We start from the raw sequence: 286,399 nt of genomic DNA on the forward strand, positions 1-286,399 counted from the left end.
GCAGTATTTACAGTCTTCCCAAATCCCTGGCTGTCTCCTTGGTGTAAGTCCACCCAGCAAAAATTCACTGCAAATCCTGAAAGTGGTGAGAAGAGCAGTGTGAGGGAGCAGAGGTAAACTGAGGCAGAGCAGAGAGATGGGAGAGGTGTTGGCCACCAAGTCAGTGACTAGTGCTAGTGAATAATTCAAAAGAGAAGGAGACCAGAATAAATACTGCATGAGCTTCTATGTCCTCATACGAAAGCAAGAGTGTCTGCAACTTCCTACCGCTAGCATGGTTTCTTAATGCAATTAGGACAAGGAACTTCATGCCAACATGCCTTGGGCTTCCTGAAGGATACTAATCATGAGAGGTTTCCCTAGTCTTTTTTTGTGCAAGAAACTGGAAAGAAAATACTTTTTAAAACATTTTTTGTAGGATTTGCAGGTAGGAATACAGTCACCTGATTTTGTTTCTTTTCCCTGTATAAACATCGCAGGTTTGGTTCAGAAGTCTGTGCATCCCTGGAATCATTACCACTACCAAGTCAATCTACTTTGCTCAGGGTAATAGGTCATCAACATGATGCTAAAAACAGCTTTCAAGGAGATACTGCCATGTAAGGACTTCACCTATCAGACAAATCACCAAGTCACACAAGAAGACCAAAGTCTTCCCCACAATTTGTTGCTGACCTTTCCACTTAGTAGAGGTCCACCCGCATTCACTTGGATGAGAAAGAAACCACCAGCAAACCATGGCCCTTTACAGGTGTTCAGATGCGAGGCATGGCCTTCACAAGAAGCAACATTTTCCAAGTGAGGTGAAGAACTGTGCCATACCAAAATGTTTCTGGCTGTTTCCCTTTATCCCAGCCTCCCAAGATTAAAATGAGTCTACGCAGCTTTCTCTAAACAGTCACTTTACAAGATAATTTTATTATTTTCCTAGACTGCTAGTTTCTGACTTCACTTTTGTGAGGTCTTAATTAATGATTAACCCATCGTAAGGTTGAAATATGCAGGTCATTCTCAGGACATTAACATAAACACCACCAGAGAAATGCAACTGTGCTTTCAAGATGACCTTGCTGCCTTGGGAATGTCAGGAGCTCTGCTGAGGCCTTGGGCACCGTGACAACTCAGCACACTGCCAAGCTGATCCCATTCCCTTTCTAAACGTCTGTCTTGATGATCTCGAAGAGCAGACATGCACTTCCCTGGCTGGTATCCACCTAAGTCACTAAACACCAGCTTTGACTTTCTTCAGGAAATGCCACCTGTTAACACAACTGTGACACAGCTACTATATATACAGACTAACAAGAAATTCAAGTGGATTAGCACCACTCTGGTATTGCAACACCTTATTTATATAAGCACTAGAGTGCAAAGTACATGCAAAATAGATTTTTGATACGTCTGAAAAGGTATATACAGTACCCCATCTCCTTCTCTGTAGCTAGTGTTACTTCCCTAATGTCTCTTGTCTGGCTGGGTCCTGAGCACCTGCTGAGCTCTCTGCTCCCTGTATGCCTATCAGCCACAAAACTGGCCCAGCATGCTGACCTGTAAAACAAATAAACCCCAGATCTACCTCGTAACAAGAGAAACTACCTCTACTGGGCATCTAAAAGCCAGCAAAGTCAGGTTTTATGCTCTGGTGTGTCAATTCAATGCTGAATCACACTTGCCTGAGTTTCAGGACCAAGTCCTGCCTGGCGACAAAATGGTTGGAGGGGTGTTGCAGGGAGAACCTGCAAGTTAGGGAATATAAAAAGGCAGTTCTGTGGTTGCAAGTCCTTTCTTCCTGGTGCAAAGGCAGGCTGTGCCATGCAATTATGATCATTCAAGATGCCATAGAGCAAAGAGGCTATGGAAATTTTTAGGAATTTGGTACTTTAGAAGTACTTCCATATGAAGTATTTCCTGACAAGCTGATGAATTAGATCAGGTATTTTTTCCTCCAGCCAGAAAAACAGAACTGGAGTTCACTAGTTTCCTAATAAAAAAAGACAGCAGCTCTGCCTCACAGCCCTCACTCAGGCGAAACTGCAGATCCTGCATGTGGGAGGTGGGCACTCAAGGGCTGTGTCTTGACCAGAAGACCCTATGGGGAAAAATGCTCAGATGTGCTCAAGTTTGTCCCAAGCACACCACACATGGTGACAGACATCTCCATCTAAACAGGCTGTACCAGTTGGTGCTCTGCCCCACCGTGGGCCCCAGCTGGGGCTCCCCCACAGCTGCCTTTCCCTAGGGCATTTGGAGAGGCAGGATCACAAACTTGGGTTATGGGTTTGTGCCCACGCTGACTGTTCCTGCATTTCTGCATGTAGGTTTCAGCTTCAGCTAGTTTGTAGGGTGGTCGCCGTGCTGAAGGAAGCTGTGTCACTCTTCGTGGTCTGGTTGCCCACAGTTGTAGTTTTACTTTGAACCAAGATATGGTATTGTTGGGGGGGGATTGTTGGGGGTTTTGTTGGGGTTTTTTACCACTTTCCAAACACACACATGTAATTTTTGCCAGTCAGGCTGCACTTTGAGCTGTCCTTGCACATTTTTTGCAATGTCACTGAAGTTTGGCTTCAGCTCAACCGCTGCCTGCGATCCATGCACTGGTATGAAGTGCAAAGCCACAGATAAGCCAGAAGCTCTTCCTGAAGCATGAACCTCCCCACCCCCGCCACCCCCTCCCGCAAACAGCCTACACAAGTCACAGGAATGACCTCAAGCTAACCAGCAGAGAGAGATGCATTTAAATCGGTCAGAGGCAAACCAGCCTACACTTAGAGCAGTTCCTTTGTTCCAAAGCTTTGAAGCAGTAGCTACAATGAGCAATTCTTGGTCCTGTAACAAATCTGTAGGATACAGACCAGGGTGTCTTGCAGTGACTCAATAGGGCATGCAATGACAAGGGATTACTTATTAAACTTGTTATGCCTGCACTGGCTGAACACGGGGCATCCTTAGTTTCTCTAGTCTTTGGCTTTTTGGCTACTGCCCTTGTGGATAAGCTAAGGATTCCCTCAAGGCTTAGCTTCTCTCAGATCCCTTGGCTCACCAGCCTTTGTGCAGGATGCAGAGGGACACAATCCTAGTCAGCAGCTGCAATGCTGGCACCCAAGCAGCTTCATGGAGGCACTTCTTGTCCTGCAGTCCCTCCAAGCAGCAATGCTGCAGCTGCCAAGAGCTTGGCAGAGCACTCAGGAGGGGTCTGGTAGGTAAAATGTGGGGGACCACCAGCATCTTATCAATGATCAGGTCACCAAGGACATTTCCAAGCAATAAAAACACCCAATACCCTTGCCCTTTAGCACTACATAAGCAGTCCAGGCTTCCTCTCCACTAATCCCTCCCTACCACCCGCTGGGCAATTTCTTACTACCACCCAAAGTGTTGCGGTAAAGTCTTCCAAAAGGAAGACTGTCCACCCCTGTACCCACACAGTGGAGTGTGACAGCCTGAAAGGGCTGTAGCATGCCCCACGCTCCATGCAGACAGATGTCCTCCTGTGATGTCCTGGCAACGCTGTTGTCTATCCCCTGACCCCACAGTGCTGTAGCAGACCCTGGAGCACACCCAAAGGCTCTCATGTTGCAAGTGAGCCCCAAGAAGCATGAGGTGAAGCACATCAGGCTTGGCATACATGTAAAAAATGAAAGCTGGGAAGGAGCAGTATGTCTGACTCGGGCTGGCAGCCTGAGTCATGAGGTGTTTGATGATGTACAGGTGGAAATGCGGTGATTTGTCTGACAGATTGACCCTGGAGAAAGCACTGCAGACATCATCCAGACAGACTGGGAAACTACAATGATGGGGTGGCATCCTGAGGCCCTGGCTTGTGGGAAGGCTGGTCAGAGAGGATAGGTGTCTGCCTGTGGCAGGGAAGAAATTGTTTTGTGTCCTTCAGTTGGACGCACATCCCTCCCCACCGGAATTCCACCTGTGGAGGTGTGCAGGGCAGGTCTCCCTCACTGATGTATCCAGCTGTGTTCAGGGTTTTTCCCCACTATTGGCTTGTCAAACTGAAGGCATCAGCTGGGTAAATTAGGCAACACCCACAAAAAGCAGAAAAATACTGATATCTGTCTTATCTGCTTTTCTCTTTTGTGCTCCAAGAAGGGCAGTGACATGATTTCACTGACCATGTACCCCTCTCTCCTCCTAGCTCCTCTGAAGGGAGAGGCTGGTCTTGCTTCTGCTGACAGATACTGCATTCAGCTTCAAGCCAGCCCTCCCCAGAGTACACACAGGGCAAGAGAGTGGGCTGGAAATAGGAACAACCAGAACTGACCCCCCAGCCCTTTGACTGCTCATAAAGACTGTGAGGACAGTAAGCAGAGCTGACCTGGCTGAGACCTCCCACTCCGTCCCAATCAGGATTATTTTCTCATGGTCCTGCAAAACAGAACTAAATGGAAGATATAATTCTGTCAGCCTGTTTGGGTCTGGCAGCTTATTTCTCTTTTACCAGGGAATATAATGACAATGACATCAAGCAAAGAAAAAACTGATTTTCTCCAAGAGACGGGAATAGTCAAATACACATATGCAAAGTGACTGAAAACCAAATTATGGTTTTGTATTCGATATTAAAGTAAGAGGGATGGTTTTTAAATGGCTCTGATGTTGAGCAGTCCTGTACCAGCAAGGTGACCACTATCATCAACACCAGTAAGATTACGAACATCATTAGGGCAGGCACCAAAAGTGCCGTATAAGTGCATTTCAGTTTAGGAAAGTTTCCTTCTTCCCCATAGGCACTCCTGGAAGTTCATTGAGAACCTGTCACTTGCTTTCCCCTAAAACCAGACAGCATCCATACTCTGTCTGACAAAGATGTTGTCAATCGCAGTTACACTCTAATTAGCAATGTCTTTTCCCTGTGGTTACACTCTTTTTCTCTACACAAAGCAGAAGAGGGTTTCAGCACAGCACAGACCTTGGGCTGGGTTCCACAACAGGATTAAGTTTTACCCACGAATAAGTGCTTCAGCTGAAGCTTTACCAGTAACAAAGACTTCAGCTGAGCAAGGAGTCAGCATGCCTTCAGCACTCACAGGCACTGCCACTGCCCAGCTGCAGTGGATGAGGACCCACCAGCTGCCAGGGCTAGCTCCAGCCAGAGCTCTGAAGCAGCAAAACCCCAGGACCTACTTCGAGTACAGCTGACACAAGCCTGCTGCTTGCAGAAAAAGAAGTCACGGAAATCTGCTATAATTTGTAGTTGGTAAGAAAAGTCAAATCCTGTTTGGCACTGTGCTGAGTCCCAGATTCCTTTACAGCCCTCACCCCTTGCTCAGAGGCCAAATACCCAAATGCTGATCCAACCTACCAGCCTCCCTCCTCACCACCCTGGCAGGCACGTTTTCACCAGGTTCAGCCACCTCACCTTTGCCTGAGCCCCCAGCCCGGCTCAAAGGTGTGTGTAAATACCCCAAAGCTGCAGGGAACTGCATTGCTATTTGCACAAGAGGCTACATGCTGCACAAGGGTCTCCTTCTAAACTCACCTAGCATTTCTTAATCCCACCAGGGTGACTGAGACTTGGGCCACCACCCTGCAGCATGTATGGGGTTTTGAGACACTCCCTGATTGCTTTAAATGACTTTGTTCCACATTTTGGCTTTCCACATTTTTGGCTTCTCAGCCTGTTCCTTTTGGTGTTGGGACTAGGACAGCACCAAGATCTTAAAGGATTAGATTTAATAATAATAAATGCTGCTTTAATTAAAAAAAAAATAATCTACTCCCTGAGAAAACAAACTTTGTTGTCTTTCTGTGGCATCTTTGTGAGCAATAGGAGAGGAGAATAAGGAAACGTACAGCACTTGGCACGGGGTACACCTCAAACTAGTTTTTCAACATTTTACAACCAACTCTGGCCATGTGACCTATGTGGAAAGATAAACTGAGACATTTAATCCTTTTTTTTTTTTTTTTTTACCACAAGGAAGTGAATTTACGTGGTTGTGATCATTAAATTACAGTAAATGATTTGCCCACAAAAGAAAAAAATAAAACAAGAATGATTTAACATAGGGAAGAACTGGGACAGGCAGGGCAGCTGTGTGTGACCAAATACCCTTCCCTAGCTTGAAAACTCTCAGTGAGCTTCTCTGTTTCTCCCTGGCTGTGGCATTTAGGGACACATGAACTCATTGTAGGTGAGGATTGCCCACCATTTGCTTTCATAACCAGAGCATGAATAACAACTTTTCAAAAGCCAACTGCTTTTTGAGCTAAATAGGCAGCAATTACCCACCTGTAAGTCATTAGGAAGTTGTTTAACACCATGTCACTCTGGAGAGCAGCAAGCTTTACAACTTTTGCTTCACCTCCAGAATACTACCAATTTCTGAAATGAAAGCTGGGTGCCCGGTGAGCCATGCACTCCAGTGTACCAGGACAGGGAAAGCCAGTTCAACCCAACCGGCGGCACAGGGCTGCCACCACCCCCGACCAGGAACATGCTCTTACCATTTTACAGGCAGCATGAATCGCATCCTGTGCCTCCCTCCTGCCAGAGCATCCCTGGGGACCAGCGTGCAGCCCCCGCAGTGGCAAGACCAGCCCATGCCTCTGAGATACTTTAAGCTAGGTTATGAGTAGGGGAGCATCCTTGTTGAGGCAATGGTTAATCAGCATTGTCATCTGAGATGACAACACAGGCCGGGAAAATGTTAACGGAAAGAGAAGAGGTGCAAGAAACTCTGCAGACGTTTCCCATGAGTCACCCCTGGTGTGGTCTGTCCTGCCCACCAGGGTACACACTGAGATTTTCCTGTTAGCACAGAGAACCACCCCACAAACGACTGACGGGTGTGATAGCCCTTGTCAGAGTGGCAATAGCTGGAAATGGTCTTCTCCAGCACCGAGGGTGGCATGATCACTGATTTCTGAGAACTGTGGCTTTTTGCTTTTTTCTGTTTGGCTGCACTCCCACGTGCTAACGTGTACCAGTATCTTCCTTAGGGCAACATAAGTCTGACTATTTAAACAGGCTTTTTGCTACAGTCTGCTCAATCCATGGAAACACCGGGCTAAGCAAGATAACAGTTAAAGTTGAAAAGTACCTTTGCAAAGGCACTGCTGCTATTCCCTGGGACATGTCAGCAGTGCATCTGCACAGGCTTAGCAGGGTTTTTCATCTCAGGTCCTATGACAGCATGCCATCCAGTTTTCCAGACCAGAGCAAGAGCAGGCAAGCCATGCACCCCAAGCACCCGCGACCATCCTCGGAGAACCACTGCTGCCAGCCCTGGTGCTGGCACCCGAGGGCCAGGACAGGCTGAAGGGGAGGAGCGAGGGCTTGTGTTTAACCAGGCTCAGCTTCCTGATGCAGTCTGCCACGTCCCCACATGCACCACAGCACACTGGCACAGGCAGGAGGCAGAGGGGAGAGCCCGTGCAGCCCAGGGAAGCTCTGGGCAGGTGAGCATGGCCGAGCAAAGTGAAAGCCTCACCTGCAGCACAGAAAACATCTTGTAGATGACATTGGGCAAGGCACCTTCTTATATCTGCACTGTGGCTCTTCCCATGAGGCTGCTGACGCTCAGCCCCAATATTTCCTGCTACAAGCCATTGTTATTAACCGGCATCTGTCCTGCTCCCACTCTCATGAGTAGTTTTTTTCCAAAGGTAATTCCTGGGCAGAGCATGGCTCTATGCTCCCTTGCCAGCAGCCCAGCTGTGTTTCCCCTAGGGCCTGCTCCACCAGCCTCTGCTCATCCGCTCTCCTGCTGCTTGTGTAATGGTGTCACACATCTTCTCAAGGCTTAGGAGGGGCTGCAGGGCTGGCAGCAAGTGCCATCAGTGAAAGGAAGATCAAGCACTAGCTGGTAGCTCTTTCACATGTCAATGCTGTCCCTGCTGCTGCTCCCCCCAGCTTCCCCCTGCTGCTGTCTGGGGATCCTGCCGACGGCAGTGCTCCCACAGACACCACAATTGCCCCCTCACCTATAAGAGGTCTGGCTTCAGTTCACTTGAGAAATGGATTTTCACGCCTGCAAAGAAGGAAAAAGTAGCGGACAGAGCTGATCTGGGCATTGTGATCTGCAGAGCCTACATTGCCTTTGAATAAGGAAGGGACAAATGAATTAATGAAACTAAAAGGTGAACAAGTTTCCTGTGGCATCACTCCTCTGTGTGTCTGATTTGACTGGTGTAAATCAGACTGCACCTCCGCTGAAGTATTTTCTTCTTACCTTACCATGACCACAGAAAATCTTGCCAAGAAGCATTTTAAAATCTGACTTTGACAAAACCTAGGAACACCCTGAAATGGCCTGTATCAGATGATCAATGGTGTATAATAATCTGAGATACTCAGAGCTAGATTACTTTGGATATTTCAATACAAGTCTTTAAGAAGACACTACTACTAAAACATCCTGACACCACACTTGCTGGGGAAAAAAGAAAACATGCCTGCCAGAAACATATTTCACAATAGCCTTCTGATAGTTCATTAAAAACTTAAAAGCATTATTATAAACTATGCTTGGCAAGCTTTCCTAGAGCCCCTCTGCATTTTCCTACTATTGATTACTTTTTCTTCAGAACAGCTTTTTTCCTTTTTTTTTTTTTTTTATTAGTTGTTAGCTGTCTATTTATTAATTGGGTCAATCCACAAGACCCCAAAAAGTTTAAATCCCATACTGAGTAGAAGGGGTGGGAATATACTCATTGTCTGACAAAACTGTACCTATGTGCACTTCCAGAATGTTCTTCCTTGGAGACTGACACTTACAGCCCCAGTGCGATGGGCAGGACAATGTCACAGGGTTGGACAGGTCTTGTTCTCTGCAAGTTTTCCACTTCTCTTCAGTCTGATGTGAAAGCAGTGAAAAAGGGCCAGCACATGAGTGTGCATGGGAACATACACCTCCCAAAGCAGAAGATGAAAGCTCCTTTTTTAATGAAACCAGAAGGGGGAAGAAAAAAAGTGAAGGTAGAGTGGAAAAACCTGCAAGAGGTCAACTAGGGAAACAAAGGGCAGCTTTATGCCAGCAGCTATTTCATTCCAGAAATGGCAGGGCTGGCTAAGGCACTACTGCCTGATGTTTTTAATACAGCAATTCAGTGTAATTAAGGCTTTGCTTGTATCAAGAAGATAACGGCAACCTAAAAGACAAGATTTAATAGTAGATGAGGCTTGGGAGGATGGAGATGAGAGAACAGACAAGGAACAGGGCTGTCCTCAAAAAGCAAAAGACTGCTAAGGAAAACAGGTTTTACTTTTACTCTACATTTTACTTTTCTGCTTTGATCACATGGAACAAAAGCTTTTGATGACTGTTATGGGATCTACTGATCAAAAATGAGAGCTAATATGTCTAATTGAAGGGTAAATAAAACAGATTATAATTTTCTAATAAGAAAGCAACTTTTGGACAACTAGTGACTGGTATAAGAAGGCACATTTTTTTCAGAAATGTGAAGCTCAAACTGATGAAAGCTAAAAATAGATAAGTTTAAACAGACATAAAAGGATCAGTGTCGAGGGTGAACTGATACAGGAACTAGCAAATGATAAAGCTGGGCAAACCATTATAAGATTTCTGCCAAAAAGCTGTTCAGAAGCATCTGCTTGACCTGCATCCCAAGCAGGACGAACACACATGTGTTGAGCAAGTAGCACAGCATCGGGCACCTGTAGCGTCAGCCCCCATACTGCAGCCCTGGCCCCTCACTTCTGCTCCTGCAGGATGGGTCTTTCAAGTTCCAGCTGCCAAAATTCCTCCACTTAGTAGGAAGACTAACTCTGGCAGCTTGCTGGCTGACAGCTTGCTGGCAGTCTGTTGCCAAAGCAACTGCTTATGTGAAATTTTGATTTTTTATGGGACATTCCTACTGTAAGGAGCCTCATGCGATGGCTGTTCTGGTCCAATGCAGTTTGCCAGTTTGCCAGAAGAGAGACAACTGTGTCTGCTTTAAACCCTTTCATTTCAATGCTGGCACAGCCCAAACTGCAAAGTAGCTTGAATTTACCTAACTTGCTTGCTACAGTACAAGGAATGCTAGGAGAGAAGATGGCGTTTCAAAGTAGCCCAAGATGAATGGTGTAGAAGCAGCAGAGTGATCGTATCTATTTGCTTCCACACCATTTACAGCCTAACAGAGAATTCATGAATCCCCCAGGAAGGTATTTCCATCTCTTTAGCAGCTGCACAGTCAGAACTTAAGGGCACTTGTGCTGAGTCTGATGCAGGATCCATTTAGCCCAAGATTTAGTCTCCAGCATGCCAGAAGTCAATAGTCAGGGAAGAAAAAAAACAAGAGAAGGTTATCTACTGTGCCCAAGCGCTCCTCCAGCCTCCAGGCACTTCCACCTCAGATTTCTGCAGGTGAACACATTTTCTGTTTATTTAGTAACTGTCAAGAGACATCTGTACCAAGTACTCTCTCTCAAATCAAACTGAAGGAAGGTCAATCAGCCATCCTTCCTTTTTATTTTGCATAGGTACTTTGTATGTTGTCCTTACTTTCTGTCACACAGATGCTTCCATTTAACCTATACATGACTTTCCTGGGTCTGAAATGTAGGAGGAGAATGATGTCCCATTGTGGAGAAGGTGGGAAGGAGCATTCATCTTTGGGGACAGTGTGGCAAGCCATCGCTTTTCCACCGTGACACACTGACTCATCAAGCAGTGACTGCTCCACAAGTCTGAAGATTTAGCCCTCATTCTTGTTATTCATCCCGTTAAGCAAAAACATTTTTTTTGAGACATTAACCTCAGTTTATAGTGATGTGCCCTTGAAAATCTCATCTTGATGACTTTTGAAAATGTTGGTATTTGTTGTCATTGATTTTAAGGAAGGAATTACGGATGAAAGAGCTACTTTCCACAAGGCAATTCAAGATCAGCATATAGACAAATAGCAGCCACATCTGCCCACAGGAACAATTAAAGCTCACAACATACCCAATATTGCAGAAAGAGATTTGTATTGGCAGGTAGATGGCATCTTCAGTGCCAGGGGTTGCCATAGGTGTTCAGGTTACTCAGATCATGCCTGAACACTGTACTAGTTAGGATTATAGCCTGACAGCTGGCAGAAATGGAGCGTACTGGGCATAGTACTTCTCGTGAGTCCAGTATGTCCTGTGCACAAGGTGAAAAAAAGGCTGGTTTCAGCTGGGAATCCCATCTATCCAAGATCAAGTATCGAGCACATGCTACAAATGATTTCCAAGTTGGGAAACGGTGGAGCAGAGAAGCTGGGCTTTGGAAAAATGACTTGTAGTGAGTGAGGAAGAAAAAGACGACATGAGGACTAGATGTTCTGGAAAGGGAAGGTAGGCATTTTTTTTTTAAGAATAATTTTGAATGTTGTGTTTGGATCTTATTTGGACACCCTCTTTTTCTAAATCTGCCCTATCTTCTACCACACGCTGCCTGAAAAAGCTCTTTAAAGTACATTTGATCACTGCATTCATATTCTGCGCTAAAACATAAAACAGCAAAGGAGCTGGAGACAGCTGAAATCAGCTTTTCCCCAGTACAGCAGGACACAGATGTTACAGCGTACATTCCTCCTCCATATTCTCTACATAACCCCCACAGGCTGGACCTGCAGAGACAGGGTGGCTGGGGTGCTCCAGCCCCGCGCTGCAGCCACAGCACCCTGGCTGAGCACACCTAGCGCAGCCGGAGGCCCTGGCCCCACTGCCTGAGCTGGGGTATGGCACTGGGATACACATCAGCATCTAGTTGATTCACTAGTGCAAGTACGTTAAGTACCTACAAAGTGTTCTAAGGGTGAAAATTTTCATTTTGTTACTTCTTTTCAATGAACTCTCACAAGCATTTTAGGACTCTCCCATTTAATGTAACGGATTGCATCTTGGCTCGTGATTCATACAGCTATAAGCGTACTTTACTGCCTAGTTTTAACCTCATAAGCTACATTTCACAGGTAGAACGGTGGCTTTGCTGCAGCTGCCTTGCAGACACTCTTGACAGGAAAGGCAAGGCTGCAAATGCTAGTCCATAGGGACCCTGGAGCATAAAGAGGAGATAGCTGAGACATGCACATCCCTGGGCTGACTGCCTCTGCAGGTAGTGGTCTTCTCTGCTACAGGTGCTAGGAGAGCTTTTTAAACTTTGGTAAGTCTCTAGCGCACCACCACGACCAGCTATCCTGTCAAGAACTCCAGAAAAGCTGCAATGCCACCTTTGTGATACTGTTCCTGTGATAACACACAGTAGGACAACCTCAGCAGAGATGAGCTGAAGGGGACAGCATGTAGAAAGGACAGGGGCATCTGCTTCTGCACATGCTCCCACACACATGCGCTCCCAATGACTCACATAAAGGGCTGTTCTGCAGGATTTGGGATGAACTCATCTCTACCTGCCCTGCTGGACCCTGCCAGTGGACTTCCAGGAAGAGCAGTAGAGGTGGCCCTGGGCATTTCAGTGTGAGGGAGCAAAGGCTAACCAGGAGTGCCAAATGGAAGGAGCAGGGTGACCCCCGGTTTCTACGAAGACACCCTGATGCCAGCTTGCTCCCGATTTTCTCAAACAGGAACAGGTTATTTTGGAACACCTGATCCCCTATTTGTACACAGGTGTGGCTTTGGAAAGCAGATCTGACCCTCCCAAACAGCACTTCCATGAACAAGTTTTCTGCAGGGGCTAGAGCAAACACCAAGTGCTGGCTGGTGCAGCTTTAGGCACCAAAGCACCATTGTCTTACTCTCAGGCTTTGCCCCAATTTCAGGTTCCTAGAAAAGGTGGAAAGTTTAGAGGGAAAACAAAAGCAACAGCATGGTTTCCAGTCTCATGAAGTAGTGGAAGGCACCTGTGTGACAGTTCAGGATCACATTTATGTCTGACAAAACTGTTCCTACCATCTGACTGCACCCCACTAAAATAGAGATTCCTAACCCAACACTGAGATGTCATGCAAATATTGGATGAAAGTTAACTACAAAGGAAAAATAGTCTTTCTTCATGATGAAACCTCAGAAGAGTAATTAAATTAATCATCAGACTTCAACACTGCTTTTCATAACCTGAGATGTACCAAGAGGTTGAGCTACAGGGGCCAAGTTATCTTTGTGACCTTTACCACCAGGAAAATTTACAAACAGCAATTAGTAGATTCAGAGGCTGAAAAAATTAACCCAGATAGAAAGCATGTAATAAACCTCTGGCATTTAACTCATTGAGTTTGAAGGAGAAAAGCCAAGACAGAAGCTAGGGCTGTGCTACAGCCGCAAAAGGAACTAGCATTGATCTTCTCACCAGAGGAAGTTTGCAAAACATCACATAGTTGTTATATATCAAGGTCATAAAAGTAAACCCACTTACTTCATGCAGGATCTAGAACTGTTGGACAGTATTTAAGGGAGCAAGGGCAAACTACAAGTGACTGCATAGATCCCTGATAAGATACTTTTTCACCCAGTTTTGCAGTGAACGTTGGAACTTCTAGTTCGGTAGCAGAGTGAAATCCTTTTCCCTCAATAGCATGTCATTAGGTGAATTACTTGGTATAGATAAAGTTGTTCTTCGGTGAAATATTACTTACAATGAGGCAGCATGGAGTGAAAAAGAGGGGAGGCTCACGTACCAGCTAAAGAGCAATAAAATTCTCACAAAGCTGTGTTTTGTTGGGCACACACATAGAGCTCTTCCTGGATTAAAGTAATTCTCCATTCCTTTTCCCCACAGATTTAAAGATTTCTTTTGAAATTAATTATCTCTGCAATACAATTTCGCTGTGTTTGTTTATTCAGCAGTAACGCCTGGGTGCATCTTAAGGGTCAATACCTGATAATTGCAAAGCTGCAGGTAAGCCCAACACATCTTTGGAACACCTCCAAAGAGGTGGTCCTGTGGTCCTGCTCCCAGGGCACCAAGCACCCACAGGTGCCAGCAGCCTAGGCAGGATCAAGAGCTTAGCCAAAGCAACTATTCCAGCACTATGTTCTATTTCTACAAGTGCCATCTCTAAACTTGTGAAGAAATGCTTAATTTGGGAGCAAAATAAAAAATAAGCTAGTCATTATGTAGAAGGAATAGAGAAATCACTAACAATACACACTGTCCTAACTAAACATCCCCTCTAAACATATCAGACAATGAAAAAAACTAGTATCATTCTGTGTTCTGTCTTGTATTCACCCCCATCCAGAACAATTTATTCACACTGCAAGAAAACCATGGGGTGCTTGCTGCTAGGCAAGCTACAACAGTAGATCTCAGTCCCAGCAAGACCATCAGCAGCAGGACCATGGCCCAGAGCTATAAACATATTTTGGTGCCTCATTTTTAACATTTAACATCTGCACGACATCAAGACTGGATGCCAAAACACTGCAAATCTGCCCATTGGCTCTCTCCAGTCCACAATAACGCCCCAGCACCCATGTCCAAAACCTGCAATTTTAGGTCCCACTGCATGCTTGCAAGACTTCTTCCTTCTGAGTTATCCCCTTGTAACTTTTCAGATGTCCTGTATAGACAGGAATTTCTGAAATCAGTAATTTTCCCATCCCCCTTCACTACAGGCAAGGCTTGATGTAGTTCATGGATTTAAGCCAATACTCATACAGATCTGGTTAATAATTACCATCTTGTTCTGGCTGGGTTTTGCATTTGTTGTTTCTTTAAAGAAATACATGCTGCGAAACAGCAATGTGACAGTAACTGCTGCAGTGCAATGGAAATGAACAAATCATCTTTTGCTGCTGCACAAAGTTGAAATCCTGCTCCCCCAGCTGACCATATATAACCAGTCAAGCAAATACACCTAGACTGATGACAGTCTCTAGCAGTGTCTGCAGCCATTCTGCCTCCTCCGCTCTGCCACATGCAAGGAAATCTTCAGGTGTGAGTCCTTCTGGGATGGAGAGAGAAGAGGAAGGAGTCACTTGCCTAGCTGGGCTCAAGAGGAGCACCTCCAAGAGCAGGAGCGGGTGCAATGGAAACAACCATCCTGGGGGAACGTTAGAGCATAGGCAAGGACCAGGCTGCTGTTTAAGTGCTGTGGGTCACTTGAACGGGACCAAATTACCTCCAGCTTAGCCTTATTACATGTTACCTCATATATAAGTTGCACAGTCTCCACACTCCAGGAATCCTCCAGAGGACTGCAATCTGATGCAACAGTGGAAGTTTAAGTCGGTGTGGTGGTTTGGTGCCCACCAAGCTGCTCTATCGCTCTCCCCTCCTCAGCAGGAAGGGCAGGGGGGTGGGGAATAAGATGGAAAAAACCTCCCAACTTGTGGGTGAAGAAAAAGGCAGTTTAATAAAGCGGAAACAAAGGAAAACAAAAGATTTATTCTCTACTTGCCATCAGCAGGCCATGTCCAGCCACTTCCTGGGAAGCAGGGCTTCAGTACATGTAGCAGTTGCTCTGGAAGACAAACATTGTAATAACAAATGCCCCTCCTCCTCCATTCTCTTCGCTTTTGTTGCTGAGCAGATGTCATATGACACAGAATATCCCTTTGGTCACTTCAGGTCAGCTGTCCTGGCTATGCCCCCCCACAAGATCTTGCCCACCCCCAGCCCACTGGTGAGGGGGGATGCTGGAGAGCCAGCCTTGGTGCTGTGGAGCACGGCTCAGCGGTAGCCAAACCACTGTGTGTTACCAGCACCTTCTAGCTGCCAATACAGAGCACAGCACTGCGAGGGCTGCCGTGGGGAAAATTAAACACACCTCAGCTAGAACCCATAAAATCTCCACCCCTTATTCCCTACCATTTGCATCCTGCTCAGATCCCACATAATTTAATACATATACATATATCTTCTAACCATCCCATTGTATTTAGTTCTCATTACTGCAGTCCCTTCTTGCCAACACTTACAACTTAAACTACATACCTAGACCATCTTTATACCGAACGTATAGATTTATACATTCTCATTAACTACTATCCCCTGGCCTTGAACAAATAGCTATTACTCTCCCATTCCATGGGTTTCCTCCACTCCTCCAGATGGTTCATAAGGACATGCTATGACTTGGGCCCCATCTGTCTAGATTGGTGCTCAGGACAGGAGAAGCAGTATATTTGACTGTTGGGCACCAATACTGGTTTGATTTGGGTCACCATTGCACTTGTGTGGTTCTTTGTGAAACTCACTCTTTGTCAGTTCAAGTCATTCCTGCTGCATTACTTCCTAAAACAGACAACTCACATCACAGATTATTTTTCCTCCAGGGCTAAATCTCCTTGAGGCATACACTGGGTCTCCCCACCCTTCCACATTTCCACCAAGTACACACAGGTCCTTGAGTGAAGACAGTCCCACAAATGGGTTTGCCTTGTCCCATGGGAGGGGCAATCCACACCACCTTCCCCAGCCACTTCACCATGCACACTACAGAGACCTTATATCCTCCCACAGTATGCAGAGGTTTTGTCTGAGCAGGACCAGGACAGTTAGCAGATCCTCTGGTGTTAACCAGGCAGATGGCTTCTGCTAAATTTATAAGCCATGTTTCCATGCCCCATTGGCCAACACCCTCAACGTAGTCTTTAGCAGCCTATTACATACATGTCTCAGTCTTTCCAGAGGCTTGTGGGTAACAGAGGATGTGATGCGCCCACTCCAGTGCCATACGTCTTTTCCCAGGAGTTTATGAGCTTATTTCAGAAATTAGTCCCATTGTCTGATTCAATTCTTTCTCGTTTACCATGTTGCCACAAAATTTGCCTTTCAAGGCCTAAGATGGTGTTTTGGGCAGTGGCATTTTTTACAGGGTGAGTCTCTAGCCAACCAGTAGTCCCACCACGGTGAGTCTGTTGCACTTGCCTTGGCGTATTCATGGCAGTGATCCAATATAGTCCACTTGCCAGGCCTCACCATACCGAAAACCCAGCCACTGCCCTCTCCCTGTTCCAGGGAGATTTTACTTATGTGACTCGCTTGATTGCAGCACATGTTTCACATTCATGAATGACCTGTATGCTGGCCTCTGTGGTCAAGTGCAACCCCTGGATCATGAGCCCATCTGTATGTTGCATCTCTCTCTAGATGTCCCAGTGTTTTGTGGGCCCATTGAGCTGTGAATAACTCATCCTTACACTCCCAGTCCAGCTCCACCTGTGCTACTTCAATTTTGACAGCCTTGTCCACCTGTTTATTGTTCCGATGTTCTTCAGTGGTGTGGCTTTTGGGCATGTAAGCATCTGCATGGCATACCTTTAGAACTGTTTTCTACCTTGGTAGTGATGTCCTGCCACAATGCAGCAGCTCAGGTAGGTTTACCCCTGCACTGCCAATCGGTCTTCTTCCACTGCTGTAGCCACCCCCACAGGGCATTAGCCACCAACCAGGAGTCAGTATAGAGTACTAGCCACTTTCCTTACTCAGCAATCTCTAAGGCTAGCTGGATGGCTTTCACTTCTGCAAACTGACTTGACTCACCTCCTCCTTCAGTGGTTTCAACGACTTCTTGTGTGGGACTCTGCATCGCAGCTTTCTACTTCCAGTGGTTTCCTACTAAATGACAGAATCCATCAGTAAACAAAGCATAACGCGTTTCATCCTCTGATAACTCATGCCTCTTGGGCACAAGCCACTTCCTCAGGCAATGCTCCAAAATCTCTACCTTCTGGCCAGTCCATGATCTCTTCCAAGATTCCTAGGTGGTTGGGTTTCCATAGTCAAGCTCATTGCGTGATCAACACTACCCACTTACTCCATGTAGTACTCATTGCGCAAGGTGTAGAGGAGATGTTTCCTTTTAACATCCAGTGTAGCACAGGCAATCGTGGTGCCAAGAGGAGATATGCCTCTGTAACAACAGCTTCTGAGGTAGCTTGTACCCCCTCATATGCTGCTAGTATCTCTTTATTCAGGGTGTAGTGGGCTTCTGATCCTTGGTACCCCTGGCTCCAAACCCTAATGGTTGACCTCAGGTTTCTCCTGATGTTTTCTGTCAGGCTCCAGGTGAGACCATGCTCCCCAGCTGCAGTGTAGAGTACATTTTGCACAGCTGGTCCTGTCCAGACAGGCCCAAGAGCTACTGCATGAGCTGTTTCCTGTTTGATATGCTCAAAGGCCTGTTGCTGCTCCAGGCTCCATCAAAATACTACTTCTTTCAGGTTACTGGATAAAGAGGACTCACAAGCTGTCTATAACCTGGAATATGCATTCTCCAGAATCCCACAAGGCCTAGGAAAGCTGGTGTTTCCTTCTTGTTAGCTGGTGGAGACACAGTGTCTACCTTGTCAATCAAACCCATAGGTAGGTGACAGTGTCTGTCCTGCCATTGTATTGCCAAAACCAGAATCTCCTGTGCTGGTCCCTTCACCTTTTTTTTTTTTTTTTTAATGGCAAAACCAACTTTCAGAAGAATCTGAATTACTCTTTTTCCTTTCCCAAACACTTCTTCTGCCTTGTTGCCCCACATGATGTCATCATCAACGTATTGTACATGTTCAGGGGTATCACCCTTCTCCAGAGCAGTTTGGATCAGTCCATGACAAATGGTAGGGCTGTGCTTCCATCCCTGGGGCAGCTGATTCCAGGTGTATCAAATACCCTCCATGTGAAAGCAAACTGTCTCCTGCACTCTGCTGCCAAAGGAACTGAAAGAAAAAAACAACTAAACAAAATGCATTGGCAATGTCAATTGCAGCGTACCACTTTGGCTGGCTTTGACTCCAGTTCATATTGGAGCTCTAACATGTCTAGTACAGCACACAGTGGTGTCATCACTTCTTTCAGGCCATGATAGTCTACTGTTAACCTCCATCCTCTGTCAGACTTTTGCACTAGACATATGGGACTATTAACAGGTGAATGAGTCTTTCTGATGATTCCTTGGCTCTCCAGTTGATGAACCAGCTCACGGACGGGAGCCAGGGAGCCTTGGTTTGTGCAATATTGCTGCCAGTGCACCATCCTGGTAGCAATTGTCACCTGCTGTTCAAATCACAGCAATCCCATAATGAAGGGATTTTCAGAGGGGCCAGGCAGGGTAGACAGCTGTTTGATCTCTCTGTTCACAATGGCTACACTAAAAGCCCATCATCCCCTTTGGGTCCTTGAAGCACCCTCTCCTGGCACAGTCTATGCCAAAGATACAACGGGGCCTTTGGGCCGGTCACAACAGAGTGCTATTCCCACTTGTCCCCTGTCAAGCTCACATCAGCCTCCAATACAGGCAATTCTTAGCATTCCCCTGTCACTGCAGAGATCCAGATAGGTCCTGTGTCCCTGTACTCTGATGGCATCAGTGTTTACCAAACCCTTATAATTCTGTGAGTGTAATGTGCCAGGCCATCGAATCCATAGAGTCCTGTACACCTTCTCATCATCCCTTTCCTCCTCCTGGCTGTAGGCAGAGATCTTCTATTCCTGTTACTGGTCAGAGTATTCACTGTCTGACCCTTGCAGTGCCAGACCAAAAGTGCTCTCACCAGCATCAAGGGAGGTGATCTCAGTTCTTCTATGTCTGGCAGATTGCTGATTGCTGTCTTGTGTCCCTACAGCAACTGCACTGACAGCCCTCTCAGATGGCCCCTTCTTAACAGCTGTTTTCCTTCTCAGTTCACGTACACAGGCTTCCAGCTTAATTGTGGGTTCACCATCCTGCTTCCTCATGTTCTCTCCCCAGTCACGCAGGAAGAACCAGTGTACCACGCAGAATGCACCTGGGGCTCCTTTTCCTTCTGATGTGAGCAGGAGAGGACCGATTTCTTGGGGCAACCCTGACAGCCAAGGCACTGGCCCGTAGGGATGAGGAGGTACAGAGATTTCCTTCCAAGTTTTGGAATCAAGAAGACATGCTCTCCACTGTTGATGTATCCATACCTGGGCAACGCATCACTGCCAATCTGTTAGAATATGACAGTGCAGCACTTTGAATCACCTTCCTCCACATGGCTCATGTGCACAGGACATCCTCTGGATCTTTGGAGACCTCATCATTGTCTAGATCATTGTAGATGGCTTCCAGCACTGCTAGTTCTCTCAGATACTGGATGCCTTCATCTGCACTCCTAGGGAGTTCACAAAATCTTTCTTGAATGGATATCTTGCGCTCTCACTTGAGAGGAGCCACCTCCAGAGACTGCAGATTGCTGCCTCTTCTCCAGTTACTTTCTTCATTTCCCCATTACTAGCAAGGGATCCCAGCTGTTGGGCTTCCTTGCCTTCCAGCTGCTGACTGGTGGCCCCACTATCCCAGCATCGGAGCAGCCAGGTAGCAATCTGCTCACCTGGTTGGCAGCTGTCAACTTTCTGCATGTCTCAAAGTCCTGATAAGGTCAGGGACCTGGTGGTTTCCACTTCCAGTCTGAATTCTCTCACTCCTTCCTCCAATTTTTTTATCAAAGGACCACCTTCATGATCAGACCTTTCATCTAATTCCTCCTCCCTTTCTAAGCAATGACATGGACCTGTTGTTTTCTTTGTCCACTGTTTCTTTTTCACTACTGGGGTGATTACTATAGTTTGTTGCTGTCTGGGTCCCTGCCTCAACGCACAGTCCTCTAAGGGTACTGAACTGGGGCTCGATAGGCACAGGCCAGGCCCCAGTACAGTGCCAGAAGCTGCTGGATTTCATTGGGGTGGGCAAGGCACCCTTCTATCAGGTGGCATGTCAGTTTGCCAGGGTTGCTTGCCTGTTCAGGTGTAAAGTCCCAGGTTATGGGAAGCGATAAGCGCCCTAGGAACCTGCCCAAATGCTCCTTCACACCCTGCCACCCACAGACCTGCTGCTTCAGGGCACGTTTCAGTATCACGCAAAAGTTGTCTTCTCTTACACCAGGACAACACCAGATTCCACAAATGTCATAATATGCTAGAAGTGTTAATTAGTACCATTAAACAGTTCATGTAAGGGTGACCAAGTACCTCAGGAACCTGCATAATAAAACCATCCACATCAATCCCATGTAGGAAGAGGAAGATGTATTCCCTCATGCTCTCCACAAGATAGCTCCCCCAGCACAGCAAGTCCATCAATGCCAGGGCAAGGGCAAAGCACATAGTCATTGTTTGTACTAGCATGTTCCCAAACTCAGCAAAATAAAGAGATAAGAAGTGCAGCCAACAAACTCCATGACCCAGACTGGAGGTTGCCACTTAATAACTATTACAGCTATACAACGCTTAATACAAAACTGGCATTGCCTCAGGCCCCCACACCGGGCACAAAAAAGGACTGTGGTGGGTTGACCTTGGCTGTCTGGATACCAGGTGCCCACCAAGCTGCTTTATCACTCCCCTCCTCATCAGGATTGGGGGAGGAAAATAAGATGGAAATGGGAAAAAAACCCCAAACTCGTGGGTCAAGATAAAAGCAGTTTAATCAAGCAAATGCTACATGTGAAAGGAAAGGAAAACGAATACCCTTCTCCTCCTCCATTCTCTTAGCTTTTGTTGCTGAGCAGATGTCATATGACACGGAATATCCATTTGGTCACTTCAGGTCAGCTGTCCTGGCTATGTCCCCCCACAAGATCTTGCCCGCCCCCAGCCCACTGGTGAGGGGGGATGCTGGAGAGCCAGCCTTGGACCTGTGGAGCACGGCTCAGCGGTAGCCAAACCACTGTGTGTTACCAGCACCCTTCTAGCTGCCAATACAGAGCACAGCACTGCGAGGGCTGCCGTGGGGAAAATTACCCCCATCTCAGCTAGAACCCATACAACTGGCATTTTGAGAAGAATCATCATCTCCAGGAACAAGTGCAGGCTTGGATTACAACAATGAACTAGCCAGAACACTTTTTTCTGCCTTCTTCAGAAGTCTTACAAGTTGCATTGTCCATCTTTTTAAGTGAATGCAGTCTATGGAACTGCCTCAGTGATTTCTTCCTCCTATTTAGAGTCTTATACAGACAGAGGACCCTCTTTCACACTAACATTGTGTGTTTACAGTGAGCAAGGCATAAGATTAGTTGTAAAGTAATAACGAGAGCAAACAAATCGTCTTTTCTCCATGTCAGGGATATTGCCCTATCCAGTCAACGTCTGTGGCTACTGAACTCAGGGAGCTCCTGTCTGCAGGGCACAGGGAACCATACCATGATGTTAAAGTTGTTTCTTATAGCAAGTATAGTCATGATCTAGGACATAAAAGGATTCTTTCCGTTCTCAGAAGAGAATACAAGGACTAGAGGGGTAAAAGGACTGAAGAACACAGAAGCAACTCAGAAGAGCAAGATCAATGGAAGAAAGCCATTTGCACAAAGCCTCTCTTTTTCCAAGCTACTTTAATTTGGTCAGAAAACCTAAATAGCCACATCTCTGCTGACCTGGCTGAGGGTCCAAGTTCCTCCTGCCATAGCACCCAGTGCCTTCAGCAGGCATTTTCTCTTGGTCTCAGCAATATGCCAAACTCTCCTGACCAGTCTCCACTGCTCATGAAGCCTTCAATCTGCAGAACCCTGAGGACTAAGAGACTACCTCAAATCAGTTCTGTCATAAGACTATTAGTCCCCAGATCAAACTATAAAAATTAAACCACGGCTTCTGAGGAAGCTATGAAATGGCCTTTCAGAACAGAAACCTTTGCACTTGCCTGTGTGATACAAGTCTTCATTTACTTAGACCTTAATAAAAGAGCAATCATGCCCTGTTAGGGCACCAAGGCTACATCACTTGTATCTTGGAGAAAACAGAACATACAGGGTTAAGAGCAGCTTTTTTGATTTTCATTAAAAAAACTTCCTACAAGCACCCCAGCAACTAGAACAGCACTTGTATGACCCCTAGAGGTCTCAGGATTTAGGTGAGGAGTATCTCCACAGATGGAGCTTATGCAAGGTGCCGACTTTTACAGCAGACACACCTGGGCCCTGGACTTATTCTCACCTCCAGCCTTCACCTCTCCTCCCCTCCCCTGGGGCAGGACCTCTAGGCTGGTTTGCTGCTGATGCCCCAGGAACCTCGGGTCCCAGTGTGTAATTCTCCTGGTGACACAAAACTTGCTGCCTCGAAGCACTGCTAAGAATCCATGCAGCTCGGGGCTGCTGTGCCAAATAAGCACTTGCCCTGCTCGCTTTGAACCAGGTGTTGAGAAATGCTCTTTGTTACAGTTTGAACAACCCCTGCAGGGTAGTGAACGTGGCATTCAAAAGCAGAACTAAGGCAGTGTACCTGAAGGTGACTAAGTTTTGTCCGTATCTGAACAACGTACCCCTGAGCTCACTTGCACTATACTACTGGTTCAGGAGCCAGTTTACCCTTGGGTTTGTGATGTTAGTGTTAAGTCTTTAAGAAAAAATCCCATCCCTTAGCTGTGAGGAAAGAGATTGTCTCATGATCACCATTCTGTTTCAAGCTATGATAAAAACACTAGATAAAAGCAACACAAGTTCCATTCACCACAGTTATCTTATTAGCAGTCTCCTGGAACATTAACACGCTGAAGAAAAGGGGCACAACCTGCAGGACCCAACGATACACTGAAACAGCTCTGAAACCTGTCAGGCCTCCTGTGGAAGAAGTCCAACCATCAACTTTCTGTGAGAAAGTGGGTGAACCAGACAGAAAATTATTTGAATATGCATGAGTTCCAGGTGGAACTGAGGGCTATGAAGTAGCCAGGAGGAAGCCAACCTTCCAAACCATACAGTGCTCATACAGAGGGCTACCAGACACTTACCTTTGGGAACTGGGCAGAGGGGTGAAATGGGACTAGTTTACCAGCAGGTGATGTGAGCGGGTCCTCAGGGTCCCACTTTTCCATCAAGCTGGTGCAGGCTTGGACACATCACCATGACTTAGGGCAATCTGGCACCCCTGTCCCTGCCTGAGCCAGTAACCCCTACCCCATAACAGACTCGCTGCTGCAGTATGGCCCCAGAGTAGGAGCTGCATTTGACTTGCTGGCAGTCCACCCCGGACACAGGCTGGCCAGTGAATGGGACACAAAATGGGAGTAGCTATATCACAGCAGGAATGTGCTCTGTGAATTCACAGGTGCTAAACAACTGTCTTAGGAATTTTACATCTTTTTCACCTCATTTTGAGTTAGTTCCTTGCCTCCCCCCTCTGCCCCTTCCCTCATCCTCATTTTGCAGACACCACTTAGCATTATTTTGCAACACAGATGTGTCTGCTGCCACCCTCTAACGAACTTTGGCCCTATGGAGGCCACACCATCACTTTCACCACCATTGAACACATACTCCACATTCTAGTGAAATGCTTTACCTGTGCAGAGCTTTTCCAACTTCTGGAGGCTTCTCCAGGTGACTTTATTTAACTTTATTGTTGAAGTCCATTCTTGCTACAATGAAACACTAACAAAGGGGACTCCTGCCACCATATTTCAGTAGTGAGCAGCTTGGTAGCATTCAGCTAGAACTAAAAATACAAAATGAATAAAGTAGTCAGATCTATTACTTACCTATGGCACACTAACAACAGAACCATACAGATACATGCATTAATCACAGTATCATTCTTTATTTGTTCACATTATATTGGCTCAAAGATTTCCTGCTAGCATGTTCTTAGGCATGCTAATAGAGAATTCACAAGCAAACAAAACCAGAATACAGTGTTATATAGTATTTAAGACCACTATTAATCAAGTCATCCATTAGTGGTGACACATAGCAAGCAAATACCCAGTGAATCCCAATTTACTAATTTTATTCACTGAAACACTCTGCTTAAACCTAACTCAGGTTATTGTAGGCAATTTTAAAAACCATGTTATTTTTCTGCTCCACTCTTCCTTTGTCAGCTTTGTCACTGCATTTAGATTAACCAAAACCCCTGCATTCTTCAAACCAAAGGGTAATGCAAGACAGACTTTGTGCAGTGCAGTCCCCAGCAACTCCCAACACCAAAGATGAAAATCTTGTTCAACGAAGAGTGATTTGCATAAAAATATGTTTCAAGTTCTTTTAAAACAGAAGTGAAAATTTATTGCTAGCAGCTGTGTGAATGTCAAGGCACAGAACCTGGTAAATATAAATGCTCAGAATGGCAGAGGAAGGAAACAGCAATGCCTGCTCCCAAGAAAAATCCCTAATTCTAGGTAGGTTACTTAGAAGGTAGTACTGAACCTTTTCAGTAGTACTGAAGGTAGCACTGAAACTTTTCAAATAAAAGTTTTCAGGAACAAAAAAGGAAAACCCTCTTTAAAACTGCAGCTGCCATTTTTTAATCTTTGTTTTCTGGATGTTCACTAGATTGACTTCTACTCTGAAGCAGGAGTGCCAAGAACAGACCAAGGCATAACAGTTCTATGCAAAAACTGCCCCTGGAACTAAGGTCAGACCACATTCTCCACCCTGCTATGCTCCTCCACCAACTGACATCCCTCCCTCAATAGTTATATTTGTATTTCATCTTGTTGCAAAGGTACCCCTGGATTGCCTTCTCAAACACAATGGCTAGAATGACACCTGGAGATGTAGCACTGTCACGGCCAGCCAAAGACACTCGGGACCCTGCATGACGAAGAACAGGCATGACTTAGTTCACCGCTAGGCCTCCTGCGAGGTCGGTCCCTGCACCCCAGGTCACCAGAAGGCAGGTTGCACTGCCTGAGAGATTCACCTTAGTGACAGAGGCAGATGCGGGAACACCTTGTGCTCCTGACAGCTCCTGAGAGCCAATACGGCTTCCAAGACCCAAAGGAGTACTAGCACAATAAAGGCTTTGATAAATTCACTGCCTTTGTTTGAGCTCCAGAAATTGTCCAGTGGACAACAATCTCACAAATGCCCACATGTAGCCACATGGAAGAATGGATTAAACCAGGACAGCTTGATAGAACAGTTGCAGCGTGTTTGGTGGTGGCCCTACAGACCTTCAGTGGTCTGTGGCCTATAGGCTAGGAATCAAATGCATAAAAGTATTTAGAAAGAGAGACAGATAAGAACAAACCTGAGCTGGGTACTTGCAATCTCAATTATTCCTTACTGCAAGCAATGTAAAACCAGTATTGTTCACTGCCACCTTGCAGAATGGAGTTCTTAAAAGGTGTCTGCAGACAACAAAGCTCTAATTTGCACAACGCAAACTACATACAAACTCCTCTGCTACATCTTGTCCTTTCAACACAGCTGGACTTGTCTCTAACAAAAAAGATTTTTTCTTTTTAGTGGACTTCAGAAACAGTGGCAAAAAGGATGTACAGCTTACTCTCCTTTAATTGAGCTCTAGGTTATTCACTCTGCCTGCAAATACAAAGGAGGTGGTTACGCACAAACTCCACAGGCCACCTTTGGACCTATATCCTGTCTCTGATTAAAATACTTCAAGAATGAAAACAAGAGTCAATGTATTCTCCTCTTCAATGAGTAGCAGAAGTTTGTATGAAAAGATGGCTTCTTCCAGTTTCATAAACAGAAAGAAAGGAATTGCCTCTCAACCCACACTCCCCTTTTCCCACCTGCTAAACAATCACATTACAGGTCTTGGTCTTCTCAAATTGTGACAGACGCACAATCAGGAGCTCTTGCCGCACTCCTGCACTTCTTGAGAAACAAGTCTTAGGCACTTGCCATACTTCTGGCAGGGTCACAGAATGGTCAGGGTTGGAAGGGACCTCTAGAGATCATCTAGTCCAACCCCCTGCTAAAGCAGGTTCACCTACAGCAGGTTACACAGTCACATTCAGGTGGGTTTTGAATGTCTCCAGAGGAGACTCCACACCCTCTCCGGGCAGCCTGTCCCAGTGCTCTGTCACACTTAAGGTAAAGAAGTTCTTCCCCGTATTCAGATGGAACTTCTTGTCTTTCAGTTTGTGCCCGTTGCCCCTTGTCCTGTCACTGGGCATTGGTGAAAAGAGCCTGGTCCCATCATCCTGGCACTCACCCTTAAGATATTTGTATGCGTTGATAAGATCCCCTCTCACTCTCCTCCAAGCTACACAGGCCCAGCTCCCTCAGCCTTTCCTCATCAGGGAGATGCTCCAGTCCCCTCATCACCTTCGTAGCCCTCTGCTGAGCCCTCTCCAGCAGTTCCCTGTCTCTCTTGAGCTGGGGAGCCCAGACCTGGACACAGCACTCCAGCTGTGGCCTCCCCAGGGCAGAGCAGAGGGCCAGGATCACCTCCCTCGACCTGCTGGCCATGTTCCTCCTAATGCCCCCCAGGATGCCACTGGCCTTCCTGGCCACCAGGGCACACTTCTGGCTCATGGGCAACTGGCTGTCTGCCAGAACTCCCAGGTGCTTCCCTGCAGAGCTGCCATCCAGCAGGTGCATGGGGTTATTCCCCCCCAGGTGCAGGACCCTACACTTGCCTCTGTTGAACTTCATTCATTATGTTCCTCTCTGCCCAACTCCCTACCCTGTCCAGGTCTCACTGAATGGCAGCGCAGCCTTCTGAGGTATCAGCCACTCCTCCCCGTTTTGTATGGTTGGCAAACTCACTGAGGGTACACTCTATCCCCTCATCCAAGTCATTGATGCACAATTTGAACAGGACTGGAGCCACTGCTGACCCCTGGGGAGCACCACCAGCTACAGGCCTCCAGCTGGACTCTTTGCCACTGATCACAGCCCTCTGAGCTCTGCCATTCAGCCCATTATCAATCCGCCTCCCTGTCCATTCACCTAACTACACTGCCTGAGCTTGCCTATGAGGACGTTATGGAAGACAGTATCAAAAGTCTTGCTGAGGTTAAGGTAGACAACATCCATTGCTCTCCCCTTGTCCACCCAGCCAGTCATTCCATCATAGAAGGCTATTAGCTTGGTCAGGTGTGGTTTCCCCTTGGTGAATGCATGCTGACTGTTCCTAATGACCTTCTTTTCCTTCACATGCTTGGAGATGACCTCCAGGCTGAGCTGTTCCATCACCTTTCCAGGGATGGAGGCCTGTAGTTTCCTGGGTCCTCCCTTCTTGCCCTTTTTGAAGACTGGAGTGACACTGGCTTTCCTCCAGCCCTCAGGCACCTCTCCTGTTCTCCATGACCTTTCAAAGATGATGGAGAGTGGCTTAGCAATAACATCTATCAGCTCCCTCTACACTCAGGTGTGCATCCCATCAGGGCCCATGGATTTGTGGGTGTCAAGTTTGCTCAGGTGATCTCTCCTCGACCAGGGGAAAGTTCTCCTTTCTCCAGACTTCTCTTGCCTCCAGGGCCTGGCAAACTGGAGGGCCGGCCTGGCAGTGAAGACTGAAGCAAAGAAGGCATTCAGTAACTCTGCCTTCTCCGTGTCCTTCATTACCAGGGCACCCACCTCATTCAGCAGTAGGCCCACATTTTCCCTAGTCATCCTTTGCCTGCTGAAGTACTTGAAGAAGCCCTTGACCTCCCTTGCCAGATTTAATTCCAAACAGACTTTAGCTGCCCTACTGCATGTTCTGACCACATCCCTATATTCCTCCCAAGTGGCCTGTCCCTTTTTTTCACATCACATGACCTTCCTTCTGTTTTGAGTTTTGCCAGAAGCTCCTTGCTCATCCATGGAGGCCTCCTGCCCCCTTTGCTTGATTTCTTACTCAGAGGGATGCACCTATCTTGAGCTTGGAGGAAGTGATGCTTGAATATTAGCCAGCTCTCTTGGAGCCCCCTGCCTTCTAGAGCCCTAACCCATAGGATTCCTCCAAGTAGGTCCTTCAAGAGGCCAAAGTTAGCTCTTGTGAAGTCCAGGGTTGCAATCCTACTTACTGCCCTGCTTCCTCCACACAGGATCCTGAACTCCACCATCTCATGGGTCAGAGTACAAAGCTTTGTTAACCAGAGGACAAAAACATGCAGATAGCTTATGATGTAACATCCGAGTTCCTGAAACATGGGGAAACCTGCTTCTCTATTTCGAGGTGTCATGTACTGTCCAGGATGATTCTTTTGGGTTTAGCATGAATCTTCAGGCTGCAATTTCCACAAACAGAAACAGATTTCCTGGGGTAGCTAAGGGCATCTCCTACCTTTCTGCACAGTTAGAAACTCTATACCCCAACATCCCATCGCACTGCATCTTCAGTTCCATAATCCTGGTCATGGAAGAGAGCACAGCAAAGGCATCACAAGAGACAGCTTGTATTTCTTCCCATTTTAAAACTGCAACGACTCAATAAAAAAGGGAGAGGTGATCTCTCTGCCAAGAGACAAAAAAAAAATATCTGTCAGCTTATTCCTCAAATGCCTCCACAGCACACAGATCTCAAACAGTATTTTTACAGCATCATTGTCCTCCTCAGTAAATCTGAAGTCACCCAGCTGCATTCATGTTAAGCCTACACAGTAACTCAGACAGGTGCATAAGTAGTTATTTTTCTGTTATTATAAACATAGTCATCATCTTTGGATTTAATCTTCCTCAAAGATTGCTGGATCTAAGTATGAGAGAGACAAAAGAAAGAGGAAGAGATCAGAATAGACAGAATTAGATTAAACATTCCTGCCTCCACTTAGCACTAGAGTTGGCATGTACACTTCTGACTAACACACTTGGCTGATTTAGAATATGGTGGGTTTTTTACTGAAATAGCTAAATACAGAGATAGACAAACTAAATATTAGGCCTTGGAGGGACACAAACTACAGCCCCTACAGTTTAGTCAGAAACTCCTAAGCCAGCTTTAAACCAGGTAGCAGTATGGACCTTGGATCAGCTTTATCACCAGAAGCATGGCCATGCAGCACCATGTTATGCTTTCCCTCTGGAAAACGATTGAGAAATGACTCTGAGGGTCTTAGCATGAGGCTTCACAAGAACTGTTCAGGTGCCATCTTCTACCTGCATCCATCATCTGCTGCTCACACTCTTTATTGAATCCAGGGCTCTTATGAACTAAAACCAGAAAAATGTTTGTTACAAGAGCAAGAACAACATTGACCATATGTAAATAAAAGAAAAGAAACACTTGAGAAGGTCTGGTGATCGAAAGAAAAAATTAACACAAAATAATTAAAAAACTAAAAGTAGTAGTTAATAAATTCAAATAGCTAGGAATATTTTTCAAATCATATTCTTGTAAGGAAAAGAATTCTTTAGTACTGTCACATCTTAGCATAAAATGTGCTAGGGAAGTGCAAAGTATGATTTCAACATCATCATCCAAGCATGTAGCATACTGAAGAGCACCAGCATGATAGAGGCCCATGATCCACCTACAATTGCAAACTTTCCCTTACAAATGGGAAGGCCACAGATGCACTGAACAGAATGGCATGGGCAAAATCTGGATTTCTAAGAAAGATATTCTGCATCAGACTAAAGGTCTTTCTAAATCTGGAAGCTGTCTTTAATGGGTGCCACCAGTGGGATGAAGAGCACTGAAGAACATACAGTCATGAATCCCCAAAATATTACTCCACCTTTCAGCACCTGACTGTATTTAATAGTATGCCAATAAGATTTTTCTTCCATGTTTTCTCCCCAAATTTTAAATCCATATAATATTTCAGCATTCATAAATCCTGTTGCAAGAAGTTCCTCAGCCTTCTCACATATTGAAGAGACTCCTCCACTGTGACACATTGTGTATATTTGATGTACCTCGTTCCTATATTGGAAGAGACAGTGAACAGTAGTAACTCTCTACTTTATGCTACCCATAAGCCCTTGGACAAACTCTTGGCCATTGGTTTTCCATGCTGACGCCTCATGTTCTGAATATTTTACCCTTATCTTTAAATACATTGCTCCCTCAGCTTTTGGGACAGTATTTTTTCCCCACAACAAAGAACAAATCAGTTTCCTCAAACATGCAGTGTAAGTGCCAAACCCTGAACTCCACAACAAATGAGTACAACTGGCTTTCTGCACAGAAAGTGTTCTGTTCACAGAAAGTGAACAGCTTGTCTTCTAAAGGAGCTATTCAAAATTAGCCTGGTTGACTGGGAACTGATAATATACAGGGAACACACTTGAGACTTTTTCCACATACTGAGTTTATTCTTGGCTAGCCACCCAGTTAACTTTACATTAAAACCTGGACTTTAAGGCTTGCATTATGTATGAGAATCCAGATAAGCTTACAATATCAATTATTCCACACAAGAGAAAACCTGCCATTAGTAATTCAATGCATCATTTACATCATAATAATAATTACAATTCTTTTCTTCTAATAAATTTGGGCATAATAACTGAATCGCTTTGCCATTTTGACACCTTGCTCTTAAGTTACAGCTGCACAGGTATGCTCCTATTAACTTCAAAAATTATTAAAATGAGTTTTGTCATGTGAACTTTTGACTGGGATCCATTACAGTGTCATTCTGCCTCTCCCACTGCATCTAGAATATCATGGTTTCAAAGTTCAAGGTGCTCTGTAAAAGCAATTTATCTGCCATGGGCATGCCTGGGGTACTAGCTTCTAACTTTACTACACGAGACATCCTCCAGAGCTCTATCAGTCTGACAGAATTAACAGAAATTAACACACATAAGAGGGGGTTTTGGTGTTGTCAGCAACAAACACACTCACATACACAGAAGTACTAAGGTGTTGAACAAAGAGTGTTGATTATGACACTACTTTAACAAGCCTGTAAGACCATGCTTTTGTGCTAAATAATGCACAGAGCAACCTTGGCATTCCTGAAGGCAGTTTAAAGTTTAAGTATTAAAGAGGATGTAAGAGTAGACAAGGGACATGGGGTTAACATCGAAGGTCAATAAAACTAGCAGAGACAAAAAGTCACAGCCTCCTACTTTAGCAGTCTGAAGTAGCATTTAAATGCCCATGCCCAAGGGAATGAGACATCTAGGAAGGACAGGAGCAGTCCTTCCTATAGTTAGGCTCAGGAGGAAAAGAACAGAAGAGGCTCTCCAACACAGTGAGGAAGAATTCCCAGGAATCCGGCTTACTGGAGCTGTGGTGACAACAGGTTAATATTCAGCAGCAGGAAATAATAAAGGAAGATCAAGGTAACCATCATACTCAGTAAGCTCAATGGTATTAAAGGCACAACAAACAGACATGTAGAGCCTGTGAAATGATAGGAACAGTGATCAGAGTCATAATAAAAAGGTAAATTAGGAAGACAAGCTAAAAAAAAAACCCAACAAAACAGAAAAAAGGCAATGCCATGAATGCATGATTTCCAGGAACTGCCACTATGTCACAAATACACTTTTTTTCTAGAGGAGAGAAAGGGCTGGTCAAATTACAAGATGCAGAGATGCAACCTTGTGAATACAATGCTCCCTTGCTAGGCTGTCTGCTCCATCGCTGCAGCGCTCCACCGCACTCTGTCTGAAGTCATAGCCACAACCCATCAAGATGGAGCACAAAGAGCTTACCCAGCAGCCTCATCAGGGCTGCACTCCTGAAATAAAAGGCGAGGACAGTCACTAACAAAGCCCTCAGCTGAGCAATGTCTCAACGCACTGTTACAGTCTACAGAATCAATTTGTTTATAGTTACAGAATAAAAGACAAAAATCTCAAAAGCACCTCTGTCCCAGAGCTCCACTGAAACAAGCTAACACATACATTCAGATTTACAAAAGGAATGTGTTCATCTTCAGTTAAGCTGCTTTCCCAATGATCAGCACACTCATAAAAAACACCATGATAAAGAAAATCCACATGAAAAACCTGTCCATCACTTTTGCGACCTTTTTCCACTCAATTCCTTTGGCCCGGTTTGCTTTATGGTCTCGAACACAATTAGCAATATACTCAATATTTTTAATCAGCATTTTGTAACAGGAACAGCAATTAACAGCCTCCCTAGCATTTTCACCAGGAACTCCATAGCTTTTATTCAAATTTCCATTGAGCTTCTCCTTGAGATCACACTCATCATTCCTATTAGAAAGGTGACTCCTCACCTCTTTGTGCCTCCTCTGACACCTATCACCCTCCTCTAACTTATTTTCATCTTCCTTTTCTCTTTTCGGACTTGTGCAATTTTCACCCACATCATAAACAAAGAAGATTTTTGACATGTAGTCCAAAATAACCACCCTGGCCCATTGTGGAACAGGTTTTGCTTCTGAGCCACAGTGATGGAGATTCATTATAATGATCGTCAATGCAGTGGAAGCTGTGATCATCGTCATAGTTGCAATGTAATACTTTCCTGGAACACAAAATAAAATCATATTAAAGATGCTATCCTAAGTGCAGAAAAATGTGACAACACAGTGCTAAACACAAATGCAAGTGAAACTGATTTTTAATCACCCTGAGTCTCTGTACTTAGATCACACTTAATTTACCATTTAAAAACAAAGATTAAAGCCATTAAAGTAAAAGCTTATACTCATTACTGGCATGCCTATCATGAGTAAGGGGCTATTGTATTAGCACGGTAAATATTTGCAAGCCAAAACCTCTGATTTCTCGAAATACACCCATTCAGAAAGCAGCTTAGCAATGTTTATCAGGAGCCTTGCTCTTTTCCTGGTGTCTGCAAAATCCCAATGTTGATGGCTTCACGTGGCACATTAGAAATCCCATTCTGGGTGTATTAACAAAATGATGATAATGCTTTGTTGGAGCTATTGATGCACACCACACCAGCAGATGGATGCCTTTGCGTTCACACAGGCCAGTGAATATCCAGACCTTACTGGCAGACACAGCTAGTATACGGAAGGCTAAGAAGCCAGGCCCAGGGCTGATGCATGGCTCCATTGCCTGTTGAGATTTCTTGCCTGGATTTTCTTCAGCACAGCCAGTCCAAACAAGGACAAAGTTCATTCTGGCCAGGTGCAGACAAGTACAGTGAATAAATTAAGCTGTGCCCTTCAGCCACTGCTTTCCACACCTGAAGCATACAGCTGACCAGTTAACATGCTGTGGCTTGTGCCCAGGCACAGAGGCACCTCCTTGCCCTGCTCTGCTGCTGTGCAGCCTCTTCAGAAAAAGCAAGGGCTGCCATCAATGACACGGGATGCACCGCAGACAAATATGATGTGATCCCAGTCTTCAAAGGGGTTGGAAAGGATGATGAGGGAGCGTGAGGGAACAGAGAAAGCAGACTCATGCTAGGTCCTGACTTCTTAATTCAGATAGTGTGACAGGAGGACAGGGGAGGTACTCCAGTACAGCAAGCCCCTATTCCAGACAGGAATAGCTGATGATGATGATGCGGAAAATGCATTCAACAGCCCTATTTACTGACCAGTGTTTTGTCTCAGTTAAGCCATACTGGTTTTTATATACACAGTAATAATGTGTAATGAATAATGAGATCTGAATTATCTTAACAAAGCTGGAAGCCAGTCTGGAGGCAATTGTGTTCCTAGTCCTCCAGAAATCCCACCAGGGCAGCTGGGCAGCCTCCTACCTCGGGTGAGATCAGCCAGGGACAGGAGGAGGGTCCTGGCAGAAGGCAAGTGGGACAGTGCTGAACACCACCCTTTCACTACACATCAGTTCTTCCAGATTCTCAGATGTAAATTAAAATCCAGTGTAATGGACTGGCAGGCATTACAATTCAATGTAACAATGGTCAGATATTAAATCAACCCTGAGTATCCCAGCCAGGCCATCCAGCCATCTGGATCTGACAGAAACATGTCTTGAAACAGTCTGACCTTGTGTACACAGCTCATGCTTACACTTCATACTCTAGTTCTGAGGTCGTTTTCCATTACTAGCTTTATTACAAGCCTTAACTATATTAAATAAATACAAAATAGCTAGCTAATATATAATTAAAAACACAAAATAATCTTAAAGAGCTGTAGCATACCTGTACAAATTCTACACATATTTTAAGTATTTAATGATGTTTTAAAAATGTAGCACCTTTATCTTCCCAGAACCCACAACTTACATATGGTTTCCCTGACATACAGCCCTACTATTAATAAACCATGTTTAAAGACAAAGCACTTGAAGCTCACCTATCAGAGGTACATTTTCAGAGGGAGGCATGATTTCTGCAACCATCAGCTGGAACACAGTCAGAGCAAGAAGAACCGTAACGCCCAGAGACACTTTTTCCCCAGAGTCTGCAGGGAGATAGAATCCCAGTGGGGCCAGGAAAGAGATCAAAATGCAAGGAAGCAACAGATTAAATATGTAGAAAGATGACTTCCTTTTCAAAATCAGTGTGAAGGTCACATCCGGATAAGGCTCAGAGCAGCAGCCATAAGTGATGACGTTCTTAACTGCTGGCATACCATTAATCTCCCATTCCACATCTTCTACGAAGTCAGAGAGGTCACCGCTGTCAAGAGAATTGATGATGTCTACCTGATTACCATTATAGGTCCAGGACCCAAATGTAAGGTTGCATTGCTGGCTGTCAAAAGGAAAATAAGATACATCCACTACACAAGAGCTCTTTGTGATAGCAGGTGCATCCCAAGTGATTTTTCCATCATATCTCAACACAACATTAGTATTCACTGGTTCTGAAAAGTCATCATCAGCCCTAAAAGACAGAAAAGTGACAGTCAGGACTGACAGGCAACAACCTAGAGCGTGGACCAGGAAAGGGGGGGCAATGGGGAAGACCCTTCACTTCACACCATTAAAAGCATGCTTCTGAAATCATATTTGTATTTATACTGAATTTTAGTAAGAACTTACTATTAACTATTATTTACAGGTACTACTGCCCATTAATGCCAAACATCAGTGCTGTTAACGGATGTTGTATTTATTAGCCGTTGCTTCTTCAATCTTGACTTCAAAGAGGATGCAGTAGGATAAGAATCCATTCAAAAACAAAAATAATCTGTTGGTCATTACTGGCCCAGGAGAGCAGACAAAGAGTGAGGCCTTTGTGTACCACCTTTTTGTGGACAGTGTTCCAGAGCTCTTCTATAGCCTCAGCAGAAAGTACTTCAGACTGCCAGGGTATTCAATTCACAGTGCAGAGAAATTCAGAACAGCTTTGCTGTGTAGCACAATCAATTGCCAAGTCTCATCTATGGCTTTATTGCAGAATATTTAAATGATCAACAACTAATGTTAAGACAACAAATATACCCCTTGCTAAGGTAAGGTAAAGTGATGAAAGTTCAGACTCTGTGGGTCAATTCCTCCTTCAACCCCCTTCCTCCCTCAAATTATCAAGCTGATTTTCTCCAGCCACACTCACTTGTTATATAGGACAATATCTGGTCTCCAAACCAAATTGCTTGGAATCCTGATAGAATCCAACCCATCATATTTATCTTTGTCCCATTTGAGGTATGCATCATACCAGCTTTGTCGAATCCATAAGTAAGCTGACAAAATTTGGTTCCTTTCATCCTGCGTAAAAATGTAGAGATGTTTCTAACTGAAGGTGACAAAATCACATCTTAAATGCAGAGAGCATATGTTGTATAGCTTTAAAGTAGTGCCCAAAACAGGCCAGAATACTGACGGGCCACAAGAGTACTTCTCAGACAGGTACACGTGCCCGTACACTGCACAGGGAGCTCATTTATTCGGACTTTCTCTTGGCCAAACCTTCTTCCCCCTGGACCCTCCCAGCTCTAATCACAGTTGTGTAAGGCCCCCAGTACGTTAAGAATTTCCTTTTGCAAGCTTCAGCACCAAACAGCTAATAGATTTAGTCTAACGAATTCTCTGAAATGTTGGTGAGGCCTTTAAGTTGTAATTCACAAGTCACAAAAGTGATTTTCTGTTCTCCTTCCAAAAAAACTTTTTCTTTTGCCTTTGAGGTATATCTGGCTGTATCAAATTTATAAAAAAGTAACTGAAGGCTAAAATAGGGAGTTTGTGTAAAAAATAATTGCATCTTAGAAAAGAAAAAGCATTTACTCGTATTTAAAACTCTGCAAAATTTGCCTGGAGGGTGCTCTACCAACACCTAACTACAAAAGAAGCCTTAACAATTGAGCAGCTCTAAATTTGCAGGCTTATAATGGAAGACTTAGTGTTGCAATCAGGTAATCTATGAAGAACTGGAGAACAGGGCCCTCATGAGGAAGCATTATGGAAGTTATCACAACAAAATGCAAATTGCTTTTCCTACTCCAGGCAAAAGGTTTACAGCTAATACATTTCTGCACATCTTCAGAAAAACATTACTTACCATGTCTTTAATTTGGGACAACGTGATCTGAAGGGTGACATTCAGTACTTTATCTGTGTCTTCCACTGGTATTAGAGCATTTGAGTAGTGTTCAAACAGTTCATTAAACAGCAGGTGAGCATATTTTCCTTTGGCTGATTCAACAGCTAGATAACAGATTTGTTCAGTACATCAGATTAAGCACTCAGTAGTATCAGAAGACATCCTCTTTCTACAGCTTCAAGTAGTATTTGCTGTAACTGTATTTATCAATAATATACTGTAGAATATAATTTAGTTCAGAAACAGAAGTATGCCTGATGAAGCTATTCAAATAAGGACAGCATTCACCTGTAGTAAATGAATAGCTGATTTTAGCTTTTCATACCCACTGAAAAAAAAAACTCTGTATACAGAGGTGCCTGCCTTTTTTGAAAGTAAATATTGCCTTTATTTTACTGGTGTCTTTCACAGGCATAGAGATTGAGTTAGTCACATATCTGCCAAGCTAAAATTAGAAGCAAAGTCTGAAGTCAAAGCTGCTGCCAGGCTAATGATTTGTGATATCTCCCTAAATGCAGCACTGATGGATTCAGGCTTCTTTCAGAATTTACTCTTATTTCTGTTTTAACTACCACCTGGAAAAAGTCTGAGCTGCTTTTCTTCACACATTGGTAATTGCATGATGTACGGACACATCTTTGCACTAACGTCTTTTCCAAACCATGTATTTGGAGATGCTTCTTACTATCCAAGACTTAGTCACTACGGCTAATTCACTGAAAATTCAGGTCTTAAATGACACTTTTGCTGTTCTGTGCTGTGTTGTTCATCACAGTTTCTCTAGGTAGTCTCTGTATTACCTTTAGATAGATTCATACATTTCTGCAAGCAAAGGGCAAGGGCAGTAACACTCAAAAGACTCGTCCAAGTGCCAGCTGGCACCATATAGGAAGCAAGTGCTTTGGAGTAGGTCACTCTCTGGTGACTCACAGTGACTTCCTGGACTAATTAAAGTAAACCTTCCTGATTAAAAAGAAATCCTAACAAATTAAAGCTTCACAAAGATAATTTAAGTTCTGGCTGTATGGGATCATTCATTTTGTCTATGCATTAGTGAGACAAAATAAAACAAAACAGCTGAAAGACTTCTGGAGCTCAACCCTGTAAGACACATCAGGACACTAGATCCTACCTGAATAAAATAAACCTCAGTGCAACATAACATAAACATAAATATAAAAACATAACAGCTATCAAGCAGTATTCTCACCTTGTAGTATCACCGCTGTAAACAGCAACCACAGAGAGATGTAAAAAGAGGACAGGATGTTTCTCTTCATTTCTGGACCTTAAATAATTCACCCAAGGGAACAAAAATGTTTATCACCATCCGAAGCTAACAAAAAAACCAACCAAGTTGCACAGCAACATAAAGATGCTGAGGCACTGATGAGCTGCTAGAAGCAAGTCAGTCCTCCCTCAGCAGCTGTCAGTCTTGGAATGATCGATTGTCTTTGTCCCTGCCACTGCCTGGGGCTCTGATGAGAACCCCCCTCTCCCTCCGTAATGTGAGAGCTGCCTGCTCTCAAGCTAATGCTGAGAGAGAAGACAATCGGATTGGATATCAGTAGGAAAACTGTATTCCACTGCACACAAAATATAAGATTTTGCCTAATTTAAGAACCCTTTTACAGTTCTTTGGTGGGCCACGTTTTACAGCCCCTATGTTCAGCAATAGCGTGCTCAGAACTAGTTCTGTGGCGGAACTTGAGGACCTGTCACAAAAAGAGTGATCTGCCTCAGTATTTTAATTGGTATAGTCACACTGTACATCACACATCCGACATCTCACAGAGCAGAAAAAACACCACAGCCTGCCTACACCCATGCTGTGACAAAGCAATGTTTTCACCTACCAAAGTGATGCTGCATGGAAGAAACTGCAGCTACACCCATCAGACAACATAGGCAACATTTGCAGTAGCACAATACCACTGTGCAAACAACTTCCACTGGTGTAGACAACTTTGAGACCAGTACTCGGCACAGTAAATCAGGAGCAAAACTGGACTGCAGAGAAAATGCCATTTCCTAATACAGTACAATTTTTCTCAGGTGAACTCGGCAAGACACCAGAATTACAAAGAATTATGCTTACTGGACCCCTCTTGCATCAGCCACAATACTTACAGGAGAGAAACGTGAATGCAAAACAATACCACAGCTGGCCTCCCATCTACCCCGACAGTCAGAACTTCATTAGCTTTATGTCACTCATGTAGCCGAGTTAGTTTCCTAGCACTGCAGGCCATTTTCTTACAAGTTTCTCAGAGACAAGAGGTGACTTCTACCTTTCCATAGATCCAATTCATCCTTCCTGATATACTGCAGTCCCTTTCGCCATCCTTGTAGAATAGGTAACAGAAAACAGTCATTAAAATAGAAATGTGAAAATACAGATTGAACTAGCAGCAAAAAACTGGTCCAGAATAGTTCTGATCCACACAAAATATAAAATACTGTTGCTTTACTCTTGTGTAGTCTTTTGACTAGAAGGAAGCTGATTGTACAAATAATTTCTATGTAACTGCACTCCTGGCACTGACTGGCTAATGCTTGTGCTTTTGTGGGGTCTATAAATCAATGACCCTTATGGTTTAATAGGTAAGCAATAAATAAGTTCAGCTAAAGCACCTGTAATGAAATCCATCTCCCTCACTTCATTTGCTGAATTGTCAAAGGGGAAAAAGGTGGAAAACAGAAGTCAAAAAGGTCAGAGTAGCCCATAAACAGTATGTGATAACCTGCTTTCTCTGTAGGAAGAAGGTATGTGCTGTTCGAGACAACAAAAATCAGAGATAAAAGATGAAACACGTTTGGATAGTCAGATCAGTGCATTCTCAGGGCGCTATCTTTAATCTATAGTACATTGCCATGAAGTCAACAAATAGCTACTGCTTCTCTTACTGTAATTACAAAAATACCTGGAGTACTGTATTCAGCTCTGCAGCCCCCAACATAAGAAGGACCTGGACCTGTTGGAGTGAGCCCAGAGGAGGGCCACAAAAATGATCAGAGGGCTGGAGCACCTCTATGAAGACAGGCTGTGAGAGGTGGGGTTGTTCAGCCTGGAGAAGAGAGGGCTCCAGACAGACCTTATAGCAGCCTTCCAGTACCTAAAAGGGGCTTATAAGAAAGATGAGAACAGGCTTTTTAGCAGGGCGTGTAGTGATAGGACAAGAGGTAATGGTTTTAAACTAAAAAAAGGGTCAATTTAGATTAGATATTAGGAAGAAATTCTTTACTGTGAGGGTGGCGAGACACTGGAACAGGTTTCCCAGAGAAGTTGTGGATGCCCCATCCCTGGAAGCTGGAAGTGTTCGAGGCCAGGTTGGGATGGAGCTTTGAGCAGCCTGGTCTAGTGGAAGGTGTCCCTGCCCATGGCAGGGGGGTTGGAAGCAGATCATCTTTAAGGTCCTTTCCAACACAAACCATTCTATGAATCTGTAAGAGTGACTGGGGTACTGCTTTAAGTGTGCTACTACTGGAACCAAGGCTAAACTTGTTTTGCCACGGGCTTGAGACAAACTTGTCAGCTGTTATACCAGCAATATGTATCTGCTAAGTAGTGCAGACTGATGTACTTTAAAATACATGATCTTATGCAACTTAAAGAACCGTGGACCTTTATTGTGATGACAGCTTCTTGAGGGCAAACTGCAGGTTCTCAGAAGACAAAAACAAAAAGCTTATTTACATGTGTTGTTTACTCAATTTATTTTTACACATGCATATACTACATGTTATTCATTATAAACTTGTAAAGGCATAGATCATAATCTTTCAGTTATGATCTATTGTCTTTACAATCAAATATATCCAATAGTTGCCATATATCGGACATACAGACAGGCAAACACAAGCACACACATATCAGAACACACTTGTTACATCTCAGATGCTGCACTGATTACACAGTGCTTGTAAAAATAAAACTAAAACACATCCAGAAGTCTTTTCAATATTAAAGATACAAGAAATTTAACAATCTTAGTATGCTAGACCAATTGGCTTCTTCACATTTGTTCACAAGAAACATGATCTGTAATTTTAATCAAAATGTCCCTAATGTAGACATTTTGTGTGAAGAGCAAGTATTAACATTAATCATTGTTCATTGATCTGAGAGATTCATCTACATACCCATGCTTTCTCAGAATATGGTTTTAAATTGTGGTGTAATCTATGGCAATACTGCTCCCAGATCAAACATCCCATTTAACATTTGAATGGAGCTTAAATTTATAGTTAAGCAGTTCTCTATTTTTACACTAAGAAGTAAGGAGTTAATATAAAGTATGAAGCAGCTGGCAGATAATTTAAGAAGAGCCACAGGTGTTTGGAAGTTAAAATCAAGCCATTAACCTCTCCCAGAGCTAGACTTGTCCCCAGCAAAATTCAGTTAACTTGTTAGAGTACCTCTGCCAGCAGATGGCCCCGTTAGCCAGCCTATTGATCCACCCAGATAAACTATTTTTGTTTATCACACAAAAATCACATGGCATTTTAATCCACTTCGATTACTTTTCTGATTATTTGCCTTACATTTGATATAAGACAAGCAGAAGCAAGATGTTATATTTAAAAAAAAAAAAGATTCAGCACAACTCAGTGGCTGAATCTGGTTATCAGGTCTGCCTACCATACATGAGACCAGTCACGAGAGGCTTTTAGGGTGAGCAAATATATATCATTGTCAACAACTGTAAAATAGAAAACCATATTTAGAGCATAGGCCACTTCTGATGCAGAAAGCAATTAAGGCCCGTGGCACAATATCCAACCCTTTTTTCACATACTTTGTTCACACATTTGACACTGTGAGAATGCATTTGGGTTATTAAGAGAGCAGAACATTGCATTCATGCTTACATTCAGTGGGACAAGAGTGTACCATTCATTGGTGCACTAAGCTTTTATGATACTCACATGACACTTGTAACTTTATGGTTCTAGACAAACACACAGGCTGTTATCAAGACCATAAAAAATTCTGAGTTCAGTGTAGTGCCATTTAAGGGAAGTTTGACTTTGCATGCACTTTAAGGACAGACTGAAGTGAGATAACATGGAAGGGATCTCTTTCATATTAAAGCTTCCAGCTTTAGATATTTATCTTAGCCAAACTATAAGCAAAGCAGGAAAGAAGTGTAAAAACATATTTATTTTTTTTCTTTCAATTAAATCTTTCATCTTCTGCCTAAAATACTAATTTTTTCCTGAGGCTGAGGTTTTGCATGTAAGTTTCCTGACTTTTTAAAAATATTCTTACCCTTTTTTGCATAAAAAGCATTCAGAGTTTTTAAGCCTCCAACTGGAAAAGCTACAGATACTGTATTATCACAGGCCTCAAGGCTGCCTGTACCATTTCTAATCCATCCCTTCATCAAAGAACAATAAATAAGAACAGATCGGTTTCTAGGCACAGTTTGTAACAAGTGTCTCATGGTCTGCTTCTACCTGCCTTCCTGCCAATTCTTCTCTACAGAAGCTGTTGTATTCACATTCTTTGCAGCATGCACTACAGAATATTATCTTGTGATGGGGTCAAGCAACACACAAATTCTTCAGAGTTAAACCTCTCTCCTTAGTCTGAAATCTTAACAGCATGGGTAACAGCAGTTATTCTTGCCATAGAATAGCCTCACTGTGCCTGCTCCTGAGAAGAATACAGCACTTCATCTAGATTATGGAGTGTGTTTCTTTCCACCTCTTTTTTTCTCACCCACCTACTGCCTCCTCCTTCCTTCTCTCTAGAAATCCCCTGCCACCTGAAAACAGCACACTCATTCATCTTTTCTTCTACCCTGTTATACGCATGGAAGATAGGAAATACATTAGGAAGCATTCATAACATCAGATCGTGTTATCATGTAGATAGAATATTAGCTACATTTTCCAGAGATAGGAAATCCTAATCTTTGTGTTACAGTTTTGAGGTTTTCTGAATATAAATTTCATTTGGGTCTGGTTAAGCAGGCAGTTCTGCTGACCACCTCCCAGCACCTGAAGTAGAAAAATCTTTTGCCCCTAGAAGCCTTCCATTATTTAAAGTGATCTAAAATGCAGTGTGTTCATCCTTTTTCACCAGGATGCTTGCAAGCTGACTAGTATTTTGTTCATCCTTGAGAAGTATTCAGTATCTGGCAGGGTTAGGAACAGAGCTACTTTACAATTTTAGCTATCAGAAACTAATTTATATACAGCTCTTTCTTATTGGGATCATTTCCAGCATTGCATGCACCATGCCTTTGAATGGCTGTTCACAGCATCTGTGCTCTACACAGAGACAATCTCTGGGCCCAGACACTGTGCGCTCTGATCACAGGTTTGCTCTGATGGGCAGCCCGATGCTCCAAAACAAACTGGATTAGAGAAATATTTTTACCCTCTAATAAGTGTGCAGACAGACTCAAGCGCCTTTGTGATCACCCGTGAGCCATGGAAGACAGCAGACTACCTCAGCTTTTGGAAGTAGATGGAAGCCCCTCAGCTGCCACTGCAGGCTGAAGACAACTCTAAGTTCCCCAGAAAGCAATTCCTTCAGCTTGTATGCACAGCACCAAAGATTAAATCAGTATCTGAAGAAGCAAGATTGAAGGGCAACAGTTGGATACTAACTCAAAACTGAAGTTTAACACTCCATAATTGAAAGGGAGATGGGAGTATCCCTTTAAAACACTACCAAAAATTATCATGCTCACAAGTACATCTGCATAGACAGTCCAGCATCCCCTGAAAACATGTGCTTTCCTGATAAGTTCATACTCACCTTGCAACACAGAATACGTTACATCTAAACTTCTGTTCTTATCCAAGTTCCTCAGAGTTTATGAGTTCCCTACAAAAAGCTGAGACTAATGCTGTGCACTAATACAGTGCAGCTGGCTGAAAAGGCAAGGTGCTGAAAGATGAAGACAAGAAAAAAACCCGCAGATCATAATGTAGCAACCTGAACTTTCAACTGTTTAAGGAATTCCCAGAACTCCAATTACAAGATGGCTGCTAAAATGGTATTCATACAGGCTACTACTTCACCGGTGTTGTACACAATTTTACTTACATTGTGACACAAATTTGAAAAAGAACTAAGCAAGCACTTATAGCATCTCTGAGCACAGCGGCTGCACATCAGTTAAGGGAGGCTGTATTCATACCATTGGTTTTCATCCTCAACATTCTAAGCAATTGTTCAGTGCTAAGATACTGGCTCCTTCTTTTCAATCCACAACAAATGCATTGAAATGAAGGCTTAGTACTCCCAAGGCAAAAAAATTCAAGTATTAATACAGGAAGAAACATCCTTTTCTTTGGTTAACTGGGCTGAAAAAAACTTACTTTGCCCATAAAGACAAAGGATTTGCCATCTAGAAGTGTTAGCCTACAATAGTGATCTGAATCTTACAGGCTTAATAACTGCTATCTTTCAAGTTCCGTGAAAGGTGATATGAGGTATAAAAGAAAGTGCTCTAACATTAAAGTGCTACCATACCTACAAATTATATCCAGTTGGTTTGTGTGCTTTGGAAAACATTTGCTACTTGCCTGCCAACAATTGGCAGGGGGCTGTGAAGTATCTTTGCCAATTGCTCAGCTGCCTTCAGCTTAAGGAAGGGTGTTATACTCTGAAACAGAACCAAGATGTTGAGGAAAAGGCAAGAGGAATTTTGTTTTTTACAAAAAAACAGCTTGTAGCTATAGCAGAGCTATGAGAAGACAGACTATCCTACAACCATCCTGTGGTTATAGCTTTTGGGACATGTATATAAAAGTGCAAAAGCCAGTTCTGCAAACTAATATAGAAGAGCTAGTATTAGAACATGCTAGAACATGAAACAATTTTAGCAACAAATTCCAGGCTTTACTCCTGGGCTCTAGAAAAAGCAGCATCTTACACTGCCATTTCACAGGGCTGCTCCTAATCCAATGGTATTAATGACTGAGATATGGTCAGGTCTGGACTCTGATAGGTAATTGATTTAATCTTGGTGGGAAGCTATACATAAGAAAAAAAAGCATAGGATGTGATACATGTTTATTCTCTTTCCCTTCTGCCAGTACTTCAAGGCAATGTAAGTAGCAAATAAGATACTGATGTGGTTAAGCAACATGTTGCTGTGAGTACACAGCCAGCTTCAGAAAATGAGATGGCAACACATTAGGACATGTCCTTGGAAGAGATGAGTCAATGAGCCAGTAGCAATCAGTGCATTTGGCACTACACTAATGCTTCCAGCCAAACTTGTATCACAACACATAAAACAGAGCATTCTTCACCTATCTTGTTAGAAAAAAAAATTGCTTTTCCTTCAGATATCTTAAAATAAGTTTATTTTTTATGCCTATGCAGATTCCAAGTTTGCAACATTAGCAATTACAAGCCACCTGAGATATAATTTACAAATATGAAATGAAACCTCTTCAGATGTTTCCCCTGCCACAGCAGGGTAACACAGTGCTGGCATGTTGTGCCCAGTGTGCTGCCATTACAGCTGTGACAGAATATCAGTGTCCTCCTTGCTATGGAGTAGAATGATCAAGTCTCTTCAACGTGTAAGTAAACATCACAACTGATGGATATATGTATCTAAGTAGAAGGAAGCAGTCAAGGAGACGAAAGACTTCTAGGTACCCAAAAGGAACTTTGGGGACATTTCAAGTCACAAATCAATTGAACTCCTCAATCTTTAAGGTCTTCTTTTGCTAGCTCGTTCCCATCCAAGTGCTGGTTGCAAACAAGAAAAAATTTTGGGATATGCAATTCTTTGCAATTCCAGATAGTGTCAAAAAGCCTCCTCAGCACTTTTTGTGGCACAATTAATTCTCTACATAATCACTGAAAAGAAAACCCTAAGACATTTAAAGGCATTTGTGTATTTATCCTTAACTTCTGGACTTGAGTCTTTGCTATCAAAGGACACAATGCTGCTTCATCAGACTAGCAGGGGATGCTTTCATTCTACAAGCAAGAAATACTCATGGATCCTGGTGCAAAACCTGATAAAGATGCGATGTAGTTACCCACTTCATTTCTAGTAGATATGAAGCTATTTCTTGCAGATTTCATCCACTTCAGGAACATGAACTCTGAAGTCAATTTCCAAAATGAAAATTTTAGCTGTGTAAGAATATAGGCTTTATACTTCATTATTCAGTACTATAGTAATTAATGGGTAACATTATCTCTGTCATTCTAAAGACTGTGTATTTGATATAAGCATCATAATCAGAATAGAATCAAAGGCATACCAACCAGGTGTACAAAGAAAGTTTTGGGGTTTATTAATAAAAAATACAACTAGTCACTTCCCCTTTACTCATGTAAACAGTCTAATTACAACTTCTACAATTTATAATTGTTGAATTTAAGTAAAGAGTTCAAGCTTCCATGCAGATAATTATTCACCAATATCTCCACATAACATAATGAATTCCCACAGCAGTGATCAGTAGTACAAGAGTAATTTAGCTCTTTCTGGAGTCCATATGCTTAGCCTTTCACCCTTAACATGACAAAAATGTGTGAAGTCATTAATTAACATCATAAGAAAAAATTGCAAGTTGAAATAATTCCCCATTTTGCTTCTTAAATACCCTTCTTATATCCTCTTCTGCTTCTCTTTAGGATCTTTAAAAGAGTTAAATGGAAAAACCTTGCAAATATTGTTAGAGATCACAATTTTCAGATACTGAACTGATGAAATATGAAACTCCTAACATTCAGGGAAAAACAGGTCTCATTTAATTCCCAGCTGTCCCAGTTTTATCACTTAAGAGGACACCTATAGCTCCAACAAGTAATTATAGATCAAACCCTGCATTTATAACCCTATTACATGAAAATATGTCAGCCTATCAAAACAGGGCTTTTTGAAGTAATTACCTCTGAAGGCTCTGCCTTAAAAACAAATTTATCTTCTTAATGCTTGGATGATAACTCAGTGAAGTTTTAACTACTTAATTCTTCATCATTTCTCCAGCTACTTCCTAGATGTTACTTCAAATTAGGGGGGGGTACAAGCCCAAAATCTCTGGCTACAGCTACAGAACACAGGTATAAATAAGAACAAAGTTAATTCTTCTGCTTCATGTATCACACAGACATAGAAATTACAGATAAGACAGATATCCGTATTCCCAGTATTGTAGAGCAATCTTCATGGCATGTATTTGCCAGATACCAGGTGCCCCAGAAGACAGACATACCTCTAAGCTTTTAAAAGAGCACATACATTAATGCAGCCATTCCTGCCTTACTAGAACATCCCATTTGCACTCTAAAAATATTTCCAAGGCTTTCCTGTTTCCCCATTTGGGAAACACTTTAGTGCTGAAATCAATTAAACGGGAGAGTCCTAGCAGCGAGTTAAAATGGTCAGGCACATCCACTGAGCTGGTTTTGTACCACATTCATTTTGCAAACTCCTGGGGCTGTAACAGTGGTGCAGCTACTTTGATCTACTTGTACAGAGGGCTAAAGATGGGCAGATCACTTATTGTCACAGGTAAAACAGACTCAACTTGGGGAAAATTAATTTTTTGCCAAATAAAATATTTGAGTACTGGGAAACAAAAATATGAACTGGGCAGTCCCTTAACCTCTTCCTACAGAGGTCCCCCACCACCAAAACCATGCTACACATACCCAATACAAACACCTTTCACAGCAAGGCAACAGACAGCACTAGAAGCTGGCATGCCTGCGTACAACGTAAGCCAGCAAGCAGAAGCATCACGTGCATGGGGGGTGGGGGGGGTGGGAGTGGTGGCAGCAAAAAATGCATAAAAGCTTCCACAGAGCACAAAGCAGCTCCTTATGCAGGTATGTTCCAAGTGTCTGTTCAGCCTAACCAGCAGCAGCAGCTAGTGGGCACCTCAGGATAAACTCCTGGGCAGATGCTGCATTTGCATCCCTTAGCTCTATTTAAACTTGATTCCATGCATGGGAACAGAAATTACTATACAAGCATTTCCAGCAAACAAAGCCACACAATCAAAAAGCTTTTAGCTGAACTGCAGTTACAAAGATCTCAGATACGGTCATAACCACAGAAGTCTCACTGCACTGTAGTTAATTCCCACAGTGAACACAATGTCACTCATAGTAAAGAGTAGCAGATTAGTGCTGCCCTACATAGACAGCGTTAAATTCTACCAATCAGAAGTCTCAGAAATCATGGCTAATTATCCACATGGAGATCAAGTGAGCATTAAATTTCAGGTTACACTTCTATAACCCATAGTTTTGTTAGAGACGCGCATAGGGCAGAGTAAGATACAAAGCTAGCCTGATCAGCAATCATCATGGTCCAGGTTTGGAGCAGTGCTGGTAGCTCACCACAGTTTCTGGCCAGGGGACCATCTGACACATCAACTGCCTTCCCAGTCCAGCCGTATGGTGAAAAGCATACTCCAACACATGCTATCCAAATACTATAAATGCTATAATTACAAAATTACAAGTACTCAAGCCATTGTATTCACAATTATGGTTGAAAACTCCTCAATTTTTAAAAAAATAACTTAAAATTCAGGCAAAAAGAGTAGGCTGAATTAAGGACAGCAAGTATCATATCCTAAGGAAATCATTAACTGTTAAATGAACCACGTGCTATTTCTGTTATTGAAAATACTGATTAGGCTAATTATGCTCAGAGGGAATTGGGTCTAGAGGATTAAGCAAAGTATTTTCAGAGGCAGAGTTTGCTGAGCAGGAAAGCTGCTGTCCCCTATTTAAGCAGTACAAGGATATTACTTTGAACATCTTACAATTATCGATAGAAATTGCAGAAAGCTCATCCTTTGGTGTCTGTTATTGGGCTAATAACGTAGCTTATATTTCCCTTTTCACCTTAGTGACATGTCAGTGCTAAAAGCGTGCACCTATGCAATCCAACTACCTCCTGTTTTACAATGATTACCACCTTAAAGTCTCAAGAGTCTTCCTTCAAAACTTCAGAGTCTGCTTGTCATTCATTGCTGTCAAAGCCAAGACTACAATTTCTTCTGGTAAAGAGCAACAATATTACTAGTAGGCAGAGACTGTTTTTAAAAAGTGATATGGAGAAATAGTGTGAAATGGGGACAATGGACATCGACTGTGATTGTATATGTCTGCCCAGGAATGTGGGTATGGTGACTAGTCATGGGTGCGGTGTCTGGTCACACAGGCACACAGCCTTGAGGAGACTCCTACAGTTTTGAGGAGACGCCTGCCCTTCTTCCTCTAACAAAAGGGGCTATTTTAAAAAAGAATGAGAAAAGGATGAGAGATATTCCAATGCTATCTAGAGGGAGGGAGTGCTAAGTCTCCTTGCTGGAGAAGATCGGATGGCCACAAGAACTTGAATCACCTACAAACCTGCAAGACCACCACATTCCAGGCAAAGGACTGATAAACTAATTAACATACGAAGCAAGAGTAAGCGGCTTTAGGTAACGAATATGTATAGGCGTTAATTGAATATTCATTTGTTTTATTGTATAAATGTGAGATGGTTCCTCACTTCAGGCATGCACGCTTGTGGAGGAGCGATCCCCCGTGCCATCTGCGCACAATAAACATACCTACTTTATAACTTTCGAGTTATAGAGTCTAATTCTGCACGTCAAAAGGAAACGTATACTCACACTATACAAGATAAAACTGTCTGCAGACTTGCTCTGTCAAGACAAGACAGACAAGGTCCATGCACAGCAGGTTTGACACCCCACCACCAACACTACAAACAGCACAAGCAGCTACTGTGAGTGACCTTCACAGATCACCCCACTTCGAGGTAGAAAATTCATTACAGGCATTATACTAAATTACTGTCAAAGACTAGAAACTACACTATTAAAAGCCAGCTCTACAGAAAGAAGGTAATTCATTAGCTTCCATTTCACCGTTGGCCTCCATGGCTATGATCTCTCTGGCATCACACAGGGCCATCTTGCTAGGCGAGTGACATCTTCCCTGGGATACCCACAGCGTGCAGCAGTGGCAGCAGTCCCCAGCCAGAAGGAATGCACACCATATTGCTCTGGGCATAACCCCAGCAGCCGCAGGGCACATCGGAGAATGGTCAGGAACTCCCTCTTCGTTACAGTAGTGTTATCAGAGTGCATAAAGAGTGGCCCTTCCAGCTGTGAACGAACTATCACGTAGCGATGGAGGGCCAGAACAGGGCACACCCACGGCTCTCCAGACAGCCCAAGGCTGATGAGTTGTCTCTCCTGAGCCACAGGAGAGTTACACAGGCAAAACACCACTCTCCTCTCCATCAGCTGGAGATCACTCAGGTACAGCAGCTCAGGCTGCAGTACATTATGGTGCTTTGCCACCATCTCACCTATCCGAAGTGCCCCAAAAAAAGCTACAGTAAATAATGCACGAAACAGTAAGCATTCATAAGGAGTTATGCATACAGACTCCAGAGCTCCTAAGAGAGATCGCAACACCTCAATTGTTACAGGCAAGTATTTATCCCTTAGGATGCCCACTTGACATTTCAACCCTACCACCATACAACGGGTTACAGCGTCTTCCAGAGGATCAGGGTTACCAGTCAGTTTTGATAAGTAAGACAGTGCTGCCACATACATGAGTGTCTTTGAGGATGAACGATGAGATTCTACAGCCAAAAAGTCTCTAACTTGCTCCTTTGGAATTGGCCAGGCTGCAGGCATTCTCATGCTTTTCCTAAAGAGAAGGAATTTCTTCAGTCCTTCCAGGTAAGCTTGCCAAAGCCTACTATCTCCTGAGCTCTCCAACAACGACAACGTCTTCAGCGGCCAAGGTCCCAAGGAATGTTTCTGAGGACAACTAAACTCCCTTCCTACAAGACAGTTCACATGTTAGCTCATGCTGACAAGGGACACAAGCATGTCACTTAAGCAGCAATAAAAATAGCATTCTTCAGTGCAATACACCCCTAGACAATGCTCTGCTAGTTTATCTGATTAAAGACAAATTCACACAAAGCTACACCCAGAGCTGTTAAGACCAAAGACATTTTTCAAATGGGAAACTACAAGCAACATACCAGGCCCATTTCAGGCACTAGATCTGGCAACACTCTGGGAACGTACAGGTTTGTGGAGTAGCAATTGACAAGAGAAGCAAAAAGCATTTTTAAAACCAAGCCTTCCTGGTATGGCTTACAGAAATAGCAACTGCAAAGGGCACACTCCAGCCAGAAGGCACTGTATTTCCAAGCCTAGGAAGGGAAATTCTTTCGAGGCCTCCTTCCAAAAGCACATGAACTCGGGCAAAACCAGGGAAAGGCTGCCCAGCAAGAGCCACAGCAGGTCGCTGGTGGCTGATTTTGCCCCCCACCCAGAACCAGAGGCCAGCCCCCATCCACGGCGGGGCAGGTGCTGAGCCACCACCACCGGGTGTCCTGGGAACCTCGCCACAGAGCACGGGCCGCACTTACCAGCCACCGCCACGCCGTCCTCCCAGGAGCTGCGGGGCTGCGCCACCGCCTCGGTCCCCCACGCTGCTCCTCGGCCACGATGCAGGCAGGTGGCTGCCTGCGCAGAAAGGCCCAGCTCCAGCCACTCCATACCCGGCTCCCGGGCCAGCAGCAGCATCATTTCCCAGAAGGGGGCGGCCGCAGCTGGGGCACCGCGGGACATAGCGGAACCAACGAAGGCCAGCCGCTGTCCCCCCACGGCCCTTTTATAGCCGCGGAGCCGCTCGCAGCGCCCCCCTCCGATTGGGCACTCGGAGTAGCTCGGAGCGCTGCCATTGGTTGCCCGCCCAACGCGTTGGCCCTGGCCTTGCCCAGCGCGGCAGGTGTGGCGGCGGGCGTTGGCGGGGCCGGAACCCGCGGGCCGCCTGCAGGGCCGGGGGCGTGCGGGTGCGCCTCACCCCAGTCCCGCCCAAGCCTGAAACAATGGGCGGACTGGTAAGGTTAAAAGGTGTCTAAGGTTACCTACCTGTGCTCCTGGGGGCTCCGGAAGGCCTCCTGCAGAGAACAGCTGGCTGCAGCTGACTCAGCTCTGAATTACTCCCCGGCCATCCTTCGCCATTAATTACAGCTGGCCCACCCAGGTGATTTGTGCACAGTTTAATGTGATGGCTGCCCCTTCCACCGCAGCCACCCCTGCTGAATCCCAAGGCAAAACAAAGCAGCCAGGCTCCATAGCTGGCAGCCTGAGCTTCAGCTTGCTGTTTTCCTGCGCGCCCTCACCTCCTTTGGTGCCGTCATCTCCAGAATGGCAGATCAGCCTGATCCTCTTCAAGATCCTGTTACTTTTCCCATGATAATGATATAGTGAAAAACCTAGAACTCTGCTGCAGACAGAAGCTACATAGATAACAGAAACATTAACATCTGAGAAAGAGCAAAGTGCAGGAGCTTAGCACTTAGCCCTGAGAAGGGACAATTAGTACTGATGTAGATGAGCTCAACAAAAATGTAAATAAGGAGCCTTCTGACGAGGATGTGCTAACTGCTAAAAGAAAATAAACCAGGGTAAAATAATTGTGGTAGTAGGAGATCAGCGACCTCCTACTCAAATGGCCCCCACCCCGAAGAAGGTGGATCCCCCATATGGGGATCATGCTGATATAGATCAAAACCAGCCCAGTGGACATGTATTACCTTGGCATGTTTAGAGTGGACAATAAGGAAGGACTAATCGTTTGCTAGCAGATGTTTTAAGATAACAGAAACTAAATAACAAAGACTGCTAATGAATGCAAAGATAAACAAGAACTTCAGGTAACTGCAAGAAGGTGAAAAGTACATCTTGAAGAGGCGCTAGAGGGAGAAGATTCTGAATGTTCAGAAACCTTATGTATATACATGACTTTGTATAATAAATATTGGACTGTTTGTTGAAACAGTGTGCAAACTAGGAGGAGGGATCCCCCTTGCACCTGGTGCCGCAATAATCATACCTGCTTTATAACTCTCCTCGAGCCGTAGAGTTCGATTCTGCGTGTCAATATCCAGGTTGAAACTTGGGGCTGGCCCTTCAAATGGTAACTAGTCTCCTGTAACTATTGAAGTGTTAAGATCTCTCCCTGGGACTTGGAGTCTCCTGTCGCTCTCCTCAGGGTGTGTATGGCGCCGTGTAGTGTTTACCACAGCCTGTTCTGGTGCCCTCTTTAGAGAAGAGTTGGTGGCAAATCACCAAAACACAGCACAGCCAGAGCTTCTGTGCTCGAGTGACCTCCAGCTGACTGAAGGGAGCGCAAACCTTTGTATGTATCTCATATAGGCCAAGAGACGTATTTGATCCAACCGAGGTTATGTGGAGAGATGTGGGTATGTCCTGCTGAAGCTCTCCATGTCTATGTGGCAGCGTGGCCGCAGGGAGAGGGCCCTCTGTGCGCTCGGATAGCATGGCAGTGATGAAGAGGGAGTTCCAGACTGCCTTCCACTATGCTCTTGGCCTTGCTGGACTTCCTCCAAACCAGTACGGTGTTCATTCGTACTGGCTGGGGAGCTGTAACAGCAGTATCTCATGGATATTCTGATGAAGCTGTTAACAGAACAGCAAGGTGCTGATGAAGATCCTGAAAAAGACATGGTTCCATCTTTCTGTTGGGCTTCCATAGTAAGGGGTATCTTCTACAATGCAGAAATCTTACACTTTATACAGACTAAATTTTCAGTGCTCTGTAAAGTTTCAAAGAAGGGGAGTAACTGGTACAAAGTGACTTTTCTCACCAGTGATGGTTTTGAGACTGTTGTGACTTGTGGGTCAGTGTGCATGCTATTCAGCATGGCTGTTCTAATTGTGTTTTGACCTTGTATAATCTTACATTAAACTGCATTTTCTTTCTCTAGTCTTTCTGTAACACCCTGGTCAAAGGCTATTCATCAGTGGTGACAAGATGATAAAGCATGTATCCTTTCTACTGTCTAGTGTAATGAGAAGTAAAGCTAGCTGATGGTTGGTGACTGGAAGCTGTGAGGTTGGAGGGAGCGTAGCTGCTAACTGAATATGACACGAGCAAGGAAGCCGACCCTGTTGTCCAAGTTGGAGTTCCATAGCAGCTGTTGCTGTAGTTTATCTCCTCACCTGTAAAAACCTTCACCTTAACAATTCTTAGGATCCTTTGCTAAATCCCCCTTGAAAGGATGTTTCCAACCCAGATACTGACCAAAACCAGCCTTTAATTGAAATGTGGCTAACACATCAAAGATGACACTGATCAGTTCAAATGATCCTTTGAAGCAGAGAACAACGTAAGTTCACTAACACAAACAACCCTCATTCTGTAATTGGAGCACTTGTTAAAGAAAGACGCTTAATACAGATTAAATAACTAGTATCTGAGAAGCAGGATCATAAGAAGGTTGAGTGTCACCTTTACAGTAATAGCATCCCCTGTAGTGCATCACATCAGCATGCTCAGGAGCTACCTAGGTGACAACTAGGTATACAGAAAACAGCACCATACTACACTTTCAGTACCCAATCTAGTTTCCAAGAGGATCTTTAGTTACATAAATGTCTTGCTCTGCTCTCTGTGCAGAGCACACTGCAAAGACAGAGCTATGATAGTCAACAACAATCTGTTAATTCCCTGGCATACATTTGGTAGCTCCCCTTCTACAGCTTTACTACAAGCTGTTGCAGAATTAGCACACTGTGATGCTGACGCTGAGTCCCAGTCATCTTGCATGTATTGATGAATGTGAAGTGGTATGTCAGAGTGGCTAGAACTCTCTCTGTGACTGCAGGGTAGTTGGTTTAGTTAAAATATCCACATGAAGAGTGTGCCAGAGGAAGCAGAGGTCTTAGGCTGAGTGATGAGAGACAGAAGGAAGAGTTTGACTCACCAGCTTTGGTTATTGAGGAAAGCCAGGGAGAGGACATGCCTCAGGAGTGAGGGGAAAGACTGGTTTGTTGTGAGAATGCAAGGAGGGTTCTCTGGGTCACAAATGTTTTAGTCAAGAGGGAAAACAGATTTGTTAGGGAAGGAGAAGCAGGATTCTGCTTTGTGCATGATGGTAGGGATGGAACTGACTGCACAGGCCCAAGTGTTTGCAGGCATGACTGCTCAGCCTTATGCTGTGTAATCACACATGGAGTCCTGGATTGCTCTTTCATCCTGAAACTCAGGGCTGGCATGCAGCAATGACAGGTTGGAGGACCTGTTTGACTGTCCTTTGTGCTACCAGAAAAGTACTGATGTACATCACAGAAGCATAGCAGGCTGCATTAACCAAGACAGCAGGGGGAACAGCAACCTTGAGACTGTCCTTGGGTGTGTAGTTCTTTCCATTCCTACCCACCAGGTCTCTGTTAAAATCCACATGTGAAGTGATAATCTTTTCAAGGCTGTGAGGAGAGTGCTTTTAGCTACCACGATGGTAAATGCTCTCATTTTACTGCTCCTCATTTTCTGAAATGGAAGGGGATACTGGCCTGTCTTAGATAGAAACCAGGGTATTCATGGTAGTAACGGTCATGGCTTCACACTAAGAATCTCACAAGATAGAAATGTGCTGTTTCTCCATATTGATGCAGTTACAGCTCACCTAAGAGATGGGATGAGAAAGGATGTAAAGCACATTCTAGTCAACTCAAAGTCAGGAAAGCCTCTCTGGGTGTTCCCAGTGATGATGTCCATTGATGCCAAGCAAGCAGGGAAGAATGGTGTGGGGGAAGAACTCATAAAAATCAGCTGAATGCTGCTGTGCAGAGCAGCTGTCCCACAATGGTTCCTCATCAGCTCTGTAAGCAGTTCCAAATGTCAATGGTTACTTTTGTTCCAACAGGGAAAAGAGCTCCTGAACAAATGCTTAACGCTGTGCTGTACCTACATGTTCACAAGTGTTTTCCCAGCTGGATGAATGAATACATGGAACGAATATGTTCCCTCTCTGTGCTGTCTCCTTCACCTAGCACATTTTGCTTGGTTAAACCTGAAGCAAATATAGAAACAAACATAGATTAAAAATAATAAGATTAACTTTATCTTGCAGATCTACAAAGGCCAAGTTAGAAAATGGCATATGTTGGTTCTGCTGCCAGAAAGTTTTCATCAAATTGGGTCCTAAAAACACCTCTGTGAAGTAGTATTCCTGGGGCGATCTTCTTGAAGTGCAACCACCCATAGCTTTAATTGCTGTGTATCCTGCGGCTCGGTTACTGCAGCAACAACTCCTGGATAACAAAGCCAGGCAAGGGAAAGGAAATTACATTAACTTAACTGATGCAGTGTTAAAACTTCCCAGGAGCTTTCCCTGCTGGATTGCTAAGCATTGTGCACATCACAGGGGCGAAGCTTTGCATTACAGTGTAAAACATTCTGTAATCCATTGGGCACAACAGCACTAAAATGCAGCCACTTCCTAATGAAGGGAAATCAACTGAGAACTTAAACATACAAATTTAACCTTGTTTTACCCTAGCAATGTGCCAAGATACATGCAGATAGATCCTTTACCGATAGATACTTGTTCCGTTTTTATTCAGGCTCAGTCTTTTATCAGTGTGGCAAAATCATGTAAGCATGATCCTCAAAAAGTCAAGGTAAACTAATGCAAAGACTAAGGTAGCACAGAAACTCCTTATGAAAATCAAGCCTTAGACACCATATCCTACAACTTTGGACTTGGAGATCCCAAACCTTAAAATTATTAAAGTTTGTGTTATTTCACATATGCATTCTGTATTAAGTATTTATAAAGATATCTAACACTCATTAGCAAAAATTCCAACAGTTTTATGTAGGCTGGACCCCAATATCCAGTACAAGCTACTTGTTTAGAATTACCAAGCTCTTTATTTCCTGGCACGTTGCCCTCTTTCCTTCAGAAACTCAGATTTACTCTAAGATTAGGTCAATTTGGAACCAAGTCTTGCATCTCAGCTTGGCTTTCACGACAGCATCTGTAGCATTAGCTGCTTGGTCACTTCATGGCACACACCCTCCTCTCACCCCCAGTTACTTCATGGTACACACCATGTCTCCATGCTACAGGCATGTTGTTACAGCTTGTTTGTTACTAACCTTTGGAATTAAAACCTTTAGGTGGTTAAACAGCAAAAATCATAGAAGATTTTACTGAAAATGCACCGTTGCTGGTCATGCAATAGAATAAACCAGGACATGTAATACTAGTGACCGGTATACCCTGTGTGCAATGCCTGAGGGAAATTTAACAGTAAGGTGAACTTCCACAAGCATGGGAAGAACAGAGGCAATGCGTATTGCCTGTGTAGCTCCAGCAAGCCACTTAAGCATCTTGGTCCTGTTACAGTATCTCCTCCAAGTCTGAATATATGGATGTAGCTATCTTTCTGCCACTGAGGTCACATCACTGTCAGGGCATTTTCTGTTGGCTTTTTTTTTTTTTTTTTTAAATAAAGACACTATTTATTCAGTGGCTATTTAAGTTTTAGCCCTCAGCTTATCCCTGATTTTTTCATGTCTGGACATGAAACAATTGCCAAAAGCTAGTTCTTCAAAAAGTGTTTCTGGCCCTCACCATGTAATTCACAAAGTGGGTTCTGCAAGTGCCCACACTGCACCCTTTTGGCATACTTTGACACCTTCACAGAAGCCCACCCACCTACTACAAACCAAAATGTTAAAAGGTGTTCAGGAGACACATCCACCGTTGCCTGAGAGCTGCTTTGCACTGAGTGGTGCTTGCAGGCGGCAGTGTGAGCTGTTCAGGATACGGCAGCTTGCAAACTGATGCCAACCTCCTGCCTCAAGCATGTTCAGCCCTCAGACCTGTCACTTTCTGCAAGGCTTACTAACAGCAGTCACCCGTACAGACACCTGAAGGGAACTAGAGGTGAGACCAAGAGATAGTGCATAACATTCAGGACCCTGCTGCAGCCACACAGATCACCTGCTGCTTTCATGGTCAGGGAGCAACCAGTGGGTTCAGTGCACTGCAAGCCAATATCTGTCCATGCATCCGTACGTGCATTCATGCATGTGTTCACCCATGTATTCGTTCATCCATGCATCAACCCAGAGGTGTGGGTAGGAGATGACACTTGCAGGGTTAAGAGCTGTTCAGACCCAGCTGGGCTTGCAGGACAAGCAATGGCTATCACGGGCCACAGGTATTGTCTCCACGAGGGTCTCAAGTGCTTTAGACCTGTTTATTGGGCAAACAGTATGCATGGAAAATGTACCATACCTAGGCAGATTGCCAAAAGCTGCCTGTATTTTTATTGGGCCCGTTTTGGCAAAGTTTAAAAGAGGCAGGATGACTTTTCCCCAGACATCTTGACATTTAAATGTGTCCCAGCTTGGTGAGCCTCCATTTTGTTGGAGGAGAAATGTTGACAAGCGGGGCACAAGTAGTGAATCCTGCACAGTGAGTAGCTGCCTAAAGGAGGAGGAGGCAAAAATGTTTAACTATTGTCTGACCAGGCATTACAGGCTGCCCCTCTGTGGGCTGCACTTTGCTGGGCAGGTGTTCCAGTACTCAGGGCTGTCACCTGCCCTGGGCCTTTGTCATGCAAACCATATGTCAAAGAGTTCAGAGGGTACAAAAGCAGCCAACTGCTCCTCGTGGTGAAGCAGCACCAAGCTGTTCCTTCAGATCACAGAAATGCAAGGTCACCGTTTCGACCGAGGACATGGTCCACCTTCTTGGGGCACCCCGAGGCAGGGCTGCAGCACCTCCATTGCTGGAGGACTGGGGTGGGCGCGGACCCAGCGCACAGCACCCCCTCCATGGCAGCGGTGCTTGGGGAAGAGCTGCTCACCGCATTGTGGCCAGGGCCTGTTGGACCACGGGGCTGTGCCTCCACGTGGGGGCCAGCAGCTCCATGGCCAGTGCCTTGTCATGTGGGGTACAAACCGTACACAAGTGTTGTGTTGCAAGTTATTTTTTTTCCAAATTCTTTTCAGCCAGTAGGCAACATGCACTTCCCGGTGAGCTGGCAGTGCACAGCCCCTTGCAAAAAATGCATTTCACAGAAGCCTGCTGCACCTGGTGAAACAACACAGTGAACTACCTTGAATTTAAACTGGTGTGCCGAATATCACCTCCTGACCTGTTGCCATATGGCTGGAAGTTTCGTTTGAAGTTTTCTTTGTACAGCCCAAGTGAACACAGCCTTTTTGGCAGCTATTTCTGGCACAGAAAGGAAAAAGGGCCCTGTGGTTAAGCTGTGCAGACTTCCACAGAAAGAGAGAAAGGAAGAAAGGAAGGAAGAAAGAAAGGAAGGAAGAAAGAAAGGAAGGAAGAAAGAAAGAAAGGAAGAAAAAGACAGGAAGAAAGAAAGGAAGGAAGAAAAAGACAGGAAGAAAAAAGAAAGGTAGGAATGAAGGAATAATAAATAAAGAAAGAAAGAAAGAAAGGAAGGAAGGAAAGGAATAAAAAAGAAAGATAGAAAGAAAGAAAGAAAGAAAGGAAGGAAGGAAGGAGGAAAGGAATAATAAATAAATAAAGCAAGGAAGCAAGGAAGGAAAAAAGGAAGGAAGGAGGAAGGAAGGAAGGAATAAGAAAGAAAGGAAGGAAGGAAGGAATAAGAAAGCATGTAAGAAAGAAAGAAAGAAAGAAAGAAAGAAAGAAAGAAAGAAAGAAAAAAGGAAAGACAAAGTCAAAGTGAATGCCTGAATGTGTGTCTGAGTGTGTACCTCAGTGAGTGTGTGCCTGAGTGAGTGTGTGCCTGAATAAGTGCGTGCCTGAGTGAGTGTGTGCCTGAGTGTGTGCCTGAGTGAGTGCCTGAGTGTGTACCTGTGTCTGTGTCTGAGTGACTGTGTGTGCCTCAGTGTCTGAGTGCCTGAGTGAGTGCTTGAGTGAGTGTGTGCCTGAATGAGTGTGTGACTGACTGAGTGTGAGGCTGAGTGTGTGCATGAGTGTCTGTGTGCATGAGTGACTGCGTGTGCCAGAGTGTCTGCCTGAGTGAGTGTGTGCCTGAGTGAGTGTGGGCCCAAGTGAGTGTGTTCCTGAGTGAATGCCTGAGTGTCTGCCTGAGTGAGTATGTTCCTGAGTGTGATCCTGAGCGAGTGTGTGCCTGAGCGTGCCTGAGTGATGTGTGTGCCTGAGTGTGTGCCCGAGTGAGTGTGCGCCTGAGTATGAGCCTGAGTGCCTGAGTGAGTGTGTGCCTGAGCGTGCCTGAGTGAGTGAGTCTCTCCCTCCTTCTGGGAGTAACAAATGACCTTCTTCTGACACTTCTTCTGCCCCTCTGCTTTCAAGGTGCCAGTCACACTGTTCTTTTGCACAGATTAAAACCATTAGATTAAACGCACAACAAGTGATCCACACTCAGTTTGAAATTTACTGCCTTTAAGATCTTAGGAAGTCTATGCATCTAAAACTTTGCCTTCTTTGTTTTCCCAGCTATATTGGCTGGTGAGCTAAAAATCTTTACAGGTCTTCCTCAGCTTTTCCAGGAAGTTTGAGACACTTTACTCAAAAGATACTGGAAACTGGATTTGCTACCAAGTTGAAGTAATGGAAAAAGAGACAGGAACAGGAAAGAGAAATAAGAAAACACTGCAAGAGGGTTCTGAGCGTGTTGTTCTTGATATAAGGTTAAGCAGTAAATAACCTCAAATGTTTGAATCTTATCTATTCTACTTTGTATTTTACTATTTATTTTTTTTTTTAATAGAATTATTTAGAACTTCCTATAGTGTGTTTGGTATCCTATGTAATGGCCAGCACTGACTGTGCTGCTGGACTGGGTTGCATCCTGAGGCTGCAAAGCTTTCACAGGCTGGAAAGCTAAAGTTGGCCAACTAGGGTACTTGGCTTCTGGACGGAAGTTGCCTAAGAGGCACACGGCCCATAAAGTTGATGGTATTATGCTTTCCTCTGAATCCCACACACACTATCATATACAGGTCAGCGGGTAGGACAACACTAGACCAAATGATGGCTTAGACACCTATCTGTGAGCCTCATACGCACTATCTCTACAGCCTGCGCTTCAGAATGTGTCACGATGTGATCTGCTGTGGACAACTAGAAGACTGAGCAAAATTGCTTGGGTTTAGTTATCTGAGCTGTGGGTGTCACAAACAGATACCTCTATTCTGGCAGCTGCTGCTAAGGACAACAAAAATGAGATGTTGAAGGAACTTAAGGACTAGTGTTTCAGCATAGGTAGGGAACAATTTTGAGGCATATTAGACCCCAGATTTTCAAAGGTCTGTAACTTCTGATTTCAGTACTTTTGCAAGTGTCTGAAACAGACACAAAAAACCTTCAGACTGGAGCCTAAACCCAGCTGTGACACAGGCAAATGCAACTATGTCTGTAACGTAAAGGGATTTGCAATAAAACCAAATTGAAGACTGTTACAGGAATGGAAGCCAGACAAATAAGCAACAACAACACATTTTAGATATTTTATCTTTCAAACATACAACATGATACAGTTGTACCAGGGACTGAAAGGATGTAAACCTACTTTGGAGTCCTAAATCAGATGCACTGAGATAACAGGAACGTCTTATCCCAGCTTCTTGACAACCAGCTAATAGAAACAAATAATACAGAAGCTAACAGAGAATGTGCAACAAAACTCTACTTAAAGTTGTTTTTCTAGAAGAACAACTACATTTTTCCAAAGATTTATGTGTCATCTTGTTAGCTGGATGCCTTGGTGGTTTAGAGGAGCATCTAGCTGAAACACTTTGATAATCTACAAAAGTAACTCAAGAGACCTTCAAAATGGCAGTTGCTCTCTCAATATATTCTGAAGCATGCTGAGTTCACTGCAAGCAGGCAGATGTCTGACTTGGCAGGTTTTTGTCTGAATTTGATAGGCCCTAAATCACATCATGGTGATCAACCATCATATTATGGTGGAAAACCTGAGGAACCTTCTGGACCTGGTATTCCTGATTATTGGCTATCCAGTGGCCAGGAAACAGCCAGCTGAGGAACAGCCATGTGGATGATGAAGCAATCGATATGTGATAAATAGTGTATGTGAGTATACAAGCCAGAATCTCGATGTATGATAGTTTCAGGTAAGTCTGCCCCATGTATTGGACCACTTATGAAAATGAGTTTCATTTTTCCACTGTCTCACCTATTCCGTTTTGTACCAAGTGAGAAATCTAAGCTCCCTGCCATCTGAATTTGTATTTCCCCTTGCCAAAACACAATAATCAGACAGTTTCCAAGGCCAAACGCTAGGACTGTTTTTACAAAAAAGTAAGCTGTGTAGAGATGTATGACAGGCATAGCTTCACTTTTCTTTCTGAAATATGTGTACAGGAAGTCTTCTCAGTTTAATTGTGGAGAATAAGGATAAGAGGAAATAGCAAGGGATTTCTAGTCAAGAAAAGGAAATGAAGGGTAGTAGCAGTAGAACAATTTTTGATACTAAAAGTAGTTTGTATCTAGATAAAAGTATGCAGGGGTTTAATATGCAGGTTTCTCAGTCCCAGAAGTAGGGCGAAATTGCAGACAGAAATTAGTTGAAGCCAAATTTATAGCCAGCTAAGACAGAGTGTGGATTCAGTTGATTAACTTAGTACACTAAAGCAAATCTGAACAAAAAGCCTACAAAAGAAACAATCATGAGCTTGTTCCAGCTGCCTCTTCTGTCTGAAGATACAGGTCCTCTTTGTGCTGCTGGTGCAGATCTGAGGAAAAGAAAACAAACAGGATGTTCACAGCACAGAGCTGAGTTAGGATTCTTTTAAGTATCAGGGGGTTGTTGCCAAGGGTGAAGTTTGCAGTCCAAGTGCTAAGCTAGAAGTTTCAATATAAGAGCTTGCCACCAGATTCCTTTTGGCTGTCATGATGTTATAAACAGCGTATCTGTTCAAAACCTTCAAAACCCTGGCAGCACTCCATTCTACCTTAATACCTAAGCCTCCTTGTCTCTCCACATCCATTTACTGTCTCTGGCCTTATGCTTGAGATTGTATAGAGCATTTCTAGAGAGCAGCGATCCTAGAGTTCTATATATGTATTTTACAGCACTTGATACAACACTATCCAGATCCACTTCTAAGTCTCCCTGACATTGCAATAATGCAAGTAATAAATACCGCTGCTAGTAGGTTGCATCTGGCGTCCTTTCTGCTTATGTTTGTAAGTCATCTGTGCCATCTAGTGGCTATTTTTTTACTTACAAGTTTTTTTCAAACTGTCAACAAGCCCGTTCAAATTTTGACTCGGCAGGAACACAGTTCAAGTTTGGAGAGGAGTTAAGGACTCTGTCACCACCCAAGAAGCCCCAAGTACATTACAGCACCTTCTAGGCCATCCCTCTGCTACCCTGACACAGCCCTCTCCTTTGGTATGCCAATGTAACAGGAGTTGCGGTGACAAAAAAAAGTCACTTGCACAACCCTGGTGGTTTTGGGCTCAGGACGTTTTTCTCCAGATGCAGAGATGGCAGTTATCTGTCTTGTAACAGCAAACAGCCACTGTGAAAGGGGACACAACAGAGGCTGCATACCTAGTCTCACTATTTATTATGGGAATATGAACACGGAGTGTACACTAAGCATACACACTCTGAAAGAAAACCTTTTCCTAACACATACACACTCTTAATATTGATACCCCTACTGACCAAACTGTTCCCGTGTCAGTTAATGGACTATCAGAGAGCAGGGATCCATCCATGGAGAAAACAGATGTAGAAGATAATCATCAAATAATTTATATATATCTGCTTAAGGCTCTTTCTGAAAGGGCAGCTAATTTCAATGGAGATGTTACTGCAGAGAAGTAAGTGATTTGGGGAAGACCGTAAATACTCATTGGCTTGAAGTATTTTAGCTACTTCAATTTCAGGGAGAGGCAATGATAACATTCAGATTGGGAAGCTCTGTCTTGATTAGGGATAGTACAGATATGAAGTGAATCAGGCCTATCACACTGCCATACATACGGGATGGAATAGAAGGCTCGGGAAGGGAAGAAGCAAGGAAATTTTTCCTAAAGAAGGAGATTAATGGTGGGTTGCTTAGTAGTTACCCCAGGAGAGTATGAGACTGGTGCTTAGAATATGCTAGTGATCATATTAATTTAAGTACTGACATGGATGGAAAGGAAGGGGTGGCTGCTCCCCTGCTTACGTACTGCAAGCACTATATGGTAATACTGGAAAAAGCCAGTAAAAAAGCCAAAAGCCTTCTTATTCCGGTTTTCTCAGCTGAGGAATGTACTCACATCACAGAATTTTGAGGGAAATGGTTTAAAACGTGGAGAAGAGAAAAATCTTCTGTTAAGAGTTCACAATATTATATTTTTTAAAGTCCTGTAAAGAGCATTTTCTTCCTTTTTGTTAATATTGTCACCACATTCACAGCTGCAGATTTGCACAGGACAATTGTATTTTATTTTCACACATGAACAAAAACCTTACCATTTACTGGCAGAACAAGGAAACCCTACCTTTAATTCACCATGCAAGTGGTATCTAGTAACAAACAAATGCTTTAACAGAACAGAAAGCCTGTTCCGTGATCTACTACCTAGGAGTCTGGAGCTATCAGTGATACCTAGAATGCCACTGTTTTCATCACACAGTTATAAGCTGGTGCTGGGATGTAATTTGAATGTAAGAATAATGTTGTTGCATGACAGGTTGAGTAAAAGCTTTCAGTGATCGGCAGGAACAGAGAATTCTCACTTTCTCCAAAAGGGTGTATTAAAAACTGAATGTATGCTGCAGAAAGTGATATACGCCTTTTCTGCACTGCATGAAGCATTTCTGCCACAGAGCCAGAGGCAGGCAAGCAGGAGTCCCACCTCTCTGCTGCCATAACAAAATCAGTTTTTTCATAGAAGAAGTTATCATTGCAGTATTACGTAAGTATTAAAATACAAAAGAGTTGCAGCTGTTTGAATTAGGCAGAAAGGACAGTAGGAGATAGATTTTCAGCATCTTTGTGAGCGACATGGACAGTGGGATTGAGTGCACCCTCAGCAAGTTTGCTGATGACACTAAGCTGAGTGGTGCATTTGGCACACTGGAGGGAGGGGATACCATCCAGAGGGACCTTCACAGGCTTGAGAGGTGGGCTCATGTGAACCTTGTGGCGATCAACAGAGAATGGATTGAGAGCAGCCCTGAGAAGGAGGAGTTAGAGGTGCTTGTGGACTAAAAGCTCAACACGGCCTCACAATGGGTGCTTGTAGCCCAGAAAGCCCACTGGGTACTGGGCTGCATCAGAAGAAGCCTGACCAGCAGGTTGAGGGAGGTGGTTCTCTCCCTCTGCATCACTCTTGTGAGACCCCACCTGGAGTGCTGCGTTCATCTCTGGGGCCCGCAGCAGAAGGACCTGGACCCGTTGGAGTGAGCCCAAACAAGGGCCACAAAGATGATCAGAGGGCTGGAGCACCTCTATGAAGACAGGCCGTGAGAGGTGGGGTTGTTCAGCCTGGAGAAGAGAGGGCTCCAGACAGACCTTATAGCAGCCTTCCAGTACCTAAAAGGGGCTTATAAGAAAGATGAGAACAGGCTTTATAGTAGGGCCTGCAGTGATAGGACAAGAGGTAATGGTTTTAAACTAAAAGAGGTTAGATTTAGTTTAGGTATTAGGAAGAAATTCTTTACTGTGAGGGTGGTGAGGCACTGGAACAGGTTGCCCAGAGCAGCTGTGGATGCCCCATCCCTGGCAGTGTTCAAGGCCAGGCTGGATGGGGCTTTGAGCAGCCTGGTCTAGTGGAAGGTGTCCCTGCCCGTGGCAGGGGGGTTGGAAGCAGATCATCTTTAAGGTCCCTTCCAACTCAAATCATTCCATGATTCCATGTGGCCAAATGTCTGGATTATGCAGAGAACAACTCTTATGCATCTATGTATCCTGCAACTTTCCAAACTGTGAGGAAGTTTTCATATTCAGGTATTTGAGTACCTTATATGTACCTATACATGCAACAGCATATAGATTAAGACACTTAGCCACAATTGAAAACAGCCATCTTTACTGTAAATTCACTGAAATACATCATAAATTAACTTAAACCTCTTTATAGAATAAAGAAAAACATGAATAGGAAGGGAAACTATTAAAGCTTAGTCTGGGAGTGATGCTTGTAAGAAAGGAGTATCTCAGATGTAATTTGCATTCTCTGCAGATAACCTACAGGCGGCCTAAGGTAAATACATTAAAATATAGAAATTGGGTTTACACACAAAATGGAAGATTAAAAAAAAAACTTTCTCAAAATTTGGAGCTGAAAGGTCCAGTAGCTGGAGAAATGTCCTTTAGATCTGTTGTCATTTGTCCTACAATTTCATTATTCAAGGAAGAATGCCAATGAAAGCAATTTCAAATTTGTAATAGATTTTGCATCAGAACACTGATAGTTACAAACTTCATTCATACTATCATTGATATACAAGGTGACTGTATATTAAACCTGATTTTGAACAGCAGGTGCTCACAGACTATTTTGCACTATATTTGTAGATAGAAACTGCTTACTTAATACACAGCAAGTAATAAATTCCAGCATAAGTATATTGCGCATGGGTGATATATAATAGATGATAGAGGTGGAATCTGTTGAACTGTTGATTTCTGCATTATTTATTTGGTTGTAATGACATTGAGGATGGACTGGATTCCTTTTACTTACGATGAAAGGGTACACTTAGAATCATCAGGATAATCCAGGCAGAGTAAGAGCATTACAGACCTGTAAAGATACAATTTTATTCAGCATCTTTCAGGAAGAAAACTGAGGAAAACAAATGAAAAAAAACAAATTAAACAAAGTCAACAGTATTACCGTGCCTAAAGCTTCCCTTCAATTATATTTATCCCACAACCTATTTTGTGAATCACTAGAGCTGTGAATACTACTGTGAATAACTAGTAATTCTGCAGATATTCAACAGTAGTTTTTTCTGTTATTTAGATTTTCAATCCGAATAAAGATTTTAGAGTGAAATGGAACACACGACACCATATTCTGTGTCTGACAATGGGTAAGTATAATATTCCACTTAATTATACAATACAGTGTAGTGTTTCACTCAATTCACAGGTGAAAAATGCTAAGTTTGAAAAATGTGACATCATCCCTCCAACACCCCTCTTACTGAAGACACAACATTAATGGCAATTAAGTATTGGAAGGTAAGAAACAATTTAAAATAGATCGGGTCCTTCTCTAAATACACCATATTAATGAAGGATTTTCACTTACTTGTAATTGTCAGTGCAGGTGACGTCATAACCAAGGGTTTTCAGCCTGTTTTCTAGTATCTTTACACTATGAGTTCCACAGGATTCTCTGTAAGAAAGGATATTAATACTATTGCAAGTCTTTTATTATTTAATTTCCTTTCACAGAACCTGATGGAATTAGTAAAGTAAACCCTTATTACTTTGCCTCTTCTATATTCCTTAAAACCTACAGAAAACTGGTGTACATCACTATTTATAATGCTTCATTTGCTTACAGTCATTTAACATTTTATACTCAGTTTGCAGAGACTAGAAGATTGGCTTCAGCCAGTGTAGCATTTGCATATTCTATTAACCAATATTCTCACCTTTAATATTTCACTGACAAACAGAAAAAGAGCTAAATAATTTTCTAAAATAATAACTGTTTCATTTGTAATACTCTTTGGCCACTATTTAGGTGGTGCTAAAGGTGATGCTAGCTGTCTTTACAGAATAAGTTGGTTATAATAAATTGGAATTATTCTTCTTGTTAGAAGTTTGTTCTCTGTCTTGAATACAGAAAAATAAAAAAACGCAAGGAGAGAGAAGAAACCAGAAACAATCCTAAATGCAGCTTCTGTGCCTAGCACTGATTTTTTTAATTTGTGGCCCAATTAGCAAAAGAAAGTTTAGCACAATACAGAACCTACTGAGACCTCTCAGACTCACACCACCATCAAGTATTAAGGCCAGTGCTACTTACACATTGTTTAGTAAATATTAATGAGTAAAGAAATAATATGAGGACTAACAAAATCATTGTAAAAAGCAATTAATAAAAGCACACAAATATTCCCATGCATCCATTAACATTCAGTGGTTGTCTGATTTTTTCTTTGTAATATGGGCAACTTTTGCAAAGGTGAGCTGTATTTTTTTTTTTCTAAAAGGGTATGATTCTCTGATGTAAAGAGAAAGGCTGAAAAATGCTAATCTGAACTATGTTTTGTAGACTCCACAGCATATGATGAAATATGTGGTCTGGGTCGGCCATGCCAAAATTTAATGAAAGAAAAGCAAAAGGAGATAGAAAAGAGAAGAGACAAAATATAAAAGGGAAATGACACAAAATGAATGGATGCAACTAAAAAACACTGAAGCAAGAACAGAAGCCTCATGCTCCTAAAAGTGCAGATGACACCAGGGATTCAGCCACCAGTGGTGGGTATGGTGACATCTGAGTCCATTTCTCTGGCACTCTTCACCCAGGCCAGTTTTAAGACCAATGAAGTACCACCATGTTATGCTGAACTATAGGGACCTTGCAGATGGTTGGGGTTCCCCTACCCCTGATTCATCTATGTACATTTGCAGGGATCCTCACAAAAGCTATAATGAAAAAAATATTTAATTCTTCCTTTAATCAGTCCCTAGTTAATTTAATCAGAAATTAGGACTAATGATTTCATTTTTTTAACTTCAAAGTCCGTTTTCGATGATGTTTCTGTTGAAAACTTACTTGGTCTATGGTATTTACTAACAGGCTATGCTGTTTGGAGTCATCTGTTTTGTTTTGGTTTATTTATCTGTTTGGGGTTTTGGGGGCTTTTTTGAAAATTTTTATCATTTTAATTAAATTAATTTTAAATATCAAAATTAGACCTTTCTAAAGCCTGAATTTTATTATTGGATTCATTTTAAGTATCAAGAGTAAACAAGACCCCCGCATGGTATTTCTCTGTTTCCACTAATTTTCAAACAGTTAAGGTAGGTGAAAACGAAAAGAATGCATATGGCAAGGCAAAAGAAATATTCCATGTCAGCATTTAATCAGAAATTCAGATTGAAACATTTCTTAGTAAAACTGTACATGCTATATGTTCACTCAAGGTCTGAGATCCACATGCACATCTAACCAAGAGTGGCTACCAGACCTAATGTTAAAATTTATTTATACTTTGTCTAATTCTGGTATTCCTGTAGTCTTTGGGAATGGCAGGGTATGCCTTCTCTGTTAGTGAAAGCATCTAAAATGCTTTCTGAAACTAAAATATTTTTAGTTTAATTGCTATGCAAATATAATCAGACAGCTAAGGTGAAATTTTAAAGACAGGTCCAAAAAGGAGAAATTAAATACAAATAAAATGTAACTTACATATCTGGTCCTTCAATATCATCCACAACCCAGATGACAATTTGTGAGATTTTGTCTTTCTGGAGATTAGGTATTTCATAATCTGCAAAAAAACTATTGCAAGAAACAATTTTTTAGAACTATAAAGAACATGAAAAATTAACAAATTTTTTCCCTTTTGTATTAATGAAGGCTCTGATCCTGCTGTAGGGTATGGGCTTGCTCAATTATACATTTATAACTTCTGGTTACAATCAGACTCAACACAGAGTAGAAAAATGTGATTCACATTCAGAGTGTCTTGTCTGTCTTCAAAGGTCAAAGGCATTTAATCATAAATTTTGTTTTCATATTCTTCAGCTTAGAGGGGCTCAGCTAAAAGAAGGCACAACTTAGAGGTGAACCAGAATGAAGTGGTCTTTAAAAAATGCAAAAACAAAACAAAAAGCATTTGATACTTAGTAAAAGAAAAGGTAATTTTTGTGGTTACTGCTTTTAGACACAATTACAATTTTGCTTTAAATAAAAAAATAACAGCCACAAGACAAATATATTTTTAGGTCACAAATCACAGTAACGTGAAGTATTTGTCTAAGATATATAAGATCATAAGGGAGAAACTTCTAGATATGTCCATCCCTAGGCTAGGGAATCTTCCCCTTTATTACTTTGTGTAAATTGACTTTGATAGGTATTTAAATAACAATTAAACCAAGATAATAAAATGGCAACTAAATAATCGAATCATAGAATGGTTTGGGTTGCAAGGAACCTTAAAGATCATCTAGTTCCAACCCCCGTGCCATGAATAAACTTTGGAAGTGGCTTTGAAATTCTTGAAAACAGACCAGAGAGATGTTTGGGAAGACAGACAGATGTTTCAGATTACCTTCTGCTATCAACTATTCATCCCTAAGCCTCTTTCAAACAAGACCTCTTCAACAAATTCAGTCATAAATGGACCTGAAAATACCCAGCCAAGGAAATAGATGGATTAACTGACTTTGTATTTTTTTCTTGGCAGGCTTTGTTCCAGTGGTGGAGATTTCACTGGTCACAATACCTCCAGACAGGCAATTCAGGGAAGTGGTAGAATGAATTTATGTGTAAGAGGTTTCTGAAATAAGGAATCTGTAAATTAACAGAAATAAGGTATCCGTTTCTGATATAAGGAATCTACATTGGATTCTGGTCATTAACCTGCTGCCAGCTATTATCATCTGCAGAAGACCTGATCCCAGCTGACCACCTGACCAAGGAGACCACGTAAGTCTTCTCGATAGCTGAAAGACGTGTATAGAGACGGACCTTTTAGGGGACAGAGGTAAGTAGGTAGTAGGTGTTTTGGAACATATGGTTCTTGTTTCTCTCCTATCTGGAGATAAAATTCACTTTCTAATGATCACTCTTAGTCCTCAGTGAGTACACAGGAGGAGGATTTGTTTTATGGATGTGTAAAATATGGCGGGTTTTAGCTGCCTTGGACAGGACAGTTGCTGAGGTAAGGACAGTTGTATTTTTCATCAAAGGTACTGTCACTACAGCCACATGTTACATAAAAGTTCTTAAGGATGTACTTTTACAATAAATTTTAAATATAGGCTTGGATGAACCTCTGTATAGTGGTACCCTTGTAAATCAGGGAAAGTATATCTATCCTTAATATATAAGGGAATGAGGAGAAGAGGAAGCTAATCCTTGCTGTTATCCTTCTCAACAAGCTTTTTTGCTTTCTTAAACCATGATGGATCTCAAACTGCCTCCTCTCTTGGTCATGGAGAAATAGCAGGACAAAGCACTTTCCCTATAGAACTTCACAAGTTTGCTCCTAGGCTGGAGACAAGCTACACTCCTTGTAACAATAGCCTCTCTTTGGAGACTTCCTGAATAGAAATTGTGTAACGCTTATCTTTTTGATGACACACATTTTGCTGCAGGATGTTGGCTGACTTGAAGGCTGCTTTCAAAGAGCATATATCCTGCTTGTCACAGCAGTTTGTGAAATGCAGGAGTCAAAAGGATTGTTTCAACACATTTCATGTTAATTCCTACAGCTGGGGACAATTACAGTTGTCCCCACAACTCAGCAGACTTTTATGCAACAGGCTCTTTCAGCTATACTTCCCATGCTTTGTGCAGCAGAAGACCCAAACAACTTGTTGACCCTTTTTTAGCAGGCATCAGACCTTGCACACATAAATAATTCAGTTTTCTTACCCTGGGTCTGGATAGGCTCCTCCAGCTGCAGAACCATTCAACAATACATGTATCACCCCAGAACTGTGCTGTGCATACTGCAATACATAACAATTTCTTTCAGAACTCATCTTACAGATTTGTTATATGACAGTATTGTATTTCAAGCAACAATGACCAAGGAAAAATTTTACCAAGAAGAATATCAGAACTGTGAAAATAATACCAAAGTAACACACTAGCAGGTCACTGCAAGAAGGAGAACAAGAGCTAAATAGCCAGTGCATGAATTCAGTGCATCTTCTCAAACAATTTTCTCACACCTATGAATAGTTTCTTCAGCATAGGAAGAAAGCATTTTGGCACATTGTGTTGGGTTTGATCTGTGAATAAACGGTTTCCACCAAGGCTGTCAAATGTCTCTTAGGACCATATTCTGTAGGCAACTAGTGTGCTTATTGTGCTTATTACATGCTTAATATATATTAACAAAGCTGACACAGAATTTTAACACATTATGTAGCTAAGATGAAAGTTAGATTCCTCTTGCTAAAGCACTGTACCCAGTCTAAAAGAGTGTATTTGTATCAGAGGAAATAATCTAGCACAGTTACAGACTTAAATCTGTTTTGATCTGGCAACGTTTTCCTGAAACACCCAGGACACACACATTAATGTACAAAGTCAGCACTAATGCAGTATTTACAGTGATTGAGGCCATTCTCCAGAAAGATTCCACTGCATTGTTTTCACATTCCTCTGTGGTAGGGCAGGATTCATAGTCCAGTGCTGTAGGAAGACATGTGATTTGTGCTATTAGAGAGATGATAATGATCATAAACAGTGACCTTAGAAAGCAGTTAAACATATCTGCATGTTACTCATTGAACATACAAGATGGTCTGACATAACGCTGAAAGCTGATCATTTTCCATCCTTTGCATTTTACACAAACAGTGACATTCTGTGTATTCAATAATTTGGCTGAAACGGCTCTAACTCTGTATCTGGGATGCAAAAAGCTCCACATTCAGAGGACTGAGAAGGAAATTTATCTCCTGTGCAGCACTGTTTAGATTTCACTGTGTGGTTCCCTGACTGCAATGTTAAATATTCACAGAAAACAGGAGAAAATGAGACAGTGAAGCTATCCCCTTCATGGGGCGAGAGTAAAATTAGCTCCTCCAGAACACAGCAGTCAGTCTCCGTTATGGTTTTACAGACAGATGTTTAATATAGCACTCATCACCTTACCAGCGCTGTTTTCCTGCCCACACCAGTTTAGAAAATCTCCAAAGAAGCCAAACAGAGTATCAGCCAGAGACATGTAGCGACGGCCTCTGCCAGCAAAGCTATTGACTAGCAGCTGATTATTTTCCCAGAAGAGAGACTATATAAAAAAAAAAAAAAAAAAAAGGAAAAAAAAAAGAGAAGAAATGAACCATCACTTGGGCATGGGCACAATGAGATTATGGGGTGTTGAAAACAGTTTAAAACATGCTTTGGTATTTCTTTCAAAATCAAGCTAATAACCACCAATGTTAGCTGTCTCTTTAGAGGAACAAAGTTTGTTGGGGTTTGGGGTTTTTTTTCAGTGGTGCTCTGGCCACTAGAGGCTTGAGGGGCATTCATACCATGGTAATTGATATAAGCCTATATTAAATATAGTTAGGCCAAGCTTCTTCTTTCTCAGCAGACAAATTTAGGAAAAGGGAGAAAAAGGGATGACACATATTTATAAGCCATGTATATTTTACCAGAATTCTTTCACACTGCTATGTTGTGGAAAAATCATCTGTCTAGTTCTATTTCTGTGTTTGAAAAAAATCTTTCATGAATTAAGCTGTGTTGACGGGATTATTTGTTGGTTTAGCTTTTATCATTTAGAAATAAGGAGTAATTGTGCTAGAGGAAAACCTGCTTTAAAGCACAACCTTTTAGGAAAGGCCAAAGCACACATTCTGATGAGATATGACGGCATGAAGAGCTGTCTTTTTTGCACTTTCACGTCTCTGCAGCTGCCAGCACATCAAACCCTTACTTTTTCTAGCATGCAATGACATCCTATCTCATTTCTGCTGATGCTTGTTTAACATGTCAATGTTTAACATGTCATTGCCCTGAGACTTGGCTGTGAGGAGTGGAAGCAAAAGGTGATAGCAGACAAAGTCTTTGCAGGCAGGGCACCTAACTTGAGAAAAAGTAGAAATCCAGGCACTACAACAGAGCTCCTGGCACTGTGGTATGAAAATAAAGAATGTGCTGAGAAGTTACTGCAAAAAAATAAATGCAGTCAAACACATTGAAAAATGCCATCAAGCCTGAGCTTAGTTTGTAAACTACAGACAGGCCAAAAATAATACATCCTGAGTCAGCCACAGAATGACTCTCGGTCAGTTTTGAACTGTGTCATGGAAAATCTGCTGGATGTCACAGGATTGTTAACTCAACATCAAAAATCATTACCTTGTTAGGTGGAATTTCGTGCAATGACAGGTTGATAAATAATTCATAGTCCTTAGGTAGAATGCTGCAAGGATCCTTGTTAATAAATGCATTTTTAAACGCTTCCCATATCTCTGAACAATTCTTCTCACTGTAATCATTGAAACAAACAAATAGAATTGTTTTTTCAAAGCAGAGCATGAAAGTAATTTGTTCCCAACTTCTTCAGATTCCCAAATTAAAACCCCTACAAGGTTAAGATAGAGAACTGAAGTCAGGCTGGTAGAAAACTTGCAATCCAGGAGAGCATATAGATCCTGTCTTTTCCTGACTCCTAACAGCAGGAGATTAAGAAGTAGCAATGAAAATATTAGGATTTACAATGTGGAATTAGAAGTAAATCAAGAAGGTACAGTATACACAGTGAGATCACTATCCAGCATTGTAAAAATACTAAAGAAAACAGCTTGCTTTGAAATTTTCCAGATTCAAAAAGCCATTTCAATTAAAGCGTAGGTAAATGTGCAAAGCTACTGGAATGTAAAATTAGTCTTAAAATGTTAGATTCAATGCAGGAGGAGTTACTAAAAAGTTTTGATGGTAGAATAATGGTTTTGACCAAGACATTTCTTCTGTGTATATAGGCCCTAGGGTTATGCAGTTTTACCTCGCTGGAATGAGTATAGTGACCATGTGGTACATGTACTGTCACTGTGCAGGAGCTACAAGAATGCTCTTAGGATTCAACATTCAAACTGCTTGTGAAGGGGGGCCTGAAATAAGATGCTAGGCTGTGCACTTCGATAGTTCCCTTCTGCCAGCTCTGCCTTGGGGACAATAATCTCCTGCAGAAGGCCAGGCCAGGCCATCTAGGGTTGGAAGTGTTTTATCTCTCTGGATTTGCAGGATCTCATCTGTCACAGCTCTGAGCCTGCCTGGAGTAATTAAAAAGGGAATTGCTTCTTTCACCACTTTTCCACAGTACCTTCCCCTCATACGCTGTGCCAATGTTTATGCCAGAAACACTGTGCAAAACAGAATAGTGTATTTTATATGCATACGGCATTCCTAACGCCAACAGCTGTAATTGCAAAGCTGTAGCTTGAACAACAGTAGTCCAGGCAAGTAAACCAAACTTTGCCATTACAGTGTTTTGCTCATTTGATGTCGTCCATAGACAGCAGGGTTTCTGGGGGCGCTTCTCCTAACGAAATTCTTTAACGGGCTGCTCTGTGATGCTGAATGTCACAGATAATTTAAAATTAAAGGACCCCTTGTGATGAGCTACACAGCTCCCATGCAGGAAACTGACCAGATTTTTACAGCAATCTCTGGTTATGCTTCCAACTGTATAAAAAAACCCCAATGTATTGTAAGCAAATATGGGATCTTGATCTGAAAATCCTCAGTAATGTAATATGACCCTCGATTCGTAGTTCCAATGCTTAAATAGCCTTATGTGATAAAAATATTTGCACCTTACTACTGATATCAAGCTGTTAAACTTCAGCTTCTAACTTTCTATATACTTGTCTCATTCTGCTAAAGAGCTGTCTACTGTAAACACTAACTTATTCATGCTAGTACTTGTAAATTATTATCAACTGAACTCTTAATATCATTCTTGACAGTTGAATCCAGAAGTAATTTTCTGGTTAATTCACATACTGCATTTTTTTTTTTTCTTCATGTCTTCTCACCCAGGTTTGAACAGCTTGTAAATCAAAAGGATTATTCTGCTCTGTTACTCAAAATTTCTTAGCTCATAAAAATACTTTTTGAAACTACAGAGTAGGGAAGGGAAGGACCATAGTTCAGGGCAATTCCATCCAAACTCAACAGACACTAATAAGGTGTATTAGATTTATTTCATAGTAGTCACTCCAAAAAAATTATGTTCTACAATCTTCCATTATATAGTTCAAATAAAGAAATATGGGGGATATGCACTAGAGGAATATTTGTGTTATATAGCATATTCCTCTTAGAAAATTAAATCTCTCACTTCTATATAACCATAACATTTTGTAAAATGTCTCCTTTTAACTACTATTTTGCATGTTCTGTTTTAAAGTAAGGGAACATTTTGCATACCTTTCTATAATCGTCTTTATGCTTTAAGTATGTTGCAGTGTAAAGACATGCCTTTCTAGCTTCTTAGTTTCTTTGCTGTTAGCAAAGTACTTTTAAAAAATTATTCTATTTGCACATAAATTCAGAAGCAAAACCTATCCAGGTGGCTATGTCTCTGTAAAAGCTATCCTGGGGGCAATTAAGAAACAGACAATGAACAGAAAGGGTTATAAATAATTTGAATATCTGTTTTGCACCTGTGCAATATGAAATTTCCATTTTGTTTATATTACACTATTTGCTTATAGACCTAAGGGAAAGAGAAAAAAACCACATAATATGAAATTAATTGTGCAGCTCTTCTTTTTACAAGGCCATTTTGGGCCTTAATTCAGGAAAGCAGTCCTAACGTCCAGCCTGGCTTCATGCTATTCTGAGCAAGAGTACTTTGAAGAATGTGTTCAGACTTCTCAATTTTAAAATTATGTTGTGAAAATGTCACAGGAATTAATTAGACCACAAAACTGCCATAAATATAGACATAGACATAGAAATACTTTTAAGAATATTTTATTTATATATAAAGCCCAAATCAGTTAATGAAGTTAGCATTTCCACAGTAACCATCCTTTATGTTGCTCATTTTAGTGTATTCTGTATTAATAGTGTCCTGCTTCAGATACAAATGAAGCGATATCTGTTAACTCCAAGAAGAACTCTACCTATCTAAAGCCTACTGCAAGACCAGACTTCATATGCTTACACAACTGTTACCTGATTTACGTTTTCACAGTTTGTATTATACATTATATTGTAGGTGTGTAGAAATCTATAGTTAGAAGTGTACTGGCACCTTCCATTGTGACTTGTTTATAATTCTGCCAAACTCGGAATTGTTCAGCTGAAATTTTAGTACCATGTTGCTGGCATTAGGATATCTTTTTCATTCATGGAGACACGAACCAAAACACTTCTGATAACTTTGGAATGTTATTAGGAAGAAACATATTGTTTTGCCTTTGTTAAAAGCCGTGAACCTGTTTTCAGTCCTGTATCTTCCTCTTTTGCAGCAGGAAATGAAAATGGGAGGTTGGGGGAAGGAGGTGATACTTGCTGATACTATGCAACACAATCTAACCCCGTTTAAGATCACAATTCAATGCTGCAGGAACCCTGCCAAGTCCTCTCTGCAAATACCTCTTCAAACTATCAGGAAAAAATTTAGGGGCAGAATAAAGGACTGAACTCCAGGAGACTGTCCTTCTTAGGGCTTTTTTCCTTTTCACTGAAGACCAAACAATGTGAGGAAGACAGAAAAAGTGGCATTTTAACCAAGTGTCTGACTTAACCTCCAGTTCCGGGGAATTAACACAATTCAGTGAAAGCTCATGGTAATCATACTTCAGCAGCTGATAACTTTTTTCAGGTTAACCTGATTTTTCAGGTGGATGAGCTACACAGTCTCTTTCAGTACCACAGGATAGCTATAGTGTAGTGCTTTCCTTCTTTACATGACCTGACATACAAGGCATGTGAAGTAAAGCTGGTCTTCCCAGGAGCACTGTCAGAGATTTGGTACTTCAGATACACTATCTCCACCATTTCTGCACGCTGTTCTCCTTACAGAATATTGTGGCACTAGTGTGGGGGAGGGCAGGGGGGGTGGGGTGGGGAGGGAAATGTGAAATAAAAAGTTGAAGGATTACAAATCTAGCCTTAATTACACTATTTTTATAATGACATCCACCAAAGTTCATTTTTTGTTTCTAGACAGCTACAAGCATGTTGGCTTTGATAGGATTGCTTTCATGGCTAGGAGCAAAACATCAGGCTTCTGATGAATAGCCATTCTGTACAGAACATAAAAAACTAATCCAGAAACAAGCAAAACTTACCCAACAGCAGGATTCACAATTCTAATATAGTCATAGCATCTTCCGATGACAATATTTTCCAGGTTTAGCGTTGTACCTTCGCCTTTCCATTTCTTTCCCTGCACTTCTGAGCTGTTCATAAACAGTACAGAGACTAGCAAGACAGACAGAAAAAGGCTTTTCATCATGAATTCTTGACAACCCAAGTTCTTCAAAAAAAAAGAAAGAAAAAACCCCAAACCAGTGTTAAATGACAATCTAAATGGAAACCTGGAGGCCTAATGTTTAAGATTTTCAATACTGGCTATAGCTTTGTACACAAAAGATGAAATTAGACCGTAATCTGAACTTTGCTGGAGACTGCAATCTAACTGTTTCCTGGAACGATCGCAGCACAGGGATACATCACTTCCTCATGTCTGTTGCCCCTTCAGAAAAATAAGACTTTTACGGTCACGGTATTGCCACCTGGTGATAACTGGGAAGAATTACAATGTATTTCCGTGAAGTGAGAAAAAGCCTGTAGCACTTCAGTATTTACAATGCCTTAGGTCGGCTTAATATTCATGGCCACGCTACACCTTTCTAAAACATCACGGTGCTTAAAACATGCAAGTAACATGTTTCAGACCAGTTTCTTTTAATTTTAAAAAGGCTATACTTTTTGCACATATTTCTCTAATGGCTGAAAAACATGCTGAAATACATATCAAGAAAAAAACCCCTGAAATATACAGGTAATGATTGCATAAATATACAAATTCTCAGGTGATCTTGTATTGCACAGGGGTAACATTCGTCAGCCCTTTTCCCAGCTTTCCCCTGGATACTGACAGCAACATTTTGGTGTGATGATACATGTTTAAAGTCTACATGAACAAAACCACCCTGCAGGCAGGAATCAATCATAACAAGAACCAAAAGGATTCAGACATACTTTCTGTGCACTGAAGGAATCTCTTCAACTTCTGTTTACTCTTATTCTTCCTCCAGCATCTCTTCCCTAAGCACTTTGTTAGATCATCAAATGGCATCAATTAATCTAATCTTCACTGTAACTGTTCTGTGGTATACACTGCTGCAAATACAACCACACTACTTTTTTTCCCCCTTTTTAAAAAAAGAAGTATTTTTTCAACCTTAAGAGTAATTTGCCAGTGGACTCATTTCTGAGGAACATTCTGGCTCTTTTTCTTTTTCCATTAAACAAGCTCCATGCCTCAGTGAATATATATATCTTTATTATTTATGTACTTATTTATATAGTGTCATGCTTATATTGATGCACTGGTACTCAGCTGATGGATTTTGCTGAAGGCAAAATCTTGCTAATTATCCAGTAAATTGCTGATGATGGATTTCTCCTGTAAATGTGACAAAAATAACCAGTTGGTTTGTTACCTGCAGCAGAGTCTTCAGGAAAGCCAGATTTAACCAGAAATGGATGTGCAATGTTGTGCTTTATATGGTGGAAACACAGCAAATGCTGTACTTCAGCTACTTCTCTGATGCTTTTTCTCCCTATTTCTCTGAAACAAGGCCATGCCGATAGGGCACGAGCATGTTAAACAGTTTCAAGTCACTGCTTTGGTTCAGGATTAGAGAGTGCAATAATCCATGCAAGTAAACATTTTATTATTATTATTATTATCAGCTTTGCCGCAACCAAATTTTGTTCAGTAATTTCAGGGCTAACAGAAACTAGAGCCATCACTGATGCGGTCTATATAGAACAAGGCAGAAATTGTTACTGATTTTTGTTTCAAGACTAAAACTTCTGCTTAAAATAGAAGTTGAAAAAACATAAAGATAGATACAGAGTTTATCTGTATTTCTCTATACAGATAGAGCCATTGCGGCTTTTCTCCACGCACGCACCAGGTTAGAACTCACCAGCTTTGTGAAGAAGATGTGGGTGCTGCTCATGGTGTTGTCCAAAAAAGGAGACGATCTGTCATAAGATCCTTAGAGGCAATGGAAATGAATCAAAGGACTGCTGGGATCCCCACCTCATCCCCTGTGGAGCTCCCTTTCCTCACTGGCCACTTCTAAAAACACAACACTGAGCCAGCAGGGCCTCTGACCTGACTCAGCACAGCCATTTTTAATTTATGTTCTTAGTTTTGATTTAAATACTTTACGTGATGGCTAAACTTAAGAGTCAGACCTTATCTCTGGCCTGAACTTGTGTATCGTTAGCTTCCAGTCATTGGAGCTGTGTCTTGTTCTGTTACGTTAATGAACTCTACCCTCAGAAAACTTCCCTCCATATAAATTCTTGTAGAAAATGACCAAGTCTCCTCTTAAACTCGTCCATGAAAAATTCAGTAATTTAATCCCATTATCAGGGACTTTATCTTACAGTATTGTACTTCACTGCCACAAACAGGCTGTCCACCCTGCCTCCCAGGCTCTGGCAATTCACACTGGATACAGACCACTGACCCTTGCTCTCTGCCCCTCGCTCCGAGAAAAGGTTATTGTCCATGAAGCAGAGTTAGCAAAATTGGCAGCATATCTGCTCTGAATATACTCTAGTTCACAAACTGAGTATTAACTCAAACAAGCACGAAATTCAGCATATGTTTATGTTCTGAAGCCCTGGAAGATGAGGAAAGGACGTGTTCTCTCTTGTCATTTCTATCAGATGGGAGTGGTAACTTCCAGCAGAAAGGTGGTGTTACAGGTGGGAATATTAATCCCCTATTATTACTCAGGCATGAACTGCTGCCAGAATATGCCACATTGCGTATGACTCTATGCTTTAGGCCTGGAAAGACGACCTTGGAACTGTTCACATTAACAAGCTCCTCTGTAAGCAATGAAATTCACCAAACATTGTTTATTGATGGTTTGTGTATTTAGTGCACAATTCTACCTACAGCAGTAACCCGAGGTCTCACCCGCTCCCTTGTATGCTACGATACACTCTCTGTGCAAGAAATGCACCAGCCCAAAGCCAGAGCCGGGCTTACTAGCCAAGCGGTAAATACAACCGTGTGGTGGCTGGCCAGCTGCATGGCACCTGTGCTTTGCCCGCCTTTTCTTCTCTCACGTGTAACTGCTTTTTTGCCCCAAAGTTGCATGAAATTAACCTTCCAAGACGTGTACACATTTGCAAATATGCCTAAGTAGGCCAGTGTGTTTGAAAGTCCTTTGAGGTGGAAAGGATGAACGGAAAACAGCCAATACTGCAATTGCTTAAGCCTCATTTCCTTAAAGAGATAAAAAGATTATGTGCACAGTGTAATCTAGATAACCCTCATAATGTGATCTCTCCTTAAATCACTGTCTACGGCCTTTACCAGCAACAGTTTTGCACTTTATTCCCAAGCATTAGTATGTTGAGGAATACTGGACTAAAAATGTATGCATGGCTTTGCATGAAAAATTTCAGTCTGTTTACAATTAATTGCTCACATCCATAAACTAGCTAGCTTGCGATCTATGTAATACCTGCAACACAGATTTTGGCACAGGGACAGGTTTCAGTCAGAAAGGTCCGTTGCGTTTATTGTGTGTCTGACAATGTATTTTTGGGACATTTACGCCACACCGCCATGCTGGTCAACAGCTTTACTCCACCTCACCACCTGTCTGGCAGTTACACCTTTTGTAGAAGAGTTGTGTAACCTCAGGTCTGATAAGCAAGTCTTTTTTTTAATCGCTGAGCGTCAAAGGCTGGTGTTCCTGCTCGTTCTGTCTTGGATGTTACACACAAGCAGCATTTAACGCTGCTGATTTGGCACAAACCCTGGGAACAGCCGGTCACACATTCCCGGCGGCTCCAGCCTGGTTTGGGGCACATCACGTGCCTTCCCTCGCAAACACCAGGTCCACAGCGGACACTGCTCTTCACACTGCCATCCCCTCAGTTTATCTGGATGCAGTGAGTTTTCTTCACGTAAACGCACAATTCTCAATTCCTTCCGATTTAAGGCGCAAATACCGCTGCGCCCCCGGCGTGCCCAGTCACCTGGTGGGCCTCGGGCCCGCCACCACGGGCCGCGGCCATGCCCCGGGTGCTGCCCGCCCGCCCCCGGGACTTTGCAGGGCTGGGCTCTGAGCGCTGCCGGCCGCGCACAACGGCGGGGCAGCCGCACTCGCCGTGCCAGCCCGGTGCCGCCGGGGGCCAGGCCGCCGCCGCCCGCGGGAGGGGTGGGGGCGCCGCGCATGCTCGCGGGGCGGCTGCCGTCACGCGGCGCTGGGGCCGGCGGGGCGCCCTCCGCGGCGCAGCCGCGCATGCGCGGGGCGGATGTTACCGCCGCCGTTAGCGCCGCGGCTCTATGGGGAGAACATGGCTCCTTTCCCTGAGGAGGTGGATGTTTTCTCGGCTCCGCACTGGCGGATGAAGCAGCTCGTGGGGCTCTACTGCGACAAGGTAGCGGGCAGGGACGGCCTCCGCCCTGCTCCCCGGCGGCGGGAGGGAGGGTCTGGGGAGTGCGCAGCTGTCAGCGCCCCGCCGCCCCGGCCCTGGCCCCGCCGGCAACTTCTCACCGCTGCTGCGGGGCTCCCGGGCTCCGGCCCTTCCGCCGCGGGCAGCGGGGCCGGCGGGGCCGCCTTCCCGCCGCGCCCCACGCCCCGCTCGGCCCCCTCAGAGCCAGGACGGGGCTCCCCTGCCTCCTGGTGCCCCAGCGGGGCTGCGCGCCGGCCCCCTCTGGGCGTCCTGCTCCCTTCGGCTGGGGGGAGCGGCGCTCCCCGGCGGGGACCACGCCTTCCCGCCGCCTCCCCTCGCCGGGCCGCGGGGAAGGGGCCGCCGGCCCTCCCCCCCCCCCCCCCCCCCCCCCCCGGGCTGGCTGCCCCGGGGCTGGGGAGGGGGCTGCGGGGCCAGCAGCCGCCGCTAAGGCGGGCGGCCCCGGGCCGCGGCGGGGCCGTGGTGCCGAGGGGCGCGGCGTGGTGGGCAGGCAGCGCGTCCCGCCGCCTTCTGTAACTAACCGGTGTCGGCCAGGGGCCGATGCTGCGCGTAGTTCTCGCTGGGAGGCTGCGAGCCGCTGTGTGCGCGTTTGTGTGCGCAGTGTTTAACTGTTGAGTAGCTTAAAAGATACCCTGAGTAGGTTTTCTTCTAATTTGTTTCGTATATATGTAATTTTACTCGTGGACAAAAGTAATTTTTATTCTTGCATCAGAGTAGTTGGTGATCAAGGCCGATGTGTCACCTGAAAGGCAAACTTTGCAGCAGCAGCTCTGGGCACGATGGAAGGGCTTTGGGCAAACACTTCAATGCCAGCACTGGCACTGAAAGAAGTAGTGCCTCCCATCTCTGGGCTTGGAGGGCTTGTTTGGAGAACCAGATTGGCTAACAGACATTTAAAAGGAGGGTGAAGTTACCTGGGAGACACTATGACAGCTTACTGCTTGCTGCCAACGGGATGGGGGAGTTCTTGCTTGCTTCCCCTGTGTTCCACAGGCCACCTTGTACTGCTGGGGGGGTCACCAGGTCCCTTTGTGTGAGCCTGTTCAGTTTGCTAACTAGGTAGAGAAAATGTGAGCGTTTTTTTGCTGGGTTAGGTAACTGAACAGGCTGAGCAGAGGGTCTGGGGAGAGGGAGGAGAAAGTGAGACCTTGTGTCTTTTCACTTTGCCTTTTATCTGTGAGTGCATTTGCAGTGAAGTTTATTTTTTTTAATCTGTGGCAGCATGAAAACTTGTGATAACAAGTGGATTTTACATGAAGGGAAACAAACAACTAGGACTTTTCTTCCCCCTGCCCATAGCAACTGTATTAGCATATTGTCAACAACAGCTGAACAGGTTTTGTTTGAACCTCCGGATACTGTTTTGTTCTTAGAGAGGCATTTCTGCCACTTTTATTGAGCCTCCCACAAAGTTTTGGCCAGTTTTGCTGTGACTTGATAAAAATGAAACTGCCTGTGCAGGAATGATCGGTTTTCCTAAATATTGCAAATTTGATTAAAATTACACAGTTTGTAATGATCATAATCTCTTATTTTCTCAAAAAATTTATACAGGAGTTTGCTTACTACTTCTTTCTTTTGAACAAGTGCAAGCATGAATGAACGACACTTTCTTCAAAGTATTTAATCCGGCATCCTTTAACCCTGTTTCAGAATTTGGAGACTCTGCCTGACCAATGACCTTTGTATTGGAGTAATGCTTGCTTTGCATCAGAGAAGACTCTGAACTGTTTGACTTTCCTTCTTGTGTGATTGAGATGCTGTAATTAGATAAGACTGTAGTTCTGCTTACGTGGCAATTATAATCTCTAAAGCCATGCTCTTTATAAATTTATTTCGTCCTTGAGGGGTCTTTAATTTTGTGAATTATGTGTTACCTGTTATTCCTCATGTTCCTTGTACGCTGTAACATAGCTGCTGAATATAGTGGCTGAATTTATTAATTTCCCCGAAATGTTAGCGAGGGTAAAATGGATGCATCCATGCTTTCCTTTTCAGGGGAACAACTATAATATTACTGATGGGTAATGTGTAGGTACTTAAATAATCCATTAGGACAGAGGCACACAGTTTGTTTTGTTTTTCCAGGACTTGATGTGAGACAGAACAGTGAATCAGGCATTTAAGATGTTTGGTGCATTAGGAAAGTTATCCTACTTTTTTAACTGTTGCTAGCAGAGATCCCACTGTACGTTTGCTGCATTCTCAAATGGCATTTTTACCTGCGTTGTACACAGTGCCCTGGACTTGGATAATAATAACTAAAATTGTGTTTAGTAAGGAAATCCACAAAGTTACCAAATCTGTTGCCTACTCTAAAGTAGATTCTCTTAAGTCCTCAGAGCATGTACCCCCCTGTAGGCAGTGGAGTGCTACAGCAGACAGTCTTTATAGTTAAAATGTTTTTCCTAATGCCTGACGTCATCTTTGCTACAAACAGAGCAAATGCTGTTTTCTTATCTCTAGTGAACCATTCTTCGTTTTCAGAAAGATCTTGTGCTGATTTGCAGATTGTAGCCATGTCTTCCATCTTTTTACCTGTTTTCTGGCCTAAGCAAACTGATTAATTGCATTTCATCGTGTGGGTCGTGCTTTCTGCACCTCAGTGTACTTGTTGCTTTTGTCAGGACTCAGCTGCCACTCTGTAACTGTTTAAGCTGTCTAACTGCTGCTGTTAGGTCTGTGTGCCTTTCTTGCTCCCATCAGCACTTGAAGTGATTCACAAAGGCTCTTAGCTGGCAGAAAACATTTTTTTTTTTTTTTTTGAAGCAGGGTAGTTTTTCTGCTGATGTAGTGCTGCCAGCAAGCACTGGTCAGATGAGTGTTGAAGCCAATGTGAGGCGGAGGGTGGGACTGTGACAGCCAGCAACTAGATTGGCTTAAACTACTGTGAAACCTCAGCCTAATTATGTCTGTGTTTTCCTGAAATCTGTTGTGCAAAACTGAACACTGTTGATGTTGAGTAGAGCAGATGTGTTTTGGATGTGGTGTTCTGCAGTCTTTTTTTTTTTTTTTTTTTTAAACAGCAGCATACTTGCTTTGTGCTTCTCTGAGGACTGATACTCAAATTTCCCTTCATATTTTTCATTGGACTTTTATCCTGCATGTGGAAATATGCACTTGTCCAAGTCAGCATGTCGATGTCCAATAGAAGCTGTTTCTGTTGTCGCATTATGATCGTGTGTTTCCTGCAGTCAGTGTGCTACTTGTGTATTACCAGCTTTCCTGCTTTACTAGCAGTGGCTGAAAGCATCGTATCTCTCATGAGGCAGCACAGATTTCAACTAATCGTGTATTGAAAATACCATTGTGGTTTGGGTGGAAGCTTGGTCCTATGGCTTGAGCACTGTTTGCAAGTGCTTGAGCTACCCTACCATCTCCTGTGGACTGTATTAGTTTGCTGTAAGGCAAAACAGTATGAAGAACCTTAGAGAAATCATGATCTCTAACATGTATTGTCTTTGTCTTTGGTTATCTTATCAAAAGGAAATCACATTCTTTTTTTCTAAACAAATCTGTGCTGGCCGATTGTTACTTATCAGCTTCAAGATCAGGGTTACTCAAGCAGCAGACTCTGGTCTAGATATGCATTGCAATTAAATTTTGGCTGGGCCTTCCCCAGAGATAAGACACCTGGTACAGGATTTCAAACTTCCTGCTGTCCTGTGGAGTTGTTGCAGCCAAAGAATGTTTCCAATCTTTGTGTTATAGCATTACTCAGCAAATTTAGGCTGCTTTAGGAAAAGGAATAGGAAAAATTGTGCTTTAAATGCTGTAATGCAGTTATCAGTGATGAGTGATGTGTTCTCATGTCTGTCAGCCTCTCAAAACTGATTGAGTGTATCTAACAGCTAGCTGCTGTTGGAAGAGTTAATTGTTGATATCCTCTGTGCTTGTCTGGCCCCTTGATGAGCAGCTAGTTCATGTAGTGCACTGAAGCAAAAGGTGATTCAGTAAAACTGGCTCGCTAGGAGGTCAAACAAGCTCCAGAAACAGGTTGACAGTATTGGAAGAGGGAACAGGATTCTTAACCATCGCAGAAGTAAACTGCTGCTTTAATCGCTCAGCTTTATTGTAAAACCTTTGGGTGCTGGATCAAAGCCATCTAAGGACCTTCTTCTGTTTGCCTGACTTGAGTCTTCTGTGATCTCATCTTTCTACAAAAGATCTCTGCAGTTATTTCTCATGGTTCAATAATTACTTTGGCTAGTTTTTCCAGGAAATTCAGATCAATTTTGTCATGTCTGCTGGCTTGAATACATTGAACTTGTATAAATATTTAACTTGTATTTTTCTTTTTTAGCTTATGCTTCTGACTCCTTGTTAAAAATTAATTGCCATAAATATTTTTTGCAATTAATTCTGTTATGAAGCCTTTAACAGACGATATTTAATTTTGCTGTTCTCATCTCTGCCTTTCCTGTTAAATAGTTGAATTAAAGTATCCTTTTTCTTCTTCTAACTAAGTATAATAGTCTTTTTTGCTGTTTTTCTGTGTCCTCTGCCATCCTCGTTTGAAGTCTAAGGCTGTTCTGTTCTACTTACCTGCAGTGGAAATTTCTTGGTTATTTTGATAGGATTTTTTTCAAAACTCCATATAGCTAAAAAGTTCCTTCCTTTATTTCCTAATAATAGTTTCTTTTGATAACTTGCATTTCTCTTTAACTTTTGTGTCTTTCAGCATTGCGCTTCAGTTGTTCTTCTTCCTTGCAAGCTTTGGCCTCTGCTAAAGAGAATGAATTGGTTTAATCTGTTAAATTTGTGATGTTCTTATAATAAGAATATTGCAGATGAACCATTTTAGGATGAAAAATACTCCCAAATTAAGTTGAATTGATGTTGTAAAGTGTTGGGCAGGGAATTATATGACCACGTTATGATTACACGTTTTGTGGCAGCAAGGGGGACTGAAATCTGAAAAACTAGAAAAAAATTATCAACATTCTGACTTTCTATTTATTTCAAAGTCAAGTATTTTTCAGTTAATGTCCTTGAGAACAGAAAATTACTGTTCCATGAAGATGTCTCTTTTTGGTTTTAGCCAACAAATGTTAAAGCTTTCATTCTGCCTTTGAAATCCTTTTTCAGTATTTCAGTACCCTGCCATTCATTTTCCACTGCTGCTTTAAATATATTTGTGTTGATTTTGAAATCCATAGTATTTGGTTATTACCAGTTGACATTTTGTGTCATTGAGCACTTGCCTTCACCTATGTTTAGTATGAATAAACTCAGGATGCTTAGTGTTAATAAGTATGCAAACGATGGGCTACAGTGCAGGTAGAAGACAGAAGGAAATCAAACCTCCTCATTAGCATCCAGAGATAGGTGAGCAGTTTGCTGTCCATGCCTCTAACTATTCCATCAGAAACTCTACCAGTCATCTTTCCATCTTAGCTTCTGGATGCTGAATAGTTTAGTAACTTCTTGCTATACCTGTTGGGAAATGACAGCTTTGAATTCATTTTTCATGCAGAAGAATATTTTGAAGATGAATCTGGAAGTGACAATGTGTTTTAAATATCTTCATTTTAAAGCAAGTGTGTTTTAAGTGAAGTGCCAAAGGAGGTCTGAAATGGGAGACAACAGTGATAAAACATGTTTGGAGTTTAAGTGAGGCTTTTCAGACCAGCACAGGAATTTTGCTCCTTTTTTCAGGATGCTTTTAGCTCATGTTGCCACCTCAAACCTTCTCACCATTTCTTTATCTCATGTATGGCGGTACACCCATTTTTTCTTGCCTATCAGATGCTTTGCCATTTTGTCTTTTTTTTTTTTTTTTTTTTTTCCTTCACAAGAAAAACCTGAGGGGTATCTTCTTATGCCAGACACAGGAGCTGGTTTTTTTTTCACAAGTTATTGCTTAGCACCTATTTTTGCCCTCAAATTGTAGGAAAAAAGTTTTCTGTTCACCCTTCACATATTGATCTGATGTTTGTCCTCTCTTCCAGTCTGCCCTGGAGAGCAGTAATAACCCACCTTTGCCCTTCCCTGCTTTAAGCAATGGCAGTTTATTCTCTCCTACTCTCTGGCACTAAAAAAAAACCACCACCAAAAAAACCCACCACAAACCCCCCCGAAGAAACAGATGCCTTCTAAAGCTAGAGACTGTAATTAATGTGTATTGGTGTTCAAACAGGTTTATGCAGTTATATTAAGATATGCTTTAACTGATCAAATAGACCATATGTTGTAATTCTTGAGGTACTTGGCTTTTTATTTTTGTAGTTAGTGCCCAAGATGGATTGTGGTGAATTTTTCCAGTGCCCAACATCAGTGGTGTTAGGAAATTGCAGTGAGACTGGTTCCGAGAAGCAAAGGTATTGCTATGCTTGTAGTTTGTGAGTTATTGCTGTAGGAGAGTGGAGAGGAGCCTTGAGGCTGCTATTCCACTCTTGAGACTTCAGAAATGTCCTGACAGAAGGCCAAAAGGCCAGGTCTCAGCAGGAACCTATCTCTGTGACGATGTAAGGCTGGAGAGGAGTCTTGTATCTGTGCCCATCTAGAATGTATATGAGAAATGCTGTGGCACAGATACCTAAATAACAGCATCACTGCAAGTGTTCATCATCCATCATGTTTTTATTTGAGGTCCTTGTATTTCATATCCTTACGAGATTTTTCTTGAATGTTTTTTGGGTTAATCTCCACAGATCTGGTGACAGCCTGTATCTCTTTGTCCCTGATAGACTACTTACTGAAGCCACAGGGTGGAGGAGGGTTAGCTGATTTTACCGGTGCTTCCTGAGCTGTGCTTTCTGCCACGGTCCTCAAGGGAGCCTGACACTTGTAGCAATTACGTCACTGAAAATCTTGGTGCAGTCGTTCCTGTGTTGTTGTTTATATCTCTCTGTGAAAAGTCCTTCATGGTTCAAAACTGAACTACAGGTGTTCATTAGACAAAATTGACTACTTATGTAGTACGAGAGTGATATGAAAGACCCTAATAAAAATGAAAACACAGCAGTTTGTTTCCACCTCCACTGTGCGCTTATGCTTGCCATTTATCAGCTTGACCTTAGCCTTTCAAAACAGAGAGTACAAGATTGTACCTGCCCTGTTGCCTATGCTCTTTGGGGGGGTGGGGTGTGGGTGGCAAAAAAAAAAAAGTGCCTTAATGTTTGGGGTTGTTTTTTTCTCTTTGGTTTTGGTGTGTTTTTTTTTTTTTTTTTTGAAAGACTATGAAAAGATTTCAGTTAAGCTGCAAAGCAACTGATGAGATGACATAGAGGACAGGATTATATAGAGAAGATGACAGACAGATGGGCATTTGAAAGTTTTGGATTTCTTGTTGGGTTCTGCTAGATCTGTCCTTCCTGCCTGCCTTACTAATTACTATCATTTTGGGTTGACCCACAGCCAAGAAAAGCACCCAGGGTAGAAAACCTGTATGCTCTGATTCAAGGCTTCATACATCCAAACAGCTGGAGTGTGAAGCAGTTTAGCTAATTCTCGTTAATATTCACCTTATATACTTCTACGTAAAGAGCAGGCCAAGTTGCAGGTGATAGTGAGGAGTGTCATCCTTTTTGCTAGGCTACCTTGGCACTATAGTTCTTTCTTGGGAACAATACAAAATTAATTTGTGGATTCCTAAATAAGACATTGCATGTAACTGGGTGTCATTGCAGGCTGTCGGTCAGCCTAGCACACTGACCAGGTGAAAAATTAACCCATTAAAAAGGTGCAGCTTCTTACTGGATCGGTACACCAAATGGGTTAATCTTGCAGCTGTGTAATTGCTAGAGCATATTCCAGGGAAGTGGTAGGATTATACAGCTGGAAGGAGGGGCAGGGCTGCTGCTTCTGGGTGTTTCCTCCTCTATCCTTACCCCCTAATTTAAAGCAGATTAAGTATAACATGAAACTGCATGCTCTCCATGTTGACACAGGCACACCTTTTGCTGGTCTTTGTCCCTTCCATTTTCTTGCTTACAGAACTGAGATATCTGCAGAGTTCAAGTTCCTGTCCTTTGAATTTTAGTGCTATTGCGTATGCAGACACGATACCTACAAATCTAAGAGTGAAGAGCTGTAGCTAGCTAGTAATGCCATGCTGCTTCCCCCCCGCCGGTACTATTCTGGTCCAAAAATGTTAAGGTTTTTTAGTCAATGGTCTGCCGGCTCCATAATGAAAAATACATTTTTAAATGAGTTTTAAATCCGCTGTGATAACTAGTGGTAGAAACCTAGTTTTTTTATATATATATATATACATATAATATTTACAATATCAAATTACTATATTAAATAATGTTAAAATACTATATTTTTATTTCACTTCAGTGTTAATCGGCTGCTTGTATAGGTCTTAATGAGCTCAGTGGTTGCACATGGAAAGCATAATATATAGGAATGACCTATCAAAAATGTTACTTGTGATGATACATGAAAATGAAGGAAAAAATTGCTTTCCATTTTTTTTACATGCCAAACTGAATTTTTAGGGTTAGTGGTTATTCAGAAGTTAAGAGGTGCTGATGGTGAAAACCTTCACTTGAAATAAAGCAGTTTGTGAATTTGCAGCCACTTTTAACTTCTTTAACCTTGTCATGCTGTTACTTGGAATAGGTTTGATAAGTTTTGCAACCTCGTGGTTCACTGCTGGCACCACGGTGGCCTTTGGATTGTTGATGTGCCTTCCCCAGTTGAAATGCATTTTTTTTTTTAAATAAGGGTTTAATAAATAAAGTTAATATTGAATGTAACAGCTCCTGGCTACTTCTAGAGTATGCGTGCATCAGCCAAAAGTCTCTGAAGTGTTTCAGATGGAATTTGCAGGGCAGTTCACTGTCTGTTGTTTGGCCTGTTGCTGAGGCTGTTGGGATTACGTTTAATTCTTAGATTTCATGAGGCTTCAGGAGGCAGGACAGTTTCTCATGTGGTACTGTTCCTCAGTTAGAGTTTGCATTCCAAAGAAGAACAGTTGTGCTGTACTTACAATTGCTTAAGCATGTCTTCAAAAGTCAGAAAGCTCCCAGGTATTTCTAACACCTGTGGCTGTGATAATCACATTAGCATAGTGTGTTTTAAGCCTGGTCAGGGATCACACATGCACTGTGCTTTGTACTTTTGACCAGTCAGCAAATATGTTTAATACAGTCCATTTTCTCTTCTTTGCCATTCTCTTGGGATTCTGTGTCTGAGTCTGGGTGATGGTGGTTTTCTTTTCCACTGCTAAACTCCTGCACTAGTTTTCCTTGTGTAAAGCTGGTGAAAAGTGTACCTCAGAGTGGAGCAGCTGCTGTCTGTTAATGGTCTTGGTCCTGGTCATAAGACTTCATCAGTCTTGGTAATGAAATTACAAATCTGACCGAGTGACTTTGTTGCTAGGCTACCTGTCCTCTGAAAAGCCAGTTTTTTTCTCAGCTTCAGCTAACCTTTTTAAAGTACAAATTTCTGATTCAAGTACAGTCATTAAACTTCAATATCCTCTCCATAGTTCCTAATCTCCTGGATATCTGCTGGAAGCCTCAGTAGCAGAGGTGAATATGCAAGCGTTTCATGTTATAGTGGCTTATATAACAACACATTTGTAACAGGAATTCTTAAATTGCATGTACAAATGGATTCTTTATTTATTCCAGATTTGTGGGTGTTAATAGGTAGGTTCAACGGAAGCTTTTGGGTACTGAAAATTTCAAACTTTGAATGAGGAGGATGAGAAGATGCAATTTTGTATCAGGACCAGTTCTGTGGGGATTTTTAAGCTGAACAGCAGAGTAGAGTAGTTTTGTTTAACCTTACCGTTACACACATCAGCAGCCTTGTTTACATTTTTACATCTATCAAAATGCCAAGCATTTGGGAGCAAATGGCATTCTTGGGGAAAAGGGTATTTGGGGACTGACTTCATGTATTGTGGATCTTTATGGGTAGTTATGGGTAGAATGAACAATTTTGAGACCTTGATGAAGAGAATTGCTACTTTAGAAACCAAACTGCACCATTATTGAGGTCTGAATCACAAATAGCTGGAGGTCAGGAGGCTATCCTGAAGAGGTTGTACCAATCTCCTGTGCTTGTTCAGACTTCTGTCTTTCAGTGTAGAAAGCCTAACCATTAGTTTCATGTAGTGCCACTGCTCTGTATATTGCATTCTCTGAGCTTAGCATAGGATAGAAATGGTCTTCAGAGCCACGATCTTTTCCCGTTTGTGATATGTACGTAACAGTGCATCACAAATACACTAATCTTTGTGGTCTAAAAGATACTGGGGGAAAAAACCCCAAACCAGCCCTTACCTTTGCCCTGTTTTCTTTCTCTGCTGAGGCTAAGTAAGTTTATTTTCCCATAATGACAGTAGCTTTGCTCGTATGTACAGCGTGTAATGTACAGTATGCACAGCAGACTTGGAGTTGCATAAGTACTTGGCAGATGTCCAGCGTGTTTTGGTTGCATTGCCAGTGGTTGCCAGGAAGTGGCAATGCAATGTCAGAATGAATAAGTACATTTGGGTTTTTTAAACAATAGAAATTTTAGATACCTTGATTCATGGTTGGTTTTGATGTATGCAAGTATTATGTGTGAACATATGTCTCAGATTCCCGTTTCTAGTAGAATCCTTAGATTCCAGAATCTTTATATTATGACTATTCCAGTGGCTTGTTTTCTGAATTAAAATATTTTTATTTTTAGAATGCTTGCTCTTGTATACTGCTGTAGGCTATGATTCCTGAAGCTGCACGTGGAATAAAACATAAGAATGGAAAAGAAATACTGTTTTTCAACGTTCACCAATTGGAAATGCAGTTTTAAAATATATTGTTGCTTATGTCGACTATACATATGTAAAAATGGCAGTACTGTGTTATCAGGAGCTCTGTGCTGTCTAGATTTTTTTCTTGTTTTCTGGTTCACGGTCCATTGGAGACCTTTTCCCACAGCTAGTGTAGCCTGTATTCACTTGTTAGGACTCGGCGTTCCTTGTGGATAATGTGTCCCTAAAGGTAGGCCCAGGGGCATCTGGTAATGGCTTCTTAGTTACTACTAAAATGTAGATCTGGGAAAGTGGCTAAGCCTTTCAGTTACCTGCCGGGATGGGGAGATTGCATTGTTTTCTACCAGGAAATCTTTCTACATTTGCTTATCTTGGTGTTTCACAAGATTTGTTTGTTGCTTAACACAACTTTGATTCTACTAGCTTCTTAAAGCTAGTGCTGTAAGTGCATTGTTCTCTCAAGGATGATCTTTAAAAAGTTAACACTACTTTCCTGTTTTCTTAAGCTCTGTTCCTTCATGTGGAATAAGACAGCTGCCTTCAGAATTTGTCTGATTAAATGTAGCATGCTTTTCTTTACAGTGTGCATTATTGTGTTTCTTATGCTTTGTTAAACTTCTGTAGCTATCATTAGTTATTTGCACTATTTGTAAAATTTTTAGCTTAATTTTTTTTTTCTTCAGAGCCTGTGATAGGAAATGCAGTTGTAGTTGCCACTGGAAATGAGGGAATTGTGCAATTAAATCCCTTAGTTTACTTATACCTCATTCACAAAACACAACATTTTAGTAAAACTGCTCTGTTAACTTATTTTGGGGAGTTAACAGAATTCAGGTATGAATGGCTTTACGTTTCCTCTTACATTAAAACCTTTACATGAAATGACCATGCATAATGAGTTTTTAAAAAAGTTTGAGGGGTTTATGTAGAATTTGTTGGTTCCTGTTAATAAAAATCGAATAAGTCAGTCATGAAGGTTAAAATAATCATGAATCCTGTGAATAAATAGTCATATTAATAGGGTTATCATATAAATATTTGTTAATCTGTAGTATTCAAATGCTAGTATTAATTCTACCCACTTCTGGAAGAAGTCGTATTAAATAATGGTGTAATGTACCAATTAGATAAACTATGTGAAAGTTACTATTCAAATACAATACCAGTTTATGTATTCCTATCTTGCATTTGAATCTGATTTTTATCTGTTAAGCTTGAACATTGAAATTAAAAGCATTCATTACTCTTAATGTTTGATGTCTTTGAAGCGAGTTGCATGAATTGCAAATTCAATTTTTATGTTTGCCAGTTTTCTGTATAAAACTGAAGGTTCTCAGCTTTTGTGTTGTAAGTAACAGGAACAATGATTAACTGGACCTAATACCTGTTCTAAGGATTTAACTTGACCTTGATGTGATTTTCATTAATTTCTTATTTTTTTTTAATGAGCTTTTCTTTCTTCTAGCTATCCAAGACCAACTTCTCCAACAACAATGACTTTCGGGCTCTTTTGCAGTCTCTTTATGCCACATTCAAGGAATTTAAAATGCATGAGCAGATTGAAAATGAGTGTATCATTGGTTTACTTCAGCAACGCAGCCGAACAGTGTACAATGTACACTCGGACAACAAACTCTCAGAGATGCTTAGCCTCTTTGAGAAAGGATTGAAGAATGTAAAGGTAAGCAGAGTGTAAGAAAGACTTGTCTTCTAAGGAAAACATGCTGTGATTATCTATTAGTTTGCCTCAACTTTTCTTAATGCTCTACACAGACTAAGGAGGAAGAAGAAACATTTGTGGTTGTTTGATACAGTAGTGAAAATTTTCCAATCTGAAACACAAATTCTTTTGCCATTCATAGCAGTTACTAAAATTCTAGTAAAAGTTCTTTTCAGAGGTATATTTTGTGACAGAAGTCTATCACTGCATAATTGGAGGTATTTTGAAGAGACAACGTGGAATTTTCTAATACAAAGACTACTCTGCTAAATGGCCCAAACAATTTCTGACTCTACAAATGATGTTTTTTATTAATTTGTTAGGAAACCCAGGGTACCTTTTTTTTGTGGCACATAGCATTCTATTATTGTCACAAATGGAGATGATTACTGGACTTTAAAAAAAAAAAAAAGGCATTGTTTTATTCTGTTAGTGAGTCATGTACTACTTCCCGTAATCCGTTGCTCAGTAATGCTGTTGATGTTCCAGTCCTCAAGAAACTCTAAATGTTATTTCTCCAGCGGGCTTTTTCACAACTGAAACTTGTTAAATTCTTCTCCAGTAGAATCCTGCTTCAGTCCTGCCACGTCTTTCCTCTGGGGCACCCAACTTAACTCTCCCTTCCTGCACTCGTCTCCAGTAATTTGACATACCATATTAACAGTTCTAGTATACATGGTCCATGATTTCCATAAGAGGAATATTAAATATGCAGTTACTTGATTCCATTTTAGTCTAATTCCATTTTTACAGCTGGTTTTGACCTGGGAATCCAGCAAATAACTTTTTTTTTTTTGTCCTCTGTGTGTATTAAACCTTGAAATTTGTCTTAAGTTGTTTCCATTGATGAATTGGAAAACGGAATGTGAAGGAGCGAGGAAATTTAATACTGGGCTTTGTGATACACTTCTCTAATAGGATGCTAGTGTACTCTTTTTAACTGTGGAAAAACATTTCTCTAGGTCTCCTTAGATACAGCAACTGTTTAACTTTTTTGAGTGTGGTTAGTTTAAATTAAACTTGATGGTATAAGCTTTTTACTGTGGTAGGGTTTCTTGATGTTGTAGAAGTTTGAAAAGAAAAACTTACAACATTTACTGTAAGAGCTATGAGGAACTTCAGTATGTTGCAATTACTGGGCAGACTCCAGAACCAGCTTCTTACTACTGGCACAGAGAATAAGTTAACACATTGATAGATGAGGTTGGTGTAACTTTAGTATTCAGAAATCAGTTACATCTTTATTTAAAAGTTCTTTCTATTTCCAAAGTAAATCTATAGAGCATGTCTGATAATAAATTCTGATTATAATTGGGAAGCTAAAGTTGAAAAATAACAGTGTAAAATGTGTGCAGTGGAAAGGTGAAGCGGAACTGCTATATCGTAGAATAATGATTTTGGAAAATGTGCAAATACTTAGATCAGTCTGTAAGTTCTACTTTGTAAAAGTAGGAGTTTTGTAAAAATACAGTCAAAGTACTACTTTGAACTTTGAGTGAGACTTTAGATTGGCAGACTTCAGTCTTTGCTCCAAAGTAGAAATGTGATTAGACAAGTTAATTCATATCTGATAGCAGAATAAATTGGAATCGGGCAGGAAGGGAATAGTTTGTTCTGTCTAGTAACAGGCCGGTACAGACTGTCAGCTTGTCGTGAAACTTTGTAAGTGAACACATTCCTACCATGAAATAGAGTGAACATGCTGCATGCATGGGGAAGATATAACGGGCTCTACTTTGAAACACTGGCTTGTTTAACAGTTCAATCCTTGAATCAATGGACAAGATCAGGTAATAGTTAAATCTTTGCTTTCTTCTCAGAATGAATACGAACAGCTAAACTATGCAAAACAGCTGAAAGAGAGATTGGAAGCCTTTACCAGGGATTTCCTTCCTCATATGAAAGAGGAGGAGGAGGTAGGTAAAATTTTTCCTCAGATATTATGCTGATCTTCCTTGGAGTTTGGAATAACAGAAACAAAGGGCTTAGAGGTTCAGGGTTTTTTTCCCAATTCTCTGGTTTTGTTACTTATACCAATTTGCATTCAGGACTGTGGTGTCATTATTTTGTTTTCCGACTGCAAAGTGACACATTCTGAAACAGTGAGTATGTTGAAAATTCATGATGAAATTCTTGTCCTTTAAAAAATTGGTTAACAAAAGCTCACTGGGGTGGGTAGATATTTAAGGGGATGCCTACCAAAACTTAAAGGAAAAAGAGAAGTCTGTAAAGCAGTGCTTCATGACTCAAACTGACACTCCCAAACAGCCTCTGACCTATATTTGAAACATAGACTAGTACTGCCAGTCTGATGACTTATGGGTCTCCAAAAACTGGGAAGCATCTTCTAGAGAGAGTAAATCTTCTCTTGGACAGACTTCGGAAGTATTTTCTCATGGTTTTCTTCTTTGCCACTTTGCCTTCTATGTGAGTACCTCAAGAAGTTATATAGTTTAAGCAAATTTAATCACTTCCCTTTTCTGTTGGGGAAAACAGTTAAGCAGCTTGCCTGGGCCTGTGCGGTATCCATTGGCAAGCAGAGTGTTGGAACTCAACACTTCCATAGTCCTGTCCTTAGGTTCATTTAATGTATGACATGTTTTACTTGGAGAGAATTTGAAACAGGAAATTCTGCGTTGATAGGTCTTTGTAGCATTATCGACTATCTCTGTCAGCACCAGACTCTTCCTTTTTCCTTTGCTTTAGGTTTTTCAGCCAATGTTGATGGAATACTTTACTTATGAAGAACTGAAAGACATTAAGAAGAAAGTAATTGCACAGCACTGCTCGCAGAAGGAAGCTGCAGAATTAAGAGGTCTTAGTAAGTGGAATCAAGCAGAAGAGCTTCAGAAGGTCTTTAAGTATTCTGTGGATGAGAAAGCAGATCAAGGTGAAGCATCTAATTAAAGTTCAAGTAATTTTCAAACTGCAGTTTTTATCTAAAAAGCCACACCAGTGATATACCTAAAGTTACGTACAGGCAGATAAAATAGTTTTTATAAAATGGGAATTTCTTTAAACAGTTTTGAAACTTCAGAAGCTTTTTACTGTTTGATACAGGCTTCTTGACAGGTTGTAATATGTATATAGTACTTCACTGTTTACCTGTTCTCAACCTTCTTCCTCTCCCTTCCCATGATAATACTTGACGTAATTAATAGACAGAAATGAAAATTAACTCTACTTTCATACTTCCATTGAAATTATTTGAAGACCCTGTATTTAGTTCTTGGTTTTCAGGACTGCTTTGTAAGCTTTTTCTGTTGATGGTTTAGTAACACAGAACAGTTGGGTAACTAACAATATTTCAAATGAAAAGCAACTCTCCTTCCCCAGCTCTGCTACCTAACTTCCTTGGGCCTCTCCAGGAGTCAGAAAGGAAGAAGCTCTGTGTGTGGAGTAACACATGGGAATGCATCTGTGCAGCATACAGATAAAATGTTCTGGAAGTGGATAATTAACTTGTGTTCATCTGTAACTACCTTTCCTGATGAAACTTAGAATAAATGGATGACCACTAAAGTGCACTTCAGGCTTGTTTTATGACTGTTGAAGCTGCTTAAGTTGTACATTTTTATAGTTTTCACTCTTAACTAACAACAAAGAGTTGATGTATTGATGTACCAAAGTGTACACTGTACAGAAAATTGATGTATCAAAAGTGTAGTACTGGGGTGTGAGACTGATAAGTAGAGCAAGCCCTCATGAACTTTGTGGTGTTGATAAGATGTGGTACTCATTAGAAAAACTTGAAAAGCTACTCTGTAATCAGATACTTTTTTTTTTTTTATGAAACTTGACTTCTCTGAACTACTGAACTGGTCATTTTCTGCCCTCCAGGTGATGCCTTCAGAAAAGATCATGGTCCATGGTGTGAAATGCTATTGAGTCTGAACAGATGAATGTGACAGAAGCAGTCTTACAGCATTACTTGCTGTTAAGTCTAGTTGGAATAGCAGTTTTGTGACAGTAGTAACTGCAGTGGTTGTGTTCTAGACTTTAGGGAGAGAGATGTATGTGTCCTGCAACCGTTTCTTAAAAATGGAAGAAAATAACACATCTTGCAGCCCTGTGCAGTTTTAACTGCATTTTAGTGTGAAATACTCCGTAGTTTACCTGCAGTGACTTGCCAGGTGTATGAATAAATATATCGATTCATCAAGTGAAACTGCATTTAATTATATTTTTTAAAGTATCAATAGATTGTCACAGGGTAAAGTTTTCATTATACTCACTTTTGAAGCTTCTTTGGAAAAAGAAACTGGATGCATGTCTCACTGTGAAGTCTTACGTACTTCGTGTTGCAACTTTTAAAGTAAATACCTACTAATTTGTGAAACCTGCTATTTCTAAGGACTCCTGAAAACTATTTTAGAAACTTTTTTTCTCAAGTAAATTGTCCTTAAAGCATTAAAAATTCTCTTAAAACGGCAACCCCCCCACTAACTAAAGCACTGAATTTGTTCTTCTATATATGGTTTGCAGCTCTTTCTGTACTATGGAGGTAAGGGAGAGCTATTGGGGATGGTTCCTACTGCTGTCCATGGAAGTATTAATTACCATGGTCAAATTGTCGTCTCTAATCTAATGTTTAGTATTACTTTACAACCAGAATGGCTTGTCACCATTCCTAAGTTAAAATTAATTGTCTATGCTAGCAGTTAAAGCTAGAAATAAAATGGGAGGCAGCTGCAGAGTTAAGCATGGTCTTTGTGCAGTGTCCCAGTCAAGAGATTGAGTGCTTCCAGTGATGGTGGTCCCAGCTGGTAGATCCTGTGTGCTAGTACTGTTTCCTGAGAATGTGGCAAAGCAAGTGTGTATATATATAGTCTATGACAGAAGGCATTTCTTTAAAACATTTCATTTATAGTGGATACCGCTTTCATCTTGCTGTGGTTTAGTAGCAGCAGTTTACTTTTGTCCAGGGCTTTCTTGTATCATTGGGGGTCAGGGTTGGAAAAAACTACCCAGTTGAGAAAAACGCAAACAGAAAACTTGAGCTGATTGGTTCTGTGTTTTTTTTTTTAGTCAAAATTATACCTATTTTTTTAAACTCTTTTTTTTGACACACTTTTTTCATTGCCCTAGTCAAACTGTGAGTTCCACTACTGTTGCTTACAGCTGTGAGGCTGTGCTTCACTTAACACACTCTTTCTATATTTCAGAAACCGAAGTAACAGGGCACACCACAAATATTGCTAATCTTCCTCCTGAAGTAATGCTGACCATTTTCAGTTACCTTAACCCCCAAGAGTTATGTCAGTGTAGTCAAGTAAGCACTGAATGGTCACAGTTGGCTAAAACTGGATCTCTCTGGAAACATCTTTATCCTGTTCGCTGGGCCAGAGGTAAGTTAAAGTTAATTCTTCCTCCGAAAGTGTTGATTGTCAGAATTATCTAAGCCTATACCAAAACATTCTTTTTTATAGGCTTAGATATCATGTACAATGAACCTGGCAGCTGAGTGAGCTAGAAGGGTGTACCCTTCTGGCAACTGTAGTGCCCTGAAACTTGGTTAAATGTTAAAAAAACCCAAAACATACTTCCAAATTATGAATTAAGAAATTAAGAAACTAATAGTTGTCTTGGTTGTAACCCGTGAGTAGCTCGTGTATGCAAACTGTTGGTTAGTTTTATTGAGGTTGGTTTGCTTGTATGAATGCTAACAAGGATATTGACTAATACAACACCTTAATTAGAATCTAAGGGGGTTTGAATTATAAATACCGATGTTACAGCTATATCAGTGAAATTTTTGTTCCATTGGGTTGCTAGGTAGAAATAAAATACATAACTGCAGAATGGAAGTTTAAAACATGGAGTTTTAATACCTCCTCAGAATCTATTCTTTTTCTATTCAAACTTCCAAGAAAAGTGTATGTTAGTTTTCGTACTGATTCTTTAGATATATTATTTCAGTAACTTCTAAAGTAGTAAGGACTAAGTGGGTTTTTTTATACCTTCTCTTCCTCAAACTCCTGTTAATTAAAATTTCCTGCTGAGAAGTAACCTTTACAAAAGTACCTGTTGAAGTATACAAAGTACTCTATTCCAGTGAGGCCAGTTACAAGTCATGAGAATGTTTGTAGCTTTAAATATTTTATTTGTATTTGTCCATATTTATGTGACTATTAAATAATCACTGGAGTAGATCATTGCATGCTGCACAATGCTGCCATGTCAGTGTAGTTGAGTAACAAGGAGACAGTCTCTGCTGTTTAGTAAGCTATATTTTATGTGTCTTTAAGAGAGAAAGCTAACAATATGTAACTTAAATTTTGAGATACATAAAAGCTAAAAATTTCTTTCTGGCTTCTAAAATCTGTACAAGGCAGACAGGAGTTAAATGACTTCTGGGTCTGAATTTTTTGGTTGGATAGATCTTAGTGAAAATCATAGTTTTGTTGCTGAGCTGCAAAAGACTGGGTAGAGAGCAGAGGTTTCGGAGTTCAAATTGTTAGATTTGTCTTGATAATTGAGTGCTATGCAAAAAAAATAATTGGCAACTGCTTAAAATGACTTATTCCTAAAACTGTTTTTGGCACAACAGGAAGCTATGACATACTGTCTATTCTACGACAGTTGTTTGTGCAGAAATGCTGTAAACTGGGTGGAAGCTTCTCAAATGGGATTTACTGCTGGAGGGGAACCCCATAAAACTAAAGATTTCATTAAATTTTTAACTTTTTCCCTCCTAATACAGAGAAGGCTTCTGAGGTTTTTTATGTACTATAAAGATGGGTTAAAGATGATGAGAAATGTTACTGGAACCTTTTGCTTCACAGCTGGTTGACAATCAATTAGGATTTCATTGTCACTGTGGTGCTCATATAAGAAACCTTTTTGCTTTAGGTACTGTTCCACAGGGGTTGCTCTTGGTTTGGGGATAACGGGATCCCCCGGCTAGTGAGAGCTGAATAAGGTGTTTCTGGTTTAAAGCAAATCTGCACTGAGGGAGGCAGTAGACGTGCTTACACCAAGCCCAAGGCTATAATATACCCAAACTAAATTAATGCCCCCTTCAGGGAGTAGGGGTGCCCTACCAGGTAAAACAATGGAGCTGTTGCTGATGTTCATGATCATCCAGATGTTCTAAAAAATTGTCTATTGATTTGAGTCGTATGTATGTTAATCGTGTATTGTATAGCTGTTGTAATTAGGCTCCTTCAGGAATTTGGGTTTCTTGACCCTGGAGTTGTTACGTCCAGTGACTACAACCAGGCCAATAAAATACATCCTGGTTGAATGTATATTTGTGAGATTCCAATGGAAAACAGAAATGTCTTAAACCAAGTGTTATACTAAAAGTTGATGGTTAATTTATCTACCAGAAAGAACTTCAGCACCTACACAGTCCAAATATCCTATATTTGGTGGTGGTTGTTGTTGTTGTTGCAGTCATATTGGTCCCTCCTGAAGAAAATAAGGACAGCAGGCATGTCTCAGAACAGCATAATAGGCTCTTCCAAGAATCTTTTGAAGCTATAGATCAAAAAAAGTTACGTCGAGGTTCAGTCCAATCTTAGTTGAGATGAATGCAAAACTAATTTATATCTTTAAGTCAGGTCACAGTATATTGATAAGTTGTTATTACTATTTCCTGCAGTGACTAGGAGTTTGTCTTAACTTCTTTGTGCCTTCTCTTTTGGGGGGCTGGGGGGTGAGTAGGTGATTGGTATAGTGGTCCTGCAGCAGATCTTGAGACGGAACCTGATGAGGAATGGGTAAAAAATAGAAAAGATGAAAGTCGTGCTTTCCAGGAATGGGATGAAGATGCTGACATAGATGAATCTGGTAGGTAAATTCTGATTTTGTTGATTTGCTGCTGTGGCCTCCCCCCGCTCCCCACCCCCAGATGACATGGCTGTAAGAAGTATATGTATAAAATGGAGTATCTTCTGTAAAATAAGTTAAAAACCTAGGTTTTATCATAGTTGATACCAGTACTTTAAAATAATGACAGATGCAATAGTACTGACATTCTGTCTAGATTAAATGCTTACTAAGCCAAGTAGATCTATACAGTAAAAAAGTGTTTGGGTTGTTTTGTCTTCTAACTACTTAAGGTTCCTGAGATGAGTGTTCTTTTTCCCCATCTTCATCTCCTGACTTCCAGCTGGGCGGGGAAAAAAAAAAAGAGGAGAGTGGGGGCTGAAGAGGGGGAGAAGCAGGCAGTGGGTTTTAATGAGCTGAATTCATTCATCTAGGAGAGAGCAAACGTGAGTGCAGGCAGAAGAGTTATGGGGATGTGTCTGGATTTAAGGAGGAGGTAAAAGGTAGGCTTCATCTCTTCAGGAAGTTTGGATGAATCATTGTGCATCCTCATGCATTCTAGGCTTAATTTAAGATTTGTATTAATCTGTTATATCACAGGATATGAAATGCCCTGTGAGATAGTATTTCGGTGTATAAAGCAGGTCAGTGGAAACAGCTGCCCCAGACAGCCCTGAGCAGTACGTAATCTGTAGTAAATAATCTGTAGTAAATATTTCTCGAAGTCCTTCAATGATAATTTTCTCTTAAGACTCTTACTGTTTTTACTTGCCATTGGAGTTAAACTCTTCAGGACTGTCAGAAAGACAAGCAGATATTGTTTTAAAGATGAGGCTTAAGTAGTTTGTTGAGCTAAAACTCGGCACAAGTTTTATGCTTTGTTAAGCATAATTTATGCCTTGTTAAGCATTCTTTAGTTTTCTGGTGACTTGTTCGATGTAAGATGGCAATGTGAATTCCAAATGACATGAAGCGTATTTTAAAGTCTTTCCCTTTGGTTTTATTTTGTAGAAGACGCAGCTGAAGATTCACTTGCCATTAATATAGCACAAATGGAAAAACGTTTACTTCATGGCTTAATTCATAATGTCCTCCCGCATGTAGGCTCCTCAGTGAAGACATTAGTATTGGCCTACAGTTCGGCAGTGTCTAGCAAAATGGTATGTAATTTGAAACTGCCTTTTAATAATTGCGGCTATGCAGCCTCTAATTAATAACTGATGTGCCAGAGTTTAAAATACTTGAGTAGTGAAAATGAGTTGCAGTTCAAGCAAATGTTAATTCGTATGTTGTCTCTTGACACTGTGTGCAGCCTTACTGGCTTGTGTCTTTACGGATTGTTTTCCTTTCCTTTTCCAGGTTAGACAGATCTTGGAGCTTTGCCCCAACTTGGAATATTTGGATCTCACTCAAACTGATATTTCAGATTCTGCATTTGAAAGGTTAGATAGCTGTTCTTTCATTAAAAAAAACCCCCAACATATTCAGTTTTTGAGGTGGGGGAGGGGAAACACTCAAACACGTCTTAGTCCGTTGCCAATATATAGAAATAGAAAAATCACATTCAGGATTCACGTGTAACTAAGAACTAAACCGGAGTAACAAATCAATGAAATAGCAAGTGAAGCATGTAACTTTGTAATGTCCATTTCAAATGCTCTCTCTTCACTATTGGGTACGTATTACCTGTCAATGTGTAGCTAGCTCTTCATAACAATAATTGTGTTTTGTTCTAATATTAACAACTTGAAATTGTCCATAGACTTTGGAGAGCCAGTTATGGTAGGTCTCTTGGTCTGATGTAGCCAGTAGCGTTTGGTAGGCAAAGCTCTAAGACTTGGGTGTAGTAACTGTAGATTTCACAGTTTTACCAAAGCCTACAAAATTTCATTGATGTCAGTGGGGTGATGCGTGGATGCAGAGCCTGCACCAATGGGTCTTGTTGTGATACTGAAACTTAGTGGCTATTTCAGTATTCAACACTTTCAATCACACAGTACTCTCCAGTTTTATGTGTTAATGACACAGAAAACTTTACAGCGTGGATGCTTGTAACAGCACTGCAGCTTGTGCAGGAAGTTTTAATTGAAGTAAAAGCTTTATTTTTTGTGGCTCAGAAATCAAACTTCACGAGCTTTTGTCCATCTAAGGTTAAACTTACATTATTTGCCACTTCTTATATATCTGTATTTCTAACACCACAATTTGTAACTTGGCAGATTGCTTTGGCTTGTTGTAAATGTAAGTAATCACTTAGGGAAAATGATATTAACTAACTATGGATATATAAAGGTCACTTAAATCAGCTATAGACTTTTATAGCTAATAATGTAACAGTATTACTGTAGAAAATTACAATTTTCTCTTTCAGTTGAAAAAGATAAGGCTGAAGGGGTGAGGTTTTGTTAATGTGAAAAAGTCTCATTTCATTATTATCTCTAATCCTCACCACTTTCATGAAGTAATTAATACTGTACAAAGAATGTGTTTCAGGAATCCAGCTATTTTCTCTGAAAAAAATGTGAAATTACAGAGGATTTATGATTGTAGTACATTGATATTTCAATATGTATAAACAGCCAAACTTGAGAAACTCAAATACTAGAAATTATAACTACTAAAATACTTTGAATATTATGTCTCAGATGTATTTTTTGTGTGTGTGTGTGTGTATGTGTGTAAAACTTGCTAGTTCAGTAAGGTTTTTTTCAGCCTTCTGAGAAAGTAGCTAATGTCTAGTAACTTAGATGGCTGTTGGTAACTGCATTATACACAACAGAAGGTGCTTTTTGAGATTGTCACGTATGTATTTGGTGTTGGCAGTCTGATTTACTATTTAAAAACTTGTTTGATGTAGGGCAGATTTGAACTTCATTTAAGTTGTGTATATGGAAAAATACAGGTTGCTACTAATTCCTTATTTCATGTTTGTTTAGACACTTTTTCTAGGCATGTATTACAGTATTTGGAGTATCAAATTAACCTGTCAGGGGTCTAACTTCTGTGAATTCATACATGTATTTTACTTGTGAAATATTCTTTCGTATATTTAGCTGTAACATCTGTTTCTGAGCGAAACCTAAAAAAACCCCTAACCAACCAACCAACCCACTTCTTTTCACCTGATTTCAGTTGGTCTTCAGTTGGTTATTGTCAAAATCTACGCCACCTTGATCTGTCTGGATGTGAGAAAATCACAGATGTGGCTATAGAGAGGATTTCCAGAGCACTGGGTATCATATCAACTCACCATACCAGAGGTATTCTGAAAAGCTGCAGAAACAGGAATGTTAAGATGCTGTGGAAAAACAGAGAGATTACTTTGCAGTCCAACAAGAAGTATAATTGTTTGCATGAAATCAACAATGAAAACCTAATTGAGGGAGGAGACAGCAAGCAGCATTGGACTAAACCTGACAGCTCAGAAAACTTTAATTCTGCTTACGTGTGGATGCTAGATGCGGATGACTTAGCTGACATTGAAGATGCTGCAGAGTGGAGACACAGAAATGTTGAAGGATTTTGTCTTATGGAACCAACATCCCATATTAATTGTTCTGCATCGTGCTACAGTAGAGAAATTTATGGATTAAGGACTAGAGGGTGGCAGCAGCACTGTGCTTCTACTGACTTGATTTACTGCGGTCACTCGTTTTGTTGTGCTGGGACAGCACTAAGAACTATTCGAGCACTTCCAGAGTCCTCTGCACTGTGTAAAAAAACAACAAGGACTAAGCAGTCAGAGAAAAAAGACTCTGCATACTCTGGGAGTGAAAAAACAGATGAAGAGACTGCACGAGTTCTTCAGTTTCTCAGTCTGTCTGGATGTTTCCAGATCACAGACCGTGCTCTCAGGTGAGGAGGCATTTTTTAACTATTTTACTGCAGTACATTTTTTTCTGATTTTATTTGTTGGGTCCTTCTGGTGTGAATCTGCCTAGTTTCAATAGAAACATTTTTATTGAAGAAATTGGTAAGTTTTAAGGGGTCTTTGCATTTTAAAATATTTGTAGTACCAGACTTGAACTTTGTCTAGCTTTTCCTTTTGGGGGTTTTAAAAACCATAAAGTCTTCTAGGCATGTGCTCCAAAGTTAAATATTTTTGTGAATTTATTGTTCTAGGCAGTATTAATGCTGTTAGATTTGATCTTTAGTGATTTTATTAGTTCACTAATTTTTTCATTATGGCTGTCAGTTGCTTGAAACTTTATAATGTAGTAACATCTCATTTATGTCTGGATAAGGACATAATTTATGGACAGGCTGGATTGATGGGCTGAGGCCAGCTGTGTGCGCTTCAACAAGGCTCAGTGCCGGGGCCTGCGCTGGGGTCACACCAACCCCACGCAGCGCTGCAGGCTGGGGGCAGAGCGGCTGCCAAGCTGCCCAGCAGAAAAGGGCCTGGGGCAGAAAACGGCCATCTGCATACGAGCCGGCAGCGTGCCCAGGTGGCCAGGAAGGCCAAGGGCATCCTGGCTTGTATCCAAAACCGTGTGCCCAGCAGGACCAGGGCAGCGACCATCTCCCTGTACTTGGCACTGGTGAGGCTGCGCCTCGACTACGGTGTTCACCTGTGGGCCCCTCAGGACGAGGAAGACACAGAGGTGCTGGAGCGTGTCCAGGGGAGGGCAACGGAGCTGGTGATGGGTCCGGAGCACAATTCTTACGAGAAGCGGCTGAGGGGACTGGGGTTGTTTAGCCTGGAGAAAAGGAGGCTCAGCGGGGACCTTCTCACTCTCCACAACTACCTGAAAAGGAGGTTGCAGCGAGGTGGGAGTCAGCGTGTTCTCCCAAGTAACAAGTGATAGGATGAGAGGAAATGGCTTCAAGTTGCATCAGGGGAGGTTTAGACTGGAAATTAGGAAAAATTTCTTCACTGAAAGGGTGGTCAAGTACTGGAACCAGCTGCCCAGGGAAATGGTTGAGTCACCATCCCTGGAGGTATTTAAAAGACGTGTAGACATGGTGCTTAGGCACATGGTTTAGTGGTGGACTTGGAAGTGTTGGGTTAATGGTTGGAGTTGATCTAAAATATTTTTTCCAACCACAATGATTCTGTTTCTATGATAATTTTATATGTTTAGAATATAATGTTAAATATGACTTCTTATAAGAATTAAAGGAGGAGAAAAAAATAGTTGACTTGAACACTGATATGGCTTCAAGAGTTACAGAATCCTCTGCGTGATATTTGCCACTGATATTTTGCATTGTCAGAAAAATGTAGTTATGCTTCATAATGAGAATGGGATGAGGCTGGAGTAGTTGCAGCCATGTGTTTGGGTGTGCTGCAGCATTTGGGGGCTAATTAAAGCTTCTTGGAGTGGGAAGACTTCATGCCTACCTGCATGTATGCTGGGCGTATTGGGAAATAGCGTGTGTGAGGCACTGCTGGCATTGATTTGTCTCTCCAGAGAATTCATTCCCATTTGATGTGCAGAAATACCAGCTGTTCAAATGTCTCCCATAGTGGTTCTAGTGACAGTTACTTTTTTTACTCGGCAGCGTTAGTCTTGCTCAGGGTGAGCTTCATGTAGCTGTGCATCGTGTTTGAGCTTGTTGCTGTTCAAGTGTTGGAGTGAAAGGCTATGGCTGAGTTTCCCTAGGTGCTGATTAGGTCATGCTGCGAGTAGTTTGCATGTTACTGGTCTGTCCTTTTATGACTTGGAAATCTAGGACCAAAAGGAGATTTGGTCATTGACTCATGGGAAGGGTTTAGTCGTGGTGCTGGTTTCCATTGACGCTTTTTGGACAAAAGAAAGCATTTAAGAGCTGAGAGTATGCTGCAACAAGTGCTTCTTGCGCTCACTGGAGTGTTTTGGGTCCCTGAGAAAAGAGAATGAAACCTCCTAGTAGAAGTACTTGCCAGCTCATTTCATAGAGAAGCTGTTAATGGATAGCTGGTTTTGTGGTCAACAGTTCTTCTGCCTGCTGACAGGAGAAAGTTGTACAGTGATGCTCTGAAGGCATTTTCAGTTTTATGTCCTGGCTTGAATCTGTGGCTTGGTGATTCAAGCCTGGTGTGTTTTTCGGGTGTGTGAGCTTGTTTTTGATTGAACTTGGGCTGGCTGCTCAAGCTCACAGAGAAGCAGGCAGACTAATGTGGAATGATTGCTCAGGTGTGATACATCTGTGAGGCTGTTGCATCAGCAGCCAAACTCTCTTGCACTTGGAGGAAAAAAGTGAGGAATTCCATGTGAATAATAAGATGGTGTGTTGGCAGAAAGAGGTTCCTCTGTCAGTCCTAGGAACATAAACATTTGGATTCCAAAATAATTTTGACCGAAAAAATGTAAGACAGTCAAACTTTTGGAATCGTAATGCAGCAGGCTTTGGAGTTTCATGTTTTCATGGTGGGTGGAGGAATATACATCACCTTGGAAGAGTTGCCAGAATCAGTGGTGTTTTGGAGAAGAATGTCTTGGTAGTTCTTTGAAATACTTGGTCATCTCTGGAGTCATTCATGAAGTGATTTACCATTTAAGTCTATCGGAAAGAATTGTTAGTTTCTGTAGAAATCAATTCATTTCCCGGGTCTGTTACGTAGCTTCAGCGGTGTTTGTTCCCCTTCATAAGGTATGAAACTGCCAGATTTAAAACTACATTGTTTGAGGTGTGTTTTCTGTTATGAGATGCAATTAAGTCTGTGACTTGGGGATGCAGTGGAGTACTTGTCAGTCGAGCACTGTGCAGACTCTTAACACTTCTCTTCTGTCTGTTAACAGGGCATTGACTCTCGGAGGCGGACTGCCACATTTGGAACACCTTAACCTCTCGGGTTGTCTCACTGTAACTGGTGCGGGCCTGCAGGATTTAGTTTCTGCATGCCCTTCTCTAAAAGATGAACACTTTTACTACTGTGACAACATTAACGGTAATGTCTTTTTATGCAGATGTGATGCTTTTCTGGGGAACAATGTTTGCTTTAAGGACACTTCTTAAAACAAAAAGAATGACCAAAATCCCACCTTTTTTTTTTTTTTCTTGGCTGTGTAGCCCTGAGTTTCACAGATTAGTTATGAAAATACAAGTGTTAAGGTGGTTTTTCCTCATTTGTTCTTTTGGGGTTTTTTTGTTTGACACTAGTATAGTTCTGTATTTACCTAGGAAAGCATTCTTAGACCATATATCTCATAATTTTTGTTTAGTGTAAGTAATATGGGCTAGAAAGTAAGTCTCCACAAGCTAGTACACACTTGCCCTTCCCATGTCCTCTCTGTAAACCATGTAGTTGTTTGTTTTCTTTATGGTCATAACTTCAGACAGAGGCTTCATTAGATTGGTACCAAAGCGGTGGTTTTTGGGAAAGGAGTGACTTGTGTTTTGCCATGCAAACCTCCCATATTGCAGTAGTTTTGGTATAGGATATTTTTGATCCTGCCATTATGTGTCCTTATGGAAAATGTAATTTAGTTTTTCTGGTTTTGCTTGAGTCAGTAACTTAGGGAAGGATCGAAGCTAGAGAAGGATCTGGAAAAATGTATAAAATATGTTTATGATGAAGGTCTCTTCAGTGTTTACCACACTGGAATTTAGTCTGTTACGTTAGGTCCAGTAAGTGTTCATAGCATTAGAGATGGGAACCATAGTGTGACTTGTATTGCATGCGTGAATTTAAAACAGGTAAGTGCAACAGAAGGAAAGTGAAAAGGAGGATAATAACTGAGTTCACAGGATTATAAGACCTAACTGTGTGTAAAACAGTTATATTCCCTGGTAGTTCATGGTGTTCAGCTCAATAATCTGCATCTACGTTGAGATGCAGCAACAGCAGGGGTACAGGATGCCAGAGGTTTGGTACTACAAGTAAGTCTATACTGACATTTGGGTATTCAGTCCATTGAAATTGACACAATATGATGCACTTGGATTGGATCCTGATATTAGCAGTGAAAGTATTAAACCATATTTTGCTTCCGTAAGTTTTGCAGTATTTTATGCACCTTTTTGACACAGACCTTTTTTCTTTAGAGACACTTCTTTTTGTTACTTCTGTTCCATCTAGAATACAGCTTATAAAAACCCTCTGCCATTTCAACCTGAAAATTTCAAGGCTGCTTTTTAAAAATCCTTCACTGACTCTCCTTTTGCATTGTGTTGAGTTTAAAGATGCCTTCAAAGATCAGTTAAAAGTCTTTTCCTTTCACATCTGATTCCTTGCTATTTTTCCTGTTTTCACTTCTATCAGTAATACCAGACTTGATGTTCTAGTTTGCTTTCAGTCATTTCTGTTTCTCTCTTTGTCCCTAAAATACACTATGTCATCTTAGTTTACAAAGCCAGAATCTTCTGTGTGTCTGCCACTTTAAAGCTTGACTGTTCCATAATATCCTCAAGAAATGTACATTTCAACAGAATACTTTTTGGAATTACTCTGTAAAGTTGTCCTGATGCTTGTCCTGTTTTATTTCCCTGCTTTTATTGCCTGCTGGAAGCTGTGAGCCTATAAGCTCTGCTTGGTTCTGTAAAGCATCATGCATGCCTTTGGGTGAACAGTTTATTCCTGTAGAGAGAAATCAACAGGAGCGTGAGGCTGTAACGGCCTGGCTTCCCACATCTAGTGAGAAATGGTAGCATCTCAGAAGTGTGTGGCTGTTTTCTTTAAGAAGGAAGTAGATTAAAAACTTAAAAGGGGTGTTTTAAGCAGAATTCTGAAGTGGGAAATAACCTTTCATAACTGAATCCCCTGGACCTTTATATGGGTACTGTACTTCGTATTTTCATTCAGACTTTGTTGTGATAGATAGATAGGGCTTTTCAGTGTGAAAATAATGCCTTATTCCACTCTGTGGGCAGCAGGACTTCTGTGACAGCTGGAACTATTTCTATATCATTTAGTATTTCTAAAGTAACTGTAGGGAAAGCAGTAGCTGTTTCATTTAAATCAATCCATACCTGAAGCCAGTTTTGTTTCTTTGCACATATAGATTGTCTTATTAATTACTGCACAAAGATTACTGATCTGTAAGCATGCAGAGAATAATTTCATAATTTTCTTTGCCCACCAGCTTATCGGAGATTGTTTTTGGGGAAGGAGGTATGTTCTGGGATCATGTTGGAAAACCCGTCACTCTTGCAGAACAAAAAATGGAGCCAACAGCATGGAAGTTAGCCGTCCTTGAAATAATAAAGATACAACTGTTGTTTGTTGATAAATACGGGCTTTACTGTCACCTACAGCCTGTTTTTAGATACATTTTTTTTTTTTCTTCTGTAAAACTGATCCTAACAAGAGCCTTACACACAACCTCACTGGATTTTCGCTGTGGAGGGCTTGCTGGATTTGTTTGATAGGCGTATTTTTTGCCATTTTCAGAGTTCCGTTTTCGCTGTGGAGGGCTTGCTGGATTTGTTTGATAGGCGTATTTTTTGCCATTTTCAGAGTTCCGTTAAGCATGGTAGTCTCACCAGTTTTAGTTCTAGTTTTAGTCTACTAAAAAGGTAGAGCAGCTATGATTAGACAGACTCAGTTGGGTCTGAGTCACAGACTGCTGTTGCCCAGCAGTAGAATGATGTAATTTTTTATGAGCAGAGACCATGAGAGCACACTTCCAAATTTATTTTGTGTTTGCTGTTGGTATGACTTCAGTTCTTGGTTTGCATACTGATGTTTAGGACCTCTGCCTATGTTTTGCTCAACACTGGAGACTTGGAGGTAGATAACCCTCAGCTGTACCTGAAAACAAATGTGTCAGTATACACCCCTCCTAATTGCTGTGTTTTAGCTATTAAAGTCATCTGATTGTAGGTCACACTGAACTCGGTAAGAAGAGTTAAATGTTTGAGTTAACCTCTTGCCACTTAGAAGTTTATATTTCCCCATGGGCTGTTTTTTCCAGCTTTGTTCAGTCTCCGTACTGCATTCTCAGTTTTAAGGCCTGGAGTGCTGTCAGCTTCAGGATAAGAAAAATGGGGCTCCAGTAGCTCTTTACAGCTTTTAAGTATGATTCAGTTTCTAGAGTTTTTTAATGATGTAGTCCTCAGGTGCTGTAATTAAAGAAATAGGGCATTAATGAAATAACGTTGTGGTGATTCTGATGATTCAGTCTTTTCTTCTGGCATTTAGAAATCCATCGGTCGTAGTTTGATCTGTCTTCCAACAATGGAGCCCAGGCTTTGCAATTTCAGTTAACATCAAGGGACTCCTGTGTGCAGGTTTATATGGGAATGCATTGTTGCCGACTCGAGTTTGGTCTCTTTTTGCATTTTACAAATAACCAGGGTGCTCTCATAAAGGTCTGTAAGTGTACCTTTACCAAAGGCTGATTAAAGCAGCACTTACTAAATTAAAAGTTGAGTTTACTATTACCTTTTTATGTATATATATATATTTTTACGATAAAAGTGATCAGATTAAGCACTTTAGTAATTCCGTTGTAATGCATTACTTCTGTTACATTGCCATCAAGTATGGTACGCAGTATTGACAGTGGAGCCGCTTGCTGCTGGTGGCTGTGAAAAAGAATTGTTTCCTTCCCTCCTTTGTGTACATTCCAGCTCATTCTTAACTGCCTTTCTGTGGCCAGAATAAATCTTTGTATGGCCACTTGGTAAACATAGACAAGAACTAGGGTAGCTGAATGTCTTTTTTTTCTTCTTCTTCCTAGACAGGTCAGGGATCCATCTTGCTGTAGACCACATGAATGTTTCTGTTGCCACAGGCAAGAAGAGCTAGAACAAGTGGCTAAAGGGCTGTGGTATGGCAGCCAGTTGTCCTAGCTGCAGTGGTTCTTTCACCATGGTCTTGGTCTGGTGAAATGGTATTTTTGGTGATTTTGACTAATTTTTGTTTCACCTTAGTACATGTAACAAAATAGAGTAATCAAATAGCTGTACTCCTCTCACATTGCAAGACGTGTTCACATGTACTTTATTTGAAAAAACATGAGCTGCTCATCGTGAGTAAACAGAGCTCTATTCTGCATCACCTGAAGAATCTGAGTAATCAGATGTGCATGCAACGAGCATTACAATAGTCCAGTTCAGAGGTAACTAAACCGGTAATGTAGACTGTGGCTCGTTTAACTTTGCTTTCCGAGGTGAACCAGGCCAAAATGCGTTTAATTTTGGCTTCGCTGCTGCTAGTACTAGTTAAGTCTTCATAGTAGAAAGAGAGGGACCCTTCTGAAAGCAGCTTGTCCCCACGGTAAGAGCTGAAACTTGCTGGACGGTATAAAAGGAACTGTGTACAGTTACCATATTGCTTAACCTGGTGCATCAGTGAGGTAAGATGACTTGGAAACCTTGTATATACAGCCTAAAGGAAGCAGGGGGAAGTGGGTTTTGGCAATATTGGAGGCTGCTTGAACTTCAGCAGAGATAGTTTGAAAATAAAGTCCAGTCCAAATGAGACCAGTAGCAAAACTGGGGAAACTGGAGATTAGGAAGCCAAAGAGATGCAGCCAAAAGTCAGTTGCAGGGAACAAAAACAGTCTCTTTTGCTGTCAAAAGGGAAGGCTTCTGAATTTTGCTGTGTCAAATGTAAAAAGAACAAGGTAAGGAGGGCTAGGGTATTTATAGAGGAGATAAATGACCTGTGAAGGGGATAAGTTGATTTGCCAAAACATAAATGAAGTCAGTCATAACCAATTAGTCTTGCTGTTAAAACAACCATTAATGACCGTTACTACCTTGTAATAAGAGCATAAAATTCCGTATTATGGGAATTGTCTGTATATGCCAAGAAGGAATACAGGATGGCAGACTTCAGGAAGGTGTGGTTTTGAATCCTGAATGTTTAATTTAATCGGAGTTTTTTATCAGAGGCTATAAAGGAAAGTTAGTGATGGTGTGAGAACTAGATACGGGACAAGAAATGCAGCATAGGAAGAAGGGTGAATTTTCACTGTGATGTGGTTACTGTCACTTGTAGTTCAGTGCCTAAGAAATTAGGAAATAAACTTATAAACTTTTCAGATGATGCAGTTTACTTACTACATTTTTGAGATTTTAAGTTGCTGTAAGACTGGTTTAAATTTAAACATTGAAAGCTGAGGATAAGAAAGGGCAGGGCTTAATGCTCACTGTTCAGGATGGACAGGAATCTGGGAGGTGACATCTCCCCATTCTCCCCCCTCCCCCCACCCAGTTCAGTGCTGTGATCAGTCTTATTCAGCGTTTCCATTGCTCTTGTGGCATAAGAAATACACACAGTAATTCCGAAGTTTTTGAGTGGCAATGGGCTGCCTCAGGTAATGATACTGGTGGTGAAGATTTCCAGAAGGACTTCTTGGAAGCTTCAATATAGCTGTATGTATTATTATATGTCTGGGTGGTTGGGAATAATCAAACTGTGATTGCATGAAACTGAATTTAGGGCTGGCAGTTGCAGTGTGGAGATAATGATTTTAGACAGCTGTCGGTGCTAATTCTAAGATCTTTCCTGTTTGCAGCAGCAGCCAAAAAAAGCCACCACCAATGTTATGCATCATCAGGGTGTTGAAAACAGGATAGAGGGTGTTGCTGCATGGTCCTGGAAGCTTTGGGGCACTCACATTTGGAATACTGCATGCAGTTTTGGTCTCCCCATCTTGAGGAGTGTATGTAATGGAGATACAGAAGATACAGAAGAGGTCTCTACTAAAAACAGTTAGGGAACTGAGCAGCTGTTTTGCAAGGACCGCTGGAAAGGCTGGAATGTTTCAATTTGGGAATGAGAAGGCTTGGAGGGTAGATGACTGTTTACAGAGCTGGGAAAGCCATAGATGAGGCGAATGTGCAGCAGTAACTCCAAATTCTGCAGTATTAGAGTCAGTGGCAGCAGGTGAAGTGGGTAGGTGATTGATTTAAAGCAGATGGACAATGCAGTGAGCTTCTAGAACTTGGTCCTCTGGGGAATTGTGGAAGCAGTTAGCATCAGTGAGTTTAAAAAGAGGTTAAACAAATGCACAACTGAGCCACTGACAAATACTAAAGGGAATGGACTCTAATGTCCCTACTGCAACAGCTGGGAATGCTGGGAAGACACAAAAGGTATGCACGGTAGGCTTATATCGTCTCTCTTGATAACACTTGCTGTTGCCGGGGCGGAGGTAGTGTTAGATGGATTGTTCGTCAGACCTAGAAGGGCAATTTTTATGTCGCAGTTATGAGCATGAGGAAGAACATTCCTAAAATGAGCAAGGAAAGGATGGTAAACCATACTGAAGTATACCGAGTATCCCCTTCCTTGGGATGTTGTTCTGTACATTTTGTCAACAAGCATTCTACTAGAAATGTGACAGTTGCTTCAAAATTACTGATGTGCTGCTTAGCTGTGGCAATGATGAGGAAGGTCAGCTACGACTTGGAAAATACTGCTGCACAGAACATGCTCTGCTAAACCAGCTATTCAGAAGCATCGAGTCTCCTTTTTAAAGGACTTAATGAAGAATCTTTCAAACTCTAGCTCGTAAGTGACTTGGAGGATCAAAATTTAGTTCAGGTGAATAAAAAGATTTGAAAAGGAAAATGAGTTTATGGACAAACAAAAAGTTTACTATTTTGCATACTGTAACCATTGTCCATTACAGCTTCAGGTTTGTTTTATTCAGGCTCATGCATGTTAGCTTAATTACCTTATAGAATATTGCTTATTGGTGTGTGGCATGAAGCAGAAAGCTGACTTCCAGACACCAGGTTCTTGGAAGTTAATTGAATTATGACTTTAAATTACTGTTCAAGGGGAAAAAACAAGCCAGACATAGCATGGTGCCCTAGTTCATTACATGATTTTGCTAGTCTTTTCTAAACCTATTAAAACCACTCTATATATTCTTTGATTTGACTCAAGTACAAGGGGGGGGGGGGGGGGGGGGGGAAATCTGGGTTGTCCTGGTTTAGGTCTTTACCAGCTTTAGTTAACTCAACAACCCGCTTCCAAATTATGTTGGGTGCCAGAGTTCAGCCAACCTGAATGTAAATATTTCTGTCTCTAAAGCAGGCATATGGCTGCAGGAAATAAAATCCTGTACTAATAAACCTAATAGTTTCTTATCTCATGATCACTGTAACATTTCAAATTAAAGGGATAACAGTAAACAAAGGTAAGTGGAGGTGGGTAGAATTACAGTGTTGGTTTGTACTGTCTGTGCTTGTAACTTTTTCTTTCTTTGGAATGGCTAATTTTTAGCCTCACGGCTTCTGATAACTGCAGTGATACTAAAGGTGATTTTTCTCCTTAGTTCTTGAATTTCCAGTGAAAGTACATGAAGTCTAGCCAACCATGAAGTATTCATGGAGAAAAAAAAAATCTTCCAGGCTAAAACCCTCCTTCCAGTACAGTAGAAATGGTTTTGGAGATTATGGTTTCTTTGGTAATGCCATAAAGTAGTCATCTGAATTTGAAAAACACAAGTTAAATATGCATTGTGAAAGTATACCTCAGTTCCGAAAGCTAGCTGTGAGAGCTCATTAAACTTGCTCATTCAGTGTTGCTCATTGTACATCTGTGTCACTGTGAATGTGTTATCTTCATGGGCCTAACTAAGCTATCAGAGCAAAAATCTCTTGAAAAATTGCTGTTCAAATTGAGGTTTTTATACTGTGATATAGTACTGAGTGAGTTTCAGATGTCACAGTGCTGAATGAAGTTTAGTGTATTTAAAAAAAAAAAAAAAAGACATTTTCTGAATTACCAGATTTCAAGAATTCTGAATCTAAATAAATGGCCCTTTTCTTCTTTTCACATTTGTTCTGTTTTTGTGCAGGTCCCCATGCTGAAACCGCCAGTGGATGCCAGAATTTGCAGTGTGGTTTTCGGGCCTGCTGCCGCTCTGGCGAATGACCGCTGACTTCTGATCTTTCAGTCTACTTCATTTAGCTGAGCAGGCTTCCTTTCATGCACTTTACTTACAGTTCGCATCTTGTGTTAACAATCTTTGGAGTGAGATTTGTTATACTAGCCTGACCCTGCCCACAACTTCAACATCTTAATTATGAGTGTACTGTACAGTGTTGTAACAATCTCACAATCTCATTTGGTTTGAAGGGTATGGGGGTTTGTTCTACTTAATTTGGGGAAGATGGGAAAACATTCTTTTTTTTTTTTTTTTTAATGCCACTTTCTTCCAAGTTTGGCACTTAAATATACTTTACTGGATTATTTTGTGTTAAGTGAATGGTTTTTTATTTTGAATCCATAAGTACAACATAAAGCTCTGCAGAGAATTGGAAATGTATTGTTTGCATTTGGGTAACAGTTATACATCTTTAGGAGCCTTGTTTCTTCCCCTTTCCTCTCATCCTGAAGTCATTCTTTGTATTTCAAAATTAGGGAAATTCCCACCTTCCTTTTGCATTTGGTTTTGTATTTGGGCTTGAAAGACATACTCAAATAAAACATTCCCACCAACAAAAAAAAAAGTATGTAGCAGTTGAATATATGTGCTTTTAAGGTGTGATAGCCAGGCATACCATGCCAATAGGCTGCAGAGGGTGGGTGGGTGGGCGGGCATATGGTGGTTGCAGAGCTGTGAACCTTGCAATATGTGGGGGTGGGGGGGTGTTTCAGGTTTTTTTGTTCCCATGATTGTGTTAAATGCATTTTTGAAACAGCTTCCAAGGAAGTCAGTTTTCATTCATATCAAATCTGTGGAGGACAACAAGATGTTTTCCCTGTTGCTTTGATTTTTATAAAAGACCCCTTACTAAACAGCAGAGACTAGCAGGGAGGCAAAGAATCCATTGTTGGGCTACGTGAAAGCCATGCTAGGAAGACAAAGCGAGTTATGTATGAGTAGTGCGCGAGTGTGTGGGTGGCAAGGGGAAGAGCCTATGGCAAGAGGAAGTGTCTATTGCAGCCCCTGTGAAGTTGCAAAGGTTAATGGCCACCTGCTCATGAGCGACACAGGTGCAGGTGCTTTTTTTCCTGGGCAAAGGAGGGGGGTAGGTGGCAACTCTGTAAAGGCAGGCAGTTTGGTATTTTGGTTTTTTTTTTTCCCCCCCATCCTGTGTAATTTTGAAGGCAGGCAATATGTCATTCTTACCTGTATCAGTAATTGGATAAATTCTTTTGAGTAGTATTTATTTAGGACAGCAGTTGGGGTGTGTGGGAAGTCAGCTTGCAGGTGTAGTGGAGGCTACAATAAAAGGCATGTTTTGAGAGCATCTTGCTCCCACCAATACTGAAGAGTATTAAGGTAAGAAAAATACTAGTGAATGTGGAGTTGGTGCAGAGTTGGCTGTTCGTGGTTAACAGCTGCCTGTGATCTAGAGGCAGAATGTATAGTGCTCAGCTGGAAGCCTGCAGAAGAGGTATAAAAGGATACCATTATTCCAGCAACTGTTGCTTCAAGTAAGATGCATTAAATTTACTTCAGCGCCCAAAGGTTAGAGTAGACACATGGCTGTTCACACAGTGCTGAGGCAAGATGTGTGCCGTAACAAGGTACACAGTGGGCTTTCTTGTATTTGCCCTTTCAGAACACTGGCTTCTGCGGCTGGGAAGGTGCAGCTAGTGGTCCTCCTTGCTGCTAGGTGGTGGTTTCTGTGCAGACTGGTGGAGACAGCTGAGGACTGAATCGGCTGCAGAACATTCTGTTTGCTTACATGGTGTTTCTTCTACACCCTTCTCTGAAGGTGAGCTGGACTAAACTGGGGAGATGTCATCAATGTTGTTCAGCAAGGCATCACGTGATGACAATGTAGCTACTCCTTTCTGCTGGAGGTTTACAGAGCGGAACCTGTGGCAACAACCCTAGGCTCTAAGCCAAAGGTTTTGGTTCTAGAATTCATTGGACTGAATCTGGTTTGGAGTTAAGCTCAAGAATAATCTTAACTTTGGTAAATTCTGATGCTTGTTCTTCCTAAGCTCACCACACGATCACTTTCACTTGAAAGAGTTTGATTAGCAAGATAACTGCAGTAAATGCAGTGTATTTATATCGATATTAACAGTTAACACCACTATTTTCATACTAATATGCAAATTTGATTTGTACTAAGCTGTTCTTTCAATAATCTTTTACTAGGGTAACTTGCAGATGGAGTATGAAATCCTTAAAGTGGTTTGAAGTCTTCTATAAAATGAATTTGCCTCCACTTAAGTTTTGGTATAAATATTTATTAAATACTTTTGTCTTTAACTTCTAAAGAAAACATTGTTTTACACCTCTAAATGGTGCTAGCATTATACAGATGCTAAGCATAGAATAGCAGATGAAGAAGCCTCTTAAAAATTGAAGTATGGCCTTCACTTGACGGCTCCTTGGTGCATAAAATTTGTTTATGGATAAACAGTCCTGATCTTGATTCAGGAATTAAGGTACTGGAAAACTGTTAAGTATTTGTATTTGCCAGTGTCTTTGAAGAAGGTCTGTAGGTAAAATAAAGTGACTAGCTAAAAACATAGTCTTCAAGGCACAATTCCAGGAACCAGCTTTCACCTGAAGATAAGGCGGCTGAACTCTACCGTTTTACTCTGCACTGTCACTGTATCACCATCACACTGGACACATGTAATGCTTTTAGGAGTGACATGTGCCACGGGGAGCTTTAAAATAGTGTATAAACCCCACCTATTAGTACTGGAACTTTAAGCTGTCAGTCTCTTCCTTAACAGTAATACGTTATTATCTTCAGTGGTTGCAGGGTGACTAAAGCTCATGTGTTTGCAGCTACTAAAAATCAGGTTGTCACGTGGTTTTTAAAATCCTTGGGCTACCTCAAAGCAGCAGTGGGAGAAATCTGTTATATTTACCCCTACATAAGCAAATTTCTTCAGGTATTCTGACTAGTCTATACTACCTATTTCGAACAAGTGAAGCAACATAAATCCATACAGAGAGAATATTTTGGGGATAAGCATGAATATACACGGCTAGAGCAAATTCAACATTGGAAATATCAATTGTATGAACTCCAGTGCTGTGTACAGCTTCTATTAAAGGTCTTACTTCAGAAAATGGCATATGAATAGGAAATCCGGAGACCTGCGGAAAAGGGAAAAACACATAAGGTAAGAAAAAGTAAAGGCACCTGAACAAATATCTAGTTTTAAAAATCTGGTTTACTGTGCATGTAAATTTATCTTTTTCTATTGCTGGCCTGGGGAGATGCAATAAAAAAAAGCATATTTTGTATTGTAATACCACCTCCTGATCTCATATACTTCAGGCAAGCTTCTGACACTTTTCCTCTTTGGTCTGGGTTAAGTTTGGAGTAAAGGTGTTTAGAAATCAACTAAAATAAAGTTACATTAATGAACACATAAGAGGCAGAAAAGCAGCAAAGTTATGCTGTTAACTGGTCTTATTCATTGTGTTTTCCTGTCTGCACTGGCTAGGGATTTGAGGTGGCAAATGTCTCCTGCCCATACGCTAAGTTCAACAGGAACGGAAACCTCAGCTCACTTTGAGTGTTGCTATAGTTGTGTACAGTATTGCCACCTTGTGTGTTTTACCAGAAGAGCAGAAGGACCTAACCTTGACAATAGCCTGGAGGAAGAACAGAGGAGTACACTGGTGGCTGCAGGGAACACTTAAGTAATCTGTCTTTTAAATAGAGTGGAGCAGAGAGCAGAGAACTGAAGTGTGGGCTCTTACACCTGTAAGTAGACTGTGTAGCACTACTTGGCATGAGTGCCAGGTTCTTGCTGACCAGCCCTGAGAGCTAATGCACCAATCAACCCGTAAGCAGCCAGTGCTAGGAGACTGCACTTCTGTGCGTTGGAAGTAGTGACTGTTGTGTTACAGCAATACTGCAAGACCAGTGCAGCCAGTTTATCTTCACATTCTTAGCTTTATGTTCACCAAAGTTTTTATCTTCAACATCTACAAATGAAATAAAATATTCTCACTCCTTCACTTTGTAAATGTTACATTGGTTTATCTTTGGTATAAAAACTCTTGTGTTTTTTTGGTAGTAGAGGAAATAAGTAGCCTAGGATGCTCTTCTGTATCACAGAGCTGTGATACTAAATCCTAGGGATTTAGATTAGAATCCTAGTTCTATGCACAAGACATACATGTTCACAACTGTACCCTGTAATCTCCTAGCTGCTTTTGGAGCTCTGCCTGATGGTCGTCTTCTACATTTTTGCCTTGGTTTTGTTCCAGCAGCGGCAAAAAGTTACGTAAGGTAGAGGTGCAGTATCTGTTCCAACGAGTTAGGTGCCTTGGTCTCCATTCCATAATCTTCTCTTTTAATATTTTTTCAATTCTGCAATAAAGAGACTGATTATTACAGTCCTAGTATTTAACTGGGCATCTGAACTGATCTCCATTAATGCACTTAGTATAGATTATGGGGGCACAGAAATGACCTCAGTTAATTTACCGCTACCAAAAAGCAATGCTGACATAGCTATATGGTGCCTGCATGGTCAGCAGCAGAATGAGAGGCCAGGGGCTTACAACCAATCTCAGGTTACACCCTCTCCTCTCATCCCTCTCCAGCATTTTGCTTATTAAGAAATGGTAAAGCAATGATTCATCAGTTCGTTCTATCTGGCAGTCTTTTATTACAGAGAATTAAAGAAAGTCCTATGAACTACAGCTCCTGATTTTTTGGGGGTTTTTTTTAGGCTGTCCCCCAATTCCTAGCATTCAGAGCAGGTTCTTAGGATGGAGCATATTCATACCTCGAGTGATCAGTACTGACAGCATTTGTTCTGGAGATAGAATTACCTGGCTTGTAGTTCCACTGCAGCAGCCTTGTCTGAATGCTGATAAACCAATTCTTCAGGCTTGCAACAAATAAAACAAATATTAAAATGTGCAATCTTTTCTAGCTGTACAACATAACTAAAGTTACGTACTTGCATGATGGTACTTGCATGAGTTCACAATTATGCTAAAATAACAGATTTAGTAGAGACATGATAAAACATTAACTAGATGTTTGTGTATCGTGCTGTGGTTTGGGTTTTTTTCCCTGGTAAACTTCAACTGCTTATAGCTGTGATGAACTAGAAAAATTACTGTTTGTTTACTAAGAATGTGCATACAGCTTGAAATAACGCCTTTCTGGCTGTAAGATAAAAGTTGGCATTTCCTTTATAGTACCAAGCTACTACTTTAGGTATGCTTGTGTTAAAGATTTGTCCTATTTACTTCACTGTTGTCCTGAGGTCTTACTCTTACATGAATAGTGAGAGGACAACAGCTGTGCATTCAATCTGTATAAAAATGAATACTGCAAAGTATTTGGGGGTTTTTTTGGTTTTTTTTTTAAGGAATACCTGGGAAAATTTTTTTAAATCCAATGCTATTACATAAATATTTTTTACCACAGACGTCCAAAGAACTTAAGTCTCTGCTTCTTTATACTAAGTCTGTGATCTCTCAACCTCTCAAAATGACTTGGTAATGGATCCATTAGTACCTGAACACTGTGGAGACCAGGGTATGGCAAGCTTCTTGAAAAGAAAGACTTCCAGTGTTTTGTTCTGCTGATGTCAAAATTTATCCGTACTGGGGCATCATACTCTTGCATATTAAACCAAATCTACAAGAAAGCAAGTATGTTTTAACCATCGGCATATATAATCTCAGCTATGGCACACATTCCACTTCCACGGCAGTACAATACTATATAATCTTGACCTGTGGCAACTACCAGTATGAGTTGATGTGGAACAAGGCAATCTTGTATAGTCACAGCTGATGTGCAACTTCTGCATTCTTGCATCAAAAGGGATGCTGCTGGCCTTGTGCTTCTGAGTACGGGTGGAGACCAGGGTATGAACAGAAGTACCGTCTGCAGTTGGCAACTCTTCCAGCTGAATCTTGTTCTCCTGTATCTCCTTCTCAGTGCCTCATCTACTGTGCACCATGGCAGTTTTTATGATTTCAGGAACTTTCTGCCTTTACCATCGCTTCATCATTGCACAGTGTTGGGTTACCATATACTCTAGAGTTTCTTCAGCTGTCCGGAGCTGCACTTACACCCCTCTGGGTTGCTACACAAGTATTTTCTGAATTCTGGCAAAATTCTTCTACCAGCCCAGCGCTGTGCAGCTGTGATACCTGGTGGCCTGCTGCACCTCCAGCACCGCTGCTATTTCAGTCTTACAATGCAGAATATAAGCAGCTATTGCAAATACACATGGCTCCTCCATGTGTTTTATCATCAAGAGGAACCTATTTCTTGCATGCCCCTTCTTTACAGACGTTCAGTTTGGTTTGTGTTTGATCTTAGTCTGAAGCATGCAAGCATTGTAGGCTTCTTGTTCAAAACAACCTTTAAATAACTACTGCTAAGGCTGAAAAATGTACCAATTAATAGTGACCTTTTGTAACTGATCGTTCTGCATACAGCCTATGTGACACAACATAGCTGTTTTTTCCGGGGTTGGATATGAATGAAGTGCTATCACTCTGCTAGCAGCACACCTGCTCAGAGTCACATCTAGACTGGAATGTGTTGCCTTGAAAGACATGGTTGAGCTCTGTAGTTCTAGGTTAGCTGATAAGCTTGTCAGTGCAGAAGTCTTTAGTTGCTTCTTCCAGCCATTAGATTATGTTTTTCTTAACTGTAAGTTTAGTACTACAAAAAAACCCCCACCAAAACCACCCACCCAAACCAACTCAACCGTTTCCCAGAATGCTTTCAATGACAGAACTGACACTTTAAAAATAAATATACTTTAGAATATTAAATTCTCATCCAAAGTCAGGATTTGTGTTTAGAATAAAACGCCAGAAGACCGAAAACCAAAACTTACAATGTATGACACTTCAAATTACTTTTCCAGGTATGTTTTCAACACAGAAAATAACGTTTGCTGTGTTTCAGTACAAAATGCAAGCCTGACTCACTGTTTCCTTATAGTGTTTCAAAAAAACCCTGAGGCATAAACGTCTAAACTTAACTTCCAGTTCATTCAAATAAAACCTAGGGTTCTCTTTCTTTTCACTCTGGTTTTAAACTCGCCTTCGATCTTTCCCACGTCTCTGCCTTGCTGTCAGGGCCCCAGAAGCTGTGAGGGTTTGCTTCCAGCCAAGTCAGGAACCTGCCCAGGGTTTCTGCTGCAGCTGTGCCCAGTTCTGTGGCTTTTGATTCACCTGCCCAGAGCTGTGCGGCTCTTACAACACCTTCTCTCCTCTCCCCCCGTGCTGTCTCACAGAGGGTTTCCAGCCGCACAATGAATAATATCGCGTGAACGTGCACTAGTATTACTTGTATTTTATCGCAGATAAATAGGAGGACTTAACACCAGGCAGAAAATCAATGCGGTTTTTGTGCCTTGTAGTGCCAGCTCTGTGTTCTGCACACTGAACCATTCAGGGCTGTGCCTTCCGTTACGTATGCAACTCAAGTGACCACTTCCAGTGTGCTTCATTTTTCAGTTTGCAGATTAAATGTAACTATTAGCTTTGCTGAATTACTATGCCTCAGCTAAACAGTGATAAACTTAGGCTATCCAAGTTGGAAAATAGGTAAGTAGAACCCAGTAATGAAAACTATTACAAATGAGAATCATGATCCACCTAAATGCTGCTTAAAAAAGAAATCTTTCTTAATTTAAGTATTTAAAGTAGCTGAAAAGCATACTTAAGATTAAATAAAATCACTAACATGACAGCCTAAACATAGTTACATTAATGAACGAATCATGTATAAGGTAAAGAAAAATACCAAGTTACCAGCTCTTAGTGTATAGAACTGCGACAAGACTAGGTACACTTACATTATCACAGCTGATCAGACAGTACACATTTTGTAAGGGGCAGAAAGTATCATACTGCCCATAAAAACATCCAGTACTGGGATTCCAGATTACATATTGGCTTTGTTCCAAAGTTAATACATATGCAGTTGGTCCCTAGGAAGAAATAAAAAAAAAAAGTATGAGAAAGATGGTTTAGAACTGGCTACAAAGACAGTATGCTTTGCATTGTTTGGAATGTAACATTTTTACTAGTGAGATGAATAGTACTTTTTGGGGCAAACTGACTGGAAGAATTTACAGGTTCATTACAATTCAACCAACTAACACACAATAATGTGCTCTCTGTGTCTTACATGGCAATGACACAGCCCCCAGCCATTCCTGAAAGTCGAGGTGGTTCAGCTGCAAACTGATACAGAATTCCACATACAGGCATGTTTAATGTATGCCACTTCAGTATCAGCATGTCCTGCTTGGCTACTGCCACAGCTCTTATCCACGGGCAACCTATGGGTTGAAGGACTGCTGCCTAGGCAGCGCAATTTGTGCCTCATCCATCCATCAGCCTTCCCTCATAAGGAACTTCCCAGCTCTCTCTTTATATTCTCTAACAGGAATCCCTAAATCGGTCACCTATTTTCCTGTTACCTCCTACATTTTCCAGGTACCTTGAAATACCTGGAATAATCCCCCTTCTGACAGCATGCATAAATTGAATGCTTGAAGTACTACAATCTCCATCTGATTTTTGAGTGGAAGGAATCTACCTGAGTACCTGTTCCTGCCACTGTGGTACCTCAGAATGTGCTGAAGAGACTAGTTTGGACCAGATTTTTACCAAAATTCTGTTCAGCAAAACTTTCACATGTGTTTCATTTGAGATACTAATGGTGGAAATTTGCATTATAAACAGCCTTGCCATCTCTTTGAAAAAAGCGGTACCAGTTACTTGGAAATCTAAGTGCTTCCCTGACAACAAATGCATCTCCAAAGAGGCAAAACATCGAAATGTTTTAGTTCTTAGCCAGTCTAAGATGGATTGCTGCCACAGCAGGCTCACAGCAATGACCGGGTACATAGCAGTCCAAGGGAAAGCAAACTGCATAGCCTGCCTGCGTCACAGGAGGCAGATGAAGATTGCCTTGTCGAGCCTGAACAAATCTGTCATTGCTCCAGCTGCACCTTTGCCATCAGCTGGAGAGAGTAAGAATCCTCTCCTGCCACCTCTCAACCTTTACCCAATCCCACCCAAACGCTGTCACAGTCTGTGTATCCACAACTGCGACACTGTGAATGGACTGTCTCCATTACCTGGATACACCATGTATACAAGCTCAAGTCCAGTCCAGGTTTACAGATGCTTGGTAGTATACTATGAGGATGACAGCTACAACCAGATTAACTGTAAAAACATGGCTCCAGGAAAAAAACCAGATGACACTCACACTAAGATATACTTTCAATTTATTTTTTTTTTCCTTCTCTCTGAAAAGAATCAGTTCCAGCAGAACCAATGTGAAGATAACTTCCTGGAAATACGTGCCAGCAAGAAAAAATTCTACCCCACTGCTGGGAACCAAAGACTTCACAGAATAAAAGTTAATATACAGACCAAATGAAGAAATCCTCTTACCTCAGGAATAGCATTTCCAATGATAAGCCAGGCTTTTTTCCCCATACCAAGAAAATAATTACACAAGAGCACAGCATGTTCTTCTTCATCTCCCGCCAGAAGATAAAGAAATTGCTAATTAAGGTTAAAAAAAAAAAAAGAAAAAAGTCTTTCTATGCAGTTATCAACTGTGTTTTCAACTGACAACATTTAATAATGTTCCTTAACACTTCTGAAGCAAGAGTCCTCTCAGATCTTTGCAACTGATCTTTTTTGTTTATCAGGCAATGCTTCAACATGCAGGATGAAGAGTGAATGCTGTGAAGATACATGATGCAGATCTGAGACTTTACCACAGGAACCAGGGTCTTTGTCTTTTGAGTTATTCTGAATTTTGCAGAAAAGTTCTGAGATGGTAAAAAACTGTGATTAACTTAATGTCTGCTGTTACTCTATAGATGACAGGATTTATTTCTATGTGATGGAGAAAGCTAAATATCCCATTATTTTTGCTGACATTACATGCAATGTTTTTTTCTGTAGTTTCTTGGAACTACAATGATACATTTTAAGTCTAGTTTTAAAGTCTCCATCAGTTAGCATCCTTTCACTTGTGCATGACTAGCCATTTTAGATTGTTTTATAACTGAAAAACAACAGGAAAAGCTTAAAACCCTAAGCATTCTTAGGGTGAATAATCTGCAAGCTATCAAAGATCAGGATTAACAACTTTTCTCAAGCTTTGGTCCTCATTCTTTGAAATAAATGGCTCATAAAGAAACACAGTCCTCACAATAATAGAATCACAGGATAATTTAGGTCTGAAGGGACCTCAGGAGCTCATTTAGTACAATCTCTCCCTGAAAGCAGGGGCTGCTAGGATGTTACATCATATTCAAGAGGATAAAGAACTTCTGTTTAATGCATTACTTACGTCTGACGTACTCCATAAATCACAAATTCCAGCAAATGACACACTGTCTGGCAAAAAAGGAATCAAAGCAACGTATCGAGCCACCAATTCCTGCAAGAAAACAAAACAGAGCAAGTCTCTCCTTTGTTTCATGACAGACAAATCTAAGAGTAGTAGTATTATACCAGATGTGAAACATGTTGCTGTTTCCACAGGTATCAGTGACAAAACACTGACTAACCTCATTAGTGTAGCACCTAGCTCATTTTAGAACTTGCAGCAAAGACTGATGATTTACTCCCATTGAGGTTTGGTGTAACTCTTTTTTTAAAGGACAATACTCATTAATATACCTATTTTTTTCCAGAGAGGGCAGATACCCTTTTCCAGCATCATTACGGATAGAATTAGTGTGTATCACATGTAAGTCATTACTGCTTTATTTTGTATCTCCAGTTTTTTCCTTTAGAAAAAGCATAGCCATACAGCAGACACATAAAAATGGTATGTGCCTACATGCATATGCATGGGCACATGCACGTGCAAACACACGTTCTGAAATCGATATCCCAGAAACTTCACTATCTTTTCTAAAGTACTTACTGCTGCTGTTTGAGAACTATTTGGGACAGCATCAAGAAGCTCCTGTGGTGGATTCAGAGGTTTGATATATCTGGTAATAAAAACTGTCTTCCCACTGAGGTCAATCACTGTTGTTAAGCATTGGCGGCTTGGAAACATTGATGTACATTCAGCTTCATACTTTTCTGCTGCCTGGAGCAATTTCTCATCTTCTTGGGTATCAAACTTCAAAAGACAGTAGAATTTATACAAAAATAAGTTTATTTATAGTTTGGGCTTAAGTCTTTACTGTATTTGGCCTTATTTCAGTGTAAAATTCTTTCCTAATAGCACTTTGAACTTGCCTTGGAATAGATACTTCAGCTCTCAGACACGTAAGAAAGGTCAAGGTAATGGAAAACCAAGCAATTTGCATTTACTTATGAATGCACATAATCACCTGTACCTACAAGCTGTCTTTATTAAAGCACTGAAAACATAGTAAAAGTTATGGCCAAGTGAAACTGCAGGGATGCGTGTGTAACACCACATATTAATTCAAAGGTAGACAATTATGGTTAGGTACCAGTCCTGTGTGCTATTCACATAGCACTCCAAAGCCACAATTGAGGTTATTCACAAAATCCCAGTAATTCTTACATAAATAACAATTTAGTAATTCTTATATGAACAACTGCAACAACCTTGCACAATGCCAACATATTTGAAGAGAAGTTCCAAGTAATTTTTAGACGGATCCTTATAATTCAGTTGTCAGAAAATTCTCATGTTTTTAGATGAGATTTTCCAAAAGGAAGTCTGGGCCTCAAAAATCACATATTAATTATATAACAATGACAATTATTTACTCATATGTCACTTAAGATGTCATCTCTTAAAGGTATTGGGATCAGTCAAAAGAGTTTTTTTTAATCTCCTTAGAATCCCTTGTGTATATTCTGGTGATGCTGAGAATAAAAGCTCATCCTTCACAATATTTTTGTTCAAAATACACCACTTTTTGTCATTTTTTTTTTACCCTCTTCTCAAACTAACCAGAGGTGGAACAGCTCGGCACTGCCCTGTAGCTAGACCTCAAAGTCTAGCAGAGAAGGCAGACATTGGTGATTCTTCTCAACCGTAATTAACAGCTGAAATGTACAGCCTCTAGCATTTTGTAAATTTAAATGTAGTAATTCACTGCAAGCATTGCTGACAAATAAACAGCTACTATGTCAGAGTCAAGTACTGCAAAGTGCAAAAAGATTGCTGAATAGCACAAAACCAAGCTAAATCTTAAACAGGGAACAACATACTCTCGATTTAATTTATTAATATTGTACCTTCTTAAGCATTTCATTCATCTATATAGAGATTCAGGAGGGACAGCAGGAAAGAGAGGAAAAATAGGTAAGCAAACAAAAAAAGTATCATAAAATTAAACTAAAACTAAGCTTAGCATCCTAAACCAGTACAAGAATATTTCAAACAACTGCAGCAGGAATGGCTAGTAATAGCAACAAAGGACAGCAAAATATTTAGTTAATTTTTGTCATTTTATGCCAAACACTTTCTGTAAGTAGTATATCTGTTGCATTTGGGGAGTTGCAGCACAGAATTATAACTTTTTCAGTCACGGTGAGTGTCACAGTTAAGCACATGTCACTTTAGTAGTGTTTTTATATACTGATTACCTAAGATAGAACAGTCTCTTAATGAATTTGGTCCTGCTTTACTTAGTTTCCTCTAACATGAAATTATATTTTATTGTTTTCTATCTATATTGCTTTGAAAGAAATGTACACAATTTTCAAATAATCCAATGTTTGCTGAAGAAATAATTTGGTTTGGCTTACTATCCAAGGTAAATAAATCATCTGCTGCTAAGTAAAATTTTCATAGGATTAGAAAAATCTCTAATTCAGAGTGAACAAAAATCTGGCAAAGTTCCTGTTGATTTATTCATCACAACTGTTTTTTCCATTGTTCTTCAGATTTTAGAGAAAAGGTCTTCTGTGCCAACAGTTTTCTTACCTCAGCAAGATTTTCCTTATTCCTGGTTTTACTTTGAACATGCTTCAGTGCCAATGCATATTTTGTGGTATGGTTTAGCTTTCATGGAATTACAGAACAGCCCAGGTCGAATTACAGAAAGGAGCTCGAAAGGTCCAGCATTTTGTGGGAAAGGGAGCCTAGATGAGATTATTTAGCACCCTGTCCAATAGCATCTTGAAAACCTCCAGTGACAAGGATTCTACCATGTCCCTGGGGAGATTGTTTGAGTGAATAATTGCTCTTGCTGTAAAATATTTCTTTCTTATATTGAGATAAAACTTCTCCAGCTGCAACTTGTACCCACTGCCCCTTGTCTTCTCAGTGTGGCTCCTTGTGAGGAGAAGCTTTGACATGTAGTATTTCTTGTTACTTAACAACAGGATTAATTTCCTGTGTTGGGATTTACTGTGCTTTGATTCTTTGCTGCATCTTCAGAATGGAAAGTACCTCAGTCTCTTTCCAGTTCTTTATGTCTGAGTTTTGGCAAGGGGCAGTTAGCTCCTGTCTTCATAGTTGAAACGGAAGAGAACTTACATCAGGAAGGTCTATGACTTTAATAAAATAGACTGTATTTTCCCCTCTGAAGTGTTCAGATAAATTCTAAATTTAGCTACCAAACTGCACCATTTTACTAAGCATTAATATAACACACAACCTTTTCATAACTAAGCATCGAACTGCATGTATGCAAGAAAATCTGAACTTTGTTCATTATTTAAAGAGGTCAACATTTGCAACATATAGTCCATAATATTTTAATATTCTAATATATATTATAATAATCTAACCCCTTATTTGATTTTCTATGATTTTTCTCTTGAATCACTACTGGAGACAGGTCTTTCTATAAACAGAGATCTGTTTCCTTACAAATTCAGTATATCTTTTCCCCAGAAACTAACTACTGTATGTGAAAATGAAGACTATGAAACTCTTGAGTAAGGTCTCATCTATTAAAGGTGCTTCAAGGCTGTTAAGTTTATATTTACAGTTTCAAGTCCTCATAATAAACTTATAATTCAAACTAATTCACTTTTAAAGGTATCCATGAATGTAATTTATTTTCTTTATTTTCAACAGTACTGAATAGTAACAATTGCCACAGTATTGCATGAGAGCAAGAAACATAGGACTTGGTAGTTTCCAAGTCCATAATTTAACAGGAAAAAGGGTTATTAGAACACATCGTGCAATTTTATATTTATTCTGAATTGGAAAAGAATGAACCGCTGCTGTTTGTGCATGAAAAACATACATCTTTGCTGAATGGATCTCAAAATCACTACATAATGTTATGCAGAATAGCAAGCAGTGTATGCATTTTAACTACACATTGTTGTTAGTGTAAGGCACTTATGGTAATGTAAACTAACTGAAAAAAAAAAAAAAAAAAAGAGATTCTATTTAGAAATAATTATCTTCAAGATCTGGAGGGATGCATGAAACCATAAATAATAAATGCTGCATTTGAATAGTATAAACATAGAAGCAAGAAAATACTGTGTTTGCACCTGCCACCTCGTTTTTATTCACTGTTCACCAATACTTACATGAATACTTTATTGTTCACAGAATAAAATGGGAAAATTATATGCTCACAGATAATGAATGCAAATTTGCTTTCTGTTATACTGGAACTAGATATCCTGGTGAAAGTTACTTCTTATGCATTAAGTATCCATCTAACTTAATGGTACATCCAATTAAATTGAACTGAGCTAAAAGAAATAATGAAGTAAAACACTCAGAATTTGTATTAATGTCCTTCTGTACTTGTATTCATGTCCTTTGGTACACTAAGCATACCTGTTTATATGCATCTCAAGGACTGCACTACTGGAAACAAAAAGCAAGAATATGATGAATTACTGATTAGTTACCTTCTCTCTGACTGGCTCTCCAGGAATGAGCTGTGGTTCAATGGTAATGAACAGTGTTATATATGAGCCCTCACTCAGATTTCGCACAGAATCATAACCTCTCTCGATTCCCAGGTTCTTTTCTTTGCTGTAGCCAAGGAGGACTGGAGGAATATTCACCTTAAATGTACCATCAATCTACAAAATATACAAATACCCCTTATTAGAAGCAAAAAAGCAAGATTCCTTCTCAAATACATTTGCTACTTGTATTAAAATATTTCATTCCTTTGATTTCTTTATTACTCTGAATTACAAAACAATAAAATGAGAGAATATGACATATATACTGATTAACAGTGGGGAAATATGAGGCATCTTGTTAAATGTATTAATTACAACTGGATTTCAGTCTCTTGCATATTACAGACACCAGTATTTAATGAAATGGAAATCATACACACTAATTCTTAGAGAAAGAAGGAGTGCTAGCCTTCCACTGTTTTCCTTTCAAACAGCAATCTCCGTGTGGCCCTATTTACTGGCAAAATTGACAAAGTGGCAAAGCAAAAGTTGCAGGACTATGCTTCTGAAAGAAGCATCACAGCAACAGGTTTTTGCCTACGTTCGAGTGGTGTGGGAATGATGCTCCAGCATCTCACAAATGGACGCCCTTCCATGCAGAACCTGCTGACATTTCTTGGGTGCAACTGGAACTGGGCCCATTCAGCCAGCTTCCTCAGGGAAGGGTGCTCCGATAGACTCACCAGCCCGTTGCACCTCCCTCTGCCATGACAAATGGAAGGCAAGTCTTTCTGAAAGGTTGTCAGGCAAGAGATGGCATGCCCCAGACTTGCTCAGGCATACGAGTCTCAACAGTGAAAGTACATAACTTTTCTCTTAAAGTGAGCAGATTAACTGCCTGATTTGGGCAGAATTCAGGTAACTGCCATCAGGAAGGGTATCTTCAGTGGATGTGAGAGATGAACAGATGACTCACTGGGCTGGCTCATCAAACGTTTAAGAATAAAATTAAGTTTTGATGAGGAGAAAACTCCAAATACAGAATTCCTGCTGCAGCATAGAACAGGATGAAGAAATGCTTCATTTGCTACTGAAATTTAATTGCTAGATGCACCTTGATATAATCACTGGACTGACCAGGGGTTTTCAAATTCAGTAAGAAATCCTGTTCAAATGAAAAGAATCTCTAATGCCGGGAAGATCCTTGCGGGCACTTGCACCGTGCTTAGGGAATCACAAATTTCAGCACCTCCTCCAAGAGAGCCAAGAGTGCATCGGACAGGAATCCTGGAGCTACTATGGTTCCACAACAGAAAGACTGATACACCAACAAGAATTGTGAAGAACAGAGGTTGATGTTAGTACTGGTAATCCTCAAAGGTGGATTATAGGCTGTGTCCTTCGCTACATAGTGGTAAGTAGCCTGTCAAAATATCTAAATCTGCCCAATAAGTCTCTCAGGACTGTGAGCAGACACACTTCTCAGGTGAATTTAATGCACTCAGCATGGCACATTTCCCTAAAAATAGTGTAAAGTATCTTGTTCTTTCTTGTTTGTTGACTTGTTGACCTATAACAACAGTGGTCAAATTATGTGACATTGTCTGCACAGGATGGCCAAAGATTCATGAAAAGGCAGCTAGACCTTCTTACTATTTACATTTCCTTTGAAGTCAATGAAAGCTTCATTCTACAGGGCACCGCAACCCTCAAACACCTGAATTCATTGATTAACCTCCCAAGATGAAGATAGCATATTATTAATGATCTAGCAGAAGCAAGTGGACTACCACTGGTTAATCATACACGGTCCACAGTTTCTCAGCAACAAGAACCCCATGTTTTCTTGAATCCCGTGACAATTATGTTCAGTCATGCCTTGCAAATGGAAAGCCCAAGAAAACCACTCTGAACTCCAAGCACTGCACTTAAATTAAGATTCCTACAGACTTATCCTCCACCCAAAGAATCCAGGAGGCTCACAGTATGTCTTAAAGCCCTTACAGTTCTGAGAAGTGCCCCATATAGCCAGAGAAGAGCAAATTAATGTGTCATTAGGTATGCAACTGATGTCAGAAACTTCATGAAGAAAGACACTGAGACTTTTGTCATATGATTTGATCTACACATGAAAGCAACTGCCCTGCAGAAAAATAATAATACAATAAGATTTTTGATATGAAAAAATGAGTCCCGAGTCCAGGATGGACAAAAATATGCCTTTCTGATACAAAGAACTGCATGTTTTACTATTACTCCCATGACTAACTATTGATTTCTCTTGAAGAAAGCTTCTCTTGAAAAGTTCTAAAAATGGAAAAAAGAAGGGACTGGGAGAGGCAAAGGTAAAAATCTGTGAAAAAAGAAGTTAGGTCAGGTTTCTTATCACCTATCTAGGTGATATTCCTATTCCTAGTTCATCTATCTAGGCTTTGCAATACCAGAGATCTCAAAAGTTCCTGACAAAACCATTGAAAGAATTTGCACTTCTAACCTCATTACTGAAGGAAGCCAGGCTGCATTGTCAGTGTAGAAGTACATTCGTTTACCTCTTCTCCCTTCAAAATGTTGAACTTACTGACAAATACTCACCAAATTTGACAAAAAACATGTTTCAAAAAACATTTGCAAACAATTCCATAAAAATAACAAGTACAGAGAACATCATTAATTCTGACATTCATTATTTGCCCCTTCCATTCTGTAGTTTTATATTTTAAGATATTTACTCCAAGGTATTAACACTTACCCTGGTTTGAAAATATACGGTAGTAAATGGAATCTTAACACATCCCAGCCAGCGTCTCTCAACACGAGTGCAGATTCCATTTCCTCTTTCATGATCATCCTATTAAAAAGTTGCCCAACATAAGACTTTGTAAGACAGCTTCATTTCCTTTAATTCAATCAACAATTTAATCAAGGCATTAATAAAAATTCTGTGGTTTAGTAATTTACTATAAATATCAGTTCAATTACTAGTACAGCAATGATTATTCTGCATGCCTTTCAAGCATGCCAGATGCTGAACAAATACGAGAACATCACTATCCATGATACAATGCGCTTGCACTTCAGGGTTCAAGTAACGTATAACCTGTGATGGACAACTCATAAAGCTGACAAGAAGTCCACAAGAGTCTTCTCAGACAAAGTAAACCAAGCTCTGGTCTTCTAATGAAATATTTTACTAGTATTTTAAAAAGCTTTAGAAGGCAAAATTGGAAGAAAATCTAATTAAACCATGTGGAACGGAAGCATTGTTGTCATGTGTATTGTCTATCGGGGATTTCCCAATCTAGTATGATCTGTCTACAAGTTATTTAAAAAAAATAAAATAATCTCTAATGGCTAGAGTGACATCTGAGTTTCGAGACTGTATCTTTCTTCCTTCTGCTTCATCAAATACCATTTCACTTTTAGGACAGAATTCTGTTTTTGGTGAAATGTGTGCATTATTTATTTTTGGGTTATATTTTCAAGAATGTTGAGTGCTGCTATTTTTGTGTGTGCTAAATTGACTAGGAAAGCTTTCAAGGTTTCAACAGGGGAAGGAGTTATGCCAACACTGACAGCTAACAAAAATTTCTTGTTACTAGGACTTGCAATTTTTATCTCATTCCAAAAAAATATTCTATACAACCAAAAGATGTTGGTTTGTTTTATTTTTTCATTAAACAACTTGTAAAAAAGGATGAGACAGAGCATAAAAAGATAGTTAATAAAAAATACAGTAACTGGAATTGTTAATTTGGAATTTAGTAAAAAATTCTGGTAAGTTTAGGAAGAACAGAATTCAGATGACAATTCATATTTTGCCTCTCAATTTTAGTATCTCCAATCTCATTAAATATCAGTAAAACAGATTACATACACATGTTCAATCTACCAGTAGATTATATAGTACAAGATTAATTTATACAAAGGTTAACACTATAGATTGCTCCCTCTAAGAATATTGCAGTATTGATGAGTCATAAAATCATAACGAATGAAAAAACAGAGGAAAAAAAGAGGCACAAGAGGGTGAAAGCTATTACATGGAGAAGTCTTATTCTGTCAACTTCAAAAAGCTTGTAATACTCTGTAACATACACTGTCATTCAGTTATGAACTCACCTCTCCAGCATCAAGAAGTACTTCATCAAAAACGTTAATAAAGATTTCATCCTTCACTGACTGCAAACTATGGGTGCTGTAGTCACCATTAGGAGCTCTGAAAAGGTTAAATAAACCAAAAAAGTGATTTGAACAGAGCAGGAAAATGTGAATAAATCTGCATGCTCAAACTAAATTATCATTACTCAGAAATAATTTTGTTTCATTTTGCCATACCTAAATGGAAGCTCAAGTTCCTCATTCCAGTTGGGGTTTGGACCTTCTGCTGCTGTTGTCCGGCAGACTGTTCGCTGAAAAGAAACTTCTACAAAAGGACGGACTAAAACCTATAAATAGGAATCAAAACAAAGGAAAAAGACCTTTATAAAAATTCATCAGAACGTATCAAATTACACATTTGCATTTATTATTTATTTACAAATTGTATTTAGGAAAATAAACATATACTTTGTGGAGATCAGGCTGGTCCACACCAAATAAAACTTTAATACACCTTAAATATTGCGTTTCCTAGGCTTCTAAGCATTTATGAAGCTTTAAAAAATATTTTCTATGTCAGTGTTTCCAAATGGTTATGTGTATTCAGAATATTTGACATATTTATATACACCAGCAAAACCACATTTTCTCCTGAGACTGGGAAAGTTACTGGCTACCTAATCAAAGGTAACTGAAACAGAACATGTGATCTAGACACCAGTGGAAAAAAGTACACTGGTGCCCTCTTATCTGTAATCCAAGGAGCCTACCACTACAATCCTGGTTTGTCTCTGAAACTGGCTCCTATTACAGATAAACAACGTCTACTACACACAACAAACCCCTAAATGTGATTAAAAATGACTTAATGGAGCATTTCACTAACATGCAAATGCATATGGCAGAATCTTTTCTACATTTCAAAAAGCTAATTTTGAAGGAAAATCATAAGAAAAGCAGCAAAACCCCCTGAAAGGCTTCCCTCTTCATTCAGAGGGATGCTGAATTTAATTCTCAATAGCAAGTAAACGTAGTTTCAATATCAGCCGTAAGAATGGCTGTGCTGGCTTAGACTATGAATGCACTGGGCTCAAAACTCAGGCTCTGAAAATGGCCAGCAGTAGGCACACACAGAAGAGCCAGAACAGAGCAGGCATACGTATCTTCTCCTATTACTCCTTCCAGGCTTCAGCATTTTCAGATGAAGGACTTTCCTAAGCCTGTAATGATTTTTCTGTTCAGTAACTCCCAACAGATCACTCTTCCAAATGTTTGTCCAACAGCCACTTCAACACTGGCAAACCTCTTTAATCCGCAATACACGTAAGCAACTTCTCCGGGTGCCTACTAAACTGCTGCATGAAGAATCACAACCTTCTGTCTGTTTTGAACCTAACTCCTACCAGCTTCATTTGAGCACCCCTCACCCTCATACTGAAAGAACCAGTAAAGAGTCAATGTTTATTCACAGTCTCTATATTACTCATGCCTCTACCATATTCCTCCTCCCTTACTCACAGTTACTGCTATTCTGGCTGAAAAGCCCTACCACTTTTCACTGTACAGTAGCCACGTTTTATTTCTGACATCCTTACTGCCCTTCTCTGAACCTTTAGCAGCTTCACTATTTTTCTGGAGATGAAGGAGCGGGCAAGCCAACGTCACTAATAAGATATCTTTCTGATGGTGAACATTACTGTCTGTGGAAAAGAGGAATGCTCATAACTTCAAGTAAGAAAATGTTAGTTTTCTAATATACCTGGTTGAATGCCCAGTCTGGGCTATCAGCTGGGCTCTGAGCTGATGGAGAGGCTGCAAACAGCTCATTAAAGGACCTTGAAGATTTAGATGGCTGGTGTAGTTTGCTGTGCGAGGAAACAACAAGAGCAAGAAAGGAGAGAGAGAACACATTACAAAATAGGAATCTCTTACATTCTGTATTAACCACTCAGAATTCTGGAAATACTTCTGATATTTTTATGTTACGACTTTAACCTTGGAAAGATATTTATTTGATCAAATAACATGAAAAGAATGCCAGAAAGGGGTGGTGAATGTATAGCTCTTGTAAGCCTCATTGCAAAAGAGTGCTTTGTGCCTGGAAGCTCTCTTCTGAAGAGCTTATCAATCCCAGGCTTCTTTTTTTCTTTTTGCCTCCCCCCTACAATCTCCTTGAGCTACAGGTTTTTCAGTTCAAGGAGATGAATCCCCACAGAATTTATAAACAGTGCAGACTTCATGGTATTCAGGCAAGGCCTCTACAACAATATTAAACCCATATGAATATTACACAATTGGCAAACCATGAGTGAAATAAATGTTAATACATTTACTTTCATAGTGTTTCCACATAACATTTTTGGTAATAACACCACAGTAGGTATTATAAAAGAGTAACTATTCATGGAGAATGCAGCTCAAAATAAGGTATTGTATAATGCAAAAAGACTGGGAGGGGTTTTTAGTTAGTTTTGTAATACTGATCATGAATTGAAATTTCCTTCCTGCCAACATGTTTCTAATATGAATTTCTTTTATCAGAATGAACGTCTTTAGAGAAGTCCAACAGAATCTTTATTGTAGCGAAGAGACAAAACAGCAGAGGACACTAAATACTGTATGCACAGAAACTGGTCAGCTTGAAAATATCTCCAAGTAAGGTGTATTCATTTTAGGAGAGAGAGAGAGAGAAAGCTTCACTAACACATTGCTTCTGGAACTGAACCAGACTGTTCAGAACCCCAGTATCTCCACATGATGCAGCATCATGCAGTTGCAGGCATTGCCTTAATGTGCCTGAAGGTAACGGTCACCTTTAAAATTAGTCAGAGCCAAATCAGGCTCAGTTGATTAACTTAAATGAACAGTTCACAAAGGAGGAGACCAACATGCTACACTCAGGAAGCAAATATAGTATCCTACGATGAAGAACGGAATTTTTAAATACTTGATTTTTTTGTATTTAATAACATAATTATGAATGAAAATTGCCCTGAGTATATCTAGAAGGCTTGCTTAAGGTATAATTAATCTGATATTACTGTTACCAGAGTTATAATGTTGTCAAAGCTATAAGTTACCTTTCAGACAGTTTTTTCCTCAAGCAGATGAATACAGGTTTTGGTAAAATATTTCTTGAATTTAGCAGTTACTGAGAAACAATCACATTATTCTACAAACTTACAAAACAGCAGTTCTTTATCATTATTAATAAAAAGATAAATACATGTTTTCATTATAAGGATAGAAACAACACACATGTCTGAATTTCAACATGAGTTTCAGCTGTCCTCAAAACAGCAGAAACCAGAAAATTAATCTGTACTGGAAACAGGCATTTAAACATACCTCATCACCTGTTTTCTCACTGGAATATCATAAGCTCTAACGATGTTCACTAAGAGTTTTATGTCTCCATCTGATAAATTCTGTGCTGTGACCTTCTTCCTTTCTTTTCTTCTTGGCTTTAATGGTCGTTTTGGCTCTGCCAGTTTAAAGAGGCTGAGTCCCAAAATACTAATAATCATAAAACAGATATTTAGTAACTTTTGCATAGAACCCAGCATGCTAGTGTTTGCATGACACATAGGCAAATTATGCACTAACAGAAGAATGAAATACATGCTCCTGTTAGTGCCATACAAAACTCTATGAAATGTCAAAATGTTTTACTTGTTTAGTACTACACTATCCAGATGTCTTGTATCTCAGAAATTGAAACTCAAATGTTCAAAAAAGTTTTTTCCAAAACCGGGTAAGATACAAATAGGACAATTACACAGCTTCAAGACAGACCTAAACTACACTGCTATAAACAAGGTATCTAGCAGATGACAACAACCACTGTATGCAATAGGCAAAAAATCTAATTACACAGCTATGTACAACAAACAATAGGCTATAGAAAGGAAGCAGAATGAATATACCACAACATACCCTGGACCCTCAGAACTTATAACCCAAGGCAAAGCAGAACCAAAGAGAGAAAAAAAACAACAAACAGGAAGAGAATAAAAAGCAGATGTATGTTTTGACATATCATTGGTATTAACTGCAGAAATTCCAAAATCTACATTAAAAACTAAAAGCAAATGACATTATTACCTTATACATAATAAAAAAATGACAGTAATTACTGTTAAAGTAACACAAAACCATGAGTTAGTGAAATATGTCACTAAGTAGACACTTTAAACAAATCATGTTGTATTTTAAATACACTAATGATATAAATTAGCAAATAGAATCCAATCTTAATTAGCATTCCCGATAAGAAAGTATCAATGAAGCATTTGATTTTAAACAACTCCATAAGCTGATTATAGTCTTGTTTGGATTTTTCCATTCAGTGATGTGAAAACATGAACTAAAAAAATAGGATGAACTCTTCTGTAAGACAGCATGTCTCTCTATCTCCAGCAGATGGGACTGTTTAGATTTGTACTGCTGATTGTAAAACCTCTGGCTGTACATTAAGGGTGTCACGTTTATAGTGAATAAAAGCCAGTTTTACATGAAAGAAAAAAAAAGTCACAACTTGTTTACTTACACAGATTTTAAATCGGCAACACTAATTAAAAGTCACTTATGCTGTGATGACTGATAAATGTCAAAATCAACACGTATGGGATTTGGAACAAAAATTCAAAGAAAGTGCCTGAGTAACAGAACAAATAATAATCTTAAAAGAAAGAAGTAGTAATTTCCAAACCCAGTAACATTTCTGAAAGCAAACAGCATATGACAACATTCAGCAACAGCAAACAGAAATACAAGAGAAGTAAAATAAAGAAAATAACTGTTAAAAAAATCTATTACGCATTATTTGCGGGGCATATGCACTGACTCTAAGTGAGCATCATGTGTAGAACCAGTAATAGTGGTGCTACCTCTGGCACTTGTCTGATACGTGGAAATCATTTCATCTGGCACCAGCTAGGACTATGCTCAGGTCATCAGAACACAGTCTGATGCATTGCAGAAGTAATGTGATATCATATAAATAACATTTAGCAGGATACAAAAACCAGCCTTTTTTTCCCTTTTCTGAAACATTTTTTTTTACACGCTTTCTATATCAATACACTGTCTGTACTGGCTGCGGTGTACATTGTGACTGGAAGTTGATATATTATACTAAACACACACACTAAAATCACATCAGTTACATCAATATATTTCACAAAAAAGCATCAGAGATGGTTTTACATTAATTTTTTTTTATTTAGAACAAATAAAGATAGCTCCCTCACCCCAGGCTGGGCATTTCCTCTTCGTTGACAAGGTCAGAAAGAAGGAAATGGTGTTTTGCTGTGAGGAAACGGTTTATTACTGATTCTCGAATCTGTGAATGGGGAGAGAGGAGTCAAAAGTACACGTCTAATCTAAACCCACTGCAAATATTTGCATTCTGCCTATTAAACACAAACAAAATGTCCAAATATATACATTCTTCATTTTTTACCACTTCTAAAAGAGTCACGGTCCAAGGAAAATTTTCTTCCACCAGATATTTCTTCAGAACATAATATGAGCTCATTTTCACACATTCAATGATTCTCTAGAAACACACTAGCTAGCCAGATACAAGAAGACATGAAAGCATACAATCAGAAAATTAAGTCTAATCTGCTTACAGGTCATCATCAGAAACAATCATAACAACAAATGACACTAACAGACGACTCTTTTTGATATCTAAATGAAGTTGCAGAAAAGGCTACAAAAAAAATCTATATGGTATTAGTTATGGAAAATAAAAGCAACACTTTGGACTGCAGAACAAATCGGTAAAGCCCGTATTACAAGTACTATGATTTCAAGTAAATGTTTAAAATCCTTAGTTCCTTAAATTTCTATGCTGAAGTCATAGACTGAAGCCCAGAGATGAAAGTCTTCCCTCTTCTCCTAACAACTGTGTGGAAGCAGACTGACAAGAGTACTGCCTTTGTCCTTTCTTCCCACCACTAATGCTAGTAATGCCGTTATATGCTGTGCTATTACAAGATAGTTACAGAACAGCAATAGCAATTTTCTGCTATAAATCTCCCTTTATTATTTTTAAAAGTTTGCAAGTTATTCTTATTTTATCCCTGTGTTGAAGTGATAGGCATATAAAGATCACATTACAGAATAAACTGAACTTCAGTTCTGATGTGAGCAATCTAATTTTCAGGCACAACTGACAATTAACAGAAGTGTGAAATATCCAAATATTATTTTATAAAGGCTACCTGTATTTAATCTAAAAGAGTGACACAAAGTACCATAATGTATGTTACTCTGTACTACTATACTATTACTCAGTGGGCTGCATAAACCACATTTCAGTACACACTTAAATACCATGCAAAACAAACAGGGCCGACACAGACATGACAGTTTTGTTAAAAATATTTTTTTTTATATTATCATACTGAATCTGGGCTCTGGGACTTGCCTGGAAGACTTAAACACTCTTTATTGTCTATAATTCTTTTACAAACCATTCTTTCCAACAGACAATTTGTTTTGTCCCACATCAAATCAACCTTATCATCATTATACATCTTGGTGGCTGGCTAGGATTTGATACACCTTTTGGTACTTCCAGTACTGGTACAAAACTGGTAGCCATGTTTTGCACTTGCTATTTTGCCAAAATAGTCTGAAATTGCAAACTTCTCTTGGTTATATGACCAATATTTTTCTTACAATTTTTTCGCCTAAGGATTAAAGAGAATGTCATCATAACAGAATGAACAGACTAGAAAAATATATTAAATAAAGGGGCAAAAGTTGTTACTCTAATACCACAACAAAGGTAGTATGATGGAAGCTATGCCTTCTGCCTTAGGCTGCAGGACAAGACACTTTCTGTATTGCTTTAAATGATTTTTAACAATATTTGGGCCACTTTCATGGAGATAAATAAGGTCTTAGTATCACAGCTTACAAGAAGAAAAACAGAGAAATCAGTGAATACCTGGGACACAACAGTAAAAATCTCTGGGACCAAAAAAGATTCTACAGAACTGCTAAAAAAATCCACAATGGCTAGTCATTTAGTATATTGCAACTTTTCCAATAACATTAAATGAGTCATTCACAAACCTCCACTTGTTCAATTAGACCAGCTTCAGGCCTAACTTGGAATCTTAAAGATGTCTGTAGGTTATGTTTAGAGATGAATCAGTTTTCAGTATTCATGGTAATAAAGCATCCAAGTACAGTAGCAACATAAGGTGTACAAAAATTTGGTGGATCCATATTATTTGCAGCTTACCTTCTGTAGATAGCTGGCAACAACTGCTCTGTGTGCATCCAGGTAATTTTTGCTGTCAATCACATCCCTCTCTTGCAGTCTCTTGTCATATTCCTAAACATATTTATTAGAGATTGTAATTAGATATATATTCAGTGCTTTATTACATACCAGAAAAATTGTAAATATTTCATTAATATTAATGTATGGATGACAGTAAACCAAAACAGATGTCAGAGGTTTATAAAGCTATTTTTAATGCTAATGTATACAGCAATAGCATTGCTAAACGTCCATGAATAGAGACAAGAATTCCATTAAGCTATGGGACTCATGTGGTTTAAATTACTATGAATTACTTGAAGATTTCACTATTTTCTTTTACAGCTGAACTTTGACCTGCTGCTGTAAACTGAAATTCTGTTTGAACTGGAAATAGCTTCTCTTACTGCAGCTGCAATAGGGAGAATCCTTTATAAATACGACTGATGCAGTATTTGTGGAAGATGTCCTGAAATCTGTACTGTGTTTTAATATGCGTAACTAGTTTTCATGGTGTCTAACACTGGGAGAAAGTCTACTTGTGGGAGAGTTTATTGAGAAACAATTATTGAAGAGATTTAATAGCATAATAAAAATATTTGTTTGTACATTATGAGAAAATGAAAGCTCTTCAAAGCAGCCAGAGCGTGAAGATTTTGCCTTGCCTGAGGTTTGATAAAAGGGTCTGTAGCCTAACCAAGGGGTGTGATCAATACTGGTTACCACCACAAGAAAAAGATTTATAAGAAGCACTTGGTTCTTGGGAAGAAGTATGTTAATGGAATATTTCTCAGGGTTGCAGTTACTATTCTGGTGGACTACAATGAAAGCTGTACTAACAGATGCAACTTTAATTCACAAGTTTAGGAAAGTGTCTCATAAATTAAGAAAAGGCTAGAGCTGACACTCAGCTTCTAAGCAAAACACAGCACCTACAACTCTAGGGGGTCTCCCAGGATCTGCAGCTTAATGGCAGTCTGCAAGTGAGGTTGGCTTTAGAACCACCGCTAGTTCTCCTGTAAAAGCTACTCAGTAAAATTAATCTTCAGGTCATTTTGCTAATGTTGTTACTTAAGAGAACATAATTTTTTCCTAAGATAAAGGGTCCAGGAAGCGCATTCTGGAAACACAGTGCTTCATTATTTCCACAATAAATCTTCAACTAACTTTTCCTGTGCATAATAATTATTGTTGAATGACTTCAGATTAGCAACAAAATCATGTAAGAATAGCTCTTCTGAGCCAGAAATCTCAATTTTTAGGCAGATCTAGCAATGATGAAGCTATAAGTACAATAATGGGAGTTAAATGTATAACTAGCTGGTACATGTATATGCACTGCTCCCTTCAGAAGACTTTTTACTGCAACAGGATTTAAGTAGCACAAATCATTAATTAGTACTTGTTAACTGTTAGTAAACTGTTGGCATTAAATAAACTTTCAGAGAAATCATATACTTCTGATAAAGCAAATACTCAGATACATACTGATTGGCCTCATCTCTTGTGCTGGACCCCAAACTGAAACCCTTCCCATTTGACCCAAGACACTTTATTTCTGTATCAAGACATTGGGCTTACCCACGAGCATGGCATGCTTTTGGATTACCAAAATCCTACAGCCCATGCTGCTGGGCTTATTTGTAGAGATGATGGACCCATTTGTTCTGAGGAACACAAGGAACCAAAAACATTAACCAAAATAAGATTTCACAGCATTGCTGCATATTAGTGCTGTACACTGTATAAAGGCTGGAAAGGACAAATACAACAGGATCACTTGGCGAAACAGCATGGGGGGTGTGGGTGCGGGAGATAATTTCATGGCCTAATTCTATTGGGTCTGGCTAGAATTAATTTTATTCACAGCACCCACTATGGTGCTGTATTTTGAATTTGTGACTAAAAGGGTGTTGATAACACAGCCCTGTTCTGACTATTGACTATCTGTAGATTATGGTTTAATGACAACCAACAATATGCTTTTAAGCAAAAGGCAATCCACAGGTTACATTAGGAATAGCATGGTCTACAGACCAAGGGAAATTAATAGCCCCTCCAACTGGGCACTTGTGAGGCTATACCTGATATACTGCCTCCAGTTTGGGGCTGCCATTTCAAGCAGCATGTGGAGAAACCAGACAGGGTCCACTAAAGTACTGTAAGGTAGTCAGAGGCCTAGATGACAGGACCTACAAGAAAGGGTCAGGATCTTAAGAGTAATATAAGTTGGAATAGATAGGTTGGTGGTCATCTGATCTAAACCCTCACTCAAAGCAGGAGCACCACCAATCAAGATGCTCAGGGCCTTTGCCAGCTGAATTTTCAGTGTCTCCAGAGTTAGCAATTCTAGAAACTTGCTGGACAACATGTTCTAGAATTTGAATACACTCTTCATGAAAAATGTTTTCATTATATCTAGCTGGAATTTCTCTTGGAGTAACTTGTGTCTATCATCATCTCACCTCTAAGGTAAGTCTTGCTGTTTTCTCTGCACCATCTTGCTAGGTACCTGAAGGAAGCAGTAAAGTACTGCCATAGCCTTGCCAGCTTAGACCAAAATAAATTTAGTTTTCTCAGCCACTCCTTCCATGCCATGTGCTCCAGGCCCTGCAGATATTCTGGTAGCTCTGTGCTGGACTTGCTCTGTATTTCAGTCTCTTCCACTGGACAAGGTGTTCAACTTAAACAGTTTGGTGAGGAAGAGATTAATGATCAATCCAGCATCTGCCCACAACTATTTGAGGGGCAGTTACAAAGAACAGAGCACCAAACTAATCTCTGTAGTTTCAGACAGTATAACAAGGGCAAACAGCCACTAAATACAACTTGGAAGGCTCAGGTGGAACATGAATTTTAAAATAATCACTGTAAAGATAGTGTAGCACTGGAACAGGTTATCCAGACGGCTGTGCAATCTCCCATTTAGAGGATTTAAAGACTTGGCTAGACACAGCTGACCTCATCTAGTGCTAGCAACAGTCCCACCACGTCAGCAGAAAGCAAGACTAGATGACCTCCAGATAAAATTTTCCAAACAATGTTTCCACAATTCCATGAAATTTCAGACTTCTTCACTAAATAGCTGGTAAACCAACTGGGACTAATACCAATTTAGACTTAGTTTTGAAGAACATGTCATATAAAATTAACTTGGAATGAGTGATCATGAGTTTATCCAGTTTACACTTAATGGAAAAAACCCATATAAAATTATTCTTAAGCTATGGTTTTCAATTTTGAATGATAACATGAAATGAACAAAGTTAGTCCATAAAATCAACTGAATCAGAAATACGTATCAAGGATGGGGCATATCTCTAAGTAAAAGAGACAAAACTAGTCTAAAATGTAAAAAGGAAAAAAAAAATATTGCAAAGAGCCAGACATGGTTGAATTTATATATAGAAGTTTCTGTAAGTAGTAGGGATAAAACAGCAGTTGTCAGAATCCGAGATGATTCTGATCCTGCTACGGCAACGAAAATACTAAAATGCTCCTTAGCTACATGAATTGCTGAAGAACAAAAGAATGCATGACAACACTAATAATGGAGTTGAGATTAAAAATAATTGAAGTGTGACCCAAATAAAAAACGCACACTTTGCATTTCTGAAAGGTAATTACCAGAAAGGCAAAGACAGGGTAAGCTAATTGGAACAATGTATTAAACCAGAAATGACTGCAACATAGGCTGTAGTAAAACATAAAAAGGTTTTAATTTTCATTAAAGTCATTGCTTCCAGAAAGGGCTTAAAAGTTAGTAAGTCTAAACCTGAATTATCTTTGCCATACCTTTCTATATTTGAAATCACTTTTTTTTTTTAAAAAGAGAAAATTATCTTCCCTTTAACAAAAACTGTCTTAGAACACTTGTGGCTACATCTGTTGCTGTGTTTTATTTTTCTCCTTCCACAGTATAGCTGTGGAAATACTGCCTTGGAAGGAAGCCATCTTAATTCGATTACAGTAATACTAGAAAAGACTGAAGGAATAAAATTCTTATTTTTTCACGTCACCATGGCTGTACATTCTTTAAGGGACCAATTGACTTAATTGCAAGTCAAATATTTATTAGCATTAAAACTATAAAAGAAATATTTCAGATAACATTCTACCTGGAAGATTTTATCACTGATTTCTCGTTCATGTAAAGGGACTTGTTTATAGTTTCGGAACTCAGCCACCTCTCCATTTCTGAGCTGCAAGAGTCGGAATCTCTTTGATCTATTAAATTCCTCATCAGAAACAAAATTAAATTCTTGCTGCAACTGTTCCAATCTGAAGAAATCAGGTACATGTGCCTCTCCACTTGTAGTAACCTGAATTAGTAAAAAAATTATTAACGTTTTCATACAAAGTGACAAAAATCTGTAACTTCTGTAAGTCTTATATTAATATTACAAGAATGTTCATTTTAAGCACAAGCAATCGAGATGGATCAAACAGACAAACACCAAGCATTTTAAAGTAGGTTTTTGTTATGCATTTAAGAATACAATAAAATTCTATTTCTTTGCAACATAAACAAAAGATTGAAGAGTAGGAAACTGTAACATAGCAGAATAACCTAGGAAGCAATAAAAGTGATTCATTTACACAACTTTGGCTATGTAAACAGCCCCTCAATTTGATGTTTAAAGAAGTTGCACTAGACCTCTTCGTGCAATTGTCACTGATAAGCAAGTTCCTATTTAATACCATTCAAGTACACTGCCAATACCCCTATACTTTAAGGAAACAACAAACTCAAAATATTTTTTTTTAAATTTATAAATTAATCAGTTTGTGTATTGCCTCATACCTATTTTTCACCACTAGAATACTACTGAATAGATTTATTATTAAGTTTGATTTTATTAATCATTAAACCACTATTAAATGGATAAATAAATCATTTTTAGTAGATATTTTTGCTTCTTAACACTCACACAAGTATGTCCAGCAGAGACTCAAACGCTACTATCTCCCTGGCACATATGCAGGTTGCCTGAGAAGGTACTGGTGACTAGGTATTTCACAGCTACATTAGGCCTATAGCTCTGAAAAAGCCACTTACCATGATCAGCTGCATCAGAGCTGCATTGTTTGGGTCATTTGGATCAAGTTTTGCTTCCGCTGCCCACTTAGCTAGTTTCTTCATGTCAGTTAAGCCCGAAGTGCCAATGGACGCAATAGCATCAGTATTTTTTAATGTACTAGAAAGACAGAATTGACAGAAGTTGTACTTAAAACATGCATGATATAGTGATATAAAAAAAGTGTTTAAAACAAACTTGGAAAAAACCTAGAAAAAACTGGCATAGTAAATTCCATTACACAATTCTTAGTTGTAGCTATGCCACTGAGGGAATGATGAATTGCGAAGGGAAGGGGAAATATGAAGGAACCAGTGGAAAAGAACTACACAAGGTAATTTAAAAAAAATCCAACCAAAAAAAACCCCTGCTTATTCATACAGTTATATACTTACACTATTCCACGTTGCTGATTACTAGGAAATAAGATGACAAACTGCCTCACAGCATGAAAGTTAACATCAAAGTTTTGACAATCCATACGGAAAAGAACTTCTTATATGTACTGTCCTTGCTTGCACTGTCTTAAATCCTGTCTTTGACCTGTCTCCTGGATGGCGCTCTCAGACCTGCATTGTAGCCTTCGTCTCTGTCTCCTTCCCTGCTGTTTCTCGATAGACCTCGGGGCCCGATTCATCCCTTCACCACGCCTGGGATTGCTGCCAGTACCCTGCTCTGCCCATCATGTTCAGCTCCTGTAAGACTGCATGCTGGCTGGTGATTTAAAGAACGAAGTCAAAATTTCTTAGTGACTAAGTATTCTTTATTGGCAGCACTGGATGCATGGGGGATCCTTCCGCCTAACGTGTATGTCTAAAGTAACTAACTATCTTATATTTATACCATAAAACAATGACTATTCAATTAACGCCTATACAGTCATTACCTAAACCCGCCTACTCTCACTTTGTATGTTAATTAGCTTATCAGTCCTTTGCCTGCGCAAATTCTTCCAAGAATTGTGGGCAGGGGTCCTCGGGACGTGGGCAGTGGTCTTTGGGAGGAAGGCCGTAGGTCTTCCTCAAGGTGTACTTTTCACCTTTTGCCAGAAAATGCTGAGCTGGCTGTTTTCAATCAGCTCTTGCTATCTGTCTTTCCTTCTTGGGTGTTAAGATGCCAACAGATAACAGGATGTCCACAGCCTCACAAGGTGTCAGTGGATAACAGGATAGCATTACAATATGTTGACAAACACAATACACATTGAGGATGTCATTATTCTATCCTACAGTGAATTCATACAATATCACTGGCAAGGACACTGCCTGTGCTAGGACACCCTTGCAGCTTTCTCCCTTGTGGTGCAGCACTGCATTTGGTCCTCCCTGACACTACAGTACCAGCTCCACTCCTTCTCCTTCGGATGCTCCTGCTCACTATTTTACTCACTGTAAGCAAGGAAGCATGGTAGGTAGTCTGGAGACCATTTGTACACTGACTTGATGGCCAGGCTTCTGGCATCTTCTCACAAAAGCCATCCCTGAAACCCTACTGCTACCAAAACCTTGCCATGTAAACCCAATACATCAAGACCCGCCTGGCTTGTTATTAGCAGAGGGTGGATGTTGCCCCTTCTTTTGTTAGGGGTGATAATTTGAGTCTTTGTTCTCTACCTAATCTGACTGTATTCAGGAAAGCTTTAAGAACTAATGGATCTTTCTTATGCATGGTTAGAATCAGCCAAATATCCAGCAGTTACTGGAGCAGCAGATAAAGCTGTAACATCAAGGTTATATCTTTAGGCACCGGTCTTGAACAAATGCACACTGAATCACAATTGTGCTGAAAAGCTAGTGGGCAGCAAAACCTAACAATAGGCATGAAAATCTTGTCTCCGACTTTCACAACCTATAATGGCAAGTCACAGAGGGCTGTTCATTTCTAGAAGGTGATTCAAAGAAGCCTGTTATACAGCTAACTTCCTTCTGAAATTCCCCATTTTTCCATTTATCGCAGTGATTACCTTCCCGAGTTTAAAATTAGCCTTTGGGAATGCATCCTTATGTTTTAATCTCATGCTATTCCAGTCTCATTGAAGTCAGCAGGTTACTCCTATGCTGATCAGCAAATTACCCTAATAGCTGCAGCTTGGGTCAAAAATAGTAACAGAGTGATTTGGATGCCAATGTCTAGCCTCCAAATAAATAAAAATCTGAAAGAATCTCATCAGCTGTATTCGGTACTTGTTCAGTGTTAGTAAGTATGGGAAAACTCTTAAGACTTACAGTGAAGTTACTTGAGGACATTACAAAAGCAGACTTCATGTACCATCTCCTTGACTTTGTTGGAATTATATAAAGGCAACAAAATGGACAAATAACCTACAATATAATACTGAACTTGCAACCACAGGGAAAATTAGGTTGTTTTGAATGGAATAATACACAATTCTGCACGTCAACTGGCTTCTGATGGAGAAAAATAATGAAAAAGTATTATCTTGGAATGATCTGACAGATAAGAATTTTTCACTGATTACAACACTAATTTCCACTGCTTTTATTGCATAGTTTTTATCATTAATTACAATAAAGTAATTTAAAGCATGTGACCCAATAGCCTCCTTAAAGGATAAGGAAGAGCTGGAGCTTCTGTTCTTAGTAAAATGGTTACAGGAAAATTCCTTGCCAATATATAAATTTTCTATTAGAAAATTGTAAAAAATAGTTAATCAGCTTGAGTAACTTTAATATCGTAGATTATGTATAGACAATAAGATAAAATTTCTAACTAAAATCTATTTACCAATAAGCATACCCTAAGATACCTGCAGGGGGTTACAGCACAAAATAAAATATCTGAACTTAAAGAAAAAGAGTATGAAAATTCTCAATTATGAAAGGTTTTTTTTTTTTAGACTAATAGTATAATAATTTTCTCATGAATCACTGAAAATTCGTATCATATTACCTTGGAATGCCTGTGTTTTGCTGAGATACTGGAGGAATTAAGGGGATTCCTTTTTCTCCAACTGCCCAAGAGACACTATTGGATACTTTCCCAGAGGTCATTAAAGTCATTTTGTTGCTACCATCAGCTTCAAATGAAAAGGACACACCTATCACAGGGGAAAAAAACCCAAAGTAGTACAGTTAGGCACTCAATCACAATGTCTAAACATTTTCAAAAATTCTTCCTGAAAATAAGTAGTCAAATAACCTGTGACTTCATATAAATGGGGTACTGTGAAACAACTTGATTCTGCTGCATGCTATGGGGGACTCAGCTCTACAAAAGGAGTGAAAGATTACATTGCACCTACAGAAAGACTTTCCATTTGGATTGGAAAGAAAGGCTATGCCTTGAAAATGCTTTTGTAATATTTCTGGTAGTTTTCCGATGCAGTATACTGTTATTAATGTAACAGAAATTCAGAGTCAAAAGAATTATGCATGACTAAAAAGTCAGTCCCAAAGTTTTATGATACATAATGGTGTATAGTCATCATGATCATTTACACAAACATCTGCTGTAACGAATTTTTACCATGTTTCTTTCCACCACAGCTTTTAACCTATTCTTCTGCTCCAGCTTGATCTGTATTTCATATATGGCAAATCTATGCAAGTCAGTCATCTTATAACACTGTTTGCACTTCTCATAGAAACTTCAAAGTTCCAGATGCTACTATGAATTATTCTTATTTCCCCCTTTCCTACCTCTCCCTTATTTTATCTTTCTGACTGTCCAAGGGATAAAATGTGTTCCAGGATGTCAACAAAGCAAATATAAAGATAACAAAATTACTCTGCATATACAGCAGTGGTTTAAAACATTAAAAGCACCAGAGCTATACTGATTAATATCACCTGCTTGCTCTGCAGTGTCAAAAGCCCGATGACTTAAATACTAAAAAAAAATCCAAGCACCTCTTATAGCTAGTAGAACTCCACTACTATCACAAGCCAAATAATAAACATACATTTTTATTATATAAAGCTTAAAATCAGTAAGAGACAAAAATTCTACAGGAAACTTTAATAATCTGAATCATTACTATAAGATTCAGTTACAGAAGCTGCAAATGCTCTTAACAGAATTGACTCTGAAACTCATGCCAGCCTGTTCCTGCTACATAGTTTCAGCAAAATGAGAAACACTGAACTGAGAAAGACTGAGGGTCCCTACCACTCCCAACTCCTTCATGGTCCAACATCACACGTTGATTGCTGCTGAACTCTACTTCTTCTATAGGAGCATTGCCTGTCAGAATTGTAGTCTCAGGAACAGGTATGAACACTTCAGCCAACAAGGTGGTACTGCTCATACCCATTGTTTCAAATATCTAGAAAAAAACATAGTGAAAGACATAGTAAAACATTCACACATGTATTCATGAGAAGTTGAAAACATTGTAGGGTAATTGGACAAAAGATTTTACAATGACTTAAGCATGAAGCAATTCATTTAAAGCAATTGTATTCATTCACTTTCTAAAATATCCAATTAGCAGATGTTTCAGCTACCAGCAGCTAACTTGGTCTGAATTCCTGAAAGTACATCACCCTGACCTTTCTAATGCACCCAAGAATAGTATGATAAACTCTAGGCTTTAAAGAGCATCGTTGTACAATATGCAACTGCTCATGACAGTCACCGGCATCGGGTGAAGATGCCAGAGGGATTCTGCTTTACTAATTCTTCCTTACCACAAAGGTACAGTCAGGCCTTTGCTCTAGCAGTACTGCAGCCTACTTCCCTTTTTCCTGGCTAGTTGCAGGGTCAGAGGGATGTGAGCGATTTCTCCATTTAGATGTTTTTAAGCCAAGGAGATGGTATTCCTTTTCCTTTTCAATTTGTGTGTTACGTAAATAGAACAGGCAAGGGGTATACACCTTCCCCTGAACTACCAGTGGTAAGTTATCCAACAGGAAAACTCATCTAACAGGAGAAGTAGGATCCTGACCATGTTCCTCCTAAAAATATATTGTATTGGGTCTGAAAATTATTCATGCCACTCATTCATTCATACCTGGAATGTGGGTGATGGTGTGATTTAACTGCACTGTTGATCAAGTCAAGTGCAGTTATGGACATTACTAGCAATGATTTTTTTTTCTTATCCCCCTCAAGCAAACAGTATCAAAAACGTAGCAGCAAAGTTAAAATATTATGATTGGAGAAGGGAGGAAGGAAGGAGTATAAGACTGATAATTTACAAAGGGTCTTTCACATATTTTTCAGTCTTTACAACACAACCATAGAGCAAAATACAAGCATTACAGAAGCAATTACATTTCATGTTATTCTTTAAAAAGTTAGTATGATAAATTATTACCTACCTGTAGTTTCAAACTCTCTGGCCAATTGAATATTTGTAAATTGAAAATCTGTCCAAAGTGAACTCTGAAATCTGAACTTATTGGTCGGGTAACAGTCCTCGATACTTCTTTGGAGTTGAAAAGTACCTTTATAAATGCTGAGCGTTTCTTCACATCTTCCCGTCGCAAAACTTCTGCTCTGTAAATATATCAAACAAACTGCCATATCATTTTTAATAACATTTTTATCTTTTGGTTATTTTTAATGAAAATCTGATTCCTCAAGAGGAAACAGAAGTCACCTTAATAAAGATGGTATTCTAAAAATGTCACTACATAGAAATTACTTTAAAACTATTAATTAACAGTTGTTTTACCTTCTCATGAATATAAAATTATTTCAAAATGTAAAGGTTAAATTTTAGATCCACTAGGGCCACCTCCATATAAAAGGAGTTATTTAGGGAAACAAAATTCCCTTCTACTCCCTTCCTCCAAAGCACAACAAATGATATCAAGTTGAGTTAAGATTTTGAAGTTTTGGGTCACTGGGAGTAGAGGAGGCAAGCAATATTCCTTGATGAGGCTATTTGCTGAGTAAGTACAAAACAAAACAGTCTTTAAATGACTAAAATCTGCTAGATTTATGTTAAATCACTTGTGTAAAAATGGAAAGTAACACAAAAAAGTAAATTTATTTTATCCACAGTGAAATCTCTGGTTTATTACATGATTTATTTTTCCCTTTGTGGACTATAGCACAGACCTGGTATAAAGGACTAGCTAGTGAAAGTGGTACTGCCAGAAGTGACTTAAGACTCTACACTGAAAACAGTTTCTTTATATATACACCACTGTTCTGTGTAGGTGCTCAAGGAACATCAGAAGGTTCAAAGGGAATGGGGAGACATGAATTCCCCAAGCCCACTATATACAAGGTTACAAGTGACTTGAAAATGAATTAAGTTATATCAGGCTTCAGAAGGCAAAATCTTATCACTAGGCTAAACAGAATGGTGAGCACATGCTTCTGAAGTTGTACAAACAATCAAAATAGTATTAATAACTAAGAGTAGAAAATTGCTAACAAAGTAATTTGCAGGCCAACATTTATTTATCCTACCGAGGACACAGCTCAGTTGGAGTTATGCTTCCTGAGAGGATCAGTTCAGGAATTAGAGCAGGTTCTCCAGGTTTTCTTCTGCAGTTGTCAGCTTTTTCTCTAACCTGCTGCTCTATTTCCAGGCTATTGGCCATTTTAGGTGGGATGGGTTTTACACGTTCCTCACCAAGATCACAATCTTCTAGTGATTCTTCTTCATGAACATCTTTTTTCTTCTTTTTCTTCTTGGACTTCTGCATATAAAAATCATAATGTTCCTCCTGAACTTGTTTCAGTCAGTAGAGGTTTTTTTCTCTTGATTCACAAGTAATAAAACATGTATGAGAAATGACCGTATAATTTTAAAATCACCATACACAAAAATAAGATCTCTCTCATTCTGTAGTACTATGTGAGATTCAGAATTCAGCAATGCATTCCATTCATATGCTTTAAAAACGTAACATCCTTCAAACAAAACATTTATTTAACCTTCCCAAGTAGCTTACAAAATAAACATGTTACTTGAACATTCTGGCTAGCAGCTGACTTCTCATTTAGCCTGAGTTACCACATGCATTCTTTTAGGATTGCAGGAAGATTACTCAACCAGTAGATACAGTTCTTAGAGATGTATTGTCTGCATCCACATTGATAAAGTGAATGCATATATGCACAAGCTTTGGAGCGCAAGATTTTTAGCTTAGCAGCATCTTTTGCATGAGCAGAATGATCCCCTCCTTTCCTCTATGCCAATCAGAGGAATAAACAAACAGAACACCACACGCCTTTCAGCATCTCCTAAATTGCATAACTTCATTGTTCACATGCATGTTCAGCTTTAAACGACTGCAAGCGAGTTTCTCCTTCTGCAGACTTATGGATTACTCTGATGTAGAGCTTGCTTGGAAGCACCAGCCACTTCATGATTTAAGACACCACAAGCAAAAGAGAAAGAAGTGATGAAAACAGTTTCTTCTCACTAACTTTTCACATATTTTTATTAACAAATATTCCTTCTTGGCCTAATTCTATGTTACCCTTTTTGTTCTTGTATTTCCTTTTAAATTTAATCAGTCTCTTCTACCTTTACTATCTTCCTTAGATTCACCTTATCTGTGCTAGTAAGACACCAACAGCAGTGATTAACCAAAAAAGTACTTTGAATAAAATGAAAGCAAGCACTTCTGGCCATGAAAGTAAAGTCCATTTACTACATTTCACTCTAAAAGGAAAGAACCACAATCATGTCAGTCTCAATACAGACTGTGACTAACACACTAAAAAGATACGAGAGCAGCTTTGACTGGAACCACCCACCATGGTATTTGCAAAGGTGCAGCTGGCTAGGGGTAGATCAATAGAGGTAGGTCCCATTATAATCACTGCTCAAGACTATCTGTCCTTACTTTAAGGTTTCCGTTTATTCATCTTATCCTACAAATAAATTGGCACGATAATAATGAGTCACATGCCCACTTGTATTCTGATAACAGACATTTCCAATACCTAGATACCAGTTTCCCCTCAAACCTTTTAAGTGCCTTCCACAGATGCTGCATGTATATGAAAAGAGCTTTCTATAAAAGTATCAGCAGATGCACTAGATTCTTGAAACTGTATTTGAAGCATTTCCTTAAACTTTATTTTGCTTTGATATTCAAAAAACCCACAGTGTTTAAACTGGGCAGTACTTATACTCCAGTATAATCACCATCACCCTGAGGTATCTAGTACATTGCCATATCTATGAAGGTAAGTCTGATTTTGCCAGCACTGCCACAGGCTATTCTGAAGATCATCCTGTTGGAGTGTATTGTTCTAGCTTCTGCATTTGTCAATATCCCTTTGAAGCACTTCTGAGTCTTTAACTACAGTACAAATTATTAGCAATACAGCTTTGCAGAGGTAAAAAGCTAGAATAATAATTAAATTTTCCATGTTTGGGATATTCCTGAACATAAATTTACATGAGATGACATGAGGTGCTTGTTCATTAGAAACACCCCATAATTATTTTGCTTTACTACTCACACACACAAAATTAATCCATATTTTTTCTTTGCAAAAAGAACAACAAATTTAATGAGAATGCAGCAAAACTATTAAATTTAAAGAAAAAACTGCTGAAGTGCTGAAAAGCAATAGCAGGAAGGCAATGCTCCACAAAAACCTTGCACATTTTCATTTTTTTAATTAATTGTTGATTTACTAACAAGTTATTAATTTACTAACAAAATCTAAGTATACAAAATGTATCCAAATACATTACAAAATGTATGCATCACTATCCTGAAGCTGATTTTCTTCCTGTATTAGATGGAAAAATTCTCAACACATTTAGTAATAATTTTATTTTTTGTGAAGCTCAATAATTTAAACAAACCTGTGCCTTCTTCCAGGATTTCCACTCTTGTAGCTCAATTTTATACTCTTCCATCTTCCTTTCATATTCTTCCATATATTCTTCTAGTAATTCATGTATCTCAGCCTGAATTTCTGCTTCATACTCTTTTTCAACTAATCTCTGATCAACCTCTTCCCTTCAAAAAAAAAAGTGATCAACAAGTTGCATAAATTAACATAAGGGCTACAGTAAAGTCTACAATATATAATGTAAGTCTACTCCATTAATTAATTTCATTGTATCAAAAGTGTGTTCTATTTAAAAATACTAGCACAGATAGTCTACGAATTCACAGCAGATAGTTACCATCCAGAATGAATTACTTTTTCTTTACTCATTAGCCTGTAGAAATCCTTTTCTGTTACAGTAATTACTTTTTATTTTAATCTTCCTTCCTCCCCAAACTCAAAATGAATAGTGGCAGGTCAACCAGTACCAGGCACCTAGTAAAATGCTGACTTTTACACCCTTTGTATCAGAATTGTACGTTCCCAAATTGACTATCTTATTAGAATTCCACTGTTGGCAAATGTACAAAAAGTGTTATCAAAACATACTTCCTCAAATAAAGTTTCATGGGTGTGTTAGTAAACTGCTGAAAGTCACGGAGGGATTTAATTTGCTTCCAAACTTTTATAATGGTCTTAAGCAACATTCTGTCTTTTTCTTGTTCAGCATCACGAAGTCTTCTGGTTTGCCTAGAAATATATATGCATATGCATAAAATCAATCAGAATTGCATAAATCAGTGGAACAATACAGTGAAAACTTGCAATACCAAAAGCCAAGTGTTGTGGGTTTCCATTTGATTGACGGCTGCAGTGGTTTAAATCCAAGGAACATAAAACCCAGACTTGAAGATGGCAGGATTTGATTTCCTTCTGTAGTCTCATGCATTTTGGACAATCTGACTTCTATTACAAATCATTCTCCTGAGATCTCCAGGATTTCTGAAATGCTTATTACAGCTGTACATCATTAAAAATATTTTGAAGTCAGTACATGTAAACAACTGCCCAGGAAACCTATACTGCTGCTATGAAATAGCGCTTACTTCAATCATACACCACATAATATGTTTTAAACTTAACATGCTACAAAAAGAAGTTGCAGAGATGAAGTAACGTAATAATATATGAAATAAAAGTCCTTTGACAGCCCTACAAGATTCATAACACAAACAAAATTAACAGGGCTTTTTTTTTTTTTCCCCTCAGAATTGGTGTTCCACATATCCACCCTCTAATCTGTTTGTAAAAGAGCTATTCATTAGCACTTTTAATGACTACCACACACTCCCAATGGAAATGTCTATGCAGCACAAGCACAGACTGTTTCCAATACTATCTTGGTAGGTAAACAAGTCTAGTAAAAACATTGTGATGTAAAAATAAATAAAAGAAGATGTAAACTAACACATTGCTGCTTGTAATATTCAGAGAATGTGGAAGACAGGGGGGCTGAGTTAGAGCTGAGAGAAAAAATACATCATACATTATTTAACAGCATAAAAATTTAGTAAAAAAAATACACAAAGAGGAAATACAGACTTTCCAGAAAGCAATATGAGTGAGGAACTTCTCCACTCGATTAGCTAGCAGTTTGAATATTACTTATCCAGCTTAACAGCTTTTTCTTCTTTGTCTACCAGATGAAGTTTAAAGACATGAGGAACATACAGGTCAGTAATTACACCTATTTAATGTATTCAATTTGGAAGCAGGACCTTTCAGTAGAAAATCACCTCTGCTAAAATGCATCAGCCAGAAAAACCTGAAACCTGAAATCTGCAGCATATGTTGGCTTCCTCCTCAGCAAATGAGGACAGTAGGGATGAAATTGCTAATTTGCAAAGGTTTTTTGTCTTCAGATGACATTTCTTCCTCAAACTGATGGAAAACTATAGCTCTGATCTTCAGACAGCAAAGAGTACACATCAGTTATGTTATTGGAGGGTGGAGGAAACAATCAGACTATTTTCCATGCTACACTCTCTTCCCATCTGTAATTTCTCATGAGTGTACTACATTGACCATCAGGGAAATACAGTATTAGAAGAGAGACAAGGCAGGTCAGATGTTTTTACCAACATACGTAGTCCAAGTTAGTATTAAACACCATGGTAGTAAAAATTCCTGAGCCCATCTGAGTCTCATATGTGTAACAGCTTCCAACAACAGAGCTGCAGCCAGAAAGAATTACAGATATGAAAAGCCCTAGAATAATCCCAGCCAAGCTCATCTCATATGACTTAACACTGATCTCACTGATTTCAGCTGAGTTTCTTCTGATTCATAATACTGTGACACTAAACTAAAGCACTCAAGACCTAGAAAAATACTAAGATATCCAGAATGAATATTCTTCTAATCAGAATTAAACATCAACAAGTCTCAGGGTTGGTGCCAAAATCCAAGAATCTCATTCCCACAGCGAACCTTCTCATGACTATTCTCATGTTTTCCCTGGCAAGAGCTCCTGTCTCCTAGGTACTGGTACGGTAACTGCACAACTAGTCCTCTAGCAAATGTATTAAGAAAAATATTAATAAAAGCTACTTTTTCAGTGGAAGGAAGACTTTGTCCTTCAATATAAAATATTATAGACTTCTATATTTGTCCTGTACAGATACCAATGTATTACAAGACAGTGTACTTGAAGGATGAAAAGCTGAAGAAGCAACTCCCAAACTAAGAGTAGTGAGTGGATGTGCAAGTGTAAGTGGATATAGATTTCAAGGCTGAAAGTAGAATACTTATCAAAAAATTATTTCTAAAAAATACTGTATTATCATGTGACCCATCACCTCAGTTTAAGCTTCTGTTTATTTAAATTAATAAATTATTGCCTACCTTCAGATTGTGAAAAACCTTCAGGTTTTTATTAAGTATCTACTAGTTAAAAGGCTGTTCATCATGAATCTTCAAAATAACATTATTTTTATCATACTGCTTATGCTTACAGCTCACCACTATCCACCTGTCAATACTAACTTCCACTACCAAGCCAAAAAATGCAATATATTTTTACTACTCAGTCAATGTCCAGGAACAGTAACTGTAATCTTGTGAAACAAAATTTTACCATTTTATGTATATCAACCCATTGGCAAAAACATGGCCAAAATACCTAAGAATGGGAAGTGAATCAAGAACACTTGTGTAATAAGGAAGAAGATGGAAAAAACTAGGGGTTTTGTCTTTTCAAAAAGTTATGTTACTTGCATTTTTGTGACAGCTTCATGCATCCAGCTGATGTCTGCTGAAACCTTATTTTAATTAAATTTTAATTGTGCAAGGCACAACAATAAATAGCTACTAAGTAATTGAAAAAAGGCAATCAAATCAGACCACTTTGAATCAAGATTTCAGCCTAAGCTGTATTTTCTTCATAGTTTTTTTTACTCAACTTATCAGTATGAACTGTTAAGCCCTCCAAATTCTTCTAGAGTTAATTACAGAAGAATTTAGAAGTCTGACATGAACCATATTCTGTACCAGCATAGAAAGGAAAAAAAGAATACAGTTTTGAAAAACGATGACCTAACGAATTCATATACCTACCTGATCTCGATTTTGTATTCAGGTATGCTCTGTTGTGCCACAGGAGTACCAGGACCACCACCATCTATACTACATTGCACAGCATTCCTCAAAGCATGCAGCTTAAATGAACAAACAAACAGTTAACAGATGGCTTGATGTTTATTACGTATACAGTGTAAAGCACCTTGACATGAAAGAGATAGTTAATACATAACACGAAACTCTGAATTGTCTTGATTCTGTATTTACAGGGTTTTGACATGTCTGTGAGGTGCTGACTCTTCAAGATGAATTTCTAATTAGGATCCTGGGATGTATGAGGGAGACTTACTGACTTTAATCACTGTGACAGATCTAAAACAAAGGGAAAAGACTGATCTAGGGATTATTCTCAAAGCTTAGGAATCAAAGGAGGGGGAGGGGGAAGTGACTGCCAAAAACTCGCCTTCTATAAAAAGTTTTTTTGGGACAAGGAAGTGACACTAACTCTAGAAAAATCAATAAACAACAAAAATGAGCGGATTGTGGGTTTGATGAGTGCCTCACAGAAGCTGGGCACCTTCCAACAAAACATTTAAGCATCACATATTGCATGTAACAACCGGAAGAAGAGTTTTACAGAAGACAACTGGGAATAATGGTACAGCTCTTTTGAAGTAGTACTGTCAAGACAAGAGACCACACACCTTCAACTAAGTTTTGAAGATAGGCATCAAATCATTATACAGAAGATGGAGATCTGGTTTAGGAGAATGCAAAAATATACATGGCTATGAAGACAAGAGAATGTAAAGGACTCACTAGAAGAAAGAAAAATAAGTAACAGCAGTAGGATAGGAACTAAAATTTTAGTTATTATGTTACTGTAGGTCTCCTTAAGGGTAATACTGAATGTGAAACCAGAACGGCTAATGGCACTGCAGGAGACTAAAGCAACTACATCCAAAGTAGATGCAATGAAATTGCAAATCATTTTTAAACAAATCTGTCAAGTTGAGAGACAATATAACAGGAGAGCAGGAAGCACACAGCTGAAAACATACATGGGCAACATGAAACTCACTGGTATAGAAAAAAAGACACTGAAAGCAATTTTGGAATAAACGAACACATCGAAAGCTGCTAGTACCATCTGGGGCACACAGAGCATGTTTTACAAAAGGAGACAGAAAGTGTGGTTTCTTTAGCCTGCCAAAATGAGGGCTGAAAGGTGATCTATTTTAAGATACAAAGAGCAAGCACCAAAAGTGGGTAAGTCCATTGGGACATGGCAGGGAGGGAGGTGAAAAGGGAGGAAGAGTTGTTTAGGCTTAAGAACAATTTGGCTGCAACAATCTGGCCATTAAAGAGTAACTGTTAGAGGAGACAAGTTTTACAACTGCCTGTCAGTAGCAGAATGGTGGCTAAGATACCTAATTGTTAAAACCCATTTATGAGAAATATATTATGCAGTTGTCTACAATACTGGCAAAGTATTGTGGGAACACTGAGGAAATCCCTTCCACATGCATGTTCCTGTAATGCAGGCATGGAGAACCTAAAAGTCCTATTTCACTGATTCACGGAAAACTAAAGCCAATCCTTCAAAAGTAATCACAGACTAAAGTACGCCAACAAATTATGTTGTGACACTGTATGAAATACTTGTCCAGCATTAGAACTATAACTTAATGCTTTATACTGATTCGGAAGTATCTGTACAGCACCTACTGATCCTCACTCCACCAATACAAAAATGACCTTGCATACAATGATTTTTCCCTTATATTAGTCCTTTAAGGTAGAAAATCATAATCACCTTTAATTTATGGAAATCTGAATTTATATGTACTTAATTAAATTATTTTTTAACAGATCAGTCCTACTACATGAAGCTGTGTTGTATCACAATATTTACCTCACATTCCTAAAGAACTGTTACCCTTTCAGATTTCAAACCCATTTTAAAATACTTTAAAAGAATTCTCGTGTGCCCTGATGATATTAGAATTGTACTAACAACATCTAACGTTCATGCACAAATTTACACCAGAGAAGACCACTACCCTTACTTCCAATGTACGGATGGAGGAAAAGCGATGGCACACAGAGTGTAAGCAGCCCAGCTGGGGTCATCCAGGAAGTCAGTAACAGAGCCAGGACCAGAACAGTCTACATTCAGCCTAGGGTTTTGCTGTGCCACGAGTGACACAGCAAATATGACAACAGTATGTATTTAAAACACAACATCTGTCACAGATATATACCTGAAAATGGGTCATCAACTATTGTAGAATCTGGTGAAATTAAACTGTTTCCTTTTACTTTTAAACAACAAGCGAAAATAAACTTCCCTCCATCCTTGAATACTGTCTTCTGCTGTCTGCCTGTCAAAGCTGCCGTACACAATCCTGTAAAGACTTACCTTTTATTCACTGGAAAACATTTTGTGTGTTCTAAGGAATACTGTGTAAACATTATTGTGTTCTAACAATTGGATTCCCCCTTGATCCTCAGAACCTGCACAGAGTTCATTTTAAATAGAAGATCAATGAAATTCATAAACTTCAAAATGCAGTTCTCCACTGAACACACAGCAACCTAGGTGAAACATTTAGGTTTTTACCTTCTGACAAAATGCCATTCATTAGATATAATTAGAATTTCATCATCCTACTCTGAAGAAACAAATTCAGCTTTTAACTTACTCTGTCACATCATTATCTCAATAAGCTGTGACGATGGAAGAGAAATACCTTGTCTGTGAGAAGTTTGGTAAGATTCTTCTGTTTTCTTGCTAAATATTGATCATATAACTGAGCCAATTTAGCTGCCAACACATGCTCACGGCTAAAACAGGGATGATGAGTGAATATTAGTCCAGAAATATCAATATCCAATTGAAACAGCCCCTGAACATCTCCAGGTCCAACAAGACACTGATTGGCAGCTGTCATTTTTATTGCCTGAAAGAAAAAAAAAAGAAAATGGATTCACAAGCCCCAACAAACCTATCTTGCAAAAAGATTCTGTGACAGAAAGTGACCCATTTAGCACTGCCTACATACAGCTGTTGGGTCTTAAACTGTAAAGGCTTCTGGAGTAATCCCTTTGATTTATTGACAAGTGGGTGGCATAAAACTACCATGGGTATTCTATACAACAGTTTTGATAGCCCATATGAGGCTGAAATAAGAAGTCATCTGCCTGTATTGCACATTTTGCTGAGCAATGAAGACAATGACACTGCACTGGAAAAAGAAAAGCCTATTCTCTTTTTACCTGTTTGTTTAGTATCACTTTATTTCCTCCTAGAACTAAGCTCTAAGGTAAACAGTCCAGCTCTCAGAAAGCAGCTTTCCTTGTAGACCATTTGGATTGTGCAGAAGAGGAAATATGTTATTTGCTTCCCCATTCTAATGCCAGGGAAATTGACACCAACAAAGCGCAATGAATGCTTTCAGCAACAAAGCTTAAAAGAGTCTGCTTCAACCCACTGCAACTGAAAGGCAATCATGGCTTATATCTTCAGGTTACTGAAATCAGAAGAGAATTAGCAGTGCTTCCTGCCTGACTACTGCTGCTCCTTTCTTAGAATTCTTCAAAAAGAGATTAATCACAGATATTCTGGTACCGTCAAAGATGAAGTTGTTAGTTATGCAGTGTTTGTTGCAGCCCTTTTATAAGAACTGGAAAAAGCGGGGTTGAGAGGGGAATTCAGCAGTTGCATAGCTCTTTTACAGGACTGGTATAAATGGACACAAAACACACTTAAGTACATCTGATCCTTCCATGTTCAATTTCTCATCAAAATGTTTAATATGACATAATCTGTCATTAAAATGACAGTTTATATTCCTTATGCTTTAACTATTTTCCTGCCCATAAAGGACCTCTAAGCTTAATGTCTTTCTTACAGCACCAATTTGGGTATTTATATGTCACTATTCATGTAAACGTGTTCTTGAAACATAAGCTCTCTTGGACCATTACCAAGATCTAAGTAGCAATCTCTTTTTCTGAATGCAGAAACACCATGCACAGATACATGGTAACTGGACACATCCTAGAATTGTGTATTTGTAACCATCATCAATTAAAGGGCAACATTCAAATCTGTATCAACAGCAGCAGGCAGAAATACTTGTGTGTCCCAAAAGAGCAATCTACTTTAAAAAGTCACAGTTTTTACAAGGGGGTAGTAGAGTGCTAACAAGCTATACAATTAAAGCTTGCTAAATGGTTTTAACTGAAACTTATTTTGATTTGTACTGACTGATAGCACACTGTAGCTACTGTTTTCCAGGGCAGGTATGCTGTGGTTGAGGGAAAAATAATAAAAAAAAGAAAAATAATCTAAACTGATTAAACATAACTCAAAATTAGTTGCTTTCTACATGAGTGAACTGCATGCAAAGACTTATTTTAAAGGAGTTTCCACTAATGCCCTTCACTTATTTCTCTTTTAAGCTGCAGAGAGCACCTTTGTCCTGATCATGCAGACTAGGGGTCCTCAAACTTTTTAACCAGGGGCCCAGCGCGCGGATGAAGTGGCAGGCAGCCATCTGCGGCTGCTTGGTTCCCCCCCAACCCCCGGGGGGGGGGGGGGGGGGGGGAGGGCAGGGGGGTTCTGTAAATGCTGGGGGACAGATTGAGGACCCTGGGGGGGCGTATCCAGCCCGCGGGCCGCAGTTTGAGGACCCCTGAATTATAGACTGTCGACCAGCTCCTTAGCACGAGGAGCTTTGCAGATACACTAACACAAGAACTACTTTAGTTTGGCATGAGAATGTCCAAGGGAGCCTCACAGAGACCTTAGTGACTCACAGACTTGAAGGAGTTTGCCATGGATTGACACCTTACTATTTTAACCAGTACTGCTGGCTGAACTCTTCATCCTTTTGTATGCTTTATCCTTATAGAAAAACAGGCATGGAATACACTAAAAAAGTAGAGCACACTTAAAGCCCGGTTGTGGAACCCTGAAAAGCAGTCAGTACTCACGATTCTTAGCACAAAACCCTTCAGCTCACCAGTGTTTCTGGTGCAGAACTGGGATATTGGGTCTGAGGAACCACATACACCAATGCCTACCTTTTGATACACTGTTTCAAGTTCTGGTGCAATGCCTTCTTCCAGTAAGAATACTGGAGGCCTGGTAGAAGACTGTTTAATTGGATTAGGCAATGCTAAGACTCTGCCATCATCACCAAACCACTCTTTCCCCTACAAATAAAAAATTATTTTCACGTTTATTCTTACTTTACATAAAAAGTAACTTAAGAAATTATAATCCTTATGAAAAACTATTATGGAATACAAGGTGACTATGACTTGGTTGTGATAGAATTAACCAACAGCTTTCTAAGATAACAAAATTAAATCTTCAAATATACTATAGGTAAGTTTTGAAATCAAAAGACCAAGAGCTTGCTCAAACTTTAAACATACTTTTTTTTTCTTCAACATTCAGTATCATAGATTTGAAAGAAACAAAGAAAAAAGAACAAAATCAAGACATCCCTTGCTTAAACATTGTTTTCTTAAATAACTAATAGTAAAAAAATTATGGTGTTTTACACAAGAGCTACATGGCAGCTCAGTTCATTTATCAAAGCATCTCTCAACTCTTCTAGTCCACAAGCTGAACTAATTAAACAGCTTCTATGAAAGCAGATGAAGTAAGTATCTTATAGACCAATTGCTATGGATGGCATCACATGTTAAACTCTGCTCTCATGACCTGGATTCAAAACCAGCTTAAACTAGTCCAGCTGGTGAAAGATGCTGGCCTGCCTTCTTATTCCCATACCTGGCTTAAGCTGACTCTAGACCCAAATGCTGATGTAGTGACATGGTAAAGACAACCAGAAAATTAACTGGGTTGAAGGTGGCCAGTTAAAAGTTTTAGATCCAAACACTCCTCATCTGATTCACAAAGAGCCTCTGCTAGCCCACAAAGAATTCGCAGAATCACAATAAAATATAAAAGGGCAGCTGCTGCATAGCTGCTTAAATCTATACTGAACTATACCCACCTTCCTGTGTATAGGAGGATAATACAGCAGGATAAAATATATCCAAGCCAACTTCCTGGGTGTTTCCATAAGTTATTCTTAAAAATCTAAAGGCATTCTAAAACCTTTCCAGATAATCTATACCAATATTTAATTGCCCTTACAGTATGGATCAGTAAATTTCTACAAGTCTGTTACTTCATATTACCTTCAGTGGACACAGAAAACAGTAATTCCAAACTGTTTCCTTTTGTTATGATTTTCTAGTAAATAATAAGCAAGAGCTGGTCACTGTTGTTAAGTCTTTATACATACCACTATCTCTCACAGCATGTTACAGAAAAAGTTAATTTTAGTTACCCCTATTGCCTGTGCCAGACCTTAGCTGCCAATACAAGTGAAGCAACTTGTTCCCCACGAGGCTAAAAGCAGAGCCAAGAAAACAGACCAGTTTTCTAAGACCCAGTCTGGTGCCCTGACTACTTGGATACACTAAAAAACACACTCTTACAAAACCCCACATTTGCTAATGTCAGATACTGCTAGACATTTTAAAGATGAAAGCCCCATATTACCATGACCATCCATCTACTTAACTATAATAAAATAAAATATGGATAAATAAAGAGTTTTAAAAAATACAGCTAAGAAGGTAGCAGTGACTTACTTGCTCCTGTCTGAGTATTCTGTTTTCTAAAATATTTTGATTAGACTGTGATACAAAAGGCCTTTCTCCTGTGTAAAGACCCTCATCCTCAAGGTACCTAGGCTGCAAGTTTCTAGGTATCTTCTCAGAAGCAGGCACTAATGAGAAATTAAACAGAAAACCATGTAAAAGATCATATAACTGTAGTTCTAGTGTATTAATTCTCTAAGAGCCTACGCCACTCTTAAAATGAATGGCACTGCATATTAAGCATGCTATCAAATATTTTCCTAACTAGGAAAAAAGAAGTAAATACATAATCAAAACAGGTCCTGTTATTAATCAGGACAGATCCCCAGTTTAAATCTGTCATAAAAGTGTCACAAGTCTCCTAAACAGATAATTAAACATTTCCTCACCAAAAAATACTTCAAATAACTTTAGTTTTAATGGCTGCTTGCATAACAGTGTCAATCCCCTTTAGCAGCAACAACTGACTAGACAAACATTTCTAAGCCTTTCCCATACAAATCAAAACTTAAGATTAATCTGCATTACTATTAAAAGTTTGCTTAAGCTACTCTTGTATAAAATACAGAACATGCTTAAAAAGTCATGTTAGCCCAGTAACAGCAGGTGGAATTCTTTAAAGCCTGCCTGCAGGATTATTTCACTGGTGTGTATGGGCTAGGAGCAATCACAGAACAGGGAGGGATTACACTGAGGGTTACAATAAAAACTATCCCCTAAATCAGAACACAGGGGACCACACTGTCAGAACCAAGTTACAAGACATGAAAAAACAGAGGCACCCAACGTCAAATATTTTGATATCGCATTGCAAGCTCTGCCAATACCATTCAGGTACAGACCACAGACAGACTAATTTCTTTTTCTTCCAGTTCAAATATTAAATAGCAAGTGATATCATGAAGCAATTTTTTAGGACTTTGCAGTTCTATGGAAATAAGGCAAAAAGGTCAGAGACATGATCAGTCTTGACTATTTCCAATTCACAAAATGAAATTTTTGGAAAAGGACCCCTTGAATCACCAAAATCCTTATGTTAATTACATGACTCTTGACAAATTTACCACACTGAAAAAAATGCAGATGTGGCCAAGTGAATAAATCCTGTAAGTTACAGCGTACAGTGCACAAGCCACCCTTAGTACTTAAATGCACGTACCCAGTAACCTGTTGTTTATGTTAAATAATGTAAATAGCTAAACCCCAGTGAAAAAGGGGCCAGCCATCTTGCATTTACTATAGACAGCACTAAGGTAACTACCCCAGAGCAACTGACGTGCCCTACGTTCACTTGCTAGCATTCCAGCTAATGACCAGCTGAGCTGTGCATGTTCCTAGTTAAATCCATTTTGTCCAACCTTTTCAGACTTGACTGCATGATCAGTGTCAGAAAACCACAATTAGGTATCTCTCTACTGACAGAGACTGTCTGATACAAGATTTGTCAGCAGATCAAAGGGTGCCCCATGCCATGCAAAAATCCAGGAAAAAAAATGGATAAGCACTATCTTCATACCTGCTAGCATGCTGGGAGTGAAGAGAAATTCTTTTTCCTTTTTCAGTTGCTCAGAGTAGCTTTCACAATCAGCAGGTTTCATTACTAGAAAATCTTCAGCTGTCTGCCCTATAACGAATAAATCATCATCTTTAACTAGGCGTACATCTTCATCCTATAGTTTAAGTGCAAACATCTCTGTTAGTTCATGTATTTCTTAAAATGGAGATCTTCAGAAAGTACACTTTGAGAATTTTTAAGGAAACAAAAGTTCCCATTTTGTATTAGGTTATTAAAATTAATTCAAGAAGTCGTAATAAAAATATGAACTTTTATTCTATAGCTCACACCATTTCCTCCTCCTCTTCTTCACCCTCATGGGTTTCTACACATTCTTCTTCTGCTTCCTCCTCTTCATTTAATTCATTCCTCTTCCTGGCTCTAGCTTTTACATTCTCTGGCTCAGGATCAAAACTGAAGGTAAAGAAATTATATGCTTCTTCAGCGGAAGGAAAATCATTCTGGAACTAAGATGACAAAGATACATTAATATAATATTTACCAGAAATTTAGGGCAAGTGAAGATATCTTTCCATTAATAATAACAGCATGTACAAACACTTGTCACAGAATAATTACTTTATCTTAAAAAAACCCTCATTCAAATGTTGAAACTGACTGAACTTTTTAAATGATACATGAAACTGTCTCTATTGCTATACTATTACTTAATTAAATATTTCCTGCAATGTTTTATTAGAGAGAGTTACCTCATTTAATTTTAACCAGCTTATTGTTTTAAATATGAACAATACGTGAATCAGAAATGCCAAAGTTTAAATTCTGGCCATAACGCAGGTATCCAGGTGAATGATATGAAGAGAAATTTCTAATGACATTTTGCCTCTGAAAGACCCAGGCCCCTTTAGTGTTAGGTTGAGTCTTCTAATAAAAGAATTACTAGCAACATTTTGTGCCTAATAAATATGAATATACTAACCTGTAAATTGCTTTAACTGCCAATTGGTGGTATTCAATAAAGAAAGATTTAAAAGAAGAAACATTTTTCCTCCAAGCTTCAGTAATTGTAACCAGATAGGTTTACTTGATTTTTTTGTTGTTGTTAAAAAAAAAAAAAAAAATAAATCAAATGACCCATAGCCATTCTTATATTTGATAAGGTCCTCTTTTTATATTTCAGGTTTTGGCATATACTGTTTTTGAATTTTTAGGTTAAATAAAAGCCTTTTCACTGCTTAAGACTGAATTCTGTCTGCTTCTCCAAACAGAATTATGAAGTCATATCAAGTTTTAAAGTAATTAATATCAGTTATTGAAATGAAGGAATCGGTACTTACTGTTGACTTTTGCTTAAGCTTTTTTACAGAATCACGAAACTTTGTTTTTGATGATAAGTGGGATTCCTCCTCTTGCATCTCCCTAGACTTATCATTATCAGACTAAATAAAAATATATACATAAGTTACAGCACACATTTGTGATCCATAATAATTAAAAAAAAAGACAAATAGCTGAATATAGAGATTAGATATTATATTTGCACAGAAAAAAAAACAAACAAAAAGAAACACAGTTACTGTGGTAACAATTATACCGATTTTATAGTTATCTTAAAAGGGTACATCTAATTATTACTTAACTCATTTCTCCTTTGGGTCCAGAAATAGACTGTAGACTATCAAGAAATGATTCACTGCATAATTGTTGGCTTGCATTCTTCACTGCCGATGAGATCATTGTTCTGCACTCCCAAACACAAGCAACCACAAGCTAATCTCCACAAGGGGGAGAAATGGGGTAGCAATGCAAAAGCCTTGTCTACAAATGAGAGGCTGACAGACAGCACAAGCCAGGCAGCAGTGGCAAGGACGTCAACAGACACTGCTGACCAGGGCAAGGAATCAGGGAGCTAAGGCCACCTTCTCATACAGCCCCTGCTGCAATCAGGAAAAAAACTATTTGGTATTATTCAAAAAAGTTTGACTCCCTTGCTTGGGTGCTTAAATACAGACTTCATTATTTGTTCTCTCTCAGTTACTGCTAGGTTACTCTAAAACTCCATGGGTGATACTCCTCTACCTTTTCAAGAAAGAAGGCAGCAAAGTTATCCATTACCAGTTTTCTGAAGCCTCCTTTGTCCCTACACACAGGTCACTGTGAACATCACTGGTTCTGAGGTTGCTTCAGCAAGTTCATTTAAGTGCTTCAAAGTGATTTTTATCAGGCTCAGCCAACCTAAACACATCTAGCATTCTATCTCATTTTTCTCCTTGTGGCCCGAATTCTTAGATTAAGAGGAAGACATTTCTCAAGTTCACATCTATTCAACCTAAACTTCAAAATAATCATAGCAAAAAGTAAATCTCAAACCCTCGTAATCTGATGGCCACTTGTTTAACAACAAAACAATACTCCATATATGTGTAAATGAGTACAGGAAACAAAACCAACACATGGAAGGTTTCAGATATGCTTTATGTAAAATTAGTAACCAACTTTAATAAGAGTATCACTTCTACATTTCCCAATACAAACATACTGAAGCAATGCTACTTAACTGAAAGCTAATGATTACATTTTATAAGGAAATGTTGACAAAAACCTCCCCACAACCTACATGGATAGGTAATTCTCCCCTAGACAAGCAACGTAGCCAGGCTAATTCACATTGTTTGGAATTCCAGATAAAAACATTACTGCTACATGCTGTTATTTCCTGGGCATACACGTTCTTTGGAACACATTTTCTGCAGGTGAGATCTGGGTGCAAGTTCTGCACAGGCATAGCCTCTGTTATTTTTTTAATACAAAATTAATCTTATAAGAAAGAACATGCTTATACTAAAAAAGCCTAAACATAAAATAGTAACAAGGAAATGCAATACAGTGCAATGACAAAGTTTATATACAGCCTTTAGCAATTACACTGTGCCAATTTATATGAAGTTATAATACAGTGGTCCTTTCTGTTACAGTAACTTTTAAATACTTCAAGGTATCTTATGCTACCGAAGTCACGAACCTGTAAATGACAGAATTTTCACATGATGTCTATATTACAATGAAAGCAAATTACTATTGTTAAATATGTACATGAAAAGCAATAATCAGAAAGGTTCCTTCCTGGTTACTAATTCAAACAATAGTATAATTTTGATCCCATTAAAATAAATCAAACTTATCTTCAAGACTATATGCAATCTTTGATTTATTTCATGTTTCACATTCACTCTCTTATTAGCAGGACAGCAAGACACAATGCACCTTCTTACCGCTTCATCCAATCTGACTTCTGTTTTCCTTTCTTTGATGCTTTTTAAACACCTTGGTCGTGGACTGGGGTCTTCTTGCAATAAACTAATTTCTGCTTTTGACTAAGCACACACACACACACAAAAGAATGCTTAGCTATAATAGAAATATAGTAAGACCACAGTTACAATAATTCCTAAGAACTCAACAACTTATGCGTGTTTGTGTTAGGGACAGAATCTTTTAACTATCAGCTTAAGTGACTTTACAAACCTAGATGTTAATATCCCTTATTAAATGGCCCCATAAACTTACAAGGAAATCCACTGATTTCAAACTAGTGTAAGAAATTTTTTGACAGAAACCACAGAAGGATCTTGTAATGATGTGAATTATATAATTGTAATAATTTAAATTATAACAATGATAACGTTTATATTATTACAAACAAATTAAATATAAACTTTAGAAAAAAAAACAGCAATAGAAATACATTGAAAAATAACTGCACTGACTGATGAACAAAGTATTATTTCAGCATTAGAAATAAAAAAGCAAATATCCCAATTCAGATTCACATAGCACTAAGCAAGCAAAATGAAGTGGGTGGTACTTACAAGACTAAATCTAACCAAACAGGACTTCTGAAAGATTCTCACCTTCGCTGCTTTTAGTTTCTCTCTCATTCGTTCCCTAACAGAAAATTCTGCAAAGTCTGTTCTCAGTGTAGAAGGACCAGGTGGCAAGTCTGAAACAGATAAAACACGGTAACATGTTTAAATTACATATTTTCTGAAAGAAAATTATGTAAAATAAAACTATATTTACCATACAGAGTCCCATGTTTCAAGAGAAAGAACTGGCATGACAAAACGTGAAGGAACAAAACATTCTTTGGAATCCAGACCTTACAGACTATCATTTAACTGCTATTTTTTTGTGATGGATCTGCCTTTCATTATATACTATAAACCACCTTAAGTAAAGCATATACACACTCTTTTTCCTTATTAAAAATACATGAAGAATTAGCTGGCATTATATAAGCTGTTAGTCAGAACTGTCTAGATCTAATTTTGAATGGTGATGTGCTATAAATCCTGATACAGGTGTGATCGGAACAGTAAAGAATTTACAGACTTGCTTCCTTTTCACCTTAGAGCCACCTGCTTCTTGTAGTGACAAAATACTAATTTCTCCAGCAGTGTTTTTGTGCTATAGCACTAGTATGGTCAGGAGAGTAATATGCATTTTACCTTGTCCCATATATGACTGACAGCATCATCAAGTAACTTTCCATTTCACACACAAAGCTACTCTCAGCTCTACTTGTGCCAACCCTCTGGAATCAACAGCTCACTTCCTCCAAGCTCCAGAGCAGTCTGTCCCTGTACTCAGGAAGTCAAGCAAGACTCACAGGAGGCTACATGGACGAACTAACTCAACTCATGTATAAAAAGAAAACTTACAAGAAATGTAAACAGGGATAGGTGACCTGGAAGGCATAACACACCACTGTACGACAATGCAGGGATGGCTTAGGAAAGCCAGAGCCCACCTCGACTTGAATCTGTCAGTGGATGTGATGACCAGCAAGGTGGGATACTACAGGTGTATTAGCAGCAAAAGGAAGACTGGGGAAAACGGTTACCTGCTTCCGAATGGGGCAGGGGACCAGATGACAGCATACACAGAAAAGACCCAAGTAGCCGGTGCTTTCCTCATCTCAGTTTTTATTGCCATCAGGAAAACCAGCAGACAAGCCTGGGGCACCTAAAAGTGACCCTCAGTAGAGGAAGATCAAGTAAGGCCATATTTAAACAAACTGGGCATACACAAATCCATGGGTCCTAAGGGGATGTTCCCATAAGTGCTGAGGAAGCTGGTCAACTGTCACCTCAAAGCCACTCTACATTACTTTTAGAAATCATGGTGATGATCAAGGGAGGTTCCTGAGGACTGGAAGTGAGCAAATATCACTCCTGTCTTCAAAGAGGGGAATCTGGGGAACTACAGGCTGGTCAGCATCATCTTGACGCCCAAGAAGGTGGTGGAGCAAGTAACCCTGGAAACCACTGCCAAGTGTGTCAGGCACAAGATGAAAAATGGGAGTCATCAGCATGGAGTTATGATGGAGAAAAACTTCTTTCTACCTGACCAATGAGACAATTTACTGAGATGAGATAGCTGGGTTAAGGGATGAAGGGAAAGCAGGATGTTGTTTATCCCTGTTTCCTATAACACCCTTCTAAAGAAACTGATGAAATATGGACTACATATGCAGGTGGACTCAAAACTGGCTGAATTGTTGAGCTCAAAGTATTGTGATGAGTAGTGTTAAGTCCAGCTGGAGGCCATCACTAGAGCCGTACTCGAGGTTGATTTCAAATAAACAAACAAAGAAATCCCACAAGCCACTCTCCAGCCCAAAGAACTCATCAGAACTCTACGTCCTTTAGAATCAAGTATTCTCTGCTGACCCTGCGAAACATCTAAATCTGAGTATTAAATCAGTAGCATATATTTAGATTTTTTGATAGATAGTAAATACCAGGTTTGGACACCGACTTGGGTAATCAAGTTTATGGAAAAGGAGAATTACTGTTTCTTGCAGCCTTTGAACTGCTGCTCCCAAAAAGCCCACGCTTTTCTTCTGTAATTAAAACCAAATGCAAATGCATCTTTGATAAACAAATTTATCAGGGCCTCCTTCTCCTTTGAAGGACTGATGGCATTCCTCCTCCTTATCTTCATTGTATCAAACCCTCTTAGATTATGATTTCTTCAGGTAGATTCACTAAATATTAGTAGGGTGACCCTGTACCCTACTGTATTCCCTGACACCTACATAAAAAGAATGAATACTTATCCAGTTGTTTACAGAGAAGCTATGCTCTTGGGGTCAGATATACAAAGAGCATGGGTTGTAGGTATCCACTTCTCATATAAACACAAACAAAAAACTTTTTAAATGTACAATATAAATGAGATTGTATGTGTAAGTAAATGGCAACACTTCTAGCAGCTTTATGTATTAAACACAATTATGGTCATTTTCTGCACAGTATTTTGAGCAGATACCCATCTCCCTCTCTTGGATTGCACTACCACTGTAAAAGAGTGAAGGTTATCATTTTTATAAAAGTCTCCAGAATATTTTTAGCTGAAAACATAGTTTTAGGTACCTAATAGCTCACAAAGTCATCACTTAAGCATTTTTCTTTTTTGAAAGACCTAATCATTCTTTCATTAACAAAACTGATTCTAGCTACATAATTGTCTCCCCATCTGCACAGACCTCTTCAGTCTCACTGGAGCCCTGGAGTTCACCTGGAAATTCTCAGGAGCTTACTTTTTCTCCTGAACTTTTGTAACTAGCTTTTACTTCCAGAAGAAGCTCCATCATTCTGCACAGAACACACTGGCCCTTTTACTAGAACAACTGTAAGGAGATTATCAGGAGAAGACCGTAGCTCCTTTTGCACATACGTTTTGTGGTGTGTGGCTTTTTTTTTTTTCTTTAATTTTTAATCTGTGAACACATAACATTCTAGTGAAGTCTTTCTAGTTATCTCCACTTAAAGAATTACATTACTTCTCAGTTCTTTGAGCTAAACACTGATTCGTTCTTTGCCCTTAACAAAAGAACATTGTTTGCCAAGTTCTAAGTAAAGGGTGACTTCAGGTTTATATAAGGCATTAAATTCATAAAAAGGAGATAAAACAGCAAAGGGTAGGAGCTTAGGAATGGTAATGCCACACAACATATATCGCGTTATGGCTGATTCAATATTATTCCAAGAGCTCCACTGGCAGCAGATAATGCTGCATGTTGAAGATACAACTTAAAGGCTACCTACTATACCAAAGTCAAATTTCTAGGATGACCTTAGTCCACTGTCATTTAGAAAAGAAAAATACATTAAGATAAACCCCACTAGAACTAATTCTACTCAGAAACATCAAAAGATTTGGGAGAATCCTAATCTTTTCAAATTACTATATTTACTGCCTGTATTTGTGAAGAGAAGCAGTCATTTTATTTGGAAGCTTTCAAAAGAAAGAACAAGGCCCAAAGCGAGTATCACTAGTATGAGACACATAAGAGGAAAGCAAGCATCTCATAACTACTTCCTTACCATAAGGAATACTAGAGATAGAAATAAGCAAATACTCAGTGGAGACACTAAGAGATGGCACACAGAAAAGCCTGTTTACATTTTGTCTTTTCTAAGAAGGAATGCAGTACGAGTAAAAACAAAGAATTAATGACAAAACAGAGGACAAGATCTAGATAAATATTAATCAGACAGATAATTAAAAGCCATCATTGCAGGGTATCCAATAACGAACTGACTGCAGCAAAATCAGTACCACTGGTGATTCTGAGAAATGATGTAGAACAGGCAAGTTCCAAAATCCCGAGCAAGTGACCTTTTTAAGAAATGGGAAAGAGTGAGCTACAGAAGCATACACACCAGTCAACTTCAACTCTACAAAAAAGACTTGGCTTATTTGTAAATATTTAAAAGACAGTAAAATAACAAGGAACAGAATGCCTAGATTAGCCAAGATCAATATGTGTCAAGCCAATTTAATGTTCGTCAACATATATTTGACCCATTCTTGTAAATAATGGAGAAAGCATACATCTCAACTTTCGAGCCTGCCTTATAGAAGGCATCTCTCAGTATTTTGATGAAATGACAGGGTGGGCAGAGGGCACATGCAAGTCACTGGAAAACCACATTTACAAAGTTAAAGTAACAGTTAAATAAATTCAAACCCCGTATTGAGGAGGTATTTTCAGGGTCTACTTCAGTCTAATGCCTTTAAAGCATTTATTAATGGTTTGAATAACAGAATAATGTCTATCTGTGATAAAACATGCACCCAAGTACTGCAAGAAGCCACATTTGCTCAAAGACTGACTTTAAAAAGTTTTTGGAATGGAGAAAAAGCTTCAACATCTTTTACAACTTCAAGCCCACAAAAGACTGTTGCATACAGAAAGGCTTTCTTTCTGCTGCACATGGAAACGACAGACTTTAATTGCAATAAGGAAGGTGATTACAAACTGGAAAAGCTTTTTAAATGTTGGGGTATTGTAGGATTGGAATAAGTCCCTTAAAAGCTTGCACTAGTGAAGATTCCATAACTATTTAAGTAAAAAAAAACAAACAAAAAAATCCCCAAACAAACCCAGGTATCAAGACTTAGACTTGTAATGACTTAAAGGGAAAAACTGGTCTAAAATTACTTTTTTATTTCCCTTCTGTGACTTTTTTCTACCATTGTATCCTGTTCAGTTAGCATGCAAAACCATATTCTATTTCATTAGAGCAAATGCTTCATTTCAATTCCATTCTGATAAATGAGAACTAGAAAGCAACAGATCAGAATCTGCTTTTGATCTTCTGAAATACTTGACAATTGCTTGTAAATGTTTCCAGACAAGCCAGGTTAAAGAGAACACCACCATGCCAAAATAGAGCAGAAACAATCTGCCACTACTTTAATCACCTCTTAAAGTATCAGAACTCATGCTCTGTATGCACAATTCTTTATGAATTAACCAATTCCTTGTGACAATGGGGGAATTATCCTTTCTATACATAACAAAAAACATTTTAAGGCTTTAGTAGTTGCAGTAAAATTAATTCAATGCATCAATTATTTTGGGATACCATGGTTCCTTGAAAAACAGGAACACATAAAAACCCACTTCTGTTACTTTATTCCTCTGTACATATAATTTTGTTCTGCTTATGTGAATGGGCTCTACAGCCAACTAATTTGTGCTTAACTTCAAAATACATTTTTGAAGTAAGAGAATAAGACTAATATCCATGAAATCATTACTTCACCTGTATAAAAAACTTTAACACCATGTTTTACATTGGAAGTGTCATTATCCTACAGTAGCTCCATATTTTACTTTGGGCAGATTTAATAAGCCTGCTGGGTAGTCAAACTAAACTTAAGCCAAGCTGAGACTCTGAAAACATCATCTAGTAAGTTTCTCCCTTGATTTCACCTGCACTTGGAAGCACTCAAACGCCTTAGATCTCTGTATGATTTCAGAGCTCTCTACACTGACACAGACCCAAAACTGCTGCAAGTATCTTGACACCAATCCCACATCTGAACATGGTGCAGAAACCAGGCATGAAAGCAGACAGACATACGCTGTGACCAAGCATCAGTTACTTAAAAGAAAATAGGGAATGGTAACTTCCAGCATAGGTCCTAGAAACACATTTGTGTTTTTCATGGATACAATTGTTACATAAATACATAGTCAGACCCTCCAGAAACTGCAACCACATAACTATACAAATTCAAAAAAACAGGCAATGAAGAAAAAGATTTTGTAACACTGCAGTTGTCCTGGCTTCACAAGGGAATAACTATCAGATACAGGCTTTTTATTCAAAGCAGGTCTTCTTTTGCAACTCTAATTTATTAGTCTGACGAGCGGACTAACATATAGCTAAGTCTTTCCATTTAAGAAAGTTATATAGGCATCTAAGCACATACATAATTAGATTAGAGGAAAATAATGATTTTCTGCAAAGAGAGTGCATTAAAGAATAGTAGAGACTGGCAGAACGCTTGGAAGGCTAACATGGACAAAGAGAGACTATGATGAATATTAAGTGAAGAAATAGTTGGTGGACATGTTTCAAGGTAAGTTTGCCATAATGGGACCAGAATGAGAAAATAATCTTACCACACTAGCATAAAATGAACCAAGTATTTGAGTAACATCACAAAAAAAATCCACAAACATTACCTACTTCCCACTTGTGTTAAAATACAGTTCCCTTCTCATAAACACAGGTGTCTGTTTTTAACACCACAAATTTAACATAAACAATAAACAAATACAGAGACAACCATAACAAACTAAAAAGGCCTAGGAACAGAGGCAACATAGTATCACAGACACTCAAGTAAAACCAAAATAAGATAGTAGAGGAAACAGCCTCTGCAGAATTTTTCAATAGCACCTGGAAAATGGTGGCAGATGTTATATTTTATTATTTTTTTAAACAGTTACCACTTGGCAAGCCAATGATAAGCAGAAACTCATACACAGATCATCAGCCTAGCAAAGGCAGTGAAGAAAGCCACTTTTACCTTATAACTAGGCAACACAGTAGTGAATGTCAGTGTCAGCATGTTCAAAAGCTTAACATACAGAAAATGGAAATTTAGGTTACTTACAAATCTGTCTAATTGAATTCGAGGGCAGGGAGGGGGAATTGGAAGAAATTTTGGATAGATGCATGAAGACTTCAGCTGAAGGTGAAATCTTTCTCAAAATTTAAGATGTAATATTAAAAGAAATAAATCAGAAAGATAAACTATACTGTAATTAAGTAAACCAATGATACAGTCTAGTCATAATATCACATGCAGTACTTTTCAGTTGATCATACAAAATTACCGGAATGAAATGGATTTCAGACACAGCCACAAAAACAAGTAACAGAGCAAAATACTTAACAAAACAAAAACATTTATGACATAAGGGAACTAATGGCTAGTTTTCTTCCCTGAGTACTGCTGTGTTGCTCTGTTTATTTGTGGAAAATGAGCTTCTGTAAAAGAAAATAACCGTCGCTAGAGGGTGTCTCGATTTCCCTATGGAATCGATCCTGAAAACTGCTTGGACTCCATCTGTCAACAGCACCGTAGCACAAGCTGGGACAGCAAGTCTCAGAAAACACTCAAAAGGAAAGTACACAGACCTTGAAAAAGCTGGAAACATCCCTAAATTGCAGATGTCTGTAACAAATACCATATTTTGCTAAAACGAGTTTAAGAACAATACATACTTTTATTTTGTTAAACCTTGATATTGATGAAAAACTAAGCATGCTTATACTTCACTGGATTTTCATTTAATTGAGTTGTTAATACTCTGTTCTTTAATTAATGCTTTTATGTATCTTACGTAGGTAAACCCATAAAACCATGCAGTTAAGATTCCCAACATTAATGTTGTCCAAAGAATTTATCATCAGGAATATTGCAGAGATTCCACCCAAGACACTGAAGATTAGTTTTCGAGTACCAACAACCTCCATTCTTTCCAAGCCTGCGATTAGACATTCACTTCCAACAGCTTCCCACCACATCGCTCCCCTCTCTCCTAATCCGTGACCGAAGAGTACTGCACGTGACAAATAGCCCAGCAATAAAGCCATGCACGTCTACGTTAGCACCTTTAAAAAACCATGTATTTTATGTAAGCACATTTCATAATCTCCTCATATTTAAACACGAGAGGAGCACGCCTTTCGAGCGTGGCACGCTGAAGCCGTCGCTTCCCGCCCGCCCCGCGAGCCCAAGGCCGTGTGCAGCGCGGCGCGAGCGCGCCCCGCCCCTGGCCCGGCCCCGCCCCGCCCGCGGCGGAGTCACTCACCGCGCGGCGCCCCAGGGGCAGTGGCCATGCTGGCGCGGCTCCTTTCCTCCGCCCGCGGCTCGGGGGGACCGGCAGCCTCCGGTAGCTGCAGGGGGACGGAAAAGGCGAGGGACGGTGCATGAGTGAGGGGAGCCGAGACAGGACAGGAGGCGGGCCCAGGCCCTGCCGCCGCCGGTGGGACGAGCGCGCCTGCGCGCCGGTGACGCTGGCAGCGCTGCGCGTGCGCTGTGGTGGCCCGCCGGCAGCCGGCGGAAGGAGTGCGGGGCGGCTGCTGGGCCTGGCCGTCGGGGGGATGTGGGGGGCGGAACTCAGAGGCCGTTCACCGTTTTCTGTCTCCTGTGCCTGCGAGCTGTCAGGGTCCTCCTCAGCATTTCCACCTGGGCAGGGTCCTCATCCAGGAACTCCTTTCACAGAGAGAGGAGAGAGGGAGCTGCGGGGTGGGGTAGAGGCAGGCCTTGACACCAGACCCACAGATGTAATCTCTGGTCTATCCAAACACATGGTTTATGCAACTTTCGCTATATGTGTGTGTGTATTTTTTATATATATATATAAAATGCCCCAGTGATGCCGTTGGCGTGCCCCAGTCCTGAAACTAACTGAAGGTGGCAACCACTGCTATTAGCTGGATTAAAGCCTACTGACAGCTGGAGAGCATGTTGCCTTATCTTTGTAGTTTCTCCTCTTCATACCACAAAGAGGATTTGGTTGGGGGTTTTTTTACCTCCTTCAGACATGTTATTGACATAGCACCAGCACAGTTTAAACGTGATCACTTCAAAAGTATTTCTGCAGCTTAGAAAATAGGGTAACTTTCTGTTTTTGCAACCTACTCAAGACTAAATATATTTAGCCAATAATTTGAAGATAATGTAGTCAACATGAAATAGAACAAAATACACATTAAAGGTGCCTATTTCACAGCATATGGTATCTCGTATGTTGCAGTGTATTTGCACGGAAGTAATTATGCAAACCTGCGTTAACTGGAATGGTACTGACCTAGGGTTAACAAGAGCTTACAAGACACTTACTTATTTCACTTTTTGCAGTTATATATGTAAAAGATTCCTTTTACTCTAGTGAAAAAGGATCATGCACCATTTTTGTCTCAGCTAATGGGACACTAACCTTCATGATTATCATCTGGGATTCTTCGCTGCGGCTCATCTGGTTGGTGGCTGACATCTAGCTGTCACAAGCAACAGAAATTACTGATGAGAGATATGCTTTAATATGTGCGTAATGATTGTGAGACACATTCCATGTAACCTTTGCACCCTGAACACGGAAATGACATACCATTTAACATACAGCCTTAGTACTTTAAAACCGTATCTTTTTCAGAATGGAATGATTCAAAAATATATGTATCCATTTATTTAATTATTCCATATAATAGTGAATAATGTGGGTCTCTACACACTGTATGAACACTCTTGTTACATTATTTTTTTTTTAAATAAACAACCCACCTACAGTCCATAAAGCTAGCTGCTAAATTCAGATAATTAGACACATTCAATACCTTTTTCTGCTACTGTCAGTGTTGGGCTTGGTTGGCTTTTCAGCTTTACCAGACCTGGAAGCTACCAAATCACTTCAGCTTTGTTTACACTAGAAAGTTGCTGTATTTGATTATAAGCATTTAAGAATTTTTTAAATTTATACCTGTACAACTCATTTCATTGCTACTGTTGCTGCAGGTTCCTGTCCTGCTTTACCTTTAATCAACAAGACAGCGACCTCAGCCGTACTTGTTCCCAGCACAAAGCTTGCACCAGTGTAAAAACCCAGTGCCTACGCACCGAGTTAACATGAAATAACTTGCAATAGCACAATTTATTCTGCATTTCAAAATTCCCATGAAACAACTCATGGAAATAAAACATGGAGCCTTTTTCTGTACCTGGATAAATCTCTAGCAAGAGGGTCTTGTAGCAAGTAGGCCTACACAGGTCATCTGTTGCTGCCCCATCACTCCTTTGTACTGGGTGTGTACAGGCTCGTGCATTTTTGCTTCAAAAAGTGCTTCCAGCCCAGGCTAGAATATGAAGAGTGATCTTCATATCCCTATTTACCTCTTAAAGAGATGCCTAAGAAAAAAGCAGCTGAGGGGGAGCAACATGGTTATCTCCTTCCTGAGGCTTAGCCCTTGGCAGCTACTGGCACCAGGGATTTTCAGGTTTCTAAATAACTCTCAACTAGCACAGGGAGCTGAACTCACACTAAACAAGTAGTTTTCACAGACACAAACCACCTGTGCATTTGCCTCGGCACCGGTTCCCTCAGTACCAATTCCTTCGGTAATATCCTGCACCAGGGCGAAGGGTAATGTACCCAAAATTGGCAACATTTCCTTGCTACAGGCAAGGTTCATCAAATGCCCTCTCCATAGCACAAAAAAACACAGCACTGCAAGAAGCAGCAGCATTTTTACTGTGTGGCATATAAACCTCTTCTTCATATCAAGCTTTATGTATGAAATTTAAACAGTCTTTCCTAAAAGCACATGTAAATGGAGAACCCTGGCAACATAGCAGAAGGGCCTTAAAGCCACCTTCTTTAACAATTTTCTAGCATTTCTTGAAGTTAAGTATTATAGCAGACACTTTAAAATGTAATAAACAACTGGATGCAAGAACCATAAAGCTCTCCATTAGCTCAGAGACGGTTTCCAAAGCACTTAAAACTAACAACAGAAACGCAGCAAAGCTGCTCTCACTGCTCTTTAAAAAAGTAATTACATCAAAAGTACCTAGAAAATAATGTTGAGGATTTTGGATTCTTAAACCGGTCTCCTTCCGGAAAACACACAGAACACAGTGATATTAAGACAGCTCTAAAGGAAAACGTTTGTTTCCTACCTGGGTTTTCTTATGCAGCAGCTTTCAGAGTACAAACAAGAGCCAAGCACAATACTACCCCTAGCAACAAAGCCTCAGCTTTGCTTTTTAAAGAGAAAGAGTCAGATTCTCCTCCTTAGTCACTAAAACAGTTCCGGAAGACTTCTTTTTTGTAAACAGTTTCTTTTACAGTAGAAGGGAAAGTCATGAATAAAGTATGGGGAGGATGAAGCGATTGCAACTCCTGCAGGCAGCAATGCACTTCAGTTACTGCACTGACTTGGAAAACAAAAAAAAGTATTCATGGTATATTTTTTCAAGATCAAGGATGGTTATTTCACACTGAAAGAAAGGCAGTTACTCCTCCTACCTTTAAGTACCTAACTTTGCTAAATTATCTGACTTGATTCCTTTGTACTTTTTCTGAAAGTAGAGGAGAGGCACAGACTCTTCTTGTGATGTGTACAATTCAGAGCAGCAATTCCTGAATATCAGCCATTTGCAGAGAGCTCTGTTTCCTAAGTGGAGTTGTTAATCCTCTAATTCAGACTGTATGCCAACATTTCAGCAAGTAATTTTTTTTTTAAGATTAATTTCACCCTGAAAAAAATCCCTGGCATCAGTCATGTAGGGATAAAATCCTTGAAGAGAACAATTAGTAGCCAGTTGTTCTCCAGCTGCTTTCTCTGCTTTCCAATGCATTAAAGTACTCTTTACTTTAGAGTAATAACCAAAATTTGGTAGAGTATTAACCAAAGCTGTATCAAGAGGACAAAGATGCGTTTTTGTTTACAGATGACCTTTAGAAAACAGCATAAGCCTCAGCATTCTTAGCATGTCATGTTGGGGAAAAATAATGGGAAACAGCAGAATTAAAAAAGGTATAAACTCTCAGCAGCTGTAGTTTGCAAACACAGGCTTTTTGCCACACCAGGATGAAAAGATATCTGACTGGGGGAAAGTGGATCCTGAAGCCACGCAAAAAGAAAGAGAAATCATAACTTTATAAAGTTATCAGTATACTTTCATACTTCTGTAGCTGAAGAAAGAAGAACATGAAGGCTTCGTTAGGTTATTCTAGAGCCTGATTAAAGGGAAATACTTCAGCCCTGGTGAGAGAAGCAGAGGAGGGATGTGTTATCTGCTTGTTAAATGCTCGCAACCAGCTTATGTAGATAAATGTCAGTGCTATCAGATGGGTTGTAGAACTGTGGATTGTCTTATATACAATTCTTAATTTTTAGAGATATAAAGCAATTTATAGTTTTCCTGTCAAATCCAGAGAGGGGTATTTTCTGCTGCAATGAATTGTTAAAAAAGTAATTTCTTATGTTAACATGTGTATTAGTAACTTCAGTATGACCAGAATAAACAATACTGCTGACACTAAATGAAGTTGTTATTAGACCTATTTATAATTGTCTTTATATAATCAGTCCCTATAACATCTGAAGGTCTGTTACTGCAAAGTTTTAGTAGCTGGAATCACATGAAAGAAGATGGCTAAACTGATTCTGATACTATTGTAAGAAGGAGACCATGGGAAGAAGTAAACAGTCATAGTAGATAAAAAGATTTGGCGATGCATTTTTAATTGCTAAAAGAGGAGCGATCACAGCTAGAAGACACCTGACATGACAGCAGCTTTCAAGAATGCAGAAGAAATGTAATCAGAAGAGAGGTTTCGTAGGGTACAGTACACAATCTGTTATCTGCTAAGTCTCACTGTAGGTAGAGGACTGTGGAAATGATCCAGTGAGCGAATCTTCATACAAAGTTTTGGCAAGGACTCAGGTTCAGCATCTTGTTTTGCTGATAAGTCTGTGTCCCATCAATTTATTCCAGTCTCAGAAACAGTTGTCCAAACAGATTAAATGATGGACAAATATGAACAGCATTATGTAAGGAACATTGTTATAATAACCTAAAGGAGCAGTGGGGGAACTTTGCTTAACAGGATGGAAAGCTGCTTAAAAATACATGACAGTACAATGACTCTGCTCACAGGAGACATACAAAATTCAAACCACATATGTTTCCTGGGGCGGAGAACAACTCACTTATCTCAGTCAGTTTATAAAAACAAAGGCAAGCCCAATGTCATGGATTACACTGGACAGCAGATTTAGTGCTCCATGTAAGATGATGTGAGCCGCTTTACACTGTCACAATTAGACATAAACTATTGTTTTGTCAAGGATGGCCAAGGATGGCTTTTAGCATGGGCAGGCTAGATGGCAGCTTGTAGTGACCGTGGTGCAAGCTGCCCTGGGAGCGGGCAGGCTGAGGGATCACGGACCCCAAGTTCAGCACTAAAACAGTTTTGAGGCTTTGAGGGTAAAGTAAGGCTTGAATTGCCATATATGTCTCATTTTACCTGCCTGGAATCAAAGGCAAAACTTGTAAAAACAAATGAAACTGGAAGCAAAACTGCAAATCTTACAAGTCATCTGCAACAGATGGCTTACAGAATAAGAATATGTGTTGCTGTGTTCTTAGAAGAGGAATTTCAAGTACTCTGTGCAACTCTATAGTGATCCCAGTTTCAGGGAAGCTGCAAGCAAGGAAGAACAACCTCTGCTCATCTTGGTTATTTAAAACTGATCACACCTTACTCCAACAGGACAGAAATCACAATAAAAATTCCTGAAATTTGTCACGCCCAGTTTAGAAATCCATGTTCATGTACCAGAACATCTGACAGAGTGTGGGTGAACGCAGATGATATGTGGAAGGGACATCAGCATCAGTGGTAGGCAAGTTTTAAGATGATTAAAGAGATTGTTCTTTAACTAAAAATTTAAAATCCTTTCCACTGTCTTCTGAAGCTGAGGATAACATTTTGTTGAAAGTAGAGAAATAAAAGGGACTGCTCATACATTTCCTACATAAAATTCACTCATTTCTAGAAATCCCAAGTGCGTCTTGCTAAAAATTCACTTTAGAGCCTGCTGAGAATCATAGTTCATTTATGGTTTTCAAGAACTGATTATTTTTTATCCCTTTGTTCACATCATGTAAACAAGGCTATTCCTTCACAGAGATGGTTTTACAAATATTGCATTATGTTTTGTGTTGTGTTTAGGATTTTGACAGGTGCTTTAAAGTTGAAAAGAAACAAATTTATAATTTTGTTTTGGTATAGGTAGAAACACTCCAGGATACTTTTAGATTTTCTACACTTAAAATTAAGCATCCTTGACAAGCTCAGTATTTTATATAGGCTTAAGTGTGTTGAATTTGGAGGCATTAGGGGATTATCTAGCCCACCTTAATATACTGTAAAATAGCCAAGTTACTGTAGTTGAAGTTGTCCCAGGAGGAACTTGAGCAATACTTTATGAAAGGTCTGACAAGAGGTCACTTCCATCATTATAAGGGTATTTCTCTGTTGTCATCAATCCACATCTTCTCTCTAATTGTGAGACATATAAATTGCCAAATTAAACTATGCCAATTTTTCCACTTAGCGGATTGTTCTTTAAGAGCAGACATCTTATTTTTTCATCATTCCAAAGTTAAAGACTAACCTAAGTTAATCATGTAGATACAGGTAATGTGAAGAGACAGGTTCGCCCTGGTTCCTCCTTTGTTAAAGTAGGTGTCCAATACAGTGTCATCCAAACTGAGATTTAACCATCTATTTCTTTGCACTGATGACAGGAGAGCCAGCAACTAATTTAGCCTAGGCAATGATCTTTGAGCTTTTAGAGATTAAAGTCAGGTAAGATAAATTGTATGCTAATACTTGCTGCTGCAGGAAAAATCTGCCTAGAGGAAAAAGATCTCCTTACACCTCTTCCAGCAGGTAGCTGCTGGATCATACCAAAATAAATATAATCAGAAATTAGGGATCTAAGCCAAATGCCAAATAATCCAAGACACCTTTTTCTTTGTATATATTTACTATTAAAAATATATGCATAATATGTCTAATTAATTTTTCTTTTGCTTTAGATAGTAACTTTCATGAATGGATCTGAGGTGTACAGCTAGGACAAAACCAAGTATCAGAGACCAATAGTTTCGTGAGAGTACCTGGAAATGTCTTGAGGTTGATGTGAGGAAGAATCATGCCTCTGAAATTCAGAAATACTGACATAACCTCAGTTGGGAGTGTTGACTGGAGGAGTTACAAGTAAGTGAATATAAGCTCTGAATGCTCTCTGAGCTGAAGTCTAAATGGTTGGTACTGAAAGGAATAAATTGCTTCTTGAAAGCAATGTATTACTCATTGAGAAAGGCTGTGGTGCATTGCTTTCTCAGCTCTATTTTTTCCTATTTACTCTCATGTATTGTTTCTTGGATGGGATTCATCACTTTCTGACAAATATAAAGTAAGCTGCATTTCCACATAAAACTGAAGTTCCTACTGACCAAATTGTCTAGTACAGCATCAGTATAGTTATCCTGAGTGTGAATTACCTGCCAATGGATAAATTAAACCAATTAGAGAAAAGTAAATTATTCAGTAAATGTCTTAGTGAATGAATATGAACTGAACCTAGTGGAAGGTAAATAAAAATGAAGTATTATACGAACTGCACCGACTAATGAAACACACTTGGTAGGGAATGAAATAAGCTACTTGTCAGTTTTATATATTTTTGCCCATCCCAAAAGTACATAAATGGTCTTAGGTAGATTCAAAAATATTTGAAGAATGTAGATGATGTTCTTAGTACTGATATCCATTAGTAAATATTTCCTCTGTGTTGTCTGAGCATTGTAAAAAAATCTTTAGGACCTATTGCTCCTGACAAAATTGTGTAATAGCCTAAACTTCATGGACATTAATACCAGTAGTGAAGAAAGTGAAGGTATTTATTCAAAGTAACGTACTCGTATCAGTTTGAAGATGGAGTTTAATGTAATTAGGTATCTGGTCAAAAATGTTCATCAATGGAACATGTGACTGAGTTCTTCCTTGATGTCACTCTACCAAGTATAAGGTCTGAGAGTAAAAGATTGTGGGGAGCTATTTCAAATAACTTTATTTTTACTTATGTATATTTGCATACATATATTTCAAGTAAATATATATATGTTTTAGTTATGAATCTCAGGAACAGTAATCTTAATATTGTTGGAAGGTTTCCCAGTGGTCTCAGGTTTGTATGAGTTCTTACAACCTCGATCAGGAAGCCCAAGAGTTGGTGCTGCAGAAAAGACATGCTTCCTCCTGAGAGTTTCTCCTAGTGATACTAATTTCTGCTGACTGTAAGCAAAGTCTAGATGACTGACTTGGTCTGGATGTCTGATTTTATATGGCACTATGGCATGTATAGGATGACATATATATTGTGTAGAAATCTTTGATTAATTTTAGATTTGATCCCAAAGAGATTTTGCTCTTTGTTATCCTACAATTTATTGAAACCAAACTAGACCTACCCACCTACTGGTGTAAATACTGGGAAGACTTCAACCCAAGATATTTTCCATATAAATTCAAATTTAGACAGAGGAGTACCCCTAATGAAATATCATGTCATCAGAGCTGATCTATTTTCAAGTAAAATAATAGCAATAGCAATGATTTATTTTAGGGTAATGTCTTGAGATCCTGAGTGAGTGCAGGGACACATACTACTTATATACATATGTTGTCCATGTATATATATGTAAGTAAAAAGATTCTTCTTGCCAAAACTGGTAGGAATAACTCAACATAATTACATATTTTTAACAGTTCATGCCAAAATACTAAACTGTTCAAATAACTACAGAATCCAAATGGGAAAACTTAGGGAAGCTAAAATGACTTTTCTATGATTGTACAAACATAGATTTAAAATTAAGTAAAGGGAAGCAATAACTCTTGGTTTACTTCTTCCTGTGATGTCATTTTCAACATAGGTGTGGTTAAAATATCTTTTTTATATTCCATTCATTTTTACAAGATTATTACATGGAAGCTGTTTGCTTTTGGTTAGGATTGCAACCAGGAATATTTCAGTATAAAGCCCTATTTTTTCCCCTATTCAATTGTAAAAAAAATATTTTTGTCTGAAAATTTCCAGATTTATTATAAGTACCAAATATGTTTCTGTAGCGCCTGAAGAAAATTGATCATACTCTTAAGTTTGGCTTTATAGATTTTCTAATTCTAATAAAAGTTGACCTGTTATTCCTAACATAAATTTTCTGTTGATTCCAATGTTGCAAACCTACTTACACTTTTTTTTTTTTTAAATAAACATGTAATTAAACTCTTCTATTATTTACTTTTGCTGCATAATACATATTATAGGTCCAATCCTGCATTTGTTGAATCATGTTTCCTGGAAGTAACAGGCCTGATATGATTGTCTCTTCTGTCCTGTGGAATTTCAGCGCATACAGTGCTGAGAATGCCAACAGTCTTTTTGCCTTGGATAGGCACTGATGGCAGTGAAACAGTGGCATCAGTCATGGTTGAGAATTATGATTTGGCTTCATTTTGCACTCATATTGTGCTTAAGTTGCGGGTTTATAAGTGATTGTACAGCACAGTGATAAACTGAATCTGTAAGTGTTCTCTTCCATATTTTTCACAGGAAGCAGCACTTGTATAACACTAAAAAATTAGATGTCTACTTAGAAAAATAATCCACTTTTGTCTTCTGCCACACATCTCTCACTGTCAAATAAAACAAGGCTTGTATAGGCATTGACAGTTTGATTTGTGGACAGGACTTTGCACCTGTTCACTGCACAAAGCAGTGATCATACTCAAAGACATGCACATTAACACATGGGGAGATAAGGGCACAGATACAGGGTGCATAGGATAATATTTCATACATAACTGTAGTGGTAATTTTGCAATCACGGCTGAATTTTTGTGTAATTTTATTTGGTTGTGATTTTCTTAATTAAGTCAAATACACAGAAAAACCCCAGAAATTTCTCTCCGCCTTGGTCATAAATAAAATGGGATCAGGAGTTGTGTAGGTGTCCTGGTTTCAGCTGGGATGGACTTTATCTTCTCAGGAGCTAGTGCGGTGCTGTGTTTTGGCTTTGGTGTAGAGACTTTTCAGTTCCTCAGGCCTTGCTAGTGAAAAGGCTGGAGGGCACAAGGAGCTGGGAGGGGACACAGCCAGGACAGGTGACCCGAACTAGCCAAGGGGATATTCCATACCATGGGACAGCATGCCCAGTATATATAGCTGGGGTCTGGCTGGGGTGGGCAGGTCGTTGCTCGGGGGCTGGCTGGGCACCGGTCAGCGCATGGTGAGCAGTTGTGTTGTGCACCACGTGTTCCTTTCTTCCTTTCCCTCCCCTCTGGATGTTATTCTTTCCCTTCCCCTTTTCGTTATAACTGGTATTGTCATCGTTGTTAGTGGTCTTTCATTTTCATTCTGTTTCAATTATTAAATTGTTCTTATCTTAACCCTCGAGTTTTACGTTCCTTTCCAACTCTCCTCCCCATCCCTCTGGGTGAGGGGGGAGTGAGTGAGTGGCTGCGTGGGGCTTAATTACCAGCCGGGGTTAAACCATGACATCAACACAGACCACTTCAATGCATCTGAAAATGTCTGAATAACTGTTAGAAATAGCAGGTTTCTGTAAATCTGGGATGAATAAAATAATACTGAAAATTCTTGAAAAGTAAGAGCACCCCATTAAAGATTGCCAGTCTTGACTTAAAGCTGTTGAACGCTGGAGAACTCGTGATGTTCCTAGGTACTTTTACAATGATTGATTACTGGCAAAATGGGTTCCCCATTTGCAGTGGGAATCGATAGTTTCTCACTGGTGGATCTTCCTGTGCTCCTCCTATCTGATAGAAGGAAGTGCCAGCTACTACCAGAAATTTTATCTCCAGACGGGTACTTGCAAACTTCAATCAAATCACCTCTTAACTTCATTGACAAGAAAAATAAATTGACCTTGTTAGATCTTTTGTGTAAACCACATGGATGGAATTACAACCATATCTTTTTTCCAATGTTTGAGTAAGTTTTTAAAACACTGACAGAAGTAGCAGCTTTGTAACTACTCTTTACTCCTACTTGTAATTCCATTTATCATACATCCAAAGGGCTGCAGCAGCAGCCTACTCTGATGACTCGTATTTAGCTGATTATCCATGAGGTCCTGTGTACCTTTTCCAAGTTCACTGATTTCCCGAACTCAGTTTTTCACCTTGTGTGTGAGACCTAAGTTTATTTCATTGCATTTGGCCATACTCTAATATACGTAAATCTGCTTTAATGATGTGACTCAGTTTGTTCCATATAATTTATTCTTAATACTGTAGTGTTACTGTTCTATCAGGGGTTTTGGCATCCATATTTTTCTTCAGCAAAAAGGTTTTTTTCTTCCACATTTCTCTTAAAGATACTGAACAGCGTTGAAAGAACAGCAGATCCTCTTGGAATTACATGGAAAATACCCATATTGAATACTGATTGTCTGTCTCCGAGTTTTTACATCCCCTAGTTTTTAATGACTTTAAATGTTTAATACTTTGTTCTGTTTTTTTATGACTGTCATTGGGCAGTCCTCAGCTAGTACAAATCTTCATGTATTTATGAGGAGGATAGTTAATTATGAATATCATTTGTTGGTGTAAATATTAGATGGGACTGTCCTTGTGATCTGTTCAGCTGCACCCTGAAACAGGCATTCGTATTTTATTCCTCTCCTTTTTTAAAATCAATGTTTTCTCTGGTTCTATTGTATTTCCTGTCTTAAAATGACCAAAGATTATATTGCCATCAATTGTTCGATTTTACTTTAATGTCATATACAAAATAACCATTCTACATTGCAACTTAATATATTTTATATAAAATCCAATGTACAGTATCTTAGATTTGTTTAAATAGTATTATAAACATAACTTTCAGGAGGAGTCAGTCCTGGAGTGATGCAGTCTTTTGTTAATTACAGTTCCTTTTGATATCCCTGCTGTTTAGTAAAAAAATCCAGCGTAGATTCTAGAAAGATTCTTATGAACTCAGATTTTGTTCCTGTGAAAGCAAAAATAAACTCCTGATTATTTTTTTTCCCCACTTTGTGTCCCCCACACAGCTAGATAAGATCCTGTGCTGGGGTGTCCAGTTTGAATGTCCTTTGACATCATCTGCTTCAGAGCTCATCTTCATCTGATAAAGCATCAAGGTAATCTGTATCAACATATAAAAGAAATCCAGAAAACAAACTGTCTGCCCATGTTGGATCAGAAAAGAGACCATTTTGGTCAGTGTAGAAGATCTCAAGCCATACTTCATCTTCTGGCTGAAGGTAGATCACTGTGGATCCAGAAGCTACATCGTGGTTGCCTGTGTTTGCGTCAAATGTCTTTATCCGGTACTTTCCATTGTGAACCAGCCCAATCGCGAGATGCTTGTTTGCTAAGGTGATATCATAGGAAAAATAATAAATCCCTGGGATGGCACAAATAAACTTCCCTGTGGAAGGGTTGTAATGCTCCCCCTCATTGAAGAGAACTTTATTGAATACAATTGGTAATCTTTCTTCTGGGTAGCTCGTGGTGATGCCAACAGAAAAGGCAGATTTCAGCACTATCTTTCCACACTTACAGACCCCTGGTGCACCTGGCTCTCCTCGGTCTCCTTTATCTCCCTTAAGTCCAGGTGGTCCAGCTGGACCTACTTCGCCTTTGGCACCAGTCAATCCTCCAGGTCCTTTTTTACCAGACTGACCTTGGTCTCCTTTTTCTCCAGCTGGTCCTAATGGCCCAGTCTTTCCTCTTAAACCTTCAAAAACATTTTAAGTTAGTTAATCGTTGCACATATTATCTCAGTAAATGATTGTGTGACCTATTGTGTGTGCCTGAGCAAACAAGAAAAACAGGTCAGAATTCCAAAACACTCCAAAAATACTTCCAAAATCTTATAGTAAGTTTGTGAAAGGAATAGCAGGTTGGAACAGAGGACTGGGCTTCACAGCCTAAGCCTCCTTTGTTTCTATATTCCTACTTTTCTTCATTTGTTTTGATAACACGTTGAAGAATTTTATATGTAATCAGTCAATTGCTGACGGAACTAGGGGCACTGCGGATGGGAAGGACGGCAGCGTGGCTGCCTATATAATGATACTTGTGCACTAAATATCTCCTACTATTTGAGCACTTCTAGTGTGCGCCTAATACCTGCTAATCATTTAATCCTGGCTAATGGCACAAAAGAGACTTTTTATTTGACACCACACTAGCTTCATTTTCCCAGACTTTTTCTTAGCATCTATGTGCAGGTAGGCTACGCATTTACATTTATTTACACAGATTTCAGTATATGCATATTAGACATATCTAAAATATATCTGCATATTTTTTTTCTCTCACTATATATACATGCATCACACAAACCCACACAGGCACATACACACATTCATCATATATATGTGTGTATACATACATATGTATAACAGTGATGAAAAAAGGTTTTACTTTGTTGTACTACTGTGTTAGATTACACAAATGTTCAGTACCTGCACTCCCTTTTTCACCTTTTTCTCCCTTCCTGCCATCTCTACCATCTCTTCCTGGAAGACCAATGCGTCCGTGTGGCCCCGGGGATCCACTGGCTCCAGGGGGACCCACAGGGCCTGGCAAACCAGGGATGCTACAGATGTATCTGGTGTAGTAATTTTCTCCTTTGAACTGGCTTTGAACAGGTTGTTCGCTTGTGTAGATGGCAAAACTTGTAATGTAAAGCAACACAAACATCCTTGGATCTGAAAAAAATGCATACAAATAAGATTATTTATACATATTATGGCATTCAAGTCACATGCAGATGGCTGTGACTATGCTAATAAGTGTGATGCTGCAGTGCATTATGCACAGGCACATATGCAGAGATTAACCTGGGATTTCTGCATTACCAGAATCCACGTAAGAAGCAAGGAGGAATATCTGTGCAATTGGACCTTTTTCTCATCACCATATGTGTTACTGTATGTCTTTCAAGTAGCCTGTAGACGGACATAGTATAACTAGCAAATACCAGCTTTTTTGGATCAAACTTTGACATGTTAAAAAGGGAATCTGGACTTTTCAATGCAAAGTCCTTTGCTTGCATAGTTTATTTTGTCATTGGGACCTGTATAAGCTTTATGGAGAACAGCCTTCTTGCTGAAGGGAGTTTTATCTGCCGGGAGGATGTGCCCATAGGAGCAGTCTCTCCTAGTAAGAACAAAGCTTACACCTTGATTTCATTTTGAAATTTGCCCTTATGGTTGCAAATGAATATCCAAGCTGAATAACTGCAGCAGAAACTTGCTGACCCTGCAGAAAGGATACTAGAAAGACTGTAGCTACAGCTTCAGTGCCTGGTTGGAAACCCTGCTGACCACAACACAAATAATTACTTCACCTTTAATGGGTCGAATCAGGCAGCTGCCCTGAGGGGAATGGAGGGAGTGTGAATGGGCTGCTAGTGGGATGGGGTTTTTTAAGCCTGGCTTGGACTGTCATATGAAATGAACTGCATTGCAATATCTTGCAAGAAAATTGTTTAAAGTTTGATACATAGTATTTGGGTGTTTTCATAAACATATGAATGTAAATTGGGTTTTTCTGTTCCACCATATACTGGGAGACTAAAGAAAAAACACTGTGCAAACAGTAACATGCTGAGGATTTGCAGTACCTTATGTACAAAGGTGTCTTAAATTAGTGTTGCATTAGCAAAGGGTCAGTCATGGGTCATGTGAGATTTTGCAATTCAAGCTGTTTTTTCTAGTTCCCTTGCTGGTTTCTCAGAAGACTTGTGTGGGGTTTTCTGTTAGGGTTGTCCATTCCTGCAGAGATAATTTATAGCATTCAAGGAAATCAGAGTGCACCGGTTTCTGTGGAGAAAAAAAGAAGAAATGGAATGGGGCATTCAGAAAAATGTGTGAAATACCATCTATCTTTTTTACTGTGAAACTCAGTTTCATTCTCAAACTCAGTTAAGAAATTGCAAAGTGAATCAATCTAGAAATCATTGCTCCCTTTCCCTTCTCTGTGATACTGATTGGCATTGACTGATTGATTTAAAACCCCAAACTGTTACATTTATTTGCAGCTCATGATATTTCATCTGGTATATGGCATGGTCAAGTCTATTCAGCAAGGAAAACATCCAGCATATACACATACACAGTCTTTATGAAGAATCTTTACTGTTTTACAGAATAGAAAATTAGAAACATAGAATAGAAAATTAGAAACTCTCTTGGTATCAATGGCAATGCAGAAAAAAGCATGAAAATATTGTAGTCGGAGAGAAATAAGTAATGCTCCAAAATTATCTTCAGTGATGTATATTCTGCTTTTCATCTTCAGCATCTTGTATCAAATTGGCAGAAGCCAAACTATTAATTTTGCTGTCATTTGATAAAGCCTTACAGTAGAGTCAGGCACAACAGCCTGCAAGAGTGGATTAACATATGAATGCTTGACATTACAGCAGAGCAGCAAATGATAACTCCACAGCAGTAGTTAGCTACAAGCACAAATTTCACAGCAACATTTGCTCTGATGCACTACTGAGTATACCCAAATAAAGCTCATGGATTTTCATAGGGCTTAAATCAGGGACAACAAAGCTTTCTGCAGAGAACAACTTTAAGCACTTTGCCAGGAGGGAGCAGCTCAGAGGAAGTTCATGCCTAAGACTGCGTATGTGTTTTGCACAGAGCTGATGGATAAGAAGCAGACCTGACCTAAGGATCAAGGGCTGGAACAAAACTGCCTGTTGCCAGAAGAAGGTCTAAATCAGTAAGCTAGATGTTCCCACAGTGTTGCACACAAGCCAAGCAAAACCAATGTCAACAACCTCTGGTTTTGCCTATGTCCAGGATCTTTTATAAATCAGAGTAAGAGCCTTAACACAAATGGTCCTATCACTGGCTGGCCAGTAACCTATTGATGTGTGGTGTCTCCAGCTCCCAGACCTCCCCTGCTGTTCTTCTCATGTGCCTACAGAAAATTAATTAACCTGAAACATGTGTTTCTGCTAAGGCCATAGGAAAAAGACATTTGGGAAATGGGAGCAGAACAGGGTTGTTGAGTAAGGATGTGCCTTAGATGGCTGGAGCATTGTGGTTGGAGAAACAATTTGGGAAGTACAAGGCATGGGGGAGAATTCATGGAGCTTTCAGCTATGGGTTGGGGGTCCTAAGGAGTGATGTGGCTGTGAAACAGAGTGGTGGGACTGCAGGAAGGGGAACAGAGCTGGGATTGGGAGGTAATGGTGATAATGTTCAGGTGATGTTTACAGTCCTGAATTTAGGCTTTGGGGGGAATACAGAAGGCTGCTTCCAACAGTGGTACCCAACAAATGACATTTGGGAAACCATGCATTAGGCCACGGAATCAGGACTTCTCTTGCCCTTTGCCTTTAGACACTTGGATTTCTTCCTGCACCATGGTCCAGTTTTAAAAGGAGAGGTGGAAGGTGTCTCTGTTATTGCAGCAGTCTCTTGGAATGTGTGAATCTCCTCAGATCAAGGAAGGATGTACAGTGTTGAACCCATGCCCCTGTTTCCTGGTGAGTGCTCTAAAAGGTAAATTACAATGTTAAAGGTGAAGGATAACATATGGCCATGCTTTTGAAATTGCAGGCTGAATTAGGAGGCCAAAATCAGAGATTTCTGTTCACCTGGGCTTATGAAGTTAGAGAGTGGAATAGACCTCCCATATCCTTTCTCAGGAGTCATCTGTGTTGCAGTGAAATATTTGATCATAGAGAGTTAATTGGTAGGCAGAAAGTGATTCAGAATTTACACTTTGGTCCTGGCTTCTGGTTGTCCTTTTCAAATATACAAATTTTTGTCCATAAACTGGGGTAGGAAACAATGTCATTTATGTATACCAAATAATTTTTCTTCAGGGAAAGGCAACATTTGAGGAGTTAATTCTTTTTTCCAAATATTGAAATCCAGAACAAGCACTTGGTATTCTTGTTCACAATAACAATCATCTTCATCAAAACCATCACCAGAAATAATAATGAGAATGGTAAGAACACAGGATTAGTATAATGTTATTCCAAGTTTAGAAAATGCATTTAAATAGGTCCCAAATCCACTAGGTAGAGCAAGAGCACACACCAAGGCATTCACTAGAAGATGATGGACATGCTGATCAGTTCTAATGTGAAGTGATTTCTGGAACAGCTTTTTTAAGTGAGGGTGGCAGATTCATTTGTTCCATCATCATTCAAATTGCCCAAGCAGCATAATCACTGCCCTTATGCATAAACCCAAAAGATCATCTGATTCATTTGGTATTGCAGAAACATTACAAAACCTATTATGGACCTAATACCTTGTCACAGTCTGTTAAGGTGACAGATCTTAAGAATCAAAAGAAGCATCAAAAGAAGCATGGCCAGGTTGAAGGAGGGGATTCTGCCCCTCTACTCAGCTCTGGTGAGACCCACCTGTAGTACTGTGTCCAGCTCTGGAGCCCTCAGCACAAGAAACACATGGATCTGTTGGAGCAGATCCAGAGGGCCACAAAAATGATCAGAGGCATGGAACACCTCTCCTATGATAAAAAGCTGAGAGAGTTAGGGTTGTTCAACCTGAAGAAGAGAAAGTTCTGGGAAGACCTTTTTGCAGCCTTTCAATACTTAAAGGGGGCTTTAAAAGGATGGGGACAGACTTTTCAGTAGAGGCTGTTGTGATAGGGCAAGGGGTAATGGTTTTAAACTAAAAGAGGGTAGATTCAGACAAGATATATGGAAGCATTTTATTACATTGAGGGTAGTAAAACACTGGAACAGGCTGCCCAGAGAGGTTGTAGATGCCCCATCCCGAGAAACATTCAGGGCCAGGCTGGATGGGGCTCTGAGCAACCTGATCTAGCTGAAGATGTCCCTGCACATTGCAGGAGAGTTGGACTAGGTGTCCTTTAAAGGTCCCTTCCAACCAAAACTATTCTATGATTCTATGATCTACCTTGAGAAGATAGTCTGTATGTTACATTCCCATCAAAGCTAGGTGCTGGGCAGAGGATATTTAACTCAAGCCTTTAGGAAATCTCACCTTATAACTAATTATTATGTCATTAACATTATTTTAAGCTTAGGAATTAAGGGATTGTAGCAAATTCCCAGTTTTGAGACTTCCTGGTATATGATCTAATTTTCTTCTCTAGTTCAGCTATGCAGGTCTTAATTCTAAAAATTTACTTATTGGCATTGTTTTGAAACAACACTAGAAGATTTCCCATGAACCTGTTAGAAATAAAACCTTGGTCAGAAGCCAGTAATTATTATTCACAAGTTATCCTGGCTGTGTTCTGACTTTTGTCTTTCCTTGCTAGCTTTGAATTCGCTTCCAATACATAGGCACAACTATTTGAGGAGAAGATGTGTTTTAAGTTCCTTGTGCAAAAAGATGTAGATGAGACAGAGCAATGCTCCTGGGCCTTTTCTGTCTGCAGCACTGGCAATGGCTTAGTGGTGCAGAACAAGACAGTCTATATGTCCTCTGGCTGTCCAATAGCATAGGTCCATACTTATTCACATTGCTTCCTTGCATCCCCACTGTGAGATGTACAGACCTTCCCCAAGTTGTGGTAGGAGAAACAAGGTGGAGAAGGAGGTAATAAGTCAGGATGAAAAGCAGAGAGAGACACCCTCAACAACTAGACTGAAATCTCGCTAGCTATGCCTGTCTTTTCCCTCTCAAAACATGATCCACAAAAATCAGTTGTGTCCACTTGCCTGAAGGGTCCAAACCTGCCATTCAATTTGCCACCAGCACTGACCTTTCTACAAAGCCTCAGAAACAGTGGCTTGCAGTTTAGCATGCCACACTCTGCAGTTTCTTTGGACTGTATGATTTTTATGCTATTTAAAATATGAGACTTAATTATGGATTTTCCCCCAGGTATTTTACATTGGTCATTCATCAGTTGGGCACAGGTTTATGCATCCCCCAGCTCGTTTTGTGTTATGGAGACTATGCTGGACTTCTAGAGCTCCACCTGTAAGACCATTCCTTACTCTAAGGAATCAAGACCACCACTGGCCACCACCACACTCCTTCAGTTAGCTGCACAATCCAGCAATCTTCACATGGCTTTACATTGTCTTTACTTCCCTTGTGTAAGAAGGGGAGAGTGACCTGACACTTTCTGAGCAGTCTGAACTTTTGATTCTCAGTCCCAGAATGGCTGATGGCACCTAAAAGGATCAGTCTTCAGTGGGAAGGAACATTAGCTAAATATTTCTGAGAAAACAATTCTTAAATGCCTTATTAGCAATGCTGGCATTTAACAGCCTCACTTGCTTAAGTTTGTACTCAGTCATGTTTGAACAGTCTCCTTCAAAACTGTATTGAATGCAGTCAGATTCTTCAACCATGTCTCAAGCCTTCATGAAAAATAGAGCACTGATAATCAAGAGCAGAAGTTCAATGGGTTTGATTTTCAAAATGTCAAAGGAGTGGGAGTAATTTTATTTCTCAGTGTCTGACTTGAAACATAGTGTCTCTGATTCCAGCCAGTCACATTACTTGGAAGGGCTCTTTTACTAAAAATGCCCTAGAAGCTGGTCAAGGCGTGTATCAGTGAGATAGTCTGGCTCAGCTGGGGGGTAATTTTAACATGAGGGCTGGCAGGTGAAGCTATTTCACTGCCAGCTGTACCAGAACACACAAATAAATGAAACCTGACAGAATTTGTCTTGACAGAGAGCCGAGAAGCTGGGCCACTTGTTTGCAGTTGGCAATTAACATGGAGACAATGTTATGTTTGCTTGCAGCATAGTGAAAAATGGCCAGGATTTAACAGTAGAATACTCAGGATACAAATATCCCTACACCTTGGATGCAGACTTCTTTAAAAGGTTTTCTCTGTTTTCTTAAAATAAAATAAATATATATAAAAAAAGAGAGCGAGACAGGAGCCATAAATCACAAGTTGTCTTCAGGGATGACCTGCAATTTGTAGGGTTAGTTATGAATCTGAACCAGAGTCAAGCATGTGGAAGTATGTAGACATCTAAAGATGAGGACAGATCCTAGAGCAGTGTGCCCATCTCCCACCTTCCAGTTCAGGCAGGCTTCCTCTTCTTGATTCCTCCCCAGCCCTTGCCAGGAGAATTTCCATCTCTATCTTAGATCATTCTGCTTTACCAGCTTTACAATGATAGAAAAGAATTGGAGAATAGACGAGGAAAACCATTTCAGATGGCATGGAAAGAGGAAAAATGTGCGCAAAAAGAAAATGCCAGACTGCAAGGCACAGGAGGACAAACAAGAACAAAACTCATGGATAAGTGCCACAAGTCATACGGAACAGACTTCCACTGCTTGTGCCTTGTGCTCACGTGTTCACACCTGGGCTTTGAGAGCAAAAGTCCGTAAAGAGCTCCCATCATGAGAGTGATCACTTTGTGGGGAGGTGAATGATGGGGACCAGCCAAAGAGAGCTCAGGGGACACACAGCAACAAGAGCTTTGGGAACTTCACTGGATTTGTGGCTGAATATGTTCTAGTCCCTGGGCATGGCTTAATTCTCATCTCCTCAAGGTAAATGTCGTTCATAAAATCACAGACACTTCTGAAGATGGACTCTCCTTCATGTAGTTGCTCCCTTGGTGACAGCATATTGTACTAAAAACAGTGTTCACCATTTAAAAAGGCAATTGTGTACACAAGAAAGCTTCCAGACCCTGAAAGGGACATTCCTCCCCCAGCACATTGTTTTCTTCTGGAAGTTCATCAAATGATATCACCCAGGCACATTGCCTTTCTGGGAACCCCACGGAAAAGTAGGCATCCAGCCAGGGACTACATTCTACATCAAACTAAGCAAAGACCAAAGGAGCAATTTAAATGCTTGGGCAGGACTAAGCTGGTTGATTTCCCCTGAAGCAAGTTGGAGAAGGCTGCCATAAACTCCTTTGTCAGAGGAGCTGTGGAGGCTGTGACCCGGGGCAGGGAGCAGCCATGTTCAGCTGCATGCCAGACTTGTCCCTGTTCTGCTCTACGTGGAGGAGGACATCTGTCTGGGGCTTGACACAAGTACATTTTTCAAACTGCAAACAGTCATAGTTAAGTTAGCAATATTTTTAAGTGTAAAAAGGATCCCTCTGCACTGCTGCTGCAACACAGCAAGCCATTAACTTTTCCAAGATAACTGGAAATTTTGCATACATGGGCAAATCACTAGCTAGAAATGGCTTGCGCTGTGGTTCCTTCAATCCAGATGATACTGTAAACAGTCTTCAACATACTGGGAAGTGCAAAGGTAGGATAAAATATTAATTTTCTAAATGCAATATTTGGATAAGTATGCATGTCTGACAAGACTGTGGAGGACTAATTAGTTGTTATTTATATGACACTTAGAAGATGGAAGGCATTGTTAAAGCCCTATAGTATGAATTTAATTGTTTTAAACCTCTCTGAACTTTATTACTGAGAGTTTATATGTTGCAGCATAAAAGCAGGAATTTCTGAAGTGCTCCAAGCTGCGCTCCCAGGAACAGCAGACCTGCACAACAGAGCTCAGATAATACCAGTCCTGAAAAATACTCAGTACAGCTCCCTCAAAAGGTAACTGCACAATTGTGCATTTGAAAGCAGACTTAGAAAAGCAGCATTCTGGAATTAAATATTCCTGGGTAACAAATAATTTCATGATGCTAAGACCTTTGGGCTGAATTTACAAAACTTCCTGTAAATTCCAAGTTTTACATAGGACTTTCACACATATGAAATGCATCATGGGGGGAACTGGGTGCCTAAGTCTATGAATGACCATAAATGATGATTGAACCATAAAACCTCTGATATACCAACTGGAGCATGAGAAGGCTGTCTTAGCCTAGAGCAGGGGTCCTCAAACGACGGCCTACGGGCCGGACACGGCCCCCCAGGGTCCTCAGTCCGGCCCCCGGTATTTACAGAGACCCCCGCCCCACCCCCCACCCCCCCCCCCGGGGGTTGGGGGGGAACCAAGCAGCCGCAGATGGCTGCCTGCCACTTCATCCGTGCGCTGGGCCCCTGGTTAAAACGTTTGAGGACCCCTGGACCAGAGTTTCTGAAGAAGATCTCTCTTCAGAAACTGTGCTTTGCAACACAGATACTCAGGACAGCAACATGAGACTGAAACCATGCATACCTGATGTGGCTCAATACCCAAGCAACCTGGTACAAACATACAGGTCACTGTACTATCTACTGCCCGGAGTTAGCTGAAAGGTCTCCATCTTCTGGACCCTCGGTGCACTGTTGGCATGTTCAGGAGCACCAAAGAGAGCACCTCAACATGAAACTAAAGAGTCAAACTTAAGGGAGAGGTTGTGGCTGTGAAGCTGAATCTCACAGAGGCGTTAGTCTTAGCAGGCCGTGCCTCATTGGCACAAACAATAAATGCATTTAAAAGCCTAAGCCATACTGGGGCTCAAACTGCTGTGGGGCTGAAACTTCTGAAAGCCTAAGGCATTTTGAAAGCTTAGGAAGCCTCACGTGCTTTTCAAAATGCCACCCACATTAACGTACGTCCCCAGCCTCTGGGACTGCCAGGCTTTCATGTCCACCCTGGTGGTCTCCTCCATGCTGGGGTTCTAACTTGGCAGTACAGGAGATAAAAATGTGGTCTGAAAATCAGCATGCTTTCCTGGCTGTGGCTGTTCTGAGAAAAATCCCGTTTAGTGAAGTGAGTCTACCTCAAAGCTATTACTTCAACAGTATTACTTCTATATTTATACTGGAATAGAAAAAGAAGAATTTGGCCCGGTTTAGTCACATGTGTGATTGTTATGGTTAATGTCAGATTCAGGAGATCAGAGCCAAGAAGATATAAAAATAGAAAGAAATTTATGTAATGTCTGCTTTTGGGTAATAGCACTTCTTTAAAGTATGCTTCTTCCTGATTAAATCAAACCTTTAAATAACAACTTGATTTTCAGAGAGGTTAACCTCTTTGTGACACAGAAGGACATGCACATTAGTAAGACATCTCTAAACAGTTTGGAGAATTCAATTCCATTTGAATTCTGAAACAAAGACTTGGGTTTCGATAGAAGAGCAGAAGGCACAAGGCATCCTGCCTCTGATCAGGCTTCACAGGAACACCAGCTCCACTCAAGCCCACCCTTTGATAGCCCCGTTGATACCCAGCAAGCACTCACACAGGACCTGCATTTCTTGTTGATGGGCCTGAAGTTCTACAACTTCACATCTTGTGTCGGCCAAAGGCTGGCTGCTCCCGGGGGCTGGGGGCGATGGAGCTCCCCACAGGGTAGCAGGGCAGGGTCTAACCAGCCAGAGCCCATCCCATCATCCCATCACCCCAGCAGTGACCAGGGCAGCCTGGAGGCAGCTGGGGCATCCCCAGCACCTGAGGCCAGGCCAGGACTTCAGCCTGCAGGTGGGGGTGCAGCTGGGCTGAAATGGGGTCCTGGACCATGGGCGGGGTGGTGGGACACCCCAGAAAAGGCTGGCAGGGACAGTCAGGGGTGTCAGTGCCCTCAGGGCTCTGACAGTCTGTACTTATTAAAAGAGGAAAGAAGCATTGTGATCCCACTCTGGTAGCATGAGTCAACTCTACACATATGGAAATAACAGTTTTCAGCACAAGGTATTAAAAAGTCTGTTTAATTCCATATGGATCCTTACCCCTCTCCCCACTGTAGCATTCACTGAGCCACATAGCCAACTCGGTCCTTCAGGATTTGCTCTTGCTTTCATCAGTTCTATGGCGGACTGTTTGGATTAGTAGTCTCAGTCTGGGTTGTTTGGGTTTTTGGATACAGAAACTGGTATGTATTGTGAAGATGTAAGTGTCAAGCTTGCTTATTTGAAGAAATGTTTGGATTGTTCTTACAATGCATTGAAAAATCTAAATTCTGTTATCAGACCTTTTTCTTATTTGAGTAACACTAATCTGTTTTCCTCTACATTTCCAACCTGAACATTTCAGGCAGGCAGCTTTAAATCCCCAAGAAAAAAGCTTATGAAGAAAAAAAATATTGTTTTCTAATTTGTAAAAACCTTGAAAGTGAAAAACTCATGCTGTTGTATAGAGCTCTGGAGAGCCTATCAGTCTATTTTGCTAACTGCTATAGCTGACTATTTATACTAATTGTAATATATCCTAACAAGTCTTTAAAAAGAGTTTAACGAGCATAATTTATTGAGGAGAGGAGAGCTTTGTCTTCCTTTGACTCAGATTTGCCTGACACAAATTCACTTACAAGAATGACAGTTTTTCCTGTGATATGATAACTTCAATTTGATACACATAATCATTTGTCAGCATGATGCTGTACACACTGAAATCAAATGCAAGCCTCTCTCTCTTATTAGTGGTGTATGATCAGATTCATGGAGAGGAAGAAAGAAAGCAGAGCTCAGAGTTTTCTTTCAGGAGATCTGATTTCTGTTCCTCAGTCAAATGTCTATTCCATGGCAATTATTTATTCTTACATGCTTCTATTTCTTCATCAGCAAAAAGCAATATCAATAATATCAGGAATAATACTGTTCTGCTGATGTAAAAGCAGGTTATTTCAAAAGTGCTTTTTAGATTCTGCTTTTCTTAAGTAATTGTGAACTGCCATTTCATATTTCAAATCAGTTCTCTCATAGGAGATTAAAATGGATGAAGTTAGCATAATTCCTGAAGTTTTTTCAGTACCGTGCACATGAGGTCTAGTGTGATAACTGGTCATTTACGAGTTTGTAACACAGCATCAGCTATACTTCTGCTTATTAAGAACAAAATTTGGGCTTTATGGGCATAGCTCTATTGAAACCATGTGCCTTATGTTTATATCTGGCATTGAACGTGTTTTCTCACTTTATTTCTTGCAACAAAAATTTTACAGTTTTTTTAAGTCCATCCTATCTGGGAAGTACTTTTTCTTTGGGTTTCTCCAGGGAACAGCACGAAGAAGCTGCAACTGTCAGTCAGCTTGCCACTCTTCGGCAGGAAAGCCTGACCTTTGGCTGGTAAGGAGTGAGCTTTACCTTGACTTTGTTCTGCATGCGTGTGATACTTCAGGGTGATCTCAGCAGGATCTCCACGGGACTCCTGGATGGTCTGAAGATCAGAGTGTTTAGCAACCGATTTAATTTCACTTTCACTTGAATTTGCCCTGATCACAGCCTGCCAACAAGTCCCACCTAACCTTGAATCATGGGGTGTTAGAGTCACCCTCGGAGGTCCCCAGTCCAGCTGGTCTTCCCCACACTGATGAAGATGCCACTGTGTAGCAAATAGCATAGATGGAGACATCTTACCCAAATGCAGCATGCTGAGGTTAGCCCACATAACCAGTACATTGGGTGGACCCTAAGCTGTGTGGTGCACTGTGGCCTGGTGGTACCAGCTGGATTGCCCAGACACAGCACTAGAGGGGTTCCTTTGGGGAAGGAGTAAACGGGACACACAGGTAGCACAGAGTTATCCACAGATGACACAGACTTGGGTGCATCTGCAGTGCAAACACAGCCCGAGTTAGTGGTATGTGGTGGGTTATGCCAAAGTATACACATTTCTTAAAAGTCAAAGGGATCATAGATAACCCTCTTCGCAATTCCATAATCAGTGAACATGACTTTGCCTTATTATAGCATCTGGAGTTTTGCTCAGGTTTCTCATTCAAGTATCTACTGATGTAATTTACAATGATGACAATAAACTCAGTGTTGTTTTACAGCTGCAACTCCATGGCAGCTGTCTGCCATGAGCCTTTTTGCATTTTAAACAGTAACCTTGATTCAAATTTATTTCTTAAGAAATTCTGGCTAGTCTAAGACAATATGCCAGAATCACTTCTAATGATCTGTCCTCCAGAAATTTCCTTATAATTGTTAATACAAATAAAATTTATAAAAAAGGGGAGTCATGCAAGGCTTAGAGCATATTAACTTCAAGTTTCCATCAGGGTAAAGCGTTTTGCAATTTCCACTTTAATGGAAACCTACAGAGATTCAGAACGTATTGACTTGCAAATAAAGTTGAAAATACATAAAACATGGAGAAGTTTTCTCTTGACTTGGTTAAAATGACCTTTCCTCTCAGTGATAAAGCTGTTTAAGTTTTATGATATGGAATCAAGATGTAAAACTGAAAAAAGTTATTATAATTTAGTTCAGGCAGTTGCTTTTCGCTCAGACAGGGCATAATTTTACCACAGACAAGTGTGTGTATGTGTGCATGTGTGTGCATGCATACACATATACATCTGTAACTTCACCAGCCAAAGGGGTCTTGTTCTCACTTAGATTTTCTTCAAGACCCTGGAGGATGGTGGATGCATTTTATGTCAAATATATTATTAAAGAGGTTTTATCTATTTGACTTTGACCAATGGAGTTAATTTTCTTTAATACAGATCTATTCTCTGATGGCCTGAATTAACGATGTACTTAGATGTGTTTCTAGCTGATAAACAGTAAGCTGGTATGTAATAAGCTGCTTTGTTGTTTTTATCTTTGTGATAGGTATTCATTGGGCACTGCAGAAAGTTCTATTTTGATATTTGTGATTTTGTCTATCGCTTAAAATACACATTATAACTTGAATAGGATAACTGCAACTGAAAACTCTCCTATGTTCAAACATCAGATCTTTCTTGCTTAGAATTATCCTTTTCTTTGTGAGATGCTGTGATTTCTTATGAGACTTGTTTTTTGTCTGGGTTTGGGAAAGTTTCAGTGTATGTAAGTGCATATATATGTATGTATGTACACACACTGTAAAGGTAAAAAAAAATTATAAATTTATCAGCTCATGGGAGAGAATATTGAAATACTTCATTTGGAGACAATTTTATTGGCACAGCTTCTCTCTCTTAGTTTTTAATCTGTTTTGTTAATGCATGAAACTAGGTCTCTGTAGAAGTTCATAATCCACTGCTATTTCTTCTCCATAAAATTAATTGATGTCCCCGCTTGTTCTCTTGGGATGATTATGAAGCCATCCGTAACAATAATTTCATTATGTCTGTGTTTTAGGATTAATGTTACATATGAATGACTGGTAAATATTATCAAAAGCCCTTCTAGCCCTGTGCCCTTGCTGTCTGGCAATGCCCTGTAGCAGGCTCTTGCACTCTTCCCAAGGGTGTGGGAAGCATGCAGTGATGCTTGCCGGGAGGTTATCTTCCTGCTTCCAGTGCTCTGCAGCTGAGGTCTTCTGAACTGGAGGTATTTTCTGAGTCTTTGCTTTCTGTCAGCCTTGCTGGACTCTTTATCCATAAACTCAGAAAGAGCTTAAACTTTGGCTTTTCACAGATTCCTCATTGGTAGATTTGTTGGATTAACCATGCACAGAACACATTTGTCTCCCTTAAACCTTTTTGTCTTCTTTAAATCTTTTAAACTGATAATTTCATTTGATTCCTTCTGTTTCTTGCATTATAAAACACAGTGATTAATCTGCTCCTTAGTATGTTGCCTTTCTCAGAAAAAGCAGTAACCTTGGACTCCTTTTGATTGCCACAAATATTTCTTTAATATTTTTAATTTACAATTAAAAGTTCTAGTAGTTATATGGTCCACTAAATTGTAAAATCTTTTCCTCTAGTGTATGAACATTAGTAAGCAAGATTCTGAATGACACACAAGTGCAGCTTTCATGTTATGTCCTCAGATCAACGTAAACCCATCATCTCTAACAGAAATGCAGACATACAGCTGCAAAAAAATGCAGCCGCCTAAGACTGTGTTATCTAGCCTCTGCCAAAGACTTACAACATGGGACAGAATCTCCCCACTGTAGCAATCATCGTTCTGCTAGACTTAAAAGCCAAGAAAAGTAGTAAAAAGTAAATACAATGTTTTCCAGGAGACATCGGTGGCTCTTACAGAAAGAAAAACACTCTTTGAATTAATCAAAATTGCATTAACTCTCATGTGTTTGCTAGAAATAGCTGAAAGGACAGTCTTCCAGATACTCTATAAAACACTGCTTTGATTGGCACTTTTTTAACAAAACAATAATGGTTTCTTAATACAGATGTGTCTCATTACTATTCAAAATCAAGTTTATTTATTTACCTGTTTTAACCATAGAATGTCAAATTATAGAGACTCTTGCTTTGTTCTCCATGAGTAGTCGGCTGAACACAGTGGTACCACTGATGACCTCATGTCCTTACAACCACAGTGCTGGTTAGGTTACAGGGTGATGACATTTGCCATTCCCTGTCAGGGTGGCTTTTCTCCTTCTTTTCCTCCTCCTCCTCCTCCTCCTCCTCCTCTTGTGCCTTCCAGCACAGAGCTCCCCTCTCCTTGCTGGGCTCCTGACACTGCTGAGCTCTCCTTCCAGCATCAGGAGCCCAAAGGTCAAAATCTGTACTGCTCCCAACAGGTATATCAGGAAAGGACCCTTTTCCCCTTTGTTCCCTGTCTACTGGGATGCAGATTCCTCTGGGTTTTCTCTTTAATTGCCAGTCCCTGAGGCTGGAGGTCAGGGGGATGGAGAGCTGCAGCAGCATGTGAAGCCCAGGGGCAGCCAGGGCCATCCTGGTGCATCTCTGCATGGCCCTCCAGATTGCCACCATGTCAACATGGGACAGAGAGAAAGGGGCAGCTGTCTGGAGAGTAGTGGTGGCAGGGAGGTGGCAGTGGAAAGGCTTGTCACCCCTGCATGATGCTACAGCTGGCAGAGTTGAGAGATGGCTGGGAGAAGTCCTTAAATGGGAACTCAGATGTGAAACTTGTTTTTCCTGCCAGAAGTCTGGCTGAAGTAGATCGTTGTAGCGTATGTTCAAGCTGTGGTGAGCCCAGATATCATAGCCATTTCTCTGTGTTTGAGGCCTGTCTTCAAACCACGACAAGGATGCAGTATGCCAGCAGTTACAGAAGAGGGACCTGTTGGAAGGTCACAGCGTGTAGGGTATAGCCCCGAGCCCCGTGCACTGCCGCTGCCCTTTCCTCATTTGCAGACTTTTGAAGACTAGTCCTCCCTTGTGAACCCTGGCAACAGAGATGCTGTGCAGGTGGTACCACTTGTGCAGAAGTAATCGCAGCCAAAACAGCCTCCTCTCCAGAGGCCCTCGACTGCAGAGAGGGCAATAATGACTCACTGCCTATTAGCAAACATAGTGTGTTTGGCAAAAACAAGGATCCTGTGAAGGAAAGAGGTTGTTTTGTTTTGGAGTTTCATCTGTAAGCTGTGGGGTTTATTTTTTCTATCTTTTTTAAATGTTTCCTGTTTCTGCCCTGTCAGTGGGTGCCACAGCAAGGCCCGAGGAGAACCAGACTGTCTGTGACTCTTTCTGTGCCCAAAGTACAAAGACCTGAAGGCAGACGGGCAGCTGAGACCTGCTGTGTGTAGTGCACGTATGGAAACGATGTTGCTGCTGTTTCCAAATGACAAATGGTTGGTAGCTCTTGAGTTTTGCATGGCTTCATTTTGATATCTTTGAGGGAAAAAGGTTGTGCAAGTCTCTCTGCGATAAGCAAAAGGGGAGTTTGTGCTCTCGCCTGGAGGACGTCTGCTTTCCAAGAGCAGCAGGACATGGCTGAGGCTCCTCAGCCTTCTCACCTGCAACAGCAGCTAAAACCCACAGTGGGGAGAGGCCAAATAGAGCCCTTGTTCAGTGTGCCTCTTGCCCATGAACTTGGACCATTTCCCAGAAACAGCAGGCAGCTCAGGAACCCTAAGAACCCCCTGTCTGCCTATGTACATTGCTGTTTATCATCCTGGTCTAGTCCAAATACCAGGAAAAGGCCAAGGGAACATGAAGTCCAATCTGACTGATGAGTTAGCAATATTATTTTCTCCATAAACCCCCCACATTTTATGAAGGGTTCCATTCTGCTCATGACTTGCCCCTTGCTGTGGCCTGTCTGTGTAGGATAAAGCTGCTCCAGTGTATCAGGCCATTTTAATGCTCGTGGTCTTCCCTCATTCTTCTGAGTTACTTTTACCTCAGGCTAAAGTTTGTAAATCTTTGACTCCTGTTTACAAATAGACAGTCTGGATAACATTAGCAAACATAAACAGTACTCTCCCTGAAAATCCCATTTTAAACACAGGTTTGTAAAGACTAATTTTATCTCTGCCATCTGTAACTAGTTAAAATGCCAATTGTTTTTCTTTAAAAGGATTTTAAGCATGGATAGTAACATGAGGTAGATTAAAAGTAATTTAAATTGTAGGTTTTTATTAAGAGTTTAGAAAAAAATCTGTTAGAGACCTGGGTTATCTGCGGTCTCCAAATGGTGCTGAAAAAATGATAGTGCTCTCAGTTGCCATAGGAGATATTTTTCTTTTAAGCTGTATGATATGTTTTTCTAACATTTATGCTCAAACTTGCGTTGGTTTATCTTAAAATAATTTAGTTAAATGCCACATCCTCAGCAGACACTGTAATTGATCTAGAATCAACCAATTTATTTTTATTTGGCCTAAGCTGGAAAAAGGAGTTACATAAAGTAAGGATATAGTCGGGCTATATAAACCAAGGATATAGTCAGGCTCTTGTTGCAGAAATATGTGTACCAATTTAAAATGTAACTGTCCCTCTGCAGTTCATTACTGCTGTTCTGCTGGGGCTCCCTTTCTTTGTAGATTAGCTACTTCCATAGGCTGTTTAACCCAGCTGACACTGCATTAAATCATATGAGGAGCATTTGCATGCTTTGCTATCCAGTACTGTTTTGCAGGGCAGCGTAAGGGTTGGGGAAAGCTTCCCACGTAGTAAATCGCTGACCAGGGCATAGTGCAGTATAAACCATTCCTACAGGCATTGGACCCACCAAAATCAGCTGTTTCAGCTGAGACACTGGGCTTTGCACAGCTGCAGGCATACGTTCCTCCTGCTGCCCTTTCTGGGCTGTGGCCACCTTAGGGAGATCTCAGTGGGTGGCAACTTCATAAAGCACCTTGTCAGGATTCACCAGACATATCTGTCAAAAATTTAAGATGCTAGCATGGCTGATACATCCTCCTTTCCTTCTGGCCACTTTGCAACTGGGGCAGGTGAAAACAATTTTTATCCGTTGCCATTGTTTGCTAGGTGGGAGCCAAAGTGCTAAAAGTGTCCAGATGGGTGCTTGCACTGGTCTAATTAAATCAGCTTTGAAACACATCTTTAGGCTGTGGACAGATGTTAATTTTGTAGAGAGCTGTGCCAGATGAAGATTACAAGCCACACTGCTGGAGGTTATTGCCCTCACAGCTCCGCTGGCGCAGCTGTCCCAGATCCTCTTCAGCTTAGGGTGCAGACATGCATCTCAGGTGGTGAAGGCTGGAGAGGTCACCACCTGCCTGCCCATGCTGGCACCCTCGGCACAGCACCAGCTGTGCTGAGTGCTCCAAAGTGTGTCTTCTGGCCTCTTTCAGTCAAAATGAACCAGGCTGGCCTGTACAGTAGGAATAAGAGAGCTCTTGTTTGCTCTGGCTCATTGTGTCTGAAAAGGAGTGGGGAGCTCTAACTGGGCAGGGGACAGTGGGAGCACAGGGGACAGGCTTGGGTTGGGACAGCTGGGTCTGAAGGAAGCTTCTGTTTGCAGCCTTCCTGTGCTGGGGTGGGAGCAGAAACCATAAGTGGGGTGACCCACGGGTGAGGAGTTTTGGAGAGTGGCAAGAGACTCAACTGCTTTGGGCTGCTCACTTACCAAGGTCCGGGCATGGCTTAAGCTAGGGCCGCAGGGGCTGATGAAGGATTGTCAAAGGCAGTCCAATCCAAACAAGCAAGCTTTTCTTGTCAAGCAGTTATATTTTTACCAAATGTGTTAATGTGTGTACAGACAAAGTATGACACAATGTTGACCAAGTCTGGTGAGCTACTAGCTTCACTTGGCCAAAACTATCTTAGCAGACATTATTAAACTTCCTATGTTATACAAAGGTCAACTATGACGAATTAACATGCTTTTTTGTGTCTTAAACCCTGTCTGCATTAGGAACCATCATATTCATTCTCATGACGAATCTCAGCTAATACGTATTAGCTTAAAAGCACCTTAAATGCCTTACGAAAACTTCTATGTGGTCGTGACCTTAGTTATTGAGCTGACCCATTTTCAAGCATGCTAAATTTATGGTTTCTTCCTGTTGTTCAAGAGCTGCTTATTATTAAAGAAGGCAGGTAGTGCTGTTTCCACTGAAAAGTAGGAAAAATGTCACTATTGCTGATGGTGCTGTCTGTTTCCTCAGCTCTCCAAGCCAGTTTTTGATTAAGCATACATAATGCAGTCCTTCCTTACTGCCCTTGCTGGGGGAGTATTTCTTTTGATTGCACTTTTAAAGATCATAGTTACATGCAGAAATCAGCCCTATCTTTGATTTTCAAGAAGTGAATCAAAAAGTGGCTGAAAATAACCCCAGGTCCGTGCCCCATCCCCAAGCTCCTGCCTGTGCATTGCGTGCCCTCCCCACAGGGACCAGGTGGTTAGCCCAGGAGGGCAGCCAGCTCCATTCTCTGAGGCACCTGGTTGTGTCCATCTTCTCAGGAAACAAATTACAAATCCTCTGTGTATACAAGCTACTATTATTTATTGGTTGATTCATCATTCCCCACAGTTTCCTTCAAAATCTCCAAGCAGTGAAGAAACGTGTTCCCTATTCCATAGAAACATGGCATTTATGTAAGCTGAAAGCGCTCCTGAGAACATTGATTTACCTAACTCTGTTTTCTGGCCACTTCCTAATGCAGCTTTCCAAAGTTTTAGCAGCACAGCTCACAGCCATCCAAGTGAAAGACTGGCAACAGGAGCAGCAAAAGAAAAATAGGTACAACCATCCCTAATCAGGGCAGGAGCTGGATTTGCTGTGGCACCTTTGCTGGGTGGCACACTGGGTTTGAGCCTGGCATTTGATTTTCTATGACCACTAGATGGCATAAAAAAATGCTCTTGTAGGCATCAGCTTGTTCCAGAAAAATTACTGTGTTGGGGTCATGCTGCAGTTAAAGGGGATTCTTACGTTGCTTTTAATCAAAGGCATATTTTGATGTTCCTCTTGGATGCAAAAATGTAGGAGTCATCCTCCTGAGCAAAAATTAACCTTAGCAGCAAAATTCAGCTTAAAATAGCAAGCACTGCTGAAGTCAGTGCCATTCTCAGGTGGAGGATAACATAGCAGAAGATGAGGAGTAGGGAGGTTGCTCTGCTAATTGCATTACAGGACAAGGTGCTATGAAAAATCATCAGTTCTCATCTTGGTTTTGATAATGATTCTCTTTGTAGCTTTGAGCAAATCACATAATCTGCTTCATTTCTCAATTTCCATATAAAGGGCAATGATTTTCTGCCTTGCAGTGGTGCTGCAGGAGTTAATTAATACTCATAAAGCACAAACGGAGAGAAGAAAAATACCGATGACTCCCAAAAGCTAATTGTAAGAAAGAGCTCTCCTGGTCTGTCTATCCTGCACTATCCAGCTATTGCTGTGCCACTGTGATGGTTATAATAAGATGATGGATTATGGGTAAATTTAAAACATACTGGAAAAATGTTGCTAAATGCTACTGAAACAAAGTAAAACCACTGAAAGAAATGAATTAACTTTTTTTTTTTGTTCCATTTGTGGTATAATTCATTATGGAAATTTCATGGGAAGCGAAAACAGCCTGCCTGCAGCTCTCTAAAACCCGTCTGAGTTAAAGAAACAGCCTGATGGATGATGGCTTGCATGGCCTGACCCCCGCCTGCAGTCCAGCTTCCCTCCAGCTGAGGGCAACTTTCAGTTCAAATCTGCAGCTTTGGTGCAGTCTCCGGTTCGCTTGCTTATTCATAATTAAAACTGCTAGTTACTCGGAGCGCTTTGCAGCTGCTGTGAAGGGTAATGTCTCTTGTACATCCTCAGGATCAAGATCTTTGGTGATTTCACAGCAGAAATATGCAATCTGATGATAATGGCTTCTGATATTTCTGCTATAAACCAAGACATTTTTGAATGCTGTTCGGAGCTAAGTGAAAAGGATAGGGAATCCACTGTAAATTATTAGTGACTTGGAAAATCTTGCCGCAGCAATTGGTATGACTGCTGTGGTCAGGAGATGACATATTTCTCTTTACTCTTCTCTTTATTGAGTGTAGTGGCTATGAATGCCCTAAGGAGAGCCAGAGGATTTTACAGGGTGTAATGGGAACTACTTTTCATCATTTAGAACGAAAGGGTTTAAAGGTTCAGATAAGGACAGTACTGAAAAAGAGAATTTGGCATAATGTCCCTGAGAAAACAATATTGCAACAATGAACAATGATATTCAAGCATGCTTTATACACTGATTTCACTGCCAATGAAAAGAGACTGACTGTGTGTCTTCCCATAATGACAGAGGGTATTTATGGCATAAATGTAAGTTTTGGTTTATCTGAAACTGAGTTTTATCAGCTGTCCTTTAACAAACTGAGGAATCAGACTGTGAATGAGAGACACGAAAACTGTCAGACCAAAACACACCCAACCAAACAAATGATTACTGATTGGCCTTGAAGAAAGCTGAGAAAAACATTTTTCATAACAAAAATAAGGCACTGAAATACTGTAGTTGCAGTGCCAAAGTGATTTCCAACCACTCACAAGAGTATCAACTTTGTTTTTCCAGCGATAAATTTAGTTTTTCCGCTTGTCCCCACTGCACATTTCAGTGATGGTGTTGGAGACTTTTCAATTTCCATTTAAGATTTTAAACAGCAAATAAAGTGATCTTGGCAGCCTGTGGGAGAGCTAATGCAGGAGATAGAAGATGTGTAGAAAATGGTTTATACAAAGGTTGAGTTCAGGTTCAACTACTCCCTCCAAAGCCATACTGCGGCCAGGTGACAGCAAGCACTGTGCAGCCTCAGGAGCATCCAGGAGTCTTTCAGATGGACCAGAAGTTCAATGAAATGTTTTATCAGCTTGTTTCCTTGTTCTGCTACAGCTGTGGTTCCCCTGCGCCTGGGCCTCACTGGCTGCAATGCATTACCCTCTGTAGAGGAGAGGCCCTATGGCAGCACCCATCCCTTATAGCAACATGCCTCCTGGGTACATGCAGGATGAGCAGACCCAGCGTATGCTATAAAACCTGTGAACCCAAGCAAGGCCAGCCCTGCTGTGTTCATATACCAGCTCAGTGGTGAGAAGGCCCTTGGGTCATCTGTTGGAGCCTGCTGTGGTGAAGGAGATGGGGTAGGAGGAAGACAATGCACAAAAACAGGCTGGTGCTGCCTTGAGGGTTACTGCATGGTCCCTCCAGGAGCGGGCTGTGAGCCAGGCTGATGTGGCTGTGCTGGGTTTAGTTATCTCTGGTGCTGAAGATGCTGCTATGGAATAAAGTCTCTTGGGTTCCAGCTTTGGATGCTTAGCATTATGACCACAATCCTTTGGGACCCATGACTTGTCCTCCCTCATAGCCATGTTCAGTAAGTGAGTACAGTGCTCTCCTCCTTGTCAGAGACTGTGTGAGGCAGTTACCCATCATGACAACCTGCAGAAAGTGTTTTCTGATCCTGAAAACAAACCCTTTATGTAGGAAATAAAGTAACATGTCCAGCAACAGTACTTTTAGCCATTAGCATCATTTTATTCCAACTAATTAGCCTTCTGATACTGTTTTTTTCTAAATACCGAAATCTTGGTATTTTGTTACTTCTCTAAATGGAACAAACCGTAATAAAGCAATAGCAAATCAGAGATTATTTTAGTTTCAAAAAAATTTGATAAAGCTGAGATTGAAAGTTGGAAAATTAAATGAAAGGGAAGAAACACACCATAAAGAAGTACAAGCATTTGACAAATAGCTAATAGACTTAAGAGATTCCCTCATTCTTAGTGCTCAGGGAGTTTACTTATTTTTCCCTATGTAGAACATGCACAATACCTTATTTAGTAATATTTCAAGAAGCTTTTTTAGCATCTGGCATTGAGTGTAATTGTTGCAATGCTCTGGCAGCATACTACACTGTAAAGCTAACACATTATCATGCCAAGGAGATGAAAAGAAGTGGAGAAGGCTCAAGAAATTTTCAGTGCAAGGTGCAGCTCCTGCTCCAATGTCATTCTTCTGCTTTCTAGTGCTCTGACTAAAAGCATGGGAACTTTTTCCCTCTGTGTGTGTGTCTGTGTGTCTGTGTGTCTGTGTGTCTGTGTGTCTGTGTGTGTTTGCTACAAAAGTTGCTATGCAACTGATCTTTAAGTAAAACAGTTTCCATTAACAGTTGTTACATACCACCCTGAATGGTATTAACAAGGTCAATGCAGAGATAAAATAATTATTATCAACATTTCTTGTAACAGCCTAAAATTTTGTGGATATCCTTTTTGTAAAGAGATAAAATAAACTTTGGTTCATGACATAATTTTTAGATGTAATGTATTCTTTTCCTTTCAAAACTCTACAGGTGCATTATGGAGTTAAAAAGACAAGACTAAGAAAATCTAAGCTGACAGCAAATTACTATGACAAATAGATTGACAAGTCCCAAAATCTTCACAATGTTCACCAAAGACTTTGCAGTTGCTGTTCATTTTTATGGCCAAGGTGCTCCACAACTGTGGCAACAATAGCAGATGACCAAAAGAGAAGAGGTGGAAGTAGTGAAGAAAGAAAATGCATTTTAAAATAATCCTTACTAAATACCATTATTACTGGACTCTTAATAAGCATTCAGATTTTGATATACTCTGTATATTGTCCAAGTCCACTGGGATGTGATGTAAAATCAGTGGACTAAATTATGTTCTCATTGGCACTGGTGTAAATCCAGACTAAGACATTGGACTACATTGTGTTTATTTCCAGTTTTCCAATGAGTAACCAAATAGAAATTGGTCCAATGTTCCTCAACTGTCTCTTCCACTCCCTTTTATAGGAACTACTTATGAATAACTCAATGAGAATATCATGCTGACTGCATGTTCTCCACTTGTTAGGAGGAAAAATAACACCACAATGTTTTTTCCAATATACCTTCCTAGTGGACCACCTCTCACTATGAGAATTGTGAGGTACTGCCAGCCTCAAGGATCCTGTTTCCTAAGAAAAATCAAGCTGGTGGGTCTGGGGAGCAGAGGAAGTGTAACTGTGAAATCAGGAGCCATCTGCCACCCAAAGAAACCCCTAGGTATGAGAGAATTGACATGAGAGCATCTGATCATGGTCAGCTGGAAAGTAAGGAGAGTGATGAAGATGTGAAATGAGTGGAAACTCCCACTGGAGGCCTCCGAGGGCTGGGAACTGGGGTAAACAAAGTTTTCAGTGGCAGAAGTTGGACCTATTGTTGTTCAAAAATACAAAGGCCAAGTCCTGTCCTGTCCAATACAGGATAAAACCCCAGAGCAGCTGCCTGCCTGGGAATTACCCAACTTTAGTCTGATGCTGTGTGCAGAGTGAAGTGTCTGGGGATAGCTAAACTGTCCTTCTACCCGCCAACTAAATGCACAGGGGGTTGATTTACAGGCTGTTCATTTACCCTATTTGCCAGCAAACACTGAGCCTCTGTGGAACAGACTCACCACTGCCCCACATTGTAAGTGGACATGCAGTGGTGCCTAGGAAGGGTATGGTTGGTAAGATACACAGGAGGGAAAGCATTTTGTCCTGTCTTCAAAAAATCATGCTACAGCACAGTGCAGAGGTGAACTGGGCCCTACAGAAACAGCAGGACTGAGCAGCTGCAGGTGGAAATGGACCTTTGTAACTTCATTGCCACAGATCTGCTCTACCCTCAGTGAGAGTCTGGAGATGGCAAAGCAAAGGCTTTGTTAAAGCCCAGACCTGGTAGAAGGGCTTTGCATTCCTAAATGATTGAATCAAAAAGCAGAGCATAAACCTCATAGGCAACACGCCTTGCACGAGGTTTATTTTTACTATGTGAAATCAAGCACTGGAATGTCCTGTACTGATTCCAGAAGGGTTAACACTTTCATGCCTCGCAGACTGGCCAGGCGGGACACCCACTGCTGCGGGTACAGGCTGTATCCTCATTTTCCTTATACCTCAGTGACTGAAACAGCTGTGCCCTCCTGCCTTTCTTAGCTCACCTTTCCTCTGGGGGCTTCTTGAATTATTGCTCCCACAAATCATACTTCTCCTCCCCCTTCGTTGTCCATTCCTGTTCCAAGAAACCTTCACCAATGCCAACCAACAGAATTTTTTAGTCTTATTTCTCCAGCTGCAGCTTAGCTGGCATATCTCTGAAAGGGGCACGTAAGAAGTGCGTGGTATAGTTAGTAGTATATGGTATGATTGCTAATGCCAGCTGTTGTGCCATCTTTGTGAGAGCTCAGCTCCCTGGTTTTAAAATGATGCCAGACTGAAGAGGAAGATCCTTCACTACCAATTCCAGGATGTGGCTGAAAACAACATGTAGAGGAAGATGGATGCTCTGCCATTTCATAAGGGGAAATGCTGTTCCCTTCTCTCTCGAAAGTGGTGGTACCACTGCAACAGGTGAGGGCAGGAGGGGGTTGCAGCCAGGCTGGCAAGGGCAAGGTGCTCAAACCCACCGTGGCTCAGACCTGCTGTCACCCAGCTCACAGCACCAACCGGGCTACCCAGCCTGCTGCTAGTGGGCCCATGTGAGACCAGATGGAGAATTTCTTCTTCCAAACCATGGCAAATCAACACTCTTGTGTTCACATTTTTGTTCTTCACTTGGGGAATTATTGCCTCTCATTACCTTAATAAGACAGAGACACTGTTTTAGTTGCTCAGAGCAGAGCTAAGCAGTTAACAGAAACATGAGAAGCCACTCATACTGACAAAAGGCAGCACTGCAGGCAGCTGCCTGCTTATGTGCTTCCTGGAAGAATTCAGAGAAAGTGGGAAACTTCAACAGAAACATAATTTGTTTGTTTGCCGTAATCAGCTTCTAGCTGATCTGCTTAAAAACATGTTCTTTAACCAAGACTCTAAGGTCCTACTACTGAACAATCACAGTCACCTCTTCTAATGCAGCTTTTAAAGCTTTTGAAAGATGGTAGGACAGACCCTGTTGTGTTTCATCCTGGGTTTTCTTATGTTCCTTTCTGGTGGAAAACTAGGAGGCCAGTACTGGAAAACTCCTTAAGTGATATGACTTTTCCAAGGTCTGCTGTCACAGCTTTTGTTTTTTCCAGTCAATGCCACTTTGGCAAATTAGCAGATTATGACAGGTCCTGGTGCTGTGTGGACTTTCACATTGTATATCCATCCCATACGGGGGTTCTTTTCTCCAAAATGTTCCAATTCTCTTTCTAAAATAATTTTTGCATCTCCAGCCTAGGCAGGGATTTTGAATAACTATTTGAAAAGACAAGACAGTTAAAATGCAGAAGGAAAGACGTGTTTGTTCAGGAACTGAGACAAAGACAGAAACACCTTGCTCAAGGGCACAGAGGAGCTTTCCAGCAATAAAAGGCTTGAACCTGGGTACCCACTCTGTAGCTTTACTGTAAAACACTTGCCTTGTCCAGAGAAGCAATAAAGCACCACAATGGTGAACTCATCATAACCCCAGTTTAAATTTTAAATGGATGTCTTTTAAAGGAAAAAAAAAAAAAAAATCACATAAGTATCTTCTTCAACCCCTCACTATCCATGGGCTCCATTTCCCTCTCATATGTGAGCAAGAATTAACATTTCTGTAGTTCTAATGAGAGCCCATTACTTTGTGGCATAACCCCATCTCACCTACCACCACAGATCTATAACAAGCACAGCAAATTTATTCATTAGATTTATCCTATGTTTATTAACAGCCCATCTTAGAAAAAGAGTCAGTGACAAAAACCATCTGGAATAAACATAATAGAAAACAAACAATGTAATATATTCCATCACTCCAGCCTAATTACACTGTTTGGTGCAAATACAAGTGACAATTTACAAGCTGAACACTTATTAAAGGGAAAAATGAGCTGCGTGGGGAAGCACAAATCAAAGTAACTAATCAACACAGCCAACACATTCAGGGATTTAAGAGCCAAGGTATGGTAGTCTTTTATTCCTCCTAGTTTTCAATTTGGGAGACCTGCTGTGGTGTTGCTGTACATTATACGTTCTTTCTACTTATGAAGCATTGGGGAGAAGCACGTATCTGGTTGTTGTCTTATTTTCACAAGCTACAGCCTGTGTCCTTTAGATTTAAACACTTTTCTTGTCCTATCATTTAGGCTGGGATCAAGGTACACTGTCCCAGGCACCAGTTTTCTTTTAAGGCATCTCTCCTCTTTAAGGATATAGAAAAAGCTTGGAATTAAGAAGAAAGTTAAAAATGGTTGGAGTCAGCTAAAAGCAATGCCAATTTGACCTCAGGTTAGTTCTTATTGAGTCAATTGGTGCAGCAAGAGAAAAAGGAAAAAGGTCTCTCCCTCCCATGCAAGCATCTGAACAACACATGGCTGCTGTCCATGATTTGTTTCAGCTTGGAAGCTGGAACTGACTCATTAGATGCATCTGGTGTCCCCAGGGAAGCAAGAAAAAAACACTGGCAGCAATGAAGAAAAGATGGTAGAAGCCATCTGAAGCAGAAATTAGCCAACCATCCTGTCTGCATTAGAGCATGAACTTCAAGAACAGCATTAGGCACCTGCATGAAAGCTGAGCCCTCAAAGGCATAGCAAAGTGATACAGTGCTACAATGTGTCAGTTTAGGGAACATACACCCATAATCTGGAAAATACCACCTCAGGCCAACAGGGGAAAACTTCAGACCTCATTACAAGGGGCAACAAGCTAGCATTGCAGTGAAATCAATTTTTACAAATACACCCAAGCACTGACCACAAAGTGGGGTCGTAACTTCCATAAATGCTAGCAAAACAGGATTCCTATAATCCTACAGTGAAAAAGTCCCTGTGAGTGGAGGAGGTGCTGGAGGAGGGGTTTTTAACTCTTTCTGTGGGGGAAAAAAGCCAGAGTGAGAAAGGGCTACACAAAGATGTCAAAAGACCCACATATTCTTTATCTGTCATAAGGAGGGAGACCAGCAGTCACCACCACCCCAGGTGAAGAAGTACTTCTCTGGACCTTCATGTGCCTTCCTTGCCTGCAAGGAGCCAAGGTCCTTTCACACTTTGGAAATGGCCATGTAGCTCAAAGACCTTCTATCCTGAGGTTGTCTTGGAAACAACATTAATCTCATGTCAAGACATTTCATATTTTTCCTTGAACTTTTTTTTTCTTTCTTTCTTTTTTTTTTTTTTTTTCTTTTCTGGAACAGGGTCTAGTGCTCTGTTTCAGGGCCTGGTAGGCACTGAAAAATAGCATATTATCAACAATAACGTAGGCTTATTCTCAACAAAAGGGTTGATAATAAGCAAGCTTTTGTCATAGCTCATGTATGAAAAATATTCAAAACTGTTTCTGCACCTTCTATTTTCAGAAAGAAATAACAAATGTTAAATCCTTTTCTCTTTGAAGAGATGATGTCATCAATGTGGCCAGAGCGGGATGTTTCTTCATTTAAAAGGCAAGGTGCAAAGTTAAAGAAATACACCCCTGAGAATTTTGAAATTTCAGTGATTCATAACAGCCAAAAGTATTATTGCCAGATAACTGCAGCTCCATCTCTCCAGAGCCTTATCACATCATCTGTATCATCATGCAGATCAAGATGACATAGCTGTTGCTGACTAATTTCAAGTGTGACATTCACAGCATAGATGCACTATTGGGATGGTCTTTGGCACCACTTTCATCCAAGCATCTCTGCATGCGGTCTGCCTGCAGCTATCATTCTCTTCAATCAGGAAGAGAACATGAGGATGATTCCCTCATGCCCATGCCTATTCTTAAAACACAGTGTATCTAAATCACCTGTCAAACCCCACAGGTATTGTGTTCATTTATGTATCTCTTCTTGGCCTTAACTGCACTGGTATAGATAAAAGAAGGATGACTCTCCATTTGTAAATTACAAAAATCTAGGAGTATATGGTGTCCGTCAATAATTATAATGATAAAATACCTTTATTTGTAATTTATATGGATTTTTACTTTCTTGTATCACCATTTGTGCTCAGTTTGACTAGGGAATCTGAACATTTTCCTTCCTGAACAAGGAATGGCCATGAGTACAGAGCATTTTCTTTAACAAACAGAACATAGCAGCCATGGTATGGTGAACCCAACACGGTCACATAGTCTCCAGATCTTCACCTTTGTAATTGGGAATTACTCTGCTCATTTGGAATGCCCAGATACTTGTATTGTTGCTCTCTTGAACTTTGAAGGTTTTCTGTAATCCTCCAGGATTCCCTAGTCTGGATTATTTCCTCTGAGGGAAGAGATTCAGGGGGCATGGTAATGATGCTGTGCGGGTAGGTGGGAGGTTGTTCGTGCACTGAGGCAGTGATCAGGGTGTGCTGGCAGTGCCTTTGCTGTTACAGCTATGTGGTGCTGAATCTGGTTCCCCATTGCCACAAAAAACCCAAAACAGTCCCAATGCTTTCTTTTGACTGCCTGCACTGTCACATTTTCCCACATGATCCACCAAAGGCTTTCAGTGCTGTCAAGGATTTGAACTACTGATAACTGCCAAAGTCAATTTGTGGTGAACACTGCATTTTTTCTTAGTGTTATCAAGGACCTTGCAGGGACAAAATAACTGAAATACTGAGCTATCTCAGTGAACTATCTATCAACAGCCCCTCAAGGCAGAAACTACTTGCTAGAGCATCAGCTGATAAACCAAAAGAGAGATGAAGTTCAGAGGAAGAATTGTTCTAATTACCATGTAGCCTGCTTCACCATAATTTTAGAAAAAGCTGGACACAGATGTTACATGATTGCAATTACAGATTTCAGGAAACATCTTAAAAGCCACAGAGGAAACCTTAAAAATATAACAGAAATAATTCCCTGTGAAAAATGAACACAAGCAGATTCCACCGTGTGTCCCCGTGTCCGTCCGTCCCCTCCTCCCCATATTTAAAGTATCAGGTATGTTAGTTACTTCACTGAACTTCAGAAATGGGCAGTCACTCAAAGATAGGATAGATTAGCTAATAGCTATTGATAACTAAGGATGACACTATCTGTTCCAGCAAGTACATTTGCCTACAGAAAAAAAGACCACGTACCGGTTGCAACCCTCCATTGCAGCAGCTTGTTGAGAGCAACTTCCAGACTAGCTTTTCATCTGCAAACTGGTATGCCACTGAACTGTTTCTTTGCCTGCCAAGACCTTTTCTGTTACAGGAACAACAGTAATGGCAACTGGTCTCTGCTGTCCATACTGGTCACCTCTGGATGTTTTGCTACTTCTGGTCCTGCGCAGTCAGTTTTGCTGATTGTCTTGTACAACATTTAGGTTGCGAGCTTTCTGGCAGGTTTGGGAGGTTTGTTTCTGTTTCTGACCCTATGGGAAGGCTATAGGCACACAACAGCACATCAAGGATTAAAAGCTGTTTTCTTTCCCTCTTGACAAAGATTCTGCTTATTTATGGGTGGCCATGGATGGACATATGTTTCCAGAATTCAGGGAAACTACCTTCAGTTTTCTACATCTTCACAGACTTCTAGTATGATGTGAATTCAACAGTCATCAAGTCCTGCCTCAGTCCTCACATCTGTAAGTCCAGTAAGTGGTATTCAGAGAAACAGAGACATAGATGCTGAGGTGTTGCGCCAGACCAGAAACGGATGGTAAGGCTACGCAGAGAGAAAGAGATCTTGCAATATATACAAGAGAAATCTGGCATACATCATAATGTAATCTCTTCATATAATTTCAAGGGTTTATTTAGGGGAGCATCTCTCTCAGTTATGTTGCTGTCAGGTAGCAGAGTACCATCTGCAGTTTTCAAAGTATTTGAACATGTACAGTCTTTAAACAATTAGAATTGTCAGAAAGAAAGACAGCCCATCAATCAGAAGTTTTCACAACTACTTCTCATTTGTATGTAGATTTCTAAACATTACATTGTCAAATAATAGACTATAAAATAGAACCCTTCAACAATTTCCTTTCTTTTCTCGCCCCACCCCCCACCCCCCGCTTCTTTTAAACCCTACAGTATTGGATACAGAAGAGATCTTAAAACTTTCAAAGTGGAACTGAAGGAACTGCTCTCTTTGATCAAACTAATGGTTCTGTTAGTCCACTGTTGTCTTGAGTAATGAATGACCAGTCCCAGAAGACATATGAGTGAGGAAACCACCAGGAAATGCATAGCTAGTCAAGTCAGTAATTAAAGCAGCTGTTAGCCTTGGGCAACAGACTACAAGGGCCAGCAGCCCATGTGCTTTGCTTACATGTGGGCTACTTGGCTTGTATGTGCAGAGACGGAGACTGGCCACTAAAGTCCCAACAGTGGACAGTTCAGCCCACCAACTCTGCTAGGGCATGCTGTCCCCATCAGGCCCCTTCTCCATCCCAAGCCTTCTCTTCTCCAGCAAGGCTGAACACCAGCTATGGTGCTGTGGAGTAAAAAGAGGGTGATTTGAGGTGCAAAAAGAGGAAAACTTGTATTCTGGAACAGTCTGGCATTAGAAGTTACTGTATCCTGAAGAAATGAGAAAGGAAAATGTTCCCAGAGGGAATGGAGAGAGAGGAAAAAAAGGAGGGAAAGAGCATATCCTGCATCACCACTGATCTCTTTTAGCACCCCTCCAGCACCACAAACCCTTCAACAGCCCCATTGCTTCTCAAAGGTGGAGGCAAAAACTCCAAAGGTTGCTTAAAATGAGGCATGTCTCTTCTTTCAAGTCAGGCTTGTGCCTTGTATAAGCACTGAGGCCATGCAATAATATATCTTATGTCATTATAATCAACAAAGTTTAAATAGTTCGCACATGTCACAGACTGTCTTGAGTGATTTCTTTAAGAAATAAGCTTCAAATCTGAAAGACAGGTGGAGAGGGAGAAGAGAACTGTAGTATCTAACTATATAATGAATATCCAATAGCAAAACATTTGGATGAAATATGTTTATCTGACTTCTTTTTCTTGAAAGAAAATGAGAGTTATCTTCTTATTTGAGATTTATTCTTTCCATTTGTGTTCCCAAATTTATTCCTGGTCTAAGATCTTATGTTCCTAGATTCTCAGCTCATCGAATTTCATAGCTGTACCTCCTGAAAAATGAAACTTTGGAATAGGAAAGATCAAAAGATTTTTTTTTCGCAGTTATATACATAGGCACTGCATTATTTCCTCTGGGAAATTCTGAAAAAAAAAAAAAGAAAGAAAAGAAAAGATTTCAGCCTTTTCACAGTGTACATGAGAACGAGAATGCAATTCTCAACTAGGGCAGCTCCTTTGGCTCTTTTTGTTGCTTGTTCACTTTGACTGAGCTCACATCAGACAAGTGCATTTTCCAGTTGGTTTGTAACTCGAAATACAAGTTGAGAAATGGGGTGAAAATATCTTACAACAAATAATCCTGAAAAACGTGGTTTATTGGTTTGCAAGCTAGGAAGTGGCATCAAGCATCCAGACATGGATACTTTTCATTTAATGCATCAGTTCTGCATAGTAAGACAGAGTACATTCCTCCCCATAAAATATACACAACAAAGTATTTAAATATGTTCAAATTCAAAACCATAACCATCTGCTTATCACAGACATCTGTAACTTCAAAGCAAAGGACTATATGAAAGGTTCAGAAAGCTTTAGAGCTCAAAAGATGCATTTGCCAAGAGACTAATGGAACACATGAATATACACAAATTCAAAAAATATAACAAACTGCTGTTTTCTCCCTGGAGTACAGTTAGAACAGCTAGGTATGTGAGAGCTGAGTTGCAAAGAAAAAAAAAAAAAAAAAAAAGAGTTGCGTCAGCTCTTATCCATCTCTGTCCTGAAAATTAAACTTTCTGTCATTTTCCAAACACTCCTGAAAAGCAATGTCTTCTTCTTCCATCAGCAAAGGACCGTGACTTTCACACCGATTCCCTACATCTCTGACTCACTACTGCCAATGCACCTTTAAAATGTGATTGTTATCACCCTGCAGACTTCTTTCTACAGAGCCTTTCCCCATTGTTGCTCAGGGACGTGATACCCCCACTGGGAGCAGCACACTGCAGCTACACAGCCTTGCATATGTATTAATTTCCTTGCTATTTTGGCACCCAGGTCTGACTGCCCGGCTGAAGTCAAGGACAGCCTCCCCGTTGACTTCAATGACCCGTGTGCATCTCTCTTAACGGACAGTGCCCCTTTCCCCAAGTGGGTCTTGCATTGCCATGAAAACTAAAATCAACAGAAGGGTTGGGAGAGGTGCAAAGCTCTTTGGGGCAATATCTATGTTCCTCTGAGCACCTGATGCAGGAAGCAATTGTGGTGGCTTATCTGCAATAAATAAAGTTGTTATTGCCCTGTGGGTATGTGCCAGATTTCCACTGTGAGCATTGGAGGGCAGAGTCTGCACCTTTCAGATATGCAAGTCTAGAGGGAAGGACTGGTAAAAGTTATTGGGAACTTGGAAAAAGTGTGAGCCAAATAGAAGGTGTGAAGTCAGAGGGATTAGATGCTTTTGGAAAAGCTTCAAGGAATGCAAGGGGGCTAGAGACTCTGTGGACAGGAAGATACCGGGAACCCTGAGCGCATGAAATTCCTGTCTCAGGTTAATACCACCTGTATCAGGTCAGTGGAGCTAATCGAGCTTCCTGGCACAACAGCCAGTTTCCATTCCTTTATCACCCTGTCTGCATATGGGCAGCCATCAACCAAAAGGGCAGGGAGGACCTCACAGACAAGAAGAGAAATCTGAGATTTCAGTGCCTGTCTGCCAGGCCTATTGAAGCCAATACATACAGTAACTGCATAGAGGACAAGGAAATGTGTCATGACCTTAAACTACATGGTGAAGCTCAGAGAAAGTTGATCCATCCCTTGCAATAAACTCCAAATAACCATACAGAAAGTGATTAACTTAAATATGAGCATGAACATCAAGATATATTTTATAAAGCAATCAAAATATTTCTTCTGTCATTTAATGTTCCTCTTAGTCACATAATCTGTGACCTCTTAAATCTCACTGTAAAGCATATAAAATCCCTTAAGACCACAAGTTCAACATGGGGTTTACACACCACTTTTGAGTTCGCTGATGCTGCTTTATAAACTACCCTTCTGCTCTTTGTTTTCCTTTGCACAGGTTTTGCATTTTTCTGCCAGCTTCCCATTGTTCTTGAAATCAGAATAAAAAGAAATCAAAGAAATCAGAGAGTTGTCTGTGCTGATCACAGAGAACAGAAATGGTCAGCGATCAGAAAAGCAAACAAAGCTTGCCTGAGCCGTGTACAGATTCTGCTCCTTACACTACTCACAAGCAAAACATTTCTAAAAAGGTTATTTAGTTATTGTGCTGACGTACACACATTAATCAAAGCAACAGAAAGATAACAACATTACTAGTATTATGAAACTCATCTCAAGTTTAGATTATCTCAGAGTTTTTACGAGGCAAGAGAATATATGAAGTTTGGTTTAGTGAAATAAAGCCCTTTACTTACATGGCTTGCAAGAGCTTCCAGCAGCTGGAGTCTTTGAATTGCAGTGCATGCAGACACTGTGCTTTGCTGAAAGCCCCCTAACTTTGGCACTGGAGACAGCACATAACTCACCGGTGCTTTAGAGTGATAAATAATTTCCTTTAAAAATACCCTCACATGTTTTTTTATCAGTGGTGTACACTGACAGTAGACTGCAAAACAGAAAGCCTGTCTGGTGTTATGAGGAAAGAGTTCCCTCTCAGCTGAATAAAAAAAAAAAAAAAAAAAAAAAAAAAAAGAAGGAGTCCTTGACCTCGACAACTAGAATAAATCTACTATATCTGCTGGCTCTTTTCTGAATGCATACTTGAGCAGTAACATAAGAGTGAGCGATCAGAGAGCAGAAACTGTGGCATGTACCGGTAGGGTATGAAAGCAATGCTTCTACTGCAGGCACAGCAAAATGAAAACACAATGCATATTTTCAGCCTTTAATTTGTTCCAATATTTTAAAAATAAAACAAAGATGACAGGCGTCTCTATTTCAGTTCATAGCTCCCAAGTGGCAGCGTTCTCAGCTCTGTCCCTTCTGCTGAGGTTCCTTGTGTTCCAGATGAAGTTACTGCTGACTTTCTATTTCAAACCTCAGTTTTCTGAGAATCTCTGTACCTCAGCCAGGAAATGCAACCCAGACTGAAGTTTAGCATTTCAGACATCATAAATGCAATGAATTGCCTGCAAGCAAAATGAGTGTTTTTCAGATATCTTTTCTTGTCAAAAGATCTGTTTACTTCCTTTTTTCCTCTCCCTCTTTCTTTGGTCTACTTAAACTTACTAAACTTCATAAAAACAAGTATGGCTTTTGGAAGAAGTTCTCTGTAGAACAAATAGTGAGACAAATATGAAAAGCAAGATAATGATGTAGCTTAAAATAGGTAGATTGAGTTTTCAGAAAAAAAAAAGTTCTCTGCTCCATTTTACAATTATATTTACAAGCATAAAGATATGACTTTAAACATAGTCATTCAATTCTCAGACAATGAGAACAGATTTTCTATGGAGAGGGTAAGACACCCCCCCTCTATTTTAGGCATAATAAAAGGATTAGCAAACAGACAACAAAGAAAGAAAATCAAAGTCCTGATTTATTCCATTGTATTCAGTTGCAAAAGAGGGGAAAAGAGAAAAAAACTAACCACATAAAATTAAACTTTAAAATATTGTAAATACAATATTCCTGGCCTTATGAAACATAAAGATTAAAATAAAAGCCCTCAAAACTTCTAATAAGCATTTGTAGCTAAAGAAATAATATTACTGAAGAATGATCAAATGATCTTTTTTGTCTAGTGTGTTATTCCCCTTGTGTGACAATGGACTTGAAAAGTCCCCTACACATTTTATGTGTCTGTTAATCAAGGTTTTTCTTGAATCTCAGATTTGGTTTCAGCTTTTGCTGTTGCTTCTTTTTCTGCAACTTTATTAAGACACTAAAGCACATGTAAAACTTCAAGGTTGTTTATTGGTAGTTAATTTGTCTCTCCCAGTTGCAGCTGACTAGTAGCACTGATATATTGTGTTGAACGAGAGAAGTCTCAGTTTCAATTTAGTTTCCATGTATACTCACTTCCTTTGTCAAATACTGAAACTCTAAGTCTACAATAAATTAATTTTTACTCTGTTCAGCTCTTCCTGCTGTTTTCCGCTTCTCTTCCTCCACTAACATTTTCAAAATATGAAGCACTATCAAACCATATACGTAAATCTTGAATTTCAAAGTATTGGCATTGACTTTTTTTAAAAAAATGAAGTGTCATGTTTGAAAGCTGTTGCTTTAAAACTACTGTGGGTGCAAGTATTGCTCTTTAGACACCAAAACTCCTTTTCTCTGCAGCGAGCTCAAGTCTCACACCTAGGGCTTAGTTATGTAGGTAGGTGTTGAACTCCCCTGCTCTGGCTCCTGCTCAGCCATGCAGGGCTGAGCCTGTTGTCACCTGCCGTGCCAGACCTCTTCCCTCTCTGCTAAGCCATCAGCAAGCAAGTTTTCTCCGTTTGTCCCAGTACAATTTTTCTATTTTTAGAAAATAGCTGGGAGTTTTTACTTTTAATCTTGTTTTTTGACGTGGAGGCCTTGTGACCTGGTTTGTAGGAGCAAGGCTTGGCACCACAGAACTACTTGAAGATACCCAGCTTTCAGACAGCAGCCCCGTGAGCAGGGTGTATCGGGATCCCATCCAGCTTTCTGTCTGTAACTTCCAGAGTCTAAACTTCAAATAGCTGGGAGCTATTACCTGCTTCTTTGTGAAATGTTTTGAGACAAGTGGAATATATACATAACCTCTGAGAACCAAACCTTGTCGTTATCAGTATGGACATCTGAAACATGCCAATAATTTGAGCACCAGCTAATTATGTCCAGGCGTGACTCAGTTTCTGCCCCAGGGATCTGTTTTTTGCCTGAGGAAGCAACAAGCCACAGGTCAGGACACTTGCAGCCCCCCATGCATGGACAACGTCATTTCTCCCTCAGCCCATTTCAGCCGTAACACAGCTGTGTAAACCCTACAAGACTTAGGACACTGTGTTTCACTGTGGCCACATGCAGTTGTGTCTCACAACTGGAGGCAGCACTCGTCTCTGAAAATGTCATCTGTTTTACCAAATATTGTATATGCATTCACAGACATTCATATAGGAGTTAAAACAGTTCCCAAACTAAGGGTCACAGTTAGAAATGCAGCTGTGAATGTGAAAGTGAAAGCTTGGCCAGGACCCCAGAAGCTATAACACAAATAGAAATGTACGACATTTGTTGGATGAAGTCTTTGTCATGATCTACCACATAAAAAACTTGAAAAACCTTTATTCTTTTTTTTTCCCTCTCTTTCTTCCTGGTAGAAATGTAGACCTTTATATGCAAATTAAAGTCTTATGTTTCTCATTTATCTTTCTATCACCCAGAAGATTGGTTGGGCTGTGCCACCTGCAGGCTGGGAGTGCTGCTCTGCTGGCATGACACTACAGTTGTCTCCGAGACACTGAGAAACTAGGTCCCTATGTCTGATGTGACACAGTCCATTAAACCGCCTTGACTGGACTTTGTTTTGAAATTGTCTAATTTTACAAACAGCTTTAAAAAATTCGGGCATCACAGGGATATACATCCTGGTAGCTGTTACTTCTGATGTCAGTTCACAAGGCTTTTACAAAGCCCACACTTAGTTACTTCATGAGAGATGCAACGTACGCAGAGTCAATAGGAACCACAAGGCTGTTTCAATATTTCCTGCAAAGGCTGGGCAACAGGACTGAAACACTGATTCCGTGACAATGTAATATGACATGGCAGGTAAATGTCAGCTAGAGAGTGTATTTCCCAATATGGTAAACTTTCATTATCTTTAGATGGTTCATCTGGAGATAAACTGTGCCATTGATTGGCTCCACGGAGGCACAGTGCTATCTAAAGGCACTTACACTGTTTCTAGCATCAGCCTGGGGCCACAGCTACTCAAATACTTTTGGTGGAGGCATTGAGCTGCCCTAAATCAGTTCGGTCCATCATGACTTAGTTGGTCTGTCCCTAATGGAGGCAGGCTGTCTCCTGCAGTGCTACTTTGGGGGTGTGCACCATGGTCTCCAGTGCTTTGAGAGGATGTATTTGTGGAGGTGCAGTGTTAGAACATAATCACAGGAGTAATTTGGGTGGGAAGGGTCCTTTGGTGTTCATCTCATCCAACATCTGCTCAAAGCAGGTCTAATCAGCTGGCAGCTGTCTCTGCAGTAAGTGCCATGATGACTCTGTTATTCAGTTTTGCATTCCATACAGCACACCTGACCTCCACTATCCCCAGGAGCAAGAAGCTGACTCAATGATTATGATCCAGAGGGATTTTGCAACCTGTATCTCAGGTAATTACAAACTTTTGCTTATTGCAATATCTGGTTGCCCAATCATTTGATTATACTTATCGGGCATGGAAGCCAAAAAATAATATCTCACTTTACAGATGTGGACCAAGGGCACCAGAACAACATTATTTGCCAGAGATCACATAGTCTGTGCAGAGTAAGAAACTGAGTGGTGATCTCTCAGGGCTGGCATCCTACCTGCTGTCAGCTCTCTGTGCATTCCTGCTATTAGTTAGCTATTAGTTATTAATAGCCACCCTGCTATTACAGATGATTTTTTGATGCAATGGGCAAAGTAACACAGCACTTGTGAGACACCAGCTATGTATTGGGTTCCAGTGCTGAAGCTGAAGCTGGAACTGGAGGAAAAGGGAAAAAGTGGTAACGCTACTGCTGTTCGCATGTGGTGGGCAGCTGTAATAGGGATCATCAAGTGAATTAATGTACTTAAAATGCAGCCCTTCTGACAAGCTGAAAGGGGATCTAAATTAGTAAAAGCTGGTTTTGGAAACTAGGAAAATTCCCTGTGATCTCCATCGCTGTCAGTGAGAATTCGTATTGTAATGATCAAAAACTATATGAAGGTGAGTATTGCTGTAACTTGTTTAAATTGCAAGCCTGGAAAAATATACTTAAGACATCTGGAATAAATTTTTGTTTTGAAATTCAGTTCATACATAAGGAGGGCTTGGGAAGAATTGAAAAAAAGATTGTCTTGTCTTGAAAGACAAGAATGAAAATGAAGATGTTTAAACAAATGGCTCCTATGTATGGCCCTCACACTTCAATCTCACATTTAGCTTTCGGTGAGTAATACTGTTTTATGCATGGTCCCACCAATATATACATATATGTAAATGGAACATAGCTAAGAAACAATATATTACTTCTGAGAAAACCAAAAAGAATATAGCATGGGTCACAGATCTATGCTAGACTTACTGTTTCCTGGAGTGATCTAGTTAAGTTTCTTTGCAACCTGTATGTGGATATCCCATACTACCAACCCTTGCTCTGGACACTGTGCTGCATACCTGCTCAGACTTGCCAAGCCAGCCAAATTGGGACCACAGCAATATCTCACTTAAGGTGAGATGCTAATGGCACTTGTTCACATTGTCTCAGATAGTATATGGACTGGTGAATAATGGGCAAGAACTCAGGACCTGCAAATTCCTGGTGATGTTTCAAACTGCACATTAAAAAAGAAGAATTCTGACTTTTTGAAGTGTAATTTATTTTTATTTTAATATGTCATTAATATGTAAAGAGCAAATCTCCTTTTTAAACCTGTAGTGTGCAATATCTTGTCTGTATAACTTCTCAGTCTTGAAATCTGAATGGCCAGATATTGAGCTGATATAAATGAGTACTGCTGCATTGATTGCAAAGGCAGCATAATTAATTTACGCCAGCTGAAGTTCTGGCTCAGAAATGTGCAGAAGCATATATACTCCCTTTCTGGTCATGTGGATGCCACTGGAAGATGACTCCAGGACCTGACAGCTACCATAGCTTTACATCCACATCAAAGCTTATCCTTAGGCCTTTTATCAGACCCTTTGGGGGCTGAGCATTTGTTTTTGAATACTTCACTGAGCCATATAATTTAGGAACATCAACAACACATACCATTAAAACCCATCAAAAGCGAATCTCATGGTCAGATACAAATGTCCTGAGCCTGCCCTTGAGGAACTGTGTGATCTTCCATTTGAGAGTCAGAAAGGATTTTTTAATAAACTGCCTTGCCTCTTAGAGGTCAGACAGCATGGAAGAAGATGCTGAAGGCAGGACATTCTTTCTTGCATTGCGGAGTGTATCTTCAGCCAAAAGAAAACTCATTTCAAATATTGCTACTTCATAAAAGGTGAGAAGGCAAAATAAACTCCCTGGGAATTAGAAAACCTGCTTTCTATCATTGAATAAAAATATTTTTATCAGCTTGTGTCACTTTCCCATCAAAAATCTGTTGCTCGTGTATGTTCAACATGGTGGTAAAACATTATGCTTAATCTTTTGACAGTTTAAGAAAATGGTCCTTTTTGCAACAGATCAAATCCTCTGTAAGTTAAATCTGTCGCCCTTTCTTCTCTACAGCCCTGGAAATAACAGTCAGAAACAAATATTGGTGCTCCAAAATATCATGTTCAAGATATATCTGGAAATTTGAGACAGCTTTCCTACTTCAAATTCATCAGTCTTTTCATCAGGTCTGGAGTGAGCTTGAGGCTATTTCAGACCAAGCTATTGAAAACATCAAAGAAAAATGTTCTTTTCTTGCAGTGAGCTGCAACCAGTCTCTTTGCTGCCAGTGTGAGGCTTTCTGACACAAGGGTATCTCTGGCCATGCCTCATGGGTACAGAATGAGGGAAGGCACCTCTCAAACTAGGTAGAGAAGAAGCCACTTATAGTGCATATCACCTCTTGAAATGCAGCCCAGTTTGCAAGAAGAGCTGCATCACTGGTACAAGCTAGTTTAATGGCATCTGGTTTCTTCATTTGGGAGAAGGCTTCAAAACTGAAAAGCAGATTGCAGCTTTGCAGAATAAACTGGTGCTGTTGCTCTCATTGCATGTAACCTAAACCTATTAGTCTGGTTTGAGTTAATTTTTTTTTGATTGGTTGGTTTGGTTTGGATTTTTTTTTTTTGTTTAGTCCAGAAATAGAATTGCTTCAGCTCTGTTCAAGATCAGTAGTGTTCCGGTTGTCTTAAATTTTCTTCTTAAATCCAGTGTTTTCCCAGATCACTATATGGATATTGTGTATAGGAGGGACAGGAGTGTAGCAGCTCAAGCAAAGAACTGAGAGCTCTGATTCCTGTTTTTAGTGCTGCTTTCCTTCTGTTTTTCTTCTGTTCTTCTATTCTCCTTTTCACTCTTTCATTTAGCCTACTTGACATTTGGGCTTGATGAGAAGTTCCTTGCAATCCTGCTACATTATCTAATCCTACCATTTAATAGAAACAATGGAGGAGAAGGATTTCCTGATTGCTCCAACCCTGGGAGCATCCCACAGCATTCTCACCGTTCCAGTGTAAGACAATTTCCAGTGACTCCAGCATAAAGCTGCATATGATGCTATTTTGCATTTTCTTATGACCCACTCAGCTGCTGCAGTTAAACCTGAAATCCCAAACTTCCAAAAGCAGCATGCTATGCCATGGCTGCAATGTGCATTCACACGCCTGGGACAGCCTGAGTCATTGGGTCCCTTCCCGCAGCAGAGGCACCAGTGTATGAGGAATGGGGAGCACTGCAGCATCTACCAGAAGAGGGCATCGAATTAAATCCTATTTTTAAAGGTGTAGTCAAAAGAAATCAATACAGCTGTCCATTTCCTATGTAACAGGGCTAGGTTTAGCACAGCAACTTGCAGATCGAGCTCAGTATTCTTCCTGTTCTACCGCTTAGGTAACGAGCCCCTACACCCCTGGGGTCCAGGTAGCCCTGCCAGGATCCTGCCTCCCTCAACACCCTATTCCTGGCTGCCCAGTGACCCACAGCACCTGGGTCCAGCCCCACTGAGCCCTGATGTTCCCAGCCCGGCATCCTAGGGTGGCGGTCTGTGGGCTGCTGAAGCCCTGCACCAGGACTCCCTCCCATTCCCACACCAGGTGCTTTCTGTTTTGTGGATGCCCAGGCGTTTCCATCACCCTGCTGCTGGTAGGGGTTGCCTTTTCCCATCACCTGTTACAGACACCCAAAGTCCCCAAATTCCGACCTTCTGCAGAGCCGGGCTGGTATGACTGCTGTGTCTCCAGGAGATATTAAGATCTTTTTAAGGCTACTACATCGCTGTTACTTCAGTGCTGCCTGTGCATGGCAGACGTGCTGTGGCTAGATGCCAAGCTGCCCAGAGAAGAGCCTTTTTTAATAAACAGTAACACCAGCTGTAAGCAGTAGGAACTGGTGGTCTGGAGCAGTTGTCAGCAGGGACAGGGTACATGTATTTGTAGGCTGGATGGCTCAATATATGAGCATGTGCTGAAATACTGAAGCTCCATGGTGTGGCCTCGGGCACTGACACAACACAGGCAAAACCAATAGTTCCCTCAGTCTTGTCTGAAATGGGTTTGGGCTCAGGCCCCTTCTCATCAACACCTTTAGCCATTTTGTCGAGCGAAGGCAGCCCCTGTAGGCCCCCAGCGTGGCCTACTCTAGGTGCCCACTCCCACCCTTGCTTGCCGCCCGCCGAGCTGAGGCTGCCTTCGGAAGCAAGGGTGGCATGCTGGAGCTGTCACCGCCGCCTGCCTTTGCACCTGTGCGACGGAGGGCTGCAGCGCCTCCGACACGTAACTGATGTTCTGAAGGCCTAAATAAATAAATACAAGGGTTGTTGATGACAGAAAGTGGCGTCAGCCGCTTTTGGCTGGCAGAACAGGAACATGTTGTGTTGCCTCAGGTTGGGAGAGGAGCCTTAAGGCTTTAGATGTTTAGGGCTTGCAAAAATTAGAGGGAGGAAGTGCTGGTAATGATCTCTGACACATATCTGCTTCATTCATGGGCAAATTAACCTTAATTATCCAATTTATAAATCAGCTTTAAGTGGAAGGGCCCCTCCTCACCCCCCACTGCTGCATATTTGGGGGATTAAATTGTTTGGTTTTAGTGATAAATTAGAAACATCTGCTTCCTCTGACATGCCGAAAAGGAGGCACGCACAGCAAAGCGGCTGGCTGGACTGCTCTGGTTGGTGCTGGGCGGGGGGTGGGGGGTGGTGGTGGTGCCAGGGCACCGTCCTGTCAACTTCTGGCCACAGGGTCCAACAGGATCAGGACATCTCCCCTCTGCACAGGGGCTCAGCGTGGCAGGGGAGGTGCCACAGCTCCTCCTGGGCTTGCTCAGGATGGTGTCTGGGAAGGCTGGAGCAGTGGCAAGCATATTCAGCAGCATGCTTTCAGCAGACCCTTCCTTTTAAGGGTGTCTTGGCAGTTCTTCCGTGCAAATGAAACTGTTTCTGCTATGGGATCATCAAGTCTTAATGTCAAGGAATCCAAACCTTGTGCCAGAGTCACTGCAGAGGTCATGCAAGCATGAGCAGTGGTGGCAGTAAGCTTTTCTGATGAAGAAAAGGGGGGGACAAAGATGTTTTACATCCCTGGTATATCCCTGCAGAGGTGACACAACTTCATGATTGCTGAGGTGGGCTGGAAACGACCAAGAGACACAGAACACCAAAGCACTGCATATGAGCTTTCACCTCATGCAGGAGGTCTGAAAACCACCCTCCTGGCTACAAACCATTATCTGCAGGAGTAGGAAGCTGGAGCTAAATCCTGCCGATGCAGCAATCCGAATATACTCTGGGCATCATCCAAGAAGCTGCCCCTGCAATGATCCTGGTTGGTGCAACCCCACGAGGGGAACAACAAGGATTGTTTTGACCTCAGTGTGGCCTGGATTTCACTGAAGGGTATTAATACATGCCCTAATGGGCTGCAGAAACAGATGTTTCACACACACCAGTCAGATATTGTTTTGTTCAGCCTTTGACAATCAAAACTGTCAGACAGCAGCCCTGATCCTCAAGGACAGAGCAGGCCTGCAGAAAGGGAGAAATCAAGATGCTGGGTGTTTTCTAACAGCTGTTGTTCCCAAGATGCCCTCCTTTTCTGTCTGGATATTTTCTTCAGGCGGGTTTGAGGATTATGTGCATTTAACCAAGATTTTCCAATAATGTATCAGATCTATCAGAGCAAGAAACCCCAGGCAGGTTCAGTGCATGCTCTCAGACTGGCTGTTCAATGCAGGTCCTACCAGTTGGACACCTGCACTACACAAGTAGTGCAGCAGGCACCGTTCAGGTGTGACACAGTGCAAAGTACATGCATTTATGTCTGAGAAATTCCATGCACAGGAATTTCGAACTACAGTTCCGCTCAAAGCAGACTACAAAATCTGGACCGAGGTGCATGGACTGTCAGCGTGCAGGGAGCTAACCTAGGCAGCCCTGCAGAGGAAACTCGATTCTTCTTAAAAAGCAGAAGGCAATCTGCAATGCAGTTTCCAAAGCCCCATTCCAATATAAAGCAATGTAATCCAGCTGTAAAGCTTAAAATACAGTGAAATGCAGCCCCCCTTCTAGAGAAACAAAAAGAAATACCCACTCAGAGCCCCTCTGAGAGCCGTAGGTCAGGCTGCTCTCTCTGGGGGTGCAGGAGGCAGGGAGGGGAGAGGTAGCAGAACAACTTGTTTCACAGCTAGCCAGGACCACTGAACCTGCCCATCTTGCCTGAGCTGTTGCCTTCTGCCTGTTTGTCCATGTTACTTGATCTTTGCATTTCTGTAAGGAACACTTGGCTACATGATGAAGTGGATGATGATGAAGTTGAATCAGGAAAGGGAACTTTTCCTTTTTTTTTTCTTTTCCCTTTACCCAAGCCGGGGAGAGAAGTGAAAATTCTCTTCTTCCAGGAGAGGAGTGGGAGCTGTGACAAGGCCTTTATGCAAACTGCTTTCCTGGAGCACAGACCATCCTGTTCCCACCTCCAAACCTCTCCCTGGAATAATTTTTCACTGCTCCACCCCACTCAGAGGTCATCTACAGACATGTATTGCCACTTTCTAGCAGGAATGTCTGCACTGAGTAATAGAAAATCAGAAAACAGAAACTGAGTAACTTGAGAGAGGCCAAAGCGGCCTTGGTCTTCCTCCAGACACTGGGAAATCAGTTCTCGGGAAGCTGCAGAGTGCCTTAGCCCATCATTTGAGCAGGGGTTACGGGATCGACTGCCCTCACTTCAGGAAGGAACAGCTGCCTGCAGGCGCCCCCCAGAAACCCCCTGTGAGGAGGTGGTAAAGGGGGAGCCCTTGGGTAAACACACAGATACGCCAGGAAAATGGAAGGGCTATGAGAGGGAGGATACCAGACTGGTAATTTACAGGAGGAAAAGGGCAGAGGAACGGAAGAGAATTTGGACACAAGTAAAGATGTGCAGGACTGGGAGGGCTGCTAATGCAGGGCTGTGATCAAAGGTTTGTTCTCGGATTTGGGGACCGAAAAAGGACAGGCTCTGGAAGATAATCTGCACAGAGCTGGAGCTCATAAAGACTCAAAGGAGCCAATTGCTCTGCAAAAAAAAAAATGACATGGTATCTAGAATAAGTAATGGATGCAAAGAGTAACCTAGGTGTTTCTCTGCTAAGTCCCAAAAGAACCACTTCCGTTTAGTGACAGTGAAAAAAGACTGGAAACAGCAGTCTGGGATGTGTTGAGGAGGTGGGCTCAGTCCCCAGGTGCATTGAAACACAGCAGACTGGCGCTGTGCAGGAACATCAGTGTGGGGCTAGCAAGGCTGGCGTAACATCAAGTTTTTATAGGCTGCTGAAAAGGGAAAAGACTTTTGGTCCTGAGTCGTTACTGCTAGCGAGAATAGCAGACGCATGTTCCAGCACAGGGAGCATCTCCCTCCAAGAAAAGGGAGAGTTTTCCTGGACATATCCAGAAAAAATTTCAGCCTTCTTTTTTATTTCCTAAAGGGTACAAAAAATACACATATATATCTCACAGATCAGATACCCCTGTGCTGCAGTGATGGGACTCCCATGCTGCCCTGGACCTAGCCCTGAGGCCCATCAGAAAGAGGTGGGGTGAGCAGGCTGGACACACACCTCTTCAGCTCTGCCCTTCAAGCCCTCCTTGTTTTTATAGCATTGTCACTCCCTGTTTTTATTGCACATTTTTTAAACAACATTTTGGGTCCCACCTCCATTACTAATATCCCTCTCCAGTCACATTTTACTGAAAGAAAAATATCTTTATTGAAAGAATGTAGCAAAGACTGAGAGGAATAAAACAGAGTGCATGAATTACAATACATCCGAAAAAAACCATCCCCTTACTGAACCGTTCCTTTCCTTCCCCAGCTTTAACTTCAGATTCTTGCCAGATGTTCCTGTTTGTTACAGAGTGTCTGATTTTGGGTTTGGGGTCTCTCCAAAGGGGGAGGGCAGAGTGTAAGCTGAAATAGGATGGGTGGCCTGGTGGTGTCCAAACACAGTCAACTATCTCCATTAAATCTTGTTTGAGATTTGGCCTCCACTTCCGTAGGCTGCACCCCATTCGGGTCTGAGAGATGTGATACACAGATGAGGAAGACAAATCCAGTAGATAGACGGAAGACAAGCCAATACATTTAAGCCAGCACAACATATGGATTCTCACATCTCTCAGCCTAGGAAAGATTGCTCCCCACAGATTTCTTCTAGGTTTGCCCAGACTAAGTGAAAAAACCCAGCCAGTGAGATTTTTCCCCTCTTTCCCTCTGGCTTGTTTTATAACCCTATAGCTCTTGCTGCCAGAATCTTTTTCCCATTATGTACAGCCTATTCTTCCCCTTTAAAAATGGTCCCCATTATCCTCTGTGATGAGAATTGGTGATGTACTAAACAATCCTGCCCTTCCCAACACATACACCTCACAGAAATGTGTAGACATCATATGGTCCTATCCCCCCAAGGTTTAATGAAACTGTAAAGTATCTTTGAAGACTTGAGTCAGGTCCTCTGCAGTCCTGTCCTCACTGCTTCAAGCTTTCCCATCTGTATCCGACACCAGGTGAAGCTTGAGGCTAGACAACCAAGAGCAGATTCACACTGCTTTTCCAAAATAAAATCTGAATACTAATTTATGAAGAACCCAAACAATTTTTTTCAGTATTGGGAAATCAGAGTAATCTGGATTTCTTCTTCTCTCTAGCAAAGAAACTACCCTACTGATCTGCACCTCTTACTTTAGAGAGGCTGTTAGGCAGAAACGAACACCTTTTGCTGACAGTTGCAGACTGATGCCTGTAACTAAAACAAACCTAGCCAATAATTATCTCGCTTGTATCTGCAACAAGCAACCTCTAGTAACTGGAAACTGCATCTTTTTTAATGCCTCTTATTTGTATAAAAGGTTGCAGCCTTAGAATTTTCACTCCTCTGTGAGATTAAGTTTTTCTGGTCAAACTAAATTGTCACCTTATCATCTGCAATATGTCTCTTTGATAACATGGGTATTATTTGATCTTGTCATGACAGTATGTGTAAAATTGCTGGAGCGCCTGTTTAAGGACTCTGGAGATTAGGCTTACCAGTGCATGGGACAGACCTGTGAACGGACATGTCATGGAGAATTAAGGATATATGTCAGCTCTATCATAGGATCTTCTACTGCAGGCACTCTAATCCAGTCCTCAGGACACTGCTTATATGTGGATTTCAATCTACCTTGTCACTTTGCCACTGTGATTGAACCATAGATAAGTGCAACAGTGAAATGTGGAGATGATGGAGGGGATGAAACAATATGAACACTGCGTTCTTCGTTTGCATCATTCCCTGTTATTGCTGCTGAGCCAGAAGCAGTCCCTGTGGCTTAGATAGTTTCAGAAACCATCTTGTCTCCTGTGTCATTAAGCAGTATGGAGTGGGATCAGCCTTCACCACCTTCACTCTCACCTACCTGTCAGGTCGGTGGAGTATTACAGAGGGAGGACAAAGAACAGGCAACCACTAAGAGAGGGTCATATGCTTCCCAGTTCCCATGCCACATAGTTCTCACCCAGGTGGCACCTGATGGAGATGTCCCTAGCTCTGCCTTTCCAGACCTCAGCGAGGATGGTGATGGTGGGCTTCCCACGCAGCACAAAACTTAGCCCAGGGGCAGCTTCAAAGAGAACCAGACTTTCAGGATTTCTTGTGACGGTGGGCAGGCATATCAGCTCCTCCACTTTCAGTTTTGCTTTTCTGCACCCTTTCCCATGCCCTCTCTGCTCTGGGTTTCTATACTTTCAAATGCATTTCATAGGCAGAGCATGGCCCATGGGGACACAGCATCAGAGGGACCAACGGCCCTGCACTCCCACCAGAAAAAATCTGCTCCAGTAGCACAGCTGAAGTTGTTCCAAGCCAGGGAAAGCAGAGAGCAGGCACTGGGGGAAGAAGGGATTTTCTGCCTCTTTAATGCAGCATGCTATATAACGTAATAGTTGTGTGATATCTGAAGCAGGTTGCTGTTAGTGAATTTCCATAGCTTGCACAGCTCCAAGGGCTGTGGGTAATGCTGTGCTCACACCCATATTTTCCTAAAACTTCAACCTGAAAGGCTTCATCATTCCTTGAAAGTGAGTGGGTTAGAGAAATTAGCCACCATTGTGAGTATCAGGTTTTGGGCAGCTGGCATGCAGGCAAGCTTGCCTCAGCCTCACTTGGATAATGGTAACCAGAGACCCAGGGGAAAAAAGGAAGCAAGAAACTGCTAATCCATTTACAGTCTCACCTACCCAGACCAAGGTTGTGTTTAATCACTTACGTTCAGCATTTTCTTTATATTTAACAACACACATTCTCTTCCCAGTCTGCACATAGGCACAAAGCATGCTGCTGGTAGTAGTGGAAGCATAAAAAGTTAAATGACCTTGAAAAAGCCCAACCAAACAGAATAAACACCCCAACAAACCAGCAAATATATATATATTTGTGAGAGTTTAATAAGTTAAATGCAGGAGCTTAACTTTGCAAGAACACAACCCTGAAGCAAAATGATTTATTTGGTATTTACAGATATTTTTTTTTGCAAAACAAATTTCTGTGAAACCATAGCAACAAAGGTTAAAGTGAAGATTTGGAATGATGTTGGAATTATTCACAAGGGAAAAAAACAACAGTCTCTGTTTCGGGTTGATGGAATGTAAGATTAAAGCTAAATAGAGAGAAATATTTAAAAATATTTTGGGCAATTTAGTAATCCTAAATCCTGAGAAGGGTAGACATTTAAAACTATTCCTTTGCTAGAAAGCTGTGTCCTTGATTTTTAAAACAAATTGTCTGGTAATTTTCTGATAGGAATGTTATGTGCATAAATGTCCAAGTTTATTGCTCTTCTCTTACAAGACAAGATACAAAACCAGATTTCACTGAAGCCCTACTACAGTCAATTTCTGATAGAATTACATGTATTCCAGTAAAAATCTGCATTTTTCTGAAAGGTCTTTCTGTTGAATTCCCTTCTTCAAATGCATTTCAGAGAAGTCAGAATAGGAAAGTAGAATCAGTTACAACTTACCGTCACGCTCCAGTAGATGACATCGGATTTTTCAGGAAAAGCAACATGCTCCGTCTGGGTAGTGTATGAGTTGTAAATTGAAGCCAACAGGTGAGTGTTGGTGATTCAAAATCCTTTAAAACAAATTTAAACACCACGATGACAAGTAATGCACTTTGTGAAAACTTATTTGGAGCTTGATGCTCTTGTATTGAGTTTTGTAACTGTCTGTCTCAGCTAAATAAGCTCCCACTCCTTTCCTTGGCCACTTGCCAGCTTTTCTAATTTAAAGCAACTGTGAGCTTGCTGTAAAACTCCTGCTGGAAGCAGCTTAATGTATACCATGGAGCAAGGAGCAGGCGTGTGCTCCAGACTGAACTAGTACGACAGAGTCCTAACAGGACCTGGGGCATAGCCTCCCTGAGGTAATGTTATATCATCCTTGGAAAGCATGAGAGGCTAAGTTGCCTCCTTCTTGGTAAAGACAGAGAAGAGGAAAAAATCATGATTGTTCTGGCATGTAGTCCCCTCAGTGTGGGATTTGGGAGGAGCAGCATCTGTTTCAAAGTGGAGGAAGAAGCATCAGCCTCAAATACATAAAATGCTCAGAGCTGCCAAAGGAGCTTGGTCCCCAAATTGCCCAAAAGACTCCCAGTATTTTGAGGCAGTAGTCCTTGGTCTGGGGCTTTGGAGACAGATCCCAAGGCTTTTTCCTGGGCTTCCTCCACAAGTGCAATGAGGGATGCCCCTCTCATGGGGTAGTTGGGACACCCAAGCTGAGGTTCATGACTGAGCACGACCCCAAACTTCTTGATTTTGAAGAGTTAAAAAACTAGACACTCACAGCAATGGTCCTATCTTCCGAGGCACTGTCAAACTTTAAGTAACAGAGGCATGGTTTTCAAAGGCATCCACTTGCAGGGCACGGCTCTGTTCTGCTTTGCTCATTTAGGTAGTGGAGCATGCAAAGTGTTGTTCATACAGGAGAGTTGCCCATGCTTGTGTTGAATTCCTCCTTTTTGCAAAGAATTTATTTCAACCAGTTATGGTTGACACACGTGCTGTGCATTTGTGAATTGATAGAATAGGTCCCCTTTTGCAAATATTAGTTTCCTCTGAAGAGCAGCTAAAAACAAGCAAACAAAAAGGCAAATTATAAAACATAATTGTAATTTGGGAAATTTCAGAGTCTGAGCTTCCACGTGACAACCATAACAAACTATTGCTGAAAAATAAGGATACTGAAAAGCTTACTTCACACTATGCCCCAAATCACTCAGCACTTCTGGAAATGCATTCAACTGACCTGCTGATGCTAACTAAGGTGACGTAAGTTTTATTGTAGCTGTTAATAAGTGACTTTGGTTTTGTATTTTCTTGCAAAACTAATGTAACTGAAGATGGAATCATTATACTGAAATTTTCAAAGGCGTTTGATGCCCCTAAAAGAGGAAATTAATCTTCTGTGACAAAACAAGTCAATGTCAAAACGCCACTTGTGAAGTGGCTATAAAAGATCTTGACCTTTAAGAACATCAAGTCCAACTGTCAACACAGGAATGCCAAGACCATCGCTAAACCATGACCCTAAGTACTGCATCTATACATTTTTAAACACGTCCAGGGATGGTGATTTCACCACCTCCCTGGACTATGTTATGGGGAGAGAGGCTTAAGAAGGAAGATGCAGTTAAAGCTTTATCAGAGGGAAAGGGACATGAGTTCCAGCATAACAAGAGTCTTAAAAGGAAGGAGTTGAACTCATTTCATTTCTTACTGGGCTTTCCAGATCAGAGGTAGGAGGCAAGAGTAAACATGGAGGAGAAACTGCAAAGCACTTCGCAAGTCTTGGAGGTTTAAGTGTTCAACAGAAAACACAGGTTGAATTTTTTTAGAAGAAAGATTATAAAAATATGATTTTTATATAAAAAGCTGCTTACTGGTGCCTGCGATAGGCTGATTTTTAATCCATCTAAAATTACAATTCTAGGCAACTATTTCACATTTTAGCACTTCACCAGAACCTTGATTTTCTTGCTTTTGGCTTTGTCTAGATATAGCTGTGGTAGGATTGAGCTGTTAGCTGCAACGGCTGAACTGGGGGCTACTGTTTGGCAGTCACGTCCTCACAGGTACAACACAGCAACTAACAGAGGTTAGGAAAAAGGAATCGTTCATCTTGGAGAGATTGCTAAGGGGAAGAAAATGCATCTTGCCTCACCTGTGTGTGCAAGTTTTCATATGGTCCTGTACATGCGGACTTTTGTTGCATAACTGATTGTTGCATGTTAGAGACAAAACCCACAAATCCGTGTAATGGATGCATAAGAATAAACATGCTCTAAGGAGTATAATTGTCACACCCTTGACCAATTGTCATCTTTGCCTTTCATGTGGCAAGCAAGCTGACACTTTTTCCTGGTGACATCTTTTAAGTCCTCTTTCTGACCAAAGCATTTTAAGATTCAGCATGTTCTAATAAATTTCAAGAATGTTTCCAACACAAGTAACTGAAGCAGGAATCAAATGGAATCCTTCATCTGCAGTGAACCACTAAGAAGTTGATTTGCTGGCAGGAAGGAATTATCACTTTTTGACATTAAAAAGAGAGGGATCCTTTGATGCTGGGACTTGGGATTTTCCTGTGTTTGGCTGAATGCATTTGCATCCAAATAATACTGAATTCAATTGCCAAGATGTGAATGTAACTGCTCAGGATTCATCTTGCTTCAATACTGAGAGAATGGGTAGGTTTATATGGCACAGTGTACCCTAGGAGGTCACAAAGCTTGATCCTACCACAAAGCTCATCCAGAAGCCTAATTCTCCTGAGATACAGCGGTGTGAATGAAGACTGGCTTCATCCAGGTAAACAGAAATATGTCATTGTCCAGTGGCCCTAAAGGAGAAAAAAAATCAGTTATTACATGGAAATATGATGTCAAAACACATGGAAGTTTTGTTTAGTTTGGTTGTTTGGGTTCTTTTTACGTGTGGGGGTTGGGTTTGTTTTGGTTTGGTTTGCTTTAGTTTGTTTTGGTTTGGTTTTAATAGCTAGGTCTTGGTACCTACAGCTTGGTCAGTAGCTCATAAGGTATTCCCAGGGTGATAACACAGAAATAGCTGAGATCAGTGTGAAAAATTTAGTAAATTCATGTATCACTATTAGGGAAACAGAAGAGGGAGGGATATGCAGGCTGCTTTTAAAGGGTGCTGCTTTCATGACCCCCAGTTGGTACACCCATCTGGAGATGCCCAGTAAGTGAATGGCTGCAGGATGGGGACACATCGATGATAAACAGCTCATGTCCAGGTGACTCTGCAAGTGCTGGGGCTGCACACCTCAGGGAGGCATCTGGGTACCAGTAGATTAACTCCACATGCATTTTTTATCTATATGAGATGCAAAGTGCAGTTCCAACAGAGCCTGTGATTTTCAAATAAGTATAATTTATTCTAAACGTACATTTGCTAGAAAATACAGTCCAAACCTCATTTACCCCATGAGATTACCTAACTAAAGATACCTCTGCTCTGCACCTCCATTCAATCATTAGTCACCAATGCAAAACTAGCATGCAGGGTTTAAATCTTATCTGCTTGGAACAGCTTGGAACAACTCTGTTATACTTACTGTTTTGAAATTGAATGCTATTTGTGGCAAGCAATACAGCACATTGCATTTCTCACCCTCCAGTGAGTCAGATCACCCCAGTGTTAGGACTTGGAGTCTTAATGGGGCAGAACGTTGCAGCTCCATTGTCTCCACTCTACATCTGCAATTACAATTTTAGTTGGAGTTTCATTTCACCTGCCTATTCCTCCACATGACGAGGGGGCCTTTTTTCTTGCTGGTTTTTTCCCTTCCCTTTTCCTTCAACAGCACACTTTTCCAGCAGAAGTCTTAAACACCAGAGCCCAGACTTGCAAAGATGTTTTGATGCCTCAGGCCATCACTGGGAAACTAGTGAGATTTACAGAGCTCCTGAAATGAGTGGGGGCTGTTGTAAGCTGACAATAACTGCAAAAAGCAATGCTTTTTCTAAATCTAATGTATTTTTCTCTGGGTTAGTCTGTTTTCACAAAGCAGAAAGTGACTACTGTACCAAATGGAGACCAAAGTATCTCTTCTCCAAAAGCTGGACATTTGTGTTTCTCAGAAAGCGTCAGGTTAGTATTACTGGGCATAGGTCCTTTCTCAAAGTTAACAAAAAAAGGTCTACCTCCATATTAGCTTGAGTGGGAGTTAGGACCTCACATGGGCTGAGGTGAAGACCCTTCACAGGTTATAGAGACATTTCACTAAATATCCGGGTCTTTATTTCTTCCAAATCCATACAAATGGTCTATGATGGAAATGGAAATAAAATCCACATCTGCCAGTTCAAATCCCTTTCAGAGCATTATTATTGTCTTCGTCTCGTAGGTGGCTGTACATATGTACCCTCCAGAGGCACCGCAGCTTCCTCTCCATGAGGTCTCGGCATTTTGCTCTCCTTTATTTTGGAAAAGAAAGAGGAAATAAGCAGCCAGTTTATCTTCTGCTTGTATTAGCTAGATGGAATGAAAACATGCTTGGTATTCGAGATAGTGAAATAACAATGACTTGTATTTGTTTCTCTTCTGCCAAGTGCAGTCAAGCAGCAGCTAAAGATAAGTCTGAAAGAAACAGAGACCCATTTAAAATTAGCACACATACTGATCTGGGAGGATTGGGAAACCAAATACTTCCTCTGAGCATTCTAAACAGTTTTTCTTTCCTAGGTGCACTGAGTTTGTACAGATGAGAAGGCAAGCTCTGCTGGCCCCAGGGTGCCAGTGGCTAGGCACCTCTGCCCTTACGCCTTGCAGCACATGGTGTCCTCGTTGGTCCTCTGCTGACACTAGTGAAGTTCCACAGCTCTGCTGCTACTGTCACGCTCTGGGCGGGTATCCCCCAGCACTACCCACCAAAAGATTAAATCCTAGGTTTTAATTCAGTTATTACAATGTAGACCTGTTGGCATTGGAGACCACAAAGAAAGAACGTGGCAGCAGGAGTACAGAAGCACTCCTGCGGTCCTTCATTCTTTGCTACGTCCACTGCCCAGGACTAAAGGGTACATTAGAGAGGTCATGTTTCTACATGCCCCTCATTCAAAACTTTTATGAAGAAAAAAACTGTAGCCATACAAAAAAGTTAACATTTCTCTGCTTGCACAGATTAGTCTTAATTTACTATAGATTTTGACACAAATATATTCAGCATTACATGTGCAAACTACTTATTTTTGTTCTCTTCTATTTCAAAAGGATGGGGAAGGAAAGGATTTTATCCTGTTTCATACTCCACAGGGCTATGCATGTAGCACTTTAGTCATAAAGAAAATATTATCAGCTTTAACTACTTTCTAGTTTCCTTATTTTGTTTGTTCAAAGAGAAAGTTATCCAATTCATTATGCCTGGTTTATCTGGAAGCACTCTGCAATGTGCTAGCTGAGTGCTTTGACCTTTTGCATATTCTGTATTTGATTGGCTTGGCCATCCATCTTCTCCACTTGTTGAAACCCTTACTTAGCAAACAAAGGCCAACAGCCAAGCCTGCATGAAATATGTGGTGCAAAAGGAGTAAGTTAAGAACAGGGTATATTTCATTGTATTTCCCATAGACGTTGAAGATTATGCAGAGTTTAAAAAGTTGCCTGAGGTGCCTGGACTTCACAACTGCTGACAAATTATGACTATATTACAGTATTTTGATGAATCTTTTTGGGAAAACAATAATCTTATGTGATCCCATCACCCCAGTGCAAAGCAGTTAAATTGCTATTTCTCACAGTGATCTAACTTCTACTGTTGCTCTCTCCAGTTTGTTTCTTTCTATCTTGCCAACTCCTTTAACATAACTAAACTCAAACCCCATATTTTTCTTGTCTAATTCCCTGTAACCTCTTACTTTTGACTATTCCATCCTCACTTTGCCCAGGAATGTAAAGAGGGGGGAAAAAGACAGAGATTACCAAACTGATACAGAGTTAGGAGTTTAATCACAGCTTCCAGGCAAGGTTCTCCAGAGTATGCTTACTCTGCTGTGCCCACGTACATGTTCAGATTTGCCTTCCTGCTAATAACATCAAGCAGTCTTCCCTCTACCTGCCTCTTGTGAAAGACTCATGCCCATGAGTGTTCAGAGCATGCTGCATTTCCAGCCCCAAACTCCTGAACCACTACAGGGGTGAGTGCTATGTTCATTTTAACACTAGCATTGCGAGTGCTAGGAATGGGTACCAAAGCAGCCCTAAAAGCACAGGTGGGAAAGAAAATCTACCCTTTCCAGATGAGGGCCCTTATCACCAGGCTAAAGAGCAAATAAAGTTCCCATTTTGCCAGTGATCCTCAGATTCACAACTTCTCCTCTGCAGTATGACACAACTTCAGGATGTCCAGGTAGTGGATGTCCTTTGAGCAGAGGAGTGCGTAGCCTGGCAGCCTGGGCAGCCTCTTGAGCAGCAAGATGTGAACTCCCTCAGACTCAGGGTAGCTCTTAATCTGCATATAAAACTCCCCTGGACAAATGCTATTTATAAAAGGCTATCAAACCCTTGGACGTCAGCAGCTGTGTCTATTCTAATCATATTTTACAAGGAGACAGTTCTTCAGAATAAAGGCGGTGCAGAGAACATCATAAACCTCTCAAAAGTGGGGTTTATGAAAGTGTTTCAAGCACTATTGGCCTTCAGCATAAGTGAAAAAAGTCACTGTAAAAGAAATTCAAATACTGAAAAGGTGGATTTTTAAGTGTACACACATGACAATTTGTGCTGAAATGTTGGCAGTCCTGTTCAGACAGAAATGTGGCATTTGGATGAGTCTCAGCCCAGTTACCCAGTCACAAAACACAAAATTAAGTTCTAACAATTAGTCACTATAGTAAAAAAGAATTGTTAAGAAAAGGCTGTACACCTCCAGTAAAGATAGGAATTGTACTGAATTCATGCAATGCATAACCAGGAAGACAAAAGCATTACAAAATACACATTTGTTTTATCTGGTGATAGTGGTTTGTATGAATGGAGACATTGAAAGTCCCTTACCTGAAGAAGGTCAGTTTTTGTATGTAACTCAGAAATTTTCCTGTCTTTCAACTTACCCAACGTGGCCCTTGATCTGTGCATCTCTCAGGCAGAAAGAGCAGCTGCCTTGTGCAGCTTGGGGTTCACACCACGAAACAGTCAGCCAGAGTCTTTAGAGCTATCTTCATAACCCAGCAAATATCATCCTCACACACAAGGCACCGTATGGTTCTCCCTTACTGCACATACAGCTGGCTTGGGTTTGAAGAAAGCATTATCTGACACCCTTCTGCAAATGATTTGAGGGTTACTCCAGGATAAAATGGCAATTGCTCAAGAAAACCAAACACTACATATGGATACGCATGTATATTCATTTCTGCTGTTCCTTCCCTGGCTGGCTGGTAGACTGTCCTTCCGGCTGCTAAACTGCTATCAGAGGGTGGCATTTATTTTTTTAAATGCTCTTTAATTTAATGGAAAGAGGATTTTTTTAATCGTTAATTGACACCATTCCCCAAAGCTAAGACAAAACAAATGCAGGGGGGCTGAAGCTCAATTGATTACAGATGGCACTGTTGTACAGCAGTGGAGCAGAATGCAGCCTGCGTTACCAGCAGATACCTAACTACAAGGACTCAGCATCAAAAATAATCACTTAAGCTCAGCCTCTTTGGAAAGACGGGAAAGATCAATGCCATTAAATTTCTGTTCATAAAACTTTATTGTCTACGGATGCCTTTCCAAGTGAGTAGGCTGTTGGCTATACACATTTCCTGACCTACATGAGTTCTCTGACACTAATGGTAGCAAAATATAGCTGGTAACTTTCTGAAATGAAATGTCTGATTCAGAACAAACAAATCACTGTTGTCACCATTAGCTTGACTACTTAAACGTGCTGAGGTAGCATAACAGCACTGACCAGAATGAGCAATTTATCTTAAAAAGCTAGAACGTTTATTTCCATTAGCAGAAAAGCCTTTCTTCCATGCATTCAAAGGTGTATCAGAAAGACCAGAAGTTTAAGTTAGGGACTTTAGTAGTTACAGCTGAAGGTTTTAACACTCATCCTAATTCTCCAAGGCGTGCTGCCACAGTGGAGACCTATTGCTACCTTTGTGCAACTGAGTATTGTTACTAACAGAAGACTGGGGATCAGGTCATCGGGGCCCATGAATATCTGGTTTTCAAATATACAGCTGTTGGGAAGCCAGCTATCACAGGGTGAAATCCAAAAGACAGACTGAACTTATCTAGCAGTTCCCTACCGCCAAAATGGGGTGTCTACGCCCCCAGCACCCTACCCTGCTAAGCTGCGTGCTCCCACTGCTGGTCCTCCCACTCACTGGACACATCTGTGGGCAGATTCAGCTCATTAACCTGGCACAAACTCACCCAGCAAGAGGTTACATCTTTCTTCTGCCAAATTAACAACCTGGAAGAGTCACCAGAGGATCCAGGATACACCAAAGGCAGTGCAAAGGGCCACAGCAGGAAGCAGTGATGGAGGGACCCCCTGTAGCAGGAAGGATGTGGCACGTGTCGGACTGTGGCCACTGGTCCTGAAGGTGCCCACTCACGCCAGACAGCAGGTTAGACATAGGTGGATGAATGTGTTACCACTCACTGGCATCATCACCTTCTTCTCTGCAGGTTGCCAAGCCTATGGCAAGTGGCCATGGTGTATGCTGGGCTGTACAAGATGCAGTTCATGACGTAGTCCAGTTTTCAAAAGCATGGCCAGAGGCAGTGATATTGCAATCACTAGCTGAGACAGGGAGTGCACAAGCTTGCCTGGACTGTGGGCCAGATCTGATTTAGGTTTGCAGGACATTTTTCATTGAATTAATGAAACAAAGAACAGAGTCCATGAGTCTTCAGTCTAGGCTTTTTGTTGGAGTGCCTCAAGCAGAAGATACTAGGACCTTATGGTCTCTTCCCATGGTGTTGTGGCTCTCAGCATCTCCCTCTCTGAGAGAGATGGAGACTGCCCAGCCTGGCTGCTGGGACATGGCACTGGGACAAAGGACTTGGAAATTCTGCTCCTTCCTACCCCACTGCTGTCATAGCAAAGGTTGGTGCCTGGGTAAAGGCGCAGTGTGGATGGAGAGAAGGTGCTGAAGCAGCAGCGGGGAGCAGCCCAGAACTGGCCAGTGGAATGGTGTGATTTCAGCCAGACCATGGAGACACTCAGCCAGATGGTTTTAGTGGAAAAAGGAGCGGGAAGGGGAGGAGAGAAGCGTTAATGCTTTCCTTGCCGCTGCCAGGAGCAAGCGCCTCTGCAGCTCCACTGCCCAGGGGTGGGAGACAGCCCCCTGCCAGAGGCTGGGTCCCCCCTCTCCGTCTTCACCCAGCCCTCCAGCTCAGCCTTCACTGCTTGGAAATGAAGGTACAAATGTAATATGAAGAGCAGCAAGGAATTTGGAAAATTGTGCGATGCGGCAGAAGTTGGAGTGGTAACAAGCCCAGAAAGCTGCAAAGACCATCACAACCATGCCCCGTTCCCAGCTAAGGCAAGGGGCTGTTTAACTAGCTCACCGCAGCAAATAAGAGAGCACGCAGCCTTAGATGTAAAAACGTGTCTGTATTTGGATATGGAAGTCTGAAAAGAAAAATACAGTCTTATATACCCTTATTTTTTTTCCTTTTTGGTGTGTGCTTCCTAACCAGTTGCTAATTTGGTCCATCTATAGTGAATAAACAGATCAGTATTCTGGAATCTGTTTTTAATTACAGTGTTGTTTCTTTTTAATGATGAAAAATGAGGATATCCTTTCTCTGTCTCATGTGACCTGTTTTCTATAGGGTTTCTATTTTAAAAAATTTCAAATATCTTTCTTTTCTGGTTCCAAAAAGTCCCTGTTCTCCACCCCTTGTATTTCCTGGATAGCACTTTAACTCCACAGTAACTAATTGCGCTGTGCATATATTTATCCTTGCAGATATGAGAGAGACCTCTAATTTCCGTAGTGCTGTTTTCCAAACTTTCTTGAAACTTCCCCAGAGACTCCAGCCAAACAACCCAGGAGTTATAGTGCTGCAAGGCAAAATAATTACATCATTAGGAATTGCTAAGAAATCATGGGCTCAATTTCTTCCACACTAATGTCTCTTGGTGACTCTTTGCGTCATTTAAGAGGGCTCATCAAGGATTTGTCTGCCAGGGCAGAAGTACCTGAGTGGACTCACACGTATGAGGCTCATCTTTGAGAGACAGAATTACTTTTGCTCCCAAATGGCCCCAAATGCAGAGAACGCGACCACAGCTTTAATTATCATGCTTTGATACCCTCTCCACCACTAAAAACCTGTCCTTAGAGTGAAATGGAGCATCTGAAAACTGAAACCATTTTTGTAGGGTATTTTTGCTATTTTAAAGCAGCTACTTCTCTCCACTTTCTAAGTCTCTCTTAAAGACCCCTCAAAATCACTTCTCCCAAGAAGTGAGAGTAAAACATTTTTCTCACCCATAAGATAAACCTCTGAAGATATGAAACTCTGAGGTATCATTTGGGATTTTAGGGAAACTCCCCTCCTGGCCACTGAAAGTTATCCCTGCAGAGGCCCTCAGATATTGTGAAGGGCAGATATTTAAGGACACATGGTATCACAGAACTCACAGGACAGTAGAAAGAGAGCCAGGCAAAACAGCCGAGGGAAGCAGGGAGCAATCCACACGCACCGGAGCAGCTTTTGTGCTGCAGAGTCCTGGTGTGAACCAGAGAAGGAACAGAAGCAGCAAACCCTGCCTGGACAGGTTGTCCCCCCACCCACACCCAGCTGCTGGTGAAGCCAGTGGCAAGAATCCCACCGGCATCGAGGGGATGTGAGCTGGAGGCGGGAGAAGGGCATTCCGCTGTGCGCGGGTGCGTGCTCCCCCTGAACTTGCTCAGTCATCCAGAGCCAGGACGCAGTGTGTGGCACATGGCACCGTTTTCTCAAAGCCAAAGGCCATTCCACTGAGGGGCAGGTGAACACCTACCCCAGGTCCCCTCCTGATGTCACTGTTGGGTGCAAGGAGAAATAGCAATTTTTAGAGGGCATGAGGTATATCAAAGGGGTTTGAACCTCACTTACTAAGAAAGAGATAATTTTTAACCTGTAACTTCTTGAATAAAATTGGTGGGGTTTTCCCTCCAACATGACACAAGGACATGACTACAGCTTAATGTAATGAGAAACTCTATACATTTTGCTAGTCGCACCAAGAAAGGGAGCGTGTCTTGACTTTTCCCCTTGTATACCAGCATATACTCTCTATCTGATCATTTCCCTCTATTTTCCACATGAACTAAACTACTCTTTCCCCCTCTATGTTAGAATTTGGCTGTGTGTATGGTTTTTACCCACGAACAAGGAATCTGCTATTTGCAAACATTCCCATTTGACACCTTTCACTACTGGGTAAAAAAGTCTGTACCATGGTTTTGCAGCTCATGAATTGTTTTGATTTAGCTGTCAGTCGGGAGAACAATTGGACTAGGCTGCTTTGAAATAATTTGCTTTTCTCTTTTTTTCAAGCAAAAAACAAAAGTAAAAATGGAGGAGGATGGAAGAGCTGTTGGAAATAAATATTTAGTTTTTTGAGCACTGATGTTAAAAGACAATGAAACAAAAAAAGTCGGCTGTTGGGAAGTGTGGGAGGCAACTCCTTCCTCTGCATCAGGGGATCTGAATCCCTCCCTCCCTCCAGGAAAATATCCTGATGTCCAGCTGTGAGAATATTCTTGGGTGGATCCTCTGAGTCTTGCTGACATAAGTTTAGCTTTGCAAAGGCCAGGTAAATGTTTTCAGCACTGAAAATTATTTTATCATTGAGAGGGTGAGGGCACTCCCCAGTGATGAGGGAGGCTCCAGTTCCCAGTCACTCTTCCTGTGATTCAAAGCAAAATCTCAGCATGAGTTCACAAATTCTCATCTGCTGCTTCAAAACGATTTTATTGCAAGAACAAATTATTAGTTCCCCTGCCCCCTCCCCAAAGAAAAAGCAAAGGAAACAGAATACTCCGCTGTATTCCAGATAGTCTGTCTCTTAGTTTAATAGCTCCTTTTAATCCTTTAGTAAAAAAAAAAAGTGACATAAAACCAGCATTTGCTGTTGTCACAGTTGAATTCCATAGGGCAGAAATGATCGTCAGTGCTCCCAAGTCAGTCACTGAGGGGAGTGTTTGCGGCTAAGCAATGAAGGGAAGTCCCTCCTTCTTCATATGTGTTGCATCAGAGAGGGAAGATCTGGGCTGTCATGCTTGGGGCAGGGGACCTGTGGGGATGTGGGGATGTTGGCATAAGGGGAAGAAGGGATGCACGGATGTATAGATGCAGGGATGTTGGGGTGGGGAGAAGAAGGGATGCAGGGATATGGAGATGCAGGGATGCTGAGATGTGGGGAAGTGGGGTTGTGGGGAGATGAGACCCTCCTTCCTGACATGGAAAATCCTCACAACTCCACAGACACATTTGCTCTGTATGCCTGAGAATGAGTCCAGTTCTCTCTGCAGCATCAGTTCCCACAACAACCTTTGTTGTGGGAACATAAACCAAGCAAATTTTCCTTCAAATGAATTAAACCCAACACCATTAGGGAAAAAATAAAACCCAACAAAAAGCCAAAAGGCAAAAAACCGTCTAAGCTTGTAGTGGCTTGTTTGCTGCCCCTGATGAGAAGGGTTTAGGAACATGCCTGGGCTCCAGCTCTAGGGAAACTGGCAGAGAGTCACCCGAGGCGGGCTGTGGGCACAGCTCTGGCTGCCCAGCCCCTGCCTGCCCAGCCAGGGTCATCCCCGGCGGTGGAGGGGACGCTCTGGGTGCCCAGGGAAAGCACAAACTCTGCTGCCCAGATGCAGAGAAGTCTCTGCAAAGGCTTGAAATGTAAACTCCTCTCGCATTTCCATGCAGGGTGAGCAAGGCAAATCAGAGGGATTTTTCTTTTCCCTAAGACAAGTCGAAGGCCTCTCCATCACCTGGAGGTGAGATGGAAGAAGCACCCAGCCCCAGGACGTCCAAGGTTAGCTCGTTTTCTGCCTATTACTGCCCTCTGGTGGCACTATTGAAAATACCAACATAATTTTATTTGTTGACTGGGACTGCCCTTTAGTCCCCCGTTGCTTTCATTCTTAACACAGAATTTGCCTCTGATGTGCTTGACTGCATCTCCAGCTTGAGTAACCTCAGACTGGTGATGCTAAAACATAATTGTGTAGTTACCAAGATTTTCTAAAAGCTCTTCCGTCACTGGTAGGGGGTTTGGTTCTGATGTTTTACCCACCTAGCCCACTCAGGATGGGACCCCCTGCAACTACACCAAATTGTATCAGCCCAGGATATGCCCTTCTTGGTTCTGCACACCCTTTAGGGCACTCTTTGAGCAGTGTATCCCAGTGGATAGGCTTCAATGCCCACCTCGCCCTGTGTACAAGCTGAGAACATCAGTTGGTTTACATTCCGAAGACAAGGTTTTGTCCAAGAAAGGGTTTTTTTCTGAACCCAGGATAATAATGAACTGGTTGTTCCAGAAAATGGATGGAGCAGATCTGCCCTACAACAAGCTTACCATTACAGTTTCCTGGCATCCATTTTGTGCATTTGAAAGGACCAAGACTAGGAGTCAGCTCCACCAAAAACAGAGGCAACCCTAAAGGGATGTAACTGAAAGCTTAGACATCTCTCATACAGAGTTAAGGAATGAACCCCACTTGCCTATACTTCATCTGAATTTGGAAAATATCCACATCTTTTCAGTAAACTTGACTAAACTTGGGAAACAGCCTCCAAAAGAACAGACTGCCCACAGCTTTTGCTGGTGTGAGGGTTTGCTGTAGGAAGGCTGGATGCAAGGGTGTCAGGGTGAAGCTGCGGGCCCACCATGTGGGATGGTGATGGCTGGCTGTGAAAGAGGAGGAGAGCTAGAGCGTCCCAGTCTCATAGGCCACCTCCATGTCATGCAAAGTGTAAGCTCTTTTTCCTCCTGTTAAAAAAGGTATCTTGCCTGTCAAATATTCATCTCACCAGTCCTCCCCCAAGGCAGTGGCTTGGCCAGCTGAAGTCTGAAGATGTTGCCTTTGCTCCCTCTGCACATACCATTGCTCCTGCTGGAGAAGGTGCAAAGCCTCCAGCAAGTCATTTTGATGAGACCTTGTCTCTACCCCACAGGAAACTTTAGTGCTAACTGTACTAAAGGTCCTGAAAGGTAGTAACCCAAGTAAACCAGCTGGCATGGTCTCTTTCTGCAGCCAGACGACAGCTAGCAGCCAAGCTACCTTGATCTACCAACACTATCTTCTGCTTTCATGGCCGTGTGGCAGATCTGCTCTGTAAATAGCACAGGATGGAAAAGCATAAAAAGAAAAAAATTACACCTGTAGTTCCAGTTTGAACCATTCAACCCAGCTTTTCACAAATTCAGAGAAGCTCTTTCATAGAGGTTTAAAAATAATTGTTTCATTTCCTAAATGAGGGTTCAGACCTAACAAAAAAACCCAACCCAACAGAAAAGCAGAGCTCATATCTGAGCCCGGCTTTATAACACCACAGAAGTGAGATGAGCAAAGCCTACCTGGCATTTCAGAGTCTCCTGCTATTGGCAATATCTTCTACGCTTACAGGCTCTTGGGAATCCCTAGGGTCAGAGTGAGAAAAATCACATTACAGTGCCTTTCTGGTGGGAAGCCTTCAACCCCTGGGGCTGTGCAGAGGAGAGAGAAAGGACCAGAGAGCTCATAAATGCCTGCAAAGATCAAGAGGCATCTGCTAGGCTGGGAGAAGGAAGTAAAGCAAAGCTGCAGAGGAAGAAAAAGAGACCTTGAAATGAATTTAATGTGCAGGGAAAGCAGCAGAGCTGAACACAGGCGCTGAACCCTCTGCTGCAGTAAGAAAGCAGAAAGTACATCCATCCATAGTCCTTAACACTGCAAACTAGTCTGGGAAATTAATTCCTCATTATGGAGATAAATATGCCAACAGAATGAGCTTAGGTTAATAGGGATAAAGAATTGGTCTTAGCAAGAATGCCGCTGCTGAAGGATGGTGCTGAGCATGCCGCGGGATGCTCAGGCACCAGCCAGCCTTGTTGCGGTGCCTTGAATGTGGAAAGGACAAGGAACTGATGTTTTGGGCATCTGCCTGTGGCTTTGATGGCAGTTTTATCTGATGAACTGCAGGGCTGGGTTCAAAGTTTGGAACTGGGAAATTTTATACAGCGTCATCTAGAAGATGCCTTTTTTTTTTAGTAAAACAAGGTAGGAAGAAAGCCATGGTCTTCAGTTTGTTTTCAAAGCCCTCGCACTCAAAGGAGTGCATTCTTCTCTCATTTTGTTAACATCTCAAATTTATTTTTTGGAGATCTGAGATGTTAATCCCCCCTGGTATTTTCAATAGCAGCTGTGTGGCACACCTCTCTCCTGCTGATGAAGGCTAAGATGTAATTTGTCTTGTTGTTTCACTCCAAGAATGGACTTAGTGTATCACAGGGCTTTCTCTTTATTTTTGGATATACGATTATGTGAATTCAGTACCTGTTCAAGATCCCTGCCAGCATCTGAAAGTCTCTCGAGTGGGATCAAATACACATTTTACTTCAGCAATATCAAGCTCCCAGCACTGTTGTGGTTTCTTCTTACAAAAATTTAAATTAGTAACAGAATACAGAAAATTTAATAATAAACTTATTTGTAGAAGTGGAATTTCAGGTTGCTATTATAGCCAATCACTGAAAAAGCCCCAACAACTTGACCTCAAGATACATGATTAAAAAAATTCTCTCTGAATGCAGAATGAGAATGTTACCTGCTTTTTGGGATGAAAGCAGTAAAATGGAAGAAGCAAGATGGATATCAGTTTACCGACCATTTGAAATAACTGAAAAGCCATTTTTAAGCTACAAAGTGCCACTGCTGTGAAGCTGAGTAGCACTTTTCTTCCACTATAAATGGGGTGGATTAGGTGCTGCTGAGGTTATTTCCATGTAGAAATAGCTCACAGGCAGGTGTGGGGAGAGGGGACACAAAGGCTTGGGGAAGGAAGCTGGGGTTGGGCTGCAGAGGAAGGGGACAGGCGGCAGACGCAGAAGAGACTCGTTTTTACTGGTGTGCAGGATTAAAGAAGCCATATGCAGGCTAGGAAACTGGGTACTGATGTGCTCATGACAGCACCCAAACACTTAATGGCCATTAATCCGTTTTTCCTTAGGACATCTCCTGTGGGAGCACAGTGCTTTTATCCTTACTTTATGAATAAGCAGGGAAGGCAAGAGATTTCACCTGTGTGGTCCAGTTGCTCCCCATCCCTCCTGCCATGGATGCTTTGCTGCAGGTCTGGTGGGGGGTGGCTGGTACAGTGTCCTACCCCCCCTGGAAAGAAGCTGGGGAGCTGAGGGGGGTTGAGCACATGACCTGATGGGCACAGCAGCCCTTTAACAGCCTGGAGCATCCAGCTACCATTTTGGGATTTAGTAGGGTAACAGTTCTTCTTTAGTGTTGAGCCATCCTGTGCCAGTGGGAGATCTCTAGGACCGCCAAGTGTGCTACATGAATCTTGTAGCACTTGGCCTGAGCTGTGATTATATCCAGATTTACACCAGTTTCTTCCTTTCTTTACTTCGGCCTGGAGATGGGGATGCCAGCTGAGGAGTTGGAGGTCACTTGAGGGTGCACTGGAGAAAGCCCTGGAGATAGCTTTCTGGAGGATTTGGTAGGTTCATGTTAACTCAGTGGGTGAAAAATACAATAGGTGTGGAACTATTGTATGCTCTTCATCTGAGCCAATAGCGAAAAATGTAGAACTTGTGAAAATACAGGTATTTTACCATTTAACTTAAAATACTGGTGGAATGAATTAGCACACGTAAAGTCACTAGGCTAAAAGGTATAAGAGGTACACACCAAACACATCCTCTATATATCTCTGAAGGATTTTTAAATTACAGTGAAAGCGGTGTTCCAATACCTTTAATTTCTGCAGCTGATAAGCTATATTATGTTCAAAATAAGTAAACAAAAACTAGAACAGTGTTACGCAGAGGCGAGAGCTCAGATTTTACAGCAGCCTGAGCTGAGTGGTATGGTTGCAGACACTGCATCTGCAGAGCTCAGAGCCTCGGAAAATTTAAGGATGTTTTTATTGTGAATCATTCTTTTGTTTAGCCTTTGAAGTGAACATTACTCCAGCAAAAAGGCAGGCATTTGTCAAAAAAAGGTGTCTGATTTTCAGCAGTAGTTGCGCAGACCTGTGCTGTGCATTTCATTTCTGTATTGAGGGTTTATAGTAACTGCTTTGGTCAGACATGCCTGGAATATATGATCAAACCGTTTGCAGTCCCAGTTTAAATGTATTTTGCGTCATTCTTTTGTCTCTCTCACTCATCTGGTCATTTGGAAAGCTTTCATTTGCACATTTACAAGTAATGTAAGTTTTTTTCTCTTGTCTACAAGCTCCTGGAAACAGATTTTATTACTGCTACTTGCATTTTATTTGGGCTATGATTATAATAAGAGCACTTCCAAACATTCAAAATTCATGAATTCAGCTATTCCCAACCCCAAAAGATAAAATGTTAAATACAGTAAATGTGGGAGTCTTCATTTTCCTTCTAGCTTTTGAATCTTTTGGATGAAATCAGCCCATGTTTTCAAGTTTTTCTCTGTAACCAGGAGAGTTAAAGGCTTTCTATCACCCAGCCCAGTTTGTCCTCAGTTTTTCAAGCACAAATGCACATGGAAAAGAATAAGCCGGTCCAAAAGTTGGTAAAAATCTTTGTGAACCATTTGCAATCTCCAAGTAGGGCAGGAAAATAACCCTATAAGAACTGTTGCTAAATAACAGCAGATTAGAAGCTGTGTAAAAATATTCACATCCCAAAGCCAAACACACTAAACTCACTGGGCAGAGAAATTTTTGGCATCTTTACTGAAAAGCAGCTTTGCTACACCAAAAAAAGAAAGGAAAAAAAAAAAAAGGAAACTAATTTCCCTATTGGATTCTTTCCTGCTTGTTGGAAATTTATATGAGGATGTGCCTTGCAGGTGTTACAGCTAAAGCTTTGGTAAATTAAACAAACTACCGGGTTAAAGCAAATTCATTCTGCAAAAACAGGAACTGCAGCGGTTTCTGTTTCTGTCTCACAAACCCAAAATGGGGGCACAAAAGATACTGTCTCAGAAACCCAAAATGGGAGCACAACGTATTCTCACATGAAAGCTTGGAAATGCTGCATCCCACTGAAAGATGTGAGTGCGGTGTCGGGCTGCAGGATCACACAAGGACAGGGAGGGACAAGAAATACCCCAATTTATTCTTGCTGCTCCAAGCTGGCTTTTAATATGAGCATAATTTACTGGGACTGAAGATGAGCTTTAAAACAGACAGGCTGTTGAATCCTGAGACATTTCCACCCACTCTGTTTTCACTGCATAAATCAAAGCCTGCCTTTGTTCCGCAGGGGTATTGTAGCAACGTCTAGGAGTTCATATCAGTGATTGAGTTGTCTTTGAGCTAGCCACCCTGCAAAAAATAAAAAGTAAAATCCTTCAGAGTGGAAAGTTCATGTGCCGTGTGCCTGGTTCAGTGGGCGCCATCCAGAGCTGCAGGCATAGCTGGAGTCCCTGTTACACCAAAACAAAACCAGTCCATCTGCAGCTCAGGCAAAGGAGGGAGAAGGCAATAAACAGCATACTCATCAGCAAGTTATAGTGGCTATACATAATGTGTAGATAAAAAAATCTATGGGAAAAAGTGTGTGTGTGTGTACAGCACAGAATAACACTAAAACAAGGGCTCCTTGCAAAATACAAAGCAGGACTGTTGGCTTGTAACTTGTCAGTTGGACAGCTGGCACTTCTCAGGGAGCATCATAGCAGCATCAAGCTTCTGTGGAGGAAGCAAAGATCAGCCATGTAGTTATGATGAGGGGCTGTTCCCCTCTTTCTTCCTGAACAGGAGAAGCTGCCTGGGGAAAATATGAAGGTATTTGAGAGAAAAAACTGAACAAACGGTAAGGAAGGTCAGCACTGCTGCAGGACCAATGGCTGGGCTCCGTGCTGTGAGGGGGGCATTGCAGTGCCTGAGACTGCGCTGCAAGGGGTGCAGCGGTTCTTTGGGGCCCTTCCTGCCACTCGGGAGGGGCAGGTTTATCTGGTTTACCTCTGAGGGAAGGACTTCTACCTATACCAGCCGGCAAAACTTCATTGATGTAGCATGACCTGGCCGTGCACTTGAGCACTTGGGTGATCAACAAGGCAGTGTCATGCTTGGTTGCATCCTGACAATGTGCTCTGCAGGTCTGTGGGCTGGTATGGAGATTCCACCTTCATCCAAAGTCCTCATAGGAGAGGCACCATCCTTTGTAGCCACTGTGAGAGGGGCTCCTCACACCTCCATCCCTTTGTACCTGCTCTCTTCCCACCCCCCCGGGCTTTTTCTCACTATATCCACACACCTAGACCCCCACCGTTTCCTCCTGTCTTCCCCTAACTCTCCATCCCCCGGTATTTACTGACCATCTCCTGAAGTGTAAACCAAGGGGTTGTCTTTCCTGCCCAGGTTGACAGCCTCATTTCTACCCCTGCTGAAAACCATGAAACAGCAGCTGTTGAGGGCAAAATGGTAACGAAAGAGCATGAGGATGATGTACAAAATAATGAACCTTATAAAGCTGCTGTTTCTTTTTACTCAGTTGTCATGAACAGAGAAGGGGAGCTCTAATAACACTTTCCTATGGAGTTTATGGCCACAAGATATCAATGAGGATAAAAGCTTGAGAGATCAGAGTTTACTGATCCCAAATCAACAGAAATTATATGCACAGTTGCATCCCTACAGGAATAAGGACTGAGACTACTGACCCTGAGCACATACACCCCGTTAGCTGACAGGAGAGCAAAAATATTCTCTCTGTATGCAAAAAATACCATTCCTTCCATTCTGAAATAACTGGTGTTGCCTCCCGGAGCACCTCACCTTAGCTGTTCATCGAAGCAAGATGCCCAAGCACCTCTCGCGCTGCACTGGCACAATACCTTCTTGTTCCATTCCTTTCCCCAATCTTCAGAGGAAAACTTTGTCGACAAATCCGTATTTCTTCAAACAGATTAATTGCTCTGGCATATCTCCAACGTAACCCAGAGACATCTTTCTCTCCATAGCCTACAAGACGTATATCTCTGGCTGACCCTGAGATGAAAGCCTTCTGTAAAACAGGAGTAACAAACTATAGTACAGCCAACAGAAATGAGCTTAGACTTCTGAAATACTTATGAATACTAAACAAAGAAATGCAAGAAAGTTTTTTCTTTGCAGGGGCAAGTAACCTAGGAACCGTAAGATGAATTACCTGATGAAATATGGCAGTTAGCATACTTATAGTATCTGCACTTGTGTTGTAGCTAATTAATCAAGGTAGCTGTATGATATGAGCAGGGGTCTCAGGAATTGACCTAATCATTGAGACATGACCTCTCTTTCTAATACTCAGAAAGCAGCAATACTTCATTTGTTCTTTTAAGATCTGTAGTATCTTCATCTCTGCCCAGTGCTTACAAAAGCAATTCTACTTGCACAAAATAAGCGAAAGGGATGGCTAATGCTAATCAGATCAGAACTGCGGTGGCATCCCTTGACTCTGAAGAGACTTTGGTGTAGCTTCAGAGCTGAAAGACTCTTCTTTTCTTTCCTCCTTCCTAAAATTTACCAGCTTCTCAGATCTGCTTGCTAGTTCTCAAAATTACACTCATTAGAAAAGCTGTAGTGCTAAAAGTCACCCACCCACGGCCTCTTTCTAGGAGAAGATCACGCAATGGAAGATCTGGGGATGAACAGCCACCCCGCAGCTGGCCTCAGCTCCAGCCTGGGCACCAAGCCTCAGCTCTTGGAGGCACAGACGCTCCTCTGCTGCTCTGCATGGTATGGGACCCGGCATAGGTCCCTCACGGGCAGCAGCACTGGAACCAACCTGTGTCCCTCTGGGAGTGCATATGCCTTGTGCAGGCACAGCCCCGCACCTGGGAGGTGGCTAGATGCAGTTAGATAGCAAACCCATGCTGGTCTGGGGGCATCAGGTGGTGACAAGCCAGAAGGGTGGACAGGGGGGTCAGGTGTTTTAGTGCCATGGCAACACACCAAATAGCATTTCTTCTTTAGGGAAGCCAGGGCAGTTGAAAAAAGAGTTTTTCCAAATAGCCTGCTCATTAGCAGGGCTCTTGGAGCAGGGCTCTGGGAAACCCAGACTGATGCACGAGAGGCATTCACGTGTCTCAAGACAGTGTGTGGCGGCACGAGTCACTGCAGAGTGAGCACCAGGTGTGAGCATAAGCGAGTGTGTATGTGTGGCTGGAGGTGGGCACTGCTCACTGCCCTCAGGCACCACGTGCCCAAGTCCAGCTCCATGCCAGAGCTCAGTATGGGATACCAGGGGACCCCACCAGCATGAATCTCTTCATCGTGGTGTTGGGCTGACACTGCCCCAGCACTGGGGCAATTTCCCCTGCTGCAAAAAGCAGAGGCTGAAATGCTGGGGTTGCTGATGAGCAATAATGTCCCATCCAGCTATGGAGATGCAAGCCAACTTGTGGCAGCAAACCAAAGGGAATCTGCTTTTCTCTGCGCTGGAATTTTCCTGAGCTAGAGATCTCGGTTTGATTTTATAACCAGACAGTTATCAGTAACCTACATCTCACTAAAGAAAGGATTTATCGTCTCTTAAAAGGTTCTCTATATTTTTATCCAGGGGCTAAAGCAGGCAGAAGTGAATCATTGAAAACAGCAAGAGAGAGAAAAGACAATTCTGGAAAAGTGCTACAAAAGCTTTCCCTCAGCTCAAATCCACTTTTTTTTTTTTTTCCCTGGCCTTTTGCTTCTGCACCCAATTGTCTGACTCTGTCTCTCTTTGGTGTATTTCACCAGAAATAAAAGCTGTCACAATATTTACTCTTCAAGTGCCACTGTGTGTTAACTTTCAGATCCTGACAGGTGTATGAAATACCAGCTCCACCAGATGCATGCAAACATGGAAGCTTTAAAATGGCTCCGTGTGCCACGGGCCCACTCGCCACGCTGCGTCACTGAAGAGATGTCTTTTCAAAGGTTCACTTTTAAAAGGAAAGACTGATCCTGTTGGTGACATACTTAAATCTGCTGAGTGATGCTTTCAGGAGCCAGGCAGGGAATACTGCCTGCAACCTGCCTCCACAGAGCAGGGGAAGGGGCCGGGGCTCCGCCTTCGTAAACTGTGTCAAATCACCAGTGTCTTGGCTGAACTCTGATTTCTAATACTTTTCCTTTGCTTACTTTAATCCCTTTCTTGGGGGCAAAGTCGAATCTTCCCTCCCTGGCTTTGATCTCAGCTCCTGATGCTGTGTTTCCAAAGCATTAGTTGTGAAACAGGAGTGAAGGTAGGGGGGAGATGCTGACCCTGCAGCAGGGAGCTGGGGCAATCTGGGGTTTCTCCTGGGCTTGTGCCTGCCGCCCTGCACTGCTTTCCTGCATACGTTGCTTTCTGCACCTATAACATCTTTTTACTTTCGCATGAAATGTAATGTGAAAAAGAATGATTCATTTTAATTAGTATGAACCCACAGAACCAGCTGTTTTTCTGGGAGTGGTGGTATGTTGATCTGCAGGTATCACAATTCATCCATCCTGGCCCATTTCATTTTCTGTTTTAACATTTCCTCAGGCTTTGCTTGCACTCGAGGATTTTTCTAAGCAACAGATTATATGCAAAGGCTGAAAAACTCAATGACAGGTCCGTAATTCTGGCCGATACATTGTTCCTGCCACAGAGGAGCTGCAGCAGAGGTGTCCTGTGTTGATGGTCGCCACCGGGATGGACCCTGCTCCCACCACAGGATGGGGGACTTTGTCCTTGGTTTTAGCAAACCCCAGCTGGACTGATGCTCCGTTGCTTTTAGCATGCAGCGCTCTTCTGAAATATATGCAGGACCTTTTCCTCACGTAGCCGTTGAGCCTGTGGTTCTGCCGCGAGTGGAGGAGTGGAAACGCTGCAAGGCACGGGCCGCCGGCGGGGCCGGGCGGGACCGGGCTGTTTCTCCGTCCACCAGGAGATGGCAGTGAGTGCCGAGTACGGGGCTTTTTTCCCTTTAATTTCACTTGTACGTACTCCCTGAAAGATAATGGGTCCTTTGAGGACAGCAGAGCTGTGGCACTTTCATTTCTGTTTAATTTTCCTTTTCCTTTGCTCACATTTACACCCTTCGCTCCTTCTTCAGCACAAAGCCCCCTGCACCCAACATCTAACGTTTTCAATGCCAGTGGCTCGCCCCTACAGATTGCAAACTGACTTCCCAGGTGCTGAACAACAATATTTGGGGATGAAAAAGAAGAGAGGGTGACACATTTTGGACCTGGCAGGCAGCGTGTGTGCAGGCTGCTGCACTGAGTGCACAGCCTTGATCCGGGTGGTTTTCTACACGTGCTGGCTTCAAAGAGAAATACGCCCTTGTGGCAAAATTGAATTGACATTTAGCTTCTAGATTTCATCCCTGTCGTCCTGAGCTGGCCAGAGGATGGCAGGAGACATATCTCCTTGTCTATATCAAGCTCATGTGCCTTTGGGCCATATAACTCATAGAGCTGCAAGTCGCCTGCTAAGGACTCTGACATTTTCTGCCGCAATGTCTTCCATCAGAAGGCTTCCCAAAAGGGTACATTAACATATGAAGTCCCATAGATTTGGGGAGGATGGAAGGAGACAATAGCTCAGAAAGAGATAGTTTTCCAGACCTGCCCTGCCAGCAACGCTTGTGCAGCAGACTCCTTGTGTCCTCCCTTCCCTCACCATTTTGGAGTGGACCCTCAGGAGTTTTGTGCCTTGTGCACTTGGAGATGACAGGCAGATGGGGCTGTTCAATGAATTGCAAATAGATTCAAATGCCACAGCTGAAAAGGTGGACTTTTTCTCTCTCCTTCTATTTTTTTTCTTTTTTTTTTTTTTTTTTTTTTTTCGGGGGGGGGGGGGTAGTGCCATAAATAAAGACCCTAAGTCCCTGTGTCACGTAGTGCTCTGAGAACTTTCTCAGGGACACCTGAAATGCCCCAGTTTTTCATTGCTGCTATCAAAACATTTTTCTAAATAATTACAGAGTGTTAAAAATGGATTGCTGTACCCAGGGGAATTTGCTCTTTGTTTGCCAGGAACAAATAGGCCAAGAGAATGAGTGCTCAGCATCACGAGTGGTGTTTGAAGGAAAGAGCAAAGTCAAATGCCTGTAGACATCACCAGAGATGCTCTTTTTTAAAAGTGAATTTTTATTACACATTGTCAGGGTTGCAGAAGAAACTCTTACATGTTGTGCTGCTAGGGGCTGGGAGATAAGGAGGAATCTCCTCATCTGAGAGTAATACACATGCTGCTGTTGACCCAAAGGAATTTTTATTCTTTTTGGAAGTGACCTCTTCAAAACTATTTCTTTGTTTATTAAGATGTTGCTTCCAAACAAACACTCGGTTTTGATTACAGCAGTCACCTTTGTAGCAGTTTGTTCTTCAGTGGAATTACTGTGCCTCCTCTGAGACTCCCCAAGCCCTGAGCAAACACAAACCTGGAAATGTTCAAAGCACCCTGCTGCCATCAGTACCTCTGCAAATTGTTTTTCACTTTTAGTCTATCTTTCTCCAGTTATGTGTGCCTCAACAATCTGTTTTCTACTGTAACTGTGATGCCAGGTGGTAGGAAGACGAGAGATGGGGTCAGTATACCTAGTTTCTCTTAAGAAAAAGGAAAACCTGATAGACCCCAAGAGAGGTCAAGGATGTGCTGATTCTCCTATGGGTTTGTCAGGCTGAACCTCCTCACCCACGTGCACGGGTAGGGCTTGCTGGAGCTGGGAACTGGCTGGGGGGATCTACAAGAAATAAGGCAATGCAGTAGTTGTTCAGCAAGACTTAAAAGTAACATTAGCTTTTGAACAGATCCCTTTGGGGTGAATTTTGCTGTCACCCTGTTTGCTTCCCAGCTCGGGCTGCAGTCATGCCCCAGGCAGCAAAGAGCACGTGGCTGTGAGACAACCCCCTCTCACACTTTGTTCCAGTGGGAAGTTCACATATCTCTTTAATGGTTTCCCTCGCCTCCCAAGGACATTCCTCACCAGTCCCTGCTGAGGAGCGTTTGCCAAGGGTCTGAGAACCCCCTGTGTGGCTGGCAGGATGATGCACATCCCTCTCAGTGGCATTGCAATTGGCTCCATGCCCAGCTTTTGTGTGCTGCTTGCCTGAAGCCCCCATCAAGGCCACTTTCCCAGACCAAGGCCGTGAGGTCAAATGTATATGCTATGTGTACTGAGAAACAAGAGAGTTTTCAATCAGGTATGTGACTTGGAAAGACAACTGCCTGTGGACCCCAAAAATGCTCATGGTATGAAAAAAAAGCCGAGTCAAACCCACTCGTGTACATTGCTTCCTCAGCAGGGAGCAAGGCAGGTCTCTCCTATCCTCCAGCCCCCCCCACCCCAATGCATGCATTTCTTTTATCAATTATTTCTGCATGTCCTATATTCAGGTTAAGAGGTTTCTGAAATCTCTGTGCACACATTAATCTGTATGTAGTATGTATGTGTACACATACAGGGACTCAAGGGATAAGTGCTTTCCACTATTTCCATCAACCCTTTCCCTTCTAGTCTCTCTGGTGGTTTGCTATTTCCACTTGCTGTGCCTTGTCTTAAATTAAACCGTAAGCCCATCCTCGCAGGAGATGTCTTTTATTGTGGATTGTTGGGAGGGGTTTCGCAGAGAAACTGGAGCACCAGATAGAGCTCTCCAGGCACTACTGAAATAATAATGAAGTAGTCTCACCAAGGTGGGACTGGAGACCGTTGTCAGCCGGGTCGGAATTTTGCTTGTCCCTGAAAATTGCTTAGGTAATAAGATAGCTGCTTTAAAATTGCTGGGGGTATCCCACAGGATTCTGCTTTGACTCTGATTTCCATTTGCAGCACATGTTCTGCCATTTGGCCAGCACCATCCACCCGTGTGAGCTAATTTAATGTTGCTAAACAGATGACACAGAACATACATCTTTTATATTTGATCTCTGCACTGGCGAGTTATCTGACTGATGGTTAATCTCAACTTGTAATAGGATTTGCCTACACTCCTCCAAGAGTGAGATATTGGTCTTCTATAAAACGGCAGCTCGGGGGAAGCATGCCTGGGGGAAAGGTGGGAGAGTTAATTCCTATTTTTTTTTGCTTCTTGTTTTCCTAGATTGGATCCACTGCTGCGTGCCTCTGTGGGGAACAACGGGGTCATCAACCTGAGGAGCTTGGCTGCCAGAGGGGATGGCAGCTGCCAGCTCTGCGGTCATCCCTACATGCCAGCAGGATGAGGAGCTGGCTGCCTGCAGCCAGCACGGGGCCAGTTGGGCTCAGCACCCAGCTGGGTCTGTGGGTGCTCTGCACCCATCCTGAGCATGGGGCTGAGCTCTGGCTGGCCAGCCTCATACTTCGCTTTCTGCCTTAGTTTGTACACACCAGAGTGTTGACTTGGAGACTGTTTCTAGTTTGGGGGGGGGGGTGGGGGGGGTGCGGTTTGAGCCTGTACCTACTTCATCAAGGACCGTACTATCAGTCATTGCCAATGTTGCACCCTTAGGACAAGCCTCTGATTTCCAAAACGATGTGCCTGCTCTGTGTCCTAGTCTGCTTGCTGTCGGTCCACCAGCCATCCTGCTGCATGTTTTCTGCTTAGCCCCCTTGTGCGAGTTCAAACGGGCTCTTTCAGAGGTACAGTAGGAACAGCCAGGGGACCACGTTCTGTGAGGAGTGCACAGAGCATCCCATTTTCACCTGCCCTAAAGTGGGAAAATGTGTCCACTGACCCCTCAGAGGAAGACAAGGCTCCTGGCACTGGCAGGTGGCACAGCTTGGTCTTGGAAGAGCAAGCAGAAGAGGGAGCTGAAAAGCAGTGGGTGCACTCCTGAGCTCCTCCCAGCACACCCAGAGAGGGGCAAGAGCATTACAAAATCATGGCGACCATAAAAACTCAGTGCTTCTGATCATATGGCAATTTGCATTTACACTTTAATTGCTACGGACACATAGTGCTCCACCCACGTTTGCAAGTGAAGGACTACAAAAAGAAGCCGTGAACATGGTGTGTTCCCAATAAAAAGCTCACTCACGTGAGCAAAACCTCCTTGTCATGCAACAACAGCAAATAAGGACAGCAAAGCTCACAGGTGGCACTGGAGAACGCCCTGGAATGACGCCGTGTTTTCTAGTTGATGGGAGTTTGCGATAGTATTAATTGCACAGTTTAGAAGGTTTGTCCAAGTTTTTAACAGCATAATACCATGCCAGCATGAAATTTGAGATCTCTTGCTCTTTTCTTGTGCAGGTCAGCAAGTAACTTCTGATGTGTTAGACAAGAGCCAGAGAGTGCCAGTAACAGAGCAGTGACGTCTGTGCCCCGTCCCACTTCTCCTGAAGTGCTCCCTGCTTTGGTCAAAGGGTAAGGTGCCAGGCGTGGCTGGGCTTAGGTCCTGACTTGCTGTTGTGGCAGTTCCCCGGGGCTGGATGCCTGTTGTACATTAACTAACCTGTACTATAGAAGAAAGGTCATGTATGCAACCTGGAGAAAAAAAACACCAAAAAAACACCGAGTCATCTGTGCTACATGTTTCAGACCTGAGCTGACCCAGGTTTCCATGGAATTGTGCTTCTGTACTGGGCAGTCACCCCACGGTGTGAAATGTTGGTACAAACGATGTCATTGTGCTACATGCAGGAGATATATTGGCAAGATCCACGTTACAAGGCCTGGTTCTGGCCATCATCTGATCCTTTCTGAACATACTGTCAAGGCAGTTGATCTCAATTCTAGTGCTGTGCCTTTTGGGTTTGCTTTGGTGCAGTATGACATTCAGGATTCCTTTACAGGCAACTGTGCAGAGCAGGAAAAATCTACGTGAAATGCTGCCTACTGGAGTCACCATCTGGCCAATATTCATCTTGTTTAGTGAAATACCAAGGTATCCATAGAACGCAGGTGTTAATGCAGATCATAAGGCACAAGTGACCACAGTAATAAACCAACATGCAATGAAATGTAATTAACGCACCTGGTGCTTGGGTTTGAAAAGAATTTCAGTGCCTTTTTATTTTCCCTGCACACTGATATGCATTTTAATAGTTGGAACTTCAATCATCACTTCTCAACCAACCCTTTAATCATATTAATTCCCTTAAAAAGTGAACTATAATGTTTGCTAGTAAATAGTATTTCATAATTTAATTGGGAGGAGAGAAAAAAGTGGAAGCACACATGAAACTGTGTGCTGCTTAGTAGCATTTTTGTGGCATGAAAAAGGCTATTGTCCTGTTTCTGTTAGTCTGGTTCTGCTGCTGGCAAAGGTTTGTTTTCAGTCGTGTAATCCTTGTTGATACGTTCCGAGTGCTTTTGAACCAGCTGGAACAAGTGAAAAGATCCCAGGCAAGAAAATAAATGATTAAGCTTTCTATCACTGGATTTCACAGTGTGTTTGTCACCTCACCTCTGACCTGCATCAGTAACGAATGCATTTTTGTAAGGTTAAAACCCCCCAGGACAATATTTGTTCCAAGCAGACCAAAAAAACCCAACCCAACACAGGAAATGTAAATTTTCTGTGTGTGTTTGTGGGTTCCATAAAATCACATTATTTTCAAATGTCCTTTCAGAGCAGAGATCTCACCTGATCTTGTTAGTCAGCTGGCAAATTCTGAGCAGACAGGGCATGTGTGGGGGAAAGGGAGAGGTCAAAAAGTCAAAGACAAGGGTCATGGGTAATTTGTATTTTTACATGGGTATTTCTCAAGGGTGGTCTGAAGGGTGTGAGGAGCATAAATCTACACAGGGATACTCATATGCTGACGGAGAGGGACAGTCCCATCAAGTGACTTCCCAGTCTGGTGCTGTTTAATAGGGTTTCAGAGCATGTTTAGCTCCCCAGAGAGACATCTGCTGCTGACACGTGGACTGCTCAATCGTCTTCCTCAGACTCAAGAGGGGTGCAGATTGCTCTGTGCTTTGCCACCAGTGGTCAATGCCAAGCCACCGTTAATGAGCTGCCAGCAAGCCGGGGCCACGGGCAAGGGGCAAGCACCAGTGGCCAGGCACAGAGGGGCTACACCACCACCTTTATGGGCACCAGCTGCATTTTCAAGTTCAGCAACAGAGCATCTCTGTAAAGCTGACTTTGGCTCCTAGTTGGCAAGGATGGGCTGACAAAGGTAACTGCCAAGTGACAAAATACCCTGCATCACACAGCTGAGGGTGCATCAAGAACCTCTGCAGCATCCCCATCTTCCAGGAGCCAAAGGAAACCAGGAGAGGGACAGTCCATGTTGCTGCGTGCTGCTGCATTTTATTGTGTTCAGCCACAGGCAAAGAAATTAAGGAATCCCTGCTGATCCCGGTTTCTCTTACCGGTCTCCTTGCAACACTGGTTTCTTGGCAAGCCCTGAGAGGAGGGCACAGTCAGCAGTGGGTTAGGAGCATGGGCAGTGATAATGAGTGTGGATGTCCACCAGGCTGAGCAGGGCTGGATAAGGGCTGACAGGGATGTTCCCTCCCGTCCTTGTCTGTCCCAGCATCCCTGCAACCCCTTCAATGACCTCGCTCCATTTTAGGAGAGAAACAGCTTAGGGCCATCCTTGATACTTCCTGACCCCTCTTACAGCCACCGTATTCTACTAACAGGTCTCCTCAGGCACCTGACTTTCTTCTGAAATTAGTAACCTCGTAACAGTACCAGCAGCAGACAAGACACATGCAACCCAAGCCTCACTGGGAGAACTGGGTGCTGCAAGCGGTACTAAGCCAGCTCTCCTGAACTCCAGTACTCATAACAACTAAGACAAAACCACCAATCTAATTTTTTTATTTCTTGACCTAAGTCAGCTTTTGAACCCAGGCCAACAGAGGTGAAAGGTTAATGTATTAAGATGTCTGCTCTTCAATTAATCCCTAAATCCTGGGCAGATTTACAAACTACTGGAAGATTTTAAATCGCACCTGATTTACGAGATGCCCTTTTTAAGTTCAGATTGCCTTTACAGATGGTCACCATACAGGGCAATAAGGATAATTACTATACAGATTTAATGTCAGGATGGAAATTTTAATATCCAAAATAATGTACACCTGTCTGTCCTGACACCGTGGCCCAGTTGAGCATCTGAAATGTTAAACCCTGATATCACTTTATTTCCTATGGGCCTCAGAGAAGAAATCAGTTGTATTGAGGACCGGTTACGAGCCTGACAAACCGAGGCGAAGAGATCCTTCCGCTGATGCAGCAATGCAGACAACTGGTTGAAAATAAACCAAGATACTGCTAGGCATCAAGCATTTCTTTCAGATACTACTGCACAAATATACCCTTGGGAGGAAGTTCACGGTCTCTAAAGGAAGACCCTGACACTGGCGAGCCGTGAGGGTGTGTGGAAGGGTGTCAGAAAGTATGGGAGCAGGAAGGCTAGCCTACTTGCAAGTGGGCTTTCTGTGTTGGTTAGAAAGGAAAACTGGAGCCTTAGATACACAGATCTTTTTAACTGCATTTTAGTGCATTTAAGAGTCCTCTGGTGCCCTGAGAAGCCTGCTGAAGTCTCCGCTTCTGTCAGGCAGAGCATAACTAACAGTCAGGCCCAACAGTCCATGGAAAGCCAGAGTGCCATCACCACAAACACTGAAGAAAAGGCCGGGGAAGCTGCTCTTTCCCAGGGTAAGTACTCGATCCGCTCAGCTATCAGAGAGGGCTGGTTTGTAGGCTGAAGGCTGACGCCCCAGTCAGTAACATGAACTCATGCGCTCCATGTTACCCTGTGACAGAGAGTGCCACTTCCCAATGACAGGCTCCATCACCAAGAGTTTTTGCTGGTACAAAGCCATTCACCTGGCTGTCAGACAACGGACACGAATCACGCCCGGCACTCACGACTCATGATTGCTCACTAGGCTGAGCCTCCCCAGGTATTTTAAGCTTGATACCAAACAGAGGCAGTAATTTTCAGCAGCTTCCCACCCAAGTGGGTTTAAACCGGCAACACAGAAGGGAAAAGTCTGTGTGCAGCCCCAGCCCACGGCTCCTCAAGCAACTGTGCACTGGTACGGAGGAGACCAGTCCCAAAAGATGCAGGACAAGCTTCGCTCACGTTGCCTTTGCAGACATCTATCGGCTCAGTCGTTATCCTTGAATATGCTCTTTGTTTAAAAAGTGTAATGCCTAGAAACGACTTTAATCTATCACAATTTGAAAAAAAGGAATACCGCATCCCTACTTTTTTCTCAGCAGATCCAGTCCTTTATGCAGAAATACTGTATTACAGGTATTTGGAAGAGAGGGTGAGGAATGGGAAGGAGAAATTGCCAGTATCCCGGCACCATCAATTGCCATCAGCTCTGCTCTGGGAATAGCGTGTAGCTGTTAATTGCTGCTGCAGATCCAGCAGATGGTGCGTAAGACATTGCATTTAATGGAGCCCCTCAAAAAGAGTGGCATCTGTTTGTTTAATTTCTTGGCAACAGAACGGCAGATTTAAAAAACAAACAAACCAAATTGGACATTTAGCTACGGATGTCCCCCTAACAGATTATAAATGTTTTAAGATAAATAGGTCAAATGAAGGAAAATATCAATTGACACATCTGAGAAGTAAGCCAAAATTTTAGACATGGGCTCTTTTAAAGATTAGATTTTCAACATACGGCAAGGAAACTCCTTAAAGAGGCTTTTAAATTAAACATTGATACTATCCTTTTGACTATGAATTTGTCTAAGTGTTTGCAGAACTGTTACAAACACCAATTCAGAAACTAATCCATTCTGCCTGTCTCTCTCTCTCTCACACACACCCTGAGGTTAAAATATGATCTGTAGATTTAGACACTTCACTTTTACCATGTGCACCTCCTACATTTAAAAACAGCAACAGAAAACAAGAAAGCATCTGCAGTCCCTCTCTTTAACAGCTGGGACAAGCAACTCTGAGGAGCTATTGCTATGGCTATTGCTGCCATAGCTCCAACATTAACACAACTCCCCATATTCCTGGAAATTCTTCGTAGCAGAAATTGCCTTAGCAGAATGTGCTATGGATCCATCTGTAGTAGGGCATTATATTGTCTTTTGCGATGGTCAAACGTAGATGCTTTGCACAAGGATGTAAATGCCCTCTTGATTTTTACTGTATACGCAGTGCTGCAGCATGAGAAATCCTTCCTAGCGCCGCTCGGTGAGCACAGAGCCTCCCAAAGCGCGGGGTTGGATGACTTTATGAATATTTCCTCCCTGTGTACTTTTTTTGGGAAGTCTTCTGCACCATTTGCCAGATTTTAGGCATGCTTTGTATTTTCCCTGTTTAAAGCAGAGTTTGGATAGGATGCTCAAGCTGAAAAACAGCCCAAGTGGCTGTTTCCAGCTGCTGATCCAAAAAAGCGCTGCTGCTCACTTTTTCCTACCAGCTAACTCCCATGTTCATGGCTGCAGGCTAGACAGAGTCTGTCCGTCCGTGCCAGAAAATTTTTCCCTTGGACTTTGTGCTGAATCACAGCTGCTGCAAGGCTGCGCCACCCGGGCACGTGTCTGCTTGGCCGTGTTGGGACCACGTGCTGGCAGGAGCCACGGGCAGCAGCCCCCAGCCCCCAGCTGCCGACATTGCTGTGTAGCTCAAGTGTGTCCACTCCGGTGTGTTTACGCTGACGGCTGTACGTTGGCTGAAGTTATGTTGTGGGGTGCTTTTCAGGAGTCGATTTCATTTCAGGCAGTAGAGATGCACATGTTCACCCCACATCAGGTCTGGGCATAGATGTGCAGAAGTCTGTGTATCCCTCAGAAGAGCTTTCTCAGGCAAATGCTACTTGACTTCCACTGCAATTTCTCCAGGTGAAAAAGCCCAGTGAAAAGATTTAGTTTGTGTGGCTCTGTACTGCCGGTGTGGGCTGACCTTGGGCCACAGGGGTGAGTGACTTCTCCCAAAGTTTCCTTGAGCAGGAAGACTGTGACACCCCTCGCTACGCCCCTGTCCTGGAACCCACCTGGACATGAAGTCCCCTCCTCAGCCTGTCCCCAACCCTCCTCGCCCAGTTGCTTGTACGCTCTATTCCGCATGCACGTGAATGAGGAAGCAAAAGGGAAACAGCAGCGCCATAAACCAGCCGTTAAAATTTTACTCTGGTGATTGAATTCTTCAGGGACACGTATATCTAAATATAGTAATAGGCTCTGCTCTAACCAATATTTTTACAGCTCTTTTTTGAGGATACCTCAGATAATCTTTCACTTTTCTTTACCATTCAAGGCACAGCTTTGCAAAAATGACAGATGTTAAAATAGAGGGGCTAAGTTCACATAGTGTATACACCTTGATAACACCTAGTCAGTTATGATGGAGCAAACCTTCTCCCTCTGTTTCCCTGTCTGTGAATAGGGAATAATAACATGCAGATAATAGTAACATCCTTTTCTTCTGAATCATGGAGATAAAAACAAGAGCTATCTGGTCTTACTATTACAATTTCAGCACCTTATATTCTCGTGTCAACAGAAGCCTAAGACTGTTAAAAATACAAGTACTCTTACTTCAGATGAGGTTTTTTTCTGATTAAAATTTTAATCAGGTGAATGGAAGATTAAATGCTTAAGTCGTAGGACATTACATAAGGTTTGAGTTTTTTTCCTGGCTTACTCTTAATAGAACCTGTATAAAACTGTTCTTTTTAAAGGTTTTTTTGTTAGAAGCTGTGCTAGGAAGACACTTCCCCATACACTAAGTTGATAGTTGATTTCACAAATGAGGTCAGTACCATCTTGATCAAACAGAGCCACTCCTCCAACAAGAAAAGCATCCTGTAGTGAATCAGGACATATGGAGCAAACCCAATTCTATTGAAACTAAAATAAGCATAAAAAGGCCTCAACATAGATAATTTAAATGCCTCTCATGGCTCTCACCACATGCCACATGCCTGGCCTATAAAAGGTTAGGCTGGAAAAAATCTACTACTCTACCTATCTTGCAAAAAGAAAAAAACCCACCCAACAACCCACCTCTGTAACAGTCTTAATTAAAAGATAAGGAAATGTTCCTCCTAAATACTCACACCTTGCACTTATCTACAACATTTCTGCTAAGGAGCTGAAAAAAGCAGATGAGGACTGTTACCTACACTGGTCCAGTGAGCCTGTGCCAGGATGAGGACTGTAACCTAGTTGTCTGCTGCAAAGCTTTTACCACCCCTAGGCATGCAGCACAGCGGGCTCGACCAGGCTGCTTCTGCACATCCAGCTCCTGCAGCAGCCTCACCTCTGCCTGCAAGTGCTGTCCTCCCTCCTGGCTCTTCCATGATAGCAGGAAAATATTAAATACTGAAAATCCTCCCATCACCCTTTATTTTCCATATCTCTTCTGCATAAAGAATACAGCCATTGGAATCTGGATTTTAAGGTTAGCTTGGAAAATATCAACAGTGAGTATTTAAAGGAAGAGTTAAATATGTCAGGCGCTTCATCTCCATTCCGTAGCGCTGCTTTCCAGCATGACTGACTAATCTTGCAATTTAAATACAGGTTCCCACAGGCAAACACTTAGTGGAGTGCAAATGACAAAATTTCAAGTACCAAATATAACCTGTGCATGACCATGGAGATGAGGGCAGGTAGGCTATTTTACCCAACAAACTAAGATCTGCAGTTTCTTGGTCAGCCTTCCTTCTATTTTCTACCTCAGCTTCAGTAGGCTCATCTTCTAATTTTTCCCTGAAGATGTCTTCCACAGCATTTGTGCCCTTCCCATGCTGGCAGCTGTCCCTTTATAGAGCTCTCTGCGCTCATTCACAAAAGTCGACCAGATAGAGAGGCCACGTTTCCTATTTTAGGGCACAATCCTGTGCTGTTTTCGGTGAGGCTTGTGTGTTCATCCAGAAAAAGACACCGTTGCTTTATGCTTTTTTATTTTAGTTGTCCTGCATTGTCTTATTGAAAGGGAAAATCAAACCTCTATCATTCCTGATGATAGTTTTATTATCTGGTCATTTATTACCATCTGTCAGGTGATTCTTTCCTTTTACAGACTGGGTAAATTTTTGGTATTTCATTCTTCTTAAGGGAAAAAGATTAAATAAATAATATTGCTGCAGTTGCTAGACGTCATTTTTTTTAAAAGGCAATTATTTTCTCCAAACTGACTTGATTTTTTTTCCTTAGCGCAGGTTGAAATTAATAGCAAACACTAGCTTTGTTTGTATTGCCCTGAGATTATTTTCTCCCATGACGTCTCACTTAATTTTCTGCTTTTGAAGAGCTCTGTACAGGAGAACCGCAACCACCACAGCAGCAGAACAGGAGTAAAAAAGAGCATCACACTTTTCCTCCAGCAGGGCAAGGCTGTGTCACGGTGGAGCAGGCTGCTGGACTCCAGGGCTGGCTGCAGCACTTGCAGGTGTTTTCGAACAAAAGTGATCTGCTTTCTAAAACATTCAGCCCGACCTGCTGCTGTCTGTGGTCTGTGGACGGAGTGGGAAGGGCATAGCAAAGGAAGGTAAGGCTGCAAGCGTCACACATGATGGCAGAGGTCACTGGCATGTGATTAGCAATGGTGTCCACAACAGCAGACAAAAATGTTGTTAAAATGTGGTATAAATGTGCCTGTGTTATGGGACAGAACAATAGCAATTTAGATAGGGGATCAAAGCAGGTATTTGGTCATATGCAGGAAAATAAAAGTAACTTCCAAGGAAATTAGTGTTTCTGTCCACACAAAGTCTCAGACCCACTGAAATCAATATCCTTAAAGCTCTTTGCTATATCTGAAGTTCAAGTCTTCAAAGTGGTTTGACACATTTTGTCAGAGAGTAAAAAAACCCAGTCAGCCAAAGAAACCCCAAGCCCCTGAGCCCACTGTTCGGAGCAGTTTGTCAGCACTTCACACAAGTACTACTGATATGAGGTTCAGCAGTCTCAAGCTTTGCAATCTTTTTAAAAAATAGGGGTTTATTGCACTTGAAATAAAGAGCAGTTGGTATATGAAAATCAAAGTACTGCATGCCTCAAAAGATAACAGAAGTTTATTACACTACAAAGGCTTTCAGCATATGTGAATGCTTATTTTATCTGAACACATTAGCATAGTTATTAGTCATTCTAAATGATTAAATTTCCCTCTCATCCACCTAATCTGCATTATAAATGAATATACTGAAGAGCAATGCACTTTGTTGATAAAGCACTGACTTGGCAGTCAGGAGACAGGGTTTGTTGCTGGGCCTGACTGACTTCTTGAGCTGGCCCAGGCTGGTCACTTTGCCTTGAAATGCCTCTAGCACCTCGGGCTGACCAATAACATCAGCCCTTCCTAACAAATGTGGCAATATCTGATCAATATCAATATTGATATCAATATCAATATCTATATCAATGTTACTATCAATATCAACATCCAATCAATATCCGTCAGTATCCTATCAATACTTTAATCTGTTTCACAGTATTTCAGTAGCATCTTCCAAGTTTTAAAGGGTTTATTTTCATAGGAAACCCTGTTAGTGATGTTTAAAGAAAAGGGGGCAATTATCAGACTGTGGATATTGATATACTTTGGTATTCATGGAGTGACTACAGTAAATTATAACAGCTTAAAAGCTGCCACTCTCAAGCTTGCGGTATTACCATGCCATTTTTTTCTTCCGAATGAAGAAGGGCAGAGATTCTACTTGCAGCAGTGGTAGCTCCTGTGACTTTGGACACTGTCTCCTCCACCTGGCTGGCTGTCCATTTCCCTTCAGCAGCAATGGCTAGGAAGAAAATATCTCATAGTATTTTCAAAAGGAAACTGAATAAAATTTAGTTTTGAAATAAATTTTAAAGAATAAGTTTCTTTGGTTACGGTCTTGAACAAAGACCATGTTCTGCTCCACGGTCATCTTCCCATCTTTTAAACATTGTGTCCTGCTGCTGTGGTGGCCTGCAGGAGCCTGGAGGTGAGCGTGGCTGTGCAATGGTAACCGTCCTTTCCCCAGAAGTGATGGGTTGGTCTCTGAAACTGCCTGTGCTCCTCAAGAAGTCCGTTAAGCCTTTGTCACAAACCACCCGTGAAGGATGAAGAGCAGTCAAGTGCTCCCATGGCTCCTCGGGCGGGGGGGCTGGTGCTGAGGGCTCTGCACACCCTTCCCGAGAGAGCTGGTAAAGCTGCCAGCTAATAACATTTCCCTGTTGGGGGTAAGCCCTCCTTCTGCTTTGGGTTTTTCTGAGCCTCATAAAGTTGATTCTTGGTCTCTTTTGCATGTTTTCTTTCTTGGGACCATACATACGATTCATTTTTGATCCAGCCAAGCCTATGCTACTACATACAATAGAAAAAGAAGCCCTTCTTGACCTTGACACGAAGGGCTAAAAAAGGACTGTGGCAGTCTGCTGAAGTAAGGTGGGGCTGGTACCAATACATCATTGAATTTCCCTAGGGGTCGATAGCATAGAGAATGAAAAAAAAAATCTCACTGGATGACTGTGTAACGATCACCTCTGATTTAGTCATATTTACATGAAGCCTTGCTCCACTGAAGTAATGCTCCAGGACTTCTTCGGGCGTTGAACAGAGATTTGTGTTTTACTGAGATAAAGTGGGATGTCATCTGTGAAAAGAGCAATTTATGTCCTTTGTCATGGATTGTGATGCCTCAAATCTCTGGGGACTTTCTGATAGCTATTGCTAGCGGTTCAGTGGACAGAGCAATCAGAGGAGGTGACAAAGGACACACTTGCCTTCTGCCTCTCTAAGGAAAAAGTCATTCAAATAAAGGAGTCTCCAAGAGTCATTCAAATAAATGAATGCACACCCTCTAGCTTTCTGCAGGCTTAATGAACCTTATTCACCAGAAGCAGAGACTTGTTGTCAAGCCCCTGTCTTCAGAGGGAGAAGGAGAATGCCGAAGGAGGTTGGTCCGTCAGATTTATTTTCTCTGAAGGCGTGGAAAAACAATTTTCCGCCCTTGCCTGGGACTGTGGGAGCTGCACACTCCTGAGGGTGCAGCGACCTACTTGCTCTGCTGGCTCAGGCTTTCCTTTTCTTCCTGGGATTCTGCTCTGATTTCAAACAAACATTTGCTTCTCTGCTGAAAATGGGTTTCATGCAGTCCTAAGGCAATCACGATTTTAGGAGAACCTCTTTGCTTCTTCCTAGCATCTCTGTCCTGTATTTCATATGAAGGCAGCAATTTTGTGCGTGAAGTAATTTCAAGAGCTGGCAAGTTCCAGAAGTATCTAAATTGTTATGTGCATATCACACACTTGTGGCTTTTTTTTTTTTTTTTTTAAGTTTACATTGGACTCCCTAGGATGAGACAAGGAAGCAAAGTGGCTACTCAGCTTCAGGCACCAAGTCACCCACAGCGCCTTTGATATACAGCCCCCTTGCCCCTGTGTGCAGTCATGTGCTCACATAACTCTCCCTAACTGTGGGAAATGAAAAGGAAAATGTTAAATTTGGTAATATTTATCACAATCATTTTCAAGAGCAAGAGAGAAACTACTGGTCTATTGATAAATGTAGCCTTTTAATAGTCAACTAGGATTATCCATTTGTGTGAGTAATAAAAATCTCCTAGGCGGATAGAGAAAATAGGGTAAAACTTTATAATGGGGTATATATTCTCTAGCAGAGACAATGACTGAAGGCCTTGGAGTTTGAAGAAATGCCAATTCATCAAAGTTTTGTCTTTTTTTTTTTTTTTTTTTTTAGCTCTCCATTTTGGGGATTTCATGGAAATAATTGAGTTTTCTACTATTGGACCAAGGGTCTGATATATGCATGACTTAAAAGAAAGAGATTATGAAATATCTCACCATTTAATATCTAGATAATTTTGTCCTATAAAATCCTGTGCAGCAAGTAATTTAAATTGGTACCCTATTTATGGCAGACAAAACTGCTCACTACCATCTGCTTCACAGTTTTAATAGATGAAGTGTTAACTGCATGTTGCATGAAATTCACTGCGACTAGGTTAATTAAATGGCTGTGCTTCACTTCCTGCACTCTGGTAATAAGATGACAACCCCATCTGAATTTATTAACCCTTGCCATTTTCAGTGCTGTTATCACCCATTCAACCACCTTTGGTCAACAAAAATGAAATAAATCACGATAATAGGAGACAAAATCATATTGGCTAACAAAACAGATATTGATTAGCATCTTCTAAAGCAAATATGTCAATCTAGTCTAATATTATTTTCACAAAGGTCATTGAAATCTTTTGGAATATTAGTAATGGGAGTAAATGATGATGCAGTAGGTTATTGGAGAACACCCCAAATCTAATCTTTGCCACTAAACAGCCTAAATGATGGCTTCACCATGGGAAGCTGGAGAGGCTTTTGAAGTCTTCTTATCTTTCTTTTCTAGAAAGCAGACTTTAAGCACCCTTCTGCAGCAAAGGCCCTTACAGAGGGCTCAAAGCCAAACCTCGGAGTCTCTCTCCAGCCAGAGGCATTTCTGTCCTCTCCAGAGAGGGAGCACGGGGTAAATTGCTCCATCTGCATCCATGCCCTGGCCAACCCAGCACTGGGTCAAGCTTTAATTGTAGCAGACACAAAACCACTTCTTAATGCTGCAGCCATGGCAGTGCAAACTATTTGCAGGTGGTGCTAGGCTGGCACACGGTGAGGGAGGACCTGGTGGAGGTGTCTCCAGGTGTCAGTTCCCAGAGCCAGCTTCTTCTCCACCACTTACACTCTTCAGATATTTAGAAAAGTTGATTTTAGCCAAATGCACACAAAGTGCTCTTGTTGGCTCTGCTGAGATTTACCAGAAGGGATCAATTCTGTGCATCAAAGCCATAGTCATTCATCTCCCTCTTGCCCACCAGATGCAAGCACTGAAAACTTTTTGGATACTGGCGCTAAAGATCCTTCAAACTTCCCTGCCTTCAGGTCAACCCCACTTATCCCATCATTGTACCATGGATGTAGGCTTTCCTTTCTGCCTTGTCACTTGGCTACTGCTTCTGGAAACGTCTCCTCTGTCATGTTCAGCCCCCCAGGTATAAGCAGGCTCCAGACACTGTCTTTGAAGGTGGTTCTCTGTGGTCTAGTGGGGAAAGTCATGTGGCTGCCTCCTTCTACACTTCAAAGCTGTGGGATTCGATCCAGCTCCGGTTCAGAAGTTCAGCTGTGCCAAACTGGTTCAGCCTGTCTGCGTGTTATCACGCTGGCACTGGGCTTTGCCTTCCAGTGATGTAGATACGACTTGTTTGTTAAACACAACAGGAAGGTTTTCATTTATATAGAGACTGTAGTTAGAAATAAGTTCCTAGAATAAATCAGAATTTAGAACTGTATACACAAGAAAAATATATCTTTCTCAACTTGTGCCAATAGTCTCAAGAGGCTGCCAGACTTCTCCCCTTCCCCCAATCCCCAAATCCCGGCCCTGCCCCAGCCACGGAGCAAAACAGCAGAATCAAAGCAAGTTGCCCCGTGTGGTGTCACCCCTGCTGGGGGCCAGAAGACCGACATGTCAGCTGATTCATTTCCCAGATGCTGTAAGTCCAAGCCCAACACCAGCAGGCAGCGCCACCAGATTTACCAAGCAGCCCCTGCCCCTGGTGCGTTCAGTTCCCAGAGCAGGTGGGAAGAGGAGCTGTGGCAAAGCTCCACAAGGCACAGGGCAGGACGGATACTGCGGCTGGACGTCAATGAAAGTGTTACTGTGGATGCGATCTACCTGTGGCTATGGTATGGAGATGACATAGTTAACCACTGGATACTATCTCTGAATTTCTAAACTTCCACCCATTTATTTTGCCTGATTGTTCTTATCATTGGATGTTATATTATTTAAAAGTAGCAAAAGACAACCTATTTATCAATCTTTGCCTTTCGGTATTCGTTTAGACTCCATTTTTTCCCAAGATACCTTTATAGACATGAAGTTGCCTGAGATTAGTATTGTAATGTCCAATTTTGAATTCCCCTTAAAGAAACTCTTGTCTTTTGCACAAGGGAATGACATTTCAGGCAAGTACTACTCACGTACCCACGTGCTTTGAAGATCTTGGTATAAACCTGCTGTAGTTCCCAGAATCACTTTTCTCTCATGGGTCTCCTTATACAGTCACTCTACACAGCACTCAAAACGTTGGCCAACGGGCACTGTGGTATTTTGAACATGCATAATGGGTATGTTAGACAGATGGTGTCATGCTAAGCCAGATTTAACCTTAAAGGGTGAAATTCAGTTCCCGGTGGAAGGCCCACACAGTAGCTGAGGCTGCTGTAGCCCTATTCCAAGAGCGTCTGTAGGCGATGGCCTCTGGGGGTCTCCTGCACGAGGGGCAGGCGGCGCACACCGTGAGCGTCTGCTCCCTCACACAGCTGCGAAGCACGGATGAAATGTCATGTTAACTCCTCTACAGGTGCGCTTCATTGATTACGGCAGGTAACAAACATCTTCCCTGGTTCAATGTAAACAGCTCTGCACATTTTCAAAGCAAAGTATTGATGTATTTTCAGTTTGCCAGGGTACAGCTTCACATCTTCACTGGGGTGTTGTAGAGGGATTTTTAAAGGACTGGGGACATATGTTACCATTGTCCGGGTTGGACAACCCAGGCCTGCTAGTTGAAGCTGCAGAGCAACTTTAAATTGTCCTTGGAACAAGCAGTGTGAGAAAGAAAACAAGCTGTGCACAAACAAGAAGCCAGGTGCAGAGCAAGTCCTGGGAACCGCGAAATCAACACAGATCTAATACTTCATTTTCATTTTTTTCCCTTTCTCAGGCCAGACACAATATTCTAGATGGTCTGTGGTTTGGGTATCTCAACATGGCTGACAAGTTCAATACAGTAGGATGAAACCTTAGTGGAAGAAAGGTAGAAAATGAGATGCTCTATCTGAAGCCAGGAGCCAGACCTTGTGGACTCCTGCTCTGGAAACTAACTACACGGGATGCAAACTGATCCAGGAGCACATGAAAGCTGTTTGTACCCTAGTAATGTTCCGACCCTGTAATTTCACACCCCAAAGGTAACAAGGCATTTCACAAACGCTCTGCTTTGTGGTTTCATGTCCAGAGGAGGGCACCCAGGGCAGGGAGATTTGCAGACGTCAGGCTGGACAAGTGGAGGGCAGCTTCCCCCTTTGCTATCCTGCAAACCTGCCACAGAGACAACAAATGGAGTGAACCAAGCAGTCTTCGTTCAGATAGAAAGGAATAACTAGCTTTGAAGAGCAAATGGTGGGCAATTAGTGCATTCATTGAGACCTCAACAGACTGGTTCAAGTCCCTGGTCTGAATCAGGCCGGCAGGAAACATACCTGGATAAAATCCCTATTAGCATTTCACCTGTCCGCCAACTCTGGGTAAACTGCAACACCTGGCTGTCATGAACCTGAAGCTAAAGCATGTGGCTAGGATGTGGAACTCGGAGACATCTGAACCTGTTAAAGTGAGAGATGTGGAGAGACCAGCCAGCCAGCCAGCCCTCCCATCCCACCCCTTCCCCGCATTACCCACCCTGCCCATCCCAGCGCCCGCCTGCTGCAGCAATGCAGCGGCACTTGACTGTGTGAAGCCCTTGCGGTACCGATGGTAAAATCTTAGGCAATGCACACATGGAGCTTTTGGTGAAAAGTCCCTTGGGAGATCCAGTGAGCCATGGCAGAAGCAAGCTGTGGCCAGAACATTGACCTAGACCTCTCCTCTGTGATGATTTCTATTTAGAGACAATAGAACAGCTTTACTCACCACCCTCCCCTTGCCCACTGTGCATGTAGGTGAATCCCTCCTGCTTGTTTTTCATTTCAGTTGCCAGCTTTCATAGTTAAAACAAACTCTGCTCAACTCTCCTGCCCCACTTCAGAATCTCTTCTCGCCAGCTCTGGCGCTGGCAGGCTCCCTGCTGTCGGCAGCGTTCTCTCTCTCCCACCAGCACACTCAGTTGTTTGAAGGACAACCTGATTTTTCACTTGCATATAACAAGATGGAGAAGTTTAGTACCTGTGTTAAGCAAAAAATAACATAGCCTTAAGTCTGGAACGGCCACAGCTTCTTCAGAAGGCAAACGACGTAACAGCCCTTCGCACGGCAGCTGAGACTCTGTGCCAGCAATTAACTGCTGATGAAATGACGGCATATAAAAACCCCACCACTGACAACAAAAATAAAACAAGCCAGAGCAATTACTGTCACTGCTGTTTGTTTTACGTCTGTTCTTCCTGTGGAAAATAAATCTTAACTCTTCTGACACCACCAAAAATAGAAAGCTAGGTAATTGCCATTCACGCCCACCACGTATGGCACCACTCTCCTCATCCTCTTACAGCTGAGATGCTGTGATGGATTTAGAGCTCCCCAGTGATCATTTAGGAACACTGCGTATAGGCATGGTTAACAGAAGATTTTCTGGATTAAAAAACACTAAATGAAAGGTACTAATCAGCATTTTGGAAGATGAAGCAGAGATCAGGCTAACATTGGCACGGTCCTGCTACCTACGCATTGCAGCCCCCTGTCCCTGCAGAGGGGCCGGGATAGCCACAGGTGGGTGCAGCCTGTGCTCGGTGCCATGCTTGAGCTCCCTTTTGTTGTATCTCGCAAGGGGAGGCTTCCGAGTGCAGGCTGGCATTCATCAATATCAGAGTTTTGTCCCCAGCCTGAACGGCAGCACAGGCTTAACCTGTGCCTGCTGAATCACTTCCAGGCAAAGATGCAACAGAGGGTTGGGAGAATACGCTTCTGCAAAGACCTGTGAAAGCTGGGCAAGGCACAGCGCT

General features: G+C 41.2%; 6 protein-coding genes and 1 long non-coding RNA gene across 11 annotated transcripts; 2 read left to right on the plus strand and 5 right to left on the minus strand.

Annotated features, from left to right (window-relative positions):
* Positions 1–25,654: 25,654 nt before the first annotated feature.
* On the minus strand, positions 25,655–38,819 carry CHRNA9 (cholinergic receptor nicotinic alpha 9 subunit). The gene is made up of 5 exons (XM_056326625.1): positions 38,092–38,819; positions 36,840–36,985; positions 35,895–36,049; positions 34,690–35,222; positions 25,655–32,915 (listed from the first exon to the last, which is right to left on the minus strand). Exons 1-5 carry the CDS (start codon positions 38,159–38,161, stop codon positions 32,359–32,361), a joined length of 1,461 nt encoding a protein of 486 aa, XP_056182600.1. The 5' UTR covers positions 38,162–38,819; the 3' UTR covers positions 25,655–32,358.
* A 10,584-nt stretch (positions 38,820–49,403) lies between these two features.
* On the minus strand, positions 49,404–51,588 carry LOC130153111 (uncharacterized). Its single transcript, XM_056347566.1, has 2 exons — positions 51,302–51,588; positions 49,404–50,701 (listed from the first exon to the last, which is right to left on the minus strand). Exons 1-2 carry the CDS (start codon positions 51,501–51,503, stop codon positions 49,785–49,787), a joined length of 1,119 nt encoding a protein of 372 aa, XP_056203541.1. The 5' UTR covers positions 51,504–51,588; the 3' UTR covers positions 49,404–49,784.
* Positions 51,589–61,150: 9,562 nt separating this feature from the next.
* LOC130156144 (ADP-ribosyl cyclase/cyclic ADP-ribose hydrolase 2-like) lies at positions 61,151–78,042 on the minus strand. The gene is made up of 9 exons (XM_056354406.1): positions 77,650–78,042; positions 73,703–73,832; positions 72,491–72,626; positions 71,943–72,025; positions 71,258–71,334; positions 69,062–69,154; positions 66,944–67,030; positions 66,371–66,430; positions 61,151–62,412 (listed from the first exon to the last, which is right to left on the minus strand). The coding sequence occupies exons 1-9, from the start codon at positions 77,814–77,816 to the stop codon at positions 62,298–62,300; spliced, it is 948 nt and encodes a 315-aa protein (XP_056210381.1). The 5' UTR covers positions 77,817–78,042; the 3' UTR covers positions 61,151–62,297.
* A 3,806-nt stretch (positions 78,043–81,848) lies between these two features.
* On the plus strand, positions 81,849–117,597 carry FBXL5 (F-box and leucine rich repeat protein 5). Of its 2 annotated transcripts, none has more exons than XM_056334891.1 (11): positions 81,849–82,009; positions 94,228–94,443; positions 96,303–96,398; positions 97,189–97,372; positions 99,648–99,830; positions 102,151–102,276; positions 103,267–103,415; positions 103,615–103,697; positions 105,388–106,110; positions 108,981–109,129; positions 111,264–111,574. In XM_056334891.1, exons 1-11 carry the CDS (start codon positions 81,884–81,886, stop codon positions 111,365–111,367), a joined length of 2,139 nt encoding a protein of 712 aa, XP_056190866.1. In that variant the 5' UTR covers positions 81,849–81,883; the 3' UTR covers positions 111,368–111,574. The 2 variants fall into 2 exon arrangements, with proteins under 2 accessions (XP_056190866.1, XP_056190874.1); XM_056334899.1 differs by lacking the exon at positions 111,264–111,574 and adding an exon at positions 116,943–117,597 and having other exon boundaries at positions 81,850–82,009.
* Positions 117,598–119,275: 1,678 nt separating this feature from the next.
* CC2D2A (coiled-coil and C2 domain containing 2A) lies at positions 119,276–183,512 on the minus strand. Of its 3 annotated transcripts, XM_056334856.1 has the most exons (38): positions 183,388–183,512; positions 181,652–181,712; positions 180,844–180,924; positions 180,521–180,605; positions 172,746–172,834; positions 172,107–172,208; positions 170,172–170,273; positions 169,164–169,340; positions 168,835–168,988; positions 167,310–167,446; positions 165,720–165,851; positions 163,382–163,591; positions 160,665–160,765; positions 157,659–157,799; positions 157,081–157,237; positions 154,716–154,948; positions 153,614–153,791; positions 152,460–152,616; positions 151,242–151,389; positions 148,313–148,451; positions 147,372–147,575; positions 143,233–143,325; positions 141,221–141,312; positions 139,317–139,484; positions 137,728–137,833; positions 136,206–136,315; positions 135,990–136,086; positions 134,620–134,718; positions 131,868–132,044; positions 129,276–129,296; positions 127,975–128,178; positions 127,393–127,482; positions 126,480–126,593; positions 124,865–124,999; positions 122,557–122,679; positions 121,860–121,918; positions 121,215–121,392; positions 119,276–120,164 (listed from the first exon to the last, which is right to left on the minus strand). In XM_056334856.1, exons 2-38 carry the CDS (start codon positions 181,706–181,708, stop codon positions 119,976–119,978), a joined length of 4,839 nt encoding a protein of 1,612 aa, XP_056190831.1. In that variant the 5' UTR covers positions 181,709–181,712; positions 183,388–183,512; the 3' UTR covers positions 119,276–119,975. The 3 variants fall into 3 exon arrangements, with proteins under 3 accessions (XP_056190831.1, XP_056190841.1, XP_056190851.1); XM_056334866.1 differs by lacking the exon at positions 129,276–129,296 and having other exon boundaries at positions 183,388–183,511; XM_056334876.1 differs by lacking the exons at positions 170,172–170,273; positions 172,107–172,208; positions 172,746–172,834; ... (2 more) ...; positions 181,652–181,712; positions 183,388–183,512 and having other exon boundaries at positions 168,835–168,942; positions 169,164–169,298.
* An 8,565-nt stretch (positions 183,513–192,077) lies between these two features.
* Positions 192,078–242,838, minus strand: C1QTNF7 (C1q and TNF related 7). 2 transcript variants are annotated; one of them, XM_056326801.1, is made up of 4 exons: positions 242,614–242,838; positions 194,973–195,171; positions 193,810–194,055; positions 192,078–193,076 (listed from the first exon to the last, which is right to left on the minus strand). In XM_056326801.1, exons 3-4 carry the CDS (start codon positions 194,045–194,047, stop codon positions 192,445–192,447), a joined length of 870 nt encoding a protein of 289 aa, XP_056182776.1. In that variant the 5' UTR covers positions 194,048–194,055; positions 194,973–195,171; positions 242,614–242,838; the 3' UTR covers positions 192,078–192,444. The 2 variants fall into 2 exon arrangements, with proteins under 2 accessions (XP_056182776.1, XP_056182775.1); XM_056326800.1 differs by lacking the exon at positions 242,614–242,838 and adding an exon at positions 227,670–227,870.
* A 26,297-nt stretch (positions 242,839–269,135) lies between these two features.
* LOC130152609 (uncharacterized) lies at positions 269,136–271,119 on the plus strand. The gene is made up of 2 exons (XR_008823016.1): positions 269,136–269,891; positions 269,989–271,119. It is a non-coding gene; the product is annotated as an uncharacterized LOC130152609 (long non-coding RNA).
* The last annotated feature ends 15,280 nt before the right edge of the window (positions 271,120–286,399 follow it).

Source organism: Falco biarmicus, chromosome 1 (assembly GCF_023638135.1).
Source record: "Falco biarmicus isolate bFalBia1 chromosome 1, bFalBia1.pri, whole genome shotgun sequence".
NCBI classification, from domain to species: Eukaryota; Metazoa; Chordata; class Aves; order Falconiformes; family Falconidae; genus Falco; species Falco biarmicus.

What these genes read in the sequence shown, in the direction of transcription:
- FBXL5 (XM_056334891.1), top strand. Translation starts at nt 81,884, where the DNA reads ATGTTACCGCCGCCGTTAGCGCCGCGGCTCTATGGGGAGAACATGGCT. An exon ending in TGCTGACATAGATGAATCTG is followed by an intron (nt 102,277 to 103,266) that starts GTAGGTAAATTC and finishes TTTATTTTGTAG; the next exon opens with AAGACGCAGCTGAAGATTCA. An exon ending in TCAGATTCTGCATTTGAAAG is followed by an intron (nt 103,698 to 105,387) that starts GTTAGATAGCTG and finishes ACCTGATTTCAG; the next exon opens with TTGGTCTTCAGTTGGTTATT.
- CHRNA9 (XM_056326625.1), bottom strand. Translation starts at nt 38,161, where the DNA reads ATGAAGAGAAACATCCTGTCCTCTTTTTACATCTCTCTGTGGTTGCTG. An exon ending in TGTCCCAAATTAAAGACATG is followed by an intron (nt 36,050 to 36,839) that starts GTAAGTAATGTT and finishes ATTTTTACGCAG; the next exon opens with GATGAAAGGAACCAAATTTT. An exon ending in GATATTGTCCTATATAACAA is followed by an intron (nt 35,223 to 35,894) that starts GTGAGTGTGGCT and finishes TCTGTCTTTTAG; the next exon opens with GGCTGATGATGACTTTTCAG.
- LOC130156144 (XM_056354406.1), bottom strand. Translation starts at nt 77,816, where the DNA reads ATGATGAAAAGCCTTTTTCTGTCTGTCTTGCTAGTCTCTGTACTGTTT. An exon ending in ACCTGCACTGACAATTACAA is followed by an intron (nt 66,431 to 66,943) that starts GTAAGTGAAAAT and finishes GTATCTTTACAG; the next exon opens with GTCTGTAATGCTCTTACTCT. An exon ending in TCTAAGTGTACCCTTTCATC is followed by an intron (nt 62,413 to 66,370) that starts GTAAGTAAAAGG and finishes TCTTTTCCTCAG; the next exon opens with ATCTGCACCAGCAGCACAAA.
- CC2D2A (XM_056334856.1), bottom strand. Translation starts at nt 181,708, where the DNA reads ATGTCAGCCACCAACCAGATGAGCCGCAGCGAAGAATCCCAGATGATA. An exon ending in TGCCCCTGGGGCGCCGCGCG is followed by an intron (nt 172,835 to 180,520) that starts GTGAGTGACTCC and finishes TATCTGTTTCAG; the next exon opens with ACTTGCCACCTGGTCCTTCT. An exon ending in CACTCCCAGCATGCTAGCAG is followed by an intron (nt 167,447 to 168,834) that starts GTATGAAGATAG and finishes ATTTCTCATTAG; the next exon opens with TGCCTGCTTCTGAGAAGATA.
- C1QTNF7 (XM_056326801.1), bottom strand. Translation starts at nt 194,047, where the DNA reads ATGTTTGTGTTGCTTTACATTACAAGTTTTGCCATCTACACAAGCGAA. An exon ending in AGGTGAAAAAGGGAGTGCAG is followed by an intron (nt 193,077 to 193,809) that starts GTACTGAACATT and finishes ATGTTTTTGAAG; the next exon opens with GTTTAAGAGGAAAGACTGGG.
- LOC130153111 (XM_056347566.1), bottom strand. Translation starts at nt 51,503, where the DNA reads ATGTCCCGCGGTGCCCCAGCTGCGGCCGCCCCCTTCTGGGAAATGATG. An exon ending in GGACGGCGTGGCGGTGGCTG is followed by an intron (nt 50,702 to 51,301) that starts GTAAGTGCGGCC and finishes ACTGTCTTGTAG; the next exon opens with GAAGGGAGTTTAGTTGTCCT.